Consider the following 229,774-nt stretch of genomic DNA (forward strand, 5'->3'; position numbering starts at 1 on the left):
TTTAACGTGACACATGAAAAGACATATGTCCGGCTAAGGATCCTTGGAATTCCTAGCATCGTGAATTAAAATGAACCGTTAAAAAAGGTAAAAAATAATAATAATTATTATTATTTAAACAATTAATTTTATTTATTTTTTAATAGATCAAACAATTAATTTTTAGGTTGGTCAAAGACTAAGTGATGGCTGGACCAACCATTTAAAGACTTGAGTCTTTAGGAAATGGTCGACCACCTCCTTAGGACTTTCGAGAGGTGATTCAGTCGCTCTTTAAAGCTTTTGGAAATGGTCGGTCACCTCTCAAGATTTTTTATAATTCCTCCAAAATTAAAAAATTAAAAAATTTAACTTGCAGTGTTATTCATAGCGCTTTTACGCTAATTAACTAATAATTACTTGAAATCATTACATAACGTTAATCTACTAGAGTATAGGATATATAGCAGAAAGCAAAAAAGAAATGATTTGAGTTAAATTAAAATATCTTTAAAAATCGTCATTTCTCTTCAACGCATACTCATAACATCCAAATAAATACTACTACAACATAACAACTCCTATCTATCTACGCAAACCTAACAATACGAGTCCAGCGAAATGATCCCTCTACAGCTTGGCAATCTGCTGATATGCAAAACACCTGAATGTTTCACAAGTGAAAAAGTAAATGTGTAAATTCACAACTTAGTAAGTAAATTATTATGGAACTTATCATTTATGGCCATTGATGGGCGTTCAGTATCGGGGTCGAGCGTTCGATTAGTAAGGGTCGAACGTTCGAAGGGTACTAAAATGCTTGAAAAACTCAAAGCTCCTACCCTAACAATTTTTATCCTAATCCAAGCTCACAATAGCCTTATAAAAACGTATTAAATCATACCAAGGCGAATGTTTATGAAACATTGTGAACTCTGCATGGCATGTCCATTACCCATTAAAAAAAAATGATAAATCACATAAACAAAACACTAACAACATGAAAAACGAGTTTAAGGTTCAAGGTTTACCTCAATGAAGATTGGACAACACCAAGACCATCTCCTTGTCTCTCTAGGATCTTTCTCTTAAGAAATGGGATGACTAGTATACATGGAGGAGTAGGGAAGTTTGAAGGGCATGGGGTGGCTTTTATGGGCGTGGGTTGAAGGGGATAAGACTGAATGACGAGGATAGTATATTAAAATTGTTTTTCAGGCATGTTCCGTGTACTATTTTTGAGCAAGAAATTGGTCAACTTTGAATGTTCCAGATATGCTTCGAACGTTTGGCCAGTGGAACAAATTATTTATTTTTAGAAATCACCTTCCTAAGCTCATTTGTTCGATTTAAAATATTTTTCGACATTTTGCTCGTATAGAGAATGAGCAACGACAAAAAAAGGGCCAAAGACTTTCAAAAACTTTTGGTAGAGATCTGGCTATAGTTAAATGATTTGAAAAGGAGAAGTTGAACTCAAAAAATAGTTTATAGTTTAAAAAAGTGGAAACTATTTTACGAATGTTAAATAAGCTTTTTTGGTCAAACAAAAAATACTTTTTGTTTGACTATTATTTTTCATCGCACTAAACACCGAAAAATATGGCGGAAATAAAAATTTCAGAAATCATTTTATGTCGAAACAAACGGACCCTAAGAAATTAATTACTTGAAATTTGTGGTGCGTAATCAACCAAGTCATGATTAAAGGATTGATTTTCTACCAAATTATTAAATTGTATGACAATGTATTAAATAACATTACTAATTTACTGGGAAAAAAAAAAAAAAAAAAAAGATAAGCAAAAGTTTTAAAACTAGTACATCCTGTCTTCAGGGAGTTGCTCAATCGACTAGAGACCATGCCTCATGAAGTGGAGGTCACTAATTCGAATCCCCCTCTTCCCTCTTGTGTGGACATGCTAAAAATAAGAAGGAAGAGACAAGTACATCCCAAATCCAAAAGGCTTCTCACTATAGGATCCGACTTACATTCGGTTAAATAAATAATTACACATCTACTGTTAATAAAATGGCCGCCGTTTGAGAGGTATTAATAACAGTTATCACTAGTTATGTTCAATATAAACCTAACATTCAAAGAGAAAGAGATATATTTTATTAGAGAGCCAATTCTATAAGGATGGGCTATAAAACACCATTTTTATAGCTTCCAGTCAAAATTTTACACATAAGAAAAGAATATTATAACAGAATAATAGGATAAAAACACCGAATCTTTCAGCTAAACCAACCATCCAAACCAGTAAAATATTACTCTGTGCTCGTTTATCTTCCATTCTTAAATCTTCAATCCTTTAAGCTCTGCACCACCACCATTGTCACGCCCCCGTTTTGGGAAATAAGGGAAACACGTACTAAAAGATAAATAAATAAGTAAATAAAGATGGAGAGTTTCAAGACACGAGAAGTATTACTATTTATACTAACTATGATAGCAGTATCAAAATTTTATACTGGGGTTCAAGGTTATTTACAACTCAAAAGTGAAGTGGTAATACAAAAGCTAGCAATCAACATTGCTAGAAAACCACCACATAAGTTAAAGGACTAAAATGTGTACAGTTTCCATCACAAAATAAAACTGTACTATGATGATCTATCAGCTCTACAGTCCATTGTCCACGAAGGAGTCCCCAGGTACTAAAACTGCTACTATTTACAAAAAACTACATCTTCAGCTAGTCCACGGTACAGTAAGTCCAGGTTGCCCACGGATGGGGCCAGATTTGTGGATCACTGACAACCAGGAGTCCTACTGGTACTCCTCCTCTCATGACTATTATATAAACCTTCATCTGAAAAAGGTGATAAGGAAAATGGGTGAGTTCGACAACTCAGTATGGAAATATCAACACCAGAAAATAAAACATGCTATAAAATCATTAATTATGCATAATGACAAAAATATCAAAATGAGCAATTAAGACAGAATTTATAAGTATAATTAACAGAACTTAAAAATAGATGAACAAGAAACATGAATAATGGCATGAATAATCAAATCAATTCTTTCAATTTATTTTCTCTTTTATCCTTTAACTGTGGTTTAACCCTTTACAGACTCTAAACAGCTGTTACCCGTGAGCGGAGCACGTTGGCTTTTGTCACACAGACCTATGGACTCAGCCTGTCGTCACAGGGGAGAGCCGTTCCGAGTTGGGGATCTTCCCTAGGTGAAGGCCAACATCGGCTGGTAGCACACACCAACTTATGGTATGCTTGCCATGCTACCCTATGGGTACCAATCCTAACTGTAATAGTGCCTCAGGGTTAAACAATTACTGCACATGAACGTTTTTCTGTAATACTGTAGGCTCTGCTTTATCTGTATACTTTATTTCAAAACTGTAAGAGCCGCTTTCATAACTGTAGTCATGTGCAGAATTTAACTTTAGATTCTCTTTTATTTCAAAACTGAATTTATGAATAGAATCATATACTTTGGAATTCTCTGCAATTATATCTTTGAAATACTCTTTATCATAACTTTGAAATACTCTTATGCATAATCCATAACTTAAAAATGCTCTTAATCAATATTGTAAAAATGCATAAAATTGCATGAATAAAAACATATGAGAAAATAACAGCTTGGCATTTAAAATTTCACATAAATATAATGCTTTGTAAAATTTTCTCAACATTTTTCTCAAAAGTTTTGAAATAAAATATTGTTGAGATTTTTCGGTGTTGTATCCCCTTACCTGGATTTGCTCTTAACGACAAGATTGAGCTTTTACCTAAATAAAACACAAGGGTAAATTTTTAGAGGATATTCTGAAGTTTAGGTAACCGTTTATAACAGTTAATAATAAACCTTAAAATCTAAATTAGAGCTTATACTTACACTATCATTTTATTTATACATTTTCTTTAAAAAAAAAAACTTATTCTATCTAATTAACCAAAATAATCCCACAATTAATCCAGAAAAGAATACCAAACCTTGAGATAAATTAACTAATAAAACTTAAGTCTCAAAACTCTACAACTTCAACCTCAAACTCACGGGTCTTCCCAAACTCACACCAAACACAGAGTTAGCTAGCACTAACACAAACAAAACACACCAAGATCAAAAATCTACACGGCTAGAACCACCAAAATAACAGGGAATCCAAAAACACCCTCACAACCGGTCCTTCATCAACAAAAACCCATTAAAAAAAAAAAACAACATCACCTCATCTCCGTTCATAGACCCATCCGAAAAAAAATACTCCACCAAAACATCAATACCACTACTCACAATACATAACCAAGCTCAAACCCTTCCATCAACTACTTTGAACACCATCACCAAACCAAATTTTATCTTGAAACTAAGAAACTTCCCACAACTCTAACCGGTTTACCCAAGGAATCTACTTCCAAAATCAATCCAAAAATCAACCCAAAAATATAAAAGTACTAGGATTTCACTTACCCATAGAAAATTTGGCTTCCAAGGGTATGGGTACCGGCAAAGTCGCCGGAAAAAGCTACCAGGGACGTCGCCGGCACGGAACCGTGGCCGGCCGGTCCGGCAGCTTCGTCCGCCCAGTCCGGTGGTCGACCCACCGACTGGGTCCCCAAGTTCTTCCTCCCCTCCCTCACTCGGCCAACCTCAACTCACACACGTCTCCCTCTCAGTTGATGCAAAGAGAAAATGAAGAAGAACAAGCAGAGAAGAAAGAAGAAAAGAGGAAGGAAAAGAAGAAGAGAAAAAAAAACATAGTGCTGTCTGCTGGGACACGCACGGTTATTGAAAGAAGAGAAAGGAAACTGAAAAAAAAAATAAAGAATAAAATAAAAGAAATAATATACATATGCCAAGAATGTTAAAGAACTAGAGAACAAAACAAAGTGCACTAGAACTCAAGACAATACCTGTTGGTTTTTTTTTTTTGTTTTTTTTGTTTTTTTTGTTTTTTTTTTTTTCTGATTATGAGCTTCTCAGTTCACTAATGGAAGGCGTGAAGAAAAAAAGAAGAAGATAAACTCAGCCCTTAAGTAGATGATCGGCTAAAGTTTACTTGGAGAAGAAGAAGCCACTTACGTGTGAAACACGCAGATTACGCACAACCATACAAAATTGAAGTTACTCCTTTGCCACGTGACCCTTTAATCAGCCAAATTTTTTTTTTTTTCAACAACCTATTATCTAATCTTAAAATGTTTTAATTATTATTATTATTATTATGGGGTGTTATAACCATCAATGGCCTTCACAAGCTTTCTCAAAACTGCCCAACCCATGTTCTTCCTCAGCCTCCAAAACCCAAAAACTCTTAGGATTTAATCCTTCACGATCTTTTCCAACCCCAAATTTGAGATTCTCAACTACCCATCAACACTACTCGACAAGAACAAGCTCCAAGAGATAGATTACGGATGTGGGCTTCGGCGTATTTTGACTCTGACTCTATTGATTCTAACATCGGCGTTCGGCTGGACCTATCAAGAAAACAAAACCAATAGACAAAAGAACATTTTTTGAGTTTTCTTCCCTATAAAGATCCCATCGGATCTACCAAGAAAATTGAAGAAAGATAAAATCAAGGGGAAAGGACAACCATCCAATCGTCGAAATCAGCCGAAAGCCACTGCCGAAATCTACCGAAGACCACCACCCAAAGCTACTATATTCGGGCGAAGTGTCTAAAAATCGTCATTCTTTAATTATTTGTTTTAAAGGATTTGGTGTTTTAATGTTTATTGTATTTTTTTTTTCTTTTTGATAACATGTCCACTTATAATCGGTTGTAGTTAACCGCCCGTCCTTATAGAAGGTATTCTCATTTTATTATCCAATAAATTAGTTCCCGTCAAGTTTGGTCTTCCAAAAAAAAAAAAAAAATTATAAAACAAATAACCAATTTAAATAGTCGAAAAGATCAAGGTTAAATAAAAGCTTGGAAAGATTTTTTAGACTTTTTGAGCTAAGCCTTGGGATCGTGTCGAGCTTTCTTTTTTTGGACTAATTTAAAAGATATATAAAAATCATAAGCTTCTAATATTCTTTAGTAGTTTAGTTGTTATATACAGGGATGGAGGGAGGGGAGGGCTGACAGGGGCATCCCCCCCCCCCCCAAATTCCTACAAAAAAAAATTATGAGTAGGAAAAAAAAATTCTAAAAAATTAAAAAATATAAGGTAAAAAATAAAAATTTAGCTTGTTGGCTCTTACTATTTATTTTTATTTTTTTGCCATTGACCCCTGCTCATAAGAATTTTTGGCTCCGTCCTTGGTTAGATATGACATCTACTGATTCAAATACAATAGATTTTTTTTTTTTAAAAAAAATAGTGAACTAATAAATATTAAAGAACACACATCATAAGCTATGGAATGAAGTTAATGTCTCTCGCTATGTTTTATTGTAAATAATATAAATTAATAAATATCAGAGAATACGAAATCAAATGAGTTAATAATTTATTTATTTATTTATATAAATTGGTGTATAAATTCATTTTCTATTTTCCAAGAATCACATCTTAGGCTGCCTATCATAACGGAGTGGTTTGCTACTTTCTCCCACAAAATGAGACTTTTTTTTTTTTTTTTTTTATATATAGATCACAAAATGAGACTTGGGTCGTCATATGCTTGAGCCCAAAAAGTGTCAGCCCATTCAATAGCAATTCTAGGCCCACTCTCTGTGGGCCGGCTTACAATTTTATAAGTTGTGTTGTGGGGTTTTATTATTCGTTTCTATTGTCTGAATCGAAATGATAGGAGAGACTATTGAGAAGATTAGGGGTATATGGCCAATAATACACTTATTCTGCATCCGCATTATGTGGAGGGCGGATTTTAATAATCGCTCGTAACCACGCACTGGTGAATGATTTTTTTGTATTAATTACTAATCGCTCGTGATATTCGCTTTGTATATTTTTTTTTTTTATTATATATTTTTAAACTACTAAGCTAATTTATATGGGCTCCTTTTTTGTTTTAAAGCTTTTTTATGAGCTTTGTCAACTGGGCTTAATTCAATTTTGAACTAAATATACTTGTAAATTGTAACATGAAAATATAAATTGAATTTTAAATATTGGGCAATACAAGTATTTATAAAACTGAATTCTAATCTGAAAGAAATACATCTATTTATAAACATTTTGGAATTAAATCCTGAAACAATGTTGTTTTATAAGGCAAAGCTATATATATATATATATATATAATGTCCGCCTCAATGGTTCTGCATGCCTATATTTTGTTATCGGTCCGCATATGTGTGGATAGTAAATATGATATTTATAATCTGTCCACCCGAGACAAGAGCCGAAAATTCGCCCCTAATTCATGAAACCCCCTAGAGCAAAACTATCGAATAGAGCAAAGCAGCTCCAGACACTCCTCTAACTGTATCTAACTCCAAAGACTTCAACTTTGAGTGTTCCAACCACACCAATGGACTTGGAACCTCACTCTTCACGGTGCATCACTTCGTTAGGTCTGTCTATATGTGAGAGACTTTGATTGATTGGTTTGAGGCCACTTATGGACGAGGAGATGTTATGTAAAAAGATTAGATGGATTTGTGAAATTTTGTTAAGTTGAAAATGCGCCTAGTGAATGTTTGATGAAATGTCTTAGCAGGAAGTTTATGTTGTTTCATTGGGTTATGCTTACCACATGCCTGGAACTTGAGATGATTATAACATATTGGAACGCTGACCTGGGTCTTAGAGAAATTCATTGGGTTATGCTTACCACATGCCTGGAACTTGAGATGATTGTAACATATTGGAACGCTGACCTGGGTCTTAGAGAACGAAATACACATCCAACCAATGTAGTTCATAAATGTAGCAGGTGAAGCTCGGTTTTTCCTTGCAGGTGCTTCCGATCTCACCTCGGCATGCAGTCAACTGTTCTAACAAATTCAACTACTATAGAGTCATCTCAACCTCCTAGGATTAATGTTGGCAATCTCTTATATATATATATATATATATATATATATATATATATATATATATATATATGAACGAGCCTATCAAGTTGAGTTGAACTTATACAAACTTTATTTGCAAGCCTAGTCCGAGCTGAGACGAGCTTTGACATGTTCAACCTTATTCATTTAATAAATGAACAAATCCCAAGCCGAGCTTATCTAAGCCAACCCTAAACAATCTTGCTCATTTACAGTCCTATTTAGACTTGTTGTGTGCGCGCGCGCACACATATACATATAAATGCTTATTTGTAAAAATGGTAAATTCAGAATATGGTAAAAGGCCAAAGCTATAAAGAAAATCATATCGGATGAACATATGAAATTCAGAATAGAGACTAGCTTTCAAAGTTTTCATCAAAAGGGATGCAAAAGAGGTCATAGATGCTATCAAAGGTCGAACATATGGAATTACTGAGGTGATTCCCCGGTGGTAATTTTAGTTATTAACAACTCTTCTCTTACCACCGCCCAGCGGCTCACAAATTGCACATGCCGGCTAGTTGTCATCTCTGATGTCCGCCTGCAGTTCCATCATTTATTTCAGTTGGACTGCTTCTAAGGTCAGCAGATGTGTAACTTTAAAGAGCACACTGAGTAGTCAAATAGGTCGCTTCCTAAAGTGCGTATGGAAATATTGTTAGAATAATTTAAAAATAGATTTGGTCTTTTCCCATAGCATCATGTATACATCAAGTATGAGAATGACATACCTCCATTAATTTACAGGACAACGTTTTTAATATTTGCTTAAATTGATCCATCTCATTATCAACCTCAAACAAAACAAAAAGATTAAAATCGCAAGAAAAAAAGGGCAAATACCTCCTTTTTGGCTCTCCTCCTCTCAATTGCTCAGAAAAAAAGTAGGTCGAACATAAGATTCAGAACATATAGTAAACAACGTTCATAAGAAGCGCACATAATGTTGCCCATAAATTAGTTGCTAAGAGATTGACGTTCGACGACTTTTATGTTTGGTTGAAAGATTCTCCGTTTTGGTTGGAGTTGGACTACTTGTATTGGATTTGTGACGTTTTGTTTTAGACTTTAGTTGTAAATACCATTCTCGTCGTTTGACAAAAGGACACGTTATTATCTTTAAGTTTCACACAAATGATAAAAAATTGCTGAGTGCTTCCGATTTTTGGAATATATATATATATATATATATCACCGACCAGAATATAATAGGCCCCAGCAAAACGACCCCGTTTGGCCAACATCCACACCCCCCCCCCCCCCCACGGCCCACGGCCAAAGTCCAAGTCAAACTAGGCGTCTCCAACGGCCCATGGCCTAGCCACCAATTTGAGCTTGTGCCTTACCACGGCCCACGTTCAAAGTCCAAGTCAAATTAGGCGTCCCGTCCCGTCCACAGTAGTCACAGCAAAACGACACCGTTTGTTCTTTTCCACGACATCTTCCTTCCCCAACTAACCGAGAGAAAACCCCATAGCCATTAGCCAGAGGCTCAGAGCTTCCCATCGTCACTTCCGCGAGAAAACGGAAAAAGTAAAAGATCGAAAAAATGGAGCATCCAAGCCACGACTCCCTTCTGAAACACCCGAACTCCATAACCTACGAGTCCCCCTACCCTCTCTACGCCCTGGCCATCTCCCACACCCCCCACCGCGTCGCCGTGGGCAGCTTCCTCGAGACCTTCAACAATCGCGTGGACGTGCTCTCCTTCGACCCCGAAACCCTGTCCCTCAAGCCCCACCTCCCCGCGCTTTCCTTCGACCACCCCTACCCTCCCACCAAGCTCATGTTCCACCCCTCCGCTTCCACCCCCAACCTACTCGCCTCCTCCGGTGACTTCCTCCGCCTCTGGGACCTCCGCGAACACTCCGCCGAGCCCCTCTCCGTCCTCAACAACAGCAAGTCCTCCGAGTTCTGCGCCCCGCTCACCTCCTTCGACTGGAACGACGTCGAGCCCAGGCGCCTTGGGACCTCCAGCATCGACACCACCTGCACCGTCTGGGATGTTGAGCGGTGCGTTGTCGAGACCCAGCTCATCGCCCACGACAAGGAGGTCTACGACATCGCCTGGGGGGAGGCTAGGGTTTTCGCCTCCGTCTCCGCCGACGGGTCCGTCCGGATCTTCGATCTCCGGGACAAGGAGCACTCCACGATCATCTACGAGAGCCCCCATCCTGATACGCCTCTCCTTAGGCTGGCCTGGAACAAGCAGGACCTTAGGTACTGTTAGATCACCTCACCGCTTGTACCAAAAATTAAATTGATAGTAAAAATACGTAGTTAAAAGTTCATAGTCTGGATAACTGCTATAATATCAGGTTAAATTAACAAGCAGGACCAACCTTAGATATCTGGTAAATCACCAGTTATAACCAAAAGTTTAATTTGACAGTAAAGCGTGTAATTAAAAGCTTAAGTCAGGACTAGGACTACCGTTCTAAACTTCTAATATCGCCTTAAATTAGGCTAATTAGCAGTTGTCTTATAAAATTGATCTTATGGGAAGCGGTGAATTTGATAATTTAATTCATATTCCGACAGGTACATGGCAACCATTTTGATGGATAGCAACAAGGTTGTGATTTTGGATATCCGGTCACCGACAATGCCGGTGGCGGAGCTGGAGAGGCATGCAGCAAGCGTGAATGCAATTTCTTGGGCACCCCAGAGTTCCAGGCATATTTGCTCCGCTGGGGATGATACCCAGGCGTTGATTTGGGAGTTGCCGACGGTGGCGGGGCCGAACGGGATTGATCCAATGTCGGTGTACTCGGCGGGGTCGGAGATTAACCAGCTGCAGTGGTCAGCAGCGGTACCTGATTGGATTGCCATTGCGTTTTCCAACAAAATGCAGCTCTTGAAGGTTTGAGGTGCGGTGACATTTCTTGTTATTTATGGTGTTGATATTGGATTGGTGGTGCTTGGCGTTTTGGAATTCAGTGCTAGTATGCTAAGGGGTTGCTTGTTTTAGATGCTTGAATTAGTATGTTTGAATGTGTGCCTGCGCAACCTCATGTGGGTTGAATCAATTTTGTGATGCTATAGAGTAAACACCTGTTTTGGAATGGTTTATAGGAAACAATGAATTTGGTCCCTAACAACTTGGAAGGATGCATTTTGGCCTGAATGTGTGTTTGTTTATGGCACTTCTAGGTGATTGTAGTTTGGAGGAACCCCTCAATTTCTTGGAAAAAGTTGGGAAGACAAACATGTGCTTGAACCTGTTTTCCTCCTTTACAAAGTGACTTTTTCATGATGTATCTGTGAACCACTCCCTACCCTTCTGAGCTCACTTTCCATCTAGTTACTATATCTGTGCTTCTTTTTTTCCTGATCAATAACGCAAAAGGGGGTGTGGGGGTGTGGTACTATATTTGTGCTTAGTTCTGTGTTATTTCTTTTTCTTTTTAAAAACTTCTTATGTTTATCACAATGCTAAATGCTAGCGAGGTGTTATGGTGCTGCGATGTATCAACATGCTAGGCCTGTTAGAGTTCTTTGACTCTGTTTCTTGTAAGAACATATTTTCTCTAAATATGTAGTTTTTTGATGAGTTCTTGACATTTTTCTAGATTTTTCAGGATTCATGGGGACTTTTGGGGATATTGCTGTAATTCAGCTTATACATTATGGTCTTGGGATCCATCTGCATCAAAATTGATAGTGATACGTTCACATTTTAATTTGGCATGACAAACACACCTTTTTTTTTTCTTTCTTTTTTTCTTTTTTTGGTTGGGGGGGGGGGTTTGGGGGAGTTGGAGTCAGACTGAAACTTCTTTTATGTAAATAGTGAGTATTCCCCATTCAATCTGTTCCGCCTAAATGGACGCCGTATTACCATCAACCTGCCAACATCAAAGCTTCATAATGCTATCTGCTGCATTGTTTCTTTTAAAGGTTGATTAGGTTTCCTACTCTTTATTTAAAGTGCTTCTACTCTCTGGTTTTTTGGACATCTGCTTTTGTTTCTTCTTTCATGATTAGCTATCAAGATTTTCTTGTTCTGTTTTCTTATTCTAGCTAGGTGTTTTTTCTTATATACTTCCTGTGTACCAGGGGGTGCCTTATGCTATAAATGATACTTTGATTAATTATCAAAAAAAGGTCTTAATGTGTCATGCCAAAATCATCTGTGCTTGCTGTTAACCATTATTCATGTAAAAGAGTGAATTATCTTTAAAAAGATGTTGTTTCCATTCATTCAAAAGTTGTGTATGTGATATAGCGTTGGAGGTAATTTTTCAGCATTGAGACCTCCTTTCTTGTTAAATGCATGTTATAGTCCTCTATTATTTTAGGCCTGCGAGGTGGCAGACTGAATCCATTTCTAGAGTGATGAACTCATTTGCACGAGGTTATGGTTTTATTGAGCTTACAAGGTGCTGCTGACTGTAATTATAAGGAATAATAAGTTTTCAAACTAATACATCGGACTCATAAGTTTTGATATTTTTAAACACATTTGTTCAGAAAGCTTAAATCAGTGGCTTGATCTGCAATGCCAAATGTGGAATGTTTGTTTTATATTTTCTGTAATGACATGAGCTAGCACTTTCAGGTTTTGAAAATCTTAAGTGTTCATATGACTGGTTTCATAGGTCCAGCTTTGATTTACTAATAAAATTGTCTGATTAGTTTGCCAGTTGGATGAGTAGCCCCCAGAAGCTTTAACTTTGAACTTGCTTCCGTTCATGGACATTACTGAGAATGATTTTACATAATACTCTTACTTTAGCAATGACTTATCCTATATGCTTTCTTTGCTAAATTGGATAAATTTTGGCATCTTCCTTTTATGCAGATTCCTTAATGGTAGCAAGGAAGATTAGCAAACCCTATGGTGTTGCAGTAGGCTTGATATTGTCTTAGACAAACGCTACAGCTAGTGAATGGAAAGAGCTCTTGTGTTACTGGTGAGGCATGTTCTAGTATGCAAGGAACAGATGCAAGTCTCTACTCTAGATCCTTATCTATTGGATATCAGTAGGGTGTAGATGCACTTTTTTGCACATATTTTGGACCTGTGAAAACTAACTAGAGTATGACCGTTTCTACTCAAGATCCTTGTCCATTCTGATTGAATTTTCCATTGCCCTTGGCAGTTTTCGTGCGGTAGTGTTTCTTGGACTATTAACTATGGAGAAAATAATCTTATAATATTCTGCATAGTTTATCGGGAATCAGGAGGGTGGTGGACTGAACTGATGAATGGGACTGGCTTTCATTGTAGTTTTAATATAATACATTGAAAATTGCAAGGCAGCTCTATTTAGAATGTTTGGCCTAGGGCTGGGCACTGCACCCTACGAGCGGAGAACAGCCCTACCCGTCATCGTATCTGCCTCCAGCGGGGTCAGTTTTCACCATCCACATGGGGTGGAATCTGCTCCTTTCTGCCCCCAGTGGACGGGTAATTTCTTATACCCCGCCGGCTTAACCCGTTGGATCTAATACCCCACTTTCCAGATCTAAAATGTAATTCATCAAAACAAAACTTACAACCAAGTTAGTTCTGACACTGAATTTGTCTTATAAAACTAAACTTTTTATTCGCCTGAGGAAGTTGACTGATGATAAGAACGTGTTACGCTACATTTATGAACGCATTTTTATTTAGATTTTGATGAAGTGTTGGTACTTGGTAGGTGCTGCTTTTGGTCTAGGTCTAACCCATATTGGTTCTCCATTTTTTTTTTTTTTTTTTAGAATCTTATTTTCCGTGGCTGTTGGGATCCTTGCCCCTTAGGCTCTGTGGTTGATTATGTGTAATAGAAAAAATGTATATATATATATAATATCGATTTAATTCATAATAATAAGGATAGTGCATGTTGTTCTAACAAAACAATATCATAAATACAAATAGAAATTTCTTCCATCCAAACCTCATTTATGACTTGTTTAGCTGCTATTCTCGCTAAACTATGTGCAACAAAATTTGCATATCGATTAATATGGTCAATCTGCTAGCTATGCATCAAAGAAAACATCCCACATGTCCTCTATTAGCCGTCCATATCTACTCCAAGAGAAGTGCTACACTAATCAAATTATATTTTTTTTTTTTTTCCCAAAAATTGATTTCCTAATGATGTGTCAATTATAGATGAGATTTATTATTTTGAAAAATATGTCACCATTCTATTGATCTACTATTTTGAAAAATGTGTCACCATTTCATGGAATTGTGACACATCATTTGAAAACCACTTTTAGGGATGAAAATTTGAGAAGTAAAACTTTTCTTATATGGGATTGTGATTTTTTATAAATGGATGGTGGAGTGCGTATGTGTGGATGGTGGAGGATATATATATATATATCCCATGATTGTTGGAATCTAGAGATTCATGGCAACAACTCTACGCTTGTGATTCTATTTGCTTTCCTTATTTGACATCAGTAATCGCTGGAGATTCGTGGATGTGTCTCAACATGGACGTAGACGTAGTTCAAGGGGAGGTTCATTTCTATTTATCAAGCCCAATAATCATTGGATTTCGAAAAAGTAAGATTTTTTTTTTTTTTTAATGTTTTGAAGGCATCTAATTGTAATTTTTTAAATAAAAAGTACGATTTTAAATTAAATTACAGAAAATAAATTATTTGGAATTGAGTTTTTAAAAAATTTGGGATTATAAAATGCAGAAAATCGTTAGCAATGTGATTCTTTATTGAAAACGACTTACCATTTATAAATCTAAACTACAATCTTGTCAAACGCTTTATTACATTTTTAAAAATCACATTAAAATTACATATTTAAAAAACCGCTATTTTTAAAGGCCACATATCCAAAACATTGCTACAAATTATATTTTAAAATCAAGAACTACGTACGTACTAGCCAATGCATTCACTTTAATTATAATTAAATCCCATTTAAGATGCTTCTCCTTTGATTTCAAATCATTCAGCCAACTTTTTTTTTTAAAAAAAAAAAAAAAACCATTCAGCCATACAAGTACTTTTTCTATTATTATTATTTTTTTTCTAATTAGACAGTAGCCACACAAGTATTTATCCTCCATTAGTTTTTGCTTTCTTTGCTTAATGGCTTGGCCTTAATTGTGTTAGCACTAAATTTCCGAAGGCGAAGCTTACCACATTAACCTCTCAAAGCCTGTGTCCCAGTGCTTGTAATTAAAGACATTATCGTATTGCTGCTCTCATACGTACCTAGCCTGCGTCTGCTTAGGAAAGTCTTTTCCTTGAGACGCAACGACGATCATCATCAACCTGATCAGGATCGCCCATGTCCTTCTTTGGTGGCCGCCCCTTTCCACCTCATGCATCGGCGAGTCATTAATATTCAAGCAACGACTTCATGTACTTCAATATGCATGCATGGTGACTTTCTCGAAAGAAGAGGAGTCTGATCCCTATATAATTGCCAAGGTGTCTGCTTTGTGTGCATGAACGATCGATGCATGCTGATTAATTTGTTTGCTACCTAGCTAGCTCTCATTGCATTTTTAATGGATTATGCAAATCTCATTTTTAGTTAGAATAGATAAGCGAAATTATAAAAAAGCTCTTCCATTTCATTCATTTGTAAGAAATAATTAAATAACAATTATTTCTTTAACCTAACATGCGCAGCGGAAAATTAAATAGAACAGTTTTAGGCATACCTTCGGCCATTGTTGCTCAAGCACTCCTCCAGAACTTCTAAGAACAAAATTATGAGGTGTCTTCTAACTTATGCCTATTGCTTGGTGGCTGTACTGATGGTGTACACATGCACTCTATTTATAGGCTAGGTTAGGGACCCTCAAAATGGTAAACACCGTATTTGTTTCCTTCCATCAAGGAAACAATATTGTTAATTGATTTTTTTAAATCAATTAACCGATTCCATATTTACGGTAATCTAAATTAACCATAATACCGTATATTTGTTTATTAAAATATAATAAACGATTCCATATTCCATTACGGCAATTTAATTAATTAAATTACCTAACCGTAATACCGTATATACTATTTATTTATTAAATATTAATAAATACTTCTTTATGTGGCATATAGGCCATATATGGAGATAATATCTTACATCATTACCTATTAAAAATGTAAAATAGATTTATTTTGGATTTGTTACTTTTTTTTTTCTTTTTTTCTTTTTTAATATTTCGATCTCGATCTTGGGCCTCTCTCATTCTCTTTTTCTTTTTCTTTTGTTTTTTTTTTTTAACGATTGCTTGTGATTATAATTAATTAGTTGTTATTTTATACTTCTTGACAAAAAAATTTAAAAAAAAAAAAACTCGTATTGGCATTTACAACTTTTTCCAATTTCATTGATGATATTAATTAGTTTAATCGAACTTGGCCACTATAATATAAACAGTTCAATAATTGTAAGTCTTTCTATAGCAGAGTACAAAATAGTAGTAAATTTTAATTTAATGACAGTTAGAAAAATGATTGTTTTAACGAAACGATCATTGTAAAATAAAACTGTTCAAAAAAAATGTTCGTATAAAGAAAAAAAAAGTTTGAAAAAAAAAAGGACAGTTAAAAAAATACCATCTTTAAAAAAGAAATAAAGAAAAAAATAGAAAAAATAAATAAATAAATAATCAGATATATAAAACCTTTTAAAACTTATTAATTAAAATAAATTTTAATTAACTATTTTGCATATAAAAATGCATAAACCTTGGAGAGTGATTATATTTCAAGCAAACAACAAATTAATGATAGTCGAGTTTTTGAACAACAACTTGATTAAAGTCATGAGAGGAATATGTTTGTTCTTTTTCTTTGATTATTTATTTATATATACATAAATAGATTTGTTTTGAAGTGATCACCACGCGGCGCGCACTCCTGCACGGGGCACGGGCTACACGAGTGTTCAAAACTATCACACGTGCACATTATAAAATCAACGCCTACTTGCAGTTGCTGTGGTCCACTTGATCAAGTGCATTGACTTTTTAAATATTTATAAATAAAAAATCCTGCATGTTCAATGCTTAATTCTGCCGATCTCCTACCATTTCAAATCACTCGCGAGTCAAGACTCAGCCACACTGCTTCTCCTTCATTTTTTTGCCTTCTTTGATTCATGGGCACGATGGCCCTGTCTTAATACGCTAATGATCTCTCAAAACCTTGTAAAAGACATTTTCATACATCTGCTCTCGTACCTGCAGCCTCCGATGAGGAAAGCGATCTTTTACTTCCGACGTGACAAGGATGATTTTGATTTTCAGGCGGCGCCGCCCGAGGAATATCGGCCATCTCCTTCACTGGTGCCTGTCCCTTCCCACCTCGCCGGCGAATCAATCAAGACGCAACTTCCGATAGTTCGGTACGGTGACTCCCTCGAAAGAAGGGGCGGAGGTTTTGTAGGCAAGGACTCGGTGGTCTGTGTGGTGTGCATGAATAACATGGAGTCAGGCGACGAGGTTAGAGAGCTTTGCAACTGTTGTCATGTTTTTCACAAGGAGTGCTTAGATGTTTGGATTGGTAAGGGCCAGGTGACATGTCCTTTGTGTAGATCCAAGCTATCGCCGATCCAACGGGAGGAGCTTGCACTGGGGGTGGATCCATGGAGAAGGGAGAGGATGGTTTACTTGTTTGGTGAGGACTATGTTATGGATACTCGTTGATTTTGATGTCTTTCTTATTTAAAATCATAGATAATATCTGATTTAATCAATCATTTGATTTAGAGTAATATTATTTAGTAATCATATAACTACTGCCTAACACGTTTGGTTGTAAACTTGATTCTATAGGATTTACTTCATCAAATTTATAATTGTATTTGCAGTTATCCCGAACCACAAAGGTAGACCCCTTTTTTTTTTTTTAATAACAAAAAAAAGGGTATTATCAGTTAGCTAAAATATACAATTGTTTCGTGTCAATGCACCTACCTCACAAGAAAGAGAAGATGAAATATTTTTAATAATTTTTTTAAAGTTTTATTAATTTTTAATTAATTTTTAAAGATTTTAATTTTTTTTAATTTTTTTATTTTTTATATTGTATCACATGGCAGACCATTAAATATTGGACAGAAAAATAAACGGAGATATCAAGTCTGTCTTTTTCCAAAACCCAGTACCCACTACAAAAAAAAAAAAAAAAATTGCAATTTGCCACATGCACTTCGCTACGTGTACGGACACAGTACACGTGGCGAACAGTTTGCAACGTGTAATTGGACACGTGTGCGGCGCGTGTTAGATCCGGCCGTAACTAAATGCATTTTTTGCCGCGTGTATTTCAGTACACGCGGCAATTTGTTTTTTAAAAAAAAAAATAATTTTTTTTTTATTTAATTTTTTAAAAAATTATCGATTGTATTTTTAATTTAATTCTTTTTTTTAGAGAAAAAAAAATTAATAACTGAAAAAGAAAAAAAAGAAAAAAGAAAACCACACGTGTGGTTTTTCTGAACGAGCAAGTTCAGTAGAGAGAGAGCGAGCGAGAGACGTTGGGAAGGCCGAAGGGAAGGCCGGCCACGCAGTGGACGGGGAGCTGGCCGGTGGTGCAGTACTGACGGAGAGAGAGAGAGAGAGAGAGAGAGAGAGAGAGAGAGAGAGAGAGAGAGAGAGAGAGAGAGCGAGAGTCGGGAAGGTCGAAGGGAAGGCCGGCCACGCGGTGGTCGGGGAGCTGACCGGTGGTGCAGTACTGACGGAGAGAGAGATACACAGAGAGAGAGAGAGAGAGAGAGTCGGGAAGGCCGGAGGGAAGGCTAGCCACGCGGCCGTCGGGGAGCTGGCCGGTGGTGCAGTACTGATGGAGAGAGAGAGAGAGAGAGAGAGAGAGAGAGCGAGCGAGCGAGAGACGTCGGGAAGGCCGGACGGAAGGCCGGCCACGTGGTGGTCGGGGAGCTGGCTGGTGGTGTAGTACTGACGAAGAGAGAGAGAGAGAGAACGCGTACAGTATTTAACGAATTTTTTTTTTTCTTTTCAAATATTTAAATATAATATATATATATATATATATATATATATATATATATATATATATATATATATATATATATATATATATATATATATATATATATATATATATATAACTTTGAAATGCATAATACTATAGATAAAATCTCTTTTTTAATGGTACTATAATTCTTTTGAGCTGAATTCCAAAAACCTGAATGGAAATGAACAATTTGTTCAGGTTGGTTGGAATGAACTTGCTGCTTAAGAATACCACCGTACCCAATGTCGGAGGCATCAGTTTCAACGATTTTGAAAGGCTCAATAGTAGGAATGCCAAGACAAGGTAATGTCTGGACATGGATCTTAACTTCTTTGATAACTGAGGTATGGTCAGCAGTCCATGGAGGAGGATTCTTTTGGAGTCTATCAAACAAAGGCTTGCATTTTTTACGGAGGTTTTGATAGAGTGTGGACAGAGTGATGGTGAGCATAAAAGAAGATAGTAATGTGCATAATAATCTGCATATCAAAATCTGAATACAAAACAATAGAGTATTCAAGGATCATGAAAGAACTTAAAAGTAATACTTAGATTCAAAATAACTTGAATGTAAAACTTACAAATGAACTTAGGCCAGAATGCAACTGGCGATTACAAGCTTAAACTTAGAATCACTGGAATGAAACATTACAAGTGTTTGGCTTTTGAGAGGTTCAGGTAGGTTTACAAGAACTGGTTCTCACTTCAAATAAGCTCTGCCTTGAACTTCAGACTTCTGCTCCTTAAATAGACTTCAGGAGGGCTTAGGGCTGGGATCACGAGATGCCAGCATGCTTAGTGTTATCAGGCGTGTATCAAAAGCAGATTCCTTCTACTTTTACTTCAGGTAACTCGCACCGAAAGTGGGGTAAAACTTTTGGTGAATAGTGAAAAAGTCACTATTCATGAATAGTACCATGTCGGGTGGCCGACCGAGTACTGTTTTCCTTTGTCTTTTAGTGCCAACGGGGCAACTTTAGGAGTCCAAGTCCAAATCTGTGATATCATAGGGATCTTGGGCATCTTGGAAGAGATCAAAGTTGTAATGATGCTGAACAGAAGACTCTGCAGTAGAGGATTCTTCTTCTTCATCACCATCTTCAGCCTCTATAAGCTGTTGCATGAGCTTAAGAGCAACTTGCTTGATTTTAGAGGGCTTCTTCCCTTTTCAAGAGGTAGAGGATTCTGGCTTAGGAGAAACAGGCTCAACTTGAGTATCTGAAACATGAGTTACAGAGTCTTGGATTTCTAGAGGCTTTTTTGGAAACTCATTTTTTAGACGGGATTGAACCAAGGAGAACTTGAATTCAACCCACCTATTTTTTATCAATAGTGTACAAAACCTTAATAAAATTTGTTTTTATTAATATATATTTGATAAAAACAATTGGCCACGTGTAGTCGTGTATTAAATACACGCGGCCACTTTTTTTTCTTATACCACCAGCCATGTGTCTCCATTACACGTGGCCAATTGGCCGCGTGTTTACAGTAACCGCTACAGTAGACACGCGGCCAGTTGCACCTTTTTTTGTAGTGACTTATGATGTGAATTGAAATTGAAGTACCAAAAAATAAAATTCTAACTATTTTTTTTTTTTTTTAGGCTTGTATGACCGTCATTATTATGTTATATGCATTTGTAGATCTTTTGTACATCATTTTTCTAAATCAATTATTGGATCCGTAAGATCTACATGTGGATCATTATAAGTCATATAAATCCAATAGTTAATTTTGAAAAATGATGTACAAAAAATGTATAAGAGATGTACAATAATCATTTATCTTTTGAAGATACATTTCGTGAACTTTTTGAAAAAAGTAAGTAATTCAACATGTACATTAAGTATCCATCAAGTGTCCATAAAAAAAATGAGGTTGCTTTTAAAATCACAATTGGACGTATAATTGATCAAATAATGATTTTAAAAGCCACCTCGTTTTTTGATTGACACTTTAATATAGATGTAGAATTACTCTTTTGAAAGCCAATAAAAAGCGACCAGACATTAGAGTTAAATCTGTGAGTAATTCTACATGTACATTAAGTATCCATAAAAAAAAAAATGATGTGGCATTTAAAATCACCATTGGGTATGTGATTGATCAAATGATGATTTTAATCAAATGGTAATTTTAAAAACCACCTCATTTTCTGATGGACATTTAATGAATACTTAATGTACTATTAAAATTACTTTAAATCTATTGCTGAATACTTGGATTGCCAAAAACTTTGGTGTTGCCATAATATCAAAAATAACATATTAATAAGGGTTTTCAAAACTTTTGAGGTTGCCATGGACCCAAACTTAAACGTAGTTTCGCCCCTATGGTCAGGGATCATGGCTGGTAGCGATCCAATAAAAAAGTAAAATAATACGAACTGTGATATATGCACCACAAGTGCACAATCCCAATATACATGTGGGTCTCACCCCAATGTGTTCTGAAGTTGTGCACTTGTTGTATTTTTACCATTTCCCACATAATACACCCCTTTCATCGTACGAAGGGATGCATGCAACAAGCTACAACAAATAAATCACAACGAATCCAAACTTTTTTTATTTTTTCCTTTTTTTTTTTTTTAACAAAAGGGTCGGTGAAATATGATGGCGCGGCTAAGCAACAACCACGAGGCACAAGCCTGCTTGTCCATCTCACTGAGGCCAGGCAACGCATCGTTTATTAAGTGACGTAGAGTTCGATTAATTTTTCAATGGAAATTATATGGATATATTGTCTTTATTTTTAGCAATAATCAAAATATTATTTGTAATATATATTATTTATAAAAGGTATGCAGATGTGGTTAACCGCACCTACGTATCTTGGAAACCGCTATCCGTGTTCATCTGTGCAAATAGTGAACCAGACAGATACAAATGTGGGCAGTTAAAGGTTAGATTGCACAACCCCTCGTGCATACAAGGCATAATAGTATGCTTGACCATAAGTAAGAAGTGAAATGCTAGAGAAGCTTTTAGTCGTTGAGAAATTACGTCTCAATGTCAAGTTTGATAAAAAGGGTTGATTTATTAAATCTTTTGAACATATGTTTTATTAAGTAAGACTAAGAAAAATGCTTTTGAGTACAATAAATAAAGTTTACCTCAAGTAATGTGCTGAGAATTTATTATTAAATATTAAATTCATAAAATTGGGTTTTGAGGGCATATAATTATAAGGAATAAATGTATGCGGTTGACCTAAATTATAAATCACTAATTATGGTATAAAAAATAATTCAGAAGTTTTCGGATAGGCTAAAATAACAATTTTATCACTGCAGTCCAATTTTGTCCAAATATTTAATATATTCCGTTAGTATATTACGTCATTACTAATAAAATAATATTTGACACGTTTCACTCTTTAAAAGAAAAAAAAAAAAATTAATAATAATAATATTATGACCACTAGACCATGACCCCCCAAATGACCGATTAGCAAAAGAAGCAGAACAAAAGGAATAGGGAAAAGTACACATAACTCCCTCAAACTACCACATTATTGTCAATGTACCCCTCAAACTACCAATTGTGTCAATCTCCCCCCTTAAACTACCAGAAAATGTCAATGTCCCCCTAATGACAAAAATGTCCTTCATAAAATTATTAAAATAAAATAAAAACTAAAAAAAAATTATTAAAAGAATATAAAATAACAAAAATTTATTCCAAAAAAATAAAAAATTAAAACTGTTTATTATTTTTATTTTTTTAAAAAAATAATTTTCAGTTTTTTTTTTCTTTAAAAAAAATTGTTCTTTTTTCTTTTTTTAATTTAATAAAAACAGGGTTTTTTTTTTCATTTGTTTTATTTTTAAAAAATAAATAAATAAATTTCAGTTATTTTTTGTTTTTTCGTTTTTTTTTCTTTAAAAAAAATTGTTCTTTTTCGGTTTTTAATTTAATAAAAACTGTTTTTTTTTCATTTGTTTATTTAAAAAAATAATAATAAATTTCAGTTTTTTTTTTGTTTTTTTTTGTTTTTTTTCGTTTTTTTTTTTTTTAAAAAATTGTTCTTTTTCTTTTTTTAATTTAATAAAAACTGGTTTTTCTTTTTTTTTTTTTTTCATTTGTTTTTTTTTTAAAAAAATAAATTTCAGTTATTTTTTGTTTGCTTTTTTTTAAAAAAAAAATAAAAATAAAAAATTTGTTCTTTTTTTTTTATTTGTTTTTGTTTTTTTTAAATTTTTTTTAAAATATTTCTTTTTTAGTTTTTTTATTGTTTTTTTTAAGTTTTTTAGTTTTAGTTTTAATTTTTTGAATTTATGAGGATATTTTTGTCTTATTTAAAAAAAATTAGGATTATTTTTGTCTTTTTGTTGGTTTTAGGAGGGACATTGACACAATTGATAGTTAAGGAGGTACATTAACAACTGCGTGGTAGTTTGAGGGGTTATGTGTACTTTTCCGAAAGGAATATAAAGAGAATATAATCTGATCCAACATCCTCTTTCCCAGAAAACCCCCTTCTCCCATCCTCTACCTCTACCTCTCCTCTCAATTCTTCGCGTTCTCAGTAATGGAAGTGAGTCGTCTCATCCCACACCAAAACCCGTTTCTGCAGCTAATAAGCCATCACAACCCAGCCCCCACCAATTAGAGCCGTCCTTGACATGTCACCACCATTACCACCACTTCAACCAATCACAAACCGCCACATCACCACCCTCCCCGATCTCTTCCTCACAGCCATCTCCATCTGCTGCTTCCTCTTCCCCTCAAAGTCTTTCCCTTTCCATTTCCCTTTCCCTTCCCGCTCTCGCCGATCCCTCAAAATCTCCACCATGTCCCTGCCACCCCAAACCCTCAAAACCCACCATAGCAATAGCTTCACCACCCCCCAGTCCCTCTCCGAATGGCTGAAGCCCCGCTTGCCCTCCGACTCATTCGCCGCCTGGGGCGTCAAACCGGGCACCAAGAACGTCCACAACCTCTGGCTCGAGCTGGCCGAGGGCGAGACCTCGCTCGCCGATTCCATCCCTCCGATTCGCACGGTTCAAGTCGTTACTGTCCGAATTATCGACAAACACAATCGGGTCCTCATCGAGGCCCGACAGGAACTATCAGATGGTAGTTGGCGAGACCGGAACCGGCCCTTATCGGAGAAGATGAAGCCGAACGAGACGACCGAAGCGGCTGTATATCGGGCGGTGAGGGAAGAGCTCGGTCAGATAATCAAAGGGTCGGTGGGCGATTCCGAGAATGAGAGCGTTGTCAGGATCGTTCCGGGGTCGTACCGGAAGAAATTGGAGGAGAGGAACTCGGCGTCGTATCCCGGTTTGCCCGCGTGTTACGTGTTGCATTCGGTGGACGCGGTGGTTGAGGGCTTGCCGGAGGGGGAGTTTTGCACGGAGGAGGAGGAGAATCGGGAATGCGAGGAGAATCGGAGGGCAGTGGCCTGCGAGGCAGTGTCGGTGAAGAAGCATTATTGGGAATGGGTTAGTGCCGATTCGACAAAATCTTGATGTTGGTTTGTTGAGTTGAGTCGATTTGTTGAAGTTCATGGCATGAAAATTTTTGGGTCTTGTGTTGTTTTTCATCTTTTGTTTATGTTTGACATTATAAGATTATGTTTCTTGTGGTTGATCATGATGATGATAATGTATATAGGAAAGATTAGTAATACATTTTATAGGACGGGGAAGTGCTCGCCTTTGGATTATGTGATTGTGGTAGTTGCTTAAGTTATACAACTTAATTGCTTCAATTTTTAACTCCATGTTCTCTTTCAATTTTGGTCACAAAGATTCTTTGTTATGTGTTCTTTGACAATTAAATATTTGAAAATCTAGAAGTGAATGCTTCATTGAGTCTTGTTTATGAGTGATTATTAGGAAGTTATGGCTTAAGTGCTGATGTAGGTAAATTTTGGGGAGAAGTTTTCAAGTGGTGGTAGAGTGATGGTTGCAGGAAAATGTTGGCAGTGGCCAATGCTGGGGATAGGGTGCAAGTGCAAGGGTAGGATGACAGATGTGAACTGTTAATATAGCAGCTCAACACCTAGAAGATTAGAGTAGTGGAAAGGAGAAAGTAGTGTGAAGTGGTATAATAACTTTTGTATATTTAGTTTCTATTAGGTTTTAGAGTTGGCAAAGTCAGTGTCAAAACAAGATGAGTTGTAAGGTTTAAGTATAGGGTTTGATTCGGTGGAAATTTGGTGATGGAATTGAAAGATTGAAGATATAATTCGAATGAGATGAATCTGGTTTGAACGAGAATGTGCATCAAGTTTTTTACAAAGTTCCAGAATGCATTGATTGCAATCATAGTCGCATACAGTTTGAACACAATCTTAAAGGCACTCCAATAAACCTTGATTGTAGCCTTATTCGACGCCCAACCTTAGCCGACTTAGCCTAAAAACATCAGTTTTCTCCAAATCCATAAAGCCTCATAAGTCACAATTTTCATAAGCTGGAGAGACTATTTTTCATTCTTCTTGAAGAAGTTTCTAAAAACCTTTGAGCCTTAAACAATTTACTCCTTTTCCTTGATTTTCATCATTAAAACCACATAAAAGCCTACAGCCACCAGAGTTTTGGGTTGAAGCGAACGATGGTCGTTTGTGAAGGTGTTCCATATAGGTTTTGGAGCCAATGCGATGGGAGGTGAATGAATCATTTTCCGGGATTACAAATCGAGTCTTGAGAGTCACAAAGGTTTTATAAGTAAGATCAATATGTGACACAAGTTTTTGGATACCTTTGGGGTTGGCTAGCCTCCAGAGTAATTTTACTTTTGAAGAGTTCTTTAAAAGGTTTTTCCTCTTCATCACCAAATATCTGTATCTCATTTATTTTCTGCTTATTCTGATTGTGGTGACTATAACTGTGGTGATTGGATTGATGATTGTTTTGTTTGGTAAAATGGGTCTTTAACAACTTGGGGTCTAAATCAAAATTTTCAGCTTCTATGCTTTTTAATTTGATGGAGATAGATATCCTTCATTTTAAAACTGTAAGATAATATCAAATAAAAGATCCAAAGCTGCAATAACAGAATTGGATGTAATAAATTAATTTTATGGTGAGCAGAACAACCTTCCAAGCCTGTCGGCTTTTCAACTGTAAGTTATGAATTTGATGAATATCCCAATCTTTAAGACATAGTTTGTTCATGAGGTCTTTAAACCCTTTATGGCTTAATGCTTCATGATTATAATAGTTTCCTGTTTTCTGTGTGCCAATCTTGATTAGAGATCCCAAAGTATATTTACTGGCTAATGGCATCTAGATTATGGTGCAAACTGCAAGTGCTTAGAAGACCAGCTTAGAAGACCAGATAACCCTCTCCTATGAAGCTCTGGTACCCTTGCAGAGCATTTTCATTGGCATTCTATGATGCTTCTGGTTTTGGTAAAATTGATTTATGATCATCTTCCATCCATTAGTTGACTACCATATTATCTTGGGTAACACAACCTTGACTTGGTGTTTCTCTAAATGCCCGCAAAAGTGTCTATATTGAAACTCTTACTATCAGCCATAATTGTACTATCTCTTACAAGTTAAAAGCACTAATTGTCCCTTGAAAAACCTTCCAATTCCTCCAATACTATCCATTGCTAATCCCACAAGCTATAAATGTACTCTCTTTTAAGTTAAACACACTCATTTTTCCTTGAAAACCTCCCAATAAGAAATGGTTGTTCATTACCCGGAGTTAGTCCTACCTAATTGATGTCTTGGGATGAGTGGCTTTGTTCATTACCCGGAGTTAGTCCTACCTAATTGATGTCTTGGGATGAGTGGCTTGGATATGATCTTACCATTCATCTTCTTTACTCAAGGAGTGGCTATTCTAAAGAGTCAAGACTCAAAACCGCAGTTGTGCTTGACAGCTTACACTTTACCATTACACCAAACAATAGCCCCTCTTGAAACCTCCCAATACCATATCCAAATTGTCTCTGCTAAAGAAAAATGGAAACCATGGCTTTCATAGATAAAGACCACTTCAACAGGTGTTCGAGATTCATGATCCCACTCTCGGCCTGGTGTCTTCTCTCTACCCTTAACACCCTAAGCTGTACAATGTCCTACATCAACTATTTACTGAAGATTTTGTATGCCCTCCTTAAAATTTGATCTCCTGTAATGCAAATTATATGTTAAAACTCAGCAGTTTTCCATATTCTAGGACATGTAGTGAAAAGAAACTCTTCATCTCAAACCATTCCTCACCTGTATCTTTCACTATTTAGAGGATATAGCTTATGTGGTTTATGGAACGATGGAGGTACGATATTATCAGACAACCAGTGGCCTCTCAGCCCATGGCTTACCATTTGTTCATGTTTCAAGTTTCTTAACATTAGCAAACCGTGCTTATATATTTGTGCTATTGGGGTGATTTGTTTTTCTCCTAGTTTTTTTTGTTTCATTGTAGATGGGTATGAAAAGGCAAGTTGTCTAGTGTTGGACACGCGACTTCTTGTCCTTATGCGTCTGACGAAGTAAATTTTTCAACATTGGAACTGTCATTGTCATAAACCATAGCCTTGCACTTATTCTTGTCCCTAAGCCAAATTGACAGGCAAATGTTGTTTGATATCTAAAGCACGAGAAAGATGGATAGTCTTTTTTACTGTAGTTCATTTGTTGGCTTCTTTCAGTTCAATATACTAGTTAGGGTCGGCAATTTTTGACACGACTCACGAACCCGGCACGAAAACAACACGAAAAATTCGGGTTTGGGTTTTTTTTTAGCATTATCGGGTTCGGGTCATAATCAAGTCAGCCCGATTATGACCCGGTTACTTAAAAAATAAAAAATAAAAAATAAATAGAAGATGAAAATGAAATCGTGAATCGGTGAATCAGAATTACTGAATTAGAAATTAGTGAGACACTGAGACTTGAGAACAAAACCCTAGCTGCAACAGACTACAGACCCGCACCGCCGCACCGCAGTACCGCTGTTACCGCATCACGGCCGCATCGCAGTATTGCCGCACACCCTTCAGGCTTCATCACTTTTGAACTCTTCAGTGCCCGAATCAATGGAAAATGGAATCACCACTTGACGGTCTTCACCGAATCACCATCACTGTTCACCCAGCCTGGAAAGAAGTAATACCCACTGGCCACTTCGATCTCGTCTCTCTGCCCTCTGCTTCTCCTCTCCGGCTCTCCCCCTGGTATACCTTGATGCTCACTCAAACAAAAACATGTATATACATATGGGTTTTGATTGATTTTTTGAATTATTTGATATAGCCCATGGATCATTGATCAGTCTGTAATTGTGAAAGTCTTCTAAGTTTGAATGTATAGCTGGGGCCCAAGGATTATCTGCAATGTCCATTTGGATATATGTATATGTGTCGGGTCGTGTTGGGCCGTGTCGGGTTAACAGGTTACTCGATTACTAGTCGTTTATATCGGGTCGGGTTCCAACCCAATTAATAATCGGCTCAGGTTTGTGTCGGACCCGTTAAAGTGGTCGGGTCAGTCGGGTTGACTCGAACCCGACTGTGAACCCGAATTGCCGAGCCTTTACTAGCAGAGAAGTTTTACATACATGGCTTGAAGTCTTCACTGTAACGTAAATGCTTTACAACCTTGTATGAACTTGTATCTAGTTATGCTTTTGTGGGCCAAGTTTATGTTGAAAATTACTTTATAGACAAATCTCTTTTGAGGAATTGGCGTTACTTGTCCAAGGAGGACTTTGTTATTGGCTTGTGGGCCGTGCTGGAAATTTCGTTGTTGTTACTCAATCTAAATAGTGGGGTTTTCCCAGTTGGTTAGTGCGGTTTGGGTGATGTAGGGGTGTAATCGAAGACAGAAAATTCAAAATTAGACTACCATTTCATAATTAAGCAGCTTGCTATTGTTATGAATTTCTTGTTGAATATTCAGCTATTTTATGCTTATTTTGTTTATATTTTTGAGGAAAAGTATCGATCTTGTGCTTGTTATGTAGGGGATACATCAAGTAGAATTAAATGGAAAGTTCTATTACTTTTGAGATTTGTGGCACTAGATTTTTTCCCATCTTATACTTTTCTTTTTGATTTTCTGAAAGGCGATGGTGATCAAAGTGTTGCTTTTCATTTCTTTTTCTTTTTCTAACATCTTGGTCTTGGACGTACAATTGATTGGTAGCCAAATAGTTGCGTAACCTGGACGCTTGTTGGCGCTCTCTCCACTGACAAATTTAGTACGATTTGCCAGTCAGGCACACCAAAAGACAAATCTAAACTTCTCGAGCTGAAGCCATCCATTACTAAAATTTACACTTTTATCTTATTACTATCTTACCTTTGTCGACAGTGTTGTTTATGACAAGATGAGATAATAATAAGATAAAACTGTTATTTATTTATTTTTATTTTTTTTAATAAGAGTTTGATTTATGGCATTACTATATATCATATACAGGTTGCCAAAACTTGGCTTGCTCTTTCTTTTTTTCTTTTTTTTTTTAATCTATATATATATATACTTATTTTTTTCTCGCTATGTACGAGATTAGATAAAACAATAGCGTAACTATTCAGAAAAAAGAACTAGTTAATTTATAATTGGAGTTTTTAAGAATCGCTTATAAAATTCAATCTTTTTGTAATTCATTCACTCATTGGGAGCAATCTACCCATCCAATATGGGACTAAATTTTTGGGGTCACAACTAACCTTTGAAAGGGAATTTTCTCCGTAAAAAGTGGCATATGAATTGCCAACACTCAAAATCTTACTTTCACCTTTTATTGGAAAGTGGTCCTTTGGTAATTCAAACTGTATACGGTGTATGTAGACTTTAGCAGTAGCATAGATGAAGCAGCTCTCATGCTTTCTGCCTATGTTGCTTATTTCATAGGAAAAAATGGAATGGAATTGGATATCACCAGTTTTTGGAAACAAAACATTTTCATTTTTTTAGAAAGAATTTTTCAGTATATTCGTCTCAATCCTGTTCTATCTCTTGGGTCTGGTTCAAAAAGCAGGCAATAGTACTGGAAAAGAGAAAAAAGATTCAAGAGGACAAGACATAGGGATGCGGATGCAGATGCAGTAGCAGTAAGCTTAATTAGCGCCATGCATGGGGGGGGAATAATTCCATTAAAGTCTTAATTGCTTAAAGGTGAGGGATTGACATGTAAATAGAGATTCCTTAGCCAATGAAGCAACCAATTTCCACCCTCTTGTTTCCTCTTTTTCTCCTCGGAATCTCCCCCGACACCCCTCATATCCTTCCACTCTCAAAATCCCCACTGAAAATTAACCTACAAAAAAAAAAACCTTCTTTTTCTCCATCACAAGCAAGCCCTTTTCCTTTCCACTTTGGAATTCCTCGTTGCTTTCCCGCAAAACCAAAGCCAGAATGATAGAAAAAGAAGATAAGATAACAAGCTTTTCATTCTTTTAATCTTCCTTATAATTCACAGCTTTCAACCTATCAATCATAATCAATATACAACACTTACAAGCAGCAATACGTTAACAGCAAGCCCATTGAAAACCAAAGATAGATATATAATATATATATATATATAAACGACTCACTAGAGGCTAATCATGTTAATTAGTAAATTCAAATAGAAGTAGAACATTGAGCCCCTTGCTTTGTAGTCAGTGGACCTGTTGGGATGGTTGGTCCAAAAGCCGTGACTGCAACACAATTAACATTTAACCGGTACCGGCCGGAAACCCAAGTCCCGACTTTCCATCGGAGCTGCCCGTTCACCTTCAGGTTCACAACTAGTTTACCGGCCGTTTGATCACGTCCAACTTCATAACCAAAAGATGGAGCCACAGGCAATCCTACTCCGACCAAAGAAGCTGTCAAGAGATTACTGTCTTCATGTCCTTGGTAGAAGTGAGGAAGGGAGGTAAAGGTTGTTATCTGTTGCCCCTTATAAGCGGCGTAAACTTGCAGCTCATCGTAGTAAATTCCAACTTTCTGATTTGGGTTCTTGGAAAGGATGGTGAGTTGAATGGAGGAGTTGAGAAGGTGAGGGCCTGATAGGTTGAGTTGGTAGATTTCAGCTTCTTTCAGGGAGAAGTCAGGCTTTGTGGGCCGTAAGATGAGCCAGATGAGTAATATAAGAGATAGAATGGTAGTGAATAAGGTAGAGAAGAGAAAGAAAAGCTTCTTGTAGAGTTTGTCAATGTTCAGTCCTTGCTTGCCACAGTGTTTGGGAGACTTTATGAGGATTTGAGACATTTGCAGGAAGGAAGCAGAGAGAGAGAGAGGAAGAAGAAGAAGAAAATTAAGAGTGAGGAGATCGAAGAAGTTGACAAGGATGAGGAAGAGGAAGAGGTGGTGGCGTTATATATAAATAGTATATATTGGGCATATATAGCAGAAAAAAAAAAAGCAGCAATTATTTTGCTCTATCATGCTTTTGACTGGCAGATACTCCTTGTGGTGGGAGGTTGCTAATAGACATTTGCTTGTAAGAATTTATGGGTGCATCTGGACCTTTAGATAACCCAATTAGGAATGTTTTTATTGGTTGGATATCTCCAACAATTGATTATCCAAATTACGTACTAATAATTTAGACTGCAATTATAAAACGGATCAGAATTGTCTATAATTATTTGCCCGAATTTGAGAGAATTCAGACAAATAATTGTGAGAAGTTACTTATAGAACCTAGTTGACCAAATAAAAATTAGGTTGATTCGAGCAAATAATTGTATACGATCATAATCCTCGTAAAAATAACCTAATTAATGGAATCTACTTGTTCAAATAAATTTTGAATTGCCCGACCACATGGACAGATAGATCCTATATAGACTCATAATTGCTGGCTAAATTAATAACATTTTAAACAGCTAATTGCTGCTAATCCCGATCCTATTTACTGTGTTAGCAGTACAACTGCAGAATAAAGAGCAAGCTTGGGTGGGACAAGCCTAGCCTTTTCCCAAAGCAAGTGGCTTCCCAAAGGCGCATACATGAAACCTACATGGATCGATCAAAAGCCATGACAACAATTTCAAAGCTATTTTTTTAGATTCTTTGTTACTCTCACAGTTTTTACAATGCATATTCCCAAATTCCTTTGTAGCTTTTCGAAGCCCTTTTTTTTAAAAAAAAAATAAAAAATAAAAAATAAAAAAAATTCTTTAAACTTTCTTTTGACTTGGTTTATAAAATAATCATGGGTTCTTTAAGCTTTCACGTTCTAATTAAAAAATAATAATATATTTCTCGCATGATAAAAAATACATGACAGTTTTATAGACGGAAATAAAAGAAATTTATGTCTATCCAAACAATGAAAGCAAAAGAATATAATTGTGGCAAATATTAAACGTCCCTATCATTTCTACTTCCACTTTTAAACACATAAAAACGCGTAGCTTGATGAAATTGATGACTCATGTGCATGCATAAGTTTGTTTAATCTTTCTTCATGAAAAAGATCTCAATTATTTGAACATACGAGCTGGAAGGTTCAATTTGGAGACATGGTGGCAGTTATCAACATCAATAGGATTATGGTCATTTATTTGGGAACAAAGTTTTCAAATAAATTGGATTGAAGAAATTTCTTTCAATTTAATAGAAATATTTAAAATGATTAAAATTCACTTGCCCAAAGAAAAAAAAATTGTAGTCATATTTTGAAAAGTAATACTAAAAATTACATTTTTATATGATAAATATTTCATAATACTAATGTTACAATCTTAGCTGTTTTTTTTTTTCCTAATTATTATACTCTTACCCTTATAGACTGTTCAATGAGTCACTTAGGACAAACAAAACCAGGAATTTGAGGCTCGTTTGGGTTTGCAATTTTTTTGTATTGTATTCTACTATATTCAAAATTGCAAATACCAAAAAATAAAATAAAATAAAATAAAACTTGTGTAAAATTTAAATTTATCTACCAAACATGTTTTTCAAAATAATGAAATGTAATAAAAAAGCATGAGTTACCCAATAGAGATTTCCTACTCTCACAGATTTCCTACTTTCATTTCTGCCCCTTCATTGTCATCGTTTTCAAGCAGAGATTTGTTCTTTCAAGCTGTTTCCATGTAAACAAACAGTAATTTATGCTTAATTAACGTGGGATTCATCATTTTTGTGTTTCGAGCAACCAAGGTTGTTCTACATGGTTTCTAAGCTTAGGTTAGACCTCAGACGATAGTACAGAGGACCATGGAATCCAAGGTACTGCAGTACTGCTAGCTGGTGCTTTACCAGCTATTATAACCACAGAAATAGTACACATGGCGAACATGTGGAGACAACCCATCATTCAGTGGGTCCCAAGACTTCCTCTCTTAGAACAATAGAACCTCTTCTCAGTTCTCACTCACACCAAGAATCCGAATAGAAAAATGACTATTATATAACAGCTGTGTAATTATTGTGTAAAGTTTTAAAAATATGAAATAGTCTCATGTAGTGGAACCTAACACAGGTTTTACATAAGACCCACTTTATGTCTCTAAAGTGGTGCACAACAGTTGTGCACCAATCACTCATCATCCAAATATGCATGCACCATGCTATATATCCCTGAAACTGAAAGCTATTGCAGGCTGTGCAACTGTTGTACACCAATCACTCATCATCCGAATATGCATGCACCATGTTATATATCCCTGAAACTGAAAGTCACTGCAGGCTGTGCAACTGTTGTGCATCAATCACTCCTCATCCAAATATGCATGCACCATGCTATATATCCCTGAAACTGAAAGCCACTGCAGGCTGTGCAACTGTTGTGCACCAATCACTCCTCATCCAAATGTGCATGCACCATGATATATATTCCTGAAACTGAAAGCCACTGCAGGCTTTACAAGTTTCATTTTCATACATATTTCATAATGATATACCAATAACTATATGGATTTAGATCCCGATCCCGTGCAATGAACAACCTTATGTGAAACGGGTTTGGACTTCATTTATCGGAATAGATAATTTATCAAATAATCGGAGTTTTTTTATTGTCTGAACAATTTTATTGCACAGAATATGTTAATCCCTGCCCGGGTCCTAAAAAGTTTATCCTTTGAAAAGCAAGAATTTTTAGAAACCAAATTTCAAATGCTTCTGATCACCAATATATCTTGTATTACTTTCCACCATTACTCCCTTTGGAAAGTAAAAGGAGTATATCATAATTAATAACATTATATTCAATGCTTGCAGTTGACAAGGATTTGTCGTGGAAAAATGTAAAAGTGATTCTCTCAACTTTTCAGCCATGGGCAAATATTTAGCTAGTTAAAAAATGAAAATGTGGACTATATCAGAGGGAGTATATTATAATTGATATGTATCATCATTGAAAGCAGAAGCAGAGGATACTGGGATATCTTTCTTAGCCAGTATCAGAGATAGGAATACTTTTAGAATTATTGAAAGATAAAGTAAAGGCTTTGAATTGAAAAGATCGATCGAACCATGGGAGCTAGCCTTTCTTCTTGATTGGAGATAAGTGAGAAACCAGCATTTGATTGATACAGAATTGCAGTTAATTTTCAATTTGCACGAGAGTTCAAAAAGGAGAAAGACATGAAGAATCTCTAAATCAGCCTTTTGGAAGCCCCTGGGATCATTTTAATAATCTCTTCGACTTTAAAGTGTCTTATGCAGCCGTTACTTTTAGGTTAAGAAAATGGCAAATATGAATATATGATACAAGAGTGTTAGTTGAGACTTGAGAGGATCTCCCTCCATCTGGGCCGTTTGATTCAATCTAAAGTTTTCACATTCGTTAAATTCAATCTTAATCACGCATATATAATTAAGTTTTAAGGATGAGTTTTACCTAAAGTTTGTTATGATTGATATCAAAGCAAACATCACGTTACAGGTTCGAGTCACATATAGTGTTAAGTCACTGAATACTAATTGATGAGTGAAGTTGACAAAAGAGAAATGACCACTACCATGTCAACGTTCATAGAGTAAGCTGCCGTAAACGTTGAATTAGAAAGCGTTGTGAAACTCAAGCTAAGATTTGTTACAAACCCATCAAAGTTTTTTTTGACACTTTAGCAGGTCAGTACCATTTGATTTGTGCCACGTGGACCAATCCGTTGTTGGTATGAGATATGGACCCCACCCTAATTAGGATGTTCAAGAGAATATATCAGGGTGGGAGGCAGAGAAGTATGAAATTAGGAGAGGTGTTTGTTGCTTTTGAAACCTTTTGATCGGTTATATATTATTGAGCCCTTCAATCAAGAGAAAGTTAGATGACCCCAACACGTTAGTGATTTCTCATCTATTATTATTCATCTTTACTTGCTTGAATTGATTTGCTTATTTCAGTGCTTTGGAACCAAATAAAGGCCGATTATGGCTTTGATTGTTACAGGGATAAAAGTGTGTTGGGCTTTTGATTTCATTGATTTTTCAGAGATAAGCATGTTGGAATGGGGGTTGGTGAAAGGAGCCCCCCGCACTACCACATCTCACATTCAGCCAATCTGGGCTTTTTAACTTGTTTTCACTGTCAAATGGAATCAAACAAACCCTAGCAACCAACAAGAGCATAGGACAACTGCAAGTCTGCAAGGGATCGGGATCGGGATCGTTTATCATTATTTGTTCGAATTTGAGAGAACTCGGACCGGTGATTTATAGCATTTGGATACTTTTAAACGTGTGATTTCTACTTTTTCAGTTTTCTAATTAAATCAAATAATTATAAACATTCCTAGTCCGATCTCTCATGGTTTAAATTATAGCACAGTTGTTGTTCCAAATCAAGGGACCAGCCTATCAAATTAAAAAGTTAAGTGAAAACCTTAAATTGAGAGTAATAATGTGAGGTGATATTATATATTTTGTCAATTTATATGACATTACTTGCTTTAAAAAATTGGCAAAACTATCAAATACAAAAAATAAAGGGAAGGAATGGCATATAAAGCGACATTCATTGGAAGCCTTTTTTGCATTGACCTACCAGTCAATATCACCATATATGCACAATTTACAAAAATAATAATAATAACCGTAGGAGCCTTTGTTTATGGGAAGTGGTGCGCACCGACGTTATTTAGTGGGAAGAAGGCATTGTCACTTTGGTCCCTTGAATGAAGATGGATGGGTTGTTCTGTGAGGGTGGAAATCCTATAGAGAGGAAATATGTCTTGTAGAAGGGCAGAGAACATTTTGATAGCCTGACCAATGCCCCCTACAGCCTATTTACAGGCTTTGATACACTTTGTTTTTCTTTTTTTGAGCAAGAAAGGGAGGGGGAAGACGAGTCATAAGAGATTTTATTTGTTCATCTCTATTTGGACGTGACCTAATAGTCCTTACACGCTGAAGAACTAACGTTCCGAGAGGCCTAGACAATAAGGGAGCCACGGGCATATATTCCTTCAAGGGGGTTTCAACCATATCCTAACCCTAGTCTCGTTGGGGTCCCAGTTGCATCAAACGGTGGACATTGATTGTTATAAAATAGAAATTCTTTGCGATAAATATTGATTTGTATCTCATAAATCAAGAAGATTTGATTATCATAGATTTGGATATTTATTAACCCTAATCCAAGTAATATGTTTGTATTTAAAATTATTCAAATCACATGTAAAGCTCTATAAATAGAACATTATACTCAAATCAAATACCAATGAAATATGTAACCAATAAGATTTTAACGTATGAATGTAAATCATAAACCGAACCATCTTAATTTCTACGTTCTCTCTTTCCTTCATCTCTCTAGTTTGAAAAATGATTTTATTACATCTATTGTACATCTCCCATACATTTCTTCTCTAAATCAACCATTTAATCTGTATAACTCACAAGGATCCTACCGATCCAATAATTGATTTAGGAAAAAAAAAAAAAAAAAAATTAGGTATGAGAAATGTACATGTAATATATGTAACATGTGTTCTTTATTTTATTATCAGTTTCTATAAATAATTCTTAGATAACCAACGTTGCATCCGTACTTCGATAAGACCTACGTATACGCTTTGACACACTCTTGTTCATAAAAGGACACTAACTAGTAAAGGGTTTGTTTACATCAAATTGAGTCAAATTGAGGAATTGCCATCAGTTTCTGCAGGTGGGGGATGATCAGTATGCGCTTGCCGAACAAACTGTCCTTTAACTCGGGGACGCTGCTCAGCAAGTTTTTTTCTGCTCTCGTACCGAACCTGTTGAGTTATATTTGGCATTAACATATGGAAAAACTTTTTTGTTGGTTGGGCATAGTAATAGGTCATAATGATGATGATGAAAAGTTACCTTCTTCTCATAGCATCTTTCTTTTCTCTTCAAGCGAAACTTGTTTAGAGCCATTTCTCTTTGGATGGATCGATGGGAAGTTCCAGTAGGAGTAAATAAACCTTCCTCATTCTTGCTCTCCGAAGCAGCCCCAACAAAGGCAATGTTATCGGCATTGCTGTTACTTCCACATGTACTTCCGTACCCAATGCTATTATGACGGCTCACACCGCCGTTACAGAAACTACTACTCGCACTCTGATCAGTAGCTGGAGATATATGCCCTCGGTCCTCCAGCGAATCCAATTTGTGTTCCTGCTTGTTTATAGTCTGGTCTGCAGCATTGTTTGTATTTTGACTATGTGGATCATGCTGCTGCTCAAAATTACTATTTTCAAGGTTTGATTGATAAAACATTTTCACTTGGAAGGAGGGGTCCTGCTGTGTAAATGAACTTGGACTCGGCATTGGTGATGGACCAGATTGTGTAGAAAATATTGGAGGAAGTACAGAACCAAAGCCCGTGAATAGATTATTAATTCTTATACCTTTCACTGGAACTGGCACAGGAAATAATCTCTGCTGAGAGCATGAAGTTGCACCTTCAGATTCTTTAGATTGACCAGTGGCCAGAGAGATAATACTTCTTTGTGCACTTTGTGTGATACCAGGAGTATCAGAGCTACAACCAGCAACAATGTTGGATAGCATTATCTCGGAATTTGTTCCATTCTCTTTCATATGATTAGAAGCACAGGCGACCGTTGTATTGGGGGATTGTAATGGCCTGTTAGTGTACCTGCAAGGATTGAACTTTTGGTCCATAAAGCCCATAGAAATAAAAAAAATTCAAAAAGTTTAGCCACAAAAGAAAAGAGGATAAGATAAAACAGATCATACGTTCACACTGCTTTGACGGTTTTATTTTCATACAAGGTCCTCAGAATTTACCCAAACTCCCCGCATTACAATTAAAAATTTGACTAGATGAGCATCAAGTTTTAAACAGAATCAAAATGCTTCTTTTGTTTAGAATAAGATTTGGGGTAATAATAATGTCACAACTTTGGTTTTATAGAATCCAACTAAATACTATACCAAACTTAATAATTTCTGAAAGGAACTGAGAATAAGTCATAAGTATGAAAAAGGAAAGTAAAACTCACCGTGTAAAGGCTGAGGCATTAGAATGTCCAAGGGTACGCCTTTCTTCAGTATATTCATTCCAAAAGGCACTGGAATGAGATCTTTTCAAGGAAAGATCCAATTGCGGCAAAGAATCAAACTCGTCTATGCCTTCACTACTGCCGTTTGGATAGTTACGAAATGCTCCAATCAAGTCAATGGCTTCTCTAGAAGAGTTGACAAGGGTATAATTATTGTCACAATTCTCATTGCCAAGAGAAGTTGCGATATCATCCTTGGAGGTGTCCACCACTGATCCTAGACATGTTCGAAATGTCAGATGCATCCCACTGGACAGAACATATAAGATGATGCCAAAGTTTTTTTTTTTTTGATAAGTTATATAAGATGATGCCAAAGTGAAAGATTAGAGATGTTTACCCCCAGCTTCACTCTCATGCACAAGTAAATTCTGGCCCATATTGATGCATGCTTCATCCTTTTGCAATACTGTGTCACTGGGAAACAATTTGCCCCATTTTGGCTGTGAGAATTCCTGGATATTTTCCATTGGGGCACTTTCCACTTCCAACTCTGGCTTTGTACAAGAGCTCTGCAAGAGACACAAACATGCAGAGTCTGTATGAAATTTCATGTATCCAAGAAATGCATTTCTTTATGTAGATTTATACTATCCCAAGCACCAAGAAATGCATTGCTCATCTCACACACCAGGTTAGAAACACTAACCTGAGTATCACTCCCATTTTCAATTTGCTCATTATTTCTCTGTCTGCAAGCCATTTGACCACTTGAATGGTTACTTGCAGCGTTGTTTTCTGAAGTGGCTTCTTCATTTTGTTGTGCAACACTCTCATCTAGGGGATTATTTACGCCAGCATTCAACTGATAGATCAATAGGAATATATCAGGACTGAGAATGGTAGCTCATAACTTTCAAGAACAAAACATAACAAAGAAAAAATAAGACTCTAAGAAATAGGCATACAGATTGTCTTCTCCAAACATGCTGCCACAGATTTCTCAGCTCATTTCTCCTAATAGGCTTAACAAGATAGTCAGCAGCACCTCTCAACATGCATTTATAAACTGTGCTTACTGAATCCTCTTTGGACATCACTGCAAAATAACAGAACAGTTATTTTGGTAAGTAATAAAAATAACAGAAGATATATCTTAGGTTTTTCTTAATTTTAACATAGTATTAATTATATCAAATCTGTGATGTCTAATATTTCAAAGCCTTTATTCTACAAGTCTTACTTATAACTGGGATGTTTTTGCAAATCTCATGCTCCGTGATTAGCGTAAGAAGAGCAAATCCAGATATTGAAGGCAAATCCACTTCTGTCAATATGAGGTCTATGTTATGTGGTCTTCCCTTCAGTATCTCCCATGCTTTTAAGCCATCAGGAACAGCAGCAACTGTGGAAACAGTAATAAAAACATTTTCAATTCCGAGAGGAAGATGTCTAACAATGTCAGGTTTCGAGCAAAACTCAGCATACCAAATTTCTGTATTGAAGCAAGAAACAATAGTGGTATTAATGACCATTAACAGGGCACGTCCATCCGTTGTAATTACAGTATTTGTCCACACACTAGAACCTTTCACAATCCCCCGGCCAGCGAGGGGGGTTTCAGGTAGTGTTGGTCTAAATTCAAGTGAAACACTAATCAATTGGATAAAAATATCTATGACAAGCCATAACATGTAGGAAGGCCAGAGAGGACATGGATGGTTAGGACCCATTTGGTAGCGTTTGATATTTTCCTGTTTCTGATTTCTTGTTCCTTTTGTTATGTGATATGAGGTTCATCCTCTTTTCCTTAAAACCATTTTTTCAGTCCTCATTCGAATTTGTTGCTCGAAAACTTGCACTGACCATACGTTTTTTTTCTCTCTTTCTCCTCACAGATTGTAACAAGATCATCCAGAGAAACCCCAAAAAATAATAAATAAACACAAGAAACTGATACTTCAGTCCAAAATTATAGCAGGGAAATCAAGAAATTCAACCATTGAATCTGCGGCTTCGATGTTCTACCGAATATACAATATTATTATATTTCCATCGGCCCATCAGAATTGAAGCAGCTGAACATAGCAGAAAAAACATTTTTTCATTGAAATTCAACGGAGACCTTTCCTTAAATTTGAAGACAAAACCAGATAACTATGCCTCACAATAAACAACCAACCGCACACGTTTCACAACAATTATATCACTTCCTGCCTCTATACGATCCCTTCAACTTGGACTTCAAAACCAAAATTTTACCACAAAAGCCAAAACCCACCAGAACCCAGTTCACAATTCTACAAACAAGGCTACAAAATCCAACAGAATCAATAAAGCAAGCAAACAAACCCACACGCGCGCTCGTGAACGGTAAGAAAGACATATACTGACCTCTGTAGCTACATTTCCTGAGAAGCGCAGCTATAATCTGCCTGGTGCAATCGTCAGCCTCAACCAGCAACACCCTCAGATTCATCCTCTTCAAGAACCTCTCCCACCTCACCACCCCACTTGATCTCCCACCCTTCTTATCCTTCTTCTTCCTCTTCTGTTTATTCTTCACGGTCTCGCTCTCAGTCTCACCCATCTCCTCCTCTGTCTCACTCTCTACTCTCATTTCCAGTTCCTCCTCGCTGCTCACCACCACCTCACCCATGTCTCCCTCTCTATGCTTTGCTTTCCTGAAAGCCCGAAAGAAAAAATCTCATCCTCTGCTAGATATTGAGAAAGCTAAAAGCCTACAAATATCTGAATTGGGGCTCTTAATATTTTGAGGGGATCGGACGGTGCAGATACATGGACAAGGATCTACAATTATTTGCGGACAGAATTTAAAGGCGGGTGATTGAGAAATATTACCTATAGTATTTATTTGATCGGATAAATAGTTGAATAGGCTAATTTTAATATGATTAAATAAATTTTATAATTATAAAAGATTCTAATTTCAAATACAAATGAATTATGATCATTTATAATTATTCATTTAAATTTAAGAAAATTTAAATAAATAATTGTAAGATACAACAATTTAACTATCAAATAAAAGTTAAACTGTTTAACTATTTATTCAATCGGATGTGTCATATAAATAGCCTCACATAATTTATTTATTTTTGTCCGAATTTAAAAAAATATTGATTAATAACTATAGAAGATATTATCAATACAGACTCTCCCAGCAAAAATATCTTGTCTGTGTGGCCCCGTTTGCCACGTCAGCGGCTAGTTGATATCTGACTATCTGAGCCAAATCAGAAGAAAAAGAGTGGCTGTTTGGTTTTGTGGCTGTGGGTGGGTGGGTGGGTGGTGGTGGTGCAAATAAAAAAGGTAAAGAAATTGGAGATATTTTCTTGTGGGGACACCTGGCAATTGGGCAAGGTCTGGGCCCCACTTGAATGGTTAATTAGGGTCCACCTGGAAAGATATTTTTGGGAGCTGCAAAGCACCATAAAGACGCCAAACGATTCTAAGCCATTCATCACGGCAGACATTTATAGAAAAAAAAAAACTCCAACCACTAGTCCATTCACAAGGAGCACAGCAAACCGGTCTAAACAATTCTAAGCCGTTCACATAAACAATCCTGGCCACAAAGATTACAATGTTACAAACCTTACCGTGGATATCTGGGAGCCATACATAAGATTTGATTTGATACGAAGGTACCATGACTGATTTAGCAGCTGAAACAAACACATCCTAAACTTAAATGAACATGTGTTTTTTTTTTTTTTAATTCTTTTTATTTATCCGATGAATAGTGTTATATATTATATTATATTTTATTAAATTAATGTGATGTTGTTTATTAACTCTTTAATTTTTGAAATATGTAATTTTCGAGTTTGTCTTTCCTATGATAAAATCAAATAAAAATCTTTATGTTATCTCTATAAAAAGAAAAAAGAAAAAAAGAAATGTTTCCTAATCTTGTAATTTTTTAATTTTTGTGCAGGATCTTTTGACCGAAAGCAAGCCAACCTGGTTCACATGTATTTTTAATTCCGACTTTGTCCACCCCCACCCGAAAGTAGACCCGTGCTCATCAAGTTGGAGGCAGAAAGTAGGTTTTTATGAACAAGATTTTGACACGTGGAGATGTAACGAGTGAGGGATGTGACGAGGTTGACTACTCGCTGAGGTTGTGAAAACATCTTGAACTCGCTTGCCTATTAGAAAGAAGTGGCACAAATGGACTTCGGTTGTCGTGCACTCTAGTAATTCTACAGGACGATACATAAAGAATTCCGGAAATTTTGCTTCATCGTGGCATACTTGTAATTATAAAAATTACAAATATGCCACGGAAGCTAAATTTCCGGAATTCATAAATACATATTTTAGACCCTTTTAAGGGATGAGATTTCCTACCATTTCATTTTAAAATGATGTGAATTTAGGCCGTCTATTATATCCCACGGTTTAAACAACGATATTTATTAAAAATGTGGTATTTTATTGAGGCAGTTAAAAAAAAAAACAAATTCTTTTTAAAATGCTTATTCTTCACTTTTAAATAAGCGTTTCTTTTTCAAAAAATCAAATGATAATTTTTTGCTCAAACTTTTCTATAACATAAAACACAAGAATCTGATAAAAATATACTCAATTTACATTGGTAACATACCACATTTTTAATATGTGACATTTTCATATAAGGAACAGATTAAATTCACATAATTTTAGAATATACAATTTCTTTAAAATTGTAAAGGATCCTTATCTCTTCCTAAAAATCTGATCAATATTGTCAAGGGGGGAATCACGTGTAGCACCATGGGCCTGTTCTATATTTACTAAAGAGAAATGCTACACTTCACTTCTACACTCTGGCACGTGGCTAAAAATCACAATTAGATTTTGAATGGATTACTATTAAAATTTATATCTAATGATGATTTTTAATGTCACGTCAAAGACTGTGCATTTGAAAGTGTGGGAGCAGGAGTATGTGCATTTCTCGTTCCTAATTACTATGCTTATGAGATTTATCTTTTTTCTAGCCTATGCTTAAGAAATATTGAAATATGATCAAGACTTTGTTTAAACAATTTTTTTGACGATTAGACCAGCAATGGGTTTTTTGTAAAACAAATAAAATAATCAATGAAAAATTGTTAGTCTTTAAAGAAACAGGTAACACTCCAATACTTAAATCAATAATGATTCTCAAATAAAAATTGGTTGAAAAGTGGTAGAATAGAGAATCCTCATACCTAGAGATATGTCCCATGTTTTATAAGAGACTCCATAAGAATAGTCCCTTAGATGCTTGTCATGTGACGGCTTACAGCCCTTTGAAATTGTTCATTTATTTTCCATGTGGCAAGGTGCTTGAGTAGATCTAAGCATATTTATTGTACCACCAAGACTGAATCCAATTCATGATATTAAGTTTTTCTCTAATTATTTGGTTTTTATTTTATAGTTGGTTTGTCACATAGTTCTACTTATTGGGTCATGTCAATTTATGTTAATACATAAAAGTAATCCACTCTCCCTAAACATGTTCAACTACAAAGCATAAAAGAACTTTAGGACCCTTTGCACTGTTTATTTAAGTGTTGATAAACTTCTATACAAACTAATTAACAGATGTCGCTGTTTAAAGAAAAAAAATTTCTTTCAATCTAGTCTATCAAACGTTTAAGCCGATAATTATTTTTTTAGAGCATATAATTTGCAAGCAACTTGCCTGTAAACTTTATGATGTAACCTTCTAAATGCCCTCATTCCTGTGCAAGATTTCATAAACAGACTTGAAAATTTGCTTATAATTTATGTGGTGACCAAAAGGATCTGAATGAGGTGGTGTGAGGACCCACGATTCTTAGGCTTATCCAATTGCTTCCCAGACATCAACATCACAACATGTTTTGCAAGGTGAGAGTCTGGACACATTTGTTTGGTCCGATATGACCCATCATAGTATTACGCCCACCAATACGTATCATTTGTCGTTAAAATAATGATTCGACAAAAGAAAAAGAGAGAGAAGGACGTTTGTGGATCAGTCCGAAAGGGCTATGTAAGTTTGTATGGGCGGTTGGCCCAATGGGCCTCTAGTGCTCTATGAGTCAGTACGACTGGCCTATCATTTTTTTTTTTAATTTTTTTTTTAATTTTTAAATATCATTATAATAAGAGTAAGGTTAGAAGTTACGTTTTTTATTTCATAATTATCACACACTGTCATAGCGCTTTCAACTAATTTTTGAATTAGCCTTTAATTTTTATATTGTAAAAATAAATTTAAGAGTTGATTAGGACTGTCACGTCAGCATTGTAGAATAGTTGTAGGATAAAAAATATAATGTTTAGCATTAACATGAATAATTTCAAGAAAGAGTACACTTTGACTTCAAAACCAACACTATTACACTGCTATTACAATTGCACTACCAAACTTTAGAAAGTGATACTTAGCTTCTATTACTTTATTATTCTATTTTTTTTATATGATGAATCTCTTTTTAATTTAAATTTTTATCTTTTTAATAATAAACATCAACATAAATTGGGTTGCCAACTTATGATATAAATAGAAATCATGAATCTCTTTTTAGTATTTTTAGGATAGTTCGATCCTCAGCTCAATTGGGTTGCCAACTATCTTATGTTTTGAGGAGTATATGGTCTGCGGGTGAGCTCATCAAAGCAGGATTACAGTGGTGAGTGGGAAATGGATGACAACTACGCATTTTGGGATGATAAGTGGCTACCCCACAATACAACTCATCATGCTATAACCCCAAGAGGAGGACACAGTGAGAAAGCTACAGTAATGGGGCACATTGACTGGGATATATACTAAAGGATGGAAAACAAGTCTGGTTCGTGAATTGTTTGGAGCGGTAATTACTGATGTTATATGTCAAATTCCCATTGGCTCTATCCATTATAGAGATCGGCAAATTTGGAGTGATACATCAGATTGAGAATTCACAGTTGAAAGCACTTATCATCTGCAAAATGAGCTTCTAGCAATTGATCAAGGTGAATGCTCGCGCACAAGAAATCATAAACTCCTATATATGGAAGATGAATGTCCCTCATGTAGTGAAAGTCTTTTTGTGGAGGGCATACTCCCATAATGACTTGGCTACTAAAACAAATATCTTAAGACAATAAATTACAGAAGACTCATTATGCCACCTATGTGAAGTGGAGGAGGAGACCACAGAGCATGTTTTGTGGGGACGTCCAGCTGCAAGGGCCATATGGAGTACGTGTGGTAGTAAGATCAAAAAACGATGCATTGTGAATGAAGAGTTTGTGTTTATTATTAAGGAGCTTCAACAATTTTGGACAATGACGATAAGGAGTTAATAGGGGTTGTGGCACGAAACGTATGGCTTTGATGGTATGCAATGGTCCATGGGAAACCGATTAGCCCTTATACTTCAGTGGTAATTAAACAATGTTTATGATTCATTGGTGGCTTTTCAAAATGCAAATTATCAGAAATTATCATAAAGAGTAGCAGAGAATACGAAGCTATGATGGCAAGCCCCATTGATGGTTTTGTCAAGATCAATTGGAATGCGATTGTAGATAAAAACAAAAAGAAGATGAGTATCGATATCATAATTAGAGATAACAAGGGTGGGGTGATGGCAACCTTGTCAGAATCCACTGATCATATCATTGTACATGATATTGCAAAAGCAACAACTTTAAGGGCATCAAATTTTAGTCGCGAATTGGGATTTCACTAGATAGTCCTGAAAAATGATGCTCTCCAAGTAGTGCAGGCGCTGAAAAAAAAAAAAAAAAAAAAAAAAAAAAAGAAAGGAAGTAATTGGAGCAGGTATGACTATCTAATTGAGGACACCTGATGGATATTAAAGTGTTTATAGGATTGAAAAGTTCATCATGTAAAGCGAAATTTAAATGGTGCAGCCCAGTGGCTTGCAAAGAAGGTTTTAAGTGAGGATCAATGTTTTCTTTAAGAAATTTCTTATTGTATTTCTGGTATTATCATTGTTGAGCGTTGTGTTATTCTAATAATAGATGCTCTCAATTCCGATAAAATAAAAATATAAAAATTTGTAGAACATTATATGTTTTAAAAAATCTATTGTGACTTATTGTCACATTAGTACCAAAGCATTTGGTAACCATCCTTAACTAAGCTATAAAGGCATCTCCCAAGACGAGAATGCCGCCCTAATAAACTCAAAGATCGCCTTAACTAAGAGCACAAGATCCCAATTCCCAAATCGTTGAACCGGATAAGGTGACTGTGACACAATCCATATCCAGTTCCTTCTCTTTTTTCTTGACTAAAAATCTCTCAAAACCCCACACTTTCTCGTGCTTCCTCTCTCGCTTTCCTTCCATACAAGCACTCTCCCGAGTCCCAACTTCAATGGCCAGTCTAGTATGCTCCTCGCAACCTGCTCTTCACCAACCCCATATATCTTCTTTATCACCATCTTCTTCTTCTTTGCCTACAGTGTCTCTCCGTAGTTCCACCACCTTCTCCACCAAGTCCAGAAAGTCACTGGCTTTCACATTTTCATTCTATAAATCCAGTTTCTTGGAGAACCTCAAACCCATTTCGCTAACGCCCAGAAGAAGCCACGGCAATGGCAATTCACTCTCTACCAGAATGTCGTGGGACGGTCCGCTTTCTTCCGTGAAACTGATCATACAGGGAAAAAATTTGGAGGTATTTACATTAACCCTTTTCTTGGCAGCTCAGAAGACGTAGAGTTGGTGGACCCTTTTCTTGGTTGCTAAAAAAAGTAATAATATAACGTGCAATTTCCAGTTTCATGGTTCTTGTTGGTTCTTTTTTTTTTTTTTTTTTTTTTTTTCTTTCTTTCTTTCTTTTTTAAATCTGTACTTTTTCCATCTATTACGATTATCTTGCTTTCATGCTTTCAGTTGTTAGTGATGAAGGCAGGTACTTGTTTTAAGCTATTCTGAATTTATGTTTCATCTGGATGGAAGTATTGAAGAGGAGGATTTGTAAATAACTTGAATAAAGTATGAAAGCTAATATATATATATTGGTGAAATTCATGGATGGACTTAAGCCTTGTTAATATGTGGAATTGAAATGATTGGGTATGAGATGGTATTTTAAATTCATAACACTAGTGTTTTTGTTGGAGCAAAATCCTCAAAACTCAAATCCATCATTTGCTGTTAAAATTCGTAATTATACTAGCAATTGCTATTCAAATCCCTAGACTTCAAATCCTTAAATCCAAATGCAACCTTATTGATTTTTGTATGAAGAATGCATTTTGAACCAACCAAATGGGGTTTAATTTTCTCTGGTTTGTTTTGTTGCTCATTTTGATTTACTTATCAAAATATAAATGGGAATTTGATATGATAAAATATTTATGGGTGAATATAGTTAAGTGAGACTGTCAAGAGGCATGTGGAAGAGAAAATCGGGAAGGCAGTTACTAAGCACAGTCATTTGGTAATGGAAGTGGATGTCAGGCTGTCAGTTCGGGGTGGAGAGTTTGGGAAAGGCCAGAGAATTCGGCGGTGTGAGGTATTGCTGCTTGCTATTGCATTTTAGGGTTTTGTAGGGGTTGTCTTAAATTGGTTATTGTGTTGAGGGCTTGTGTGTTTTGTAGGTTACTTTGTATTCAAAGAAGCATGGAGTGATTCGGGCAGAGGAAGATTCTGAGACAGTCTATGGGAGTATAGATTTGGTGTCTTCAATTATACAAAGGAAGCTGAGGAAGATTAAAGAGAAGGAGTCAGACCATGGGCGGCACATGAAGGGGTTTGACAGATTGAAAGTTAGGGAGCCCATGGTACAAGCAGTGGAGGAAAAGGCAGATGAAAATGAGGAAGATGCATTGCCTCAAGATGAGGATAACGAAATTATTAATGAGGTTACTACTTGACTTTTGTGTTTATCTGGTATCTTCTTCTTCTTCTTCTTCTTCTTTTATTTTTTATTTTTTATTTTTTATTCTAAGATTATCATTTCCATCATTTGAGAGGTTTTTGGTCCAAAATCCTGATGTCGATTTTTCTGTGCCATACTCTACGTTACCATTTAATTTTTGTGTAGCACCCCTATCGTTTCAAAGAAATGAAACCAAATCAAACTACACAGATATTTTTTCCAGTTCTGTGTAGCACTCTTATCATTCCAAGAACCAGGACATATTTCCGATGCTTTTCCCAGTTCTGTTTCAAAGAAATGAAACCAAATCAAACTACAGCGATGGCTCACATTCTTCAATTTACTACATGTTTTTCTAGTCTTTCTACTTGAAATTTTGTAGAAGAATTGTAGCATAAATTAACCACTATATTTGTTAGGAAACTTCATCATTAATTTTTTCAGATAATAACGTGTTCCCTTTTGTCTGGGTGTCACTGGATTTATGTCATTAATTACAAAATGTTTTATGCTATCGGCTGATTGTCAGGTCATTTAACTGCTAACTTAGGCATCCTCAGATAAAAATGTTGAAATAGACATGCTATTCTTTTACAGCACACATGCACTCACTCTGTGTACCTTTCTTTCAGATTGTCCGTACGAAATACTTTGACATGCCACCTTTAACTGTCTCTGAAGCAATTGAGCAGCTGGAAAACGTTGATCACGACTTCTATGCTTTCCGAAACGAAGAAACTGGTATTAAACTTAATGGTTTATGTACTCTCTTTTTTTTCCTTTTTCGGCATCAATTATCATAATCATCCAGGGATATAACTGTTCTTTGCCTTTGCACCAGCTGAGATTAATATCTTATACAAAAGAAAAGCTGGAGGATATGGCTGTATTATACCTAAAGGAAATGGAAAAGCTGAGAAATTAGAGCCTATGGTGGTAGAAGCAGCTAAAGAACCCTCCTTGATAGACTAAATGTGAAGCAGTGGAAGATCCTTTTCTGAGATAATTTGAGTAGCTATGTCTCAAACTAATGGCCATGATGTACTTTGGGGCCAGGGCATGCTGAGAAATTCCTGATTTAGAGTTTTGAGGTCAAAAGATGAATTTTTTTTAAGACGAATGAACATGTTTTCTGAGGTGATTAGTTATTGTAAAATGAGATGCATCATGTAGTTTACAATACATAGGGACCGAATTTAACAACTTGTAATTACCATGAATCTGTATATGAATGAGCTACCTCAGATATCTCCCTTTCTTTCCTTAGACCATTTTTATCTTATTCTCTTTTTTTTAGGGGAGGGGGGTTGGTAATGGAGTTTGTATTGCCTCTAGTGATTTTATCATGGAGACGGTGGAGATTGCAAGATTGGGAGCGAATTTTGTTTATTTTTGCACTCGAGGCAATTTCTGCCTTTTATTTTTACACGAGGATTTCTAATGGTTTTTTGTTTTTACTAGAAGCAAGCCAAACTCGTGGTAATGAGGCTTATGCTGTCTTTTCTTGAAAACTGTGCTTTGTTAAGCAGTCTTGTATTCTGGGCATGACTTAAATTGTTAGAGACTGCCACCCCATTTATTTTATACATTTTAGCATGACAATATCTTTTCAATCATAAGATTCTGTGATCTCAGTTCTCACGGATATTGGACTTCTGACACTATGCACCCCATCAGTCCAAGTCAAGCTTCCGAAGGAGTATCCTGTGGTCACTTTGTGAGAAGAGGAAACTGTAACAGTGAAGGAGATGGTCTTGATAACAGAGTTGAAGATCAGTATATGAGGTTTTACTGCTATAGTTATGCCAAGCGGAGGCTCAACAATAGCCACATATCTGGAATTGACAGCGCCAACATTTGTGATAGTTCTGGTGAGAGTTGTTGAGTTTCTTAGGGTTGGGATGGTTATAGAAGGGAGGTTTATGTCCAGAATAGAGGGCTGTTTTATGGGGCAGAATGTGGAATGTTCTATAAGCTGGGAAATGGAAGAGCTGTTATAGCCCATGGCGCAGAGGTATTGAATATAATCAGCTGTCCCCATGTCATAGACAAGACCAGGATTTGCTGCACTATTCGCATTAACAATTCCACCCCCATAATCAAATGGATCCGCAAGTTTCATTGGCTCCCCTTCTGCGTATATTGGTTCACCAGATGGATCGGTAGTCCATGCTGCAGATCATGATACCATATAAATTAGACACATTATGAACTGTGAATGCGTCAAAAGAATGAACAGGCAAAGAACTTTGCGCTACTGGGAACGAAATGTGTAATACAAAGTACCAGTGGTGACAATTGCAGATTGAATAGCCGCAGGGGACCAATCTGAGTGCAATGATTTGAGCAATGCAACAATGCCTGTGACATGGGGAGCTGCCATGGATGTTCCTGATCCGAAGTTGAATGCAATTGCAGGGTTAAGAGGTGGAACTGCTGCTAGTATGTTGACACCGGGGGCTGCTACATCTGGCTGTGCCCATGCAGAGACCACATGGGACACCAATGAGCAAGCTTTTTAGTGATTACAGAAGTCCCAATTCAGTGTTTTCTTTACTAGCCTTGAGCACTGAGGAAATACCTTAAGTATTGCTGGGGCAATGGAACTAGGCCCTCGAGATGAGAAGTATGCCACGTTGGTCGACACAGGTCTGCCAACATGTGTTTTGGTAGGCCTAATCCTGACCTGTGGATTCCTGCAGTAACCATCTCATGTATGATTTTGATGTCAACGATAGCAACTATAGTGAGGATTACATCTTTTATAGCAATGACTATGGCGTTACCTGGTAGAGCGAATGTAGTAGAGTATCTGCGTGCCTATTTCATAGCTTACTTGAACACACGGGAAGTCATCATTGCATGAATACAGGGACCTACTGGGATTTTTGGCGATAATTACTCCCAAACAACCAATCTCTTTGACAGACAATGCAGCAGCCTCTACTGCACTCTCATCAGAAGCTAAAGTGAAGCAGAGGACAACAGTTCCGGCTGACCAAGTATCACTCGGTGAGAGAGATTCGCAATAACTGTATGAACACCTTGTTAAACTCCAGGTAAAAGGAAAGCAAAAGGATGAAAATTGTGAAAGACAAAGTCCTAGCTGAATTAAGATATTCTTCAACGATTGTATACCCCACATACGCACACCCAAGGGAAAAGACACAAGTCCTTGCTGGGACTAGAGGGATCAATATGATGCAGAATTGACCACAGCATATTCCTTATAGATATTTAAGCTAAAGCAGCAGTGTGTTCTCTGTAAGATATATTTACCGAGGAGAAAGAATTTCCGAGACTTCAGGGTAGACCAGATTGATGAACCCCCTATTCTCTCCTGTAAACATAGCTTGACCCTACAATTAATAACCATTCATTACTATCAGCTAGGTTATTGATGATTTAGTATCAAAATAGAGGTCATAAGTTCGAACCATGACTTTAATATTTATCAATTACAGTTAAAATATTTCATGTGTTGGACCTCACTTCTTGAAAGAAAGTTTGACCGCACACAATACTAATTAAATAATTATATTCACCATTTTCTACCGGCTTACGTTTTTGGGATAATGAGTGATTTAACAATTACAACATTTAACTGAAGTAACTGCACTGATCATGCATTGACTTTGATTTGTCTTCCTCTTTTATGTAGTGCTGCATGTATCAGGGTGTGAAGAATTACCATTGTAGTCCAGTTATTTCCAAGCGTGATGGGTGTAGGAAATGAGCGGTCAGCAGTGCTTGCTGCAACAGTTAAGATCCATGGTGCTGTGTTCTGTATTGTTTGAGCACTTGGGCCTGCATTTCCAGCCGAACACACAACAGTGATCCCCTTTGCCGTAGCATGGAAGGCACCAATGGAGATCCCACTATTTGTGTCAACATCAGAAAACAAGGGAATATCAGCGGCAATAGACAGTGATAGCACATCTACCCCATCGTTTATGGCTTTGTCAAAGGCTTTCAGAATGTCAGCAGTTGCACATACTCCTCCATACAGTTTCCAGCAGACTTTATACATAGCCAGCCTAGCCAGCGGTGCACCACCCCTCACTGTTCCAATACCAAGCCCGTTGTAGCTTGCATTGGCCACGAAGAAGCCACATGCAATTGTAGATGTGGTTGTGCCATGTCCAGATGAATCTCTGGGAGACAAGTAGTCCTTGTATTCAGTAGTGTTGTATGGCTGTCCATACTCAGCTAGCAGTCCCTTGATGAAATAACGAGCTCCAATAAGCTTTCTATTGCAGGCCTTCCTTGCATTGAACAGCTCTCCTGACTCGCAAACACCCATCCATCGAGAAGGGACTGGCCCTAGACCTTCATCTCTGAAAACTTCAGACTCTGGCCATATCCCTGCTCATCATTTATTTGGCTTAATTTAGTGAGACATCAGACATGCATGCACACACTTCCACATGTAGACAAACACGCATACGCGTTGACAGGGAGAAGGGGGAGGGGGGGGGTGAGAGGAATAGTATCACCTGTATCTAGGAGACCAATGATGACGCCATCACCCATTTTAGATTTGTGCAGGAGATTTTTTGGAGGACGTGAAGAGAGTTGAAGGTAGTCCCAGCTTCTTGTAGTTTGCAACTTGTAGAAGCGATTGGGAATGACTTGAACCACAGTTGGTGACTCTACAAGCCAAAAAAGAAATGTATGACCATGTTTCTAATTCGAGGTATGAAGCATATTTACGTGGTTGACATTTGGGAAAAATTTAGGCTTTATGTTGTCTTTGATATCATGGCTGGAGGGCCTGGTTACTGTGGGGCCTCCCAGTGGCCACTCACTGAGGAGCCCAGAAGGTCCGGCAGCTAATAAGAATTCAAGCGCACTCTTACCAAGATATAATGCTCACACAATAATTGATTCCTTAATCTGCCAGCTCAGTAAGTTGTCTGCTCATGCCATACATCCCTTTCCAACAAATTTAGGAAGGGAATTTCCACATCAATAACAACTTATTGGCGGAAATCCCTAAAACCCTAAAGAAGAAGGGCAAAGATGGTGGCCTATATAAAGAAAGAGAGGACACTCACTCAGATACGCCTATTTTTGCGTTAACAAGACTGCTGAAGTTCTCTCTTCATGTATACCAATTGACTTAAGAGTCGGAGTGGTCTCGCTGTATCCAGCCCTGGCGAACCCCTCTAACCCTTTCTCTCCCTTGCAGATTCTCCCTCTAGTGAACGGCGTGCAGTCACTATACTAATAATGGCTTTTATCTTTGAGTTCATAGCATCCTAGCTCACACATGGATTCATAGTTGCAGCCCAGACTTATGCAGGAATAAATTGCCATGGAACGGGAGGGGAAAAGGTCTTTATTTTGAATGTAGTTGGTGAGGAGTTGTTCTTCATGTCACATTAGGCTTGAAATTTACTGTATTATAGATTGCAGGATTATTAACTTTTTTTTTGATATCTAGAACCTTTAAAATTTGATGTATGACTTAAATGTTTGATGATAATGACAATATTTTTGCTCAATCTTCAATGGCATCTGCTCTGCCACCAGTGTGCTTAGTATGCAACTTATGTTGAATTCATTCTCCACAATGTAATGACTATTGCAAATAAGATGAACTTGTATGAATAAAAAATGTTTTGTAGTTTAAATCATGCATATGCCTCATAAAAACAGGGCCTAACCAAGAAATGAATGTAATTGTCAAAGTACCTGAAATCATTTGTGCTTGAATCTCTGTTAGCTTGGCTGCAAAACCAGAGAAGCCATGTTTGTAACTGTAGACCATGGCTTCTGCAGATGCTTCTTTGCTACACAAGTACATTTTGAATTGTTAGTTCTGGCTCAAGCTGTTTTTGAACTAAAGCCTCTATTGATAAAGCATTAAGTTATTATGTTTCTCATGTTATACCTTCCAAGGACTCTAGTAAGAATTTCACGATGGGTTTCCACAAGGAGCTTTGGATCATGATAGTGCCCTTTTCCCATATAAACGATGTAAACCTGTAAATTCTCACCAGACAGTTAGTTTCTAAGAATGGTCCAGCAATAAGAAAGGAAAAGAATGGTGTAGGAGACGAAGGGAAAACTAACATTTCTTTTGGCTTCTGCAAGAGTGGCCAAGGTAAGTTGCTCATTCAGAAATGAGAGAAGAGAAAGGAAAACAAATGAGAGAATTATGTTGCTCTTCTTACCACATCGAACTGAGCTCATTGTGTGTGTGTGTGTAAGAGAAAGTGAGTGAGAGACAGAGAGCTAGAGAGAAATAGAGAGGAAAGATAAGGTTCCCTTCCTTGTAATCACCTCTCTTTTTAAATGGAGAAAGGGATGCTCACCATTCGTGTTCAGCTAATTAAGCAAAAGCTGCTTTATTCAGAATAAACCAGAAGACTAAACAAATACATTTTCACACGAAAAAACACCTACTTCAATTCTGATGCCTAGACACATATTCCACTACGTGTTTTTAATGTCATATGATTAATAACTATCTACAATGTTAAGAAAGTGAGTCTCTTTCTAAAGCATTTCCAAAAGTAGTATGTATATATATTTATTTTGGGGTTTGGAAATGTTTTAAATGAAAAGTATGAAGAGTTCCGAAAGAAAAAGAGACCTTAAGCATTTGCTTTAAAGTAATGTTTAAGTGTATAAACTTTTGAGTATACTCTAGTATGGAACGAGATGCACGCATGGAAGTGGGATGTAAGACACTCGTGATCATGACGCCTTGAGTGAACATACATAAAAGCCATTTTGATTTTCTGCTTTCTATTACTTTTTGTAACATGCATGTCTCCCCAGGGGCCGAGGTCATATCACTACTGTCTTCTCGGAAGACTTGTTTCACAGCACAATTATTAGTGATCCTGAAACTTTATCTGCTTCTCTGTCGTTATACCATGATTGTATGGCTGCTATTTGTCGTTTCATTCCTGAAACTTGCCTCAGTGCTATAAGCCAATAACGATGGAAAGAAGTTGTAGCACTTCTATAAAATTCTGTAAAAAAAATCTTGAAACTTTTTCTTCGCAGTGCTGCATGACAGTACAATTGCTCATACGGTTTGCCACCTCCCTTCTACTTTCAAAGGAATAATTGTTCTGCTCCGATGGAGATTAAGGGTGTAAAATTACTATTTATTTTAAAAGTTAATTAAGTTGATAAAAAAAATGTAATTTTAATTGTTTAATTAATATTTTAATACTTCTTACGTGTAGGATTAGAAAACACGTTAAATCACCACTTATCAAGTATGTCGCATTTCTTTTCATTTCATACGGATGGATGTTATGTGGGGTGGTTGATGGTTTTATTGATAATTTTTGTTACTATGATACCATGTTAAATTATCATTAAATTTAATTATTTAATTAATATTCTAACAAAATGCAATTAGGTTGTTCACTACATGTGTAATGGGCAGCCTCAAGTGAGAGGGCACTCGAACCCCACCTTATTCGAGTAGGTGTTTGAATAGTCCAAACATATATAATGAACAACCTTATTGCAAGGAATCCTATCCGTTCTGCTCCCGCATCAAGTGGCTATGATTCATATGCATCAAACAGATGATGTCATAGACTACTTTAGAATAGTTGAATATTAGGGTTTTTTTTTTTTTTTTTTTTTTGTTATGAGGAATAGTTGAATATTATTTCGTTGTGCTGCTATCATTGGTTGTGCCTTTGGAAGCAACATGAAGGAAGAAGTCCTTTATGTAGGAAAAGTCATAATAAATGTAATAAAAGATTGTAGGCATACCTGGAACCAACTCCAACAAAAGGAGCTGTACTTTTTTAATCTTCAAATGATTCTTTAATTATATCAAAGAAAAGTGGAATACACCTGCCCAGAATGATCCTTCAAATTATTGAATCAATAATTTATGGTTAATTGCTCTATGCCCCTTGGACTATAATCAATACGCTAATTCGAGATTAATTGGCAATGTCCACCACATCATCTAAATTATTGTTCAAATTAACAAACTGATGTACATGTTAGAATGATGGGATGCAATGGTATGTCAAATTAACATATCAGTACATATTAATTTACAATGTCCACCTGAATAAAGTTTTATTTAAAAAAAAAAAAAAAAATTGAGTTAAAAGAATTTTCTCAAACTCGGTCTATTAAACTAACATGTATGAATAATACATAGAAAAATTACATAGATTTCAAACTCATGTAAATTTAATGGATAAGGTTGAAGGAAATTAATCCAACTTAGTTTTCAGGAAAAATTTATCCTGCCTACAAATTTTTACTTTTGACATTATTTTGCGTTGTGGGTATTGCAAATTAATCTCAAATGAGAAATGCTAAAGATACCAAATCTTTTACCAAGAGATGGATACTAAGATGATGTGGAGTTTATTCATTGGTACCCGTAGCATTTCTTTTTATTAATTGTTTGATCATCTCCAATGAATAAGCTCCACATCATTTCGGTACCCATCTCTTGGTAAAAAATTTGGTACCCCTAGCATTTCTCAACTCAAATTAGGGTGTTAATTACAAATCTGTATAGTTTAGAGTGAAATTGCAAATGATAACATAATTTAAGGAGAATAATTTCAATTAACCGAAATTTTAAACCTGGGACCCGCATAAACAAAAACCCTTCACTTGATTGGGTCTACAACTTTCTGTCTTAATGAATAATTGAATATGTTCTCTTACATTCAAAACACTCAAAAAAAAATAAAAAATAAAAATGTAGAAAAAGGGGGGCATACAGAACCTCATTCTCCATTACTTTCCTCATTCTATTTCAGCAACCAATAGAAATTTTGTAAAATGTCATTGAAACAGATTTAATAGAATTGATTTTCACAAAAAGAAAGTTTGTGAAAGTAAGTTAGTCCTGATCATTGTATAGATTTGAACATAACAAAGCTTATCCCAGAGCAGATTTCCTACTACTCAAGCTTCAGGCCTCTCAGGTCTTCAATAGTTAGAAGAACCATTTCAATCTTCTCACTCCCCAAGCTGCAATTGTCTGTACCAGCTAATATAGTAAAAATAGAGATCTTGTACATCAAAATTAGCAGAGGAGAAAGTTTCAAGCGGCTGTTGAAATAAACACGCCATGAGTGATTAAAACCTTGCTTATGGAAAGGAGCATGCATTACTATCAAACCTATCTAACCTTCATTGCTATTCAGATTCTCAACCGTGTGTAATAGCTTTTTCTCTTTCTTCTTTGTCGAGAATCTCTTAGTCGAAACGGTTAACAGCTTATTGAGCGACATTCCTTCTCCAGTAATCCTCTTCCTTGCCTCATACCTAGCCTTAATTCTCTCGTCAAGCTTATAACCAAGGAATGCAGGAAAAGCCAACAACTCTCCAACTTCACGACCCATGTCCTCTATCAAGTACTCCATCTTCTCCTCCAGAGAACCAGGATTGTATTGCAGTACTTGGGGGTGCTTCTTGCTCATGGAAGCAATGTCAGCGCAAGAAAACCCGTAACTCAAGAATAGCCCAACTACCTTTTGTAAATTCTCGCAGCTTGTTCTGGTTACAGATCCCATTGCCATTGACATGTCCCTTGTTCTATATCTATACCCAATCTTCACCAAAAACACAAGTTTATACTGAAGGTTATCAAATGACAGGCCTAGAAACAAGGGAGCCTTGATCAAGAACTTGAAAATATCATCAGAATCCAACCCACATTGCTTGAGAAACTCTATCCTAGGACGCAATTTCCTCTCCTTGCTGGCACTAACTAAACTTGGGAACACAAGCAAAATCTTGAAGATTTCCTGGTCATTCAGGCCAGCAAACGACCTCAGGAACTCTACATGGCCCTCCACATGCTTAACACTGTAACTCAAAATCAAAGGGAACTTACGCAGCACATGCCCTGTGGCATCCTCATCTCCCCCACTGAGCTCCATGAGAAACCCAATTCTTGGTATCAACTGACTGTCCAAATCATAATTTAGAACCATAGGACGCCTTACAATCAAATCAATGCCACCAAAGCGGCTCAAATAAGTAATGGTCCTATCAATTTCTTCCACTGGCCTAAGACACAATGCCTTGGTTAAATTGACATTGTTGAGCACAAAAACAATCTTTTCAAGCGGAACTCCGTGATGAAGAAGTAACTTAACCTTTTGATCAAAACCCACCAAGAATCTTGGGTCAGTGGTGGTCAAAAGGCGCTTGAGCTGCACAGGCTCAATCTTAGCTTCTAATTCATCGCGCACAAAACATATAAATGGACCAATTTCCTCAGCTGTTAACACACTGGGATATTTTGCAATCAAGCAACAAAGTTCTAGGCCACTAATTTCAACAGATTGTAAATAATGAACCCTAGCACGTACTGAATCAAAAGATGTCAATGCCAAAGCTGGGTTCTTTTCCAAGAGCAATTCGGTTTCTTTTTCGTCAAGTCCAATTTCTCTAAAGAATGCAAAGAGAAACCCTGAAACCAAACATAGGCATATATTACCGAGAATATTTTGAAGGACTAAATTGTGTTTGAGAATATGCCTCTGAGAGTTACTCACCTGTTGCAATGTGAAGATCGGTGGGCGTATTGATGCGACTGCATTGAACTGAAATCTGGTCGGTGGTTCGAAGACCCACTTCGGCGAATAGCGGTTTCACTTCGATTCTTGACGCTTTACTGAAATTTAAGACGGAGAACCATTCATGGGGATGGAAAGCTAAAACTAAAGCGAGTGAGAATCGAACAGTTCTGGGAGGGATTTGTGGGTGCGGGAGAATACTAATAGAAGAACAATAAGAAGAAGAAGAATGAGGAAAAGGGTTTGCAAACACAGTGAGTAGAGCAACCATTTGCTCTCTGAACCAGTAACCAGTGCGTTCGCAGTTGCCGCGGATGTGCTTTGAATGGGAAGTGAAATAACGGACTTGAAAAAAATGGTGACCAATGTTTGGGCTCTTTTCACATTTTATGGTCCATCCAGATACATACTCCTTTTTCACACGTATATAGCTTCAAGGCTAGGGTTGTAACCGAACAAAGTCGAGTCGGATATTAAATGTTCCAGATCGGTTTATTTAATTTTTTTCGAACATGAATTGAGATTGAGCTTATTACCGAACAAAATAATTTGTTCAAGCTCTGTTCATTTATTTTTTTTTAACAAACCCGAGCTTGTTCACAAGCTCCTTAATTTATTTAGTCATTCTATATATAAAGTAAATGTCGCGATTGTTTAAAAAAATTTAATACTAGTTATTAGTTACTTAATTATAGTTAAGATTTATTGTTTGAGTAATTAGAGAAATTAACTCAAATCTAAAATAATCTAATCTCAATTTTATATGTTTATCTTATAGTATATTTATATATTCATATACACACAAATGCATTTATATCTATATTCAGAATCACAATTACAATAATTCAACTTATATATATTACATTACGAAGAACATTTTTTAAAAAAATATATTTAACATGTTCTCGTTACAAAGTTAAAAATAATACAGATAAAGTTATACCGGCCTATACTTTAGACCTTTTTGACTTCACAATTGAAGAGAGTACATACGCTCTCATTTCTTAATTTTCAATTATAATTGACTGTCACTCTCCTATCTCTTAATTTTCCTGACTTGATGATAGTTGGATTTGATCCCAAATATATAATACAATCCAAAGGAACTCTGATACTACTTTTTCCCAAAGTCTAAGCGTTTGTTACGTAATGGTCCTAGTGTTGCATGCTTTGGTGAGCTGGCTGGACTTGATAATGGCATTTGAAGCTGCAAAATCCAGTTGCAAGTGAATATTAAGGGTTAAAAACGTTTGACCTCCATGCAGTTTAATTACTTTATTTTTTGTTTTTTGTGATTCATTTTGTATCGTGGATGGTACCTCGATTATGACTAAAGACAGATATGGTTCCTTCGTCCAACTTTCGTCCAAAAATTGACAGAAATTCACGTCACATGCCTTAAAAAATGATACGTGTCCTTATGTATAATTTAAAAATTAAAAAACTAAAAATAATAAAAACTTTAAAAAAATAAATAAATAAAACTTTTTGAAAACAGAAAGAAAGAAAGGTGGTTGGAGCCACCTCTATGACTGGTCTGGGGGTGGTTCGGCTAAACAAGCTAGTCTGAGGGTAGCCAATGGCCAAACCCTAACTCAAGTTTTTTTTTTTTTTTTTTTAGTTTTCTTTTTTGGGCTTGTAGGGGTGGCCAGACCAATCCCTGGCCAAACAGAGATGGCCGAGCCACCCCCAAGGCTCTTGGGGGTGGTTTAGGCCACCCCAATTTTGTTATTTAGAGGAGGCCGAACCACCCTAGACTGGTAATTGGGTGGCTCCAACCACCCTTCTTTCTTTCTTCTTCTTTTTAATCAAAATGTTTTTTTTTTTTTTTAGTTTTTCTTATTTTTTGGATTTTTAGCTTTTTTATTTTATTTTTAATTATGCATAGGGACACATGTTAGTTTTTTAAGACAGATAACGTGGATTTCCATCAATTTTTGGCGAAGTTAAACGGAGGTACCATCTCCATCTTTAGCCATAAACAAAGTACCATTTATAATACGAAATGAACTACAAAGAACAAAAAATAAAATTGTTAAACCACGTGAGGCAAAAAAGTATTTAACCCGAATATTAATAAACCTGACAGCCAGTTTGAATCTGCTTATCTTTCTGCTGAGACTGCACTGAACATAACTGATGGAGATGATCAAGAGCAATATCCAGCATTGTTGCTGATTGACAAAGCATACAAAGGAAATAATGGACGTGCCATCTGATTTATGCCCCCATGGATAAAAGCAAATCAACAAACCTCTACAATATACAAGAATATTTAAATAATAACCTTCGATTTCATCCAATTTTCTAGTTCCTCATATGAGGTCGAGGTGAGTAGCACTTTAGAAAGACTGGTGACACTGATGCTCACCCATAAACACATACAGAATTTGGAGGTACACAAGAAACATGAAAATAAAAATGATATTTTCATTTTGAAAGGAATAGAAAATATTCACACCATGTTGATTGGTTAAACCAATTGTATAAAGACTAGAAGTTTGAAGTCCAGGTGTGAATTAACCCCCAAACTCCTTACTTCTTCCAGAGAGAAAAGTAGTCGCAAGGAGAACCAAATGCTGATAGAAGACTGCTGATGCCACTGCAGAGAGACTCATTTTATAGGAGGTTGTATTCAAGACGGTTAGCTGTGTTCATGAAATTATCTCCGAGCGTCCTGGTGGCATTTTTTGAGAAGCTTTTCTCCATGTTTCTTGCTTGAAAGCATGCCTTTAATAAGGATAACAGATGAGCCTCCCTTTCCTGATTTTCTGGGTGATCTGGAAAAAGGAAACCTGCAAGATAATCATTATTTCTCTATATTTTTAGTTGACATGTAGACAGCAACGAGAATTGGAATCAAAATAATGTCAGAAACCTTATGCAGCTAGTGTGCACTTGCCTCTTTTTAGGAACTTGGGTAAGATCATCTGGAGTGTCTTTACAAACTTCTTCCCGTATGTCATTTTGGGGATTCTGTCCCTGCAAAATGCAGCAGAGGCAAAAATAGAATTCTTAGGCCCAAACAATCAAATCTAGTCAGAACCAGTTACAGCTCATAGCACACTAGATTCTCGACAGGGGGACACTAGCTTCGTTTTGAGAGTAAAAAAAACCAGATAAGCCAAACTTTTTTGTTCACAGCTTCTTGTTTCCAAGGTATAATGACGGGAGCAACCCCCTCCATACAGTAATGCATGATGTTGTCATTGGTAACTCTATACCAGAGAGGCACTTATCAAAAAAAAAACTCTATACCAGAGAGGCACTTATTAAAGAGGGATGAAGCATACTTGTATGCAACTGAGGGAGACAAAAGTTAACGTCCTTACTTGATTTCTTATTATTAGTTAATTAAGTCAAACAAATCCAGAAGTGAATCCTACAGAAGGATGGTTAAATCTGTCACATCTAATTTCAAGAACAAGTGCCTCAAACAGGGAGAACCAATTATATATAAATAAGATGACAAAAAAACTGATGTGATTTCAAGTAAAGGCAAAATAAAGAGGTCTAACAGAGAGCTATCCAACAGTTGTTTTTTTTTTTTTTGGTTCTGGAGGGGTTGAATAGCTAACTAAAGCTGAGCTCCATCTTCAACGGCCAATAAAACAAAATCACTCATGAAAATTATAGTTTTCTAACATTGTGTAGATAGCATGACAATTGAATGCAGTTACTACAAGACATTTGACAAACATCACCAAGTAGAGAAGTAACTCCTCCAGTTTTATTTCACGATTATAATAATAGTGGGAATAGATGGTGTCATTATAATCTAACCTCGTCATAAACAACGTCAAGTAAAGCATTTTGAAACTCAGAAAGCCCAATAGGATATCAAAAACCAGAAAAAAATGATGCAACGATCAAAATGAGGAGACAGGAACCTGTAGAGGCCTGTAATACATATGATAGAGCAACGCAGTTTTAAGATACACGAATGAATGTCATCACCACATAATGCGGAATTTATGTTAAACAATTGAACTTTCAGCAACTATTCCATTTCTATTGTAAATCCATCAAACAGAAAAATTTTCAATCACCATACAGAGGAATGTCTAATTTTTAGTCTATTGGCCTCCTATCTCAATAAGATTCAACATGAACAATAATATAGTGACCGCAACAGGCACACAAAAAACCATAACTGTCCATCACCAGAATAGCTCAGTGCCTATACAGCTAGTAGTAACCAGACACCTCCTCTAAATTCAACTTGGCTTAACAAGTTAATATAAAACTATAAACGCTTGATGAAACCCAAAGCATGAAGAAAACAAAGTCACTATAAAAATGATAAGGCACCACAACAATAAAAAAGAGCATGTAAAAGAAGAAAGAGAGAAAAAATCCTAGAGAGGTATCTTACATTAAGAGCAACAGCATAAGATTAAAAAAAAAATACAGTTGGATAAGCTTTATCTTAAAAAACATGAAAGTATGTTATTAACCAAAATGCTATTGCTGCTATTTAAAATTAATAAACATTTCATTATACAAGTCACCTGCAAAGGAATTGTTTATTACAATCCAAAGAGTTATCTATACTTGTTCTTAACAAGCCAACAAGCATATGCAAGATGAACTTGTTAAAAATCCAAACCACATTAGTCAAGCACTTCTCAGACCTTGTCTTTGTCAATGTTGAATGGAAAATTATCCATAAAATACCAACAATTAAATTAGATAAATATCAACTGACAGTTTTTTAATAAGATAGATAAATGACCAAAGCAAAATCCACCACTAGCAACTAATCTCAGACTAGGGAGAAGACTTATAATTCAAAATAATTTCCAAGTTCAAACACACCAAGGTAATTAAAATATTGACATGAAATTTAGATAATCTTATGGAATGTAAAACACCATATGGAAGCTTAAGTCATTGTCTCAAAACGGGCACCAAACTCAAGACACATGCCGATGCAAGCTAAATAGAAGGTGTCTAAGAGTTCGACCTTTAGCAGCATAAAATGAGACCAATCACACTGAAACTGAAATCACAAGCAAGCATTACAACCACATACGAAATCTTCAATTCCATAGTGCATTCATCTCACCAATGCAAACCACAAGACAACGAAATAATGTGCTTTTTGACCATTATTAAAGCCATCCCCAACTCTGGATCGCGGAGTTTCAAATGCCACAATATTTCACCCAACTATGAGACCCATCCTCACCTAAATGCAATCACCAAGATGCCATCAAAACGGACTGCAAATACAAAGGTTTAAACATGCAATAACAAAACTCCCAAAAGATTAGATTCTGACAGAAACCACAACAACCCACTGACTAAAACAGAATGCCGTTCAAAATGATTGCAACCATCAATAATCAGACACCCACATCCTCAATTACGCAAACTACGCACTGGTTTCAATCAAGCATAACATCGCAACCCGCAAGCAACTGAATTACATGCATACAATCAAACATAGCAAAACAGATAATCTCTTACTCGATTTGAACCTGCCACGGACTCCGACCCCGAAACCTTTGCTTTCTTCATCAACTCACCAACGTTTTCATCATCACCATCATCAACATCACACCCACCACTCCCTTTCCTCTTCTTCCTCCCAAAGCTCCTCACTTTCCTTCTCTTCTCCCTAACTTTCCACACGTTCTTCCTCCTAAAGACCACCTTCTCGCTCTTCCACACCCCAAAACTCGTATCGATCACCGTCACCTCACTCGCCGAATACCCCACCAGCTCTCTCTCCTCCGTCTCCTCCTCCTCCGCTTCCACATTCCCTTCTTTCACTTTCGCCAATCTGTTATCGGAACCAAACGACGCCGTTGCCGGGGCATTCTCGTCTTTTGGCGTACATGCGGGACTTTTTTCTTCTTCTTCTCGTTGGAGATGAGTGTTATTGTTTGTTGTTGAGGTGGTTAGCGACTTGGGGGCTGTTTGTTTCCTGGGTAACTTTTTCCCGGAAAGTTTGGAGCTTTGGATGTTACCATTATCACCGTCCATGAAGAACAGCTCCGAGAGAACATTGCTCATGAGATTATACAATTTTCGTTGTGGTTGATGTCCCTTTTCATGGGTCCGATTAGCGACCCGTTCGTTGTCGGACTGAGTCGACCCGGAGTTCGATCGGGTCGATTCGCTAGGGTTTTGGTTGCGGAGAAAGTGGTCGAGTCCGAGATTGTCGCTATTGTCGTTGTCGTCGGAGGTGGTCGGGAAGCCTCGGTTGGACCGGAGCCGGTCGAGCCAGTTCGACCCAGACTTTCCGACTGGCGGGACCGAGCAGAGCATTTTGGCGATCCGGCCACGTGGAGCGACGTGGTTGGGCTATCAGTCAGAATTGGAGGGCTTTTCAACCGCAGAGAGACCGTATTGGATCGGAGAATCGGAGACTGAAGACTGAAGCGGGCTCTCAGATAGGGTTGGCTCTTCGATCGCCTGCGGGTTTGGGGTCGTTCCCTAGCTCCAGAGTGCTTGCCCAGTACGTTTTAGCCACGTGGCAGGGTTTGAAAGCGTCTGAGCAAAAGTACCGTTGCCCTGTCGGCGTGACAGAACACGTTAATGTTAAGTCCCACTATTCCCTTTCATAGTATGTTCATTTTTTAATGATTTACAAATGGTGAAATTTGAGGATCCTTATCCGTACACAGCGAATGTTACGAGGATGTATATAATGGGTTTCCCTGTTAATAAAAATCTCATGGTGGTGGTCCTGGTGGGCATGGTGGCGCAAGGTGAGAGGTCTGGTCCAAGTTCACCCACTTATGTTTGCTCTCCACCAATGATGCATTCCCATTTGATTCCGCCGCACGTTTTTTGGTAATCTCAAGGAACTTCTCCTCTATCAATCGCAACATCACTGTCTTGAGGTGTAGCTTTCTAATCCATCAAACGCCGCAGTTTCATGAACCTCAAACTAGTCCACCCTTTCTCTTCAAACCCTCCGCCCACCTCTCATGTCCTAATCAATACCCCAATCCTTAATACGCAAGTTATCTACCTTCTGTCTCCTCTGATTTTCCACCAAATATATGTGATGATTTTTTCTGGGTCTTATTTATTTTTTCTTCTGTGGCTTCCTTTCATTAAACCCTCGAACTTTGCTCTCCTTCAAACTTTTTCATACTTCTTACGAGAAAAAAGTTTTGAAATTTTGACAATCATATTTCTTTCACATTATTATCTGGTTTTTTTTTTTCGTTTTTTGATAAATTACTTTGAACTGTTTTTGCGGCTTTGATTGAGGCTTTGTATGAATTATTGGAAAGACCAAAAACGGTGGGAGTGTGTACAGGAACGATGGTGTTTCTGGTTCCTATGTGGGTAGCCTTTGTTATTGGAGTTGTGGTTGGATGGACATGGAAACCCAAATGGGCAACCGTGGGAAGAGACAAATTGAGCTGTTTTGTGTCAAAAGCCTTCGATTTATCATCGTTTTCATTGCCCTCTTGCACTACGGATAATGGGAAGGATAAGAGACAGTCCTCTGTATCACCTGCTGAATTTGAAGATTGCAGGTATTTAGGATTTATTGGCCTCTCTCTCTCTCTCTCTCTCGGGTTTTGGTTATTATTTAATTACTATTTTGATTTGAGAGTTTGTTTATTGTTGTTCCGGTTCTTCGGGTTATTATTTGTGCATTAAATTTTTCATCATAATATGGAATTTTTCATGTTCATAGAATTACTGGTAGTGAGTATTTATTTTATCATGAAATCCTATAATTGTTTTACTGCCAAGAATTATGGTGACGACTCCTATATTTGGAATGGCCTACTTGAGGATAGCACTTTTGTACCTACATCTGCTGTACATATGATAATGGAGGCATTCTCTCGAGGGATGCCAAATGAGCCTCAATATAGTTATCTCAATTATATAATGTTATTTATGATTATATATGCCCAGTTGTATTGTTTGTTTGTCTGTTTGAGAGAGAACTTGATTTGAAACAGATATCTCACTGGTTGAATCTACTTATTTAGTATGTCACAGCACCAGGAAGAAAAGCCTAATGCAGTGACTGAGGAGGATTTAGAACATTTATGCCAGCTTGTAGAGATGAAAGATGGGGGTCCTCCTTGGATACGTATGATGGATCGCGCCGCCCCAAATATGAGCTACCAAGCATGGCGAAGAGATCCTGATGTAGGTTTACCTTTTGTTTAAAGGATTTCTTGAAACGAATCAAGTGGTATTTGAATTATTGCTTTCACTCTAGCTACATCAGATTGTGTCAGAAGTTACTCTTTGTTCCTGTAGAATTTTTTTGATTTTGACAATAGGCCATATTTTTTACTGGTTTCTGTGTTGTTGGGGTTGTTAGCGTGGTCCTCCACAATATCGTAGCAGCACTGTCTTTGAGGATGCCACACCAGAGATAGTTAGGGACTTATTTTGGGATGATGAGTTCCGATTAAATTGGGATGACATGCTTGTATCTGCTAAAACTATAGAAGAGTGTCCCACCACAGGAACCATGATAGTGCAGTGGAGACGGAAGGTAAGACTTCCCTAATTATTTTGACCAATCAATTTTCTTTCTGTATTTCTTCTTTTTTTCCTGATCGATTGTCTTGGTGGCATGTGCTTTTATCTTTGTCGACGATTTGTGGTGCAGTTTCCCGTATTCTGTAAAGACAGAGAATACATAATTGGCCGTCGAATTTGGGAATCAGGAAGATCATATTACTGTGTGACAAAGGTATGAGAAGGGAAATCTTTTATCAAACGTAAATTGGAAGATCATATTGCTGTAGGACTTGTCTCACTTTTCTTAGGGACTGCATGTCTGGATCAAGGGGACTTTGTTAGGGTATTCATTTTGGTATTCTGGGTTCAACCATGTTTTGTCATACCAAGGTAGTCATTGCCATAGGATTTAGGGTGCTCGAATATGCTTTTGGGGGTGTTATATGAGTGGCACCTTCATAGTTAGGCAAACAATTAATTCATATGAAGGGTACTTCAGAACAACTTAGTAGTTTTGGGTAGGATCACAATTGGTTTTGACATGTACAGAAACAGGGAGAGGAAATAACTGAGATGAGGCCAGTGGAAGAGGCAAATTATTAGATATTCGAAAGCAATTGAAGAAAAAGAGGAAGGGTGAAAAGGACATGTATTGATATCAAACATAAATGTTGTGCAATCACTTCTTTCATTTTCCTCGTGTTGAATGTTTTCCTTCTCATTTTCCTTGTTGCTCTGTTTTTTGGAGTTCTAACCCGAAAGGCCCTATGTTTTTCTTTTTGTATCTTAGGGAGTACCTTGTCCTTCCGTCCCAAGGTGTGACAAACCAAGACGTGTTGATCTTTATTACTCAAGTTGGTGCATTCGAGCTGGTAAATCATGCTCCTTTGCTTTCTTTTAATCAATTAATTAGTTTTTTTTTCCTTGGTAATTTAACTCACACACCTAGCTGGCTTAGAAACCAATTGGAAACCAATCCCAAAGTTTGAGTTACCATAGACGAACAACATTTCATTGTTAATTTGTTTGCCACAAGCATGTTTGCATTCTATTTACTCCTAGACTCACTAGAGCGGATTTGTTTTTAACTGTCATTCTACTGTACTTAATTAAAACAGTGGAATCAAAAAGAGGTAATGGCGAGCTTACTGCCTGTGAGGTGCTACTCTTCCATCATGAAGATATGGGTATTCCATGGGAAATTGTAAAGCTTGGAGTACGGCAAGGAATGTGGGGAGCTGTCAAGAAGATCGAACCTGGCTTACGCGCCTACCAAAAAGCAAGAGCATCAGGTGCACCACTCTCTCGGCCAGTCTTTATGGCTCAGATCAACTCCAAAATAAGTTCAGAGCACGTGAGATCGTTGGGAGGCAGTGACGATTTGTCAGAGACGCAAATAGCATCTTCATCTGACAAACCATCAGGGAGGAATATATCAAAGCTCCTCATCTTTGGTGGGGCTGTTGTACTTGCTTGTAGTCTTGATCGGGGGCTCTTGACTAAGGCAGTTATATTTGGCGTGGCCAGAAGGTTTGGAAATATAGGAAATAGACTGTAAGTGAAGTGCGGCTAGAATCTTTCTAAGAATGTCAAATGCTAGCTCATATCTAAGTCATCCCGTTCAAGAGAGACGCTCTATCAAAATTCTCTGTGGCCTCTACTGTCTCTATTAGATTATATGGATTCATTGTATATACTTAAAAGCAGCAATTTTCTTGTAGAATACCAGGCTGCCTAATTCCAGTCAGTTCAGGGTTTGTCTTTGTTCATTTCACTCTTTTCATTGCTTATATTCATCTAGATTCATCTTGATACAGTCTTTTTCCATTAACATCATACACTAATTAAATAAAGATTGAAGTGCTTTGAACTCTTAAGACTTAGACTTGGATCTTTTGAAATTATATCGTGATAGCTGAAGCAACCTGAGGGCCATGCTTGTAAACTTGTCTGCACTGATGGTTCACAGCTTTATTTTGTTGCCTTAACATCTCAGTTTTGGCTTTGCTAGTGCCATGTTATAATTATGAAACCTTTTGTTTTTCATCTCTAAGCAGCACTCTCTATGTGTCAAAGTTTTCCTCAAACCTTTTCTTTTTCCACTAGCTCGATGATGTCTTATTAAACAGGTAATACGCAGTGGTAATATGAGCCTGAAATGTGAAATTTCTAATTCTCAGGATGCTTTGCATAGATATGCTTATGCCCCCTCTCCACACTTAGTCTGAAGGTTTTATTGCTAGAAAAAATTAACACATTGCAGATCCAGTACTGTTTTCTTTTGGTTGGAAAATATTCTGCACTTTCTTTCTTAGCTAATTACCCTTCTATGGCAGTGGAATTTGAATGACTAAACAAATGATCTTTGATGAACGATTGTGACAGAAAATACAGCATTCCTTTCAGAAGCACTAGGTTTCACATAGCTGTTGTCCTAGAATGAAATATATCTTCGAATAACTATCTTGAAGGTAGACAAGCCGCACTAACGACCCACCAAAGTTTCAAAGCAGTGTAACCCATCGAACTGTGGTGCTAACTTTGGCGTCCGGGTGGTCTTCTCCTCTTCCTTTGCTTTTGCCACCAGTTTATCAATGGCTGCCCGAATCCCGCCTCCATGTTCCTGAATGTAAAAACTAACACAATAGTTTAAAATACTAGTAAAACAGGTGTTGGAGTTACATATATACTGATGTAAAACGCTTGGAGATGTCACTTGATAAATATAGAGGCTAATTGTTACCTTGGATTTGGAATGGTTTCTATCGAAGAAATAAATCCCAGCAGCAGCAACAACAGCAGGAATTGTCGCATAAATAGTACCCGAAGCCATTGGACCCTGGAGAGCTTCTTTGATTCTTAGAAGAGACAATTTAGCCTTTGAATGATGTACATGTCTTTACAGGATGGAGAAAGTAAAGCAAAGGAAATCTGGGAATCTGGGATGACTTGGTGGTGAAGAGAAGCAAGGAATGGTGTGAAAAGGAGGAATTGGGAAAAAGAAAAGGCAGAAGAAGAGAATAAAAAAGAGCACCTCAGTCCTCATTTGAGTGTGTGTTTATACAAGGTTTATTGACCGGGAAAGTGACGCCGTGAGCGCCTAATCTATTTTGGATTGAGATTTATTATAATTAGGCTGTTTGAATTTTGGATGGTTTAAAAGATGGGTGGTGGAACTCGAATAATGGTAGAAATCTCTCTTGTGTCCCCCTAAAAATGAGGTGGCTTTTCAAATTATCATTGAGCTTGTGATTGATTACTATTAAATTTTATTCTTTAAAATATATATATTTTTTTTTTTGACATGTCCACACAAGAGGGGAAGGGGGGTTCGAACTAATGATCTCCGCTTCATGAGACGCAGTCTCCAGCCGATTGAGCTACCCTTTGGAAACCACTATTAAATTTTAATCAAATGATGATTTTAAAAGCCACATCATTTTTTGAGGAACACAAAAGTGACACGTGAGTAACTTCTAAAATTACTCGGTGAAACTCACTTGCTCGGGACAGGTAGGCTCAATACCTTAGTCTGTCCAGAGCAAGTAGGTCATATAGCCTACTCTCTTATACTGTCTGAGTTTCTTTAAAATTTAAAAAGTCTTATTAGGGAAAAATATCCCACATGATATAATAATAAGGTAGGCTCCCCATAAAATTTTATATGGTAAGAGGGGACCCTATTAAAAAGAACAAGGCAGAGAGAGAAGAGGCTCTAGGATCTTTTGGCTAGAGACCAGCCAATCTCTCCATCCCGCAGTTTCTCTCTCTCACTTTCTCCAGCTCCTCTTTGGTCTCTTCCTCTCTTTCTCTCCATCTCTCTTTACTGCTCTATGTGATTCCAAACACAAACATATGATATATTTTTCTACTCCAGGCACAAATATGTTAACTTTAAGTATTGGAGTGTCTTCGGTCTTCGGCTGGAGACCCTCTGACCGTGTCTTTATTCTTGCAGGAACATCAATCTCATTCTGAAAAACCCCACTAAAACATAAAATCTTGAAAGCACCCCCTCCAAGCAGTTCTTCAAAACGCCAATAATAGCCCAAGTGAAGAATTAATACTCCCTCCATACGTTCGAATATCTGACCCAAAAAATGTCCTTACAAGTCTAATTGTTGTGGATCCTAGTCTATTACTTTAGCCCCTTGGCTTTGTTTGTTTTAGGCCAACTTACTAGGAGTTCTATATCTGCATCACTACATTCAGTGTGAGCTCAATGTAGTTAAAAGTGTTTAGTTGTATGCTCGGCACAAACTTTTAAGAAACAAAGTTGGTTAATCAAATTAGAAGTTTCTAGAATTTTGAGCTGCAATATCCAAACCGTTTGGCTAAAATGTATTAATCTGAAAATTAACAGTAAAAGAGAAATGTGCTTAGAGAAAAGTGTTATTTGACACAATTTCTCAAATATTATGTTATCTATATAATGCGTGTGTATAGATAACATAATAGTTGAACACATTAACAAATATTCTTTGTGTTTTGAAAGTGTTTTATATTTTAAATTATTTGTTAATAATTTTGAGGAAGGTTTTTGTTTTTAATTAAAGACGGAAAGGTGATTTCAAAATCATTAGCAAAGGAGATCAATCACATCAAAAGGAATTACAGCATTCCTAATTATTATGGCCGTGGAATAAACAATTCTCATCTATCTTCATTCTAGAAGGACGGAAAAAGACAAAAAATAAAAATAAAAATACCTTCACGACTTAAAATTGCCTCAATCTGTTCAACTTTCGGAAATGTTTGGCTTGGCATCAACGTCAAAAGGGATAACCCTAGACTCACCATAGTCATCATCGCAAGGGAGATCCGGCTTTAGTGTTGTAAATAAAACAACAGCATATCTACTGTTAAAAAAAGGACGATCAAGATTCAATTGTAGAAATTATAAAAAAGACGACATCGTCTTTTAAACACCATCTAACGTCGGACTTTAAAGTCTAATTTTAGAACTAACGTCTTCCAACCACGCATAATACAAAGAAAAAACTAACAAAGTCTTCCTGAAAGATTCAGTGGCGAATTAGTTTTATCATATTCTTATTTTTAGTTGGAATTTTTGTTAAGTTTTGATTTTCTTTGCATTTTCCAACGTTTTCTCAACAACCAAACTGAAAAGGAAAAAAAGAAAGACAAGCTTAATAGTTATTATGACCATATTCTGATATGGGTGTATCAGGTCCCGACGATTCCAGTGGAAGAAGAACCAAGGCATCATCAAGATAATGCCTCGCAGTCACATCCATTGCTGCTTGCCTTCTACCACCATTTGATTCTTGCAATTTTGGTGGGTTTCCAAGGCCGGCCACTGTTTTGACCACGTCACCAGACCCCACCGCTTGATCTCATGCAACCAAGTATGTTTCCCTCTGTTCACCTCTGTTTTAATGTTCTAAAACAGAGCCTTCATCCCCGCATCAATCTCCCACATATTTTGGATTTGGCTTCCTAAAACGACGTGTTCTATCAGTGTATGCACCTCGTGACTTTTATGGATCACATTCTTTGTGTTTGTTGTTCAAGGCGTTTTCTGATAAAACTAATTTGCCTTAATTTGAATGGGTCAATTATATAAAAAAAAAAAAAAAAAAAATAGAAAAAAAAACTCTTAAGAAACTAAAACAACCAGTCTTAGGATTCCTCTTCACATTTTTGTTCAAGTGCCAACTACACTATATATGAGTAGGATTCTCACTCATCCAATCTTATCCACCCTCTTATTTCTTTAATAATACGTCATATACAAAGTTGTACCATTGAGCTGAATCAATCCCTTGATCAAAATTCTGGGTGAATAAAATTTGATTTCATACTGATAATAATAAAGAAACAAATAAGAACACTCTGAATTCATAAAATTCCAGCTAGCTATGAATCAGAACTCCATAAATGGATTTAAAAGTCATGTCAAGATGTATCACTTGAATAAAAATTATCAAAACAAGACCAAAATTCAACTAGGTCACCTCTTGTGTCCTAAACTGCCTAACAATGAAATGAAAAGAACAAATCCGCAGAAAACCTAATCAAATAAGCTGAATCCCAAGTCATCTTCACTCTCTTCCTTCGCCTCTTCCTGTTTACACCATTGAAGAAGGGAAGTTAATCAATAAGTCAACATATAAAGTAAAAAGGAAAATTTCTACCCAACCAAAAAAATAAAAAGAAAAAGGGATCAGACTCACAAAGTACCAATATTTCTACTACGACAAGGTCTGGCATAATGAAAGCAAAATACCATATTATTCGAGGGGTGAAGGAATTTATACCTTTTCCTCAACTTTAGCAGCGGCGGCAGCAGAACCACCACCAGCAGGAGCGGCTACTGCTACAGGGGCAGCAACACCGCCACCACCACTAGCAGCATTCAGAATGAGATCCTCAATGTTCCTCTTCTCTGAAACCTTCGCAAAAAGACTGGGCCAGTATGACTCAACAGTGACGCCTGCTGATTTCACCAATGTCGCAATCTTATCCGCCTGTTGAAGGATTATTTCATAATTAAATAAAATTGAAAAAATCCATTAAATTCGCATCAAAACAGAGAATACACAGTGAATTCAAAAAAGGGGTTTCATCTTCCACCCAAAAAAATTCAAAATTTTCATTAAAAATTAATTCTTATAAAACAAAATACAAACCCACATTTACTTAAAGAATGCAAAGCTTCCCCACATATTCAAGAATTATTTGTTAAAATAAAATTAATTAACATGAAATCACAGAAAAATTTTGCATGAGGCTCTACATAATACAGTGAATTCAAATGAATGTGCTGTTTTCTCCACCAATAATTAACAATAGTCGGGGAAAAAACAACCAATCAACCTAAAGTTAAACAAAAATAAAGTCAAATTAGAAGCAATACAATAGACTCTAAAGGGTCAAACTTTTTACATCAATCTATTAAGAGGGAAAAAATATACAGCGAACTATAATGGTTCTAATTTAATCTCATCTTCTTAACCTATACAAACAACATTCTGTAATACATTACTAATCAAAACAAAATTGTATAAATCTGCGATAAATCAAAGAAGTGGGCCTTACAGTGATTGCAATTCCATCATCATGGAGGATCAAAGAGGCGTAGGTGCAAGCAAGCTCACTGGTAGACATTGTCGCAGCAATGAGACTCAATCACAAGCTTCAAATCAAAAAAGATGAACAAAATTGAACAAAATCAGGTCAAGCCGTTAGAGAAAACAAAAGAGAGTCAGAGAGAGGACCTAAAGGGAGAGGAAGCTTTGAGAGAAGCTAGGGTTTTGCTAAACTATTTGTATACAGAGATTGAGGGGGCTAGGGTTTTGATTGACTTTTGGTTTTTGTTTGGGGTTTTTTGTGTAGTGGGCCTTAGATCAAATTAATAGGCCTACTTTACTTCATATATTGGATCATCTATATTTTTCGGTAGCCTTTTGTGCAAACTCTTTTTCTTTCTTTTTTTTTTTTTTTTTAAGAAACTAGAAGCTGGAAACTGTTACTCATAAGAGCACTCTGCCCACCGGAAAGTTCAAGATTCTCAGCAATTTTATCGTCTAATTAAAACAAACGTGAAAAAGTTAATATGAGTTTTACCTGTCCAAGTTGTTAGAGAATATGTTTTCTATATTGAAAGGAATATATTATAGTGTACTATATTGATATTATACGTTACTTTCCTTTTATAAAGTTAGTTGTAATTAAGTTTGATGGTAATCAAATTAATCAGATTTAATCATCATTCTTACCTATCTCAATTCTCCTATAAATAGGAGTATTATGTATTGTAAAACTATCAAGTAATAAGAGCATAATTTTATCTTTTCTATCATAAGCAAGTTTTGGATTATCCGCCTACTTTTTAGGGTAAGTAGGCTTTGATGAACTCTCACATTTACTACTTGAATCGCTAGCAATCCGAGCAATAAATTGTTGGAGATCTAAATTCCCTCCGAGCAACAAATTGTTAGGGATCCGAATTTCCACTAGAATACTGAATAAGAGGGATCTAGTAGCTCGGAACAAAATACAGAAAACCATAATCATTCTTTTAGATAGAGTCGACCAAGAGCAAAACTATAAGTTTATATTGGAGGAGGTGCAAAACTCAAAAATGAGTTGTCTTGAGAGAGAGATATTTCTCTGGTTTAGTTTCTGGAGCACACTCTGTTGGGGGAAAACATTATACTCCTCGATAGCCAGGCCCAGCCCGAGCACAAGGCCCATTGGACCCGCCCGACCGGGCCTAAGCGGTTCGATCATCAGGGCCTAACATGTTCAGCCAACCCGGATACCAATCGGTACTAACATACGCATTTATCTCGGGAGTACCCGAGATTTAAGGGACACGACGCACGACATCAAACTAGATCGTGCGCCCGGAGCTTCACCAATGTCATGCCACCCGTATAAGATCGAACGTCCGAGATTAGCGGTCATGGAACCCGGAATATCCGTGCGCCCGAGGCCACGTCTTTGTCAACTACCGATTCCCGCATATATAGGAATAATCTCAACTGCTCCTTAGTCTCTATAAATACCAAAGTCCCCTCATTCATTAAGGTACGCTGATTAATCTATATAACCTTACTCTGCGCATTTTATACAAAAACAATACACTTACTTAAGCATTGGAGCGGGATTGTTGGCATCCCCCGACGCAGTGTTTGTTCTTGTTTGCAGGTCAAGGGAGAAGGAGTACTCTGACAAATCACTGATCTACACGTCACCTACTAGAAACTGTCTCAACACACTCAATGCATCCACTAAGACAATTTCTAGTCAAGTATTTTGGAGGATAGAACAGCCAACCCCTTCTATAGGTTAAACTAAATTTACAGGAAACCAAATCCCCTATTTTATTTTATTTTTAGTTCTCTCTCTCTTTTGTTAAGTGCAGGAAGACCAATCCAATTAGAACATACATGCACTTTTTGGTTTTCGGTAAGGGAAGCAAGTACGAGGGTGAAAACAATTGGAGGGAAAGGAATTCGAATGAGAATCTTGGCAAGAAATTGGAAGCATAAACACTTCAGCAACATAATTTATTGTATCTATGTTCTATAGAGACTTCAGAATCTAGCTGAACTACTCGATAAGAAGATTTGGACAGTCCAGACAAGGTAGCTGCCTTTATTCAGAGAGCTCAATGGAGTTAAAAATATTAAAAATAGGGCTTTTCATACTTGGCTTGGATTGTTGATCTGCATACCCAAGCCATGTTGGCCTCTTTCATTTAGATTTGATCTTAAAACTTCAGAGAAACAAATGCACCAAAAAAGTACACTAAAATAAGACCCTATCTTGAGAAAATTTTGCCCAACTCTGACAGAATAATATGCTTGCAGAAACCATTTTACCAGTTTCCTCCAAGCCTTAAGATTAGAAACGAACATGTTTTGCCATAGTAACCGATCCCTTCCCACCCTGAATTAAGATTAAAAAAAGTTCACAGCTTTAAAATATGAAAATGGGCAAGCAAAATGATAAATAATCATTTTAGATTTTATCAGCAGGAGAGAGGAGTAACGTTATAACATCCCAATAGAAGCTCCAACCATTATCAATGAAGAAGAACAATCCTCCAGCACTAATAATGTCAGAGAAAATTCTCATAAAACACATCATATCTTATATATATATATATATATATCGAGTTTTTTCTTAGAATGGCATAGAATGGTGACACGTGGCATGATCCATATTTTTTAATGACTAAACCGGTCTTTTAAGTACTGAACCGGTCTATTTAATATATATCTCTCTCTATTAATGATACAAATAGTCTCTCTCTCAATTAATGATACATGGTTGAAATTTAAATATGTTTCAATTTTGTTTGTGAAATTTTTGGTTGAGCAATTATTCATTTGAATGTTTATGAGATTTTTTCTTTTTCTTTTTTTCATTTGCTTTTTCTAATGTTCAAAATTATATAGGATTGAAATATAATAGGTATGACATCAACAATATAAAAAATTCTAACTAATTTTCTATTTTATGCTTTGATAATCAAAATCATAGTTGTTTTCTTGCTATTTTTCTTCTTCATGAAAATGCTTTTAAAACATTAAAGAGTTAATTAAGCATTAAATTTGAAATGGTTTTTTTTTTTTTAATATTCAGAATTACATGGATTTTATTTTTATTGAAACATAATAGGCACACAGTATTATAGATTCCTACTATTAATCCTACTATTGTGCAATGGAGAATTATGACATGTGGCGTGAACCCATAATTTTTAAATATTGAACCGGCTTTTTAAGTAAAACAAACCGGTGAATTTTAAAGGTTGAATCGGTTTTATTATGATTTTAATAAATTTATTGTAGTACGACACATTAAAAGAATGACTGTACAAAAGTGTCACAAGCGACACAAGCCATATACATCATAGGTGTTTATACACATACAAAATGATCTACAAAACTCAGCTATGCTTTTCAGAATTTACTTCTCTCCAAAATTTAAAATTAAGAACATACTACATTAACTACTCATAATTAACCGTATAGGTATTGCATAAATACATGCATTAATTCTAAAGAAACTGTACAAGTAAGCTAAAAAGTCATATTACTTTCTTAAATTGGTTATTTATACCCCTCTCTTTAGGGTTTGAAACATCTTGAATTGTGAAATCAAAAACATCTAACAGCAACATTCAAGAGAAGAACAGAGTGTCGAAGTACATAATTTTATTTTGTTTTGTTTTTTTGAAGGACTTTGCTTTCTTTCTTCTTCTTTTCTTCTTCTTTTTTTTTTTCCTTTTCTTTTCTTTTATTTTATTTTTGTGTGTTTTGTGAAGGTTGAAAGATTTCGTGTTTTATGCATTTTTATAATTAGAATCTATATATTCTTATTGCTCTTTTTTTCTTTTCGTTTTTCTTTATACTTCCCTTTTTTAACCATGTTTACATATGGGAATAAATTTTCATAAAAAATGTTTATTTTTTCTCTATAATTTTTTTTTCCTAATGTTCAGAATTATTTGCGTTTTATTTACATTGAAATATAATAGGTATCACACAAAGACAAAGATTCCTACTAATTTTGTATTAATGCTTTGATATTTAGATTAAACTATGTATTCTTTTTTCTTTCTTTATACTTTTCATTTTAAACCATGTATACGTATGAGAACAAAGATTTAGAAATATGGATTAAACTAAAATAAAGACTCTTATGTTTTCCAAATTTTTTTTTTTTTCATTTATGTGATTTACTCCATTTTTAGCCAATTTTTTGAAAGTGTAATAGGTATCACACTAACAATATCATAGATTCCTGCTAATTTTTTATTAATGGTTTGATAATTAGATTAAATTATGTTTTCTTCTTGCTTTTTTTTTTTTTTTTTTTCTTTATACTTATTTTTCGTTATAAACTATTCATATGGGCACAAGAATTTTAACATGTTTTAATTTATATGGATTAAAATAAAATTAAGGGTCTTATTTTTTAATATATTTGAATGTTTAATGGTTTTTTTATATATATATGATTCACTCAAATTTTTTTTGAAGTATTTTTTTTGCTTTTGAAAGCAAAATAAGTCAAAAAATTATTTGATTAGGCATTAAACATGATGTGAGAGAATTTATTTGATTGCATTAAATGTTGAATGAAAAATTTTGTTTTATTTTGTAGGATTTGGCTTAGGTGCTGTAAAAAAAAATTACAGCACCATCTTGACCATTGAAAAAACTACAATACCTATGCTATAATATTTGAAATTTAGATTTTCTTTTTGCTATTTTTTTTATAAACTTATTTTCATTATAAACTACACCTATCTGAACAAATATTTTAAAAAGTTATGTTTTTTTTTTGTTAAAATAAAATTAAAGTTCTTAACCTTTATTGTCTTTTTATTGAAAGATGTATGATAATTATTATTTTTTTACAGGCATTTTTTAACCTATAATAAAAAATACGATGAAGATATGTTTAAATTCTGAAACTAAATTATAACGAAGAATCCCGAGCATAGAGCGGGTTATAAGCTAGATATCATAATAAGCAAGACAAAATGACTTTATGTGAACTAAACAAGTGATGTCAATTTTGCACCTAAATCAAAATGAATTCAATCTTCAAACAAAATAAGTACATCCAAGACATCTTGCAGAAGTTTATTTGCACCACTAAGTTCAGCTAGTACTCGACAAATTCCTCAATCCTCATCCTAATGCTCCCTCCCTGTCAGCATTCACCATCCAGACTACCACTGCTTAAATACGGCGCTTTTTTGGGAGCCGACAGCCATTATGAGGACGACGAGTTGTGTCTTCGATGTATACAATTGGATTCGGATCCGCTCGAGAATTAGTGAAGCCCTCTCTCCAGCTCATGATTGCTTGCCTTTTCTTTTTAAAATAAGTAAACCCTTTCACCTTCATTACAACTGATTTCAACCCCATACTTCGGGACATTCGTCCCACGTGTTCCGAAGTTGCTTCAGCAGCATATCGAGACAGTTTAGCTCCCCCTTTCATTTCTGGCAAACATCCCGCAGAGGCCTTGCATTTTGTGTCCCCTTTAGAATCCGTCACTGTAACAAAAGTATTGTTACGCAGCAGCTTTATGTGGACAATATCAGCATTTTGCTCTACATTGTATCGAGAACCCCCCATGATGTCCTTCCCATCTTCCTCTATAATTCCCCTAACAAAGTTCATGGACCTAGAATTCCCCCCAGTCTCAATATTGTTTCGACTGGAAGAAAATATGCAGCTCCGAAAACTCAAAGCATAGGGAGTAGAGAAATTCTTTCTTACATTCATCAAACCAAAACTCAGCCCTGAAGTTCCAGCAAATCCACCTCTTGCAAAATTCTCACAAGAATGAGAACCACCACAAATACTCTCAACACAACCTGCGAAACCCAAAATGTTTACGCCACCAACAGAAGTATTCAAGATGGTTATTCAACTGACAGATGAAAAGGTCCGCTTTTTTCGACACCAATTACAGGTTGCTTTGGAAATAAAACCTGGTTCTCTTTTTCATTAGCTAGTCAGACAAACATTTCAGGTAAAAATTAGTCAAAAAATTTCAAACAAACCTGCCCTTTCTTGCTTATGTCAACCACAGCAACTGCATCATGATTATTGATTAGTACTTCATCTGACAGACTAAAAGGACAGATTCAAACAAACCCAGATCAGGGACTTTTTCAGTTAAACGAAAAGTTGCAGCTATATACATACACCTGAACTACGCTATTACATATTCCTGAGTACAAAAACTAGTCCAAATAATATCAAAAAAGAAGACAAAAAGCCTGAAGTACATCAGACCAAATGCAAATCCCTACATTCTTTAACTAATTAGGCCATAGAACTCTTATACATGACATGACCTCCAGGATGTTTAGGGGGTTGACCTTTTGTTTTAGCAAAAATGAAAATCTTACAAAGATTATTGCTCCACTTTGAAAATAAGTAACTTGGAAACAGTGAGGTGATATATCTTATACCAATGTAGATATTAAGAGGTTTTACATGACCCAACTAAATTGGGCATATAACTCTAGGGATATGTAAGCTCAATATATTTTCAAAGTATATGTGGACTGTAAGTAAACATGGTGTTGCTATTATTTCTCTTCCTGTTCTTCCTGGCAATGGCATATTTATACGCACTTTTTACTGCCGCTGATTGGTTCCTAGTCTTTCGTTAGTAATTTGACAACAATGTGTTTTAAATAATGGTAGGATAATTTTATGCGCAGCTGGATTTTACATGGGAGTTCCCTCTGTGAAGTGCCCATCCCTGCAAATACTCCCCATCTTAGGAGCTTGACTGATGTATGCTGTTGCCTTTTTTGGTCTCCTTCATTTTTTTTTCTAAATATTTTCATTCAGTTTTTACAAAATGTGAAAAACTCTTTACAGCTTCCAGATGAATTTATTTCATGCATTGGTTTGGCGATGTCCCCCGGAAATCTAGTGGTTGCTGTGGTATGATGTTTTTTCCCCCTATGTGTTTCTCATTATTTGCTGTTAATTTAGAATATTTGCATGTTCTAGGGAAATAGTCATTTTTGGTCAAAGTTATCTGAATGTTTTCTACAAATCTGGAAATACTTCTAAGTATATCAACTTGATGCCTTCTTTTTCTTTTGCCTCATCACATTGGAGTAGATGTTCTTGATTTTATGGCTTTACATGGGAAAATGATGCACAGCCATTCCAATGCGTGTTTAGTAATTAACTTGCAGTCACAATTTCCAAGGATCTCCTTTCAAGAATTCTACAAAACACATAATTTTATCTGAAGAATATCTGATTTTAAAAGGTTGATCTTGACATGTCATGTTCTATGGGGGCCAGAGATTGAAATGTATATATTTCTGTTCCTCTCCCTACCTACCAACCCCCTCCTAAAAGGAAAAGAGAAAGTGAACCAATGTAATCAATCACAGCCTTCCAGTTTCATACAATATCCTTAGTAATGCAATTACACTACTATGTTTCGACAGGAAAAATTATTCTTTGTGATCTTTTCACCTGCCAATTAGTGGTTGAAGCCAAGTTATTTTCATCATGAAAACATCATTATTCTGTAATTTTGATATTAAAAACTAACATGTGGTCTTTGACATGTGCTTAGCATTTGAACAAGTTTATGTGGTGACTTGAAAACATTGCCATTAAAAGTTTTTAACCATGATTGAGATCGACTATGAATCTTATAAATCAAAATATTGCCTTTTTATTAAGAGAAACAACAAACTTCTAAATTGCCATTAAGAAAAGAAGTGCAATAAAATGTTAGTGATCTTCTTTGCAAAGATTTATCCATCACTTGTTTGTGGGTATTTCAAATTGAAGAGAAAAATAGTTAACCTACGCTACAGCAGTCACTTTATTATGATGTAACCTGGAACATGTCAGGTTTTCTTCTTCTGCCTAGCCATTCTATTCTTGAACCCATTTTCTCAGAGGCCATGTTTTTCTTTATTGTTATTTTGCATTGATATTCCTTGTTCTATTGAACTGTTTAAGCTTATGCAGAGGCATAAAAGGTTCTACTTTTACAAGAACATATTAGTACGACCCCTTTCTTGTTGTTTACTCATCTAGGAGATCTATTTATCAATCAAATTAGTTGCGTTGCTTTAAAAAGAGCTGAAATTAGCCATCTTTAGTATACCATTGTAAGTATGGGAGGATGAGGGGAGGCAGGATGGATGGTGCAAAACTAGCCCCTGTAGATTGGGTATTAAATTTACTTCACTTTTATTTGTAGATTTACTTCACTTCTGACATTAAACTAGATGATCAAAGTCGATATCTCTGAACAATACCAATGCTATGAAGCTATAAAACCAAGCATATAAACAAGCTTGAGAGAGTTTAAATCAAATCCAAACACAAATACAAATATAGTTTAGCACATAGAGGATGTGAGGTTGATTCAAACAGTAGATTAAAACCCATTTCCACAACGTCTAACAGAGCATAAACCCAACCCACCATGATTAGGAATCAAGAGATCAACATTTTCACTCATAAAAAAACATACTGAAAAACAAATTCACCATCAACCCAAAGGACGAAAAGTAGAGCGGAATCTCACCGTGTGCTACTCGTGGCGTATCTGTAGAGAATGGCTTGGTTTCTTCCAATCTTGGGGCAGCACTGAGCTGGCCAAAGCGGCCATAGGATTGTAGAAGCGATACGGGTTTGGTCCCAAAGAGAGAAATCAGAGAACGAACCGTCGTAGCTCGGCGACGAATGGAAGAAGAGAGAGAATATCCGTACATTTCTCCACCTCTTTCCTTCTTTCTAGGGTTTTAGGATCCTCTCTATTCAGAGAACTTTTTTCTCCGAGTACTCTGTTTAGAGGAATTTTTTTTTTTTTTTTTTTTTTTTTAAAAAATGGGAAAAGGGGAAGTTTAGAAGACTTGTTTTGGTGTTTAATAATTTCTATGATTAATATTTTATTTTGAAGTATAGTTTTTTTTTTTTTATCATTATCTACGAAACCATAGGAAAAATAAAATAAAATTGTGCATATCTTCTTTTTACACCAATAAAGGGGATTTTTTTAGAAATATAATAAAATTTTCAACTTTTTATCTACTCTTGTCATCGATTTTCTCAAGGAGTTCAAAAATAAAGAATGAAGCACAAAAAAAATATGTATAATGATTTGGTGAACATTATACACTATTAAATTTACGATAAATGGAATGAAAAAGTACTATGTTTGTTAAATTTTTTTGTCCTATGTCTTTTATTTTATATTCTTAAAACATATATATATTAATAAACCACTTAAAATACAATTTTCACATTTATAAAATGATAATACTTTTTCAAACAATAAAGAAAAAACATCACACAAAATACATTACCAAACATACTCAACGGTTAGTACATAAATCTAAAACATAAATAAATAAATTTTAAAAAATAAAATAAAAGAAAAAAGAAAGGGGGCTTCTAAGGTATTAAGTCGCTTTTCTTAAGATTACTAGCAATAATTTTTCTAAATTTCATCAACTTCCTTAAATATATGGAAAACTCTTAAAAACCCACTAGAATCAGATTTTATTGTTTTCACCTCAACTAAGGGAACAACCAAGAAAACCAAAAATTGTACCCTAAATCTATGAAAGCAAAAGTGGTTATCTTAATTTTATTTTAATATATATTTTTTTAAAAAATAAAAAAAGAAGAAGAAGAAAGCTTTATCTTTGCTTCTATTTCCTCTAACATTTATTTGAAATAAATTTTAAACTGTTTTCTTTTTCCTCTCTCTTTTTCCTAACATTTAATTGAAAGAATATTAAAATAGTATATGGAAAGGATAAGATAAGTTATCGTGAAATTTATTTGAATAGATAATCAAAAATTTACTTTATATATGGAATGACTAAAAAAAATGAGTAGCTCATGAACAAGCTCAAGTTCGTTTGAAAAATAATTGAACAGAGTTAAACAAATTGGGGATAACTTCAACCAGGCTGTGGCAAAAACCTCTTAGTTTTTGCCCTCCAATGACATATTGACACATCAGCATCAAACAAGAAAAATATATGTCAGCATAATTTAACAAAACATTGGATCTAAACTCTCGTTTCACTCTTTTAATCTTATTAAAAATAAAAAATAATAATAATAATAATAAAAAAAAAACCTATCACAGGCACCACCCACCTAGAAGCCATCGCCACCACTGCTCGACGGACACCCGCCCGAAAAGCCCACAACAGCCGCTAGGAAGTTTCCAGATCTCACCGGGAAAAGCCCACAGCACCTCTAATATGCCAAGAAGCCGGGAAATTTCCAAATCTCGCCAACTTCATCAACTTCAAACGCCGCCGGAGACCAAAAAAATAAAAATAAAAAACAAAGACGAGCAACCCATAAACATTAGAACTAGAATGGACATGGGGGTACATGATTACCGCAAAACATTTAAAAAAAAAAAAAAAAAAAAAAAAAAGAAAAAAAAAAGAGATTATTCTGAGAAACTTTTAGTTGTAGAAACTTTTATGGGTTTTGTCGAAATTGCTTCCAATTGGCAGCGACTTGTTTGAAAAAAGAAACAAAATTTACAAATCACAAAACAAATGGATAACTTGTATAGAACTCGAAAACTTGTTGCACAAATACTTGCTGATGGATAACTCAAATCGCCCGTGTGGGTTATTCATCGTGCTCTCCAGCGATCTGTGGTTGAGATGAGCGTTTCCGGCGGTCTGTGGTGTGGATGTTGAGATATGGTGTTCGGCGGTTCTCTTTCGGCAGTTCTGTTGGGTTGGTCGATTGTCGATCGAAGGTTGTGTGGTGCTGTCGGTGCTATTGGCCGAATCTAGTCGGTGGGCGGAGCGGCAAAAAAGGCGATGGCGGTGGCGTTGAAGGTTGGCGGTGGGAGGGTTTTTTTTTTTTTTTTTTTTTTTTTTCAAGACCAAAAGAGTTAAAAGAAAAGAATTTAGATCCAGTGTTTTTACCACATTTGTATTTTTTTTGTTTTAAGCTGATGTGTCAATCTCTCATTGGAAGGCATAAAACCCTTGTTTTTTGCCCCAACCTAAGAGAAGTTGTACTCGAACAAATTACCTAGTTCAGTGATAAGTTCAAACTCGGCTCATATTTGAAAAAAAAAAAAAAAATAAAAAATTAAACGAATTGAGCCTGAACTTCAATACTCAATTCGGCTAAATCCCTAAAAACAAAAAATAAAAATGAAAAACCTTCCTAACAACTTCACTAAAATGGTAATTTTTGTACCATTTTTGTTTGGTAAGTGAATAATTCTCTCAACTCACCAAAAGAATAACAAACAACAAAATTTATCTACTTCCCTTTTCTTTTTTATTTCTTTTTCCCACTAAAAACAAACGCTCATTTCTCTCATTTCCATCATTCTAAAACATAAATGTTGGGAAAAGAATAAAGGAATTTTTGAAAAATAATATTTGAATAAAATATTGAAAGTTGATAGCAGATTGCTTTAAAAAAATGAACCGCTAAGAATGCTCTTTCTCCCAAGCTCATGGATAACAGACCGGAAGAAAAATAAAGCTAGCAAAACTTTTGCCCTAATCCTTGGGCCCTACTGCCCAGTAAAACTTTTGGAGCCCCCCAACCACAAGAAGAAAAACTGGCAAGAAAAATAAAATAAAATAAAATAAAAGGAACAATAGAAGACTTTGAGTTCCAGAGAAAAAATTGCCGGAAGAAAAACAAAACAAAATAAAATAATGCAGGACTTGGAAACATGGGGCTAGCTTGGGCCTTGTCGAAGAAGATAATGAACACACCCTCCCATGTTTCTTTTTTTAAAAGAAAAAAATAATATAAAATAAAATAAATAAAGACGAGTAAAACAAAGAACCACAACAGCAAACCCATGCATCACAAGAAAATTAAAGATATCCAGAAAATTACAAATGTCCAAAACATTGACAGAAAGATGGAACAAGGAAGCAGAAAAGCTGCCAGCGCAGTCATGGTACAAGCTGTGCCGGCAGTGCTGGTGGTACACTATCCATTGCATCATACACTTCTAACGCCATATACAAAATGTTTATCCACTAAAACTATCCATATCTAAAGATCTTTTCAAGGCAAGAAAAAATGATGCACTGCATAAAATCATATGTTAAAATTCACTGACTATTACCACATCCAGCATTATTTAAAAAAGACCAAATTTTAACTTAAAACAAACAAACGTGCCATGCATAATGCGTAAAAAGTCACAAATCTCCAAGGTCGTCCTCAGTTGCTACTTAACACACCTCGCAGATAGTAGCTTAAATAAAAATAAACAGGGAATATAACCAATTGCATCAACACAAATCAAGTTGTTCACATTCCAACTATCCAAAAAAATAAAAATAAATAATAATAGTGTTTCCCCTCAAACTCTACTAAATGGGTTGGTCAGGACGAGTTTTAACATCGCCTGCATGGAAATCAGCCACTACCGGAACGCGCCTGAAAAGAAATTAAGCTTACATAAGACATCCAGAATATTTCATCAAGTTACCTTTTCTATAAAAAGGACGGTTCACAAAATGTGGCGATCTCTTTTTTCCTTTTTCCAATTACTAAGGTTAATTATTTTGATCGGCAAGTATGAAGATGACATCTTAACAAATTGTCTATTTATCTTGTTCTATCCAAAACATGGTAAGCAAAATCTAAACCAATGATGCTATTTTTTGAAAAAGGAACAATTAAGAGTGACAAAAGCACTTCTGACACGAGACGGAAAAAAAATATGAAAGAAAAGAAAGGAACTACTTATTTGAATTTTTATTTTTTAAAAAAAAAAAGGAAAATGAAAAAAGAACTGATGATAAATGAGTTTTTCATAAACTGGGGCTCCTACACTCCCAGGGTCACGGTTTCTGATGTACAAACATCTTCAGGCCTAAACATTAATGGGAGATATAACTCAGTCCCAACATGCATGCACACTACAATTTCATCATTCGATCCCAAAGTTTAATTACCTGGCGGGGAGATCCTGACCTTGATCTTGATTTTGGCCTGCGTATTTCAAAGTTATTATCATTGATATAGGTAAGAAAACAGCACCAAAAAACCATAACATAAAAGAGCCAGGGCAACAAAACCCAGATACCTGGAAGATTTGATGGGAGATGCAGATCTTGATCTTGATCTTGACACCGATCTAGAAATAGACCGCTCCAATGATTTGCTACAGAGAGAAACAGCATAGATTACAAGATATAGGCATGAAAAAGAAAAGAGAAGGAAAAAGTTAGTACCTGCGGTCCCTTCTGACACTTCTGCTTCTGCTTCGGCTGCGGCTTCTACTTCGGCTCCTTATGGGACTGCCCTCGTACTTCTTCACCTGCTCCAGTTGAAGTAAAAATAAAATAAAAAAACCAGTAGAACAATAAAATTTTGGCCCGCCCATTAAGTATCACTGTATCGGTACTCCCATGTTTAAATATCTAACAGGCCGTACACCTCCCAACAGAGCTTGGTATCTAACATTCTTTTCCATTTTTTTAAAAAGGTGTAGGATCAATTAATCAACTTTAAGTAAGAATGGACAATTTCTCAACATTATAAACCAACATACTGTAGCAAATTATTATCGACGATCAAAAAACTCAAAAAAATATGGAGGCTAAATTAAAGGCAAACTAAAATATTGGCCCTGCCCTACGAGGTAGGTTCCAATTAAGTCCCTAGATTTGAGAGTTACAATTTCATCCCTAAAAGAAATTCAATTTTGAGCAATGTAGACCTGCCCAAATTGATAAATCATTGATTCTTGTAACAGCATTTTAGTCTAATGGGTGGAAGTACTACGTTTGTCAAAATCATAATTTCCAGACAGAAATTTGAATGTTTAAGCTTTAAGGAATCAAATTGGGACATAAATATCAGACGAAAAAAAAATAGTTTAGCCTAATAATGATCCTACTAAATTATCAAAATGATAGAAAGAAAAGGTTACCCGAATATAAGCTCTTGCCCAAGGGTTTCTGAATTCAGTGTCATCAAGTTTCCGAATCTGAAAAGCAGACAACATATCAGCTGTCGTATTATATTGAAGCACATAACACAAATCGGTAAATCATGTACATTCTCTCAGCAACTTACAGCATATTTCATGTCATCATAATTATTGTAATCAACAACGCCAAAAGTCCCTGGAGAGATAGCAATTCAATACCGTTAACCCTCAATTCAGAAATATATCATTAACCATGTCAATTCAGTGGGAGGATGAATGGCATTGCTACCAGGCTTGCATGAGAAACTATTAAGAAGTCACAAATGCAATCATTTAGTCAGTATCAAGAAGAGTTTGTATCAGATATATTATGCTTAAGCAATGGCAAATCAGTCACAACTATTGCTCATGTTCCAATTTCCCCCCAAAAAAATAAGACTGATTTGATATGGGCAAATATAGACAACTTGATGAGCTATACTCATAAATAAATATGCACCAGAAACCTCCAATATCCAGTTTCACTGCTTTAGTTACACTGACAGAGCTGAAAATGGCATCAACCCACCAAATGCAAACCATATTTCATAGGACACAAGTATTGAAATAAATTATGAGTTGTGCTGATCTTTCCATGGAAGAACGTTTGCATTTCTCAACAAACCATAATGAGGGAAGTCCCACACGGTTATTTTCCAATCTAAAGCAAATATACATTTCCTTGCCTCCTCACAGAAAGAGGAAATGAAAATGTAAAGCCAAACTCGTGTAAACCAAGTATCAAATGAACATTGATTGCTAATTATAATACCAAACAGTTAATGGACAAATTTTACATAACTGCATACCTTCACTATCACGGGATACCTCAGCAAAACATACATCACCAGCTTTTCGCATATGATCCTGAAACCAGTTTACCAAAAAGGTTGGCCATATAGCAGCATGGAAAAAAAAAATCTGCAAGATGCTTGTTAGTATAAAAATTTCCACACCTTCAAATCTTGCCAGGAAGCAGAAGAAGGGAGCCCGCGAACAATAACTGTAAGACAAACACATACGCAAGAGAACTATTAAAGTACAACTTCCTAACAAACTAAATGAAAAGATATCAATATCCTAACCAGTCTCCTAAACCCTTTTGGTAAAAAACAACTTCTCCTAATTGACGCACCTCGATATTCAGAATGGCGTGAGACACCAAATCGGCCCCCACCACCGCCCCCACCACTACCACCACCGCCACCGCCACCACCGCCACCACCACCACCATAGCCACCACGACGATCACTTGAGGATGGCCCTCTACCACTACCACCATGGGCGAGTTCAACCTGCATAAAGAACAAATGAGAAATTAAGCAAAAGAGAAAGCAAGCAAAGTACTACGTAAAACTAATTGGTGACGGATATTACCCTTAAACGACAACCATCAAAGTTATAGCCGTCACGACCCCTAATTGCATCTTCCGCATCTCGAGCATTATCAAACTAATAACAAAACAAACAAAATATAGTTGAAGATTGATATTATATTTTAAATAAATCCAAGCAAAAATAATTATCAAAAAAATAAATCCAAGCAAAAATCATTATACAAAGAGTACCTCCACAAAACAATAACATGGAGGGCGAGGCGGAATCTTCAATTCAACATCTAATACACGGCCATACTGCAAAGGGAAAATCAACATCATAGAGGTAAGTCGGTACAATCAGTAAGCAGCCATATTTTAGCACACAGCCATGAAGAACCATATCCAGTAACATATATTTTAAATTGTTCCTTTAAAAAAGAACATATTTTTGGTTCAACGGCTAAAAATGGCTAACACAACCAGAATGGAGAGATTTACCACGTGAGCCCCATACAGCAATATCCAATGCAATACAACTATTAAACATCTTTTACATGAAGGTCATCAGCTGAAAAGCATAAGCATTCAGTTCTCTCTCAGTAATCAAATCCTAAGATGGTACTAATTCTAGCATATAAGCATGTGAACGTTATGCAAATGCTCCCATGCAGAAATTCAGAAACTGAAAACGTTTCAAATCACAATGAAGTTATGTATGGGAATTAATTTAACATGGACGACATTAAATGGTTGCTGATGAAGCTTAATATGAGAAACATCAGAGGACACAGACAATTCACCCCAAAACTAATGAAGCATACACTCAATTACCCCCAAAAACTAATAGTAAAAAAAAAATCCAATCAAACCTTGTGGAATAGATCTTCAATTTCCCATTCTCTTATATCTGAGGGCAGGTTGCCAACATAGATTGTGCGAGAAAAACGACCACTCATATCTGACACCCGAAGAATGTATAGTCCAGATTACTCACTGCATAGATAAATGAAATGTCATAAATAAAGAACCAATCTCTAAACTTCTAAATTAAAAGTCTTTCTATATATTGTGATGTCCAAATATCATCAGCATGTACTCTGTTGATGATATCAAAAATAAAGCAAAACCAAAACAATGAAGCAAACCAAGAGAGCAATCCTCGAGATGAGCCGTGCTCCACAAGCTCCATTGCTCATTTGCTCCAAGATGCTCCAATGCTATAATAATATTGAAATAAAATTTGATCTCCTCATCCTCTCCAGAATTTTAGCAGATGTATAGATCTTCTGAGATTGAGCAAGAATCTCCAATAATAATAAATAACACACATAACTCCACCCTGATTCTCCCACTCCCTCTCTATATCCCTATGTATGATTCCAATGCTCATACTTGTCCAAGCGCTTGTCATCTATCATAAAGAAAGCATTGGTGTCATGAGATCAAGTAAGATTGATATATATTCAGGATTTACCTTACTCAGCTCTCTTTAACAGCATTGAAAAAACAACCCTGGAAAATACGTAATATAACCCCCATTTCACTTTATTTTGGTTCAGTGCAACTTCATGTCCAGGGAAAAGAAATGGGAATAGATGTCTTCAGCCCCTCTCATGGAAAGTTTAATAACAGATATATAACCACTCAACTTTTTTATGGCAAGAGACCTGACTGATACCCATCTTTCAGATTTCTTTGTTTCTGTTAGTTAACATAACTTTTCATAAAGTTGCAGCCGGAAAAATGGGGAGGCAAATGTCTTAAGCCACAAATAGAAAAGGAAAAAAATGCTATTCATGGTGTGAATCCTTATTGAAACTCCAATTTCCAATTCATGACAAACAATAAGGCTAAAGGTGTTTTAAAGTCATTGATTTTAACATACACAGAAAGTAATTTAAACAAATACCCCCTTTTTTTTACAAGTAAAAAAAAAAAATACCCCTTGAGACAAGCAAACGAACTACATTAAGCCGAAATTAGAGTTCCACTTAAGAAATGACAACCAAAAAAAAAAACAAATTGACACTGAAAAAAAGTGATATCATACATAACATGCAATTCATAAGGAACTTTATTTGCATTGTGCATGCGAACCTCGTGAAGAACCTTATCTAGGACAGGGACTTGATGAAAAACCTTATTGCAGAAACCCATGCTTCCTCCTCAACATCCCTAACCCCATGACCCATGTCCTCAATGACCCCATGTCCTCTTTCCTACCAATCATCCATCACCCCATCCCGCCCAGGGGACAAAGAAGCTCAGCAATACAATCAAAAAACATAAACTCATCAACAAACATAGATCCTCCATCTTCTCAAGCAATCCAATCCCTCATCAACATTACCCTTTGAGGTGAGAATGATGGAGAGAGAGATGGGAGACGAGAGACGAATGTGAACCCTATGCTTGTTGATGCGATAGAGGAAGACCCGAGGGCAATTGAGGATCCCTCCTAAGATGTTCATTACGTGCACCTTAGTTCATGGGGCTAAGAGCTTCAATTAATTCTACAAATATTTTATCATGCAGCTTAAGAAAGATATATCAAGCATCTTCATTCCATTACAGAAATACTTTCCGTTCAGGAAATTTCTCCTTCAAAACAAACATAGCTTCAGCATGTATCAACGAACCCATTCACAAAATCTCATCTACTTACAAGAGTCCAAGTAGTTCTACCATGAGTCAGAGTAAGAAAGAGAGGTAGTTGAGTAAAGCACCACAATGTGCTGTCAAACCCCATTTCGGTGTAGCAAAACTCCACCACAACTCGATTTCCAGTTGATATCAACTAATATCAATTTTAACAACCCACAAATCAAAACCCTAAATAAACACGTATATATATATATATATATATATATATATATATATATATATATATATATATATATATATATATATATATCTGCGTGTGCTCCCAGCAACTCAAGCAAAACCCATTAAGGAAATGGGTGAAAAATATAATAACATCTAATTTAGCTCACAATCACCCTTATCAAAACCCTAAATGAACGCACTGCACGAAAAGATTCACTAAGAACAATACCGAAGATCTGAGAGCTCGAGTGCAGGGCAGCGACGACGACCAAGTGATACGTATCCCTTCGCGTAGCGAGCTATGACTGGCGCTAGGGTTTTTGTGGCTCTTTTCTTCGTTTGCTGCGACGTCAAATTGGGAATGAAAGGTCAAAAGGAAAACGAGAAGGATGACGATATTTATGTATGTGATTGGGTTGTGATACAGTGGTACTATGAATTGGGGCTACGTCTGGGTACTACTGGATCATCTGATCTCCAAAATGACCCACTGCTTGTGTGTGTAGGTTTGGGTTTGGGCTTGGGCTTGGTAAAACGAGGGTTTTTGCTTATACAGGCCCTTTGCCTTTTGGAATAGTGAAATTGGGGGAGATACTTCGAGGGACGGGTCAATATTTTAGAGGACAATGCTTTATTTAGAGGTTATGACTTTTAATCAAACTAGCATATAACCGGCGTCATGCGCGGGTTGTTTCTAATTAAAATTGTATAATAAGGAATCAAAATTAATCACATTATTCAATTTTTATAGATGTTAATTCAAGAGACCTTTTACACATAATATAAGAATTCACAAAAAAAAAACAAAAACAAAACAAAACAAAATAGTGTTCTCACATCATTACTATAATGAAAAATTAACAATTTATAAACTACCAAACATTAAGCCAAATATTATATTGTCAATATATAAATATTGTAGATTACAAACTACTAATTAAAAGATAAACAGGAGTTCATTTTGAAACTTTAATGTTGTATCAAATCAATCAATGATAAGTCTTCTTTTTAATAGCTTTGAATCTCTTGTAAAGAACCTTGAGAAGTATTGCATCATCATCTGACTCTGTGTCTTCTATAGGTAGGGAAGAATGCAAGGAAGAATCTTGACTGAACATTTGTTCGCTTTCTATTGTTTGGCTAACAACGTCGTATTCCTTTTCTTGTTTGGAGCTAGACCCCCTAAGCTTTACAAATGGAGTTTCCTGTAATAAGAGATCGAGTTTCGTTAGTAGTTGCATATAATTATGTAGGTAAATATTGTGTAGATTTTCAGGATTCAACATATAATGCATTGTTACCTTTTGGATGTTAGCTTCTTTTGCAACTTGCGCTTCAAAGATTCTATAAACAGTATAATTTTCCCAACCTTTTTTCAAATTATATTCATTAAGTTTCAATTGGAAGACATATTCTCTGGAAATAATTGCTTCGATTTCTCTTGGCACGATTTTGTCTTTCAAATTCTGTATAAATATAGCATATTGTTAAAAGATGTTAGAACATGATATATTTATTTTTTTATTGAATTGTTGACTTTATTTTGTTATGGTACTCTAAAAAATTCGAGATTTATTACCTCATCTTGCAAATCTGCAAGTTCCTTTGCAGTTTTGCCTATTAGTTGTTCAGCGTCTTTGTTGAAGATAATGAATCTTGTTGAATCTGTTGTATCTGATACTTCAATTTGTATCCTATACTTGCTTTCATTTCCAAAATTGTTAGAAAGAGATATTTCTATATAATTTGACATATATGTGTGTGAATTAAATATCATTTGTTGTTTACCTTGGTACGCTGAATTTCGGTTCCGCTTGACAACGTTCACACCAAAAATTTTCTTCTTTAAACTTAACCTTCGTCTTGCATGTTATACAACCAATATAATACCAACCATATTTGTTGTCTATTCTTTCAACTTTGCATAAACATGTGTAGAATATTTCCTGCATTTTTTTTTAATAAAAAATTAAACAATTGATATTGTATTCATGATATTTTATAAATTCATCAAATAGTTATAATTTATTAATACCTTCACTTCAGAGTTCCCTTCCATTTCTTTTATCTCTGCAATTGTCTTCCTATTGTGTAAGGCAAGTTCTCTATCTGGTATTATTGGTGGTTGTTCAATCTTCATTTGATTCACTTCTATTATTGCGACATTGTTTAACCTATTCATAAATAAATGTTGGATTTTATTAAAAATGGAAATTTAAAAAAAAAAATAAAGAATAATATAATGGAGTGTTCTTACTTGTCAATAACTGTATCAACTTCTGGAATATCAAGATTGATGTAAATCCTTGTTGCACTTGTTGATGATAAGTTATACTGACCTACAAAAATTTCAAAGAGAAATTCATTTAAATTATTTATAGAAAGTCATTTTTTTTTATTAAATATACTAAGATAAATAGTTACCTCTGTAAGTTCTCACAACTGTCGAAGTTACAATTGCAATGGCTGGTCTTGGAGTATTCTAGTAAAAATCCTCATCTATTTGATATGCTTTAGACCCCCACAAAGTTATCTACAAAACTTTGTTCCTGACATAGTACATAATTAAGTTAAAAATAATTTTCTCAGCTTTCACATTATTTTATTTTTATGTGATATAAAGTTTTGTTTTATGGGTTCAATAGCTTATTGTCTTTAATTTGAAATTCAAATATTTTCTTACTCTTCCAATAGAAGATGGATTGTGCATATTTTGGTTGGACGTCCTTTAAACTTTACTTTATGAATTACTCCAACCGATTCCAATCTACCAATAACATCTGCATATCCATGGAAGATATATCAATGAATATAGTATTATTTATTTATTTTGTGTTAGTTATGGCAAAATGTTTGAACTAAATTTGGTAATAAATGTAAAGAAATGATCGATACCTGTCAAATAAGTGTGGTCATTGCAACGGTTTGTTATTGTCTCATAGTCTGCAAGTTCAAACCCATACTGAGGTATGGACTGGCTTATTTCATGGATTTTGGAGACTGAGGTCGTTAAAATAAAAAGAATTTTAAATTGGTGATGCACCGGACGGTATTGTGCTCTATATTCTTCCACTATAAAATTCTTTATCTCATAAATGCATCATTCGTTGAGAAGAGGCCTAAAACGTTGTGCGAATTTATTCCTAATACTTGAATGTATTAGCGTTCCCTGTAAAAATTGAAATTCCAAAATTTAGAACTACATATCCAATTAATGATTTACATGGTCATCTAATCAAGTTATATGCCAAATAAAGTAACTTCAAAATTAATGTGAACTTAGATTTTCATCCGACATGATCAGATCTAGACTGATCAACTCATTGCCATGTGCAATGTTTACTGCGTCCCACATCCTTATAATTTTTACTTTTATGATCCATGTGTCATTGTCGGGTGAAATTTGACCAAGAGATGTGTAATTCATATTGTTATGATTCAGTAACACCTGAAAAAATAATAGAAATTCGTAGGATTTAATTATATTTGTAAGTGTCATAATATATTGTTTAAAAACATTAATGTCTATGCTAAATGTTACCTCTAGGTAAGTTGTTGAAGATTTCTTTATATACTATATTTTTTGTTTTGAATTCATCGCCATCATGTGTATATGCAATAAGTATTCTAAGGCCATTTCTACTTGTAAATTTGGAGATAGCTACATACAATTGGCCATGGCTGAAGACAGGTTTAGATAGGAAAAGACCTACACGTTGCAATGACTGTCCTTGACTTTTATTTATTGTCATAGCGAAGCAAACAGATACTGGAAATTGTCTTCTTTTTATAATAAAAGGCAATTTGGAATCGGAAGGAGATAATACTATTCGTGGAATGAATACTTTATCTCCAACATGAGTTCCTGAGATGATTTTTCCTTCTAAGAACCATTTTGACAACTGAATGACTAAAAGTCTTGTACCATTGCAGAGTCCAGCACTTTGATTTAAATTTCGAAGTAGCATTATAGGTATTCCAACTTTGAGTCTGAGTTTGTGGTTAGGAATACCTGGGAACTTCAATGAATTCAAAAATTCTATTGGGTACATAATTTCTTGGTCCTGATTGTTGCTCAAAGCTTTACATATTGAATCTGCACTGAGATATGTTTCTTCATCAACGTTAATAAGATCAATTATGTAGTCATTTATCTCTTGTACATCATCATTTGTTGGAGCTAAAATCGCTCTGTCTTCTAAATACTTAGCATCAGTGTATTTAGACTACAACTCAGGGTAAATATCATTCACAATGTCATTAATAGGATGAGTCTTAGGTTGAATTATCAAATCAAGTGGTATATCAATGAACGATCCACTTTCACTGTCATTTAATTCTCCATCACCTATTTTCAAAATCCACCGTGCAAATTCTTTTGTAGCACTATCACCTTGATTTTGTTGAAGCCTCATATTCTTTGTCAAAGTAAAAATTGTACAGTTCTTCCATAATAAAGATCTGTTAATTGATGCCTCTACTATTTATTCTCTTCTTCATTTTGCTACAACTGGTAGTATTTGTCGAAAATCACCACCAAGGACTACCGTCTTTCCTCCAAAGGTTTTTTCTCCACTTTGTGGATCGCTGAAGCGTAAAATATCTCTTAGTGAACGATCTAAAGCTTCAACGCAATTTCGATGAGCCATAGGAGCTTCATCCCAAATTATAAGACTTGTTCTTGTTACCAGTTCTGCGAGATGTGAACCTTGCTTGATCCCGCAAGTTGAATTATCAGTTACATTAATCGGTATCTGAAATCTTGAATGAGCAGTTCTTCCGCCAGGTAATAAAAGTGCTGCAATTCCAGACGATGCAACTGCAATGACTATCTTTCCTTCGGACCGCAATCGACATATCAAGGTTCTCCATAAATATGTCTTTCCAGTTCCACCATGTCCATAAACGAAGAAAAAACCACCTTTGTTTTCTGTAACAGATCTAATTATTGCATCATATATATTTATTTGTTCACAATTTAAACCACTAATAAGTTTTATATGCTCTTCTGCCAAAGAAATCATATTATAGTCGGATTCTTCTTGCAGTAGTCTATTGTTACCTTCTCTAAGTAGTAACGTGTCTGGGTATGGCATTGTCTCAAATTCTCTTAGTGACCTTCCATTTTTGATCAGTAATCTTTCAATGTCATATAGTGCATAGTTTTGTAATTGCGATTCTGTTAGATGTAGGTCCTTATATTGTAAAATTCTTCGTTCTCGATGCAATATATCTTCAGATAACAAATTCCAATTCAACATCCATAATTTATTAGGATCAGCAACCTCACAAAAAATCAACATTGTGACGAAAAGTTCACGGAGTTGCTTCCCTGAAGCCCAATGCGATGCTTGGTTTAAACACTCATGCCATTCGTTATCATCATCAAGCAATCCACGAGCGTAGCATGTTGACTTGAAAGTCGGGTACAATACACCATTTGCAATTCTTATTTCCTCAAAAGATCGAGGACCTTTGACAATATTTAGTAACATTCGCAAATAAAATCGTTCACCGCTTCCAGGATGAGCGTAAAATATCCTCTCTACACATTTTCTTTTCTTCCTCAATTTCCATTCTTTCTCTTTATTATGCCAAACCTATTTGGAAGGGAAATCAGAATAAGTCAATTCTCTTGCTTCTTCATACAAAGCATTTGCTTTCATCCATTCTGTAAATTTAGTCTTTCTAATATTTGGCTGATTCAAAACATTGTCTAAATGATCAGAATCATCAAACATGACAGGCTATTCATTTTCTAGATGAAAATTAAGTCTCTCAACTGGAGGTTCTCGATAATTGATTTCAAATGGGAAGATCCTCCAGCATGCCTCTATCGCCGACACATATCTGCAATCTAAATATGTTTTTATTTCATTAGCATCTGTCATATGTTGTATTCCAGAAGAACCCTCGACATGTAAATTCTCTTCAAGCAATCAACGTTGCACGATCATGTCCTTTATTTATATATTTGAATAAATACTTGATAGACCTTGAACGATTGCACCACTCTACATTTATGTGTGATTGATACTTCACCAATAAGTCAATATTGTGAGGAACTATAAATCGATTGTCTACTTTGACACCATTCTTTTCAATGAATCTTCCGTTGTTCCTTCTTTTATATACTGGAAAGCCATATTCATCAATTGTAGTTTCAGAGCAAAATCTCTTTGGAAAATGCTTGATGCATTTGTTGCCAATCATACAACTTGATTTAGGATTTAAAAGCCGCAATGATCATGAACCATAAATTGTTTTACAACATCATAAGCGTGAGGATCTTTGTGCAAATCTGGAATTTCTGCTGAGATTATCCTATTGATTTCTGTTGGTGTTGGATGTTTGTTATCAGGATGTAAGAAGAGCAATATATGAGCATGAGGCAATCATCTCTTTTGGTATTCAATTGTGTAGACAACTATAAACAGAAAAGAAACTTAATTATATTGTGTATAAAAATTATTATGTGAAAGATAAATATAAAAAGTAAGCAGTTTAGAATACCAGCAACTGTTCTTCTAAAGTGTTGATCATGCTTGAGATCATGTAATAGTTGATCAAGTTTGATCTTAAAAACTCTTCCTAGTATATCTGGCCGATCCTCAGGTCTCTGACCAAGATTCATTGAGAGGAAGATTTCAATTTCTAGCCATTTCGCATTACATGTGAAAGTAATGAATAAATCAGGATAACCGGCCCATCGACATATCGCCATTGCGTCCTGATAATTCTCAATCATATATCTTGGACTTCCAGTGAAACTCGAAGGTAGAACAATTCTTTTTCCAACTGATGCAGTGGTTGTATCTCCCCTCATAACTGCATCCCTCGATCCAGAATACAATTCAATCCTTAATGCACTTTGGTTACCTCTTACCCACATAAGTCGAATCGCTTCAATACATGTGTATGCATCAACAACAGACTGTTGAAATAAGCGACCGCCATATATTAAATTATGTCCCTCATCTTGTCTTGTTTGCAATCGATATGCGTAATATTCTCTCATTGTAACACAATTGCTTGTATTATATCTATTTCCATCAACACTTCTACGTAAAATTCCAAGTCTATAGACATCATTACCATATGGAAATAAAAGAGGATACTGCAGTGCCATGTATGATGGATGCAGTTCATTTATCCTTTGTAATCCACCTTCTTTATAATCCACAATGATATCACGGTGTGAATTATCAAGACCAATATCACCAACAACAATTGCAGCTATTTCGAAACATGTAGGTAGATTTTGCACTCTTCCGTCAATTGATCGTGAGCCAATAAGACGTAATCTTAAGTGGTGAGTATTACCATCACTAAAACGGTCTCTAGCCATACGAAAGTTCTTGACCAATACATTTGATTCATCTAGCATTCGGACCAGAGCATCAACAATAAATGAATCATGGCTATTGTTCGATTGGTTCAAGGCATTAATTCTATTTGAAACTTCATTTTCAGTATCATAGAAATATAGTTGTGCAAAATTGGGACTTAGACCATCGGCTGGGAGTAGTGTTCCAATTCTATGGTGGTTTTGACCATTAAGTTTGAAAATATAAGGACCTCTTCCATCATTAATTCTATGATCCACTTTTCCACCCATTGATGTCATAGCAAACATGGCATTATAACTTCTAATTTGTGCCTTAAAATTTGTTGAACGCTGATTGCTAGTTGGATTTAGTAATTCTTGAAGAGTAGCAGGTGGTTTCTTAAGCAAAGGTAACTGCACTTCGCCATCCATACAACAGAGACTAAATTTAGGATTAGCAGGCCTTCTAGATTTTATTGTTCTCTCTTCATACCATACTATTGCACCACAATAGTTGCATACATACGAAGGTGAGTCAATATTCAAAGTTTCAGTAAATTTTCCTATATCAAATAGGGAGAAGAATAAAGTAGTTTTAAAATTAGTTTAGTTTAGTTTTATGGATAATTTTTTAATATTCTTTTTATAAATAATTATAGTTAAGTAATTTACTTGGAATATCTTCATTTTCTGAGATATTGATAGTTCCATCCTCTCTTGTAATTTCTCCAGTTGAATTTATTGTTTGAATGCTATCGTAATTACTGATATGTCCCTGTTTTCTTTTTTCATGCAAAAGTATCTGTCTTCTACGTCGTGCGAGTCTTGTGTTTTCCATTTTTTCCCTATTGTGAAATTTTCTTCAGGGAAAAATAAAGTCAAATTTTTTTTTAACAGATATCAATTACTTCATAAAATTCAAGTAGAACATATAATATTATTCACTAAAGAGAATAATCTTAACATGCAATGGTGAAGAGTAAAATATAAGTATTTAACAATTCAATTTATGAATTACAAAATTGATGTAGCAAGAAATATATATTGGGAACATATCTCCGTGTGTATTGCAATTTATTTACAATGTCAAAATAATGTTACAAAACAAATCGAGGGAACTAACCTTAATTTGAGAAGGATAATAGGATGAACTTAACGTATCTTTCAAACTACTTTGAGAGAGAATTGGAGAGATCACCTATATTCAATACTTTTAAACATTAATTTAAAAGACATTATAAATAATATGGTGATTTGACAAAAATTAAGTACAAGAGAAGGAAGGAATAGCAATTCGACAAAAATTTAAAAATGTGACAACATTTATACCAATAGCATGTTCAAGTAGAAGAGAAAGAAATAGAGTATTTAGACTCTTCCTTTGTGAAGTCAATCACAATAAAATTTAAAAGTATAAAAGCAAAGACAAAGAAAGAAATAAATTGAGAAGGTAAAAATAGCATTTAAGGAAAAAAAAAAGTGAGGACATTTTAAACATGATATGATAAATTTATCAATTAGTTTTGTTTTTGTTTTTTTTTTTTTTTTCCTCTTAAATGGGCATATGCTTTAATGAAACTTCTCAAATAGTAGACATATATTCTAGAGATAAGGGTCGAGACAAACAATCATTCCATAAACCACATGCCTATACAAATGTGGTGCAAACTTTTTGGTTTGATTTGTTGTTTAGGCACGTGTTGATTAGCATAAGAGTATGTTTATGTCTCATCTGACCAAAAAGAAAGACAACTCACAACATCTAGAGTAGAAAAAGATAGTACAGAGTAAAGAGTAAGAGACAAGGCAAGTCTCACACCCACACAAAGTCTCAACAATAAACTTCCACTACTTAAATTCACACACTGACACGCAGAAACTCAACTTGTACGTTCCTGTCTCTTTTTAACTCCTTTGTATTTGCTAGACCTGCTAAATGGTCAAAGCTGTAAAAATGAATGACCTGCGTAGACAAAGGACACCGCTTCTCTCTGTATGAGATGCCCAATTAACCAATTTTATATCAATTGATTTAAAGACGTACGGTATATATCATGAATTCGTTTTTTCAACTTTGGAAGTATTTGATTTCAGATACATTTATTTTGTTTTAATAAATAAAACTACATGCATGATGAGATTGGTTAACGTTAAAGATTTTTAACAATTCATATAAACATTATTTTGATTATATCTAGGGGGTTTTGACATCAGATAGAAGTGATCTTATGTAGTTCATATCCAAAAAAGGGGGTAATCAAATGGGTGGGAGATGATATTGCAGTAACGTGGATTGAACGAAAGGCTGCTAATCAATTGCTGATCTTTAGAAACGTTGTTTTATTAGAAATGTTGCTTTGAAAAGATAACTAAATCCACAACGTTAACGTCAACACATGTCAGGTTCCTTTTTTGTGCAGTTTGTCCAGTTCCTCATCTCACTCTGCATTGCTATTAATGGTTTCCTGTGTACTCCCCATATCAAATGGTAGGTATGCAACCTTTAACATCTCCTCCGTTTACTTGTAATCTTCTTCATCTATGGTCTTCTCCATTTACTTGTAAGATTTTTCATGAAAAGCCCATCTTCTTCGGCCATTTGATTGTACTGTTTGTTTATGTGAATTTGCTGACCAAGGACTCATTTGGGCTCTGGTAATCATATTGAAATTCCAGTATTTAATTTTAATTTTTCAAGGGAGCTATCAAATAGGTTTCCTAGTGATAGAGAGAATGGGTTTTCTGGTAGCCATAAGCCAACAACTATAGAGGAAGCTGTTGGTGAGAAGAGGGTCTTTTCTGTGAGACTTGGGTAGTTCATAAGCTTGCATGATGGAGTAGGCAGTGGAGAGGGAGGAGGAGAGAGCAATAGCTGTAATATGGATGGTAGGAGATGTTATTCAATGGGTACATTTCAGTATGTAGTTTTAGCATGGGCATATAAGCCTTTTTTGCGTGATTACTTTACTTTTATTTTGTATTAGAATGGTAATTAGTATTTTTTTTTTTTTAAATAAAAATGAAGCAAAAGAGTTGTTTCATTCAAAACTAACGACCAAGCCTAATATAGGGTGTTTTCTCTTTGATAAAATGAATTATTACACATATCAAAGCTTCTTTGTTTTTCTTAAAAAAAGATGAAGGAACGAAGGCAACATGAAGAAAAAAAAAAACACCTGGGTACCATGCCACCTACTTTTTAGTAGGTGGCATATTCTAAGCCATGAGATATATCTCACAGATTAGGTTGAAAAAAGTGCTACATGGCAATTCTTTTAAGAATTGCCATGGATTCGAATCCATAGAGAGTGACGTTGGGCTGCTTATCTATTATCAATGTCACTGACATGCGCACGTCTCAAGGCCAGAAAAAAAATGAAGAGAAGATGGTTTGGTGGTATATGGGTGTCCACTTGCTTTCATTTTGGTGGTATCTGGACTCCCTTTCGTCCATGGTAGAAGGCGCAAGGAAAGAAGAGGTGAGAATCATTTATCTGTCAAAACAATGGATGACCCGGCAACTTTCGTTGATAAAATGGACTGAAAATGACAGTAAGTGAGTATGATTTATCTTAGTCTCTTTTTTTGTTTTCCTTTTCTTTTTTTTTTTTTTCTTTTTTTTTTTTTTTTTTTCTCGAGTTGTAGATGCTTATTTTTTTGTTGGATAATTTTGATATTTTGTTATGAAATAAGAACTGCAATTAAATCTCAACAACATTTTTCTGTCGTTCTACAATGTGTTTTCAAAAAAGACAGTTGGAAGAAGATGAACGAATGGTTATGAATTCACTAGAATTCTTGATTTGGTAACAAAGATAATTACAAAAAATCATATGCAAGAACACAACAAATTACAAATTAAGTAAAATAAAAATAAATAATCATATAATCTTGAAATACATATGATCCTCAGAATCTACAGACAAAGAAAACTCAACAATGTACAAACAGAGAGAGAGTACCTTTTGATAGATCAGATACTAATATAGTAAGATAGCAATGGAAAGCAATCAGTTTTTTCGTTGTATAGAGTGGTTTTGTAACTGCTATGATAGAGGTTGAAATGATCTACACCCTCGTAGCCTTTGCCTTTAAATGTTGTAAGAAATAATCGCTTCAGTTTTTGAAACAATAGTGAATTTGTCTGCATTTTAAAAGGCGTTAAACTCACCGTTTAACATTGAATGGACATTTGTCTGCATTTTAATACGCCACTTGTCATAATATTACGAAATGTTTTGAGTGATTCTCCTATTATATATATATATGATTCTCTCTCTCTCTCTCTCTCTCTCTCTCTCTCTCTCTCTCTCTCTCCTTCACGGCTTCATGCATCCTTATCGTCATCGGAGCCGGCCTTGCAGGTCTTGCTGCCGCCACCCACCTCAACTCCCGGAACATCCCCTTCCTCCTCTTCAAAGCTTTTGACGCCGTCGGCGGCTGTGTCCGAACCGAGAAGCAACGGGCTTGTTTGCAAAGTGATGGAGCAGTACAGGATAATGGGGTTACTGTTCATGTATTACTTTTTTCACTTTTTCATATTTTTTTAATACCAATCAACATCAAAACATTCCTACTTTTTTCACTTTTTATATCATATCAATAATTTGTTATTACTATTCAAATAAAAAAATTCACTAAAATCCAAAACTTTTTCACTTTTCTATACAATTTTTTATTTTATTTTATATCATATCATCACTTTTTACTAATTCTAACTATAACAACCCACTATTCTGTTATGTACATGCCTTTACCAAACAAGCTCAACATCTCAGAATCAAACACATGTATCTCCAAAATCAAACTAACAAAGGTGTGCTACTCCCATGAGGCAGAGCTTCGCAGCACAGAGCAGGGGGATGGCCGCGCAGAGGAACGGCAATAGGAGCGGCCAGCAGAGGACGAGCAGGCAGTAGCGGATCCGGTGGGAGCCGAGCCAGGACGTGGCAGTGGCGGCTAGCATGATCAGCGCAGTGTTGTCCGTGGGAGCGATCGCGGCTGTCGGATCATTGCGATGCGCAGAGCTGGGAATTGGAGGGGGCCGGAAGGTGTTGGTGACGGTGTCGTTTTGCGTCAAAATTGCGGGGTTCCCACATGAATGGGTCGCAGAGTGAGAGTGCGTCTTCCTCTGGCTCTTCGAGGTCTAGGAGATGTAGTTTGTCTTCCATTTTCCATTCAGGCGAGAAAGATGAAGAAATTAGGGATGAAGAAGCTTCTGGAGAGGAGGACAATGATTAGCGTTGAGGGGAGAGAGATCAGGTGGACAACGATGATTCTGGAATAAAGTTCCAAATAAATAAATAAAATAAAATAAAGAGGAAAAGATAAAATAATATTATTTTAATATATAAGGAAAGATAAAGGAAGTTATTGTGGTGTTTTTTTTATAGGGAAAAAATGGTTTAATTTCTTAAATTTTTCCTAAATTTTAAAAAATATAGTTGGAAATTTACTCTTCCTGCTTTAAGAGCATTTGTAGTGAAGTCGTCAAACAGACGAAATCACCAAAATCATATGATTTTGCTCAAAATGTCGTCCGCAACAAGCTCTCTACTGCTACAATATATTTGCGGATTGTCTAAATCCCTCGTCTGACGAGACAAGGGCAAACCGATCGTCTCTTTATATTTTGCAATTTTTTATTTTATTTTCACGGGCGAAAGTTGTTGAGAGTCATCCTCCACCGGTCCCCGATCTTTCATTTTCGCCGGTTGTCGAGGAAAAGCTGACTGTCATGGAAAGCCAATCCCGGTGGATCTAGAAGCAGAGAAGCGGGCCGTCAAGTGTCCACCGGTGGATCTATAAGTCGGTCGTCGAATAAGCTGGTTCCGGTTGATCCAGAAGCAGAGAAGCCGGCCGTCGAGCGTCCACCGGTGGATCTAGAAGCCGGTTGTTGAAAAAGCCGGCCATCGAGCCTCCACCGGTCGTCGAAGGCTGGATCCGGTGGAAGTCTAGATCTATAAGGGTCTTTGGTTGTTTTTTTTTTTTTTTTTTTTTATTCAGTCTTTGGTTGGTTGGTTGAAATGGTGATAAAAAATAGTATTTGTTTTAAAGTAGAGAATATTTGAGGAGCTTGGTATTTAGAGTATTCGAAAATTGGATAGCTAAAATATTAAGTGATATTTTTCGTCAAAATTTGCTGAAATTTTGACAAGTTCGTTACAAATGCTCTAAGGGTGGCCAAAGAGGCTACTCTCGTGGTCAAATTGGAATCAACCATTTTCTCTATTAATTTTTGCTAATTTAATTATTTAGGTAAGTTTAAAGAGCCCTCTCATATGATAAATTATGTATTTTGGAAGTAATAAAAGAGTAATGTTAGAAACTACATTTTTATACGACAATTATTTCATAATGCTGATGTGACGATCTTAACTGACAACTTTTTTGTTTTGACATGTTAGACATCTATCTCTTAATTATCTTATACTTATCATCATACAACAAATTTTAAAATTCCACGTTAAATCTGAAAATGAAATAAGTATGGATGGATTTGTATCAAAAATTTTTTTTTTAACAAAGAATGTTCAAATGATTATTTGGGACTGACTTTATGAGGTAGTTGTCATATAAAAATATGGTTTTTAGCATTACTCATAACAAAATAGTAATATTAAAAGAGAGCCCCTACCATTCCGATGGTACGTAAACCTACTTATTTACAACATTCAATAATGAGAGTTAGACCCATAAATTTGAAACCCAAAATATAACAAACACTAAGCACTAGATTTCTCACCCCATCATTTTCTCATTTAACAAAACCACCGCACCCTCCTCATTTGCCTTACGTCAAAATTATTGTCTTTATCACAAACGCAAACCCACCAGCTTTATCGCAAACATGAATATTGTAGTGAGAAATAATAAATTCTAAATAATATCTAGTAAATAATTGGACGGATGTGAAAGAGAGAGAGAGAGAGAGAGTTTGCAGAAGAAGAATAAGAAAAAGAGTGAGTTTTATTCATTAAAAAAAAAAAAAAGGAGAGATAAGAAGGGAAAGAAGGAAGAGAGATTAGGAACGAGACTTTTCACCTAGAAGAAGAAAAGAGAGAGAAAGTGAGTTATTCCTAAAACAAAGGAGGAAGAAAAAAGAGAGATTAGGAATAGACTTTCACAAACTTTTCACCTAAAAAAATTGGTAACTTGCTTGGTTGGAGAGTGATTTCCACACAATTTATCTCACATAACCTACACACATTGAGTTGGGTGAGACCTATACATGTGGATCCTATGTATGGATCTCACCCAATATATCTAAAAATTGCGTGGAAGATTGAAAGTTGTAAATAAATCATTATTCTTATCATAAAGCCGAAGATTTTCGTAGGTGGAATGATGGTTTTGGTGAATGTGCAAAAGTTCCTTTCGTCGTGACAAACAACTGGTAGGCTTATTTTGCGTTTTCGTATTTATTCTATTTAGTAAAACAAGTTGACAAATTAATGTTGGAAGCAGTAAATGAGTGGATTTACACCAAATTTTTATTAAAGTTATTTTCATACTAAAAATTACTTCTTCTTCTTTTTTTTTTTTTTTTCTTTTTTTTTTTTTAATTATCTCACATTACTAACTAACAACCGCAACAAATTATTATTATTATTTTTAAACAATAAATGATGGAGATAATACCGAAGTACCATGAATTAAAATTACTCCAAATATTCCAGATACTCGTTAGAAAAAAGACAAAAAGAAAAAAGCGAAAGATGGAGAAAATGAAAAAATCCAAACCAATTTCCCATCCTCACAGGATTCGAACTAGGGTTTCGGATCTCCCGCACCTCCTTTTCTTTGTCGTCAGCTGACTCAGCTGCCCAAGTCTCTACTTTCCCTCCAAACTCCAAACTCACTGACCGAACTCTACAGCAGCAACAACAACGACGATGGCCTCGCGCTTCCAGGCTGTGGCGTTGGTGGCCTCGCCCTCCTACCCAAACGCCATCGCCTGGTCCGACGAGAACCTCATCGCAGTCGCCTCCGGTCACCTCGTCACCATTCTGGTAATTCAACCCACCACGTTGTTGTGCTCAGAAAATCTTACAAATTTGTGTGAATATTGCATTGAACACATCTTATGGTACTTTAGATTGTTTTACAGTGAGATTTTAAAAAAGAAGTCGAACTTTTGCTGTTTCTGCTTCATAATTTGAAAGTTTTTTCTTTTTTCTCTTTTACTGGTTATGATTAGTTGATAAGAAAGAGGAGGATTTATTAATAAATTCGGTAAATTTATAGTTATATGCTTTCGGGGAAGATTATCATTCTCAGAGATTCGTGCAAATTATGTAATTCGTATTTAAACGCCTGCACTTTTCTGATTAAAGGTTTGAAATTTCCTCAAACCTCACGGCAGAATACTTAGACTAATGGGTCTGTAAAGAATCAAGATTACTCTGTTAAATTGTTGGAGGAACTAGCTTTTTATTGAAAATAAACATAGACTTCTCAATATTTGATTATCTGTATTTTTTCGTTCTCAGAATCCAGCATTGCCTTTTGGACCACGAGGCCTTATCACGATCCCCACTGGTGAGCCTTTTCCAATTGGGGTTGTAGATAGAAAAGGTAAGTGTGTATTGTTCGAGCAGTGTTCCTTACTGCAAGTGTGTAAGTTGTTGATGATCCTCACTTCATGATCACTTCTTGGGACTGTTAAAATTTAATGGGCACCATTGATTCACCTTTTAAATTTTTTGCTTGTCAAGGGTTAACACGTGGATAACACCTCAGGAAAGTTCTGAGAGGCCTAACACTTTCCCAATGTGTGCTGGCATATTATGTCAAGCAGATTTGGTTTTTCATTGTTTACTTATGGTTTGAAATATTTGCAGATTTACTCTCTGACTGCTTGTTGCCCACTTGTTTATCCCGGGATCGTCGACCCTGTGTTCGATCAATATCATGGTCCCCACTTGGAATGGCTACAAACTCAGGGTATGAAATTATGTTTCAGCTTACTGTATATTAAAATTTCCCGTGTTTAATTCTCCCATATGCTGTTAACTTATTGGATGACTAGAACATCTTATATACTTAATTGTGTTTTGCAAGTTGACTTGGTACAGATGCTTGCTGGCTGTGTGTACCACAGAAGGATGTGTGAAACTTTATCGTCCACCATTTTGCGACTTTGGTGCTGAATGGATAGAGGTATGCATTAGTGAAGCAATGCTGGATGCTAATATTGAAACTGATAGTAAACGTTTTTATCACCTGAGGCTAAAGGATTCTTGGCTCCTTGAGCCATAGGAGATTGAAATGTTTCAGTTTCAAATGTAGGAATTCTTCATTATGAAATATAAATGGCATCATTACCCAAAACCTCCAAATTGGAACAATAAATGTTTACTCGACTTTACCAATTCTAGGTAAATTCTCCCATTTCACAGGATGCGTGTAAGGAAAACAAGTTTAAAAGAGAAACAACTTGGTTTTACAATGTTTGTAAATGCTTATTCTTAAATGATCTTTTTTGGTTGCTTGAGTCACAATTTCAAAGGGAACAAATTGCCCCATTTCAAATGATGTGTAAAAGGAAAGGCAAGGCTCACATGCTGTAGCGTTGAGTGCTTCGTGTGGGTTACGTCAGAGGGATTTAGGTGTTTTGTGGGTTTCGGGTTGGTGTGCTTGTCGGGTTTGAGGGCTTTTCGGGTTTTGTGGTTCTTTTTTGTTTTCTTTGGGTTTTTGTTAGGTGCTTCCTGTGTATGCTACCTGTTTACTTAAGGGCGCCATTTACATTTTTTATAAAATTTCCATTACTTATCAAAAAAAAAAAAAAGGAAAAGAAATTATAAATAAGTTTAAAGAATGTGGTGCACTCATTGATTGCTTTAATGTTCTATGAATACACACACACACACACACGCACTTTATTGTTCTTCATTGGAATTGGAAAATAGAAACTTTCATTCTATATTTTGTGAAACTTCTTGCTGTGTTTTCCTTTCTCTCTCTCTCGTTTGATCTGTATATTTAGCTATTGCTCATATTCATTAACTATTGCACAAAGCAGTTCATAAATATATATGCATATGCATTTATGTAGGTTTTTCATGGTTTTAAGGCAATTAATAGAAATTAACTTGTTTTTTTCTTTAAATTCCCCTTCACTATTCATTTCTATATGCAACAATTAATTGCATGTACAATCTCTTCTGCTGACCTTCTTCAGGTTATGGATATATCAGATAGGCTTTATGATTATCTTGCTAGTATCAACTTTGGAGAGCTAAATGTGTCTTGTTCAGAATATTCTGATGTAAGTTCTTTCACCTACTGATTCATGCGGATGGCATTTTCTTTGCTAACACATGCCACACGATGTTGTGTCTTTCTGACACCTAGCTTAATCAGTCATATATTCTGCTTCACTATTTGAGTTATCTGTGAGTAAAAGCAGGCAACAGAACATAGATGTGCACAGGATTTATCAGACTTTAGTTCAAGAAAAGAGCGTAAGAGAAGAAAAAGGTATGTATACGGTATAATACAAATAACTCATTCTTATTTTTAAATGATCAATTAGACAATTTTCTAGTATAGGAAGCACTTTTGTTTTCTTTACATGGTCTCTTTGGAGTAGGGTGCAAAACCACATTTATAGATATCGTCATATTCAAAACCCACAGGTTTAAATATGTTTGTTTTGCAAGTCCTTGTAATAATTTTACTTCAACTTATCCTTATTTTTATGAATGGTCTGCGCAACGAGGGCTTTGAAACTATTTGCAACCTATTACTATGTCCTAGGAAAAGCAAGGATTCCAATGCTAGCTTTGGCTCTGAGGGACAAGGGTTAAAAACGGTATGGCTTTTCTTACTTACCCAGTTACCCGTGCTATTTTTTTTTTTTCATTTCGAATTTAATGCAATTCTAACAATTTGCATGCTTGGAACATTTCGAATTTAAGTTCTATTTTAAGCATTTTTTTTATTTTATTGTTACTCAATTATTAGGTGTCTCAGATGAATTCCAACCAGCGGGAATATAAAACTTTACATCATTTTGATCTCGTGTCTAAGTCTAATGCAAAAGCTCTCATTAAGATACCAGAAAAGTGCACACTCCCACAGATAACTGCAAATCAATACGCTTCTCACAGTGCAATGCTACGGTCACTTGCTGTTGCCTGGTCGCCGTTGCTGCAGTTATCATCTAATCTCTGTTCAGTCTCTCAGATTGGTTCATCTTTTTCTCTACTTGCAATAGGTAGCAGATCTGGTAACATTTCATTATGGAAAATTTGTGTACCAGAATGCTACTCTGTTGAGCATAGCAGAGTCCCAACTACTGCAACCATTGTTGGGCTCCTTCAGGCGCACAATTCGTGGATTACATCAATCAGTTGGGCTTTGTGTGCTTCTGATTCTTCAAGTCCTCAGGTTTTATTGGTTTCAGGGAGTTCTGATGGGAGGTGAGTGAGGTATGTGAATACATTATTATCATTTTCACTAGTACCTAGGTGGCTTCTCTTGTGTACTCCCTATTTACATGGGGGCGCCTTACACTTTTAATGATATTTCAGTTAATTATCAGAAGTTTTTTTTCCACTAGTTTACTTTTTATTTTTTGTGAATGGACATCAAAGATGCTCCTTTATGTGCTTCTTCTCTTGATGTACAGTTGTGTTTTGCAAAATTCCCCTCCCGCCCTTCCCCCGCCCCAATTGAATTGCATGTGATGCTTTTGGTTTGATGGTGTTATCTGTTTGATTAAAATGCCACATTGACATATGAGAAAAAGTTGTTGCTCTATCTCGTGGCTTAATATGATCATCTACGTTTTTTGTCTTGGTACATCTACAATATTAGTTGTAAATTGGTATTGCATGTGTAAAAGTAGCAGTGAATCAGTGGATCACTTGTTGCTCCACTGCTCTTTAGCAAGAGAATTATGGTCTTATTTTTATTGCTCTTGGGGATCAATGGGTAATGCCAAAGAGGGTGATATATGTGTACTTTAGTTGGCAACAACTGTTTGGCCAGCATAAAAAGAGCTTTGTTTGGAAGGCTGCTCCACTTTTCCTTATGTGGACAATTTGGAGAGACAGAAACAATCATTATTTTTCGATCATTAAAAAATTTGTTATTGAACTTAAGTATTCGTTCTTGCATTCTTCATTTTTTGTATGAATGGTCTGCCACCATTGGACGGGTTTCTTTTCCTTCTTATGTTGCTTTTGTAGATTACATTAATCTTAGATTGTAATTTTTTTTTGGATAGGGTTGTAAATGAATCGAGTTGGTCATGAATATCTCAAGCTTGGTTCGCTTAATAAACGAGTTGAGCTTGAACAATAATTATTGCTCGAATATTAAATAAGCCGAACTCAGATAAACTTGGCTCAGTTCGGTTTAAGCTCATGAACAATGCTTGTCTAAATTCGACTCGGCTATTTAAGCTCGTGTATATATATATATATATATATTGTGTGTGATGTGTACATACATACTAACATGTATATATACATGTATACACTTAAATATTAACTTAATAACATAATACATAACTGAAATGTGATAGTTTATACATATACACTAACATAATAACATTTGTAATACATATGTATATGTATATTTTCTACTTATAAAAAAAAATTGTATATGTATGTATTCTAATATGTATATAACAACATAATACTACTATATTAACATATACATATACACAATTTAAATGTGCTTGGCTCAGCTCGATTAGAGCCTACTTTTGGAGATTCTCTTGTATACACTTTGTGTACTTGAGTTTCTTTTTGTATCTATAAAATTATGTATTACTTATAGAAAAATATTGGTTACAGTTGTTCAATTCTAGACAATGGGCATTATGCTGCTGGGAAATGTAGAACAGTTATATTATAAATTTTGCTTGTGGTCTGAAATTCAGAACCATATCACCTTGTAACTAACTAATTGACCCTTATAGATTGAACAGTTTTATGCTTGTTCGAGAGGTGTTAGACGAGGATGTGCACCCTTGTTTCTGCTTGATTGTTGGGATACATTGAGTGCTGAGTAGGTTGTTTTTAAGGGCTGAAGCCACGGGTGTATACAACATTTAATGTTTCATTGTGCTGAAGACTAATCTCTCCAAAAGCAAGCTTTTGGAGGTGTGGAGGTGGCAGCATTAGGAGTAGGTTTACTTGAGCAGTTGAGCTACTGAAGTTGGCTTCTTGTGTAGAAAGGGGGGAAATGGTAAATGCTTTTCACTGTGAGAACTTGCATTGGACTATTGACCATGCAGTTGTTTTCTTAATAGCAGTTTTATGAATCAAGGGCAAAAAAAATTCTTGCAATTAGGGCTTTAAAGAAAGTACAAGTATATTTATAAATATGCCAACTTCTGTCATACATTTGCCTATGCGTAACTTTGTCAAAACGCATTTTGGATTCTTTATTGCAAGTGCTGGTTCACCAAAGAATGATATCATGACTTTCTGGGATGAAATAAAGCTATTCATAAATGTTTCAGCTCTAACCTGAGGCCTGGATGTTGAAAGATGCATTCTTATCGTCAATTGTTCAAGAGTTCTCACCTTCCTTACAGTATTTGAATTTTGTAGTATGAAAGTACTGTAAATTATTTCTGAAATAAATAATAAATAGAAAATGGTTTCTAATTTTCCTGTCTCATTTTGTTCCTTCACTACTCTTTCAGTGTGAGGATATGGCTAGGGAATAGTGAGGAATTGCTGAACTCATCAGAAGTTAATTGCACACCCCTTTTCCTATTGAAGAAGGTAGCTCTTACTTTTGGAAGTACCTTTTTTCTGCATATGTTTTATATTAGTGAATTAAATCTATCCTGATTTTTGAACTTCTGTATAGGTTATAGTTGCTGATAGTGTCCCCGTTTCTGTACTTTCACTTTGTATGCCTGCAAAGTCCCTGCATAAAATGCTCTTGGCAGTTGGCAAAGGATCCGGATCTTTTGAAGTTTGGAATTGTGACATATCTAGCAATAGATTTGATATAGTTGGCTCACATGATGCTCATGACCATGTTGTAAGTATCTTCTTCTTGATTAATCTTTAGCTACATCCCAATATTAATTTATTAAACAATGAATTTTCTCAGGTTACAGGCTTAGCTTGGGCATTTGATGGATCTTGTTTGTACAGCTGCAGCCAGGTACTGCAGTTCATGAAGTTCAATTGCATGATAGTGTTATTATAAGTGAACTAACTGGTTTATTTGATATTCCACTCGTGCGTTATTTTTCCGATATTGTAGCACTGAATCAGTTTTCGGTGGAAGTTACTTGTCAAATTCTATTTACAAGTTTTATCTGCAATCTTCTGCCAATCAGATTTTGTTTTGTTATGCCCTATCAATAAGTTCATAGAGTAATTTATATATCTATAGCTGATTATTAGTCTATATTTTAATCTTTGCATGTAATGGTTTGCAACAAGTCATTAGTTGTTTGGCAAAATCAGATTGAAGAAGCAGTATTTGATACTAACACCAAGTTGAACTGAAAAGTTGTTTACTCGATTGTCTTCACATATTCCCAAATCGGATAATTAATTAGATCCCATTAAAAGGCTAAATATACAGGGTTCTCATCATGAGAAAGATTTTCTAATAAGCTAAACAGAAAGCATGGAACAGAGAGTTTACATAAACTTGCGAATGAAGAGGAATATGCTTACCCTTTGCTACTTGAACTCGTCCTAAATACCTTATATCATCTTCAGAATGTTTAGGGGGTTGACCTTTTGTTTTAGCAAAAATGAAAATCAATATTTACAAAGATTATTGCTCCACTTTGAAAATAAGTAACTTGGAAACAGTGAGGTGATATATCTTATACCAATGTAGATATTAAGAGGTTTTACATGACCCAACTAAATTGGGCATATAACTCTAGGGATAAGTAAGCTCAATATATTTTCAAAGTATATGTGGACTGTAAGTAAACATGGTGTTGCTATTATTTCTCTTCCTGTTCTTCCTGGCAATAGCATATTTATACGCACTTTTTACTGCCGCTGATTGGTTCCTAGTCTTTCGTTAGTAATTTGACAACAGTGTGTTTTAAATAATGGTAGGATAATTTTATGCGCAGCTGGATTTTACATGGGAGTTCCCTCTGTGAAGTGCCCATCCCTGCAAATACTCCCCATCTTAGGAGCTCAACTGATGTATGCTGTTGCCTTTTTTGGTCTCCTTTATTTTTTTTTTCTAAATATTTTCATTCAGTTTTTACAAAATGTGAAAAACTCTTTACAGCTTCCAGATGAATTTATTTCATGCATTGGTTTGGCAATGTCCCCTGGAAATCTCGTGGTTGCTGTGGTATGATGTTTTTCCCCCCTATGTGTTTCTCATTATTTGCTGTTAATTTCGAATATTTGCATGTTCTAGGGAAATAGTCATTTTTGGTCAAAGTTATCTGCATGTTTTCTACAAATCTGGAAATACTTTTAAGTATATCAACTTGATGCCTTCTTTTTCTTTTTCTTTTGCCTCATCACATTGGAGTAGATGTTCTTGATTTTATGGCTTTACATGGGAAAATGATGCACAGCCATTCCAATGCGTGTTTGGTAATTAACTTGCAGTCACAATTTCCAAGGATCTCCTTTCAAGAATTCTACAAAACACATAATTTTATCTGAAGATTATCTGATTTGAAAAGGTTGATCTTGACATGTCATGTTCTATGGGGGGCCAGAGACTGAAATGTATATATTTCTGTTCCTCTCCCTACCCACCAACCCCCTCCTAAAAGGAAAAGAGAAAGTGAACCAATGTAATCAATCACAGCCTTCCAGTTTCATACAATATCCTTAGTAATGCAATTACACTACTATGTTTCAACAGGAAAAATTATTCTTTGTGATCTTTTCACCTGCCAATTAGTGGTTGAAGCCAAGTTATTGTCATCATGAAAACATCATTATTCTGTAATTTTTTTTTTTTTTGATAAGTAAGAAGAGAATTTTATTAGAAAAACGCAAAGCGCAATCAAGTATACAGGGGGTATACAAGAGAGACAATTAAGAAGAAGAAGAAGAAAGCAATACAAGGAAATCGTTATAACTAATCTCTAGAGGTGCTAAATACGCAGCCGTCCAGGAGTACAAAGAATGAAGAAAAAAGGAAATGAGCTCCTCTAAGGTTCTTTCTTTGTCCTCAAACTGTCTATCGTTGCGTTCCGTCCACAAGCACCACATAAGACAACAAGGAGCCATCTTCCACACGACCGCACTACGAGACCGTCCCCCCGACCACCAACATGCAAATAAGTCTATCACTCGAGAAGGCATCACCCAATACAGACCGAACCGGCTAAGGATGACGTACCAAAGAGCGCGTGCAACCTCGCAATGAAGGAGAAGATGATCCACAGTCTCCCCGGTCATTTTACACATGCAGCATCTATCAATCACAATGACACGCTTCTTTCTGAGATTGTCCAAGGTGAGGATTTTCCCTAACGCTGCCGTCCAAGCGAAGAAGGCCACTTTCAAAGGGGCCTTGGTCCGCCAAATACTTTTCCAGGGGAAAAAAGAAGCTTCTTTGCAGGCAAGAGCCTTATAGAATGCTCTAACATCAAAAGACCCTTTGCGAGAGAGGGTCCACCAAAGCCGGTCCCCCCCATCTTGAGCCACCTTGGATGAATACAGTAAGGAGAAAAAGGAAGCCATAACATCCACCTCCCAATCGTGAACATCACGGAAAAATCTGACATCCCACTGATAGGAACCACTTACCACTACCAAATGGTCTTCTACCAAAGAATCCTTGACACAAGCTATATCATATAGAACTGGAAAGGCTTCCTTGAGGGACATCTCTCCACACCAAACATCATCCCAAAAACGAATCCTCGACCCATTGCCCAAGATAAGTCTGGTATATCTACAAAACAAGCTCCACCCCTTCCTAATGTTCTTCCAACTCCCCACACCGTGAGACCCAAGGGGATCTAAGGAACACCAACCAGCCCTAGTAGAGCCATACTTCGCATCCACCACGGATTTCCACAGAGCTTCTCTCTCATAAGCATAACGCCACAACCACTTCCCTAACAGCGCCTTGTTGAAAATTCTCAAGTTTCGTATGCCCAAACCACCTTCAGAAGTAGGATGACAAACCTTGGACCAACTGACCAAGTGGTATTTGAATTCGTCGCCTATGCCACCCCACAAAAAGTCACGATGCAGCTTCTCAATGCGACTAGCAACACTGGAGGGAATAGGGAATAGAGAGAGAAAATATGTAGGAAGGTTGGAGAGTGTACTCTTTATAAGGGTAACCCTACCCCCCTTCGACAAATACAACCGCTTCCAGCTAGCCAACCGCCTCTCAATCTTCCCTACAACTTCATCCCAGCAAGACTTAGCCTTGAAAGGAGCTCCCAACGGAAGACCAAGATACTTTATAGGAAGAGATGACACTCCACAGCCCAATATGTTAGCCAGACCGTCCATATTATCCACCTCACCCACAGGAACCATAACAGATTTGGCCAGATTAATCTTCAATCCTGACACAGCTTCAAAAGAAATAAGAAGCATACGAAGATAATGAAGATGATCAGAATTAGCCCCACAAAAGACTAAAGTATCGTCTGCGAACAATAGGTGAGAAATGTTAATAGCTTCGCTATTGCCAGAACCCACAGAGAACCCTGAAAGGTAGCCCTTTTGAACAGTAGCGAAGAAGAACTTACTAAGAGCCTCCATCACAATGACGAACAATAGTGGTGACAGTGGGTCACCCTGTCTAAGGCCACGAGAGCTACTGAAAAAACCGGTTGGGGAGCCATTCACCAGCACAGAGAATCGCACCGTAGAAATACAGTGCGCTATCCAGGAGCACCATCTCTCCCCAAAGCCACATCTTCTCAACATATACAGTAAGAAATCCCAGTTAACGTGGTCGTAGGCCTTCTCAACATCCAACTTACAAAGTAACCCTGGTTCGCCGGATTTGATTCGACTATCCAAGCACTCATTGGCAATAAGAACTGAATCAAGAATTTGCCTGCCTTTCACAAAAGCATTTTGAGGGGATGATATAATCTTCTCCACCACCTTTTTAAGTCTATTTGCAAGGACTTTTGCAATGATCTTGTACACACCACTAACAAGACTGATAGGACGAAAGTCCTTTAAATCCACAGCCCCAGACTTCTTCGGAATTAAGGCAATAAAAGTGGCGTTAACACTTTTGACAAACTTGCTTTGAGAGTGAAAGTCCCAGAAAACCCTCATAAGATCTGTCTTGATCACATCCCAGCAGTCTTGGAAAAACGCAAGAGAAAACCCATCTGGACCAGGTGCCTTGTCTCGATTCATGCTTTTCACCACCTCTAAGACCTCCATCTCCTCGAAAGGAAGTTCTAAAGAAGAGGCCTCAGCTGCATCCAAGGTGTCGAAAGCAATATTATCCATTCTAGGTCTCCATGGGAAAGGTTCTGTAAAGAGAGACTCATAGAATTGAGCCACATGTTCTCTGATAACCTGCTGGTCGGAAGAAACAGAGCCATTGATGGAGAGCGACTCTATGGAATTGGACCTCCTGTTCGAGTTAGCAATTCGGTGAAAGAATTTAGTGCATTTATCACCCTCTTTCAGCCACAAAACTAACATGTGGTCTTCGACATGTGCTTAGCATTTGAACAAGTTTATGTGGTGACTTGAAAACATTGCCATTATAAGTTTTTAACCATGATTGAGATCGACTATGAATCTTATAAATCAAAATATTGCCTTTTTATTAAGAGAAACAACAAACTTCTAAATTGTCATTAAGAAAAGAAGTGTGATAAAATGTTAGTGATCTTCTTTGCAAAGATTTATTCATCACTTGTTTGTGGGTATTTCAAATTGAAGAGAAGAATAGTTAACCTACGCTACAGCAGTCACTTTATTATGATGTAACCTGGAACATGTCAGGTTTTCTTCTTCCGCCTAGCCATTCTATTCTTGAACCCATTTTCGCAGTGCCCATGTTTTTCTTTATTGTTATTTTGCATTGATATTCCTTGTTCTATTGAACTGTTTAAGCTTATGCAGAGGCATAAAAGGTTCTACTTTTACAAGAACATATTAGTACAGCCCCTTTCTTGTTGTTTACTCATCTAGGAGATCTATTTATCAATCAAATTAGTTGCGTTGCTTTAGAAAGAGCTAAAATTAGCCATCTTTTGTATACCATTGTAAGTATAGGAGGATGAGGGGAGGCAGGATGGATGGTGCAAAACTAGCCCCTGTAGATTGGGTATTAGATTTACTTCACTTTTATTTGTAGGTTGTGTGTGCGTGTGTGTTTTTCATTATCTATTAATAGTTGGTAATAATCATTGTGATGACGAAGATATAAGTCTTTTCATACCACATATCAAAAAGCAAACATTTGTGCTTCATCTTTTCAGGTACGCAATTTGGATCTTGAGCTATTGAATCCAATGTACCAGGCAAGGTAAGACTTCTCATGTTAAATGCTATCTCTGAGCTACCTTTCTTGTTGTGTATTTGCGGGCACAGTCACACACATTTGTGTTTAAATTTGATTAGTTAAAATTTAAAAGTAGGATTGTGGAAGTTTAACAAAAAGGACAAAATATATTCATAAAATATATACATAAGGGGAAAAAAGGAGCAAAAGAATGGAAATCAATTCAACGCAAAAGAGCCTTATTTTCCCAACTTTAAGAAGCAATATAATGTGAAAAGGAAGAAGCTCAATGAAGTTCCTTTAGCAAATGAAAGTAAAAAATACACATTTGGAAATTGACTTGTTCTACACACATTCTCAGGGCTCAAAAGGCAGTTGTTGAGTTTTACTGGATTGGTGGGCAACAACTGGATCTCTTGTCAAACGCTTCCCCTCCATTTAATGTTAAGGAATTCCCTGGATTTCCTGAGAAGGAATTGACTAGTTGGGAGTCCAATATTCTTTGGTCGTTGAAACAATATGAACATTTGGATAAGCCTCTGGTTGTTTGGGATATCATAGCAGCATTATTGGCTTTCAAGCAGACTGCATCTAAGTTTGTGGAACATATAATGCTTAAATGGCTCTCATTTTCATTTATGGGATCCGATGTTGACCTCTCTGCTGAAAAGGTTTTGCTACATGCCTCTAGAAGTTTATCGAAGATTAATTCTCGTCATCTGCACCTCCTAAATATTTTCTGTAGACGTGTAATGCTATCGGAGCTGAAGGCCGATCAAATAAACAGCAAATTGCAAAACTTGAGAGGATTATGTGGTGCTGAAGGGGAGCAACTGACTACGTGGATGGAGCTACTTTTCAGCAGTGAAAGGGAACTCCGTGAGAGGCTTTTAGGTTTCAGTTTTTCTGCTTTTAAAAATCTTATCCCCCATTCAGCCACAACTGCTTCCCAACCTCGAGATTGGTATCCTGATGGATTGGCACAAATGGAGCAGTGGGTTGCTCTTAATCTTGAACATGTACGCGATGAACTAAAAGTCCTTGCGTCAGAAGTTGGACTGCATGAAAGGAGGTACACCTCACTTCTATCCTATATAATGCAATTTTCTGCATCTGATATAATTGATGTGGTTATTTATGATAGCTCAACTGCTCTGATAAACGAAATACTTTTTCAAGTGTTGTATAAAACATAATCAAATGACTTAAGTCCTTGTTCACTGTATACAAATTATGCTGGTCATCAAATCATTTACTTTTCCTCGAACAAACTTCAATGCAGTGAATGTATAGCAGCAGAGCAATGTAGCTATTGTTCGGCACCAGTCCCGTATGAATCACCAGAAGTTGGCTTTTGCCGAGGTGTAGAGTGCAATAGTGACATTGGTCAGAGCCACAGACTCCCAAGGTGTGCGGTTTCTATGCAGGTTTGCCCTACTACTCCCTTATGGTTTTGTAAATGTTGTAATAGATGGGCTTGGAGATTGGCACCTGAGCCACTTTTTTCGAGGTCCGATTGTCATTTAGATTTCAAATCTTCAGCCAAACCCTCAAAACCTTTGTGCCCCTTTTGTGGGATACTGCTACAGAGACTACAGCCAGACTTTCTACTTTCTGCATCACCCGTGTAAAAATAATGTTTCCATGTGTTTGTGTTGTTGTATTAATGATTATAAAAGCCGTTTTTCTGTGATTTTATTTAGCAATTTGGGCAGTTAATTGTTGTGGATCTCCATCTGAATATTGCAAACACTTTACCCAAAAGATGTACATGTATAAAATAAATTGATGCAGCATTCTGCTTGAAAGACCAAGAACATCAACACTTGAAGGAGATAAATCACATTATAAGAACGCAATTCATGTTCATGGTTCTTTAAGTTCCTCTGAGAAAAGAAAAAGTATTAACTCAGATATCTTCTACACGATTGAATTCTTAACTTCTCTTTCACCCTCAAAGTATATTTAGTCAATAAGCCTAACCTGGGTATTTGATTTATAGGAAAATTTTGCAACAAAAAAAGTTAACTAGTTAAGAGGAAAATCATATTTGCTTAGTCGTTTGTTTGATTTCTTATCTTTAAATTTTAATATATGTCCACGAAAGTGTTAATAGAAGGTAGTAAGGACTTATTCAGAAAGACTCCCATGGAGAGGAAAAATTGCAAATAACTCCTCTCTCGCAATTACTTACACTAGAATAGAAAAATTTGTCCCCTATTAAAAGAACATTTATATATCCCATGAAAATCTTACCCAACCAAACTCGGTCCAAGTAGATGAACTCTGACCCAGGCAATGGGGTTCCAGGCGTACCTGGTTAAGTAAGAAGTGTCAACAGGCCAACATGGTTAGTTGAAGAAGTCTTGGAATTCTTGGATGACACAGCGTGAGAGCTTTGAAAAATATTCGGGTTACAACACTTTTTAATGTAGTTTTTTTTTTTTATAAAAAAAATAAATAATTCACATTTTAATGGTTAACATAGTAATTCATACTATTTAGAATTGCGTTGAAAAATAGGGTTTTTTTTTTATCTAGAAAAATATTTTGAAAAAAAGCTTCATTTTCAAGTTATTCTCAAAAGTGGGTTTTTAATTTTTTTTTATATTAAAAATACATTTTAAACTTTTTTAACGCAATGTCAAATCGCTTTTTAAGAAGAATTGACTCGGCTCATTCAAACACGTGTAGATCATTTTTTTGGGGCCTGTTAGCCGAGGAGGAGAATAGAGTGGGGGTCATTATGAGCAAAGGTGTTAATAAATAAATAAAGAAGGGGACTCGGTTTGACTTTGTAGCCATAAACCACTTCATAGGGAAAGGGTTTTGACCAACGGTTGCGTAAAAGTTGCACAAGTTGGTGGCTCTACAGGCTACATCTAAAACTAAACTAAAAGGACCCACTGTGACAGAGAGTCAACAAACAATTTATGCACCAACCACTAAAATAATCCCGTCTGTACAACGTGGCTTTTCACTCTTTCCTGCTCCTTTTGTGGATTTTGCTTATTTCTACTCCAATAATAACTTGCTTCTTTTATATCCCAACCGTTTAAACTGAAATAATCTTTTAAATTGACACGTGAGACTACACGTTCTTTTAAAAATACACGTAAAAATTTCATACATTTGGACACATGTTAATTTAATCAATTAGGTTAATTTGGATAATAACTTTTTGATGCTAATGACTAGTTTTCTTGCTTTAAAAGCCAAAGTTTCCTTGATTATTGCTTAAGAAAGAGATTAAAGACCTTTTTTTAAAAAAAATTCTAATTAACCCATATAATGATATAATTTCCACATGACAGTTCCTTTCATGTAACAGTTTGTAAGCACGCTTTATTCCACTTGGGTTACACAGCCGATTACGTGGCTTTCATGCAACAATGAATCAAAACAAGTGTTACAAGTACTAATGAATAAGCTCCACATTATTTTGATACCTATATCCTGATAAAAAGTTTGATATCCATAGCATTTCTTTTGCAAAATATGAACTTTTTTATTGTTTGAGCCCACGTTTCTTAAGCCTTTGAACTCGCCCAAGCTTTTTGGAAGATCCATTTTCCCATCTCAAAATGACGAATTTGACAAGCAAGTAAATCATAATTGAAGGGAATACCAAGCAAAAAAAATAAAAATTTATTTATCACTCTTGATTTTTCATCACTTTTGCAATTATAATTTTAAACTTTAAAAAGTGTTAATTTATTGTATACATCTTTCATTTTTTTTTTTTTTTCAATTACAGTCATTCGTTAGAATTTTTCGTTAAATTCTAACGAAGGGGTGTCAAAATTCTTAAAATACTACTCATTTTTTTTTTAACAAAAAAATGTAAGAATTTAACAGAATTTGCAAAAATACCAATTCTTGAATATTTGATTTTTTTAAAAATAAAAAATAGGGGTATTGTAGAAATTTTGACATGATTTAACGGTAAATCCTTACAGATTGATGAAATTGAAAGAAAAAAAAATAGATGGATATACTAAAATTGACACTTTTTAAAATTTAAGAATTTGATTACAAAAATGATAAAAGATCAGAGTGGTAAGTAAAGAAGCTTTTCAAAAAAAAAAAAAAAAATCTAAAATCTTGGGTTAAATTCAAAATTTTGCCTATATATGGTAATTTTTTTTTTGGATGGTATCAATTATGAGTAGTAAATTTGAATTATTGAGTTGCACTAAAACCTATACAAAAGTGAGAGTGCTTCACCCTCATCACCCACTTTTGAAGCTTTTTGAGGAGGTCGATCATGTGCTATTTCTTCTTCTTTTTGCATATAATTTTGTTTTAGACCACAGTTTGAGTGTGAGGAGTGAGGAGTGAGAGTGGTATGTCAGGAAATATTTGGGAAGCGATGCATTTTGTTGTTTTCCAGTTTACTGCAATGCAGAAAGAGTGCAGCCCCCAACTCTGGCTTTAATCATTTGAAGCAATCTGATCTGGGGTTTGGAGAGAAACCAGCAGAGCTTTGCTTTAATGGCTCTTTGGCTCTGTCCCTAACTTGCACCAAATTTGCATGGACTGTCGAAAGCCTGCTAATCGATCTGCTATATGCTCTAAATAGGGTGCAAGCTGGACCCCAGAGTCCTATCACTACTCATTCTTGCCCTTTTACTTTTACACCAACCAATATCGATCGGAGACTTGTGGCACATGGAACATAGAGATACCCAAAATGTAACTAGTATTCCAAAGTTGGTTTAAAGGTATAAAAATTTGATTTTAAAAAGGCATAATTAAGTGTTTAATAAAATCGTAGTTTGGTTTTTTTTCACGTTCTCAAACCAATTCTTGTTTGAGACGCTTTTTTGTAATTTTGTTTAAAAAATACACCTTCACAAGATGAAACTCACCGTATATATATAGTATGTTCGACCCTGCGATTTTCAAAGGCCAAAAGTATAATTTTAAACAAAATCGCATAAAGTGTATCATTTATAAATGTGTTTTTAAAAAATAGTGGTTTCAAAACGTATAAAAAAACTGTGTTTTCAAATCACAGATAAGTGGCTATATTTTTTTATCATTTTTTTTTAAAAAAATAAAAATGTTCACAATTTTAAACGTTAAATTACAATTTTAAATAACAAATTATGTTTTTATCAAACACTTAACTACATTTTTAAATCGCACGTTGCAAAATTGTAATTTTTTTAAAATTTTACGCATTTTAAATCTCCAATCTAAAGGGACCCATCAAATTTGTTATCAATTCACCATCACTTCACACACAAAAAAAAAAAAAAAAAAAAAAAAAAAAAAAAAAAAAAAAAAAACTCTACAAATTTAGCATGCCACACCATTTATTTTATTATTATTATTATTTTAAGCCATGCCACAACATCTCTGGGAGAAGTAGTAGAGGGAGGACAAATAAATAAATTCCCATTCGGCAGCAGTACCATTTCATGAAAATATATATATATAATATCATAATTATTAATTAGTGACTCTTTCATTATGATGTTGGATGCCCTGCATTGTACTTTCGACATGCTTCCCATTCGCTTCCAATACCATCTATCACCTAACACCATTTGAAGTGAAGTTAGTAATTAAAAAGTAATCCCAATTTAATAATCCCCCGATTCATGATTGGACTGAAATCGAATAAGTACTGCTACTACCTATTGGAACAGACATCAAAGATTTAAGATTCCCACCCACCAAACATATGTTAATATCATATCTTTATTATCTTATACTTCCAATACCACATATTCCAACGTTAATTTTACGACTTTAGTTTCGCAAAAAAAAATTCCTTTTTCTTTTGATTACCGTTTCTTTTTCCAATTTTGCAGACCGAACGTCCGTTTTTTAAACGAAATTATGTGTAAAAATTTTGATTTGAAACGGTTAAACCAAACCAAACCAAACCAAACCAACGCGAATATGAAAAGCAACATTGCTTACGTTGCAAAAACATCAAAACCATGTATGTGGGTGCATGGTCCACCAGAAGCGACGGCCGAGATGAAACATTGGAGGATCAAAAGCTGATTGGTGGGGTCTACAGAAGAAAAATGCCCCCATCATCTATGTCGTCCACCAGAACAGAACACCAATGGCTGAGATGAAACGTTGGAGGATCATAAGCCGATCGGTGGGGTCTACAGAAGAAAAATCCCCATTTTCCGCCATTCATGTAAGTTTCCAATTTTACATTATGCCACTCAGGTTGACTCGGAAATTAGACTATTTATTTTACCGTCAGTATTTAAATTTGATTTTATATTATTTAAATTTTTAAAAAACGTGTCAATAATAGATTCATAATACCATTAAATGCTGTTTTATTTCTATATTACCAAAAAATAGTAGTTTTTGGAAAATAATTAAAAATATATATTTACAAATGGTTTATACAATTTTCACATAAGTATTACGTGATATAACATTAACATGAGGGAAAAATTAAGCATCGAAATTAGACGGGTAAATTTTATTGTTTAGTGGCTGACGTGATAAGAGTTAGGTAGACTTTCACTTTGAAAATGAATTCATAGTAAAAGCCCTCCGATGAAAAATGAGAAGAAGAGAAAAAATTGAAGAATTTGGTATGTATTCTTGTGAGTGGTTGAAACTAATCCCATGTTTAATGCTCCTAATTAAGAGTAATGTTACACATCATCCCCTTGTCCTCCTTTTGTCCTCCCAAAATTGATGTGGCTCTTAAAATTACCATTGAATTTTTGATATATCACTCATGGGTTTTGATCCAATGGTGATTTTAAGAGCCACATCAATTTTGGGGGGACAAAAAAAAGACAATGGGATGATGTGTAGCATTCCTCCCTAATTAATGACCAACTATCCACTCTTCTTCTAGGATCCAAAAATCTTTGTAACTAAGTTGCAAAATCACTCTATCATTTATGGCTAGTTTGAGCGTGCGATTTCTTAAAAATTTGCAAATAGATAAAATTTTGTTTTTTAAAATTATGTTTTGTTGGTTTAGAAAAATTTGGAACAAAATTAAAAGAAGTTGGATAAAATCATAGTAGAATTTGATATTTGAAAAACATTATCTGAATTTTTTTTGAAAAATTATTGTCATTAACAAGATATAATTTTTAAGGATATTGTATAATGACAAATTAGGCACAAATTAGTTCCGGGTCCATAGGCTTGACAAAAACAGAATATTTAAAAACAAAATTCAAAGGTGAGAGATGAGTTGACTTTACATCCAGAACAACCTCACTTCAAATATTCATGATTTATTAAAGTTATAATATAACTAAATAAGAATAAGAATACGAATCTACCATTATTTGAACTAGGTAATAGCCAAAGTAAGCTATCTACTTGATGATTCTTATTCCTATATCTCATTATTATTAACCAAATATTATTCCTTCTATTTACTTAATTTAACATATTAAATTAACATCTCTTATATAATTGTGACATGTATTTTTAATAGGATTAACATCCTTAGAGCGTGTGACTGTGATTATCGCATGCATTTTTTAAAATAAGGCAGTTAGAAAAAATTTACCCAGTCCAATTTGGATAAAAACTTGGTCTATACAGTGTCCAAATTGATAATGTCCTCCAACTTATCAATATTAATCAGGAGTCCTCTTAAGTTTATCCAATTTTCTTGTTTATCCAAAATTTCACAAAAGTCCAACTTGATGTTTTATTTTATTAAAAAAAAAAGAAAGTAAAATTAGTTATTGTGGTTGGAATAAATTACAAATTACTCAATTTCTTTTCAAAGGTCCCAAGAAAATAATAATAATAATAAAAAAAAAAAAACCATTTAGTCTTTGAAGTCAAATTTCGTTAAAACATTTGATAAATTTTGTTATGTGCTATGTATGTACCAATCAAATGACAACACGTGTCATTCTTAATAAAAATATATAAAACTAATAAAATGACACGTTCCGTCAATTTAAATATATATTTTTAAATAATTTTTTATTTAACTTGAATTGGCCCCATGAACTAAATTATTTTTTAGGCATATCCCTAATACTTTTGAGTTCACTTTAAAATAGAAATGAACGATTTGTAATTTATGCCTACCGATTTAACTTATTTTACATTTTTCCTGTAATGTTATTATGTTAACAGTCCAAAAACGAGGAACGACCCCGTTTAGAGACTAGATAGTTGGTTTTCACCACCAACCCAAAGGGACACGTGGAGCTCATCCGTGGCAAGTTGTAGCATTTTGTTGCGTGAGCAAGCAGTGGGCCTAAGGTTGTCTTTGGTCCGGAACAATGATGCCCTTCTCAAGAAAATACCGACGTCTGTCAGAGCAGTGGATAATGACAGCCTTTGTAAGTCTATCAATTTGCAACCAAACCCCCGCGCCCACGTGGCGTGGCAATGCGAACATTAACCACCATGCGTCTAATGGACACGCACGCATGTTATTAATGCTAGTAGTTGTGTGCATGTGGTAAGCATGCCGCATCATACCATAGCATGCTATGGTAATACATTGTCAAATTGTTTCATGAATTTTCTATTACTTATCCCTACAAAAAGAGCTCCGGTCGACTATATTTAGAAACCTTTAACAACTCCCAAATAATTTGCTAATATATCTACCCATTAACCTCAATCCTATTTTGAAATTTGAACAATTATTTGGTTATGAGAAGGGTAGGTAATTTTTGAAACCAACATAGCACGAAGTTATAGAATTTGAGTTTAGGTTAAACGGGTTTGTGTCATGAACATGTTAACCCGTTTATGACATGTTAACCCGTTAATGACACATTTATGATTCATCAACCTGTTTATAACCTTATAAACGTGTCGTATTCAAGTTTCATGTCTCAACCCATTTAACTAATTGTGTCAGATTCATGTTGGTCTAATCGGATTGTCGGATCAACTCGAACCCGACGCGATATTCAGTTTTGTCAAATCTAATTATGAGTTTGGCTTGGCTCTAGAGAAAAAAATCATTGAAAAACATTGGGTAAAAGTAAACGGTCGAAATTGCAAGATTGGACGAGAATTCCAATTATTTTTCCAATAAATAGCACATACAAATTTCAATGGTTTTTGTTTTTATTGGAGGCAAGCCAAAGTCGTGGGTGACAATAAACACTAGAGTGGGAAGGATCATAAATTGCCTTATAGTTCCCTATTTTAAATTTGGTTGATTGGAAATGTAATTATATATTATGCTTTTGTTTGCTCAAACAAAAACCTACACGAATTGTGGAAACATGTCCCACAATGAAAGTGCAAATCTTGCTCCAATAAGTCATAAACTAAATGCCTGATATAACAGTAAGAAAAAATTTCAATCATTCATGTACCAGAAGGACTTTTTTAAGGAAAGAACAAAAGATGCAATACAAATAAATTCAGGCTCATAATCAGGCATTCAATACATGTGATTTTATGGACAATACCCCTAATCCCCCTTTAGATTATATTGCATAAGTTGTTTTGCTTAGAAAAACTCTTTCTAATAAATAATACATAATGACCACCATATTTTCAAGAATTATATATTTTAATACCTACAAATTTGGAGTATTCATTTCACTTTAATTTTATAATAAAAAATGGTAAAAAAAATCATAATACAGCATAACCAGATTAATCAAAAATATATTGTCTTAGCTAATATTATTTGGGTCTTTTTATTTTTATTTTTTATTTTTATCATAATTCTTTTGGCAAATTTGTAGTTATATTCACCTTTGTAAATAATGGCTTAGTACAATGCACAATTATAGGTAATAAATATTATTGAAAATTCAAAAGCATTGTTTAAAATAAGACGCTTGTTTTGGGATTGAGATTTCAATGATTTATTGCTCGGATTATTAGCAATTCGGACAATAAATGTGAGAGAGTCTCTATGGTAATTACCAGTCTGAACATATCTCAAGCATCTGCCCACTGGTTGGAGCTGTGAGCAGATGAGTTTCATAAAGACTCTCTCATACTTACTGCCCTAATCACTAGCAAATCCGAGCATTAAAATTAATGGAGATTCGGGTCCCTTGCTTTGTGCATTTGAATGTATGATTTAATGTTAGCAAAAAAGTATCCCTATGCTAGAGCAATTTGGGTTAGCGATAAATTATACATGAGAAATGCTATTTTGCATTATTTCAACATTTTTTTCAGCATACTCGGCTAGCGTGACATGTTTAATCTATCATTGATATATTTTTTTTTCTTTCTTTCTCATTTTTAATTAAGATTGATTTAATTGTAAATTGAGCATGCACATCATTTAATTAAGTATGCTGGAAAAATGAAAAAAAAAAATAGCATTTATTTGTACACAATCAAGCAGTATCTGCCTCTCAATAACTAAAATTTAAAGTTCAATATTGGGTTTCTGATATCAATATGCAAAGAGCTGCCATTGTCATTGTCTAATTTTGCTTTTATTGTTCTTGATACATCTCCCCATGTGATTTAAGAAACTTCTATGTACAACTCTCCCGTTACTTTCTGTTGACTGTGGATGGAATATGCCTCTCAATTCCAATATTCTTCAATGCTCAATAATCTCTAATAATTTTCTGCTTATCAAAAGAAATCTGGTCTATATATTCCCATCTACCGCGCATACACCATCTCATGCATCCATCATCCATGTAAGGTCACACATGACGCACCATGTCATACATGACATGGCACATCATGTCCACATGGGCATTCCCGGAAATACACATTAAAATTGGATTTTATGGGTCTTCCCCTGCTATTATGCATCATCATTTTCGGACGTTGTGAAAAAGAAAGAAGGTCCAAAAAGGCAGTGCTGCTTAAACGGACGATCCGAAGAATAAAACACCCATTTGCCCTCTCTCTCTCTGTGGAAAGATCCTCATTGTGCAAAATACTTCATATATTATTATAAAAAAGAAAAAGAAAAAAAAGGTTGTGCTGTTTCATTTCAACCACTTTCTTATCAATCTGCAGAGTATTTTTCCTTTTTCCATTTTCCTTTTTGGTTTCTGGGGTCCTAATCTCTTATACTAAACGATCTCGAGGTGGGTTTGGCCTTATTTCAATGCAAATGATTTAGATAAGCCAGGTATGTGTTGTTGATGGACTATATTCATCTGGGTATTATGAAAAAAGATTGTATTTTTTTTTTTAATATTTATGTATTGGTAAGACTGCGAAGCTGATCAGTTGTATACGAAATTATTACAGAGAAATCTGAAAGAGATTGAAAGGACAATTTTGATACAAAGAGTCTCTGTGATCATGGCGGTTGCTGAGAATGCTAGTCAAAATTTTGAGAATACTACTACTGTAGTATCATCATCGGACTCGAATGCCCAGAATGATCTTGAAAAATCTAAACCCAGAAATGATCCCATGGAGAACATGAATGATCAGAAGGAAAGACCAGCAGCTGGGACAGCAGCAACGACTTTCTCAGTGGCCACAGGCAATTACAAGGCTCAGATGGGTCAGATGGCAAATGGGTTTGACTCCAATGGGGTCAAGAGCCAGCAGATGGGGGTGGTGAAGTCCGGTGGTGGGTATGGCAGTAATAATCAGAGGGCTAATGGGGTGGTGGTGAGGAATGGAGAGGATGGGGGTGAGAGTTTTAAGAGGGATATGAGGGATTTGGAGGAATTGTTGTCCAAGTTGAATCCCATGGCCGAGGAATTCGTGCCTCCCTCTCTTGCCAATAATCATGGTTACTTTGATGGTGGTGTTGTAGGGTTTGGGTATCCTAACGATTATTTAGTACAGAATGGTTTTGGCAATGCCAATGGATACAGTGGTAGAAGGGTATGTGCGTTTTTATTTTACTGTCTTTGTTAGGCTGTTTGGTTGCTTACAAAATGGAGGATAAGTAGTGATAATAACGTTATGAATATTATTTTACCTAAAGAAAAATAGTATTCTGAGTTATATTTTCATGAAAAACTCTAACCAAACTTGCGAAGGTGTTAAAATTTTATGCCTTTTGCAGTTTATCTTATGGTTCTTGGTTCATATATATATATATATATATTTTCATACTTTGGTTCTGTAGCACTTTGTTTTAGCTGATTGTTTTGATTTATTGACATCTTGTAGAGGAAGAATGGCTATATTCAGGGGAAGCGAAGGATGAATGGTAGAATGTCTCCGGCACAGAGAGATGCGATGATTAGGAGAACTGTTTATGTTTCTGACATTGATCAACAGGTAACGAGTTATGTCTGGCTTCTGGATTGTCTAAACTATATCCCTATGTACGTTATATTTTTGTTTTGCATTATTTATCTTCGGAGACTGATTCTCTTTGTCTTTCATATAGGTTACTGAAGAGCAGCTTGCAGCTCTCTTTCTTAATTGTGGACAGGTAATGATTATTTTATTTTGCTCACTCGTATGATTTTCAATTTTATAGTGATGGATTATGATTATGATGGTCTTCTGTCTTTTTGGGCCAAAGGTTGTTGATTGTCGTGTTTGTGGTGATCCTAACTCCATTCTCCGTTTTGCCTTTATCGAGTTTACTGATGAAGGTATTATCACAAGGTTACCAACTTCATATACAGCTAAGAATACATGTCTTGTTTTATTGTACTGACTGTAATATGCTTTCAGAGGGTGCAAGGGCTGCTTTGAATCTGTCAGGGACTATGCTTGGATACTACCCAGTAAGAGTGCTGCCTTCCAAAACAGCAATTTCACCCGTCAATCCAACATTTTTGCCAAGGGTGAGGACTACATAAATTGTCTATTGTTGTGCTTCTCTTCGCATGATGAATGTATTTCTTTTGTATTGTCAATTCTAGAAAGCGAATCATTACTAGTGTGTGCTAATTTTGTATCTCTTTTCTGTTTTGTGGCTTTCCTATGTTATTATGATGGTTAGTCTGAAGATGAACGCGAGATGTGCTCAAGAACTATTTATTGCACGAATATCGACAAGAAGGTAATTTTGGAAATATCTATCATAATTCTAGTGTATTTAAGGGCCACAATGTGCCCATATTCTTGGCCTCAAATAACTGGCTCATTTGTTCCTTATTTATTTCTTCACTTGATGCAGGTCACCCAAGCAGATGTCAAATTTTTCTTTGAAACAGTTTGTGGAGAGGTTTGTAGAGTTCCTTGTTTAATGAACCTCAAACTGTTTATTGTGCTTCAATTCTTATCTATAACTTATTGGACTTTATTTCCCTGCATAGGTTCATCGCTTGAGGCTACTTGGTGACTATCATCATTCAACTCGTATTGCTTTTGTTGAATTCGCGATGGTAATTACCTAATGAGCTCTTGACCTTTGGATACTGAATATTTTAGCGCTTGTGTGTGTTCTAACTATTTGAAGCCAGATAAGCACATTATTGTCCATATTCTTTGAAGTTATATTAGCAGGGCTAGCTTGACATTTTAGTCCATTTCTTATCTAAATTCAATCCTTTCTTTTTGGTATTTTGTTTAAGCCCTTTAGCGCCATAACTTGCTTGAACTCACATCTCTTTGTTAGAGTACTCACTTTTTTTATTTTACATATTTGGAGAGTCCTTAAAGACATTCTGAATATATACTTAGCATACCTAAGTTTCTACTACTGCAAATGAAGCAGCACCTTCATGAATGGTAATTGGCATGTCTTGTGAAGGAAAATAAAGATAAATCTTGGGTGTAAGCATTTGTCTGTTCAAAAAGCAGCCATACTGCTATGGATATTTAAAGATATTATTTGAAGTCTATGAGACATAAAAATGCTGAACCTAGTGACAGGAGTTTCTAATTTGTCAGAGATTGCATATAGCCTTTTATTTGTTTTCATTACTCAACATTCTGAGTGCCATTCGGTTTATATAGGATTTTATTTATATGAAGTTTGGCGATGAGTACTTGATGATGTATATGGGAAAGAGCATGTCAAATGAGGCCATATGTGGATGGGACATGGAAAATTTAGTTTGGTCATATAGATAAACAAGTTTTAATTGTATATTTAAATATGATGTGGATTCACGATTTTGTTCCTATTTAATGAAATATTGGGGCTGGGAATACTCCTACTGTTTTACACAAGAAGTTGTAGCAGACAGTAGACCTCATAATAGGATGTCATTGCATTATAAGAATTTTATTACACATTTTTTAGACCAATTTATATGATTGTAATATCTGTATTATATGTAGGTGCTCTCATTTTCAGAAAGTAATTTAACTCCACTAAGCTTGTCTTACTAAATTGTTGATGGAAAAATTCTTACACTACATGAGTGTGGTTGCAGACACTAATAAACATGGAGAATGGCAAGAATTGGAGATCTGAGCCATAAGATTATTACATCGGTATTATTAATATTATTAGTAATTCCATCTAGGAAAATACTCAACTCAAGAAAATGTATCTGAAGTCTTTTGGACCAGAAGGATGCGTGTTTTTCACTTGTAGTGGCTGTGTGCACCAAGAGATGCTGGTAATGGGAGTTATTAGAGAAAACATCACTTCCCCATGCAAATTGAGTGAAAATTGGATCTTGGAGATGAGCTAATTTGTAACTTATGGGAGGGAGGGAAAGATATAGGATTGGTTCTTTCTCCCAATGATTTCCAATCTTGACCTTTTAGTTACAAGTGCTGCACCAGTTAAATTATGATTTGAAAAAAAAAAAAAAGAAGTTTGGGATAGTATAGTAACAAGAAAATGAGATGTGGCTTCAACAGTTGAGATGGTACCAAATGGTTTTGTTCCTTTAGATACAGTGATAGATAGTTTCTTATGCTTTTCCCATGTTCTATGATTGGTTTTTTTAATAAGTCGTTGATAATCATGTCTTTTTGCAAACACCACAGCCTTGAGATAACGGATGTTTTGCCCTTTCTTATATTCTTCTTATTTGGGTAGTACTGTATTTGTAACACATATTCTGTGGATGGGAGCTGTAAGCAGCTGGGGTTGCATCTCCTTGTTGTTCGTAGAACTCACTTAATTGCTTGACTCTTCAAACTGCTTACCGTCTCTCCATCATCTTATTTTTGGAAAATCCCCCGCTCACTGGGGTCACTTTGAAATTTTGGCTAGGATACTGTGATTTGTAGGAAGTGTACTTTAGGTTGAAGTAGAGCAACACTTCAGCAATGAGAGGAATGGAGATCAAGCGATATGCCAAACAAGGCCTGTAGAGTTGTTAATGAAGGACTGATTAGGCGGGTCTGTTGTCCTGTGGACTTTTTGATTCTGTGAGCCATAAGACTAGGAGATATGGGTTTCCAGAATTGTCGTAGTTTGCATCTGGCAGTTATGATACCATGGGCGCTTAAGAGGCTCTCTTTCTCAGTAATTTCAAGAGCAAGTAGACCTCTCCCCTTTAAAATGTTTTCAGCATACACATGACAGAGTGAGCTTTTCCAATAGAAGACTTTGAAGTCATCCTATTAGCTGTCAGCTGAGCTGTGGAAAGTTGCTATTAATAAGCACCTGCTCAACCAATGCACCCTGGTCCCTTCTCTCAGCTGAGGAGAGCTATTAGCATTCGGGTATAGTTGATTGTAACATGATGTTTCGGGTTCTTAGGATCTGTAGGGATGTCTAGCTCTTTGGTATCTACCCTGTGTGGAGTCAACCTTTTGGACTGTAATACAAGATTGGCACGTGGATCTCTCAATTGGGGTACAAGGTCTAGTAAAGGGATCATGTGATGGCCATTTGGCTAGTTGGAGGATGCAAGCAGGCTGTATATTTTTTTGCTTCCCTTTGAGCTTAAATGCTGTATCTGCTGCAGTTACTGGACTTCTTTTCATGTAGTGTAGACTACTTTATGTTACTTAGTGTCTCCTTTAACTTCTTATGATATTCATTTGTTTTGCCGCTAAGTTAACCATTGTCATCTTTGCTATATGCTTTTTGGTTGTCTAGCAATGCGTCATAAAAGATGACTGGCTTTGTTGTTTCCTCATTACATCTTTCCTACAATAGATATATTAATTTGGAAAAAAGTGAAGACAAAAAAGATTTGTTTCAGTCTGCAACCTGTGGGTGCTCTTTTCTTGATTTTCTAGATGCTTCTGTCATAAAATCAATGGCTTTGTCGTTTTTCTCATAACATCTTTCATGAGATTGATATAACTTAAAAAACTGAAAGAAGAATAATATTTGTTTCAGTATACAACCTGTGGATGCTCTTTGCGCAATACATCTTCTCAATTTCATGGAAATACTAGCTGATTTCTCCTTTGCTTACTAAAAATTATTAATATGGTTACTAGTTGCATTCATTAGGGAAAAATGTTTTGCATATCTTGTTCGTATCTAGTGTTAGTAAGTTTACCTTGCATATGATTTGTCTGGGTTTAGCTTGTTGCCTAGTCCTAAAACATTGAGTAGTATTTCTACACAGGTTTGGCATGGGCCAGGAATGTAATATATATGCTTGTTACTTGGTCAAGCCCATTAGCAGTCAGAAGGATTTAAGTCTACAAGCTAATTTTTTGAGTGGATATATATATTCGGAATATTTTGCATTTTCTTTTGTTTTTGAAAATTTTCTAATCAAGGACATTCTTTGCTATGACAATAGTCAAAGTTTTTTTATTTGTTTGTAGTCAACTAAATTGGAACCAAGTACCAGCATAGGAACCTGATATTAGGTTACGGATTTCAATTACATGTGGTTTTCTATCGTCATGAGTTAGAACTATTCCCTTCATTGATTCTATCTTGAGATGCAAGTAGATATAGCATGCCAGCCCTCGTATTGTGAATCTCTAAAATGTCCTGGTGATTTAGCTAGATCGGTCCGCCAACCTTGTAATTACCACTCCTGGGATTAAAGTCCAATGTCCAATGTCCATAGTCCACTAAGGCCCTTCATTGCCATCTGTAAGTTGGCTCATGAGTAAAGCAAGTCCTTGGATGAGTGATCTGAATTACTATCTGATCAAGACATTCTCACGTGCCTATTTTCTCTGTTTTTATCCAGTTATCATATTGTCCCTGACACAATCTCGCTTGATTTCCCATTCCCCATTACCATCCCATGTAATTCTATCTTTTGTCCTTAATGTGATATAGATCACACATACATTTGTTTGTTATGTGGTCTGGTTACAAAAAATATAATTGTATCCTTTCCAAAGGGATGTTATTTGGATTTGTGAGAGTTCTCAAGAGTTGTTGGACCGCTTATATTGCCATGATTGTGCCTTGGGGTCAGTCTCTGTCCACTTAATGATATGCCATTAATCTTCACTTGGGTCCTTGCTTTTGTTTTCATAGCAAAATCTATTGATATAAAAATGATTTGAATGGTAAACATGCTTTTGTTTGTAAAACCTCAAGAGTTTGCTTCTACGAATTTGTAGATTCATGATTTTGGCTTGATTTGATCATTGATCAGTCCTGTGCATAAGAGTGATTGTTGTTTTGTATTTTATGACTCTTGCAGGCTGAAAGTGCAATTTTAGCTCTTAACTGTAGTGGTGTGGTTTTGGGATCATTGCCGATAAGGTTGGTGTGGCAGACTGTTTTTGTAATAACTGACTTTGTCTTTTCTTTTCAGTTTTCTGCTTCCCAAGTTTCTGACTTTATTCATGTGCATGCAGGGTAAGCCCGTCAAAGACGCCTGTTCGGCCCCGTGCTCCTCGCCCTCCACTGCCCTGAATCATCCTTTCATGTTTCCCAGACTGATTTACCGCTAATAGTTTATCTTTACATATATACGTAGTTACAGAAATATTTGAATGTACTTGTGGCGTTTATATCCATCCTTTTGTTCCTTGCGTTGCTGTCAAGCATCCTGTTTTGCCCAGAGGGGATAATTTATGGGTTATTTTGTTTAGCTGTAGAGTTGGATGGGATTTTGAGGCTCTGAATGGCATAATTTCAGCTGCACAATGTGATGAATTCTATAAGGATGGTCCCGAGGAAATCTAATACTCTGTCTGTTGTTTCTAACAACTTGAAATTCTCAGAAGAAAACTTGTCTTTATCTATTCTTCATGATCTTCTTTTGTGTTTTTGTTGGTAGTCCCATTCTTCCTTTATCCTTACTGCCTGCCCCTATGTTTTTGTCTTTTACAAAAATATTATGTTGAAGAGTTGGTACGGGTTTCGGTAACTCTGAATTTTGCCCAGCCACCAGCACAACCGCTGCCCCAACCATTACCACCGCCATTGCCACCAGTGCTGCTGCTCCACCATGTGCCATGTCACCAAACTGACTGCCATTTTACTGTCATTGCTTCCACTTTTAACGTCTTCGCACAGCTCCCCCAACTTGGGAAATGTTTTGTTAGTATTCTCTCTCTCTCTCTCTAAACTCCCCTTTGTTTAAAGTTCCGGCCCTCTGGTCTTTGGTTCATTCTGTAGTAGCTTCTGAACCTTTTTTTAAGTGGTCTATGAAATGGCTGAACAAATGAGAGGTGAATCTTAATGTTGATTGGATTCTATTGGCTTAAGACATTATCGATCTGTTCAGCGTTATTGCCAATTCAAAGAATTTTTAAAGAGATTTTTTTAGTTGTTAAATATTAGGCAGAATGGGCTTGGTCATCTTCGAATGGGGTCAGCTCTCATTCTTTTATTTAAGTAAGAGGTTAGAGTGGCTTTTGCAGCCGGTATGAGGCAAATGTGGGTTGGTTTCAAGAATTGATTAGCATCCTATTTGGTGACTTATTTTCCTAATGGTAGTGGTAGCAATTTGTGTTCGGTGTCGGGTTCAAGTCATGTTTTGGCATGGGTGGGTATACGACTATATAGGTTTATTCTAACCCAACTCTTTGAATTAAACAAGTTAAACCTTTTCATCCTAATTTTGTGTTGAGTTTGTTGTGTTGGGTGTCGTGTTAAAAATTAATAGTCCTAATTCGCTAAAATTTTGTTTTTGTTTTTTTTGTATTTTAAAAAAAAGCCACCGTTAAACTCATAAGAATCACATAATTTACTCATCTCTTGTACGGAGATGTGTAGGAGAACGAAAATAAACAATTTTCTTAATAATAATTCAGTATTTTAGAAGATCAACTCTACGTTTTTTTCTCTTCTCTCTCAAACCCTTGTTGATTTCTCTCTCGTAGTATACCTCCAACCTTCAATGTACTACTCTTTGTTTGCCCTTCTTACACCGTCTAAGATCAATCTTAAATCTATATGGCATCACTTTTGATATATACTTGGATATTATTATCAGTTGTGGCGACTAGAATTCCTAGTTGCCAAATCGGACTAATTAGGTCTCTTTCAACCTCTAGTATGATACTTAGATATTATTACGCTTTCGGATTAAGATTCTCTACAATTATTTACTTAAATTTAAGAGAATTTGGGCAAGTGATTGTGAGAAACCACTTATGAGATTTACTTGACCGAATAAGAATTGGATTGCCCAACCATTTATCCAGTCGTGTAACTTCTATAAGTGGTCTCTCATAATTACCTGCCTGAATTCTTTCAAATTTAAACAAATAATTGTAGAGGATCCTGATTCTACGCTTTCTTGTATTCCAATAAGCTTGTGACATATACTCCATTCATTCTATTTTCTTTTCTCCGACAACAGTATCTGAGTTAATATTATAGACTGTTGTTATGGTGAAGTTGACCATATATAGTTGGTTGTGGTTGTGATTATGGTGAATAAGACTATCTTCTAGCATTACAACCACAAAATAATTCAATGTTATGCGATTTTCGGCAGACCTTCATCCCATGTGTAACTTGGACAGACAATTTATGACAATACTTGCAAACTCGACATTAACACAACACGAATTTAGCGGGTTAGGATTGAAGGGTTTAACCTGTTTAATTAAATAAGTCGACTATACTTGATCTACATAATCTTATATCCATGTCTCAACACGATACGAAACAACATGCGAATACAAATTGCCTTAATATTGGAAGAGTTTGGATTTGTTCCGAAGGATGGGAGTCTGGCTGTCACAAGCTGGCCGGGAGCATGTATTCCAGCTTGCTTTTCCACTGTTCATTTGGCCCAATGATTTTCAGCAGGTTTTCATCCAATCTGTAACGAATTACAAACAACATTCGTACCCCATTGGATTCGGACAAACATACGAATCCCAAAAGGAAATTTCCAGAAGTTGGATGATGCAGAAAATGCGTTAAAGCTAGGAAAGTGTCTGGAAAGAAACTTTTACGTGTGGAGAATTCCTTTGAAAAAGAGGGACAAAGACACCCTTTGTCGGCCTTCAATTAACTTACTGCTGGATAAAATTAAATATTGAGCAAACAAATATGAAGATAGCAAATGCTGAAGCTATCTGAGCTTGACGTTAATATAGTGTCAAATTAATGCTTAACGAGATCAGAGATGTAAAAGCAATATATATATATCCTGAACCAATACAAAGTTGGGTTTAAACATGTGTATTAAAATTGATTCTAGATAACTGTAGTAATCCATTGCAAGTGAATATTGCAAAATGCCTGTCTAATGAAAAACGAGAGGAGAATGAACTACACCTAGTGTACGTCTTCTATATATGCTTGTTTACTTTTCCCAGCATGCCACCTGATCAGGCATGTTGGAAACGAATAATGAAAAACTGTTCCTTTCTTTAATCTGCTATGATCTATGACTGGCTCTTTGTAATCCTTTCTGCTATTTCTGTTGATTCTTCTACTCTTGTATAACATAATTACTTTGCGTCATTCAAATTATGCCGATGAATTCTGTTCAGAGGCTGTTCCTGGCACTCCTGTGGCTGGTTTTGCTGCATTCATGAATAAGAAGAGTGGCAATTATAACAAGCTCTAGTGTTTCCAAGAAAAAGTGATCATAAAATTACGCAGTAGAACTAGAAGCAAAATATTGCTTAGAGACTCAAACCAGTTGCAGTGGCAGATGGGGTAACTGACGTGGGAGGCAAATGAGGATGTTGTGTCATTTTGGGAATCTGCAGTGGACCATCATGTCCATAGTAATTATAGGCTCCAGGAGACCCGGCTGCTACATAGGCGTAATAATATGGTAACTGTTGGCCACCACCATATGCATTGTAATAGTTCTTCACAAACAAACACCAGTAAATTCAAATTAAAAGTTGTCATCAGGCAGTGTAATGATTATAAATCAAAAGTTGCTATGATAATAATTACTTTGTTAATGTGCAAGAATATATTGAGATACAAACTTTTGCCTTCCATATACATTGTAAATGCTCGGAGCTTCGAATATATAAAGATCGACTTTGTTGCAAACAACATATTTTTTGAACTTTTGTTCATTTTTTTTTTCAAGATTCTTAGAAGTTTTCTTGTATACTTCATGTGTATTAGGATTATGCCATCTTTTTTGAATTATAGCAAGAGTGAACTTAAAAGCTTTTTCAGGAAGAAAAAAAAAGAAGAACTAACCATCGTAAACATGTCTTGTGGGTAATAATTAGGATACCTGAATGTTGAAGGGAAAACATTTAGAAGACAGTGAGTGGCTAAAAATTATGCATATATACATATAATTAATTCTGAAAAAGAATGTAATTTATGTTCCTTGAATCTGTTGCTTACCCATATGCTGAATGTGGGAATGCGTAGTGGGGAACTTGTGGATGAAAATATGGAGAGGTAGTGCCTTGGGAAGGAGCTGGAGCCATGGTTCTAATTAAAGATGGTCTGAATTTCTCCATTCCTGCAATATTTTTTTTTTTGGGTGGGCAATAATATTAACAAATTAATAAGAATAATTTTCCTGTAAAATGAAATTGATTCAATTAATTAAGCTTTCAGATCACTTGTATATAAATCAAACTTTTCCTTCTTATTAACATTATCACAACATAACATAACATAACTAACATATGACAATATTAATTATTGAAAATTTCCCAACCTCGTTGAGGAGTGGTTGGATAGTTTTTTTGTGCACCAAAGGCTGCAAGGTTACAATTAGCTCTTCTTCCATCAATCAGCGGATAGTGGTTTTGACAAGCTCTCATGGCTGAATCCGGATCCTTAAAGGTTACCTAATTCATTAAGAAACACAAAGTTGTACACATCAAATCAGAGATTAAAAACACACACACACACACACACACACACATATATATATATATGAATTAATATTTATATAAGAAAAAGGTAATTGGCGTACGTACGAAGCCATAGCCTTTTGATCTTCCTGTATTTTTGTCAAGGATCACAACAGCCTCGAGAATCTCTCCAAACTGCTCAAAATAACGCTGCAAGCTATCCCTTTGACTCTGCCAAGCCAATCCTCCGACAAAGATCTTGGTGTAGGTTGTGTCGGCATTGTTTGCACCCACCAATATCTTATTTTGCCTTTGTTGAGACATGAATACCTGATCCTCCGCCAATAAACGACCGAGAACTCGGATTAAAACCAGACAAAATAGAGTTGACAAAGGCCGGAGATCGAGGATATATGTCAGAGAGAAACCGCTTGATGACAAATATATGTGACTAGTATCCAACCAATCAATCAAACAAGTCCCACGACGATTTCTTCACCACTTCTTCGATCTTCTTCTTCTTCTCTTTTCTTGCAAAAACCTTCTAGACTTTCAAAGTCACGTCCCCTCAGATTCCACAAGAGAGATACCCTTAACAAGAAACACTCATCAATATTGCTATTAAGAAGGCTTGAAAACATATATAGGAGATTAAAAAAAAAAAAAAAAGAAAAAGAAAAAGAAAAAGAAAAGGAGACAGCAAGAAGCAATAATAATAAGAAAGGAGCAAGTGGGGGCAATGATCGACAAAAGGTGCAACTATGCAAGAAATTTCCCAATAAAAATTCAAACGACTTTATAATTTCCATTATTATCTTTTGCCATATCATCGCTTTCCAAGCTTTTAATGGGTCCAAAGATACGCGCCTCGCTGTATTCAACTTTCTCTGTCATCTGTTGTGATCCATTGATTACAAAGCTTATTCATATATTCGTCTTCCACATATTATTAAATCGTTTTTTCTAATTAGCAGCACATAATTAATAAATTGTTGCACACGTAAAAAATATATATATATATATATATATTATTATGCTTGGAATATAGGTTTGATCATGTGGTGACATGTTTGTGGGATTTGGACCGCTGAGATAAATTAAGAAGGAAGATTAATTCATTGACCGTCTACTTAAACTATCATGATTGAACAACTGCAGACGCTAGGAACGTGCATGCTATTTGGTTTTGCTATGTGGGACAAGCATATCCATGATATGTTTTAGATTACTAATCCAATATATATCTTTGTTTGTTTTTTTTTTTATTAATTTGATTTATCTACACTACCATCCAATTGATAATATATATCTCTCTCCAAACTATTTTAAAATTGCCAATATCCCCCACAAGGCCACCCTTTTGGGTGGCGGAACCGCCCCATGGTCGGTCAGAGTAATTATAATTTCCCTGCAAATTAAAATAAATTCGAAGTGGAGGGCGGGGCCATGATCGACTACTAGGGTGCATGCGTCTTATGTGTGTCCGAAGTCCCATTCTTTACATATCCATGAGTCATGTTCAACCTACTGCATTGATCGATGCGGAAAGTACTGAGACTGCTTGGGTCCAGGCTGGGACAACTATTGGCGAAGTTTACTATAGAAATGCTGAGAAAAGTAAAGCCCATGGCTTTCCGGCTGGTGTTTGTCCCGCTCTACGTACGTTGGTGTCGGAGGGCATTTTAGCGGAGGTGGCTGCTATGGCAATATCAAGAGAGAGTACGGCCTCTTAGTGGATAACATTAATGATGCACAACTAGTTGATTTTAATGGTAGACTTCTTGACAAAAAAATCTATGAGAAATGCTAGGGTACTTACAAACCTTTACAAAGAGAAGCTTACAAACTCATGTGGCATCCTACATGGAATAAATGTTAAATCACAAAAATGCCCTTCTCTCCCCCAACCATCGTTCTCCCCCTCCAGTCGCCGTTCCAGATGCTATTCTCCCCTCCAGTCACCGGCCGTCAACTTCCATGTCCTGTTCTTGAGCTCCAGTCGCCGGCCGACCGTTTGGACCAACAAAAACTACCGGATCTCGGTTTCTGAATGATCTCTTAGTAAATCATCTCACCGAAGCATCTGGATTTCCGAAACCCACACCGGCTAGATATCTTAACCCAAAAAAACCCACGCCGATCTGGGTTTGCCGTCCGGATCTCTCAACCAAACAAAACCCATACCAGATCTGGGTTTCCCGACCGGATCTCTCAAACAAACAAAACCCACACCGAATCTGGGTTTCCCGACTGGATCTGGGTTTCCGGCCGAACCAACCAAACCGACGCTAGTGTGCGTGGGTATCCGGCAGGATCTCTGGCCGGAAACCCACGCACACCGGCGTGGGTTTGGTGGAAGCCGAAAACTCCCGACCCCGACCACGGGCTGCCTGCATGCCGTCCTCTCCCGGGATCTCTCCCCTCTTGCCAGTCGTCCATCTGTCCCAACCTCCCATCGTCGGCCGTTCATCTGTCCCAACCTCCCATCGCCGGCCGGCCATGTATGGCCTTCGGGAATGGAAGCCATGGACATGCAAGTCAGCTTGTGGAATCCAACCTTCCACCTGGATTTAGTGTGGACGTGGAATCCTAGTGTTTAATTTTTTTAGTTAATAAAATGCCACATGTATGCCAGGTCAGTTTGTAAACTCTTTTGGTAAGAGTTTGTAAGTACCCCTAGCATTTCTCAAAATCTATGGGAGAAGATCTGTTTTTTTTTTTCTTTAAATAAAAAATTATTAAGGGTATTTTCATCGTTAGGGGACATTGAACTTTTTTTGGTAGTTTGGTAAAGACACAGTCAATTAGGTGATACTTTTAAGGGGATATATATACTTTTCCCTTTAGTTTTTGTTATAGTATTAATTGAATGATTAAGCTTTTGAGATAAATAGTGTTTTAACGAGTAATGCTAGAATGAAGACTTTTGTCTCTCTCTTCTTGTCCTTCCAAAGATGATGTTACTTTTAAAATTATCATTCGATTTGAAATAAATCACTATTGAATTTTGATATAATAATAATTTTGAAAGCTACATCAACTTTGGAGGGACAAGAGGGGGAAAAAAGTCTTCCTTCTAGGCTTCTAACATTACTCGTGTTTCAACATAATAGCAGAGACATAAATTGTGAGTTTACCTTTCCACTTAAAATTTTGGAATAAGTGGCCGGTAATTTAATTGCTTTCATAGAAATTCAATAAGTGGACTTGTGAAATCCTTTTAAGCAAGATAGTGATGAACGATGAGGCAATTCATATTCTTGACTACCTTTGATGGCACCGGAGGTTGTTGCACCACCCCGTAATTTTTCCAAGTGAAAAAATTCCCAAGATTTTTTTCTTTGAAATAAATATTACTATTATTTTTAATAAATATTGCGTATAATAGAATAAAAAAATGATTTTTAAAAAAATAAAAATAAAATATTAGGTATTTTAGTTATTTTGATTCTATTATAGTGAGAGATTATGTGTTGTTACTAATTAAATAATAGGAATGGAGTAAAAGTCATTTATATTCCTAGAGAAATGATAATTATGTGTACTAAACATGCCTTTAATGTTTAGGATTAATTTACTTATAGTGCTTTAACGGGATATATTTCCGTGTTAACTTTGCTTATGTAGTTTTTCTGGTTATAAAAAATAAAATAAAAATAATGATGATATTTAATTAGGATATTTTAGTAGAAGACTTAGAAGGGACACACTAATTTTTCTGTCTTATTTTTATTTTTATTTTTTTCCTGAGTACGATTTTTTCTTCTGAAAAAAACTCAAGAACTATATTTATGATGAATCAAAAAGCTTGTTCTCCAAAATAAGTATGAGCTTATAACATAAAACTTGGGATATTTGGGTTTGCAATTTTTTGTATTGTTTTGTATTCTTTTTAACTTTTCTCAAAATTACGGATACCAAAAAATAAAAAATTAGAGAAATTATATTTGAATGGTTTAAAGAATAAAATTATAATTGAAAAATGATAATTAGATGATAGTTTTTTTTTTTTTTTTGAACGTAAAAGACACCTTCTTCATTACCGGAGCAAACGCCCGAAAACCACCCAAAAGGGTTACAACGATCAGAAACATACACAAATCAAAGAAAAGAAGGCATTACAAACGCCCGTAGGCGAAGCTAAACCAAGGCCGACGGCCGAAGGTAGTAAGTAGAGGTAAAGAACCTCTAACTACAAAGCAAGGGAAAACCCTCGCTTAAAGCAGCTACCGAAGACCGGTAGACTGTGAAACAGGAAAAGAATATACAAACAAAACAAGAAGAAGCACTGGAATACAAGCACAGGAAACAAACAGCCGGAGAAACTAGCGCGTGCGGAACACACCTCGTCTCCGGAAACCCCCCAACAACGGACGACCTTCAGAAGTCCAGATCAACACCTTGCGAAGCCGGAAAAGCAAGCCATAACCCACACGCGCGGGGGCAGGATGGAAGACCCCCGGCGTGTGCTGATCACGCGCCGACCAGGAGAGAGCTACACGACCTGCCAGGTAACCATCGAGACCGGAGAGGGCCGAAGACCGCAACAGGAAGATTCTTGTCGAAAAAGAGCCAACCGAGGTTAACAGATCTAACTTTGAACAACATCTCCGCCGGCCATTCTCCAACACCCGTCTATCTCCACGAACCAGAAATCAAAAGCCTCTGCTTGCTCCAATCAAAGACAAAGAAAAACAAAAGAAAGAAAAATAAAGACAAAACAACCTCCGCTAGTGCAGCACTGGGAGGAAGAAAACTCTAATAGCCCTAATGGCTTGGAGACAACATTCACCACTGGAAGGACGACCCAGGGGGAACAAAACCCTGGCCCTAACGGCCAAGGGAAAACAGAGCCAAAAAACGAAGCCAGGAGGAGGAGGCGTGAGGCCTCCTACCCCGGAAGACAAGTTTCTCTCTCTAAAGACTCGCTCTCTAGAAGACTCTCGGACTTTCTCTCTCTACGTGAGAGAGGTACTTCCGAAAAGTCTATAGTTGTGAAAAGATGATAATTAGATGATAGTTGTTTTTCAAAAACATTAAAGAAGAATCATGCATCCAAATATCCCTTTAAAATTATTATTTTCGTGAGCAAACTTTACCCTTTTATTGTAAAGCATGCGATTCGAAAGTGTGATAGGGCATGGAATTAACTATTATAAAAAAGGACGTCCTATTTATCAACTTTAGATGGATGTAGGATTATGTTTAATGGATCTTATTATTTCAAATAAGTAATCATGCCAAAGTGTGATGGTGCATATATATATATATATATATATATATATATATATATATATATATATATATATATATATATATATATATATGTGTGTGTGTGTGTGTAATGTCCTAAATTTTAATTATTATTGACACAATATTAATAATAAAATAAATACAAAAACTTATTAGGTAAGTTAAGTTAACTTATTCAATAAGTTGGAAAAAAAAAAAAAAAAACTTACAACTTGCAAAGCAAGTTTTCTTCCTCTTTTATTATTCTTCTTCTCTTCGTCTTCTTCTTTCTTTTTTGTTTTTCTTCTTCTATTCTTTTACCAAAGACACGATCAGAGAGAGAGAAGTAGAGAGAGTGAGAGAGTGAGAGAGTGAAAGAGTGAGAGAGAGAGAACCAGGGGAGGATCCGGCGGCCTGGGGGCCGACTTCCGGCGAGGCAGGTACGATCCGACGGAGCGTGGTTGGCACCGATCGGAGCTAAGAACGCCGGAGGAGGCCGGAGGTGCGATTTCCGGCCGTTTCAGTGTAGTTTCCCGGTGGGTCGACCGTGGGTTGATTTTCCGGCGAAACCCATGGCAATTTCCGGCGAGACAGAGCTGGGTTTTCCGTGGGTCGTCGTCGGAGGCGATTTCTGGTGGAATTTTCAGCTACCCAGGGTGTTTTTCCGGTGATTTCTGAGGAATTTTTGGTAGGTAATTTCTTGTGATTTATTGAGTAATTTGATGAATAATTCTTTGTTGATTATTGATGGGTATTTATGTATTTGTAATAATTTCGGCTAGTTTGGGGAGTAGAAATTGTTGGAGGTATTTTGGGGTTTTGACCATTTTTTTCCCTGTTTGGCCGTGTACTGATTTGGGATTATTGTAGTTTTGGGTCCTTGATTTGGTAAGCCGATCTGTGTATTGATTTTAATTGATAAATTGTGGATTGGGGGTTTTGTAGTTGATCGGTTGTGTGGGTAGTTATGAGTTTATGAAATTGAAGATCTTGAGATTTTGGTTGATTGTGTATTTATTAGTTTGAGGTTTTGTGGCAGATTATGAGTATTTATGGGTCTTGACTTATTGTTTGTGATGTTTGGATTATGTAGTTGCTAAATGATATTAGTGTTTGGATTATGTTGTGATTCGACTTATTAGGTGCTAACATAATTTTGGATACTTCTCTTATTTAATTAAGTTGTGGATGGGGGCTGATTTGAGATTTGATTTTGAGTAGTTTGTGAATGATGGTATGTAGAGAACAGAATAGTTATTGAAGATTTTGGATACTTCAATTTTGTTAGAGATTTGTTGAACTTATATTAGTTAATTCAAAGTATAATTTTCGAGTATTAATGATTTAGTGATGGATATTACTGTTGAATTAGGATCTTGACGGCAGGAATATTATTCTTAAAAATTGAGTTGTAAATTGAGTTTGGAGTTCTTTTAAACAGGATTTCGTGAGAAGTACTGAATAGATGCATTGTAGGGTAATTATGATTCTTTGATGGTTTTCTTGAATTATTGTGTGATTTTAATTGCTGTTTTCGTAAATGGTTTGGGTGATTTATTTTGGAAGATGACATTAGTAAATGATTTTGGTATGAGTTACAGATTGGTGATTTAAGAATTGTTGCAGTTGAGATTTTATGAATGTTTTGTGAATCAAGTGTTAATATATTTAGTACTTGCTGAACTTGATTGGCATGAGTTAGAATAATATTAAGTTGTTTGGGTCATGGATTCTCGGACTAAGGAATAGGTTTTCAAGGGGGGTTGCCATTTTTGGAATATTTCCTGTGATTGGGGCTGAGTGAGTTACGCTCGTTGGTAGTTTAGTCACTAAGTAATATTGTGGATTTAAGGTTGTTGACAGACCGTACAATTTGGAGAATCTCTGGTTACGTGTTATGTATACTTTAATTTAAGTTTTAGGCTTCAAATTTCAGAATGTTCTTCTAAGATTCTTCTTTCAATTTATTTAGGTAAAAGCTTGACTCTGATGTTAACGGCTAGTCCAGGTAAGGGAACACAACTTAAAACCCCGGCAAAATTTTAATAAAACTTTTCAAAAGAAAAAGTCGGGGATTTTTCCTAAAACTCCTTCATTTCTTTATATTGATTGTTACTTTAAATTCTGTCATGATATTACTCTTATTATCAAATGTGATTGGGAAATCATATCAAATGTGATTGGGAAATCATGTGATTATATGATTATAGCTTTCAAAGTATGAATTGTGAATTAAGATAATGAAACTATGGTTCTCAAAATGTATATGTGCTATATGATGATTTCATGAGATTCTGTATAGTTGTATTTGTGCATCATATCGTATATGTTGCATGTGCTCCTTGTGAGCGGATAATGATGATATTATCGTAATTATATGTGCATATATTACACAGTTTTGCCCCACGGCCGCATGGGGTGTTGATCCGGATTCAAGTAGGGGTAGCATGGCAACCACACCAAAAGTGTGGGCTATTGATCGGGGGGTCTTCACCTAGGGAAGTTCCTAACCCGACGGCTCTTCTTTGTGACGACAGGATGAGCGTTTTGGTCCTTTGGGATCGGTCCCCGTGGATATGCCAAACGTAACGTGCGCCGCTCATGGTTAAATAGCGGAGGTGGGCCGGTGGAGGGTAAAACTGACACACTGTATAAATGATTCAAGCACCATGCTGCATTTGATCTATTTGCATGTTATTTAACTGTTTCTTTACCTACTAAATTATTTGAATTTTATTTAGAATTCCTGAAAAGAAAATTTCACTTTTATTGTTGTGATTTCCTTACTGAGTTGTCAAACTTACCCCTTATTTTTTCAAATCTTTTCAGATAACACAATAAGACATAGTCATTTCTTTGTAATGGCGTAGACCTCGCTAAAAGCAATAGTTCATTGTGGATCGACCAAACCTTTACTTTGTATAGTATGTCTCTTATTGAAATTCATGGCGTTGTAAAGATTTTTTATTAGACAGGAATAATATAATAAGAAGTTACAATCTATATGTTGTTAATGTACGCTTCCTTTTAAATGGTTTTATCACTCAAACTCATGTTTCCTTTATATCCCAAAATGGGGGCGTGATATATGGACCTAATATAAAAAGGGACACTCTATTTATCAAATTATTAATGGATTTTAGGTGGGGTTTGGGATTATGTTTGATGGATCTGATTAACTCGTCTTATTCTTCAAACTAATACTCTTCAAATTTTTCTCATTTTTGGATTGGAAGCAGATAAGATGGAGGTCATAAGTACTGCAAAATAGCAATTCCTAAACTTACAATTGGGGTAAAATTCATTCCCGTCACAATGTGTGACGAAGGATTGTATGAAGATCTTAATATTTGAGAAAAAAAAGCTTAGAGCAATGTTCTTGACAATTGGTGCTCGGATTTGTCTTACCACTGATACGTGGACTTCAGTTCAAAACCTTAATTATATGTGTGTCACTTGTCATTTTATTGATGGTGATTAGAATTTACATAAAAGAATTATAAATTACTCTTTAATTCCTAATCACAAAGAAGAGACTATTGAAAAAAAGATAGTCTTGTATGCTTGATTGGGGTATTAGTAGCATTTTTACTGTCATGGTTAACAATGCTAGTGCTAATGATACTGCTATTAAGTATTTGAAGAGGAAAAGTAAAGATAAGGTAGGCGCCATATTGGGTAATGAGTTTATGCATATGAGGTGTTGTGCATGCATATTAAATCTTATTGTGAATGATGGTTTAAAAGAGGTTAGTTACTCTATTGTGAAGGTTCGAAATGCGGTGAAATATGTGAAGTCTTCACCTTCAAGATTTGAGAAATTTAAGGCTTATATGGAGATAGAAAAAATTCAGTTTAAGGATTTGTTGTGTCTTGATGTTCCAGTTAGATGGAACTCCACATATAAGATGTTAAAATCCGCTGAAAAATGTCAAAATGCTTTACATCTAATGGAAAGAAGAATATGGATACTTTGTTTCTACGTTGTTTGAGGGAGGGTAAGGGAGAAGAGGTTTGGGATCTCCTACTTTTGAGGATTAGAAAAATGTTAGGGTTTTTCTCAAGTTTTTAAAACTTTTTTATGATGTAACCATGCGACTTTATGGTTATTTGTATGTGACATCAAATATGTACTTCCAAGAAATTTGTGGCATCCAAGCACATTTACAGGCTTTTAGTGAAAGTGGAGATTATGTATTAAGTGCAATGGCAGAGAAAATAAAGACGAAGTACAACAAGTATTGGGGAGATCCTGATAGGGTTAATTTGATGTTGTTTGTTGCGGTTGTTCTTGATCCACGCACCAAATTGGATTCATTAGATTATTGGTTCAAAGAAGTTCTCGGTGTTGAGAAAACAATTCGAATGATTACAAAATTGAGGTACCACTTGGACAAATTATATGATCACTATAACAACAATGGTGAGATTTCCTCTCGGGTTCATAATGGTAGTGATTTGTCAACCACAATAGATGAAAATGAGAGTAGTGATAATTTATTTCACTTCATGAGTAAGTTCCAAAAGTACCGGGCTTCTAAAAGTGATGTAGAAAGCAAATCGGAACTAGATTGGTATTTGATGGAGGATATAGAGAAAACGAATGTTAATTTTGATATTTTGAATTGGTGGAAGGTAAACTCAACCAAATTCCAAGTAATTGCCCAAATAGCACGAGATGTTTTAGCAATTTTCATTACAACGGTTGCTTCAGAGTCAGCTTTTAGCATTAGAGGGCGTGTTTTGGATCATTTTCGGAGTTCGTTAGCTCCAACAACAGTTGAAGCCTTGACATGTTCACAGAATTGGTTAAGGTCAAAACCCATAAGCGGTGGCAATGATTATGATTCAGAGATAATTGATGATGCTGAAAGTTATAGGCTCGAATCAGGTAAGTTTTCTATTATTTAAATATTCACTTACTCTATTTATCAAATTTGAATTATGATTGTAAATCATTTTTTTTTTCCATTCTCCTTTGTAGAAATAACTTTGAAGAACGTCAGCATTTTGCTTGAAGATGATTAGTAGAAGGTACTGCCATGCGGGGTTTCTTATTTTTTGTTGCTGGTTTAGAGCATTCAGCTGTTGATGGGACTATTGATTTTTTTATGTTCATTGATTCTACTGAATTACTGATTATGTTATTTTGTTGGGACTTTTAATTTTTGTTGGACTAAGTTTCTGTTCTTTTTTGTTGGGATTTTAATTTGTTGGACTAAGTTTCTGTTCTTTTTTGTTGGAACTTTAAATTTGTTGGACTAAGTTTCTAATTTTTTTGTTGGAACTTTTAATTTTTTTTGTGTGAATCGGCCACGGTGTTTGTTTACTTGTTTGATTGCAAACTAGAAGTGGACTGGAGTCATTGGACTAAGTCTACAATATATGAATATTTTTCTTAGTATTTACTTGTTTGATTGCTAAATGCTAAGGAGCCTGCAGATTCACCACCCCATTTACTTTTAATTCAGTAATTCAATAAGTTTTTTTGGGCATAGAAAGTTTTATTATTATTATTATTATTATTTTTAAAAAAAGAATACCCGAACCCGCAGAACCCGCCCCCAATCCGTGCTACCTGTGGCCCATCGGATTGACTATTCACTACGTGGGTTGCGGATTCCAATTTCAAATCCATTCACTGTGGGGCGGGTTATAGAAAAAATGTAAATCCGGCCCAATTTGGCTCACGCCCACCCCTATCTAAATTACAATAAAAGAAAGAGGACTGATGGATCACGCACTTCAGACTGCTCAGGCTAAGGGGGCTCACAATCCCTTTATTTATTTAGACTGTACGAATTACTGAACACCTCAATTGTAAGAGATCTTAATTAGCAATTCCAATCCCTTATATGAGCAGACTCGGCCATCGGTACATATGGTGAAAAAAATGAAAGAGGGATTTTCGCAATGCAATTGGAATTGATTGGGTTATCTTAAACGGTTAATTAAACCTCCCCACCAAAAAAGATTTGTCTCAAACCTGCTGGGTCAGCTATGATTTGAGCCCATATCACATGCTCATGTGGAACTGAGCCCAGATGGGCCAGATCGGTAGCCAAAATCACAAGGATATACTTAAATTCAAAGCGATGGTGATTAATTATTTTTTAATAACCCAGTTTTGAATCTATTTTGGGTCCATAATTAACCAGTTTATGAATTGAATATATAATCTTGAGAATCAAAGATGGGGTTTTTTTTTTTTTTATATATATAACCATGGGCCTTGTTAAAGTGTATTTGATAATATTTATTAATTTTGTAGAGTAATCTTCCCCAATCCCCATTATTGCACTTCTTTAATCACTCATTTCCAAACAGACTCCCATGCATACTCCACTATGTTTGGCAATTACCTTTCACATAGATAATATTGGAGAATTGGGGATAGTGTATCATTAGATAGCTGATTATGGCGATTGGATAAAAAATATCTCAAAAGTTCCTGAATTTTGTTCCTCTAATAAATAAGGGTACGAGTTTTTAATTTTGGCAATTTTAAATGGTTGAGTTTTAGCTTTGTGATAAATAAGTACTTTCATCATATTTTACATATAAATGTTAGGCGTGTAACCCTTTTACAATTTTTTTTTACAACTTTTGAGAACGTGTCAAAAGTTGTAAAAAAAATTAAAAAAAAAAAAGTGTAAAAGAGTTTTACGTGTAACAGTACTCTTTCCATCCAGCTCATAACAAATGTTTTGTAAGCCGTCAACTTCTCCGTGTCAGACCAATAATAACAATTAGAGAGCCCCTTCTATAAGGATGGGCTGTAAAAATGATGTTTTACAACTTCCAATAAAAAATTGACACATCATTTAAAAGACTAAAATACAATATGTATGAAAGTACTGAGTCATGGAAAATTTTATAGTTTTTCTTTCAAGAGTCCAACAGGCCTTAAAAAATCACCACCTCCTCAGCCCCACGCCACCACCGGATTCTGCCGAAGGCCACTGCCATCATGGATGGAGTTTTGCCGTCAAAGAAGAAACCTGGCAGTGCTTTCCAATTTCTAGTCGCCCATAGTAATGAGAAACCTTTGATTTTCGCCAAATAGAAAACGTAGACGATATATACAATTCCATACCCATAGCCAAACATATTTACCTTTAAAGTCTTCATCTCTCTCAGTGGAGAATATACCATTTTTGGCCAAATCTGCGCTGGAACGTGGAGCAGCCAGATATGTGCCGATTTGGCCCCAAATGGCTAGATCTGTGCCGATTTCATCGACACAAGAGGCGAATCTTGTTATGGGCATTAGTCGGAGATCCGGCCAAGAGGGGCTTAAGAGCGGAAATGGGGGAAACAGTGGTTGAGGTTTGGATCAGGGTCGGGCTGGTGGTTGGGGTCGTGGTTAGTGGTCGGGATCAGGATTTGTTGCCAGACGGATCTCTCTTTCTCTGTCGCTGGATTTGGACGGTGGCTCCATAGATTCCAGCGGCAGCTTCGGCCAACCTTGCTGGTTTTTTGGGCAAGGATCCCATGGAAGCTCCATGGGAGATTAGAGAAGAACAGAGATGAGTAGGGAAAAGATTGAGTGTTTTCATTTTTATTGTATTTTTTGGTTTTTAATGAGTTGTCCGCTTATAATTAGTTGCTGTAAAATGAGGATTTTACAGCCCATCCTTATTGAAGGTATTCTCTAACAATTAACATATCACGTGTATGAATGGAATCGGGATTTTTTAGAGAGGGAGGCCAAAGCATGAATAATAAATATATTAATTTTTAAATTGAATTAATATATAAAAAATAAAACTAGTATCATTCCGGTGTCAACAAAATATAAACAAACGAAAAGACACAAACTAATTTTTTTTCTTAATGTATTTCAATTTTCAACTCAATCACCTTTCAAAATGGAGTCCGACGTCCTTTTAAATCTCGATAATAATATATAATTGGATTTGTACTAAATTTTGTAGGGATTTCTTTTTTAACGTACAACATCAAAGAGTTAGTAAAAAACTCATATTCAATTTTGTTGCGAAACTTAATTTAACAATAGTTATGGTTAAAAATGTTCGTTCTGTAGTTACAATAGAAACAGAAAGAGCAAGCACAAGTACAAAAACGAGTTGTAGATAATTGATCTTTCAATGCTTACCAACCATTGGCACAATTCAAAAATATTTGACATGAGTTTTTAAGTCGATAGGCTATCCTAAAGTTTGATTGCTCAAAAGATTGTACTCTTAGGTCAATTTTTATTTTAAGGAATACCTATATTGGCAATTTTTCTTTTGGTAAGTAATTGGCCTCATGGGGAGTGGGAAGAGAAAATTTGAACTAATGAGTAATGGCCTCTACTTCATGAGGTGTGATCTTTAGCCAATTGAACTACTCATTGCGGTTGCATCTTGGCCAATTTAAAATCCGTCTGACCTCATTCAGAGAGGCCAGGGTCCACACTCTTTTTTCTTTTTTTAACTATACATATATAAAGGTTTTCGGGGGATGGTGGAGATCCACCCCCACTGCCATCCTCTACACCATCCATCCTCGCAGAGGGGGCGGTGGAGGCTTGAACTCCACCCCCTTAGAGGAGGCAGCTGGCTGGAGTGGCTTTATTTCAACAAAGGAGGTATAGATTCACCAGAAGGTGGGGGTGGAGTTCTAGCGTCCACCACTTCCTTTACGGGGTAGTGGGTGGCAGTGGAGATCCATCTCCACTCTCTTTTTCTTTCTAATGTAATTTTTTTATTTTTCTTCTAAATTTTTACGCTTTTTGAGTATAATTGTGTATGTGATATGATAATATGGATCTAAATGTACGTGACACGATTTTATTTGGCTAACAAGGAAAATATGATAAATGATAAGTCTTCCATTAAAAATTAAATGAAAAATATGATGGGAGACTTATTTGTCATAAAACCAAAAGCCGGACTTCTTATCGCCAAAATAAAAAATTCAGACCTTTATTTTTCACATTAACAAAACTTGAAAGCTATTAATTTGGACAATTTTTCCTAAAAACAAAACAACAACAAGATGGTTGTTTTTTTTATTTTTTTTTGGAACAAATACTGATAATCTTATAGATAAATAATAATAATAAAAAAAAACCAAGATGATCCTATTTCAGGATCTAGGGACAACAAGTTTCATAGTTACAATTCCAAAGATACTATCTAAAATATCTTCTAACCGGACAGAATTTAAAACTTCTTTAGATGCTGCTTTTGCCAATGTATGAGCTGCTAAATTAGCTTATCATCACTTCACATGAGTGACACAATAAGATCTGAAACCGTCCAATTCGTGCTTAACCCCTTCTATGAAATGTTGACAGCTACTTAGAGAGGAAAGTACCATATTAATCTCTTGAACTATCTGCAAAGCTTCACCTTCAAAAATGACATCAAAAAAACCCGCCTCTTTACTAAACAACACTGCTGCTAGGGCTACATGTTATTGCTTTCGCTCCATGTGGGTCTATCAATATTTTCTGGGTAAAACATCTTGCTCCCAAAAAGCATCCCTGAGAATCTCGTGCTAGCTAGCACACCAATACCAATCCAGCCCTTAGAATTATTGACCGCAGCATCCCAGTTTATTTTAGTAACACTTGTAGAAGGTGGTTGCCAAGTAGTAATACTACTAATGGAATTCGGTTCCTACCTAGCAACATTTTCCAGATTCTCCAAAGCACAGACTGTATAATCCTCACTTTCCACAACCGCCTCTCTTAGCACCTGATTTGGATGTGTAAAAGTATCAGCATGGACAACAGAATTCTGTCTAAACCATATTTTTCGTGCAATACCTGCCATGAGTGCTGCCTCTTCCAAATTGAATAAGCTGAAAATATTTGAGACCATTTGCACAAAACAGTCTCCCCAAGAACACCTCTTATGGAGAAAAATTGGTCCACAACTTCACACATCTTGTGCTGCAGGACCCTTCTATGGAATAAATTAACCTTTGTAGACAAAAGGTTATTACAAGCTCTCCACATAAATACTTTAATCACGTACATTTGGGGTTTTTAGATCCCACAGAATAGGCCATAAATCCACCCCAACAAGATGGTTGATTAATATGACATGTTCCTTTAATACATCATATATGTGTTTTAATTTATCCATTTCATTCGACTATTTTTTAGGATCGACAATACAATTCAATAAAAGTTCATATTCTTTTCCTTTTCTTCCTGCATTTGAAAAAAAGAAAATAATCATAAAAAAAAAAAAAAAAAAAAACCTTCATTCTTTATGATATTAAGCCTAAATGAATGGCAATTTTGACGTTGACACTATCCACGTGTACAGGAGTTCCTTGTCCTCGAAGGTGAGGAGGAAGACTTGTCTCAACACGTAGCCATACGTACAGTATCCAACATGGATTCATAGCTCTAATAGCTGGAAAAGTGTTCCTTTAACAACCCATTACAATGATATTAAGCCTAAATGAATGGCCATTGAAAGTGTTCCTCTTAACAACCCATTACAATCAACCCCATGCCTAGCTTTTTCTCTAGCTTTCCAAATACATGCACTAGGACTGCCATTCCCCTAACAACCCATTAACAGAACATCCCCAAACCTTTTGCTGGCCGGAGGTCTAAAAAAGACAAAAGAAACACAAAAAGAGAACAAAACGTGTAAGGATGTTGCTGTCTCTCAACTCTTTAAGGAATGAAATAGAAAAAAAAAAAAAAAAAAAAAACACAAAAGAGAAAAAGGACACCCCAAAAGTTTGAAGTTGTGGACTGTAAAAAAGTTCCAAGCTGTGGATTGTGTGACTCTTGAGCTCCTGGAATGAGAGATGGAGGGTACACCACTAGGCCTTTCTACAAACATAGGGTCCCCAGTACTATCTTTCTTTGATGGAACCTACTTAACTTCCAAGTTTCTTGCCTTTCATTCCTATCCATTTTTTTTTTTTTTTTTTTTTTATAGATCATTCCTATCCATTTTGAATTGCGTGAGAAAAGGGTCGTTGGAGGCAAGTGGGTGTCGTAACTTCTCTATAAAAAAATCCTTATCCTCCTATTTAATATCTTTTATATGTACTCTGTTTGTTTTGATGTAAAAATGTTCGGTTTTTAGTGCAACCAAAAAAAATTTGGTTGATCAAAAAGAGCTTATTTAATTTCAGTATAATGATTTTCTTTCTTTAAAACCGTAAACTTTTTTTTGAATTTGAGCTTCTTCTTATTAGATGCACTCCCTCGCATTTCATTATCCGATGTTTGCCATCGGAGGTCTCTAGCAGTTGTTCGCTTGTACAAACCAAACTTAAAAAATATTTTTTAACGAAAGATATTTTACACCGAAACAAAAAGAATCTTAATTTGCGGAGAATTGAATAACAAAACCTAATTTGGCTTCCTCACTAGATTTTTAATTTCCCTAGTCCCACGGGCCCTCCATGCTTGCCTAGGGTCAATGCTTTCTCTAACCAGCCAGCAGACATAGTTGTCTTTTGTACACCAAACGGAAGACGACGATGTAGCTGCATGTGTCTTATTGTTGCCTAGCTTATGGTCCTCGCCTAGTACCTATAATAAATTGGTGTTGTAACTTTGCCTAAGCCAAGCCCATCCAAATCGGAAACCTAACGAATAATGTTTTGTCCAATTTAGTGATATTATCATAAGTTCTACGTGTTAAATCACCTTCTTTTCTTTTTCTTTTTTTAAAAAAGCTTAAGCTAATGGAAAGAGACAAAATTATTTATTTAATCAATACTTTAATACTCTCTCTTACGTGTGGGCTCAAATTTCATTTTATTAGGTAGGGCTCAAAACCCTCTTATTAAGGTTCAAACTTAAGGCCTCTACTATGATATCATGTTAAATCTTCACTTATTCTAAAAGCTTAAGCCGATAGAAATATGTAAATTTAATCATTTAATCAAAATATTTCAACACTGCCCCTCACATGTGGATTCAAACTATATTCTAATAGGTGATGCCTAACACGTGGAATATAATTGAAATAGGCTGAATAACGGAGTCAAGGTTTGAACTCAGGACCTTTGACTCTAATACCATATTAAATTCATACTTGTCCTAAAAGCTTAAACTGATAAGAAGAAACAAATTTATTTATTTAATCAATACTTTAATTCTACCATTTTGAGAATGTGTCATTTGAGAGTTAAAAAGATATTATGAGTTTGTTTTTTTGTCTTTTGTTTACTGTTTTCAAGTTAAAGATATTATATAACAAACAACTAAAAACACAAAAAAGTACTCCTCAGAACGCTAAAATTATTTTCACATCAAAACACTTTTTCAAACCTAAAACAAAAACAATTCTCAAAACACAATACAAAAGCCCCAACCAAAGTTAGAATTGAGGATCACGATCCTCTACAATTATTTGCCCGAATTTGAAAGAATTCGCACGGGTGATTGTTAGAGACCACTTAAGGGACCCACTTGACCGGATAAGTGGTTGGGTGTCCTAATTTTTATTTGGTCAGGTGAATCCCATAAGTGATCTCTCACGGTCACTGCTCGAATTTTTTCAAATTCGAACAAATATTTGTAAAGGATTTTAATCCTAAACTTGGGGTTGGGTACGCTGGATTTGGATGAGTTGGACTGAACACGCTTGGGAAGTCGGTAATTCCAAAAGAATTATAATTAGAGTTGCACTTTTTGTGGAATTAGGAGATCTTTGCCTTATGACTTCACAATTCTTTTTCCTAGATGTGATAACGAGATTCTCTTAGTGGAGGCTCCATTTACGTCTACGAGCACTTAAACAAGTTGATTTGCCTGCGAGCTACTGAGTGAAGGTTTAGTGGGTTAGCATAAATTTTTTTAATAATTATTTACTGAATTCAACGCAGATGGGACAACATAGTGCTGCTTTGATTTTGTATCAATTTGTATTTGCAATCACTTCAAAAAAAAAAAAAAAAAAAAGTATTTGCAAAATCGTTTTATTAGATTGGTTATGCCAATTTGAATTGGTTTAGCACTTATTCCATTCCAGAAGTGGTTTAGCCCTTAACACTTTCCTTTAATAAGTGAAGTATTTTGACCGGTGAAATATTTAATTAAAATGAGAAACGAAAAGTAGAGATATAATTTGAATTTAAGACCTTAATTTGCTTTGATACTAATCAAAGGATATGTAATCATTTAATTTATAATTAACCATTTCATAATAAAACTATATTGGTAGCTGGAAACAAAAGAACCTAATGAAATTGTTATACCAAATATTTTTTGTGTTTTGAGTGAGTACATTTGATCTTTTAGACTCACCAAATAGTTAAACCCAGAAATCTTTTTTAATTAGTAAGCTGCATATATGATGAAAATTAAATCTCAAAGATACACGAGGATTCGCCTTCAGATTCCGATTCCATGAAATTCTTTATCCGAATATCTTGAAATTCGAATAAAAAATTATAAGAAATCCCGATCCGTTCACCCCCCGGCCATCAAGTCCTGCAAAAGCTCTTTCACATAAAATATACTTATGTCTCATTCCTGCTTCCTGTGAGAGGCACTGCTCAACCAACAAGCATAACCTGATGTAAACCTAAACCATCTCCCAATGTGACCTAAACCATAACGTGTCAACTGCACCTCAGCATATATAACAAATCAAACGCAAATTAAAGACCTTATCCTGCAACCCAAAATATCAATCAAATCCTTCAAGTGCACCGCTGTAGATATATATTAGTCTTAATGAATGGAATGGAGTAGAAAGCATACTATATATTGGAGTTGGGGAAAGAGTACTTAATTAAGCCCCACTAGCTATAAGCTTATCATATTTTTCTACCCCTTCATTACTAAGAAGGAACCAAACAAATTTCAGGGTTATGTTTCTTTGACATCACCAAAACCATAAGGATGATGTGACTACAGAACAAGAAAAACCAAGATATTTTATAGACCAATATATACAAAGGTGTATTTTACTGTATATTAATTATATATATCGATCAACCCTTTTTACCCTTCAAATCCGTTCATCAAGATATATATTCAATATCGGCCCATGCCCCATAATGACTAAACTTTAATTTAGTCTAAAGTGCTGCCTAACCGGTCATGCTAGGCCACTTGTGCAGTCATGGAGTTCATTTACAGCAATGGGGGTCCATGTGACACAGACAACAGGGCTTCTCTATTCATAAATATAGAGCTTAAGGGCAGCAGTAGATGAGCGATGACAATAAGCCACCTTCCACTAACCGACCTATCTTGCATGCGTGTTGACAATTTTTATCTTCTTTCCTTCCTTTACACAGAATTTTAATCGATCTCCCTGCCTCTTTCCTTTACCTTCAAAATTCACAATCCTCTTTTTGTCACAGAAACGTAGTTTTCTACACCTCCACTACGCACGAATCAAACCCATATTTTCTTTTTCCCTTTTTCCTTCCCCACACGGAATAATAATAATATAAAAAAACCCCATCTTTATTATATACATATATATATATATATACCCTGTTCCCTTTGCTCCACGCTCATAAAACCTCAACTGCATCTCTCTCTCTCTCTCTCTCTCTCTCTCTCTAACACTTGTTTTCTTATTGTGTCTTGAAGCAAAATGGGCAATTGCTTTGCTCTCTGTAAACCCAGTAAAAGGCTTTGCATCAGAGATCATGTTGCAGCAAAGAGTAGGAGAGTTATACAAGTTGTCAAGATGGATGGAAAGATTATGGAGTTCAGCACGCCAATCATTGTCAAGGATATCCTGGTGAACTTCTCCGGCTCAGGTATTGGTTTATCCAAGGAAGCTTCGGAGCATCTCCCACCTAACTATGAATTGAAGATGGGAAAAGCCTACTACATGCTTCCTTCCATGAGCTCTGTTTGTACTCCGACAGATATTTCATCCACTACAGCTGACGACGAAAAAGCCAATATTGGTGGTGGTGTAAAGAGGATTAAGATTGTTATAACAAAACAACAGCTCCAAGATTTATTGACAAAGCAGATATCAGTTGAAGACGTTCTGTTGAGGCTCGAGAAACAAACGTGTGATTCTGTTGATTCCTTGAAAAATTGGAAGCCGAAGCTTGAATCCATCCCCGAAGGAAGCGAGTAAAGTTTTAGAAATATCATTAGATGTAGTTCTAGCTAGCATTTGTCTAGCTAACCTTGTTCTTCCTTCACTGAAATATGAACACAAAAGACAATGGTTTTTGTCATAAGATACAAGGAAGTACGTACTAACAGTTGTTCCCATCCACTTCGGGCTCAACATGTTTTTGTTTTATCTGTTAAATATTGTATAAAAAAATAGGGACTGGTTTGTTTTGATCTTTGTGGTGTTGTTAGGTTTATGTTTGGTGCTAAGCTTAAGAGACGAGTTGATAATAATTAACAATTAACCCTACTACAAAGTGTGATTGTTAAAATATTAGTAAATTAAATGATAAAATTTATCATTTTTATCAACTTAGAAATTGAAAACTCGGCAATTTAATCTATTTTACATAATCCGATCGAAAGAACGTCCTGCAACTATCAAACGAATATGTTAATTAAGGAGCTGTCCTGTATCGATCTTTCGCTGTAATAATATATATATATATTACCACTTATTTTAAAAATTTAAATAAATTTAAATTATTTAACTAATATTATATATAACACTCATAGAACGTTTGAGTTGCTCGTAATTTTATTATAACCATTGCATGGTACAATTATTCCTTCAATCCAATCGTGAGAAGGATTTTAATTTGAAGGGTTCTAATGATTTTTGAACTTTTTCAGCATCCGGGCGTTGCTAAAAGCTAAGGGATCACAACTCGCAAGAGAAGGTTAGTTGACAGCATGGACGACATGGAAAGTGACGTGGACAACAATTCAAATAAAGAGCAGGTGCAGAAGACAGATGAAGTTTATTTACTTATATAAATAATAATAAAAAAAAGAAGAAGTTTACTTTCCGCTTTTGGAGTGTTGGGCGTGACTTTTCACCCATAAACGTGTGGATATACTCCATCCTTCCATCCATTTTTGTTTTTTTTTTTTTTTTTTTATTTCTACTGGATTTTGGACTCTTGACCGACTTAGATATACTGTGAGGGCTAACGGCAACCGACTTTAACTCTTTATAAAAGTTAATGATTCTTTTCACACTTATTTATTATATTTATTTATGGTTAATAATTCCTTTCACACTTATTTATTATATTTATTTTGTTAAAATAATTTATTAAATAATTAAATTTATCTCTTTTTATTAGCTTAAATTTTTTAAACAAGTTGTAATATTTAACATGAGTAATGATTTTGAACCTAGACTCCGGCCATCATTTACCTCTTATTTCAATTAAATACTTTACGTATTGAACCTCACTTATTAAAAGAGAGTTTGAGCCACACATGAAGGGGAGTATTAAAGTTATTAATTAAAAAAAATTAAATTTATCTCTTCCTATCAACTTAGGCTTTTGAGATTAGTACTAGTGATTGATTTTAAAACACACCACACCAGCCAGCATTAAATAAATATGATAAATATTAAATGGGTGTGAATATCAAGTAGTTAAGGCGGAACCACTAGCTTATAGCTAATTAATTCTGCCTTGACTAGTCTTCATACTCATTTAATTATTATCATATTCCAACCAATTTTTACATTTCAGAAAATTCTTGATTTCGAAATTTATTTCTAGCTACCCCAGCAACTTGCTTGCCAACGCATCCAGAACTTGTGTTTCCAAGCAAGCAAACACTTCCTACTTCAAAAGGTAGGTTGAGTTATTATTGTAACATCTCAGTTTCATTTCTATCTGTCTTTACATTTTCTTGAAAATTAAGTTCTTCTTTTCTTTTATTATAATCGATCCCTTGTATGACTTCTTCTTACATTCCTTGATATTAACTTATTAAGCAATTCCCCTACTAGATGATAGCATATGAATTTCACTCTTTCCACAACATAGGAGACATATATCTGGCAAAGTTCAACCTGATACCGAGTTTGGTTTCCAATGGCATAAAGAATAATTGGTCTGTCACAATCATCACTAGCTAGCTAGCTAGCCTTTTCTTTTCCATGCTTTTCTTTTTTTGCCTTACCTTTTCTGTTTTCTCCTCAATTCAGCTCCTATTCTCCTTATCTGTTCAAAGCGATTCTTTTCTTTTGAAGTTCATTTACTCTACAGTAGGAAGGAACTCCTAGCCACAACTAACCTGCAACAAAGAAGTGAGCCAAGTGTTTATTTCCAATAAAGCACTTTAAGTTCTCACCCAAAAAGAGAAGAGAAAAAAAAAACACTTGCAAATATCATGTCGATGTCTCTTTACTCTTTATTCTTTAGGCTTTACTTATGACCAACGTCATTTCATATTCCCGGCCAAGTGAGTTTTTTGTCATTTACACCATGACAGAAAACTGAATGATAAAAATGAAATATATGATTGAGATATAGCTAGGTGCAAATTTTAGGGGTGGTTCAGCCACTCTTAAACCGGTCGTTGGAGTGGCTGAACCACTCTCTTGAGCCAAATGAAGTGGTTCGACTACCTCAAATCACCTTTCAGCGAGTGGCCCACCGAATAGCCATTCAACCCGAGGGAAGTGGGACATTGGAGAGCATCATTTTGTTTCTGCTTAGAGCATCACTAGTGAGCTCTCCAAATTTTAGCTAAAAAAATTTATTTTTGTTATTTTAATTACTACTTTTATCAAACTTCTTACATCAAACTTTTCAAATATTTCTCTATTTCAACTAAATATTAATTTTTTATTGGTTTTAAGCAACTACTCCTAACCAATAAGGAGAGAGGAAAAGTGAAAAGTGAAATGAAATGAAAGAAATGATTAAACATTCAAATTATTCAATAGCTTATGAAATTTGTGAGCTAAATTTGGAGTAAAATTTCGACAAGAGTCAAAATAGAGAAATTATAAAGAGTTTATTGAAGTGAACTTTTTTAAATTTTTCACTAAATTTTGATAAAAAAAAAAAAAAAAAAAAAAAAAAAAAAAAAAAAAAAAATTTAAATGAAAAGCTCAAAAATGCTTTTGAGAGACTGAATAGGGTGGTGAGATTAGTGGGGAGGATTTGGGATAACATAGGCAAATTAGGGGAAGTTTGGAGAGGGGTCTTGAAAGTTTGAATGAAAGTTCTGGACCCATATATTAATTGTCACCACCCCTCTCAAGAAATATATATATATATATATATATATATATATATATATATATATATATATATATATATATATATATATATATATATATATATATATTGTCACCGCCCGAAAAAGACATGTCGTTTTCCTACTTATTATAATTAAGTTTCTCATTCTTTCGGGGAAAGGTCAATGGTATGCGTCGTACAGGGGAAGTAAGGGGGTTTTGTAATTTGACTCTTGTGATTTGTATTATTTTCAGACAATCCCTTGCTTTGTACCGAGTTATCCACTAGAGACCCTTGTGATGCATAATATTTGGCACATCGAAGCCTATTTTATCCCTAAGTACAACATTTATATGCACTATAGGCCATGTTTGGTAAGCGGAAGCAATTTCAACAGCCGACTCCTAGCTGATCCATTTTTTATCTTCCCGGATCGGCTTAACCACGCATCCTTATCTATTTCATCTGGTCGTTCATCAATCACCACGAATCACCCATTTTCCTTTATTTTTTTAGCTTCCTTTATCTTTCTCAATACTGTTTCACATATTTCCCTCATCATTTCATTTTAGACCATCTTCAATCTACTAGTCCTTTGTGTTCTCATTTCAAGTTTCTTTTCCGGCTTTCCTTCTGTGAAAACCCATGCTTAAGATTACACTTTCTTCGTCCACTTATCCTAAATGTGGGACAAAGACGAAGACGCCTCGTCTTGTCAGATCTCCTTCGACGCTTTGCACGACTCCATCTCTAACATTTTAGAGTCAGGTGAAAATAACCTCCATAAAAAAAAAAAAAAAAAAAAAAAAAAAAAAAAAAAAAGATAGTGATAAGAGGTCATTTACAGTGGTGCATTTAATGTACCCTCTAATTAAAGCTTGCCTCCGTTGCAGTCAGAGGTATTAATTTGTCATAAGGTGGACGTAGGTGAGAATTTCAGGTTTATAATATTATAATGACGTGCCAAAGTTTTGGCACACGTGAAACGTCTCAAAAGTATCCAAGAGGCAAGAAGTAACCCTACTTCATAGAAAGAAGGCAGAGAATCCTATACACTTTTGACTGGTCCACCTAAATAACCCTTGTCTTTCAACAATTAATTATAAGGTAAATTGGTTTGAGAAATGCTAGAGTATCTTCGGGCGTTATTTTAGTGTTTTCTTGAAATGACATAGATGTAATTAAAAAATTACATCTATATCCTTTTGAATGGCATAAATGTAATTTTTTAATCAAAAAAATTATATCTATGTCATACCAAGAGAACACCAAAAGATACTCTAACATTTCCCGATCCCAACGTAGCACCTTCCAAAGAACACTTCCAAAACTGCCTTGGATTATTAAAATAACCCTGAAATTTGCATCGGATAATCTCCAAAACAAATCCCAAGAACACCAATATTATTGATCTACTGTTAAGCGTGAAGCCGTGGGAATTCCCTACTTGTTTTTACAGAAACATAAAGAGCAAAAGCTTCAAAAGCCCCCCCTCTCTTCTGCTCCTGCTTTCATCAGTCTCGAGAGTAATCTCTCTCTCTCTCTCTCTCTCTCTCTCTCTCTCTCTCTTGTTGTCTCTTACTGTCTGACATAAAACTCCAGACAGTGTTTACCATGCCACAAAAAAACACTGATTTCTTTTAGCATTATATACTCTGCAAATGTTGCCGTTACATTTTATATAATGGAGGTGGATCTGCTCCCACATACATGGGCTATCAAAACCAACTTGGAGACTGCATGATTTGTTCTTTTCCCCCTCATTCATATCTCTCTGCCTTGTGCATTTAAAGATGCCAACTACTCATCAAATACAGGAGCTAGCTCCTTTGAAGTAAAGAAAATCACCAGTCTTATTACAAGTTGGTTTTGCCTTAGATGTAGCAAGAGTTTTTTCATGGGGAAGACTGGGGGAAGCTCGTGGCTGACTGTCGTTAAAAGGGCTTTCAGGTCTCCTACTAAGGAGAATGAGAAGAGAAGCAGTAGAAGGAGAGAAGAAAATGAACAGGAGGAAGAAGAAAAGGTACAAACGTGTAAATGTTATCATGATCATGTCGCTTCAGTAATTTGTTTCCTTTTTGTGATTATGCAATATTTTTAAGTACGTGGAATGTGTTTCTGGATTTGTACAGAAGAGAGGGAAGCGAAGATGGATTTTCCGGAAGCCTTCGAATCAGGAAACGATTGTAGAACACTGCAAAGGAAGGACCATAACCGCCACAGCTAATATGAAAGCAACCGATCCTGTTTTTGAGGCTGCTGATGCTGAGCAAAGACATGCCATTGCAGTAGCCATGGCAACCGCAGCTGCTGCTCATGCGGCAGTAGCAACCGCCCAAGCAGCTGTAGAGGTTGTTCGGCTCACCAGGCCTCCCATCTTTGGGAGAGAACACTATGCTGCTGTTGTCATTCAGACTGCCTTCAGAGGCTATCTGGTCAGTAAGAAAGAAAGTTTTTTTTTTTAATACCGTAATATCTCGAGAGTCATACAATTGAAATGACGCGAAAATAAAACCAACATTTAAGTCAACAAAAACTTGTAGAAAAGAAAAATCAAGGACTGGTTTTTACTGTTACATTATCTGAATTGCATGGCAGTATAATAGTAGCCTACTAAATATCACTTATCTTTCAAAAGTAGTTTGATTGACTAATGGTTGTGGTTATGAAGGCAAGGAGAGCTCTTCGGGCACTTAAGGGGCTGGTAAAGCTGCAGGCCTTGGTAAGAGGTCATAACGTTCGAAAGCGAGCAAATATGACTCTTAGATGCATGCAGGCTGTGGTTCGAGTGCAAGCTCGGGTATGTGAACAGCGTAAGAAGAGGCTTTCAAACGAAGGAAGCGTAGGTTCCTCCATTAGTGAACAGAACAGCTTATGGGGATCACATTTTGCTGAAATCAAGTCCATGGTACTGAGAAATTAGTTTAAGATTTCTAATAGAGTTTTAGCTGCCCATATTTTGATTTAGTTGTTAAGTTTTCTTTGCAGTCTAAAGATGAAAGTGGCATTGCTGATGAATGGATCCATTGGGATGACCACCCACAAACAATAGAGGACATTCAAGCCATGTTACAGAGAGCAAAGGAAGCTGCCTTGAAAAGGGAAAATGCCCTGGCTCATGCCTTCTCTCATCAGGTTTTGCCCTCTTTTGTTTAACTATCATATATGTATGTATTCCCCAATTTTCTTTACTGCACTAGTTACCTCACTGCTACAATTGTCTGTATGATTGCATCAAAGATGTGGAGAACTGGTAGGGACCCAATTGCAAGTGAAGAAGAGCTAGAAGAGATGCCTAAATGGCTTGATCAGTCGTCAACAAGGAAGCAGTGGGAGAGCAAAGGCAGAGTTTCTTGTGATCAAAGAGAACCCATAAAAACAGTTGAGATCGACACCTATAGACCTTACGCCTACTCACAAAGATCACATCATCAACATCACTGCTACCAACCTTACAGACCCAGTTCATTTTCTGTGGCCTCTCCTGTCCATAGAACACAAAACAATCTCACCCTCCATTCACCAATCACACCATCACCGTACAGGACAAGGCATCTCCAAGTGCATTCTGCCAGTCCTCGATGCTTAAGAGAAGAGAGGGACCATCCAGTGCAGGAGAGGGCAACGGCAATGCCAAACTACATGGCTGCCACTGCATCTGCCAAGGCTAGGTTTCGGTCACAAAGTGCACCAAGGCAGAGGCCTTCAACCCCAGAAAGAGAAAAAACAGGGTCGGCAAAAAAACGCCTATCATTCCCAGCTCCTGACCCATGTGGTGGCACTTCTGATTACAATGCAAAGAGTCCAAGCTATAAGAACATTCATGGAGGCCATCTTGGAATGGAGCATAGGTCGTCAAACATGTCATCTTGTTGCACAGACAGCCTTGGCGATGAAATATCTCCCCCTTTAACCAATGATCTTAGGAGTTTCTTGACGTGAGCAAATTCTGTAAATGAAACAGATGGTCAACAATGATGATGATGTGAAGCCGGAGCATGTAGCATGTTGAATGGGAATGTATGTGTCCTTGGACACATAAAAATCATAGTAGTCATTAATGGAGTTCATCAGACATTCTCCTTACTCTTTCTTAAAGGGAAAATTGAATTATGGGTGTTGGCCTCCACAACATTAAACCATCTTGTTTTGTATAATTCTGCTCCAGCTACGTACTTTGCAACTTAAGCCTCCAAACTAGCGCAAATGGGCTTAACACCATCCAGCTAATCAAGACAGAGTAGAGAAAACCAAGGCTATAGAAAAAGAGAAAGCTACAAACTCAGGGCCTCTAATATCGTACATAGGCTTAAATCAATTCCCTATTGACCTTTCTTCACAACCATATTCTCAAAAGCAGATCAGATATATGCTTTTCATACTGTATTGTTGATTTTTTGCTGTAGTGGAGGGAGTACTTTTGGAAGCATATCTTTAACAATGTTTCACGGAGATTCTACCTATGAAATTGTGTCCACCTTTATTCAATAAAAGTGATAACCAAGGCAGGTGTTGACAGGATCTAGATGTTCTCCATAACCAAGACTCCAAGCAGAAGAGACATCCAAGAAGATCCCTCAACAAATTTGAGAGTGGAATGAGAATGACGCTTAAGAAATTGCATAAGTTAGACCTCCAACTTAGTGCGTCCTCCTCCTCTCCCAAAAAAAATGTAAATAAGATAAAAGCCTATAATCAGATATGACGCAAAGAAGCAAAATAAGATTTGATTCACTTTAACAGTCAAATTCTCCCAACTGCACCAAACAACACCTAGAGGAAGATGAATAGGTGTTTTCCAACAAACCCAACAAATTAAAATATTGCAACCACACAAACAATAACCAAAATTAATCAAATCGGTAAAAAGATCAAACACAGCAATTTTGGTGACTAGGTGGAAACCATTTAAAGAACTCTAAAAAAAGTGAAACCACTCTAACTCTCTAAGAAAGCTAAACCCAAAAAACTAATTCATTATAGAAGATCAATTATACAATCAGCTCATACCGACAAAACCTTTGCAGTAAAAATCAGATCAATTATGGGATCTACCAGTCCAAGCACGTGGATAGATAGCTCAAAATTTGTTTGAACATGTGAGTCCTATATTAAGTATCTCACATTTGATGTCTAAATTGTTAGCAATCCGGCCAGGTAAATGACTGCATTCTCCATTAATTCATTATACTTAGTCCTGCAGAACAGAACAGTAAGCTCTTGGGAACACCCACAATCTCAGGAACTCGTGGCTTTGATGCATCTGGAGCAGATCCGTTTGTACCAAAGGTTGGGTTCCCCATGTAATCCTAATGCCAAATGTTGCAAAGTAATCTAAATTACATGGAACTATGGACCTAACCTATTTGTACCAAAGGCCATTTGATTCATTGGGGCGGTTTCCCCTTTCTGGAGCCAATGATTTATACTTCCTTGGTCAATCCTGTTGTTTATTTTAGATGAATCGAGCGAAACTTTATTAGAAAAAACAATTAAGCACCGGACTGAGAGACAATATCAGAAATATATTGGTGAACTTCCTCAATTAGAACATTTTCTTCCCTCGTAGATAATGCTTCATTTGCAAGATGGTGGATCGCTCTATTTAAATTACGCCTAACATTGTTGACAAGCCATTTGAACAAACAATTCAGTTCTTAGATGGTCATACCAGCTCCAATTTCTTCCATCTTTACGCAGTGCCTGCACAATTTGGAAAGCATCACCTTCTAGTATCACTCTATATAGACCTAATTCTCTACAAAAATTAGCAACCCGCAATGTCGCCGAGGCTTCGGCAATATCAAGTGCAATGATATAATCTTTGGATACTGACAACGTTGTCAACACTTCTCTCATGTTATCTCTGACTATAACACCAATACCCATTTTTCTATTTTCTTTGTTTACCGCCGCATCCCGATTGACTTTGAAGAAACCCTTCAAAGAGGCTTGCCAATTGATGGTCCTAGTAATTGCCGCTACTTTCTCTACGTGTTGCCGAGCATCGGCACTTCGAAAAGCCTTCAATAATTCCGCGGCTTTAGTAACAGTGAAAGGAGAGCAAACAGATCGCCCAAACACACCATATTTTGTGTTGCCGGATAGAACCGACTGATGGATGAGTGACCTTTTTGTACAGTTAATATTAGGCTCGTAAGCATCAGCCGGGTGATGCTGATGCATTGCTCTATAGCCTATAGTTATCGTATCTGACAAAAAAGTATTGTTGTACCGCTAACAATAACATCAAAAGCATCAGCTTAGTGATGCATATATAGTTCTAGAGTTGTCTAATTACTTAAAAATGGCATGCCCATCAAATTTCAACCCGCTACTAGTTAAGATTTAAAATTTGTATTTTTAACAGTTTACATAATGTTACATTATTTAATTTTAAAAAAAAAAAAAAAGAAAAAAAAAAAACAAACATGTCAATATTAATTTCATATACATTATTTAATTCACCAATTTTAAATCTTACTCATAAAAGAAATATTATTCACTTCATTTATAATCGACATGATTCTTGTCCTGCTCCTATGGTGTCAAAAGGTACTAGGGATTGACATCATCAATTTCATGTGACCATATGTACTTGGAAGGAAGGAAGGTCGGACCAAAAACAAAAAAGAAAAAAAAAGAAGACATCAACAAAAGGCTATGTTAATCATATACATGCCTCTATCAATCAATGGTCAACACAAACCACAGCTCCAAACAGATTCTCATTTGACCTTGTAAAAAAGCTTTGTATGTCCCAAAAAGCTATTCCAGATACACAACTGATTATCCAAACTAAGATCAAAATGAAATAACCATGGAGCCCATCAAAGACCTACCAAACTAAGAGAACCATAACTATAATTCATCATGTTGATTCAAAAAGATAACGGACCAATTTGCCCTAATTCAACCATGGCAAAGCGATCTCAGGATTGGCCCTTGAACTCCCAAGGTTGGGGCTGCTATTACCACTACTATCAGAGAATGAAGCAAATGTTTTCTGAAGAACCCCAGAGGGTGATGAGACCATGATTGCCGGAGAACTGCTTGAATCACCTTTCCCAGTGATTGGAGTTGACGGCTCCGATGCTGCCCCGGTGGCGGTAGCAACCGTGCTTGGTCTCAACACCTCGGCTAATGGCCCACCTGGTGCAGGAGCAACTGAAGAAGCAGGGGTGAGCCAGCTTGAGAGATGGGACTTGCTACCACTTTCATTGTTTTGATCCCTTCCAAATTGGCCTAAGCCCATGTGGATTTGACCCATTTCTTCATCAATGGAGTTACTGCCACCCATTGATAGAGTTAGTGAAGAGGGTGAGAGCCGGTCCGATGAGACAGAGCACATGGCGCTAGAGTTGGCTATGTTTTCCTCTGTTACTGCATTAGACCATGCATCAATAAAACCCCTTGTGGTTCCTGTGTTATGCTCTTGATTAGAAACCACATCTGGGTTGACGAACAAACAACAGTCTTTGTTCCGTGGATCTTCACAGGTGCTGAAATATGCATATGAATTCATATTCAGGGGATCCTCTGAGTAATTTTGTTTGAAAGCAGAGGCATCGGCGTTACAGAACGAGGGCCCATAGGTGAATTCCATTTTAGTTTGCATCAGATTGTACCATTGTTGGACAGTTGTATCCATGGGAACAGGTTCTCCTTTCAACATCCAGTCCAAGCTCCTTCAAAATGCAAACACAACAACAGAAATGTTACTTCTATTTAACTCTTACTTGCCTCCTGAAAATGCAAGTTGGAAATTACAGGAAAACTGAATACCTTACTTCCATTTATTTGGCTTCAAGAACTTGAATTTCTCCCACTTATTCAAAACAACACATACTTACCAATATCTTCAATTCTTTTCCCTTTACGTTTCCAAAACATTCCCACCAACCAACCAGACTCAAAAAAGGGCAAAAAAAAAACTATACCCACCTTGGTTCCTTGTGGGATGCAACGGAGACCACAGTGGGTTGGTGGTATGGCTGGCAAGTAGTAGGTCCAAGAAACTGAGATGAAAAACCACTAGTGTTGATTGTGGGGTTAGGAATAGCCGCAGAAACAGAGGGAGTAGGAAGAGCCTGATAATCTTCACGGCGGGACCTCTTGATGTTGTCGTTGTTGGCATGAACTTCCACAGGCTTTCTTGAACGGGGACGGCCTCTGTGCAAGTGGCGCTCACAGTACTTGTGGTCAGGCGCCACATCTCTGGAGCATCTCCATTTCTTCCCATCTGTTCTCTTGCACCTCCCTGGCTCTGGATCTGTACCACTTGACAGCCTCAGCTTCAAACCACTACTACCCACTGCCCACAAAGCAGAGACTGTAAAATTTCAAAGAAATGATCGGGAGACAAAGTGAAACCCGGCCACAACTACTAGCAGGAAAAGAAGCAACCCATCATGAACAGACTGCAGGTGTATAACAAAAGGCACAAACTTTATCACACACAAACAACACACTGAACAAATCCACATCAAACAGCCCCAAGAGACACCAGTTTAAAGATAACTGAACTCTTTAAGGAAAGAAGGCATATACTTTGGCTTGTGTATCTCTCAGAGAAAGAGGGAGAGGCAGAGAAAATCAATACACAAAAACACATCAAATGTGTGTGCGTGTGAAGAGAGAAAGATAGACCCACATCAGATCAGTTAAAAGGAGAAGAATGGAGCAGCCCATCATAAAAGTAAGCAGAGATTGAAGAACAAAAGTCAAAAAAGATTTAAAGGGGTCATTACAGGGAGCGTGGGAAGCAGCCGGGTCTGAGGAAGTCCTGCTAATGGGAATGAGGAGCTCAGGAGGAACAGGAACAGCATTCATCATGTACTTGTATATCATAGCTTGTCTCTCCAGCTCTTTCCACTGTGCATTTGTAAAAGGAAACCCCAAACCCAAAGATGTTGTTGTCGTTGCCATCCTCCCTGTTACACACACCACCAAAAACACACAACACTCATCCTCATTCCTCAATGCCTCAGACAAAACCACCTTTACTCTCTCTGTCTCTCTCTCTCCCTGTCTCTCTCTCTCTCTTTTTAATTAATAATATATCACTTTGCAAATGACTTTGAAAAGAAAAGAAACACAGACCTGGGGACTTGGAGGCGGTCTGAAGAGGTGTGGGGGGAGAAATGTCAAAAGGCTGCACAGCTCTTACAATTGTACCAGAACTTGTTGTAACAGCAGCAGCACCAGAACAACCAGCAACAACATGGTATGCATCATAAGTTATAGGCCTGTCGTTACCTGTGGGACCATCACCATCGCCAACCCAACTCTCAGATGATGGAAATGGACGGTGCTGATTTCCATCATTATCATGATATTGAGCCATAATCGCCTTGTTAGTAGACGAGTCAACGCTCTGCAGCTCCACACCCAACTTGGAAAAATCTTTTGCTTCCTTGTCTAAAACGTTCAAGCTATCCATAGTCATCACAATTAAAAACCACTTTCCAGAAATAGAAAACCGCGTTAGAGTCCTAGACCCACCTTCTTCTGTTTTCTGCTACAATTTAAATTTCCCTAATTTCTAAATAGGCCACCACATGACCCATATCTTCTGCCTATCGCTCTTCTCTTTTAATACAAATCTCTCTCTCAGCCCCGGTTGAGTATTTGTGGGGTTGATGTGAGATTTATGGTCTCGAGTAATGGGTTGCCGCCATTCTCGGCCTTTGCTTTGCTTCCATGCTTCCAACATTCGCACCATGCTAGCTACTAGACAAATTCCTAAAAGCGACTCTTTCCTTCTTTCTTCATTTCTCTCTCTCTCTCATCATTATTGCGGCATCTATCGTTTTCTGCATGTAAAGCTAAACCCCGTACTAATCCCCCACTGCCCATATCATATTGGGAAAATGACCAGCTAGAAGTATTAGGGCACCCCACCACCACCCTTTTCCACAACGGAACAGCCACCACCCTAATTGTTACCTAGGAGCCACTAGGGAAAGGTTCAAAGTTGCACTCCATGGTAACTTGCTCGAAGGAGTCGATTGATGTATGTGTGCTTAGGAATGTGATTACCATTTTTTTTTTCTCTGGATATAATTAAGGATGTTGGTAGCTTCTACATTGACAATTTCACACGCATGGACTTCAGTTTCTTCCTGGTTTTCTTTCCTTGCCGAAATGTTTTTGTTACTTTCAAGAATTTAGAAAATAGCATTCAGAAGGCGTAAGATGATTTACGCTTCTAATATGCGTAGGCTATTTTTTATCCCTTATAGAGCCTATCTGCTTGAACACTCGCCTAGGTAAGTGGGCCTCACAATGGCTCTTTCGCATTTGTTTACCTAAATTGCAAGTAATATATGCAAATAATTACACTGGTTCTTAATCCACCCTTGAAAGCCTTTTATTCTCACTCTTCCTTTGCGGCCCATTTTCATCGTCTCTCTCTTTCTCGTAACTCCTTAAGTTATATGGAAAAATAATATTAAAAATCATATTTTATTTCATAATTATCACACAATGTTGACATGATACTCTAAATCAACCCTTTGACTTTTTTATTTTTTTTCTAACAATGATTGATCTAAAAGTTAGTTAAAACTACTAATTTAATATTGTAAAATAATTATAAGATAAACATGTATATATATATATATATATATATATATATATATATATATTTATATATATGAGCCTTTTTTTTTTTAACGTAAAAGCCTTCTTCATTGCCGGAGCAAACGCCCGAAGGACAACAAGTGGTTACAATAACAGAACAAATACACAGAAAGAAGACCATTACAACCGCCCAAAGGTGAAGCTAAACCATGGCCAAAGGCCGAGAGACGTGGCTAATAGGTAAAGAACCTACTAACCACTAAGCCAAGGGAAACCCTAGCTTAAAGCAGTTACCGGAAACCGGTAGACTGTGAAACAGGAAAGAATATACAACGCCAACAAGGAGAAGCTCAGGAAGACAAGCCAAGAAACAGACCGCCGGAAAAACCCGCTCGTACAGAGCACTCAACTTCTCCGGGAGCCCCCCCATCAACGGACGACCTTCAGAGGTCCAGATCTGCACCTAGCGAAGCCGGAGAAAGAGACCGTAACCCGCACGCGCGAGGGCCAGAAAGAAAACCCTCGGCGTGTGCAGATCACGGGCCGACCAGGAGAGCGCAACGCGGTCCCGCCAAGTGACCGTCAAGACCAGAGGAAGCCGAAGACCGCCATAGGAAGATTCTTGTCAAAAAAATAGCCAGCCGAGGTTAATAGATCTAGCTATGAACGACATCTCCACCGGCCATTCTCCAACACCCGTCTATCTCCATGAACCAGCAACCAAAAGCCTCTGCTTGCATCAACAAAGACAAAAACAAAAGAAAAGAAAAGAAAGAAACAAAGCAAAAATACACAACCTCCACCAGTACTACACTGGGAGGAAAACACTCCGACAGCCCTAAAGGCTCGGAGACAAAACAACCACCACTGGGGCAAACGACCCAGGGTGAATAAAACCCAGGCCCTAACGGCCAAGGGAACCAAAACCAAAAAACAAGATCGGGAGGAGGAGGCGAGAGGCCTCCCCCCCCGGACGACAAGAACACTCTTCCCCCTCACTCTCTAGAAAAGTCTCAGACTATCTCTCTCTTCAGCAGAAAGAGAAAAGTCCCTACCGGCCAATATTATATATATGAGCCTTAACGGCTGAGTAAGTCCACCGTGAATAATATATAGTTAAAAAGAATAGGAAGTTGATATAATATAATCAAGTCAAAGTCATAGGAATAATAGGATTAGGCTTTTGAGGTCAAGGGGTATTCTAACATTTTATATTAACTAGTTTTATATTAAAACCTCACATTGAAACTCTTTATGTATTTATCTTTAATAGAGGTGTGTGAGTGGGACAAAAGATATCATTTTGTACCATGTAACCATCCTCTCTATTTTAACTAAAATTTAGAGGATTTATTTTATAATTCAGATTATGTTTTATAGATTTAATGGTGTATGTATTTTCACATTGTGACCTGATATCATGCACTTCATGAAATGCAACAAAATAAAATACTAATCATAAAATAGATATTTTTCATTTCTCTTGAAATAGAGAGAATCTCGTTAAGGTAAGGTGAATAATAGTAGACATGAATTCGATCAAGTCTTTATAGGCACGATGCTAAGGGAAGAAGACTTATTTCTATTAATTTTCATCCACAAACTTCTACTATCACCCACATAGGCATACAATTAATAATCTCTCTTTCCTAAAAATATTTGTGTTGGTCTTGTGAGTTTATTTATGTAATGCACTCTCTCATCGTTTTGATTAATTTTTTGAAAGATTATGATAAGGGAAAAGGAAAAATCACCACGAACGGTTGAGAGGCAAGAAGATTATTAATTGTATACCCATGCGTGCAAGAGTGGTTATCATCATATAGCATTTATAAGATTAATTTTTGAGATTATTATTTAGTGTAATGCTAATAATAATTAGTACTCGTAATATTTATTTTTATTAATTGTTTTAATCATATTGAATTAATAAGTTCTACGTCATTTTAGTATTTATCTATTAATAAAATATTTAATCCCTAACATGAGTAATTTCTTAAAAAGTTTTTATATAGCATCCCTCGTTTAAAAAAAAAAATAAAAAATAATAATAATTTAATCCCTAACATATTTCTTATTGCCAGTACCATATTCTCAATTTTCACTAACAATTTTTACTTTATTGGATTGACGTGACGACACTCATCGGTCTTTATATATTTAACAAAAATTAATCTAAATACTTAATGGGCAAGTATATAATATTACTCTATTATTTAAGCATTTTATATTAAAACCTTGCTAAAAAAAAAGTCATCCTGTATTTATTATCCGACAACTGAAAAAAACATGTCTTCGATATTTTATTTTTCAATTAGGAAAAATGACATTACTTCTTGGGGCACTCAAAACGGTAAGACTTTTCTCGTTACAAGCACCGTTAAACCCCCTTTGCCAAGGAAAAAATAAAAATAAAAATAAAAAATAAAAGGAAAAAAAGAAAAAAAAAAGAAAAGCACCGTTAAACCCTTTTGTGCCTCGGAAGACGTACAGAAGTGGGCCCACTTGGCCGTAGACGTGATGCGCTAACTAATTGTCTCGAAGATTGCTCAGTCTATTATTATATTACAGCGAACAAGTGGACCCTGACACCACTCGCTCTCCCAACGCGTTAGTTACCACAACACAATCGAAGGGTCCACTCTGACGACTGCATCGTACGCCCTACTGATTGGCGAGTGCCCGCCAAGTCGCCTCGACAGAGCGTGTAGGCTATGCGTGGGGGAAAATTAGGATTGGGATGTGGACAAAGGCATGAGGTGGGACTATGGATGACAAAAAGATGAAATTCTGGGAAACTTATATAATAATGACATTTTGATTGGAGTTGCATGGGAAAGGCAAAATAAAATATTGTCCAAATATGAGAAATGCCTTTGCCTTTAAGATGGTGGCTGCTTGGTTCTCATTGGGTCACCAAACGGTCGTTTTTCTCTTTTTCTCTTTTTTTCTTTTTTTTTTTCCCCCCTTAAGCGAAAACAAATTAAAAATAAAAATAAAAATATACAGTGTCAATTAAAAAAAAAAAAAAAAAGGTTGATATTCCCTATCAAGATTGAGAGGATAATATAATATTCGGATTGAGACAGCTCTATGTGAAATGATAATATCTGTTTCGGACATTTTAGGGCGCATGTGTACTTGTTCTTGTACTAAGGGTGCAATTTGATCATTGAATTGTAGCCCATTCTTATCCCCTCAACTAAGGTCAAGTTATGTCGTATAATCATAGCTTAATTCAATACATTTCATTCTAAGATTCAAAAAGAATTACAATTTTTTTTACTTGAAATAATTTTGAATCGTTTTCAAATTAAAAGAAATGTAAAAGATTCTTTTTGCCGAGCAATATATTTAACTTTTCCCCTCTCAAGTAACTTTCCAGCGGCAGGTGCCCTTCCTTCTGTTGTGGGGTAAAAGTAACAGACGGTCCTATAAAGAATTCGCCCTTCAACGGTCTTAGAATAGAAAACCCAATACTGTCTCTCACTTCTCGTAGCCTTCAAATGTCACCCCCAAACTAGCTTCTTTGTGGACCGCTTCACAAATCACCTTTATTGGTAGCCTTCTTTTTGGCATCTATTCCAAAAAATATTAGACCGTGCCATTTTTTGCTATTTTTTATTGATTGTATAGGTAAAAGAAAATCATATATGGGTATATCTTGAATATCTCTCAGATAAAAAAAAAAAAAAAAGATATTTAGACGGTAAAATAGATTATTTATATTTCACCTTAAATATAGAGAGGATCCTACTCCGTCCTAGTGACCCCTAAAAATGCCATTCCTTTGCTAAGTTGATGTTGCCAACTTAGACACACGGAAATTTTAATAAGAAACCAAAGTGTGAAGTATTTAAAGTAAGAAATATGAAGGAAATCCTCAACAATGACTAATTCGTTGACACCACAGAGTGAACACAGAGAGCAAAAAACAGAAATTTGATAGATCTTTTGAAGCAAAGTCGGTTCCCAATGAAGATTGAGGATGGGGTGGGGGGGGGGGGGGGGAGAAAGAAGACGTGGGATGTAGGTGAAGATATTAGAGAAAAAGGGCATTGATGAGAGGCCAAAAGGACAGCTGTAGAGGCAAATGGGCTGTCCCATCACTTGCACAAACCAAACTTGTCCTTCTCTTATCTCCTCTGTCTTCAAACTTTCAAAAGAGAAATGATTTTTTTTTTTTTTTTATTTCTTAACATTTCTAATATATATTTTTTTTAAATTAATCATCCAATCTTTAGGACTTACAAAGGTTTTATATGAATTTTACAAATTTAATGTAAAATTTTAAATTAATCATTGCTAAAGGTATTAAATTTTTTTCTAAGAAATGTAAAACTTATTTATTAGTACTCGTAACATTTTTTTTTTTATTAATTGTTTTAATCATCTTCAATGAATAAGTTTCACATTAGTTAGTAAATTTTTTTTTGTAAAAATTTAAATACCCGTAACATTTATAAAAAAAAACATATATAAATTCTGCCAATATATATATTTTGATATGCAAATATTGTGAAACAAAATGTTGAACCAAACTCTTCTCAGAAAAATGACCCAACACATTCTTCCTCTCTGTTTCAACCTTCAAGCTGCAACCCTGACTTGTACAGTTGTTACGTACTCCTCCACTGATTGATCACATGCTCAGGAAATGTTTCATTGATCAAGTTTTTTTCTTTTCTCGATCAGCTAATAATAATAATAAAATAATAAAATAATAATAAATAAATAACGAAAGTTGCTGTAAAATTAAATGATTCAATGAAGATGCTAGCGCGCTAGACCAAAACCAGCCGTTTTCCCTTTTCACCTCCGCATGCGAGCCGCCATATATTCTCGAATGGCCCCCAACCCCGTCGTTTTCCCCCGCACCCATTCATCCCCGCGGCACCTCTCTTCTTTTTGTCTTCATAATTACAAATAAATGGATTTTACTTGGGTGCTGTAATAAAATTACAAGAGATTTTTTTGTAATTTTTTTCAAAGTGTAGATTTTATTTTTGTTACAAGAGAGAGAGAGAGAGAGAGAAATTAAATACGAATAATTACAAAAAATCTCATGTAATTTTTTTTTACAACACCTAAAGGGTAAACCAAATCCAAAACAATTAAATATGATCTAATTTCACTCGAAATAAATGATAATTCAAAAAACCTCTAAAAGAAAAAATATATTAATTATATATGATCTACGTCTTAAAACTATGCGACTCCAATTCATGCATGTAAATTATGTAATGCTTGAGAGAGTGAAATGGACATGTCCCTGAGCAAGGAACAAGGCAATGAAGACGGGCATGGACCCCCTAATAAAGCCAGCGCCAAGCTACCAACTCCAAGGAAACATTTATTATTTCTTTCGTCCAATGGTCAAAGACTTATTTTATTGTGATACATGCTGAAATTCAATCTCAAACACCTGAAATTATTAAAATAAATGGCTTAGAGGTCTATAAGGGTGAACTAGTGGAGAATACCTCCGATTCCTTCCCTCAAATGAGTGTTTTTTTTTTTGGCGTAAAAGTGAATGTGATCAAATAAATGATTTATCTCACCTTTTGGCTGTTTCTTCTTCCCATCAGAGGTCGTTCTTTTTTTATATGATTCTGCCACGTGTTCTCCTTTGATTAAGATGTTCGTGACGGTCACCGGCTATGATAAAGAGTGTTTTCGATAATTCTCCATCTGCATTATATGACCATAAGAGCATGGGATCTCTTAATTACGTATTAATGCCGTCGGGTGTAATCATTGGTATAGTAGTCTTAGTGGCACTAATTGTGCTCTAATTTACATATTAATGGCCAGTGGTTCTGAGAATAAATTTATTTCTGACCAATATCTTTTTCATGATTATTGTCAATCAATTAATTAAGATTTACCTCAAGATATAAAATTTGAAGATATTATGCTTGCCACTGAAGTCTCAAGTGACAAGTTTGTGATTGGGAGAGGCAAACATGGGACAAAGGAAGGCCCAGGTTAGCAAAGTGTTTGTGTATAATAATTTGAGCCCAAAGGCCATTAGGAGCTTGTGGAATTTAAGATTTTATGTACTCAGGGTGCCCAAATTTGTAGAGAATCCCAATCCGAATGAGCCTCTAAGATATTTTAAGCAATAATGTTATATTTTTGAACTTTTACATTTATAGAGAATTCCAATAACATTACTTTTTCTCCTTCAACAATATATAATAGAAAAAGTATGTGCAAAACCCAAGTTTTAGACCATGTGTGATATGGTTCAATTTATCTTATTAATTACCATATTTGCAACTTAACCTTTGCCCTCACAAGTTTAATATGACCATCATACAATGAAAGGGTGATTGGTCAGGGTTGAATGCAATCGGATAGCTTAATGTGAGAGGTTGTTTAGGTCCTACTTATTTAGATAACTGTTCAGACAGTCTGAGCAGATAGGGTCCGAACTGTCATAGCAAGTAGAATCCGAACAACCTCTTATATGAGACTGCCCATTGCAGTGCAATAGGACAACCTTATTGCATCAGATCTAAATCCGTCTAAATAGAAGTCACTTTTCTAGTGACAACATGTTCAATTTTAAGTGTGGCCATCATACTATATATTTCCTTCGGACACATTTTGCTGGAAGTTATTTTGTAACTAGAGTCTTATTGGAATCTAGACAATTTACCCGTCTAGACAAATTCTTCTTATTGTCCCATCAAATCCCTAATCTTTTGCTTCACATAGTTGAAATATAGGAGGAGATTAAAACTGAAAGTTATGAAACACAGTCTGAAAACTTCTACCTCAACAATAGAAGCTTTCTTGTTTTGCTTGAAAGTTTCTGCATTTCCAATCAAGAAGAAGATCGAGATGACGATTCCTTCTTAACTATCTCTCTTTGTCATTATCACCTAAAAAGCGAAGAAGAGATAGTGGCTGTCCATTTCTATCATTCTTCAAAATAAATGTTGCACCCAACATAATTCTCTGTGGAAACTTTCAGTTATTTATTTATATACTTTAAAAAAAAAAGAAAAAAAAAAAGAAAAAAAGAAGAAGTATTTACATACTATTTAAACCTAATACGTTGTGCAAAGAGCCTACACGGACAAATTTGGCCATTAGGCAAGAAGAAGAGCAGTTATACTTTCATTTCCTATGAGGCCATCCTACATACACATGCTAATAAGGCTGCTAAAGAATGCAAATAAACTTTTTAATTTCCACATGATCTTCGATGGAGTCATCGTGTGCATTCCAGAACTAAGTAACACAACCACCGCATACAAAGAGAATAACTCACAAAGACAATGCATCACTTCTTGCAGATACCTACAGATTACAAAGGCTGTCACAAACACAATTTAACTGGTCTGAACATCAAAATTCAAATTCAAAGGAAATTTTCATCAACAGATTTGAGTATGCCGCAAGACAAGTTGTAATTATTCCCTAAGGGGAGAGGGGGGGGAACCATTTGCATAGTAAGAAAAATCATGCTTGGAGTTATAACATCAAATTGCAACAGTGTGCCTCAAGCACTACTCTGTCGTCCCCACATTTTCTGAAGTTTCATTTTCTTTCAACTTTTCCAAAGCCAAAATCCGTCTATCCAATGACTCGGTGAGGCCTTTCACCTGGAGAGAGAGAGAGAGAGAGAGAGAGAGAGAGAGAGAGAGAGTCATAATTAAAAACCATATCAATGATTTCTCAGAGAAAACAGAATCATAAAAGAGCACAGTGCATTTTATTCTGGCCACCCATTAAAATGCCTTAACAATGATCATATAGTTCATCCTTGAAAACACAAGAAACCGTAATGACTGAAAATGGTAATGATCATGCTTTAGGTCTTGCCAACAAGCAAAGCATAAACTCTAATGCAAAAAGAAAATGGAAGTTTTTCTTATCTGGATGATAGAAATCTTTTTTTTTTTTGGAGTTCAACTACAAATTTAGAAAGATGGTTCCATGACAACTTATTCCAAAGACTAATATAATTTGGCAAAACTGTCAAGATATTTAAGTGCTTCTTCAGTAATTTATTCCCATTTTATGTTTCCAGAAGTGATTCAATATTGGGTACCTCAGTGTATGCATGCAATGGTCTAGTACCATAGGTATGGCATGCTTTGATGACTCATATGAGTCACATTTTCTTAATAGCAAAGTTGTCAATTGCATAATCACATTAACACCAAATTTGAATTTGGAAATGCTTTTTGATGCCTTTACAAAGCCTGGAAGCACATTTAATTCATGCTTGTGTGCATGTATACGTAAGGAATAAAGGAATACAACAGAAGCAGAATAAAGGAGTAGAAACCTATGAGAGGAAAATCAAGAAGTTGACCTCCAAAGAGGCAAACTAAAAGACTTATTTTACTGTCAACTTTGACAAAAACTAACAAACAACATTATATACATAAGGAACGTTACAAGATGGACAAGGCAACAGCTGAAAATATTTCAGGAAGAACAGAAGCAAATACTTGAAGCTTGCAACAAATATAAGACACGTCCCTAAACAGCTTATATATGAGAAAAAGGACAGCTAAAATCAAAACTAAAACAGATTGAATTCAGGAACTTAAGATCATTTACTTAAGCCAGGAAACTAGAAGGACAATTGAGCAATTGTGACCATGGAAACTTCTAAGCAACATATGTAACGACCCAAGAAAACTGCTAGCCATATCTGCATTATCACTCCAAAAGGACTAGTCAAGTTACAATTGAAACTTCTTAAAATCACTTCTAAAGGCCAGTCTCACCTGGTATGGAACCAATATAGAACTTAGCACCCATAAGCTCCTTTATAATTTACCCACTCTGTGTGGGCTAATTATCTTCCCAATGTGGGACTGGGGTATTACAACATCACTTGGTTTTGATTTCCCTAATGCCCAACGTGTCCAAAACTCCAAATCCATCCTATTCATCCAGCATGCTGTTTTCTCCTCCCTCAAACAAAGAAAAATACACCCAAACACTAACCCAAGTCCAAAACCAATTCCATTGGCTAATTGAACACCATCACAGCAATGTCATAGCCCACCCTAAAAATTATAAAGCCCCCAAACTCCTCTAAACAAGACCAACTCAACGCACGTCTCATAAACACGAGGATCAAACCAAAAAGGAAAAAAATAACACCCTGTTGGACTCGAAACTATTGTCTTTGTTGAACCATGACAAACAAACATTCACCACCTCCAACCCTTCAACCAAACTAAACAAATATGACATACACACTTCTCCTGTATACTTCCGTTTTCATAAAAATTCACATAACTAACGTCTATCTGGAAGCAATTCGTGATGTTTATCTCGAACGAGAAACCCATGACCCCCGCCTATCTAGCCCATCCAACTTGCTTCAAAACAAAGCATAACATCAATCCACATACTAATACAACTTTACACATAACAACATGCTAAGCATGGCCTCTAATTATTTTCAAATTAATGATTGATTAATTAATTAACTACCCCCCACCCCCAAATTCCTTCGAATATTTCAATATCCATCTCGACGAAATGGGTTTTATGAATACTAAAAAATAAGCACAAATCTTCCTAAACCCACATTCAAAATCAAACGAGCAATCCAATATTTCATTCAAAAGGGAAAAGAATCCAAAGACCCGCTAAAAAAAAAGTGATTTTTTTACTTTGGTTTGTACCCAATACCTGTTGGGAAATGGCCTCCTGTGCAACCTTGTAATCCCTGTGAAGAATATAAATCCCCATAAACGAAGCCACTGCAGCTCCAGTGAAGAACGACGCCAATCTCACTCTCAGAACGTAACCCATTTTCCTCTTTCTAGTCTTCTCTCTCTGTCCCTCACCACTGCTCTGATCTCTGATTGTTTTCTTAATAGCCCTCGTCTCGGTTTGTGCCTTCGTGGTTAAAACGACAACGCAACGATTTTAGAGTCTCTCGAACGACGCCGTATTTGGAAAAGCGTGTCTGTCTTTTCTTTTTTTTAAGTTGCTTTTTTTCTTTTCTTTCTTTCTTTCTTTCTTTCTTTTTTTTTTTTTTTTTTTTTTTTTTTTTTTTTAAGTTAAACGTGCTTGTATTTACTCTGAGTCTGGGTCCTTGGACGTAGTAAATGTTGCCAAGGCAACAGTGTTTTCTGGTGGAAGTATATGGTGTTTAATAGTATATTATATAATTTATATAGGTTATAAATTGCGAGTGGGCCGAGTGGCACCTGTGGGATCGCGTAGAAGTTCGTTTGTTAGAAAACTAGGGCAAAGGATTTTTTGTTGAGAGTAAGAGAGAGCAGAGATGCAGCAGTCACCACAACTGTTGAATGGTGCTCCCACTGCTAATATCACAACTGAGCAAATTCAAAAGGTACCCATAATTCTTTTGTGTGTGTGTGTGTATGGTGTGGGTATATAAGTGCATATTTATGTATGTGTAAAAAGTGTGCATGTTTGTATAGAGGGTGTCTTAGGTATACTATGCAATATGATAGAAGAAGTGTGAGAAAACTTAGAACCCAGTTGGCTTTTATATTGAAATTTGATTAGTCTTGTTTATTTTTGTTTGTGGGTAGCTATTTTAATAAGTGATCTACTTCTTCTTTTTGGGTTGACATGGTAATGCGTAAAACATTAAATTGATCCTGAAGTGTTTGATACATTGTGTAAGTGAAATCTAACATCTTTCCTTGAGGGCTGGACACTGTTTCTCATGCAGTTTGATCAATTGCATTTTGATGACAAGGGGTAATTTGTGGTAATGTATATTTCATTGAACTACGCCCTGTGGTTGTGATTTATACGGTCATATTATTGATGCATAAAAAATGGCACCATAAGTTGCTCAAGTGGTTCATTTTCACAGATAAACATGGTTATCTCAATGCATATGCTTACATTCGTAGCAGCAATTTTCCCCAAGTTACCCAAGTGTCTTGCGATTCATCTTACGGGAATTTGTGTTTGCATCTTACAGGAATTTGTACCTGATACTTCCTTTGATGTTTTTATCTGCATTTGTTTTCAGTAGAATGCAGTATGCACCAGCCACCAGTGGTGGGCTTTCATATATTAACATGTTGTGAAGAGTGCGGTTTCTTCCCTCTTTTTAAGTATCAGGAATGGTTTTGAGTATGGCAAGCTTGAACTATTGTTGCTTTTATGCATGTCGTTTAGGATTTGATCATGAATAAGGTTGGACAGACATGTTTTCGGTTGCAAGTTCAATTTGTTTGAACTGAAAAATTAGTTGATTTGATGGCATGCCACCTTTATAGGAATTTGATGTTTGTATGCTTGGTGCAGTACCTGGACGAGAATAAAGAGTTGATTCTAGCAATAATGGAAAACCAAAACCTTGGAAAATTCGCTGAATGTGCCCCGTAAGTGATAAACGAACTAGAATGTTTTTCTTTTATTTGTTTCCAATATTTCACTTAATGGTACCTTCTACATTCTTTCAAAATTTTGTTGTGAGCTGATTGCCTGATTGTTTTAGGTAAACTTGAATTCCTTGAATTATATAAACTTATCTTTTCATTTGTTACACTGTGTCCCATAACTTTTTCCACTTTCCATCTGCTCCTTTCTTTGATGAGAGTGAAGGACTTTTTATTGGATTGGCCTTTCTGGACCCCTTTTGTAACACCCCTAGCCCGTGCAGTTCGAAACATCTCTTAGCTTCTCTGTCAGCATGAGCCAATTTCTTGGCCACCACGACGCTGGGTTGTCCTTTCCAATAGGGGCCACTGCCATTTAGACAAATCAGGCTGCAATACTTCACGCCTCCATCAGTACTTGTGCCTTTGTCACCATTTGTATTTGTGCCTACCGCGGGTAGGTCCACATGTCAGCACCTCTCGAGTCTAATTCTAGTCCAATATTTCGTCAAAGTTTGAGTCTCAAATTTGTCGTGATGAGCATAGTTTTCGATAGCAGGAACAATAAATGGAATAAACGTCACGACGTTAGTATGTTAACATTGACTCACTACTAAATGCAGACTCTAAACTTGAACTTTACTTGGCCGGAATGCGACTTCTCGTTTTCTTTTCTAATTCTATCCTAAAGCTCTAGCTCCTAAGAGTCTACAGTAGCTTATAACGTTTTCTTTGATACCATATTTAGGTAATGGCTCTGGTAGACCTTATAATGCTTTGTGCCTTTGAGAGACTTAGATGACAAATTTAGCCCTAACGGTCTAGGGGCGTTACACCTTCAATGGTTCATCTTGGTAAAGCAGTTATGTTGGATTGTCTGCAATGGGGTTTAAGGAAAGAAGATCTATTCTTCAATTGTGTGGGAGCAGCTGTGTCTCGCATCTGCACCCGATCCTGCAACTCTTGTAGCCGGTCAATCATCTTGCTTTCAAAAGACTACAAAACCAAATAAGAACGCGTGTTATGAATATATTACCATCTTCCCATTCTAAAGCTGTTATCTTTGTCAGTTGAACTCACATGCTTGGATGAAGCCAGAGCTCTCTTATCCAACTTTTATACCTTTAGTACAAGTGCACCTATGCCACTGACATTGTTAACTAATATGTGAACTTGGTCCAAGTATGATTATAAATAACTTATGAGTCTTACCATGCAAATTTGCAATGTAGGGAGAAATTAGTTGAGAAAAGACCAAGGTATGAGAACAATCATCAGAGAACCCGTTGGGTACGTGGTAGAGAATTTAACAAATGAATAAACTCTCTTACTTGAAAGGATTATATAATCATGTGGAGGTTTCATACTAAAGTGGACTCAGCTAGCATATCCTGTTCAACTGGTGGAGAAACAAGCAGAACTCTTATATAGTATTTAACTATTGAACTCCTTTTTTTTTAGTACTTATCAAAAACTATTGAACTCGTTTTTTTTAAGTGGACTCAGCTAGCATATCCTGTTCAACTGGTGGAGAAACAAGCAGAACTCTTATATAGTATTTAACTATTGAACTCCTTGTTTTTTAGTACTTATCAAAAACTATTGAACTCGTTTTTTTTTTCCTTCTCCCCATTGCTTATGGTTTAACAGCTTGTTGGAGAGTTTAATACTTTGATATACTTTTGACATAATTTCAGGGATGAAAATACAATCCCCCTTAACTGCGACTCATGACAGATAAACCCCTTCAACTTCCATTTGTTGATAAAAAGATCCTTCCGTTAGCCGAGCAAATTAAATCTGACAGAAAAATGAGCATATGACATGCATGTGCTCATTCTTACCTGAAATAACGTGGATGATTGGAATAGAGTATTTAGAGGTGAATGAATTTTTATTTTTATTTTTTTTGTAATCTCAAGTCAGAACTGAAATATTTTTGCTTGGTTTTCCAACTTGAAGAAAAGAGAACAGAATTATGTTGGCTTATTATCAACTCACTGCTGACTTATCTTCCTAGGATGATCATCTTCATCATAGCTTTGCAATGTGAGCATGTCTGACCATCATATGACATTTTAAATGATTTAAGGTACCATGCCCAGCTTCAGCAAAACTTGACGTATCTTGCTCAAATTGCTGATGCCCAACCACCGGCCCCAACAATGCCTTCTCAGGTGAATTAGGCTTGTACATGCCCCCTTCCATTGAGTAAGAAATTTTGCTAACCTCCTTGACATGTTTCCAGGTGCCCTCCCAGTCCGCAATGCACCAAGGGCTTCTAATGCAGCACCCCCAGGCAACAATGTTTCAGCAGCAACAAGGTCCCTTGGCACCAAAGTTGCCTTTCCAGTTGAATGATCAGCATCAGCGTCAACAGCAACAACAATCAAAGTACCTCCAGCAACAGCAACTCATCCAAGGGCAGATGGGTGTGAGACCCGGTGGAGCAAGTGCCAATTATCAGGCCATGCAGGCTGGCCTTGGAAACAATTTGTTTGGCATTCAAGGAAGCAAGCAAGATAGCTCAGAGGCTTGTGCTGAAGATTTTGTCGGAAAGTTATAATTTTCCTGTTTTTTTCTTTTTTTTCTAAATTCCTCCTACCCCTTGGGTTGCTACATGATCATCTCAGAGAAGTTGCTTCTTTTTTCCCCTTGACACCGACAGTAGTTGCAGATGGTGCGCGATGATGCTTTTTGTGTAATCCTTTTTTTGACTAAAAAAAAATTGGGGCAAAGCAGGAAAAACTTCACTTACTCCTAATTGCCATTCATTTTACAATATTCACCCCCAAAGTTTAAAAAAAAAGAATGCTACACACTCCTAAATGCTCACTTTCTACCGTGACAGTGAAAATTATTATTGGATACTGTATGCATTTTCATTTGCTATTTCATTCGACTGTAATGTTCACCGTTACACTAGAAAGTGAGCACTTGAAAGTTAACACTTATGTGTAGCACTCAAGTTCAAAAGCTTGCAATGTGAATGTATGATATGTTAGTCTCTTTCAATCCCTCTCTTTGTAAAAATTATCTGTTAAATTCTAAAGAAATGAGCAAAAATTATCAAAATATTCCCGTTTATAAAAAAAAAGGAAATAAAATTTAAAAAATAAAAATAAGAAAGGTGAAGAAAAGAAAGCCCTTGCTGTGGGTCATCTTTTATTATTATTATTATTTTAACAAAATTGAAATTAAAATTGGATTTTTAATTTTTAGAAGTATAAAAGACATTTAATTTATTAGCCGTTTTAGTTAACTAAAAATCCTAATGATAAGGATTGACTGAAAATGGTTGATACAACATATACTTACATTACAAACTTTTGAAAACTTTGGGAGTAGCATTACAAAAATTATAACAAATTTTGGGGGTGCAAGTGAAATTTTTTTCTCAAACTACCACTCAGTTGATAATATTTTCCTCCCCACCAAACTTTAGATTGTGACAATGTCCTTATCAAATTACAAAAAATTGTCAATGCCCAATAATGACAAAAATACCATTAATAATAATAATAAATTAAATAAATAAATAAAAAACAATAAAAAACACAATAACACAAGGGCAACAACCACCATCTTGGCTCCCAGGCAACAAAAACGACTGAACGTAGACGGTAGATAATCTTGCTCAGTTTCCCCAAGAAATACACGAAAAAGGTACTGAACACTTATCTGCCACGTGTAGTAAACAGATCAAAAGCCACACAGGAAGAAAAGGTGGTTAGATCCTATTCACTGGGACGCTTCTTCACATGGAGATCAATTCATCTTGAATAATTGATATATTCTTATAATTGAGGATATTGATTGGGAACGAGTAATCTCTAGTTTTTTCTTCTCCTTTTTTTTTTTTTTTTTGTGAATTTTTTAGGAGTATTTTTGTCTCATTGATACCACAATGGTGGGTTCAATTCTATCTTCATATATGAAAAAAGAAATGAGAAAAAGAGAAGAGTCCCTCGTTCTTGTAAATGTTATTTCAGGCTTCAGCCATAAAACAAAAACCACGCTCAAATACTTATTTTGTGAAAATCACTTCATGTGAATGTGCGACGGAAAAGTAAATAGTTAATTCAGCCTCTGCTGAAAGGTGAGCAAATTAATATATAGGCTCCTTGGGGACCATGGAAGCTACAAACAGCAACTGCATTTTTCAATATACTTGGAAAGCGCAAAGAAGCTGAGCCAAATGAGTATAAGATATCAGATGCACAAATGCAATTGTGTGCATGAATATCATTGCCGAGGGCAGAGAGTCTTGTTTTGAGTCAGATAAAACACTCACAAAATGCATGTTGTAATTCTGACAATACGAAGCAAAGGAAAATAAATCAAAGCAAGCCGAAAAAGACAAGTAAAAATTCCAATCAGAACGCTGACAATTCAATCGGCGACAACACGTTCTCTTGCAAAACCGGTATCCATCCCCAAATATTTTCCAACAATCTGCAGACTGGTGCATCATCCTGATAATGAGATTATCCACATAATTCCCCCGTCTCCTGTCATTAGAGAAAATAATAAATTAAATGACGCTGTTGAAGTTCATTTAACTTTCTCAATGCACCCGGCCAAATATTGCCTACATGACCATGAATAACTTGACTCAGCACAAACTCTCAGATACAAGCATTGAACTCAGAAATATCTCCTATACTATTTTACTGCATCTTTAGAACAAGAATAATAGCGCTTATGGTGTATGGTACTCAAACTCATAAAAGGAAAGAACATTTTCAGCTTACATAACTGGGCAACAAGCCCAAGATTTGTGTAGAAATGTAAAAAGTATATGCATTCAATTAAGAAATACCAATGACCACATAAATGCCTGTGCACACTAAAGAATTGGGGGGGGGGGGGGGGGGGGGGGCATCTGTAATGACGGACAAATAAACAGACGCAATTTCGGCCATTTATCTAAATAACCTTTAATAGAATCAAATAATTGCATATATTGGCAAATGAAATATTTTCACGTGCCACCAAAGAGGCTTATGGACTTCAAAGACACTGATACCATCCCATTATTATTCAACATCTAGATTATGGCTGATACAATGAGCTGCAGCTCTTTTCATTTTTAACCTCATATGCAACACCAGGTACTAAAATAATTGATTATCTGATCGAATCATTGATGACTCAGAAATCGCAGTATTTCAATTATACATACCTTCATTGGGTTGTTTCAAAATCACAACAATGAGAAGAACAGTAAACGTAAAAATTCAAAAATAATTATCCAAGGAGAATATTATGCAAACACATTTCAAATTACTTACCAAAAAATGTGTAATTACTATCTTCTGGAAGTAAATGCAGCACTGGACATCCTGTCAAGGTAAGACACCATTAGCTCGACAACCTTCAATAACCATGTACCCAGGTATAAAATTAAATTTGCAGCCTGCTAGAAGTTGTTTAGCTATACCTGCCCTGCTGTTTTCCAACAAAATTCAAGTTAGTTCTCCCATTAGCTGAGCCTGTGCTTTGGGTATTGCTCAAACTTGATCTATTAAGATTTGATCCATTTCCAACTGTCAAATATGCAGATTGCACTGGCCTGTTTTCAGGGCCATTCATTTCCCGAGGATCTCTAGATTTGCTCAAAATTTTTATATTTGAGAGACCTCTAGGAAGACCAAAACCAACACCATTTGGTTGCTGATTCGGCATCACAGAGAACTGTGGTGGCTCATCAGTTGAAGTTGAAGGAGAGATGACCGCATACTCCGTCAGAGCTGTCTTGTCCGCCTGTAAAGTTTTTGACTCAATGGATGGAACCTTTTTCAGTCGGTGAGGTTGCGCCATTGGAGTAACAGCCATAGAAGGCACAAATGAGGTGTAAGGAGATGATGCTTTAGCTGCAGCTGCAACTTTGGCAAGAGCTGCTTCAGCTGCTATCATTTCTTGAGCTCCTTCCCGAAGTTGAATATAGTCACCCTCAATCATAAATAGCTGATATCACGTTTCAAGGCTCTCAGATTAGATTATAGACCCATATCAACCAAAAGAAAACAAACATATATGTGTTCACATGTGCACATGCGCATGCTAAAATTCCAATAAACTTACTTCAGTGTGACCAACCACAAATTCATCAAGCTTCCCATATTTTTTCTTGTAATCATGCCAGTGTAAAGGTGCAAGCATCTTGCCCAGCCTATTTGGTAGCTGTAGTCAACACAAATAACAAATATTTTCAACTCAACCAATTTTAAATAAATAAAAAGTCGCATGCTTGCTACCATGGCCTAACAGTAAGTAAACGCACTAACCGTTGAACTGATCCGAATTCGACCACCAGCAGTTGTGCGAACTATGCAAGCCAACAGTGATCTTTCATCAAGAAGAGCAGGCTCTGAAGTCTTTCCCACTGTCGGTGTATTTTCCTGCCGAGTTGAGACAAATGATTCAGGCAAGCCTGCACCAGTGGCATTGTTTATGGCAGTTTCACTGAGATTAACATCTTGGATCGAGGCATCAGATGATGATGGGTTGGCAGCAGAACTTAATTGATCTGCTGTTGAAACTTGGCCTTCTAGCCCATGATTAGTCGAAGTCAGAACATTCGGCTCCTGCGCCAGTTCAAGTACAAGAGAAGCTCGATCACTGTCATACTTACCAGCTGCTCGATAGAGTAACCAGGTTGACCCCACAATAACAAAAATAACGGGAACAAACAATGACAAACCTTGTTTTCGCTGTTCTGGTCAAGAGCATCCAATCTTAAGGCATCGCGAAATTGGGAAGAAATTTGTTGCAGGCTCTGCTCTGGTTGGGGGGCAACCATGTAACCTCTGTCAATTGACTCAAGAACCTGAAACAGAATTTTTGGTGGTTCTTGTCAATATGGCATGTAAAACCAAACAGCATATTAATAATCAGAACATTAACAACTTCATTCACAAAACCTGTGCTTCCCCAGTTGATGACGAGATTCCAGAATCAGGCTTTGCCCCTTGGCTAATATGAACATCCAGATAGTCTTGACGAAGAGCCTGTCCATTAACAGAAATTTCATAGTTGTAGTTCGCATCTGACCTCATTAGATTTTGGTCCACTTGGGATGGTTGAATTTCATTCTGTGCAGATATCTGTGAACCCTCTGGTACAGCCTGAAACAAAAACAAAAAATGATGAACGAATTTCAGATAACATGAGTAATACTGATACATAAAATATGAACAGAAAAGAAGTTCGTCATTTCTCAGAACCTGTTGGTTCTGCCACTGTTGGAGGGAACCCATTGCTGGTATTGAGTGAAAATGTCCAACATGAGACGGAGGAACATGTGATGGCACAGAATGGGGAACCCCTTGTTGATGCATAACATATGGATGCAAAGTAGTCACTTGTCCAGATGGGAGGTAGGTAGGCATTGCAAGCAGAGATGATGGAGCAATTGGTACACCAGGAACACGGTCGGTCTAAAAATAATCGCAGAAGGATATGAAATGCTATGTAGACATATTTAAAGTTATTATTTCCCTTTATTTGTAAATAATAAATTTTCATTCCAAAGACCCATATCCAAGTGCACAATAATTTTCCACTCAACAAAATAAATAAATAAACAAAATAATGCGCATGTGCATGCACACCCACCCACTCACCTATATATATATATATAGACACACTAATCATATGTATTATCAGTTGAACATCCAAAAATCTGTTTTCTAAAGCAATGAGGTGAATGAAAAAAATAAGTATTCCAAATGTTATAGGATACATTTCCACAGGTATTTCCATTTTATAATATACACTTCCTTCAAATTACATTTATAACAAGAAGATAAACCACCCTTATATACATTCCTATGTCGACATCAACTACAAAATCTTTATCATTTTTTCCCCTTCCTGTTAAGCTTCAGCATCTTTATCAATCAACATGAATGTCACCCTCCCTCCCTCTAGTCTAAGTCTATTCAATCTTAAGGTCCACTCTTTCTCCCTCCATCCCTCATTCCCTATAGCCTCTCCCTCCTATCTCTATACATTACAAAGCTAATCAACCTAAAGGATCGACTTCTATGAACAGTTATCCAAATATAATTTTCATTCTAAAGGATCAAAGCATAGTTCAACTGCCAGATATACTGCCACTCCGCCACCATAGCCTCAACTATTTACCTTTATTATTTGCTAGCTTTTGAATTATGCACGGCATTGAATGTAGTTATGAAACAAACTAGAACATATTTCATTTTCCTTTCATATTAAATATTTAAAGTGAATAATACATAGTGATTATGTAAGAATTATTATTAACATGATTATTATTATTGTGGTTGTTGAGATTATTGGTATTATTCTATAATATCTAGTTAATAATATTTCTTTTATTGCAGTGATTTCATTTAACATATATTTATAAGGTGTGAAATATTATTTTCTTGATTCAAATAACTTTATAGCAAAAATTGACTCGTCAAATACCCTTCCAGTATTTCAGCAATTAAACCTACTTTGCTGCTCTGGCTATGCTCTCATTGTTCAACCTGTAAAACTCATGCAAAGTTACCAACCACGTTAAAGAATGTTATATTCGTACCAAAACATCAGGCAAAATTAAGGGGTCGAAACAAATGCAAAACAGTAAGAATATTTGGTTTGGGTGCTTTTAGGGTTTTTTTTGTATTCGGGGGTTACTATTGGGGGTTTCTTTTGTTTTGTGAAGGTTTCTATTATGCTTTTTAGGGGTTTTCTTGTGGGTTCCTTGTGGTTTTATTGGGTATTTTATGTGGGCTAGCTGAGTTGCTTCTGTGTATACATCCTGTGTACTTAGGGGCGCCTTACGCTTTTTTAATGAAATTCTCTTACGTAAAAAAAAAAAAAAATTGTCTACAACCATATAAGAGTAATAGAATAAAAGAATACAAGCAAAAATACACATAAGCTATCACTTAAAAATGTAACAAAATGTATAATTGTAGTCGGTCAAACCCATGATAGGAACGTTCTCAATGTGTTAGTATTCTCTTTGTTTGGGATTTCTAGGATTATACCTATATCAGTGGAGTTTTTGGGATGTTGGAGAAATCATTACAATAAGCGCCACTTGGTAGTCTATACCACTTTGCTATGTGGACTATTTGGAGGGAGTTAAATGCTAGCACCTTTTATGGAACAAAGCTACCAAAATTGAGATCAACTCTACTTTTGAAATCACTGTTCGATTGGATGAGGTCCATGGGTGATCTCATTGATTGTCTTTCTTGGAATTCTTAGACCTTTGTAATTCTATTAATATTTATTTATCAAAAAAAAAACTATTAATATTTTAGAAAACTCCATTAATTTTTAAAGAAAGGAATGTTATCCATTATGCATGTCAAATATACATGGTTCTACCCATAAGACTTAGCAGCAGAAAATGATAAATGGAAAAAGCGCCAGTTCTTTATAAAGATAAATAACAATGACAATCCAAAAAGTGCAATTTACCTGGGTTGATGCATCGTCAGTTGAAGCAAAAGATGAAACATTGTCTGAATTCCCATTTGGAAGGACACCAGAATTTCCACCCGATGTACCACCTCTATTGCCATCTAGTTGGTTTCCATTGCTCTGTGCAAACTGAGATACGTCCTTTGAATTTGTTTGGGATAAACGCGACTCACCATTGTAAGTTCCACTCCTTTCCCGTGCATCAGCAAGCTCAAGATGGAGCTGTTGTAATGTATGCAGATGAAGTCTTTCCATCTCTGCAAACTAACAACAAAAACCCAAAAGACAAACAATAATAAAAATTGTACATCTATCTTACCCAAAAAGAAAAAATAAATAAAATCAAAATCAAAGACACAAACAGATTACACTTGGCAGAAATTAAACCGCATTGCATTTCATCTATTGCAGCATATATTAGTCAACAAAAGCTGACCTAAGTATCACTGATAAATGTACAGATTAATGAAAATTCAAAAGGTCAACCACAGAGATCCAATATATAGCTAATAAGAAAAAGACAGAATAATATACATTTACGCATTCATGTGCATCCACATATAAGACAACCTGTCTTTGACAATCCAAAGATAGGTATAAACTGTTCTGAGCATTCTCACAATTCAACGCACTCTAAAACTGCAAAATAGAATTCAAAAGCAAGCTACCTGTCTTTGACAACCATGCCACAGCTGGTTATATTGTTCGGTACGTTCTCGCAATTCAGCTTGTAAAGAATGGTTAGTATTTGATTGCAACGCATCCATCTCCTGAACACGAGCAATCCAGGCTTGCGCTTCCCTCAATTGTTCATCTTTATAAAGAATGGTTTCTTGAGCAACCCTATGCTGCAAGATTAGATCATTATCAGGCAATGAACCTCTGAAGCAATGGCAACTATATAATAGCTTCCAGGAGGATAAAAGAGGAAAAAGGAGGAAAAATTAAAACCTGACAATTATCTATTGCTATAAGTTAACATTCTCCAAATAATAACATTTATCATCATATAATTAGGAAACTTTGAACAAGAACACAATGCTTTATTCAACATATACATAGTACTTACACATGCATTAGGGAACTTGAAGTTTTAACTTTCACTTGAATATGACAACAGAAGTACACCATAAATGCAAATAAACGGACCTGTTCCTGCAATTCAATAAGCTGTCTCTCTTTCTCTTGAATATGTTCTTGAAAGTCATGTATCTGCTTTATATGTTGGGCTCTTTCAGCTTCAGAATGATCGTGTTCTCTTCTGCAATATTTAGACCATACTAAAATATAAGGAAACCGTTTTCTTCTCATTCAAGTAAATGCCCATAGGCAACCGCTGTCAAGGCTAACCAAAAGAAAAACAAAGCAAATAATTGAAGAGAACATGACTAAAAGCATAAAACACACATAAATACACGCATTCACAAACTTGAAGAAAAAGGGCTAGAGCATAAAATACATCTGTTAGCCATACAATTCGCACCTGAAGGATGCTAGTTCTTGATTTTGTTCTCTCAGAAGGTTCTCTTTAGCCCAGGCCTACCCAGTCAATATAAGGAAAGTTATTTAAGAACTTTTTATAGCACCTTACCCAAAGGAATAAAGAACACAAAAAAACAAGCAAGCACTCAACAAACCGCTTCATTTTCCAATTTAATTGCATGCAGCTCCCTATCTTTCTCTTCCATCTTCCTTTCCAATTCACGGATAGCATGTTCCCTTTCGCGCAGTTGCTCCTGCCCAAATAAACCCAAATTTATAACAGCAGGCAATTATTGGCGACTAGTATCCTATTCAGGAACCTGCTCTCAGAGATCGAAGGTGTAATCAACGTGTAAGTTTAAAAGAATATATTTCTTTAAAGCTCACAACAGTCCACATATGACTTCACACGAAAAAACTGGTCATGCCAGATTTATCACATAATCACATTGACAAATGATGACATGAATTGTTACTTTCTACAACTACCTTGACAAGAAAAAAATCCTTTCTCAAGTTTCACTACAGAAATAATGCTATTATAAGCTTAAATAAAATTTGGAAGGTCAAACCTGATGCTTGGCGGCAGCATTAGCATGCTCTTTGATCTGAGCTTCAAAGTTGCTTTGCATTCCCATTATCTCAGATCTTGCAATCATTTGAGCTGTAAGTCCAATCTCAGTCCGTTGTAATTCCTCTCTTTGCCTAGTAACATTATGAAGTCTCTGCGGCAAAAGGTCTTCGTCTAAGGTACCATCCACTGTGATTGAACAGAAGTCGACATCAAGCGGCTCTCTTCCCTGCTGCACCTTGATAGAACAGCAAATCATCTTTATTTTAAATAACTCCTCAACATCACAAGGTATTTCCAATATCAGAATCCTTACCTCATATATAGTTCTCTCATCTGATTGCCCTAACTTTGATCGTTCCAACTCCTGTGGATCAGAAAATGCCTAATTATGAACAGAGAATTTACTACCAAACTTCAAATCCTTATCTTTATAAACAATTCCCAATGCACATTTGAATACCTTAAATGGTTTAGGAAACAGGACAAGATAGATTTCAAATCACAGACTATTTCATTATTTCTGATCCAGGAAAAAACTGGAAGATATTTTCTCTTTATCTTTTCCTCCACTTACCTAGATTTCAGTGAAGAGTAACTCCAGAAGTTCTCCTTCCATTTCCCCTCCATCATCAATGTATCAACTAAAACTTTAATATAGATCAACACAGAGTTGCTTGGTTTTCAAGGAGTTTGGCAAAGCTCAACTACACTAAATCAAAATAACATAATACTGTCTTTTGAGCACAGTAACCTAAGGTCTTCTCCCAAACAACAAAGTAAACACAAAATTTTCATTTCTTTTCTTTCCCTCAATTACTTCAAGTCCAAGTTCCTAACACTCTACTTTCTTGTTCCCCCGTATTCCCCACAGTTATATTACCATAATCTGCGGTAGAACATTTTTGATAAGAAAATTTTTTTTTTTTGATAAGATAATCTGCGGTAGAACATTTCCAACTAATGTCCCAACTGATGATGATGTTTCATTAGCTCAATGACAACATGTCTTTTAAGAAGATGAAATCAAATCTTTAATTCAAAAAAGTTTATTCATGGTTTAGGCACTAAAAGGAAATATAGTCTGCTCAACTTAACGTTAAAACAAGATCATCAGACTGAGAAACGACGAGATATTCGTAGTTAAGCAACAAAATTAACAATAAAATCTGAAACTTAGAAATTCGTACCCTTTTCCTTAATAAGAACAGAAAATGTGATGGATTTTGTTCTTCTTCTTTTTTTTAACTTAATCCCACCGTTTTTTTTACAAACGCACACACAAATCATCGAACTTATGCATATGTTGGTTGCTAAGAAAACCAACGAAAAGAAATTTAACACAGAACCAAAAAGGATCCATAAACCATAAACCCTAACCCTACTATTCAAGTGGGCTGTTGAGAAACTCAATCAGTGTAAAGTATAGTAAGCAAAGCTGTCCCTAACACTAATGTCTAAAAACCTAAATTCCTACTTCAGTTTTCGTTTCCTTTCCCACATTTTCTCGGAACCCAAACAAGCCCCAATGCCACACAAGCGTTTCAACGAGACCACTACCTCGTCCCCGGCGTTCCGATGCTCCGAGACAGCACGCCACTCCTTGCGGTTCGACGCAGATGATGACGGTGGCTGCGGCATCGAGATAGAGCCGCCACGTACGGCGGCGGAGGCGGCAACTCCGGCCGAGGCCTCCATTGGAATCAAAAGCTCCGAGTCTGCACCAACTCTCTCTCTCTCTCTCACACACACACAGAGAAAACCCTAGGTTTCGAGAAGGACCCGAAAGAAACCCTAGAAATGGAGAAATTTACGATGAAGGGACTTAAACCAAAACCGAAAAGGCAATCAAAGGGAGGGTGGTGGGGATTATAGGGGTGGCGGAGATTGGGGAGGGGGGGGGGGGTTGGGATTTGAGGGTTTTGGTGGGGTCGGAGTGTAACTAGCGAATAGTTCGACTTGAGAGAGAGTCAGAGAGGTGATTGGGCGTAAGAAATTTCGACCCAACCGAGCCTCCCGCCATTTATAAGGCGGCTTTATCACCTGGACGTGACAGGCTCACGCGTTTTGGTGTCGCGTGCATCTTACGTTCTTGTCTTGCTTTTGTCTTTTATTTTTGTTTTTATGTTTTCTGTTTGGTTTGCAAATTGACATAGATTTTCAATAAATTTTAATATTGATAGTTTTTGTTGTCAAGATTGATTGACTTGTATTAATATGATAACCTTATAATGGACTTATGTAAACACGAATTTTTTAGTTATTTTTCATTCATTTATAACAGCATTCATAGTAGTCTCACCAATATAGTTTTTTGGTGAACTAATTTGATGAAAATACTACAAAACCGCTCCCAGCAGCCTCATCACTTTAACCAAAAAGTTTTTGTGAGTGAAAATACTCACCAATTTTGATGAGTAATATTCATTCACCAACTCTCTCACCAATTTTGTTTCTTTTATCTCTCTCACATAATCAGCATACTTTTTTTTCTTTTTTCTCCCATTTTCTTCTCCCATCTCCCATCTCTCTCACACAATGACGTCATTATTTCATGGACATTAAGGTTTATTTGTCCCTGATATAAACTTTGTGGTTCTTTCATTTATATTTTATTTATTTATTTATTGAATTTGATTGAGAAGCAAATGAAAACTTCTGTGAATTTCTTAGCAATGATATAATCTCAATATAAAGGTGTATGGTAACTTGTTGTATAAAAAGATTAAATAGAGAATGAATAAAGAAATCTGAAAAAAAAAAAAAAAAAAAAAATATTTTAACGGAATAGTGATAGTGAATAGTTAAAATTGTGAAGTTGCTGGAAAAATTTTAAAAAAGTGGTTCATCATAATAGAAAAAAGTGGTTTTTAACTACTTTGGTGAGTAAAATTTGATGAGGATACTTTGAATGCTCTAATGGTATGTTTACTAATGTATTTAGGGTTTTTTTTTTTTTTTTTAAAGAAAAAGGTGTTGACGTGACATAAATGTGAAAATTTATTTTTGTATTTTAAAGAGTGTTTTATATTTTTAATTGTTTGTTAGAATTTTTTTTTAAAAAAAAGTGTTTTAATGTGATATAAATATAAAAATAATTTTGAATGTTTTCTATTTAAATTTGTTAATTAGTGCTCTTGCTTTTTTTTTTTTTTTTGGCTAAAAAACAATTAAAAAAAAAACACTATCAACGAAGCATTTAACAAATATTTTAAGTAAGGCCAGCAATTTTTGACGCGACTCGCGAACCCGACACAAAGTTAAAGGGTTAGGGTTAAACTTAAAATGGTTCGGGGTATAAAATAGTTGACCCGTTAGACCCATTTAATAAAATTGTTGTTACAGGGTTAACCTGTTTGACTCATTAACCTGTTTGACACATGGGTCGATCCGTATACTTAAACATTTTTTTTTTTAAGATTAAAAATTAAATCTAAACAATCATGTTGCCTCTTTCTTTCTCTCATTGTCTAAAGAGTAAATACTAAATTAAAAAAATCTTACAAAAAACAAAACAAGTATTTTTCTTTTATTGAGTTATAACTTGAATAAAAAAGGTAAAGATTAAAAGAAATTAGCGGAGTTTTGTTTTATTTCAAGTTTTCGAACTTAGAAGTTGAACCAAAACAAGTAAATAATAAAACAACTAAATGTTTTATATTTTAACTGTGAAATAATATGATTATTTAAACAATATGTTTTTTTTTTGTTTGCTTAAATTTTTATTTTTATAGACTTTATTAATAAATGGGTCGGATAGGGGTGGGTCAACTCGCTATTTAGCAGGGTCGTGTTAGAATTTAAGAGCTTGACCATTTTATCTAAACAGGTCGTATCGATGTTGACCCTTAATAAGTTAGCGGGTCAAACAAGTTGGGTCAATCTGTTTTAGTGGCCCTAATTTTAAGTTCGATACAAAATCGGCAAACATAGCATTATATTCCACCTCTAAGCTCTTGTTTGAGTAAGTAATAAATGATTTAGTCTCAGAAAAAAAGAAATAATAAATAATTTGATGGCACAGTAATTTTGTGTGATATGACGGTTGCATTTAAAAAATAAAAATAAAAAAATAAAAAATCGAAAGGCTTTGATTAAATATTAGAAACTTGCTCAACAGGACAATGTTGAAATGTTGAGTACATTCAATAATAGACAGTTTTAGGTGTCCAAATTGCTTTATAGAAACTCTTTTACATTTGTTGCTGAGACAGGTAAGTTCTATACAGGGGTGGCTCAATATATTTTGGAGTCTAAGATGAGAATTTTAAACAAGGCCTTTAAGGAATTTTATTTTTTGTTATTTTTTCTATTCAATGTGGGAGTTATAGAGTCTTCTAATAGAATAGATAATGTACTGTATTTTTGTTAGTATTAATTGTTCTATTATGGGGGCCTCTAACTATTTATTTTCTATCGAAATTAAAGAGTCTCAAAAAAAGATCAAAGATCATACTTCTTTTATTTTTTTAAAACTGTTTCAGATTATGATGGCTTTTTTTTTTTTTTCTTTTTCTATCAAACTTATCGTTGGGGCTTTATTCTATTGAGAAAAAATTGTTTCAGCTTATGATTAGGTTGTTTTTCTTTTTATCAAACTAACTTGTATGCGGGGTCTTATTCCACTCGAAAAAAAACCGTTTCAAATTATATTTGGACTCTTTTCTTTTCTTTTTTTCAAACAAACCTGTTTTTGGGGCCTTAGGCAACCGCCTAACTTGCCTAGTGGTTGAGCTGGCAGTAGTTTTATAAAAACTCTTTTACATTTGTTTTCCGAATCGCTAGCAATTGCTAAGTATTCACGTTCTATATACCACAAATATAATTGGAAAAAAAATGTATTTCAACTTTTTTTTTAATTACTTTTTATAAAAAATCAGATTGCATTCATTAATCAAGAAAATAGAGAAGATTATTGTAACAAAACAACATCATCTATGATTTTTATCACTGCGGCCTTAGCTAATAAACCACATGCCACAAAATTTTCCTCCCGGGGAGAGTGCAATTTACTAGTTGGCCAAATTTGTTGAAGCTTCGGCATAAAAAGTAAACAAGGCATTGCAATTGTGGGACTGTTTTCCCTTGGTAAATTGGGCTTTCTTTATTCTGCATATTTCTTCGAAGGTCCATTTTCCCATCTTGGGCCAACTTGGGCTTTGTATGTTCCCTGGGTCGATTAGATGTTTCCTCAGAGGCTCTATCTCCCATCTTCTTAAAAGGGCTTTAAAGAGACAAACTAAAGTAGAAATATCTTTGAGTCTTTGACATCAACTTTTTTTCTTTTTTTTTTTCTTTTTAATTAATTAATTAATTAATTTTAAAAAAATCGATATTATTATTACTCAAACAGGAATATCTCGATATGTTAATACAATACTTTGAATATAGGAGGGGCACTCTTCTATCCCATACTTTGTCTAGCAATTGACAAATCGCACACTTGACCAAAACATGAGCTGCCTTATTCGTATCTCTCCGATCATACGCTATTTCCAAAGAGAGAAAATTAACCAAATAAGTCTTGATATCATCCACGAGCTACCCATAGGCTCTAGAGCAGGAACCTTTCTCCCTCAATGCTGAAACCATCACAGATGAATCACCATCCAAGATAATACTATATGATTCAAGGATTATTTCCATTTTTATGGTAGTATTTAATTTTGTTATATTTATCGATATAAACGATGTCACATTATTTAAATATTTCACACATAAGACACGTGATGCGACGTGAGAGGGTTAACTAACAAATGTAGGCTATGTTTTAAAATTTTGAATTTTTTTTTATGTGACAGAAAGTTGAAAATTGTTGTAAGTGAGATTAACGTTTGAAAAGTGTTGTTTGCGGGGTTTACTTAAGAAAATTATTTGATAAATTTCTTTTAAAAATGCTTTGTGTTTTCAAATAAACAAATAGTAAACATGCAACACCAATTTATTTTTCCTAGTGTGAAAGCTTACTTTTTTAGTAATAATAATAATTATCAAAAAAAAAAAAATGATGGTCGTGCAACCACTCTCAGCAAAGGAAAGAGGCGGTTATGCGGTAACCTTTTTTTTTTTTTTTTTTTTTTTTATTTTTTTACAACATGTCCACACAAGAGGGGGATGAGGGATTCGAACTAGTGATCTCCGCTTTATAAAGCGTGGTCCCAAATCAATTGAGCTACCCCTTTAAAACTTTTGGTTATGCGGTAACCCTTAGCTATTGAGGGTGGTCGTGTGGTTACCCCTCTCTTTATTTTTATTCATTTCTAAGTAATAAATATGGCTCCACACTTTTGAAAAACATATGGACGTATTTTCTTAAAATATTCATATAAGTTGGTGTGCAAAATTTTTTTTAAAAGTGTGTTTTGTTTTATTTGTGAAAAGTAAATCATTGGCAAAAATATAAAAAAGTTTCATTTGAATTTTCAAGTGTGCTAAAGTTACCCATCAAACTATCAAAAACGTTGCTTTTTTTTTGTTCGATAATACCCTTATTCTCTTAAAAACGAAAATTAAAAATTAAAAAAAAAAAAAACTATTTTTTTAGGATAAATGTAAAATCAGTCCATGTAATTAGCATAAATCACAATTCGTTCCTTGTGGTATAAAAATAATTCATATGTCATTATGGTAACCCAAAATAACAATTTAGTCACAACAGTCAAAACACTTGACAAACTCTGTTAATGTCCACATCAGCATTAATAAAATGATGACATGTGTCACTCTTAGTAAAAAAAATAAAAAGAAAATGTGAAATCTCTCATGTTGTTTACTTGATTTACAATTAACTCTCCATGATATTAAAATGAATTCATAGGTTCATGTGGTATGCCAAAAATATAAATAACTCCCTCTAATCAAATTTCATCAAAACACTTTACGGATTCCGTTAGTGTATAATGTCAACACCAATAAAATAACGACACGTATAATTGTTAATAAAAAAATATAAATATATAAAACTTAAAAAATTATTTTTTTTAATTAAAAAAAAAAAAAAACAAAAACCAAGGGCTGTTGACCCACCCCTAGAGGTGGCTGGGGATGAGCCGTAGGGGTGAGCAAAAACCCGTGAACCCGCCCCGCCCCTAAAAACGTGATTTTTAGTGTTTTTTTTTATGGGTACGGGTTGGATTTTAACCAACCCGTGCGGGGCAGGGCGCGAGTTTAAATCTTTTTTTTCCTAGATCCCCGCCCCTCCCCGTGTAAATAAATAAATAAAAAAACTCCTAATTTTTAGTGTTAGAGCGCCGCTGCCCCCTCCCTCATATATATATTTTTCCTTTTTCTTCCAGATTTTTTCTTCTTCTTCCTGCACCGTAGCACTTATTCTTCTTTTTTTCCTTCTTTTTCTCTTCTTCTTCACATAACCACAGCCCCCCACCCCCCTCTCTCTCTCATATATTTTATTTTCCTTTTTCTTTTTAACGTTGTAGCCCTTCTTCTTCTCTTCTTTTTCACAAAATCTTGTTCCTGCCAGGATCACATCCCCCCCCCCCCCCCCCTCTCATATATTTTCTTTTTCTTCTTAATGTCGTAACCTTCTTCTTCTCTTCTTTTTCACAAAATCTTCTTTATTTATGGACATGGGTTCTTAGATTTTTTTATTTGTTTAGGTGTTCTATACCCACAGGGATCCCTGCCCCATACGAATGCAGGGGGATTTTAGTGGGGCGCGGGTTTCCCAAACTGCGGGGCAGTGCCAAAAGACGGGCATCATCGCCCCCCCGGCCCCATGCTCAGCCCTAATGAGCCGTTGCCACCCCTAGCCCATGGGGCTAGTCCCGCGCCACCCCCGACCACTTCTAGTATGGCTTGCGGGCAAGGGTAGAGGCAACACCCCCCCCCCCCCCCCCCCCCAAAAAAAAAAACAAAATAAAATCCAAAACTATTAAAAAATAAAAATAAAAATTTAAGGATTAATCATATGATGGCCCCAGCAAAAATAAAATTCAACATTCCCAACAAATTTACTCTACTAGTAGAAACTATATTACATAGTAAAATGGAATATGAGTTTCTAGTAGATCATTTGCTAGTTTATATTGATAAAGAAATATCTACGGATTTTATTAAATAAATGATAATGGATGAATTTTATTCCATGGAAGATCGTCGTTGAGTACAATTCGAATGAGATACAAAGTTCTTTTTCTGGTTTTTTTATTTTTATTTTTATTTTTATTTTTATTTTTATTTTTTACATGTCTATAGCAAACTATAACACTATTGTATTCATAAGAAAAAAAATTTTAAATATGATTTTATAGACATGTAACTTTTGTATACATTACTAATAGGCTTGGCAATTCGGGTTCGTGTCAACCTGTCTGACCCGATTACACAATCGGGTCAACACACGAACCAACCTGACTATTAATCGAGTTGAATTCTTAAACCCGAACACGACCCATATATCAATCGAGTTACCCGAACACGACCCATATATCAATCGATTTACCCGAACATGATTCGGGTAACCCGTTGTGAACCCCAATCCGCGTACCCCAAAGCCCAAATAGGCAAACAACACAATCTCAGCCTCTCTCACACCCCAACTCAACCTCACCACCGTCCACCACCACTACTTCACCAACTCATAAAAACGACGTGGACTCCAACCCCCTCATCTTCGATGCCCAAGACGACGACGTTTCCACTTCCGAAGACAAAATCGACGAGCTTGAGTCTCGACATCGTTGAAGATCCACAGTAACGAGACGAATTGGATGAAGAAGATGCAGACGGCGACTGATCAGATCGGACTCGGGTTTCAGGCTACTTCTTCGACCATCTCAGCGGGGTCATCAGGAGGGCGTTCAACCAGCGCTCGATCGACGAGTGGGATGACGATTGCTCAGGGTTTGAGGATCAGAGGAGGCGTGAAGCCACTCAAAGTTTGAAATGGCTGGAGGAGAGGACTAGAGGAGGAGTGAAAGAAAGTGAAAAAAAAAAAAATGAAAAGAAAAGATGCGGGCGCTAGAGTTTGTTTCAGCCCTTTCCGGTTTTTGAACTTAAAAAAAAAAAAGCGAACGGGTTATAATCGTGTGAGTAGGTCAACCTGCGGGTTAATCCGAACCCGATTACCCAAAACTCAAATCATGTATTTTTGTGTTGTGTTCGCATCGGGTCAAAAATTGCCAAACCTATATTACTTATAACTTATAACTTAATATGAAATTAAGTTTAAGATTTGTTTGCTTTTATTTTACACGAATACATATAGAGGGACTATATATTTAGGTTTGGACCCCACCAAAAAATTTATGGCTCTACCCCTACTTGGGGCTACTTGAGGTGGGAGTTGGCCTTGGAGCCACCCCTGGTGGTGGCAGGCCACCCTAGAGGAAGCTAGGGGTGACTGCCAAGCCACCATTTGGTTTTTTTTTTCTTTTTTTCTTTTTTATTCAAATTTTTAATTTCTTTACCTTTCTTTAGATTTTTTTTGTTTGTTTGTTTAAAAAATAGATATTTTTTTTTTTAAAAAAAATAAAATCTTTATTTTAGTTTTTAAGAGAATAAGGGTATTATAAAAAAAAAAATGGTATTTTTGGCTTATCTTAGTAGTTTGATGAATCACTTTAACACACTTAAAAATTCATTAGGCTATTTTAAAATTAGTTATTAGTTGAAGAAGCTTTCTTATATTTTTTCTTAAATCATTTGTTCAATGTTTTGAAAAAAGTTTTTTTTTTTTGTTTGGAAAACAGAAATGTGTTTTTTTATTTTTTAAAACAGAAAATTGCTTTTTGAGAAGGTAAACAAATCCTGGAAGATTCTTAAACATGGTTTGTACGAGATCCTGTAATGTTCCTCACTGCTCTTTGTGGCCAATCGTAACTGAGGTGATATTTGGTCAAAAGCATGGACACAGTATAAAACTCATGAGGGCAGAACTTCACCTAATCCAATATTTTTATAGGCGTTTATCCCCCAACTACATCCACGGATCGAATTGATTATAGAAGTATGAGTTTAATTAATCCATTTAATGACTTTATCTCCCACGGTCTAATATATGAGTAATGCTACACATCATTCCCTTATCATCCTTTTGTCCTCCCAAAATTGATGTGGCTCTTAAAATCACCATTGAATTTTTGATATATCACTTTTAGATTTTGATCAAATGGTGATTTTAAGAGCCACATCAATTTTGGGAGGACAAAAAGAGAACAAGGGAATGATGTGTAGCATTACTCCTAATCTATATGCTTATAATAAGAAAACTGGTAATAAAATACGAGATGCGTAACAACTAATAATAATTTAAAGATAAATAAAGAAAAGAGAATAAATATAGATTTTAGGTGGTTCAGCTTATGACTTACATCTACACGTCAAAATATTTTCTTTAATTAGTTACATATTTCATTTTTATAAATTTGATTATATACAAATACAAGACTTTATTTATAGAAAAAAAGTCTAAACGTTACAAATCTTTTCTACTTTTACATTAACAACAATAAATCTAATTTATTATTTTATAATTCTTGTGATATTATAACTCTTGTCTCAATATGTATTATATATTATTTTTATGTTCTTCTCTTATTATCTCATTTTTTAAAGTAATTATTAGACCTGTGGAGTTTATACGTGGGACTCACATAAATCTCACATATCCGATAATAATTTTTAAAAGTAAAATGATTTAAAAAAATAATAAAAAGAAAAAATGAATCATTTTTCAGTACAATATATGATAAACGTACTTTTTCTTTTTCTTTTTTCTTTTTGTTTTTTGTTGAACATTGGTTATCAATTATTTGACCTACCCCTCGTCATTACTACTTTGACCTACTAACCCTTGTCATTAGTGCAGTGAAAGTGCATAGACAAGCCAGCCAAAGACCTCGATCATCTTGCTGCAAAATGCGCTCCAGGCCACCTCAGAGGTCTTTTGGCTTTTTATCCCAAGTTCTTTCTTGTACTCTTTTCTCCTTCGTTTATCATTAGGATTTTATTTTATTTTCTTTTATCTAACAGTATATATACATCATAAAAAGGAGAGGGAGAAAAGATGTGAATGAATTCACCGCAATAAGTAGAGACGTACGATCCATGCAGAAAGGTTATGAACAGGCCAATTAACACTGTAATTAGTAAAACCGTCCCAACTGATAAGATTATGAGCAGCAGGAACAAGATCATTAAATAGTAGACGAGTTTTTCGAATAGAATAATGCCACTCTTATGTTTATTTATTACATTCATACCGGTTGACGTGACATTTTTTAAATAAAAATAATTTGATATGAAGTATCACTTAAAACACACTATATGAATCGATGTAAAATAAATATAAAGAGTATCGTTTATCTTTTAAATAATATGGGAAATAGATTATCTTCGGTTCAAATGAATTGGAGAGTATCTCGTCCTTGTAAAAGTAAAAGCAAAATTGTTCTTTCACATTTTTTAAACAATTTTATCGTTACTTTTACAATGACTGAATACTCTCCCGTTCAATTGAACTAAAAATGATCCAAATACGTATAAAAGCTGTCGATTCAACAAAAGCCGAGGACTTAAGCTAGACTTTGCAATTTTTGACACGACCCGTGAACCCGGTACGAACATGATACGAAAATACAGAGTTTGTATTTTGAGTAATCGGGTTCTCATAATTGTGTCAACCCGATTATGACACTGTTATAATCGTGCATGGCGGGTCAAACCGCTAACATGATTATAACCTGTTTGTTTAAAAAATAAAAAATAATAAAATCCGAAACAAACCCTATGGCCGCATCTTTTCTTTCACTCCTCCTCTCCTTCAGCCGTTTCAGACTTTCAGTGGTTTGAGGTTTCATAACTTTCATGCCTCCTCCGATCCTCAGACCCTAAGCGATTGTCGTCCCACTCGTCAATCGAGTGCTGGTTGAACTCCCTCCTGATGGCCCCGCTGAGATGGTTGAAGAAGTAGCCCGAAACCCGAGTTTGATCCGATCGGTCGCCTTCTGCATCTTCTTCCTCTAATTCGTCTTGTTGTTGTGGATCTTCTTCGACCATGTCGAGCTCGTCAATTTTGTCTTCAGAAGTGGAAACGTCGTCATCTTGGGCATCAGAGAAGAGGGGGTCGGACCGTTGGAGTCAACATCGTTTTGTGAGTTGGTGAAGTAGTGGTACTGTGGTGGTGGTGCGGTTGAGATGGGATAGAAACTGAGAGGAGGAAGAGGGGAGGAGCAGCACTGAGAAGCTTGAGATGAAGACGAAGACGAAGTCACAACAGGTTACCCGAGTCGTGTTTGGGTAACTCGGTTAACAATATGGTCGTGTTCGGGTTTGAAGTTTCAACCCGATTATTAGTTGGGTCGGGTTCATGTTAGACCTCGATTGTGTATTCGGGCAGGTCGGATTGACACGAACCTAACCCGTAAACCCAAATTGCTAAGCCTAGCCTAAGCTCATAAACAAGCATAAACGTACTGAATTCCTTTAAGTCATTTTAAAACTCACAAAACGCAGTCAATGAACTGATTAATTAAACAACTAATCTTCCAACAAGTGTTCCTTCATTCTACTCCAGCGTTATTTTCGGTTTGTTTGTTCGTTTCCATTTCGCATTCAATGGAAGCTGGGTTGGTAGTTGAGATGAGAACACAATTTTTGGCCATAGCCTTCCGTGTATACATAGCCATTCATATATACCAAGTCTTCAACTTCACACTGCAACTCTACACCGCTTGGTCGGTTTGGTTTCCTACGTACCCGTCAATGATCACGTGGCAAATTAAAGCTCCCAATAAGTAATTTTAGAAGACCCGTTTTTACTCTACAATCTTGAGTGACATTTCAACCGACCCCGTTAATCATTCTTGTTGTGACTAACACGTACCATTATGACATAGTCATGAGATAACAATATTATGGTTTATAATATTACTTAATTTTGACTAGTCTTTTTAATGGTATCAGAACAAACCGGTAAAAACACTGCATGGTGTGGCTCTGACAAAGCTGTATAAAACGTTGACATGACTCACAAGCACGTATTCTATGAAACTCTTGCAGTTATTTTTATTGTAACTTATCTTAGAATAGTCGTAGTTTAATTAAATAAAAATAGTTAGAGCTATCCTTCTAAGTCGAGATCCTTTTAATTATTACTGCCGTATGAGTTGATCTCAAAGTCTTTTTGTTTGAGTTGTGGAGTACTATTCATGTAGTCGCCTATTTAATGGGTTATCAATTAATAAAGATAAAAGTATAATTAATCAAAAATTTTGTGTTTGAAAATATTTAGTTTTCTCAGAATCTAAAAGGTCTAAGTTCTCTCAAAATTTAAGGTTTAGATTCTCTCGTAACCTAAAAATTTATTCCCCCGTCACCTAAAAGTTTATCCCTTTAGAAGGTTCGAAATTAACTAATATTATTAAAATGATAATTACACAAATAGGACTAAGCTAGGCTTCCCGTGAATCGTTTCGCGTACCTTTCGATTAAGCTCAAACTCTCAAGCCAACCATCACCCATGACCACAGAAAAGAAGGGCCGGCGGAAAAGTAAAAAAAATGAAAAAGAAGAAGATAAACAAATTAATAATTAAACATATATTATTATAAATATCCCAACAATATAAACAAGACCAGAAGCGATATATTCAAAGAGAGGTTTACAAGGTGACTCTTAAAGCTCAACGGCAAATCTGTCCCTACTGGTTCAACGGCAGATCCGAGCAACAAAAGTAATCAAAGAATTGAAAAGGCACCAACGTTAACACATGTTACACATATATGATATATGCAGAAAACTTCAACGTATATATATAACTGGTCTATATATACTGCATGGAAAATAAAATGAAAACGCGTTGTTCACATATTAAGTTGACCATACGATGCGTACAACTATGTCTCATCCTGCCACTAAACAGGCTGGTCAAACAGGCTGTGACCATATATGATCACAGCCCTTATGATAATCGCAGGATTAATTGAATTAATTCTAGCTTGACAAAATATCAGCTAAAAAATACGATATCTTTATTAAATATATACTGCTTGATATATCATGTTTTTTTTTTTTTTTTTTTTTATTTATTTTATTAAAGCGGCACGATCAGGATTAATTAATCTTTATATTGAACATTGGCAAACAATTTTGACCAGCAGGAGCATCGTATATCGTTGGATTTCAACCCAATGCCTGGAACCATTGCTTGAGAATACCACGGAAATTTCTATAATAATAATAATTATAATAATAATAATAATAAATACTATTTAAATTCACATAATTTTAAGTGATTTGATCATAACAAGTTGAAGAAAAACTTTAGTTAGGGGAGATATTAATGCAATATTTAATTCGGTAAAACGTTGAAAATTGAGTGTTTGTGAGGGGGATGTACTTATAATATTTATTAAAAGCAATAAATAAAACTGATAAACAAAGTTAAAGATCTAATTGAACCTCATATTTGTACTCCCCTCTTAACTACCATTATTGTGGGATAAAGTTTTTATTCAAATTAAATTGAAATCATTCTATTAAATCCATACATGTTTTTTAAAACACATATTAATTTAATAATATTTTTTTAAAAAAGAAATCCCCCCGATTAAAGAAAAAACTTTATCCTTTATAAAACTGTTGGTAGATTTGAATTAAATCGTCAAGATAAATGCAATTTACAATTGGCCCACGGTGGCTGTTATGAATAATCTTAGTCCAATCAACGGCTTCACCCACAAATACCCACAGCTGACCGTCACATTAGCTTCACTCTCCAACTTTCAAAAGCTTTATAAAACGGCATCATTTTCAATATCCAGCACCTATCTCAGTCTCTCACGACCGCCGGCGTAAACTTGTGAACGCTCTTCCTTACGTTTCAGCCGTCTGATGATTTGACTTCCACTGGTCAAAGCTCTAAAACCCCGAGATCAACGATGGGCCATTGCTGCAGCAAGAACGTCTCCGTCGTCGACAACGACGGGAACACCGGCTCCGGCGACCCTTCCGCGGAGACTGCGGCAACATTACCAATATCCTCCAACTCCGTCTCCGGCAATACCCGCTCCGGGAAGGCCACGCCGGCGCACTCCTTCTCTGCCAGCCCCTTCCAGAGCCCGCTCCCGGCAGGAGTGGCCCCGTCGCCGGCGAGGACGCCGGGGAGGAAATTCCGGTGGCCGCTGCCACCTCCCTCTCCGGCGAAGCCGATCATGGCGATTCTCCGGCGGAGAGGTCAGGAGAGGCCGCCGGATGGTCCGACGCCGATACCGGAGGAGAATGGGGAAGGGGAGCGAGAGGGAGGGCTCGATAAGAGCTTCGGGTACGCGAAGAACATTGGGGCAAAGTTCGAGCTTGGGAAAGAGGTGGGTCGAGGGCATTTTGGTCACACCTGTTGGGCAAAGGGCAAGAAAGGAGAGCTTAAAGGGAAGGCCGTGGCTGTGAAAATCGTATCTAAAGCTAAGGTGTGTGTGGGTATGTGTTTGTATAGTTTTCTATACTTTAGTTGAAGTGGGTTTTTAGTAAATTAGTAACTTAAGCTAGTTTTTGTTAAATTTCGTTTGAGTTTAGTGCAAAGTTGGGAAGGTGAAGGTTTATTTAAAATTTGATTCTTTCATACTTCACTGGAGTTGGGTTGTAATCGAATTTAAAACTGAAATTGGTTTATGATTGGATTTGAAATTTGAAGACGAGACAAAAGACATGAAAGCTGAGGTGATACTCGGTTATTTAAGCTAGCTTCTATTAGGCTTATTTGGTCCAGGGAAAAGCTGGGCAAGTGAATGTTCAGTTAAATTTGATTAATTTGTTGGGCTGTGATTCAATTTCAAAATTGATGTTGGGTCGACAATAAATTTGGAAACTATAAGATTATCGGGTCTCATCCAAAAAAATGTTTTTGGGTCTCTAGTTTACCAGTCATATCGTAATTTGGAAAGATTTCTCCTTAATTAGGGTCTCTGGATGTCGTTTACTCGGCTCATGTGCTTTAACTGGTTTCCTTAATTAGCGCAAAAAAACTTGAACTAGTTGGACAACAAGTTATGCCTCTTCATTGCTTTTCACAGGGTGGAAAGTTAATGTGGTTCAGTAGTATGACAGATGCAGCCATTTTTTAGTTGCTGCTGCTGCGCCATGTTCTTGAGGATGAGTTGGCATGCGGTTTGGAGGTATTCTGAAGTTATTAGAGCCTCATACCAGATTGAGTGAAGTAAAAGATGCACAGATAACCAAAGGAAGTTGTTTTTAGGTAGTGCATGGGATGAGCCAAAGATGATTGACATTTGACGCAGTCAGACCTAGGAACAACTGAACAAGTATGAAAAACATGAGTTGATTGACAAAGCTTTCCTTCTTTATGAGAAGTGGCAAGTATATTAGACCTTTGATGTTGGTTCAAACTAAGAAAGCGGTGAACACCACTCCCATAGACTGATGACAAGATATGATGTTAATTCAAGTTGCGCGTTTTGAGTCTTGGAAACAGGGTATTAGGAGCTCAGTTTTGATTTAGGGTATTATTTTAGTATGAGTATTTAATTGGTCTCCGTAATGACTGTGGGATTAAAATTACATAGATTCATATCTTTCTTCTGCTTTCCAATGTTAGCCTCTGCATCCTTTATGGAAGATTATGTGAAAAAGATACTCTGATTTAAGTTGCTTCATTGACTCACTTTTCAATTATAAGCTAAGATTAATTTGGACTCTAGTTCCAAGTTTTAATGGGACAAAATAAGGATTATCAGCTGGAAGGAGGCTATCGATCAATTTCAACTTTATGTGCTAGGGGTGGTTGTAGCTGCTTTCTCTTACTTTTGAGCAGAGTGCTTCTTTGAATAATACATCTTATGTCTAATATTAATTCTCAGCAGCTTTTTTTTTAATCAAATTTCCTACTATTCTTATTCTTGTGTTGTTGTAGGTGACACAATTTTGTTCACATTTACTGCTTCATGAAAATAAATTGATTTATAAAGTTGATGCCTCTAGGTTTTGTTGGTCTTTGGTAATTAACAGTGTTATGTGGCAGATGACAACAGCAATAGCAGTTGAAGATGTTCGTAGGGAAGTGAAAATATTAAAAGCCTTATCTGGGCATAACAATCTGGTCAAATTTCATGATTCGTTTGAGGATGCCAATAACGTCTACATAGTTATGGAGTATGTGTATCCTTGTTGAAGTCTCATTCTAAGAAGAATTATCTCTTGGTGGCAGTTATTTACTTTGTGTTTGATTATGTGAGGAACGATGATAAACTTTTGCCTAGAATGCAAAATATTTTTAATACCATTCATTGGATATAAAATATATAGATAGGTTAATCTAGGCGTACTTTTTTATATTTGTTGACCTTTGATTGTTCTGAAGGATTTCGATTTTCTTTTCCCTTTCAGATTGTGTGAGGGTGGAGAACTACTGGACAGAATTCTGTCTAGGTAAATATGGATGAGTTTATTTTGTTTGTACTAAAAATCTTATTCCTAATCATGGTGATTTTAAGTCCTACTTTTGTTTTCTATGAGTTTAATTTGATTGTAGTCCTCATGAATTGTTACTATCCTTTAATGTAGAGGTGGAAGATACACGGAGGAAGATGCTAAAAAAATTGTGGTTCAAATTGTAAGCGTAGTTGCCTTTTGTCATCTTCAAGGTGTTGTCCATCGTGATCTAAAGCCAGAGGTATCGCATTGCCAACGAACTAATAATCTTTCTCCAATTTACTACTACTCTTGCAATCGGAATGAATTGGCTGTGCCCATGCCCATGCATGTTGTTTTCTTTTTTGTGTTTTTAGTTATTGTTCCGAATTCCAATTAATAACTCTATATGTGCTGACTGCTTGACAGAATTTTCTTTTTGTCACAAAAGATGAGAATGCTCCAATGAAGGCTATCGATTTTGGTCTATCTGATTTTATCAGGCCAGGTAACAGTTTCTTAACCTTGTACAATGGCTTGGATAGATGAATATCCTAGAGCGATAAATACTATGATGTAGTATAACCCAGTTGTCCTAATTTTATTTTCTTATTTAAGTAGCTCCTTTTGTTGTATCTTTACTGTGATATATATGCGCACTTTGATGGTTAAATAAGTGGTTCAAGCTGCCACCTAATATTATCATATGCTCCCTGCAAAGCTTCATCTTTTGAAGGGGTTTTTCTCTTTTAATTTTTAGTTTCAGTAGGTAAGAATGATTAAGAATTAGATAGATAAAACACAAAACACGCATCCAATTACTATTTCTCAATTGGGTGACGGGACCAATTGCCATATTTGAGTTCTATCCATAAAAGGTATTTGCTTGGTTACTAGCTCACATTATTCAGAACCCTGTTCCTGAGTTATTGACCATATTAAGTTAGATTGGTGAAAAAGTCAACTTAGTTTTGGGATTTTCCTCCATCTGAATATACAGAACTCATACTCATACAGAAAATCTTTTTAGCATGTTGCATTTTGTCATGTCCAATCATTTTGTAGGGGCAACTTGGCAAGCTAACTAGCCATTCCGTAGTGATGTACTTTGCTCCAAATACGGCCATGGCTACAAGATAGCATTAGGATTTAACTAAATTCAACCACATCCTTGTTGATAAGGGGTTCTTGACTATACATAATTGCATGTAGCAGTCCAATTCTCTGTCACTTGATCCTTGATTGGTGCAATTTGAATTTCTTATCATGGATCTATGCTTTGTCTTACTCCTACTATTGTTTGTTCAATTTTGCTTGTAAAAGTTTTTCTCTCTTTAGGCTGCATTTGGTTAATAATAAAGTTCGCTGGAAAATATTTCTCAAGAAAAGTGAAGTAAAGGAAAGTGGAAAGAAAAGGAAAATTGATTTTCATGACTTTTCAAGTAATTATGTGGTTTTGCAAGAAAAGTTTGCAGACAAATGGTAATAACTTCCCTGTGGTGATTACTTACCCAAGAAACAAAAAACTTTCATGTGATGCATAATCTTGTTAAAATGCACGATCAGATTTTAGGGAAAGCATACTGCAGGAAAGTAGTCAGTGGTGAGACTTACAAGTTTTCGTGACAGTCAACAACAGAAATTTTTCAGGAAAATAGTTTTATTTTCTTTTACCTTTTGTTTTCTTGATAATCAAATGGAGCCTAAGTTGTGGATATTCATCTGATTTTTGCACTTAAATGATTGTATTAAACGGATAACAATTTTGGCACCCATAGATATGCTTGTGTGTGTTGTTTGGAAGATGGTACCTATATGTATTCTTTGGTGTGTTTGGAAGGAGAGAAATCTTAGGTGTTTTGAAGACTTGGAGAATTCCATGGAGAATATTGTTGCATCGTTTTTACATTTGTTGTATCTTTGGACGGAGGCTTTTTTGTCACCCGTGTCTATTAGCTTTTCTGATTTTCTTGTTCGTTTTTCTTTGCCTTCTTAGGCGTTTCCTTGTGTATACTTCCAATGTACTTAGAGGGGCGCTTTACGCTTTTTTTTTTCTTTATATAAAATTTCATTTACTCATAAAAAAAAAAAGATATGCTTGTGTCAAGATTGTTTTTAGTTTTGTATCTTAGCTTGCAATGGTCTGGGAAAATGCCACTTTCATCTATACATTCCTTTAATAATTGTTTGCCTTGTATTCATGGGCACATTGATTTCACAGAAGTTCTAATTCTTGTACATGTACAGATCAACGTCTCAATGATATTGTTGGCAGTGCATACTATGTTGCACCTGAAGTGCTTCATAGATCTTACAGTGTTGAAGCAGATTTATGGAGTATCGGTGTGATAACATATATATTGTTATGTGGAAGCAGACCTTTCTGGGCACGTACTGAATCAGGAATCTTTCGTTCTGTGCTAAGGGCTGATCCTAATTTTGATGATTCACCTTGGCCTTTGGTGTCACCAGAAGCTAAAGATTTTGTTAGAAGGCTTTTGAACAAGGACCACAGGAAAAGAATGACTGCTGCTCAAGCTCTAGGTAAGATATATGTGATTTATGGTTTTGTCCTTAATTTACTATTAATTGTTAGAAACTTTAAATGTTCTCTCTCTCTCTCTCTCTCTCTCTCTCTCTCTCTCCCGAGTTTCTTTGATTTGTCCAAATTTTCCTACATAGTCGTATGCATATAAATTTCTTACCAATGAAAAATGATGATCACATCTATATTTGCAGCTCACCCATGGCTACGTGATGAAAACCAAGCTGTGCCTTTAGATATTTTGATCTACAAGTTAGTTAGGTCATATGTTCGTGCGACACCTTTCAAACGTGCAGCATTAAAGGTAGTTTCCCAGTATCTTATTATTAAAACACAATTGTTTATGGAAGAAGGTGTCTTTCTTTCCCCCCCATGAAAAAAAAGAAAAGAAAAAAGAAATATAAAAGAACCAACGATGTTAAAAAAACAAATCAACAAGGTGGCCTAAGATTTGATGTAAAGGCGGGGCAGAACTATAATTTTAGGTTTTGGGGGAACAAAAAACAAAAACAAAAAAAAAAAACACTTTTTGGGTGGTAAAAAGTTAATTTTGGAAGAATTTGTATTAGATTTTTTTAAAAACTTTTATGGGACCATGTCAATTTTTTTTTAAAAAAAATTAAATTTTTACTGCTACCCAAGCTCCAACGTGATTCCACCCGTGCATAGGCGTGTTTGCCTTTACATGGCACTTTCAAGTGGCATGTGTCACACATGGCCCATTGCTTGGGGCAAGATAGCTTTTCACTTGACGTTTTATGAATGCTTTATACTTGTTCTCTCTAAGCCATATTTCATTTTTTTTTTTTTTTTATAATAATTGCAGGCTCTCTCAAAAGCTTTAACAGAAGATGAGCTCATCTACCTTAGGGCTCAGTTTGAGCTGTTGGAACCAAAAGATGGATGTGTGTCCCTCGATAATTTTAGGGCGGTTAGTTTGTGCTTCCTTATATTTCTCAGTTCCTTTATGACATTTAGGTTACCTTTTGAACACAGGATTTCGTTATCAAGTAACACTGTAATATAGTTATTTGATTAATGAATTCAAGGTTGACTTATGGAGTAGAATTTTATTTATATATTATCTTATTTCTATTTCATCATGACATTTCAATTTATTGTGAAGAAAAGTGCAGGCTCTCATGAGAAATGCCACTGATGCCATGAGGGAGTCAAAGGTTCCTGACATTTTAAATTCGGTAAGAAATATTGATGTATGTTAATTAGTTTTTTTTTTTTTGATAAGTAATTTTAAATCAATTCTTAAAAAGCGCAGAGTGGCGCAACCCTAATACACGAGAAGTATACAAGAGTGCCCTTAAAAGGATGGAATAGAGAATAAATTTAAAAAGTTTACATAAGTAAAAATATTCAAGCAATGATGGGACGCTATCCAAATATATAAAGTATTGAGCAAACGCTTCTGAATCTCCACCATTGATGTCTCTATATCTTTAAAGAGCCGCTCATTCCGCTACCGTCAAATACACCACATTAAACACAGAGGAACTAACCGCCAAGCTTCTTTAGCAGGACCATACCCAACCGACGCACCCCAACTAGTCAACAACTCCAGCACCGTTTGTGGCATAACCCACTCGACCTCAAATAAAGTAAGAATGTAACTCCAAAGATCATGGGCAACTTCGCAGTGAAGCAACAAATGGTCAATAGTCTCCCCACTCTTTTTATACATACAACACCACTCAATCACTACGATATTCATCTTACGCAAATTGTCATGCGTCAAAATTTTACCTAAAGTTGCTGATCGTACAAAGAAAGCCACCCTTGTCAGAGCGTTAACATGCCAGATACTCTTCCACAGAAATGAAGGGCCATCTTTCCTAATAATCACTTCACAATAGGACCTCACTTCAAATAAACCCCTTTTAGAGGGGTTCCAAACTAACTTGTCACCCTCTCCATGTCAAATTGAAGAAGAGTAAAGCCGCTCGAAGGAAGAAAGAACAATCTCCATCTCCCAATCCTGGATTTGCTGCGTAAAAAGAACATTCCATTGAATAACTCCATTATGAAAGACCAAGTTATCCACAGCCATCGCATCTTTGTTCCTAACAATACTAAACAGAACTGGAAAGCACTGCTTCAAAGATCTATCCCCACACTACCAATCATGCCATAAACTAATAAGTGACCCATCCCCTACCTCAAAACGAACAAAATTACATAACTTCTCCCACCCCCTCCTAATATGATTCGACACACCTACTCCAAAGGAACCCGACACCTCTTTCGAACACCACGCGCCCTTTAAGCTCTCAAATTTGGTGTCAATCATCAATCGTCAAAAAGCCTCTCTCTCCCTACCATATCTCCACAACCATTTACCTTGAAGTGCTCGATTAAACTGGTTGAAATTGTGAACTCTCAACCCACCTGAATGCGATGGAATACAAATATATAGCTTCAAATTAGCTTCTCAAGAACAAATATATAACTTCAGATTAACATAAGGAAAGTATATGATTCCACATTTTGGCTTTGCTTGTTTTTCCATATATCATGGTGTTTCATCATTAAGAGTGTAATGCTAGTTTAAAATGTTCTATTAGTTTTTGCACGATACGATACTTGGGAGTCCTTGTGTAATAGGAGATGAGTTAGAGACATGCATAGTCAGCTTAGTTCCTTTGAAAGCAGCACATGATGGAAAGAGAAAATGATTCCTACCACTTTCCATGTTAGAAGCTGTTGAATCTTGTGCCTGCCTGGGGCATTCATTTGTTTTACTTTTTGCAGTTTCTCTGTTGACAAACATAGCTTTCAATGCAAAATGGATTGTTGTTATATTTTCTTCTTTTGTTCTGTCGATTTGAATGTTGTTCCTGAAATACTTTATGCTAACTGTTTTAATGATGAATTTAAGATGGAACCGCTCTGTTATAAAAGAATGGACTTTGAAGAGTTTTGTGCTGCTGCAATCAGCACGTATCAGCTTGAGGCTCATGAAGGATGGGAGAACATTGCAAGTATGGCTTTTGAGTATTTTGAACAGGAAGGAAACCGGGCCATTTCAGTTATGGAACTGGCACAGGTATGAGCATCAAGCTATTAAACTTTAATATGGTATCAGAGCAAAGATTTTGAGTTCAACCATTGTCTCTGTTAAATATTCTACGTGTTTGGTTTGGACTTGAACTCGCACGTGAGGAGGAGTATTAAAGTATTTTTCACATAACTTGATGAATAATCTTGTGCAGGAATTGAATCTGGGTCCTCAAGTTTACTCTTTGCTCAAGGATTGGATCAGAAACTCGGATGGAAAACTCAACTTCCTTGGATATACCAAATTTTTGCATGGTGTAACAATACGTAGTTCTAGCATAAGACACTGATAGCATTTACAACAAAGGGAGCTATTATTAACAGAAGTTTCATACAAATTGTTTTCACTTTTTCTACCGACAATTTAAAGAAAAATGTTGTAAAGATGAATGTCCAGACAAGGTTGAGATTGATGATTGATTCAATATTTCTTTTATGTCAGAAAGCGTTCTGTTTTCGAGCAACATCAAGATATTTGTAACCATCGATCTTTTGTAAGAAGTATGTGCATATGAGCATAAAGTATCAACTGTTGAGATTAATTGTGTCGACAAAGATTAACATAATTTAAAATATATTCATTCAATTATGCGCCCTTAATGAATTATATGTTTGATTAGATGAAAAAAATAAAAATAAAAAGAGTACAGAAAAAACAAGAGGCAACTTTCAGCAACAAATGCACGTTGTTGTAAATGATCACATGCATTAATTCTTGATGGAGTATATAATAATAGAAAAGAAAAGATATTATTTCAGTCAAGCCAATCATCCTCAAAAGTCAAAACATGCACCAGCTGGATAGGATTAGGCTCTGCCTCCAATTATTATGAAAATATCATCAGCTTTCTAGTGGAGCTTAATTAGTTGGCCTGGACAAACGTCTCAATTTAATTGTGTGCGTGTTGATTACGTCATCTGACGGTTGAAACATGCATAGTAGTGACTATGTTAAAATTTTTGCTTTCAATTCTTTTATTTTTTCTTTTCAAAATAACTATATTAATTAATAAATTACTCAAATACAAAACTCTTAAATCTTTAAAAAAAAAAAAAAGAAAAAAAAAAGAAAGAAAGTGTAAAATGGGTATTACTCTTCACATCTATGCCACATCAAAATGTTTCTTTAAATTGAAAACAAAAAATATCTCCCAAAATACATTAACTTTAATAAAGTCAATTATTTATTAAATTCTCCCGATATTAATTAACTACCAACCTACCTCAAGGAAAATGATATTATACACCAATATGAACTGGTTCCACATAATGTTAAAATGCTTTAATTAGAATAAACCGATTCTAATTTTGATAAAATCAAGCCTAAATTTTACGTTCAAATATATAATAGATATTTCAAGAAAAAAATTTGGCCAAACATAGAAGAATTTTTCTTTTTTTTTTTTGTGAGACGAAAATTTAGCACCATGCATGCATGTAAAAAATCTTGGGGGGCAAAGCATCTAAAAATCTAGTTGCTCAGTGAGAAAGACAAATGTGCTGTGGACCCTCTCTCGATCTCAAACCCTCTTCTTTCACACCCACACACCTAACCCTGTTGCATTCCCGGCCATATATATTCACCAAATATAAGGGACCAAAAATTCAACAGACAAGTGGGAAGAGAAAAGAATAATAATAATAATAATAATAATATAAAAAATAAAGATAATAATAAATTTTGTTGGAAGGGACTTGATTCTTATCCTTGAAGCTCTTTAGGTGATCACCACACACCATCAAATTCAATGGCCCAAAGCAAACCCTTGGCCCCCTTCCATGTCCCAACCGTGTCCTACACGTTTTTACTTTCTTGTGTTCACATCATCAATGAAACTCGGAGAATCAAAAAGAAAAAAGGAAAAAGGAAAAAGAAAAAAGAAAAAACCAATTTGACAATTAATAAATCTTATCATTACATTTTGGTTATATATCATCGTAAATTTACACCAATCTGGGTACTGATCTATAGAATCTTCCACAAATACAAAAGAAAAAAGAAACAGAAAATAAAAAATAAAAATTTTACACGACACCGATCGACATCAAATTAATTAAGCCCTAAAGCACCACACATGATGATGGTGGTGGTGGTGGTGGTGGTGATGATGGTGGTGGTGGAGGATTGTTGACTTCTCTTTATCAATAATGCCCTGGACGGTGCGAAACTCCTCCACCTGGCAAGGGATGGTGATGGGGCCCTTGTGATCGAATCCGTACTCCTCCTCCGCTTCCTTCAAGAGGTGCATGAAGAGCGGGTGGTTGATGTAGATGACAGGGATCACAAACCTTTGACGTTGCTCCTCACCTTGACCGACCAAGATCGCCAGACAACCCTTGGGGATGTCTTTCAGCTCCTTGGAATTCGCCTTCTCGTGGTGGCCGTGGTGATGATGATGAAGCAGGTTCGGAATATGGATGTGGAAATTCAGGTGGTGTCTTTCTCCAACAATCCCCATTTTGCCAAAAATTAAAAACCCTTGTTCGTACAAAACAGGTTTCTTTTTTTTCTTAAGAGGCTAGGCTAGGGTTATAAGAAAACTTGGGAGAATGGCCAGGGGTCAGACGAAGAGATTGCTAGGTTAAAGAGGGTTCGAGAGGACTCTGTTAAGGATGTCGGAATATTGCTCATGATAGATGGAGCTCAAAGATAACCCACATATGAACAAGAAAGAATGAAGCCAATATGGAGGAAGATTAGCTCATATATATATAGGTGCACATGGTTGTGGCGGTAACGATGTTTAATTTCTAGGGTTTAATTTGCTTACCTTCTACACAAAGGTTATATTCTACATTAATTAGTCGTTACCCTAGGGCTGAAATAGTCATATATATACAAATTATAGTTATCGGCGGGTTTTATTATTATTATTGCCGTCTAAGATAGGAGTCCGAAAAGCTTTTGATTTACAGCTGGAAGTGGGAACCGGGAATGCGCTGTGTAGCTCACTCTTCCCGGATTAATTTCCTGATATACTCCATGGTTTTTGCTTAAGTTGACTTTTTATTTATTTATTTTATTTTATATATATATTGGGGTTCATCCACGAAAATTAGGCCTGAAAATTTTACTGAGTTTCGTTCACACTAGATAAGGATCTCCACAATTTTCCGGTCAATAAGGAGAGTTCATATAAGAGATGATTTACCAGTTCGGATAGGTGATCGTACAAATGGGTATGTGGATGTGGATTATATCGTCTACAATTAATTATTTGAGAGAATTCGAACAAATGATTGTGAAACACCATTTATGAGATCCACTTGACCGGATAAGTAATTAGACAACCTAATTTTTATTTGATTAAGTAAGTTTCGTAAATAATCTCTTACAATTATCTGCACGAATTTGAGAGTAAATGGTTATAAACAATCTTAATTCTAAATAGGTTTAAGATAAACTTTCTTACAATGTTCTGATTGTTGGAAGTTTCAATCCGCAGACGGTCTAATTTTAAGAGATCCCAACCTAAACTTAACGGGGGGAAGAGTTAAAGCATAAGCTGGATCAAGAGGTCGAGATGTGACCCAAAAAATAATATTCCATTTTCATTTTATACAGACAGGTGAGTTTCTTATTTTAGAGAGATCGAGATTAAAATATGATATTGGTCTATTTGAGACAGTACTTTATAGCAGAGAGATTGGAGGGTAAACGCTGTCAATATTTTAAGGGACGGCAAATATGTGTAGATCACCCTTTCTTAGATGTGTTCTGGCCCTTGAGTTGACAAAGAGAGAGAGGGTGAGAGAATTGACAATTACCTACAAAATCATTAATCATATGTCAATTATCAACTAAAAATTTAGATTATTTTTCCAAACAATCATTAGACCCATCTAAATAGGTTTACTCGGTCACGATTTTTCATCAGCATATGCATGAACCATTTAGGTTGATGCAGTACTCGATCCCCACCCTTCTCTCTCTCAAGAAAAAAAATAAAAGATCGATAAATATGAATATAATATTTTGTGAATTTGGGGAGTTGGTTTGACTCCTTTTACGATTAAGATAATTACAAGAAGAATGAATGGCTGCTACAATTAAGGCATAGGTCATTAAAAACTAAAAGATGTGATGGAGAAAGCTCAACCTAGCGGGACACCTTTTTGCCGTATAACCTACCTCAGTACATTTTTCAATCCAAAGGAAAGAAGACAAAAATATTTTAAAATATAGATATTTATTTCGAAGAAAAAAATTTGTATATACAAATATCTAGTGATGTAATTAAGAAAAAAAATTTAGAAAACAAATATAATTTCAATATCAAAATTGAATATATAACACATAATTCATGTCAAAAAAAAAAATTATATACAACACATAATTATAAGGAAAATAGTTCATCTTCAATTCTAGCACGCACGGATCAACACTTTTTCAAGATCAAAATCCTCTAAATTTTGTAAGGTAAAAAAGAATTATAAGGTAAAAAGTAAAAATTTAACTTATTGGCCCCTATCAACAGATTATTTTCACTCTACCCCTATTTATAATTGCTTCTGGCTATGTCCTTGACTCCCTGCTACCATATAAAATTCCTTAATTTTCAACCACTATTTTTATTTGAATTTTACCGTATCACTTTTATCAATCTAACATCTATCAACTTAATATTTATTAATTTTATCACATTTCAAAAATAATAAGTAATAATGTGATAAAATTTTAATTTTTAATTTTTTTTTTAAAAAAAGAATATTATACAATGTTAAAAAAACTATAAAAGATCGACATTGATGACCTCGCTACGAACCGCGGATTGGACTGCGCGTAGTAAGTAATGGTGTTGACAAGTTCTTCCGGTTCCAAATTTAGTTGCAGACTGGGGTAAAGACACGTGGGCATCTAGTGGCAAATGCTGCGCCACGTCAGCACAAGTGGTGCATATGGAAAGTATGAACAACAGAGCCGACCGACAATGAGGTGTCAACTACAGCTCAGCATTGGAGGGAACAGCCAATAGCAGGTCTCCAACATGTCCCTTTAGACATCAAAAGTGACGTCACATCGGCGCTTCTTAATTTTCTCATATTTATTTTTGCAAATTGTGTTAGTTGTCAATTAACAAAATAATTGACTTTTGTTTTTCTGTGTGCAACTGTGACACAAAATAAGGCCAAGGAAACAAATAAATCTGGAAATACCACAATTGCCCTTAACTTTTGGTGATATACCCCACCCCCCCCCCCCCCCCCCACCCCACCATGGGGATCCCATGTTCTGCTCCAATTTAGGACCGGATCTTGTGCCTGAGTTTATTGCAAAATTGTTGTTGAGATTTTCTTTCACGGAATTTACCATTTTGTATCCCTTCAACATTTATTACGTCAGTATTTATTATATTTATTACCTCGATCATTTAGTTTGAAAATAATTGTTTTTTTTTTTTTAAGAAATTATATATAATACAGTACCATAAAAATTATAGAGTATCTTGCTCTGTAATTATTATAATGTATTGTATATATGTTAATTGATCAAATTTGAAACAAAAACCTTCTCCTTAAATATTTCGTACCATTCTTGACAAAATAATAATAATAACAATTAATAATAGTACTAAAAGTCGAAAAGAGAACATGTTCCAGCCTTACGATTGATTTCATTGATGTTGATGCTTCATGAATGCAATGAATGGTAAATTATTGCTATGTCTGATAAAATTTTTATTTTATTTTATATTTTTTTTCTTTAAACAAGTTAAAACATTTTAAAAACACAAAATTAGATTTTACATTTGTATCACATCAGGATAATTTTTCAAATCAAAAAAAAAAAAAACCCCAAAATTAATGGTGTGATCAAGACTCCGAGATTCTTGGGATTATGATATTAAATCACGGCTACACATATTCAGATTTGTTAATTTTGACGTTAGATGGATGACCCCCACATAATGGGAATGCTTTCAAGTACTTACCCCTCCCCCCAAAAAAAAAAATAAAATGAAAACGTTGAGTACTTCTCTTTTTCTTTTTTCTTTTTTTCTTTTTTCTTTTTTTAATTTACTTTCGTCTCCTACTTTCAAGGTAACCCCCCCTATCCTTCCAAGGTTTTGCTGAGTTTAAAATCTTTCAAGGTACCCTACCCTGTAAAGTAGAGTGCTGATGACGTGCTTACGTATTTCTGAGTGGAAACTTTTTTGACTAATTAGTAAGAAAATAATAACAATCATTCACGGGTGACAATTTGTAAAATAAATAGAATAGAAATATGAAATATCCAAGTAAAGACCGTCAATATTAAAGGAAGAACGGTACTCTTTAGATCTAACTCCGTTTATTAATACTTTTTAGTGGGCATTTTTTATTTTTAAAAATATTTTGATATGGCATAAATGTAAAAATAATTTTGAGTGTTTTGTTAGTATTGAGTAATTATAGGGTATATCTTTTTATCATTCTAAATTGAAATGACTTTTAAAATTATTATTGAATTATAAATTAATTATTATTATATTTTGATTCAATAATAATTTTAAAACCACATCAATTTTAAGATGATAAAAAGATGATTCTTAGTATTACCCGGATACAAATCTATCTTTTTTGTATTTTGGGTACGATGAGTTTTTGTTTTGAAAGGAAAAACAAAAAGAAAAAAAAAAAAAAAAATTTACCAAACGGATATTATCATCCTTTTCTAATTACTATGCAAATTTTATGGTTAGTAAAGTGTTATCGATAATTTATAAATTGGTCTCAATCCTTTGTCGAGTAATTTTATTAGTACATTAAGTGTTTATTAAGTATTCATAAAAAAATGAGGTAGCTTTTAAAATCACCATTAGGCTTGTAATTGATCAAATGATGATTTTAATCAAATGATGATTTTAAAAGCCACCTCATTTTTTTATGGACACTTAATGTACTAATAGAATTACTCATCTTTGTCACTTGAATTATTATTATTATTATTATTATTATTTTTAGGCATTTTGAGAAGTAATTCTACATATCATATATATAAATGTTCATTAAGTAATGATGTGGCTTTTAAAATCACAATTAGGCATGTGATTGATTAAATTCACGATTTGATCAAATGATGATTTTAAAAGCCACTTCATTATTTGATGGACACTTGATGAACATTTATATGGCATGTAGAATTTCTCCATTTTGTGTGTTGTTAGATGCAAATTAAGGAATTATAATAAAAATGGTAGAATTACAAATATTTCCCTAAGCATTTTATATGCATTTCTTAATTTGTCTTATTCATTTATTTATTTATTTTTAGGGTTAACATTTCATTTTCAATATGTTTTGGAAAAATCATGAAAGAAATCAGAGAAGAATATGTAACCATGCTAAGGGAAATGAAATAAGACGAAGAAATTGAAATATTTTTATTCCACATGTTTGAATGATAATTAAAATAGAAAATGAAAAAAAATAAAAATAAAAACTAACGTCAATTATCATTATACCCTTCGAATTAACCATCCTCTTAATCATCTTTTTTTTTTTCTCCTTCCAAACTTCCAAAATAATTACTGGTAATTTTATTTCTCTCTCCTTTCTCTTAATCTTTTCCTCCACGTCAGTGTTAGAAGAAACATCAATATCAAAGTAAAAAAGAATACCATTGAAAGTTGAAACCAAAGTTTCAACAAAATTAACCTCTGTAGAGGATTCGGTCAAAATCAAATGAGAAGATCATGTGAGCTTGATGGAATATTCAAAACCCAGATTTTTTTAAAAAAATAAAAAATAAAAATTAAAACGTTATTTTCTTCTTTATCCACAAAATTTGTAATTGAGATAAAGGCATGAGTAAATCGCACGTTTTTTCCGTGGTACTTACCATCTACTTTGATTTGAACATTTGGCCAAACTGGATGATAAGGGATTAACTTAACATTTAAGGTGGTCTTCATCCTCAACAAATGTACTTTTCAACCTTTATTTGTTAATATTTTTTTCATTCTCTCTTTTGTTTTCTGTTTTGAAAACAAAAACCATAACCAACAACTCAACGTTTATATTCACGTCAAAATATTTTTTTCAAACAAAAATATCATTTAAAAGGCAATAACAAACGAAACTTGACGGAACCACTAAGGTGGTAATCAAGATGGTAATTAATGGTAAAGCAATAGGGCCGGGGATAAGATTCAATTCTCCCTTCCTTTCTTCTTAGTGGTCACGGATTCGAACCCGCTTGCAGTAATAGTCTACGATCCAGATGCTACTAAGAAGGGGTATTACAAACTTGTACTTTGGTGGGGCTGTGGTGACGGACTCGCCTTTTAAGACTGTAATCATGGTTCAAACCGAACATTCCACATCGGATAAAAACATCGATGATCACGTTTAAGAAGAGTAATTACACTGATTACCCCTCCCTGTCCTTTTCAATTAAAAAGAAATAAAGAGAAAGAACATGACGGAAAAGGTCACTAAACCAAATGCCGTGGCTCCTCGGCATTTTGATTTTTGACAACCTGGGTGCCACTGTCTGTCTCCAAAATATTCGGGGACATCGAGGTTTGAGTAAATCGTGGAAGAGATCGATGCATGTAGTGTTGCATGATTAAAGGAATAAAGGCAGTGATGTATCAAAGCCAGATAGTCTAAGAACCGTGGATGGATAAGGGGTTTTGCTTTGGAATAAAGTAATGATATACGATGAGAAGCAATGAGTTGCTTTTTTAACTTTACCTAAAGGAAGGTGCCTATTTTTTGTTTATTTCTAAAAGGAAAAATTGCAAAATTTTAGTCGTTACAAATAACATTTTAGGGTCTTAAAAGTGATTAATAACTTCTTGTGATATATGCATGTGTAACAAATAAACTCATTTCAAACAAATTTTGCCCATTTTTTCATTTGAGTTATTATAATATTATGCATTTACCCCAAAAATTTTATATAAAAAATGACGCCGGGTATAGGGAATGTAGGGTAGTCGGCCACCAATAGATTGGCTAGAAGGGGATGGCAAGCGCATTAACTAGAGAAAATAAACACTTACAAGGAAGAATAGTTCAACCACGT

At 35.7% G+C, this 229,774-nt stretch overlaps 24 protein-coding genes across 37 annotated transcripts; 11 read left to right on the forward strand and 13 right to left on the reverse strand.

Annotated features, from left to right (window-relative positions):
* Positions 1–9,387: 9,387 nt before the first annotated feature.
* Positions 9,388–13,022, forward strand: LOC133856582 (protein TRANSPARENT TESTA GLABRA 1). Its single transcript, XM_062291643.1, has 3 exons — positions 9,388–10,157; positions 10,479–10,807; positions 12,742–13,022. Exons 1-2 carry the CDS (start codon positions 9,487–9,489, stop codon positions 10,804–10,806), a joined length of 999 nt encoding a protein of 332 aa, XP_062147627.1. The 5' UTR covers positions 9,388–9,486; the 3' UTR covers position 10,807; positions 12,742–13,022.
* A 3,922-nt stretch (positions 13,023–16,944) lies between these two features.
* On the forward strand, positions 16,945–17,704 carry LOC133861602 (RING-H2 finger protein ATL39-like). Its single transcript, XM_062297393.1, has one exon. The coding sequence runs from the start codon at positions 17,048–17,050 to the stop codon at positions 17,561–17,563; it is 516 nt and encodes a 171-aa protein (XP_062153377.1). The 5' UTR covers positions 16,945–17,047; the 3' UTR covers positions 17,564–17,704.
* Positions 17,705–23,342: 5,638 nt separating this feature from the next.
* LOC133856591 (uncharacterized) lies at positions 23,343–24,624 on the forward strand. The gene has a single exon (XM_062291655.1). It carries the CDS (start codon positions 23,524–23,526, stop codon positions 24,373–24,375), a length of 852 nt encoding a protein of 283 aa, XP_062147639.1. The 5' UTR covers positions 23,343–23,523; the 3' UTR covers positions 24,376–24,624.
* A 5,334-nt stretch (positions 24,625–29,958) lies between these two features.
* Positions 29,959–31,197, reverse strand: LOC133861664 (NDR1/HIN1-like protein 26). The gene has a single exon (XM_062297451.1). It carries the CDS (start codon positions 31,078–31,080, stop codon positions 30,448–30,450), a length of 633 nt encoding a protein of 210 aa, XP_062153435.1. The 5' UTR covers positions 31,081–31,197; the 3' UTR covers positions 29,959–30,447.
* Positions 31,198–36,744: 5,547 nt separating this feature from the next.
* LOC133856601 (two-component response regulator-like APRR5) lies at positions 36,745–41,003 on the reverse strand. Of its 2 annotated transcripts, none has more exons than XM_062291669.1 (8): positions 40,659–41,003; positions 39,508–39,669; positions 39,233–39,363; positions 38,974–39,129; positions 38,665–38,836; positions 38,265–38,535; positions 37,120–37,897; positions 36,745–37,028 (listed from the first exon to the last, which is right to left on the reverse strand). In XM_062291669.1, exons 1-8 carry the CDS (start codon positions 40,921–40,923, stop codon positions 36,906–36,908), a joined length of 2,058 nt encoding a protein of 685 aa, XP_062147653.1. In that variant the 5' UTR covers positions 40,924–41,003; the 3' UTR covers positions 36,745–36,905. The 2 variants fall into 2 exon arrangements, with proteins under 2 accessions (XP_062147653.1, XP_062147647.1); XM_062291663.1 differs by having other exon boundaries at positions 38,265–38,541; positions 40,659–41,002.
* A 5,510-nt stretch (positions 41,004–46,513) lies between these two features.
* On the forward strand, positions 46,514–49,419 carry LOC133856644 (ribosome-binding factor PSRP1, chloroplastic). The gene is made up of 5 exons (XM_062291707.1): positions 46,514–46,944; positions 47,644–47,787; positions 47,873–48,136; positions 48,786–48,894; positions 48,995–49,419. The coding sequence occupies exons 1-5, from the start codon at positions 46,642–46,644 to the stop codon at positions 49,123–49,125; spliced, it is 951 nt and encodes a 316-aa protein (XP_062147691.1). The 5' UTR covers positions 46,514–46,641; the 3' UTR covers positions 49,126–49,419.
* A 128-nt stretch (positions 49,420–49,547) lies between these two features.
* LOC133856618 (subtilisin-like protease SBT3.6) lies at positions 49,548–54,475 on the reverse strand. The gene is made up of 10 exons (XM_062291678.1): positions 54,232–54,475; positions 54,050–54,141; positions 53,851–53,948; positions 52,650–52,805; positions 51,845–52,518; positions 51,433–51,512; positions 50,940–51,185; positions 50,735–50,849; positions 50,440–50,626; positions 49,548–50,325 (listed from the first exon to the last, which is right to left on the reverse strand). Exons 1-10 carry the CDS (start codon positions 54,349–54,351, stop codon positions 49,763–49,765), a joined length of 2,331 nt encoding a protein of 776 aa, XP_062147662.1. The 5' UTR covers positions 54,352–54,475; the 3' UTR covers positions 49,548–49,762.
* A 2,279-nt stretch (positions 54,476–56,754) lies between these two features.
* LOC133861709 (transcription termination factor MTERF8, chloroplastic) lies at positions 56,755–59,064 on the reverse strand. The gene is made up of 2 exons (XM_062297508.1): positions 58,671–59,064; positions 56,755–58,585 (listed from the first exon to the last, which is right to left on the reverse strand). The coding sequence occupies exons 1-2, from the start codon at positions 58,960–58,962 to the stop codon at positions 57,291–57,293; spliced, it is 1,587 nt and encodes a 528-aa protein (XP_062153492.1). The 5' UTR covers positions 58,963–59,064; the 3' UTR covers positions 56,755–57,290.
* Positions 59,065–60,882: 1,818 nt separating this feature from the next.
* On the reverse strand, positions 60,883–65,263 carry LOC133856635 (uncharacterized). The gene is made up of 3 exons (XM_062291700.1): positions 64,164–65,263; positions 61,594–61,673; positions 60,883–61,486 (listed from the first exon to the last, which is right to left on the reverse strand). Exons 1-3 carry the CDS (start codon positions 64,965–64,967, stop codon positions 61,354–61,356), a joined length of 1,017 nt encoding a protein of 338 aa, XP_062147684.1. The 5' UTR covers positions 64,968–65,263; the 3' UTR covers positions 60,883–61,353.
* Positions 65,264–65,400: 137 nt separating this feature from the next.
* LOC133856627 (uncharacterized) lies at positions 65,401–68,917 on the forward strand. Its single transcript, XM_062291688.1, has 6 exons — positions 65,401–66,193; positions 66,662–66,824; positions 67,003–67,179; positions 67,297–67,380; positions 67,939–68,020; positions 68,267–68,917. The coding sequence occupies exons 1-6, from the start codon at positions 65,976–65,978 to the stop codon at positions 68,704–68,706; spliced, it is 1,164 nt and encodes a 387-aa protein (XP_062147672.1). The 5' UTR covers positions 65,401–65,975; the 3' UTR covers positions 68,707–68,917.
* A 4,108-nt stretch (positions 68,918–73,025) lies between these two features.
* LOC133861792 (large ribosomal subunit protein P1) lies at positions 73,026–74,509 on the reverse strand. Its single transcript, XM_062297604.1, has 3 exons — positions 74,211–74,509; positions 73,430–73,639; positions 73,026–73,236 (listed from the first exon to the last, which is right to left on the reverse strand). The coding sequence occupies exons 1-3, from the start codon at positions 74,277–74,279 to the stop codon at positions 73,183–73,185; spliced, it is 333 nt and encodes a 110-aa protein (XP_062153588.1). The 5' UTR covers positions 74,280–74,509; the 3' UTR covers positions 73,026–73,182.
* Positions 74,510–79,181: 4,672 nt separating this feature from the next.
* On the reverse strand, positions 79,182–83,025 carry LOC133856684 (small ribosomal subunit protein uS11m-like). The gene is made up of 2 exons (XM_062291742.1): positions 82,731–83,025; positions 79,182–80,022 (listed from the first exon to the last, which is right to left on the reverse strand). Exons 1-2 carry the CDS (start codon positions 82,915–82,917, stop codon positions 79,379–79,381), a joined length of 831 nt encoding a protein of 276 aa, XP_062147726.1. The 5' UTR covers positions 82,918–83,025; the 3' UTR covers positions 79,182–79,378.
* Positions 83,026–86,284: 3,259 nt separating this feature from the next.
* On the reverse strand, positions 86,285–92,694 carry LOC133856660 (serine/arginine-rich splicing factor SR34A). 2 transcript variants are annotated; one of them, XM_062291729.1, is made up of 14 exons: positions 92,520–92,694; positions 90,610–90,875; positions 90,334–90,457; positions 89,714–89,779; positions 89,523–89,597; positions 89,281–89,440; positions 89,102–89,148; positions 88,955–89,012; positions 88,253–88,302; positions 88,107–88,163; positions 87,406–87,491; positions 87,258–87,335; positions 87,127–87,163; positions 86,285–86,605 (listed from the first exon to the last, which is right to left on the reverse strand). In XM_062291729.1, exons 3-14 carry the CDS (start codon positions 90,418–90,420, stop codon positions 86,585–86,587), a joined length of 822 nt encoding a protein of 273 aa, XP_062147713.1. In that variant the 5' UTR covers positions 90,421–90,457; positions 90,610–90,875; positions 92,520–92,694; the 3' UTR covers positions 86,285–86,584. The 2 variants fall into 2 exon arrangements, with proteins under 2 accessions (XP_062147713.1, XP_062147706.1); XM_062291722.1 differs by lacking the exon at positions 90,610–90,875 and having other exon boundaries at positions 92,520–92,689.
* A 14,634-nt stretch (positions 92,695–107,328) lies between these two features.
* On the forward strand, positions 107,329–120,732 carry LOC133856676 (uncharacterized). Of its 2 annotated transcripts, XM_062291735.1 has the most exons (16): positions 107,329–107,629; positions 108,110–108,194; positions 108,461–108,563; positions 108,695–108,779; positions 109,801–109,887; positions 110,029–110,099; positions 110,379–110,433; positions 110,586–111,043; positions 113,284–113,365; positions 113,454–113,630; positions 113,703–113,756; positions 114,680–114,772; positions 114,861–114,926; positions 119,017–119,063; positions 119,401–120,111; positions 120,322–120,732. In XM_062291735.1, the coding sequence occupies exons 1-16, from the start codon at positions 107,513–107,515 to the stop codon at positions 120,668–120,670; spliced, it is 2,640 nt and encodes an 879-aa protein (XP_062147719.1). In that variant the 5' UTR covers positions 107,329–107,512; the 3' UTR covers positions 120,671–120,732. The 2 variants fall into 2 exon arrangements, with proteins under 2 accessions (XP_062147719.1, XP_062147722.1); XM_062291738.1 differs by lacking the exon at positions 107,329–107,629 and having other exon boundaries at positions 108,113–108,194; positions 108,681–108,779.
* Positions 120,733–129,784: 9,052 nt separating this feature from the next.
* Positions 129,785–136,935, forward strand: LOC133856691 (polyadenylate-binding protein-interacting protein 12-like). Its single transcript, XM_062291748.1, has 11 exons — positions 129,785–130,095; positions 130,218–130,808; positions 131,100–131,210; positions 131,323–131,367; positions 131,461–131,533; positions 131,616–131,728; positions 131,887–131,946; positions 132,064–132,111; positions 132,203–132,271; positions 136,424–136,485; positions 136,581–136,935. The coding sequence occupies exons 2-11, from the start codon at positions 130,272–130,274 to the stop codon at positions 136,636–136,638; spliced, it is 1,176 nt and encodes a 391-aa protein (XP_062147732.1). The 5' UTR covers positions 129,785–130,095; positions 130,218–130,271; the 3' UTR covers positions 136,639–136,935.
* A 2,373-nt stretch (positions 136,936–139,308) lies between these two features.
* Positions 139,309–141,631, reverse strand: LOC133856696 (probable RNA-binding protein ARP1). Of its 2 annotated transcripts, none has more exons than XM_062291758.1 (6): positions 141,099–141,631; positions 140,834–140,966; positions 140,512–140,632; positions 140,359–140,395; positions 139,861–140,009; positions 139,309–139,715 (listed from the first exon to the last, which is right to left on the reverse strand). In XM_062291758.1, exons 1-6 carry the CDS (start codon positions 141,294–141,296, stop codon positions 139,679–139,681), a joined length of 675 nt encoding a protein of 224 aa, XP_062147742.1. In that variant the 5' UTR covers positions 141,297–141,631; the 3' UTR covers positions 139,309–139,678. The 2 variants fall into 2 exon arrangements, with proteins under 2 accessions (XP_062147742.1, XP_062147737.1); XM_062291753.1 differs by having other exon boundaries at positions 139,832–140,009; positions 141,099–141,627.
* A 19,034-nt stretch (positions 141,632–160,665) lies between these two features.
* On the forward strand, positions 160,666–161,467 carry LOC133861896 (uncharacterized). The gene has a single exon (XM_062297722.1). The coding sequence runs from the start codon at positions 160,754–160,756 to the stop codon at positions 161,252–161,254; it is 501 nt and encodes a 166-aa protein (XP_062153706.1). The 5' UTR covers positions 160,666–160,753; the 3' UTR covers positions 161,255–161,467.
* Positions 161,468–165,750: 4,283 nt separating this feature from the next.
* Positions 165,751–168,419, forward strand: LOC133856724 (protein IQ-DOMAIN 17-like). 3 transcript variants are annotated; one of them, XM_062291779.1, is made up of 5 exons: positions 165,751–166,332; positions 166,445–166,744; positions 166,981–167,217; positions 167,286–167,444; positions 167,550–168,419. In XM_062291779.1, exons 1-5 carry the CDS (start codon positions 166,207–166,209, stop codon positions 168,249–168,251), a joined length of 1,524 nt encoding a protein of 507 aa, XP_062147763.1. In that variant the 5' UTR covers positions 165,751–166,206; the 3' UTR covers positions 168,252–168,419. The 3 variants fall into 3 exon arrangements, with proteins under 3 accessions (XP_062147763.1, XP_062147759.1, XP_062147768.1); XM_062291775.1 differs by having other exon boundaries at positions 165,754–166,332; positions 166,442–166,744; XM_062291784.1 differs by having other exon boundaries at positions 165,758–166,332; positions 166,442–166,744; positions 167,298–167,444.
* A 2,411-nt stretch (positions 168,420–170,830) lies between these two features.
* On the reverse strand, positions 170,831–174,067 carry LOC133861906 (growth-regulating factor 1). The gene is made up of 4 exons (XM_062297733.1): positions 173,412–174,067; positions 173,060–173,242; positions 172,254–172,623; positions 170,831–171,997 (listed from the first exon to the last, which is right to left on the reverse strand). Exons 1-4 carry the CDS (start codon positions 173,755–173,757, stop codon positions 171,217–171,219), a joined length of 1,680 nt encoding a protein of 559 aa, XP_062153717.1. The 5' UTR covers positions 173,758–174,067; the 3' UTR covers positions 170,831–171,216.
* An 8,004-nt stretch (positions 174,068–182,071) lies between these two features.
* On the reverse strand, positions 182,072–184,762 carry LOC133861915 (uncharacterized). The gene is made up of 2 exons (XM_062297743.1): positions 184,566–184,762; positions 182,072–182,509 (listed from the first exon to the last, which is right to left on the reverse strand). The coding sequence occupies exons 1-2, from the start codon at positions 184,686–184,688 to the stop codon at positions 182,414–182,416; spliced, it is 219 nt and encodes a 72-aa protein (XP_062153727.1). The 5' UTR covers positions 184,689–184,762; the 3' UTR covers positions 182,072–182,413.
* Positions 184,763–184,990: 228 nt separating this feature from the next.
* On the forward strand, positions 184,991–189,008 carry LOC133856737 (GRF1-interacting factor 2-like). The gene is made up of 4 exons (XM_062291789.1): positions 184,991–185,235; positions 186,171–186,247; positions 188,337–188,421; positions 188,493–189,008. Exons 1-4 carry the CDS (start codon positions 185,167–185,169, stop codon positions 188,808–188,810), a joined length of 549 nt encoding a protein of 182 aa, XP_062147773.1. The 5' UTR covers positions 184,991–185,166; the 3' UTR covers positions 188,811–189,008.
* Positions 189,009–190,461: 1,453 nt separating this feature from the next.
* LOC133856742 (uncharacterized) lies at positions 190,462–199,709 on the reverse strand. 7 transcript variants are annotated; one of them, XM_062291794.1, is made up of 16 exons: positions 199,323–199,709; positions 198,082–198,132; positions 197,767–198,003; positions 197,350–197,448; positions 197,196–197,251; positions 196,862–196,973; positions 196,381–196,560; positions 195,710–195,976; positions 193,474–193,686; positions 193,171–193,374; positions 192,951–193,076; positions 192,535–192,834; positions 192,332–192,430; positions 191,688–192,214; positions 191,539–191,589; positions 190,462–190,752 (listed from the first exon to the last, which is right to left on the reverse strand). In XM_062291794.1, exons 1-15 carry the CDS (start codon positions 199,461–199,463, stop codon positions 191,556–191,558), a joined length of 2,646 nt encoding a protein of 881 aa, XP_062147778.1. In that variant the 5' UTR covers positions 199,464–199,709; the 3' UTR covers positions 190,462–190,752; positions 191,539–191,555. The 7 variants fall into 7 exon arrangements, with proteins under 7 accessions (XP_062147778.1, XP_062147795.1, XP_062147785.1 ...); XM_062291811.1 differs by having other exon boundaries at positions 190,462–190,755; positions 197,767–197,994; positions 199,323–199,706; XM_062291801.1 differs by having other exon boundaries at positions 190,462–190,755; positions 197,767–197,997; positions 199,323–199,706.
* Positions 199,710–212,484: 12,775 nt separating this feature from the next.
* LOC133856774 (CDPK-related kinase 6-like) lies at positions 212,485–221,227 on the forward strand. Of its 2 annotated transcripts, XM_062291824.1 has the most exons (11): positions 212,491–213,190; positions 214,759–214,889; positions 215,124–215,165; positions 215,301–215,409; positions 215,577–215,655; positions 217,395–217,691; positions 217,887–217,996; positions 218,519–218,623; positions 218,829–218,891; positions 220,583–220,750; positions 220,917–221,227. In XM_062291824.1, the coding sequence occupies exons 1-11, from the start codon at positions 212,666–212,668 to the stop codon at positions 221,049–221,051; spliced, it is 1,764 nt and encodes a 587-aa protein (XP_062147808.1). In that variant the 5' UTR covers positions 212,491–212,665; the 3' UTR covers positions 221,052–221,227. The 2 variants fall into 2 exon arrangements, with proteins under 2 accessions (XP_062147813.1, XP_062147808.1); XM_062291829.1 differs by lacking the exon at positions 220,917–221,227 and having other exon boundaries at positions 212,485–213,190; positions 218,819–218,891; positions 220,583–220,721.
* A 1,425-nt stretch (positions 221,228–222,652) lies between these two features.
* LOC133856786 (auxin-responsive protein SAUR32) lies at positions 222,653–223,516 on the reverse strand. Its single transcript, XM_062291837.1, has one exon. The coding sequence runs from the start codon at positions 223,218–223,220 to the stop codon at positions 222,816–222,818; it is 405 nt and encodes a 134-aa protein (XP_062147821.1). The 5' UTR covers positions 223,221–223,516; the 3' UTR covers positions 222,653–222,815.
* Positions 223,517–229,774: the final 6,258 nt, after the last annotated feature.

Source organism: Alnus glutinosa, chromosome 1 (assembly GCF_958979055.1).
Source record: "Alnus glutinosa chromosome 1, dhAlnGlut1.1, whole genome shotgun sequence".
Classification (NCBI taxonomy): domain Eukaryota; kingdom Viridiplantae; phylum Streptophyta; class Magnoliopsida; order Fagales; family Betulaceae; genus Alnus; species Alnus glutinosa.

What these genes read in the sequence shown, in the direction of transcription:
- LOC133856786 (XM_062291837.1), bottom strand. Translation starts at nt 223,220, where the DNA reads ATGGGGATTGTTGGAGAAAGACACCACCTGAATTTCCACATCCATATT.
- LOC133856591 (XM_062291655.1), top strand. Translation starts at nt 23,524, where the DNA reads ATGTCACCACCATTACCACCACTTCAACCAATCACAAACCGCCACATC.
- LOC133856676 (XM_062291735.1), top strand. Translation starts at nt 107,513, where the DNA reads ATGGCCTCGCGCTTCCAGGCTGTGGCGTTGGTGGCCTCGCCCTCCTAC. An exon ending in TTGGTGCTGAATGGATAGAG is followed by an intron (nt 108,780 to 109,800) that starts GTATGCATTAGT and finishes GACCTTCTTCAG; the next exon opens with GTTATGGATATATCAGATAG. An exon ending in GAGCGTAAGAGAAGAAAAAG is followed by an intron (nt 110,100 to 110,378) that starts GTATGTATACGG and finishes ACTATGTCCTAG; the next exon opens with GAAAAGCAAGGATTCCAATG.
- LOC133861602 (XM_062297393.1), top strand. Translation starts at nt 17,048, where the DNA reads ATGATCTCTCAAAACCTTGTAAAAGACATTTTCATACATCTGCTCTCG.
- LOC133861896 (XM_062297722.1), top strand. Translation starts at nt 160,754, where the DNA reads ATGGGCAATTGCTTTGCTCTCTGTAAACCCAGTAAAAGGCTTTGCATC.
- LOC133856627 (XM_062291688.1), top strand. Translation starts at nt 65,976, where the DNA reads ATGGTGTTTCTGGTTCCTATGTGGGTAGCCTTTGTTATTGGAGTTGTG. An exon ending in TAGTGCAGTGGAGACGGAAG is followed by an intron (nt 67,180 to 67,296) that starts GTAAGACTTCCC and finishes TTTGTGGTGCAG; the next exon opens with TTTCCCGTATTCTGTAAAGA. An exon ending in CATATTACTGTGTGACAAAG is followed by an intron (nt 67,381 to 67,938) that starts GTATGAGAAGGG and finishes TTTGTATCTTAG; the next exon opens with GGAGTACCTTGTCCTTCCGT.
- LOC133856635 (XM_062291700.1), bottom strand. Translation starts at nt 64,967, where the DNA reads ATGCTCTGCTCGGTCCCGCCAGTCGGAAAGTCTGGGTCGAACTGGCTC. An exon ending in CCGTGGCAGGTTCAAATCGA is followed by an intron (nt 61,674 to 64,163) that starts GTAAGAGATTAT and finishes TGCATTTTGCAG; the next exon opens with GGACAGAATCCCCAAAATGA. An exon ending in ACCCAAGTTCCTAAAAAGAG is followed by an intron (nt 61,487 to 61,593) that starts GCAAGTGCACAC and finishes ATTATCTTGCAG; the next exon opens with GTTTCCTTTTTCCAGATCAC.
- LOC133856660 (XM_062291729.1), bottom strand. Translation starts at nt 90,420, where the DNA reads ATGAGTGGTCGTTTTTCTCGCACAATCTATGTTGGCAACCTGCCCTCA. An exon ending in TTGATGGTTGTCGTTTAAGG is followed by an intron (nt 89,441 to 89,522) that starts GTAATATCCGTC and finishes TTCTTTATGCAG; the next exon opens with GTTGAACTCGCCCATGGTGG. An exon ending in AGTGTCAGAAGGGACCGCAG is followed by an intron (nt 87,336 to 87,405) that starts GTACTAACTTTT and finishes TTCTCTCTGTAG; the next exon opens with CAAATCATTGGAGCGGTCTA.
- LOC133856582 (XM_062291643.1), top strand. Translation starts at nt 9,487, where the DNA reads ATGGAGCATCCAAGCCACGACTCCCTTCTGAAACACCCGAACTCCATA. An exon ending in TGGAACAAGCAGGACCTTAG is followed by an intron (nt 10,158 to 10,478) that starts GTACTGTTAGAT and finishes ATATTCCGACAG; the next exon opens with GTACATGGCAACCATTTTGA.
- LOC133856696 (XM_062291753.1), bottom strand. Translation starts at nt 141,296, where the DNA reads ATGTCTCAACAAAGGCAAAATAAGATATTGGTGGGTGCAAACAATGCC. An exon ending in GATCAAAAGGCTATGGCTTC is followed by an intron (nt 140,967 to 141,098) that starts GTACGTACGCCA and finishes TTAATGAATTAG; the next exon opens with GTAACCTTTAAGGATCCGGA. An exon ending in TTCCCACATTCAGCATATGG is followed by an intron (nt 140,396 to 140,511) that starts GTAAGCAACAGA and finishes TTCAACATTCAG; the next exon opens with GTATCCTAATTATTACCCAC.
- LOC133856601 (XM_062291663.1), bottom strand. Translation starts at nt 40,923, where the DNA reads ATGGGTGAGGTGGTGGTGAGCAGCGAGGAGGAACTGGAAATGAGAGTA. An exon ending in CAAAAACATCCCAGTTATAA is followed by an intron (nt 39,364 to 39,507) that starts GTAAGACTTGTA and finishes GTTATTTTGCAG; the next exon opens with TGATGTCCAAAGAGGATTCA. An exon ending in AATGCCTCAGCCTTTACACG is followed by an intron (nt 37,898 to 38,264) that starts GTGAGTTTTACT and finishes CAATCCTTGCAG; the next exon opens with GTACACTAACAGGCCATTAC.
- LOC133861915 (XM_062297743.1), bottom strand. Translation starts at nt 184,688, where the DNA reads ATGGGTTACGTTCTGAGAGTGAGATTGGCGTCGTTCTTCACTGGAGCT. An exon ending in AGGAGGCCATTTCCCAACAG is followed by an intron (nt 182,510 to 184,565) that starts GTATTGGGTACA and finishes CTCTCTCTCCAG; the next exon opens with GTGAAAGGCCTCACCGAGTC.
- LOC133861792 (XM_062297604.1), bottom strand. Translation starts at nt 74,279, where the DNA reads ATGTCTACCAGTGAGCTTGCTTGCACCTACGCCTCTTTGATCCTCCAT. An exon ending in ATGATGGAATTGCAATCACT is followed by an intron (nt 73,640 to 74,210) that starts GTAAGGCCCACT and finishes ATCCTTCAACAG; the next exon opens with GCGGATAAGATTGCGACATT. An exon ending in CTGCTAAAGTTGAGGAAAAG is followed by an intron (nt 73,237 to 73,429) that starts GTATAAATTCCT and finishes TGGTGTAAACAG; the next exon opens with GAAGAGGCGAAGGAAGAGAG.
- LOC133856742 (XM_062291794.1), bottom strand. Translation starts at nt 199,463, where the DNA reads ATGGAGGCCTCGGCCGGAGTTGCCGCCTCCGCCGCCGTACGTGGCGGC. An exon ending in TTAAATTGGAAAATGAAGCG is followed by an intron (nt 197,252 to 197,349) that starts GTTTGTTGAGTG and finishes TTGACTGGGTAG; the next exon opens with GCCTGGGCTAAAGAGAACCT. An exon ending in CTGACGATGCATCAACCCAG is followed by an intron (nt 193,687 to 195,709) that starts GTAAATTGCACT and finishes GATTATTTTTAG; the next exon opens with ACCGACCGTGTTCCTGGTGT.
- LOC133856724 (XM_062291775.1), top strand. Translation starts at nt 166,207, where the DNA reads ATGGGGAAGACTGGGGGAAGCTCGTGGCTGACTGTCGTTAAAAGGGCT. An exon ending in AACAGGAGGAAGAAGAAAAG is followed by an intron (nt 166,333 to 166,441) that starts GTACAAACGTGT and finishes GGATTTGTACAG; the next exon opens with AAGAGAGGGAAGCGAAGATG. An exon ending in TTGCTGAAATCAAGTCCATG is followed by an intron (nt 167,218 to 167,285) that starts GTACTGAGAAAT and finishes TTAGTTGTTAAG; the next exon opens with TTTTCTTTGCAGTCTAAAGA.
- LOC133861664 (XM_062297451.1), bottom strand. Translation starts at nt 31,080, where the DNA reads ATGTCTCAAATCCTCATAAAGTCTCCCAAACACTGTGGCAAGCAAGGA.
- LOC133856684 (XM_062291742.1), bottom strand. Translation starts at nt 82,917, where the DNA reads ATGTACGGATATTCTCTCTCTTCTTCCATTCGTCGCCGAGCTACGACG. An exon ending in TACGCCACGAGTAGCACACG is followed by an intron (nt 80,023 to 82,730) that starts GTGAGATTCCGC and finishes TGGGTTTCGCAG; the next exon opens with GTTGTGTTGAGAGTATTTGT.
- LOC133856737 (XM_062291789.1), top strand. Translation starts at nt 185,167, where the DNA reads ATGCAGCAGTCACCACAACTGTTGAATGGTGCTCCCACTGCTAATATC. An exon ending in CAACTGAGCAAATTCAAAAG is followed by an intron (nt 185,236 to 186,170) that starts GTACCCATAATT and finishes TGCTTGGTGCAG; the next exon opens with TACCTGGACGAGAATAAAGA. An exon ending in CCCCAACAATGCCTTCTCAG is followed by an intron (nt 188,422 to 188,492) that starts GTGAATTAGGCT and finishes ACATGTTTCCAG; the next exon opens with GTGCCCTCCCAGTCCGCAAT.
- LOC133856691 (XM_062291748.1), top strand. Translation starts at nt 130,272, where the DNA reads ATGGCGGTTGCTGAGAATGCTAGTCAAAATTTTGAGAATACTACTACT. An exon ending in TCTTTCTTAATTGTGGACAG is followed by an intron (nt 131,368 to 131,460) that starts GTAATGATTATT and finishes TTTGGGCCAAAG; the next exon opens with GTTGTTGATTGTCGTGTTTG. An exon ending in TTGAAACAGTTTGTGGAGAG is followed by an intron (nt 132,112 to 132,202) that starts GTTTGTAGAGTT and finishes TTCCCTGCATAG; the next exon opens with GTTCATCGCTTGAGGCTACT.
- LOC133856618 (XM_062291678.1), bottom strand. Translation starts at nt 54,351, where the DNA reads ATGAGCTCAGTTCGATGTGGTAAGAAGAGCAACATAATTCTCTCATTT. An exon ending in TCAAGCACAAATGATTTCAG is followed by an intron (nt 52,806 to 53,850) that starts GTACTTTGACAA and finishes TTTGGCTTGTAG; the next exon opens with AGTCACCAACTGTGGTTCAA. An exon ending in ATCTGCAATTGTCACCACTG is followed by an intron (nt 50,326 to 50,439) that starts GTACTTTGTATT and finishes CATGATCTGCAG; the next exon opens with CATGGACTACCGATCCATCT.
- LOC133861906 (XM_062297733.1), bottom strand. Translation starts at nt 173,757, where the DNA reads ATGACTATGGATAGCTTGAACGTTTTAGACAAGGAAGCAAAAGATTTT. An exon ending in GACCGCCTCCAAGTCCCCAG is followed by an intron (nt 173,243 to 173,411) that starts GTCTGTGTTTCT and finishes TGTGTGTAACAG; the next exon opens with GGAGGATGGCAACGACAACA. An exon ending in GGCTGCTTCCCACGCTCCCT is followed by an intron (nt 172,624 to 173,059) that starts GTAATGACCCCT and finishes CTTTGTGGGCAG; the next exon opens with TGGGTAGTAGTGGTTTGAAG.
- LOC133861709 (XM_062297508.1), bottom strand. Translation starts at nt 58,962, where the DNA reads ATGGTTGCTCTACTCACTGTGTTTGCAAACCCTTTTCCTCATTCTTCT. An exon ending in CGATCTTCACATTGCAACAG is followed by an intron (nt 58,586 to 58,670) that starts GTGAGTAACTCT and finishes GTTTGGTTTCAG; the next exon opens with GGTTTCTCTTTGCATTCTTT.
- LOC133856774 (XM_062291824.1), top strand. Translation starts at nt 212,666, where the DNA reads ATGGGCCATTGCTGCAGCAAGAACGTCTCCGTCGTCGACAACGACGGG. An exon ending in ATCGTGATCTAAAGCCAGAG is followed by an intron (nt 215,410 to 215,576) that starts GTATCGCATTGC and finishes ACTGCTTGACAG; the next exon opens with AATTTTCTTTTTGTCACAAA. An exon ending in TCAAACGTGCAGCATTAAAG is followed by an intron (nt 217,997 to 218,518) that starts GTAGTTTCCCAG and finishes TAATAATTGCAG; the next exon opens with GCTCTCTCAAAAGCTTTAAC.
- LOC133856644 (XM_062291707.1), top strand. Translation starts at nt 46,642, where the DNA reads ATGGCCAGTCTAGTATGCTCCTCGCAACCTGCTCTTCACCAACCCCAT. An exon ending in TACAGGGAAAAAATTTGGAG is followed by an intron (nt 46,945 to 47,643) that starts GTATTTACATTA and finishes GGGTGAATATAG; the next exon opens with TTAAGTGAGACTGTCAAGAG. An exon ending in TTTCCGAAACGAAGAAACTG is followed by an intron (nt 48,895 to 48,994) that starts GTATTAAACTTA and finishes CCTTTGCACCAG; the next exon opens with CTGAGATTAATATCTTATAC.